Source organism: Bacillus rossius (genome assembly GCF_032445375.1).
Source record: "Bacillus rossius redtenbacheri isolate Brsri chromosome 4 unlocalized genomic scaffold, Brsri_v3 Brsri_v3_scf4_1, whole genome shotgun sequence".
Lineage (NCBI taxonomy): Eukaryota > Metazoa > Arthropoda > Insecta > Phasmatodea > Bacillidae > Bacillus > Bacillus rossius.
The window spans coordinates 19365586-19610779 of record NW_026962010.1 but is presented as its reverse complement, the minus strand read 5'-3'; the positions used below and the strand labels follow the sequence as shown (position 1 = coordinate 19610779).

The window sequence follows — 245194 nt, the reverse complement described above, 5'->3', positions numbered from 1 at the left end:
GATCGTGGAGCGTCGTGTATCCTTACAACTGTAGCAGGTTCCCACTGTGCATTCTTATTTGTTTTTATCACCACCTTGTCTCCTTCTCTAAACTCGCTAGCCTGTTTCAAGGCTGTCTTATCATACTGTTGTTTGCACCGTTCTTGATTTAATATCATTTTTTTATGTGCGTCTTTTTCAACTTTGGGTTGAAGCATTTGACTTGTCACTGGTAGTAATGTTCTTATCTGGCGGCTCATTAGTAGTTGGCACGGTGAAATGTTTAAGCTTGACAGTGGTGTGTTTCTGTACTCTCTTAGCAGATCTCTAAAATCTTTTTGCTGCTCCATACTTTTCTTTAGTATTTTCCTTGCTGTGTGACATCCCTTTTCTGCCAGGCTATTACTTCTGTGATAGTGCGGACTACATGTTCTCAATTCAATGTCATAGGTCCGTGCAAACCTCGCAAACGTTTGCGATAGAAAGGGCATATTGTCTGCTCTAATTACTCTTGGAATGCCATGCGTGCAGAACACATCCCTCAGTTTATCACAAACATTTTCTGCTGTCTTATGATTTATTGGTATTATTTCCAGCCACTTTGAGAATATGTCAACAACAATCAAGTAGTTCTTGCCTGCATTATCCAGAATGTCCACTGAAACCTGCTCAAAAGGGAGTTGTGGAATCTCTTGTGCAATCATTGGTGATTTCTTCTTCATTGATTGATATTTCTCACATATATGGCATCCACTCACCCATCTTGTAATGTCTGAATACATGTTTTTCCAGTAGTACACAGTTTTGGCTTTGGCTACAGTCTTGTCCCTTCCATTGTGACCTTCATGCAACAGGTTCAAAATAAGATTCTTCAGTGCTTGAGGTACAATGAGTTTGTCATTGTAAAAGAGCAACTGATTGTCCACATAAATGTCATTTCTCATAGGCCATGCCCACCTAATGCACTCTGGCACTTGTTTTTTATGTTCAGGCCAACCCTTGCCATACATGTCCTTGAGAGCTGAAAGTTCATTATCTGTTTCTGTGGTCTTGATAAAGAGTTCTTTCTTTGACTCAGACATGGGTAAGTGCCTAACTAGTTCATGAACTAGTTCTTTCATTTCTGGGTCCTCTTCAGTAGGACCTAAGAGATATGACCGGGACAGTAGATCTGCAATGTACATTTGAGGTCCAGGTAAGTATTTTACCTCTATGTTGTATTTTAGTATTTTTAGCCTCAGTCTGCGTAGAACTGATGAACCTATTTTGTGTACAGGCTTGTTCATTGTGGCAACAAGTGGTTTGTGGTCCGTCATGATTGTGACCTTATACCCATACACATAATTGTGAAATTTTTTCAGGCTAAACTCAATGGCTCTCATCTCTTTCTCTGACTGTGAATAGTTTTGTTCGGCTTGTGTCATGCTTGACGATGCAAAGGCTACAGGTTGTTGGTCCTGCAGTAACACACACCCTAATCCATCCTTGCTGGCATCACATTGAATCACTATCTTTTTGCATGGTGTAAAGTTTGCCAATACTGGTGCATTGGATATCAACGTTTTAATTTCATTAAAAGCATTTTCATGTGTAGGTAGCCACTGATAGCATACATTGTCTGATAAAAGTTGCCGCAAGGGTGCTGTTATGGTAGACATATGCGGAATGAATTGTCGAACATAGTTAAACATTACCATACATCGTTGGAGCTCTTTTTTCGAAGCTGGAGCTTTGAGGTCGACTAATGCTCTTACTCGATCTTGGTCCATACTCATTCCTTGCTTGCTAAATTTGAAGCCTATATATGTAACTTCATTTTTTCTATACTGCACTTTCCTTGCGTTAAACTTGATATTTCTCTCTTCAGCCCTAAGAAGTACTTGTTGCAAGGCTTTATCATGCTCTTCTGCTGATTTTGCATACACAATGAGATCATCCTGATATGCCATCACATTGGGAATATCATTGAAGTTGCCTTCCATTTGTTTTTGAAAAGTTTCGCTAGCACAGATAAGGCCGAAAGGAAGTCTTTTGAACTTGTATACTCCATACGGAGTTGAGAAGCTACACAAATTACTTGATTTTTCATCCAGCTCAATTTGATGATACCCATCTTTTAAGTCCAACACCGTAAAATACTCATTAAAAGCCAATGTTTCAGCAACTTCTGACACGGTTGGAATTAGATGATGTTCTGTGACAATGATTTTGTTTAGCTCTTGTGGATCTAGGCAGAACCTTAGTTCCCCATTTGGTTTCTCTACAGTTACTAACTGATTAATGCAATGTTCCAGTGTTGGATTTTCTACTCTTTCAATCACTTTTCTCTTTTCCATTGTTTCAAGAGTTCTTTTGAAAGTTGGCTTCATTGAACTTGGAATCCTGTGCGGGGGCTCATTAATTAGTTTAGCCTCTTTTCTTATCTTAATTGTGTATGTGCCAGGAAACTTACCTAAGCCTTGAAATATTTTAGAATTGTTTTTCACAAACTCTCTCGTAATGCTGTCTGTAGGCTCTGCCACAATTGACTGTACCTTCTTCACTAGTTCAAGCTGTTCACATCCTTCTAAACCTAGTAGTGGTGTTGTCTGTAAATTTACCACAACAAATTTCAAATCTACCTTTCTTCCCTTCACTTCACATTTGAGTGTGACAGTACCTTCTGGTTTAATTGTAGATCCACCAAATGCTTCCAGTGTTATGTTTGTCTGCTTAATTTTCACTTCTGGTCTTATTTGATCTAATATCTCGCTTGGTATAGTGTTAACAGCTGCTCCTGTGTCCAGTTTAAAATTGATTTTTCTGTTTTCTACCCATACATCCTGTCTCCATTCTTTTGTTGGTTTGGCCCTCAATGAGTCAATTTCTTTTTCTTGTTTAGCCACAATTCCATACATAAATGCAACGTCTTCTTCACTGTCATTATTTTTCTCACTATAATGTTCATTTGTACTAATTTCGTGGATTTGTTGTTCTGTTCGGCACATAGCCGCAAAATGATTATATTTCTGGCATGCAGAGCATTTTTTGCCATAAGCTGGACATTGTCTTGGAGGATGTTTTCTGCCACAATATGAGCAATTTGAAATGCTTTGAAGATGTTTTGGTTGTTCATAGTATCTCGCACGTTCATGTACGTGTTGTTTTTGACTGTCTTGTTGCATAGTTGTCCTAATTGTTCTTTTAGGGTTATATTTTCCTCGAGCAACGGCATCAACTGGAATTGAGGTTGTTTCTTCTCCACCAGTTTGTTTGGTCCTACCTTGGCCCTGTTGCATCTGTGTTGCTTGTTCCCGACTTCTCTCTGATGCCTGACAATGGTTGACTACTTGCTGAAGTGTTGAATCTTCTATTCTCAGGAGACTCTCCCTCAGCGTGGTACTACTTATTCCCACAATAATTCTGTCACGAATCAGGGATTCTTCGAGGTCCCCAAATGAACATGATTTAGCCAGTCTTTTCAGATCAGTGACAAAATGGTCAATAGTTTCACCTTCAGCTTGGCACCGCTGATTAAAAATGTATCGTTCAAATGCTTCATTTTTTTTGGGGGTTGTGTGTTGTTCAAATGCTTGTATCACCTTATCATACTTTGTTTTCTCTTCATTGTTAAGATTGAATGTGTTGTACAGATCAACACCTTCTTGACCTATAATGTTTAGCAACAGAGCTATTTTGATATTATCAGGTTTGTTATCGTTTCCACTGGCAATAATATAAATCTCAAAGTTTTGTTTGAAGGTTTTCCAGTGTGCTGCCACGTTTCCTGAAAGTATCAATGCAGCTGGCAAATTAACAGTTCCCGCCATGTTGAGGTTATGTGACGTTTGCAGTAGCCTGGTGTTCACTTTTTATGGATTGTTTTTTTCTTGTTCTTGTCTTATCGACATATTAATCCGTGCTGTTACTTTAGGTTCACGAGTTCATTTATTTTGTTTCCTCCCGCACTTTCCATTTATTCGGCACTGTGTTATTTATTCTTCTTGATACAATGGTCTTTTACTATTGATCCTACCGACTGCGCCATGTTTTAGTGCCCATTCAGGGTAAGGGCAGACATATAATAATATCACATACACTGCTTCTATTCTATTTATTATCTGTTACCACTTCGTGTTTATCCTAGCTCCATGACACCATCATCACAACTGTCTTACAGTGGCACCAACTTCATGACTACACTACAACAGTAGTTAAATGTTCATTAATCATTTTCTTGTTATTAATAAGTTTTAATTATATGAATAGCTCTTAAATAATCACAATATCTCTTTTGCACTTATTAAATGGTCATAAATTTTGCTACCAGAATTTTGTAAACATTATTTGCAAACTGTAAAATAAATTATAAACACATGACTTTTTGCAGTGATTAGATAATGCTCAATTCAGCATGATAGCTCATCAATAAATTTGTCACTTGGTATTAATTTTCAGGAATAAATGAGATAAAATATAAATGAGGAGAAAACTAAATAACAAGCATGGCATATAAGATCAAGCCTTAAGGTGGGTTTATAGTTGGAAAACTTACGAATTATAAACTCAACCTGTATGCCAAAAGCACACGGTTAAGCGATAGGTATCCAGTTTATGATTGAATTAGTGGTCGCTAATTCCAGCCAATAAAAAGGATGAGAAAGCAGCAATTTTACTCAATTTAATTTTTGTATTCGTAGGTATTCTGCATTTTGAAATGGAATTCTATTTTTAATTGTTGTTAATTAATAATTTGTTTAGTGTAATTTTCATACATAGTGAAATTAGTTATGTACTTCTTGAAAAACCAGACACATGGCTACAATGCATACTAAAAATTGAGGAATTTTAACTTAAATATATAAATACTAGGTCATGTAAAGCTAATATCATGCATTCCATGGTGCCATAAAATGGATTTACAGTAAGGAAATATGTTCATGAATTGTAAATACATATTTAATACACTCGTATATTAGCCAAAATTAACCAGAAACACATCAGAATAATCAATTGCCGATATCTTAAAACAAAATAAATATTTCAAACAGGACTCTTTCTGAGCATTGTATCAGTTCTTAACATGATGCTAGTAATTCTGTATTTCCTACTCTTTCCTACTACAGAATAATCTGCGTTCACAATGAAAAATTATTTCGCGCCAATAACACATTCTACTGTGCTCTGATTAGCGCATCTCTTGATTCTTGAGGAAAAAATATTAAATATAACCGTTGCTGTTAAGTCTTAAGTCATCATATGGTTCGCACATGACCCAGCAAAATTCCTACAAGTCAATCATAAACCATTACACTAGCATACATAGTCATATTAAGTACACAACTAATTCTTAATTCATAATTCTTAATTTACAATCGTAACAACTTTAGGAGGTTTGATTATTCTAAGAGACTATGCACATCCATTCAACACAGCTGGGGGCGAAATGCACACTCGTATACATCTGTTCTTGGAAATGAGCAGCAAGTATTCTCGTCGAGACACAGTGGTGCGAGCCGTCAGCCGCCCTGCCTGAGGGACACGCTCCCGGCCAATGAGGTGGCAGCAGTGGGGCCGGCGGAGCACCCTGAGAAGAATATTGGCTCGCTGCAGCGTTGCTGAAGTAGTTCCATGCCTGCATGTACGGAGACTCTCAGGGTCCAAACCTCAACTCCCTGGCGAGCTTTCTTAATTATTTTCGGGAAGCTTATACAGATGCAGCTTACAAACTTAAGTTTAATCTAACTTTAACTAGGAAGAGCTACACATATCCATGCTCTATCTGGGATTAGAGCCCAGAACTTTAACCACTAGAGATGGCTTTCTCTTCAACCGACTGCGGAACGGAAGTTATCAATCAACACACAGAGAAGCTCGTGATCTGACGTAAAAGTGGTGTCATGTCTGAAACGCACAGGTAACTTAAAAATACTGTGTGATGGTATTCAAACAAAAGTTTAGGTTTCTGAAATAAAAACTCATTTTATTTAACATATACAATTTATTTCCAGAAAATACTGGTAACATGGAATGTTTCAAATAATATGTACACAGCTTTTATTGTAAGCCTTTGTAACAGTAACACCCCACCATAAAGAGTACTTACTTAATCTGACTGCTGTAAGCTATCAGTGAAATAAATAACAAAGACTAGAAATTTATTGCATCTGTTAAAATAATCAGTTTATAACAAAATATATTATTTAACAAAACACTGACTAGCCATGTTCGACCCAACTGTTAACAATACTTTTGTGCTAGAATCTTGCAGGATGTTTGTGTGTAATGTAATACACAGACCTTGTCCTGCTGAGCATTATTCTGAATGTTCCTCTACAGAGTGAGGATTGTGCAGGGTGCTGTATAAATAATAATTTAAAAATGCTAAAAAAAATTCCTTGATTCGAACTTGGAGGCAACAATACTTTAAACTGTGAAAATAAAATGCATATCATTAATGATAACTTGCAACAGTCTGTTAACATATACCGTACCATACTCATAATTTATTCACTGTATTTACATTCACAAAAAAAAAATCTTGCATTCATTATTCACTTAAGTACAAACCTGCATAAATATCTTTAGCAAAAGTACTGGAATATCCACATTATAGACAACAAATTAAGGAGATACTCCAACAAGTGTAACAACTCTCTTTATATGATATGGAAAAAAAAACCTTATCATACATACAGTCAGGATTATCTGGACAATTGATATCAATTGTAAAAAAAAAAAACTACCATCTGGACATTTTGAATAATATTAAAGTATTCACATGCTCAGTTTTGGCAGTACATATATTCCAGAAATTTCTTCTCAGACTAAATGTGTTAAAAAAAGAATCTTTGTTTGCAATTAACGACATCTAAAATTAATTGGTAATTATTTTACGTAAATTAGAATGACTTTTACCAGTAAAGTCACTAGAATATATTTCCAACAATGCAACAGTTTTGTCTTGTACACTTACAAGTCTCAAGGGCTGTAGAGAATGTGTTTCGACACAAACCATCTGTATATAGCTTTCCAATGTCGGATCTGTGGAAGAGAAGTTCAGCCGACCACATTTCAATACTGCTGCCTCATTTGACTCCCTGTTTTCTATTGTAATTGAATATACCCTTCGAATCCAAATATAGGTCTCAAGGATAAAAAATAAAATAATGGCAAGAAACAATCCTTCGAATGTACATGTCATAAACAAAAAATTTCCGAATTGATATAAATCATGATTTTATTTACGTACTTTGGTAGAATTACATATTAAAAGTACGAACTCTTATGAATGGTGATAAGATATGTACGGGAAAGTGCAAATAGTGTTGAATTTTTTAATTTACTAATTTTCCGTCAATGTGTATGTTTTTATTTTTCATTGGATCTCAAATATTTCAAATAATAGATATTCAGTGTATTCAGAGGATTCAGAGCGTTCGCGGGTTCGACTGGCCCGTCCTCGAGGCTGAACTTTTAGTTTTTGTCATTAATTTTTTTAAGAGCTATTTCTAACTCGGTACCTCCCTTGCATTAGTCGTTCTGCCACAAATATTTTCAGCAGATACTCACTCAGTGTAATATCATACGTGTAAAATTATGCGCAAGTGATATTAATTACAAAGACATGCACACCTTTTTACACTCATGATATTACAAGTTAAAGTTTTAGAAATAGCCCTTAAACAAATTCAATGACGGAAAGCTTAAAAAAAAAAAATGAACGCGGCAGGTGAGAGCGACCTTGGGTGTAGCCAAATGAATTACAGATGTTTCACAACCGGCCATTAGAACTACTGTGACGCTTGTCCTGTATGCTGAGAGCTGGAGGGAGCATGGCAGAATGGGTTGAGACTTTTAATTACATAATTTGCTATTGTACTAAAAATTATGCTTCCACAACAAATTTGTTTTTTACTTCTTGTTTTTAAGAATTGCTGACAAATCGAACACCTGTCACTAGAGGGAAGGCACCTGCCATGTGGAATGTGTTTATTACGACAAGGGCAACTCAGCACGTTTTCAAAAGTTAATATTGTTTGTCTGACATTACCGCAAGCTAGTGCTAGTTCGTTACTATGGTTATGTTCATCTATATTCATATACTTTGGTGGATGAAGAACACGCTTTGCACAGGTAACCGGTTATTTATTTCCAAACCAATATTCCGTTAACTTTGACTATATAGGTGCACATTTCAGATGATGTCAGGGATGAACTTTTACTGCACAAGCTGCTATGACAAATAAGAAGAAAACAGTGACAAACACATCATCAGCTCTAGTGAATTGTGTTTCAGTCTATCACTGTACGGCTTCCTTTAACGGTCAGTTATATTGTAAAAGTTTTATTTTATTTCGAGAAAGAATTTCATTTATTATAAACTTATTGTCCATGTATTTGAACATGAGTGCAGGCATGCAATAATATTTCCCTTAACTTCAATCTCAATGAGGAATGAAATGATGCTTCACACTTGCCTGAATTAATATTTCATCCATAAACCGCCTCGAGCAAATCATTTAGTAATATCCACGTCCTAATTAGGTAATTTAGTATTTGCTACACTATGGAAGCACTACTAGGCACTAAAATTATTACAAAATTTACACAGTCACATGTTCAATGGGAAATATTTGAAGTAATATTTATAGTTCTTATAATAACTGAGTGTGGTTATACAAAATCTTGTTTACAAATACAATTTTTTTTTTCCTGCATTTATAAGTCATTGTTGTATGACACAAACGCAAATATTACATTTGAAGTGGGCATGTTTTCAAGGTCATTTATACAATAGGAGTTAGCTACATAAGGTTGTTAAGAATTACTATAACAAATTGTACAATTATAATCCAAGATTGTGGCGTGTGCTAGTTAATTACTGTGGTACTGTTCATTTATATTTATATACTTTTGTGCATGACGAACACACTTCTCACAGGTTAACAGTTTTTTTTATTTCCAAGCCAATATTCCTTTAACTTTGACTACCTATATAGGTGAACAATTCAGATGTTGTCAGTAAATTTTGAATTCTTACACAGTTTTGTGCATCCAAAAGTTAAAACTAAAATTATCATAGCAATTTTTATGCGACATTAGCACATAACCATTAATAAAATGACTTAAAAAAAATTATGAATATAATATCCAATCAGCCATTCCAATAATACACATGACAGAGCCTAACATAGGCTACAATTAATTTGACACTAAAACACCCACTGAAATAAATACTAGTACCTATAAGTATCTATGAGTTTCGGAAAACCAATGTATATTATATCAATATTGTGATATTTAAAAAAAATGTTCACTGAACATTACCACCCAAGACAAAAACACTATCAAATAGATACAACAACACTTTAACCACAGTAATAAATTATGCAAAACTGCAAAGACTAAAGAATGTAAGATAACAGTAATTTATGATTTTTACTTGTAATTTATATTCTTGGTCAATTTCTCTGTAGCAAATTGTTAAGAAAAAATACTCTTAACTGCAAAATATTGTGCAATTGGCTATAAATGGCATCGTAAAAGTTGCAAAAATAAAATTTGTGCTTAAACGACAAATAATTGTACATTATTACTAAATACTTTGCAAACTTACATATGTATTAAGGAGAAAAAATAGTCCCAATTTTTATTTTATTTTCGGCTGAAATCTGAGCGTCAAAGTAGTTGTTACAGTACAATGTAAAACTATAACATCTTCTTCTATTTAACCTGAATTTTTTTTTTTTTTAAAGAATCTCAATCAAAAATAACTGTTTCTAAAAAAAAATACCTCAGGAAATACCTTATTACTTAAAGCAGTGCTAAGCCTTTGAAGTGCTTTTTGTTCTGTGTATTAAATATGTACACAATAACACATTAAAAAATTTTCTCATGCCACTTATTAACGGACTTCTTTACCTGATACCTGATAAAGTAGAGCAGAAAGATCCTGCATATTCTGAGCAAACAAAACCATTTTACTATGAAACACTGCTGCCAACAAATACCTCACTTGATTTCTCCTACACACCTGAGTATAAAAATGATGGATACAGAATATGGACTGGTTAAATCACTCCATCTACAATAGATTTACGTGGAATTTGTCGTATTCAGTCCAGGACAGTGCCCCAAATATAATTGTCTGTGTGCCCATACTTACTTCTGCTGTAAAACAGGAGAATAGGCAGAATTTCATTTCAAGTGGAAAAAAAAAGGGGGGGGGGGGGGGAGGAATAATCACATTTCCTGCTGTTTGCTTTCAAATTATAAATTGGTTATTTGTTTGTGGGAATAATACATTTTTTTTAGGATTTCAGGGGGAGGGGGGATATCTCCCTGCTTCCTCCTTGAAGTTTTCCGACTGTAATAACTTGTTTTCAGTCACATTAAAACAACTCTTACAACAATAATTCGCAAACTCACTTTATAAGATCTGATAAATTATTTATGACATAAGATATAGTAAGTACAAGATTCTCCTGCTTGTTAAAAAAAAAATATTGGCTTGTAGCATTAATTGAAAAATATACTTTTTTTTAACATAATGACTATCAATCATTAGAGAGTGTGGGAAAGTCATTAGTACCTGTCTAAGCAGGTTGAGCACTCTACAGCACACACAGCGAACAATTCATGTCACACTTATTATGCACAAGCAATGACATCAGGATGAAAGCCCTAATCAAAAGGGATGATATTATGTGTATACCCTTCTCCCCTTAAATCTTGTGAAAGAGTTATTTATGGCTCTTGGAACCACACTTTACTTACAGTACCTTCTGTATATATATATATATATATATATATATATGAATTAATTTCACTTCACTGGGGGATATATTTTTTCTGCCAAAAATTGAAATACCACTTAATGTTGTTTTTTTTTTTAAATCCAATTTACTTTCAATTTGGCAAAATATACACAAAATATATGAATTAATTTTGCCAAATTGAAAGTAACTTGGATTTAAAAAAACAAAACAACATTAAGTGGTATTTCAATTTTTGGCAGAAAAAATATATCCCCCAGTGAAGTGAAATCCAGGCTACACCCCTAACAAGGACTGTGGTTGGTTCTGAACCAATGTGGTTCCAACTCAGGGCTGTCAGAATTAACGAATCACTTCTTGGGGCACTGTGAATCCTTTATACAACGATACAACTTTAGTATGGATTATGTTTTCACAGAATATGCAGAATATGCTTGCACTACAGAATATAAATAAACATAGTACCACCTTAGTGATTTATTTTCTGATCACTGACAAAATTTGTATCACAGTGCCCATGCTTAAAAGAAACTATCATTCTTGCATTATCCATCACAGTATTGCTCCAGGGAGTAAGTACCATAACCCATACAGATAAAACCAAACAAGACTACAAAGTCATGTTGTTAACAATGTTGTAACAAGCCAAACAAGGTAGTGCGTGTGACAAAAGACAGTGCAGTCATACGAAAACACATCACATTAACATAAATTGTGTAACATTGTGCGTATAATATTTTGAGATGAAAATACAGAACATATATAAATAATAATTACAAACATTTTCATTTCATAAAAATTTCAAAATATTATTTTATAAATCCATACAAACTACCTACCTACTTACTCTAAGACCACATCATTTTTAATAACAGCCATTACACTGAAGTAAAAATGGAATCTAACCACATCCCTTGCATTAACTTTGCATTTTTGGTTTTTCTAATTGAAATAGTTCCCTGACTAGATATTCTTTCCATTTCTTCTAAATATGGTTCCAATTTTTAAAATGTACATAGTTTTAAATCTAAACCTACTCTTTGTACATAATATTTAATTTTGCATGTAATATGTATTTTACTCGCTAATAAATAGTTATAAATGTTTAAAGATAAAATATTTCTTGTCAGAACAACAGCTAACATCAAAGAAGACAACATTTACTTAAGTACATTGATAAAATATTTATAAATATAAGTTTTAGTTCTTTGGTGCAGCTTTAACACATTTGTATACATGGTACAAAGAAATCATTTCTTAATGAAAACTACTGATAGAACAAAAACACTAAACAAAGGTTTTATATCTTGATCCACCTTTATTTTTATAAGTGCAGGGTATTTTTACTATGTGGTATAAAGAATGAAACATCATGTATTTTCTCCACCATTCAAATTGGGAAGCAGAAAATGTAAATAATCTACATATCATTTATGCAACAAGAAGTCAGTTGCTGTAACATTTAAATATTTCAATGTTAAAAGCTTAATAAAGTAGTTACTTTAAAAATGAATCTTGGAGCTTAAACCCATCCTAAAATTGTTTGAAAAAAATTACATACTATTTGTAAAATCAACAATTGAAAAAAAATATAGATATTATTTCACAGGAAAAGAATTTTATAAACAGCATTCAGTTATGTTAGAGCTATTTGGTTCACTGGTCGGAACTTCTGGCTCATCGGCCAACGTTATTGGGTTCGATTCCCGCCCGGGAATTGTAGAAAATTTCATTCCTTGGCTACAAACTACAAACTAATGTTTTGTGTTTTGTCTGTTTACGGCCATACTGCATAAGGCAGCGGCATTCCATTGCAGAATCATTCTGATTGGTTGGCCATGTTCACCACTTAAACATAATCACTAAATGTTGTTTGGTTAGCAATCACTAGAAATTGAAAATTGTTTTTCAAACCGGGCACATTTATACATATGTAGTTTATTCTTCTATATTAATTTATTCACCAGTTTTTAACAGTAAAATTGGCCAAAATGAATATTTTTACAGTTATAACTGAAAGGTTGGAAATTCCTAAACAGAATGTTTAACTTTCGATAGGGGAATGCAATAAATACACCTCAACTTTATACTAAATTATATGACAATTTTAATCCTACTATTACTCAACTAAATCATATGACCTGAATAATTGAACAATTAAAAGAGGCATTCTGAAATGTTTTAAACTGTAAGATTATGATGGTGTGGGTATTTTATGTTTGAAATATTGTAAATAATTTTAGTTTTGTAAATTTTTGTATGAAAAAATATATTTAATCTTTTTAATTAGAACATTTCAATCTTACCTGAGCTTGTCTGTGATCACAAAAACATAATGATACTCAAATTGCCCCTTGGTTTTACTGTGTAACTTTATAAATAGCGATCCTGAAGTATTTATTCTCAACAGCTTTATTTTACAGATGTATTCAACCCCATTTATGAGTAATAACCTCTGGAAATTGAATTAAGATGGAATTATTATGAGTTGTAGAACATGATTCAGTACATTGCCAGTTGCCAAGCTTAGTACTAAGTAAAAAACATCATCATACATTGTATTGATTAGTATTTTCAAGGTTTTAAAGATCATCTCAATACAGCAAACAATTTTTTTTCATAAATGTTAAAAAAAAAAAAAAAAAAAAATTAATACGTACTACCTACTGCACTTTCCAATGTTTATGCAACTTTACAGAAATGTGTCTAAAACTCTTATACCGCATATTTAATTTCTGCTTTGCAATTTATTAAGCTTCAAAAAGTACATACTTATTTGGTTTTTAAAGCACCACCATTACTTCAGTCGAGTAAACAGAATTGAACTACACAGTCAGAATTAGTTTTACAGTCTACGGGTGGGTTTCGAAGACAAGGGAATGTGTGTGTGTCTATTCGAACCCGTTTTTTCAACCAATTGTATCACTAACTACCATTAAGTGTGTACATGTACATATATACATCAACATATAACAGAAAAACAAGGCGCAAGCTTCAACCACTGGAAAAGTCCCAAGCCTTGCCACTTACTAAATGCAGTGTTGTACGCTTGTCAGTGCAACTCGACAAGCGGCCAATGAGAGAGGCTGACTTGTCGGGTATAGCCTCGCGCTCGGGTGCCCTTCGAGACGACACATTTGAAGGCTGTCTGCCAGTGTTACCAACAGTTGGACGACACATCAAAGTGATCACAGCACAGTCTCAGAAATAATAACAGTGTTCATAGGTTCACAGAGAAACAGCACAAATAGTTTAGTCTATGTTGAAACTAAGAAAAGTGGTTACTTACTACATATGTGAACAATAATCACAATACATATGGTGTCTCGGTACGTTGGTTCCTTTTAATATGTGATGCTTGAAAATTAACTAACTCGTATTCACTCTCAGAAATTTTTCCAGAGTGCTTAACTTAAGAGTGCTTAGTTAACTAAATATATACTAGCTGTAAAGATGTTAAAATATATATATATATTTCACAATGATAACATAATGTTATAGCTAACTAATTAAAAACAATTGGTATGTAAAAAAAAAACATTAAGTGCTGTTATAAATTATATGCAGAAAATGCGAAAAAATATTCTCCCTGGTGAAATGACGTCTTACGTAACTGCCCTGCAGAGAACTTAATTGATTGCTTACTTGGGTGAATCTTACTATGCATAATCTTAAAAAATACACTCCTTTACTTCCATTGGAGGCAGACCCGAATCACTGGGTCTCAGACTCCAGGATTTAAGTAATACTGTAACTCCGCTGCCGTAACCTCATATGCTGAGCCGGGAGCACGTGACTGCGACATCCGGACCTATGCGTTCCTATAACTTGGTTTGTGGGAAGTCAAATTAAAATTGTGACCCCGCCACTTTGTTGGAATCATTGGAAAGGACTGAGTACGCGCTCGGAATTTAAATTAAAATTGAATGCTGGCAACACGGCTTCACGCTGCCCGGTCGAGGTGTGGCTCGCGGGACACACGAGCACAGCAAGGGCACACAGACACAGACACAGACACAGACACAGACACAAGAAGTCACCCACACCGTCGCCGTCCAGAGAGTGGACAGCACTTCTTCTTCGAGGAAGACACATGGGTTCGTTCACACGAGCGCGCTTGCCCTGCCGTCGTCGCACCGAGAGCCCTCTGGGCTGCCGCCCGCACACTTCCCGAACACTGCCTTGCCTGAACACAGCCTCAGCGCTCCCCACAGTCAAGCCGTCCACCTGGGTCCAAACCACCACCACCATTCACATGACAGCTTAATGCACATGGCTAGCACTAAAAGTTTAAACTTTGGTTTTATATCAGACAGTTACAATTTTACAAACATGAAATGATACTACTCCAAAGATGCATTGGAACTTAGCCTACAGATCAGAGACCTTGTCAGCTGTCTCTCTCACAAAACATCTGACTCCAGTGCATGGTTTGTTGAACTGGGTGAACAGACAACACTTGCACCCACGGCTGGTATCAGAGGACGGAGTTGGGAGACAGTTGAAGATGTCGCTGCATTCCAGTGTCGCTGATGGGTACATGTTCGTATCCTCGGTGCAGAAACCATTCACCACTAAGTGGGGAGAGTTTTATGAATAGTGCAGCTGGCAGCACACATCACTAAATACACAAAAGTTGGCGAAAGTGGTAATAATTCTAACTACTGCCCGATGAATGTTGATGGAACTGAATTGTAATCTTGGCATTCAGGCATTCATGCTGGTATTTAGTAAGCTGATGGCATCATATATCAGATGTGAGTTATTCTGATAATAGTTTTATGAACATGTTCCCGAAATTCGCTCATGATTTTGCAATAGGGATATCAAAATGATGTGAACATTGGTGCCAACACGACAGAATCTTGCTTTTGACAACATGAACACATCAATGTGCGTCAATATCCAGTAACAAAAATTTACTTTGAAAACTGATAAAAATTTTTCTGCTTCCAAAATCACATGTTAACAACAGATGTACCAGCAGGCAGGCAGTACATTTCACAGGACAATGATCAGAATTAACCATGCAAGCTGCACTATGCAAACTTAGTGGCACCCACAATTATCTGCCAACAGAACTGTCAAAAAACGTGCATCATGATCACGGTACGTGTGTGAAGTTGGCGCATTGTTGAGGTTGTAAAGTCTCACAGCTCTTTGTGCGTCCATACGTACGGTAAGTGCTCGTCTGCTGGTTTCGACTGTTCTGTGGGCAATGGCGGACAGGAGGCGGGGAAGGGACCCGGCCACGTGGGGCGGGCTTACCGCGTGGGGCCGGGGGCGCGGCTCTTCCTCCACGACACGGCGGTGCAGGTGCCCGGGCCGCGCCACCAGTCGTTCACGTCGCGGTACCACTTGGCGGGGAAGTCGTCGTGCAGCATGGCGCACAGCCGGCAGAAGAAGTACGTGTTGATGAACTCGCCGGTGCCCTTCCAGCGGAAGTACGAGTTGTAGAGGTCGTCGTCGCGGTCGAGGCGGTGCAGGTAGTCGGCCAGCTCCTTGGGCGACGCGAACATGTCCACGTGGATGTAGGAGTGGTGCGGCGCGGCACGCGCGTAGTCCTCGGGCCGCGCGCCCATCACGATGGGCAGCACGTTGTGCCTGCAGCACACCGCATCACAGTCAGCCACACACCCCTCGCCAACTGTGCACGCCGGTGCACATCTCTATGGTCCGACATCCGTCCATCGAGCACGTGAACTGCAGCCAACCAGAGGGCCCCTCCCGACCATCCATCAAAGTTTGGCAAACTCATAGGTACTTTTGACGGATGGATGGATGGATTAGAGCTATGAATTGTTGCTCCAGTATAAATACAGACTTGAATGTTAACAAAAATAGGCCCGGAAATAATTCTAGAACACTGGATCCCTCTAATTTGGAATGCCATCAGGGAATCGTGTGCACAGTACAAAACATACCATACGTAGGGACCGGAAAAATTCGCGGGTTCCATGACCTCTAGGATGAACTTTATAGTTCTACGTACGCTCGGTCAAATGTCACCCTCTCATTGGCTGCTGTCTTGTGAAGATGTCCCAACGTAGTGACCTGTGATTCGATACAGCTTCGGTTGAGGTTTTCTCACTGGCCCAGAGTCGTCCAGGTGAGTTGTGAGCCAATAGCAGAGGCAGCACTGAGGTATAACTATTTGAATTTCAGGCTGTCGTGAAATGAATCCGCGAATTTTTCCGGTCTCTAACCATACGTATGGCTGGTTGTGTATCGTTGCAATATGACATTCCACACAACATGGGTCCAGTGTACCTACTTTTACATGGCAATACAGTAAACAAATCCATCGACAGACGAACTCATTCCTGCGCCTATGTTAGTTGGCATTTATACCTCCTCTACATATCCTGCGTGTGTATCTAAATTAAATTTAGAAGTCTATTTTGATACACATTGAATAAAAGGTCTTCAAACAAGCAATGGGGGTTTCCATATGACGTAAATAAATGGTGTGCCCGTTGGAAGATTAGCAGTCGGACACAGATTGTGGAAACACTGTATTTAGTATCACAGTGGTTTCATAAGAAAAGTTATGTGTGACGAGTCAATCTTACCAAAGTAGGCTCCAAGCTCTGATCATAGCATACTTGGGGTCGAGTCTGATCTCGTCCAAGCAGTTCTAACAGTTTTGCAGTGGAATGAAACTAGTTTCATGTTCAGAGAGTACGAGACTCTTCGACTGAGGATTGCTGGAATAAGGTGTCAATGGCAGTGTTCTCACACTCTCACTTTGTTCAGTTCTCCAAAGTTTTCTCCGTTTTACCTGTGCAGCCAAACGTTTATTCCCTGACTCATTAATAAAATCTTGCAAGCTAACATGAATGTAATAAATTACAAAACTTAACGAAGGAACTTCCAACCACACACAACACATCAAATTGATCATAAAAGTTTTCTTTACACAGCACACAGTTTGATATGTTATCATTTACATCAATGTTATAACACATACTTGATTGTTACTAAGTGAATGTCTACCGAAATTTGATTGTGCTTTTAGTAATTAAATTAACATAAAATTAAAACTGATGGGATTTTGTCTACCATACATGTATTTGTAATTAAAATACAGACAGGTTTCCATACACCATAGGAAAACATTAGTATCTCACGACAATACCCGCAATATCATTGTGTACTCTGAAGAAATTGTCTATCGTCTCGGTATTTATTTGACCCTACTAAAGCCTTTTCCTAAAACTTCTGGATGGGAAATTTTATAATGGTAAGTATAGCTAGGCATAATACTTGGATCAATAACTTTAGTGAACAATATTTTAAAATTACATTTACAAACTAACGAAAAAATAAATCAAACTAATACAGAAAACTTTAAGGGAATAAAAATATATTAAAACAGAAAATGCCGTCTTTGTTTCAACAGTTTTAAGGGCTATTAAATTTTATATCTTATAATGCGTTTAAGCATAGTACACAATTCAATGTCCTCCCTTGAAGTTACGAGTGATTTGTTGCTACAAATATGTTATTTTTTTGTGTAGTTACCCGTGTTTAATTTTAAATTACATTTAGAGTATGTTTGCAACTGTTCATGGCGTAGATCCTCCAGAAATTTAAGAGAGGGGTTTGTTTGCACTTTAAAAGCGTGACTGTGAAACAGGTTTGATGTCAAAACTATGTATTTTGGAAAACTTTCTGCATATTGCATGCATGTTGGTCAAAATTGGGTGGAATACAACATCAATGCACCGTGTTAATAGACGACGTGTCGGTTAAACCCATATGCAAAACTCTCGACCCCCTCCCTTCACCAAAAAAAATTTCCGCGAGCCCCGCCTTGCGAATCCTAGATTCGCGTTCCTACAACTATAATAATACTGCCAAATATATACTGTGTTATCATAATACTGTTTAATGTGCAATTTCTGTTATTTTAAATTAAAAATTGGCATAGCAAAACAAGTGTTGTAAACTTCTGATGGTGTGATTCGGTTCCAGAAGCATTGAGACTTAGTTTTTGCACTGTGACCCCACGATATTTTCTGGGAAGCCTTCTTTTCACAGACGATAGAGCCTAACGCCCGATCGTGTATCTTCGAGATTTTTTTTTTGGTTCGTTGTAAAAGGTCAGGTTAGCTACTTTATAAATACTTTAAAACATTGTGGACGGTTGATTTGGTTAGGATCGCTACATCAAAGATACTGTGAATTCATGTAAACTGTTTCCTAGCCCTGGATAGTTACATATTAAAAAGTTATTTGCTAAGCGACCATAGAATCATTTCACAGTATTTTTTATTGTAGCTATACTTACCTAATATAACCAACCATCCACAATGTTTTAAAGTATTTATAATGCAGCTAACCTATCTTAATCGACCGCAAAATTTGATGCCACACCGGTTTATACAATGAGATATAACGGGGGGAAAAAAAAGCGAGCATGAACTTCGGGGAACTTCGGGTGTGGCTCTCTCGTCTGTGAGTTGAAGGCTTCCCATATTTTGTGCGGAAAATGTGCTGGTGTGAGGGTTTGCGGGCCTGGTGTCGGGGTGGGGAGGGAGCGACTGACCCGAGGCCGTTGACGAAGAACTTCTCGGTGATGTAGTCCTTGCAGTTGGAGTTCTCGAAGGCGAGGTAGAACTTGTAGTCGCGGTCGAGCAGCTCGAAGCACTTGGTGGCGGAGGAGCGCGGGCACTTCTTGGGCCCGCACGCCCCGAACACGTCCACGGAGATGTGCTTCTGCAGCTCGCGCGCGTACTGCAGCCGGCGGTTGCGCGCGCTGCAGTTGGACACGAACCACGCCACCTGCAATTGCACGTGCATCGCAGCATCCACCAGCTCAAATAACAAACACTGGTTGTCTGTGAAGTCGGTTTACGGACGATGGTTTAACGTGACGTCTCAACGAAACATTGATGAAATGATTGAATACTTTTATGAATAAAGTTGTATCATTTTTTATTCTAATAGTAAAAGAATAAATACTTGATATTATACTAGTAATCAGATTTTTAAAATGCACGAATAATTAACCTTTATTGCCGAAATTGTTGCTGCAATAAGCAATGAAAACCACATTAACTTTTCACTTCACTTTATAAACAGTCGAGTGGAAGAGAGATAGATGCGGCGCAAGCGTATATGAGCGTAACGGGACACAGCTTAACGGAACAATGTGCGTAACGGTACACTTTTTCGTGCTTGCAGCCGGCGTTCATCGATTTATTAGACGTTGTCACGTCAAAAATGTAAATGTTCGTTCATTCAATCTTAAATCTCGGAAAGTTCTTCAGCGATTGTTTTGAAATTTTGCCTCAACGCATTCCAATACACACGTGTTTTATATACCTATGTCACAAATGTGGCAGGCGCAAAGATAGATAAATATATAGATAGGTAAATCAGATTATTTTTATTTTCATTGATATAGAGTTACATATATAGAGAGATATATAGATACATGTATATCGAGGAGAGATATAGAGATAGATATATTTATTTATGTAGATAGAGATGTAGAGAGGTATAGAGATATACATAGAGAGATAGATAGAAATAGTAAATTAGGGACAGATTACGAGATGCTTTTATGTGTGTACTTACTACAAACAAATTACACACACACACACACACAGATATATATATATATATATATATATATATATATATATATATATATAAAGACATTGAGGTAATGCAGCGCATGCCGGGCACTAGCTCGTATAAAATAAGAATACATATAAAGAATATTATAAAAACATAAAATATTAAAATCAGTTATATTATAACATAATTCCAATTCAAAAAATATTTAATAAATTTTTTAGGTTAGTATTTAATTATATTTTAATATTTATATATTAATACAAAATTTTGTACTGTTTATGATATAGGTAATACTGAACTTGGATGTTGTACTGTAATTTGTTAGTACATAATGTAATGTTTGTACACGCCAGACAAGAGTCTAGTAAAGAAATAGCCAGCATGGACAGGTTGCGGCCGCACGTGGCCCAGAGAGCGCGCGGTGAGCGGAGAGGGGACCCACCTTGCGCGTCTTGTTGGCGGCGTAGTTGCGGTCGGCGCCCAGCGGGTTCTCCCGCACGGCGTCGTCGTGGTAGGCCCAGCGCTCGTACGGCGCCACGAGGTCGCTGTCGCGCCGGTACGTGGCCGTCCAGTTGAACACGTCGTTGTGCTTCACGTGCTGCGTGTGGTGCGGGCACTCCAGGAAGTACAGGATCCACACCTGCGACACATCCCGCCCTCTCCTGCTCCAGAGCAGTCATCCCGACCCCCCTTGCGCCATTCACGGTCGCGGCGAACATTCACAAATGCTAAATAACAAGTGAAAACAAGCCTAAATCAGCTGACGTCAAAAAAAGGGAGGGGGGGGATTGTCTGATAAGTCTGTTTACGGACCATAATTTTACGTGATAACGTCATAAGAAAACATTAATGAAAAATTGCATACATTTTTAATTTTCAAATATTATTTACAGTTTTTTGAAAATTTAATTTAAATATATTTTTAATATAATCACGAACAATTAGTTATAGAAATAAACTGAAATCAAATCTATACTAATATTATAAAGCTGAAGAGTTTGTTTGGTTGGTTGGTTGTTTGTTTGAACGCGCTAATCTCGGGAACCACTGGTCCGATTTGAAAAATTCTTTCAGTGTTGGATAGTACATTTATCGAGGAAGGCTATAGGCTATATTATATTATCAATAACATTTGGGATCTTAACTAAAAGTCCAATTTAGAATCAAATGCGTTGGAGGGGGTTAGATACAACATGCAGTACACGTACGAAGTGTGTGTTGACAATGCCGCAGGCGCTAGAAGTTTATTTCCTATTGCCTATTAACATTTTTGCCACGCACTAGATGCCTTATCATTCTTATTTTTCCCATACAAGTAAAAAACACCCGTGTGATATTAACAACGAAGCAATCAGAACCCTCATATAGAATACATAGAGATAGTGTGAGGTATATATGTAGATATAAAGAGATAAATACAGATAGAGAGATACATAGATATATAGGACTATAGATGTAGATAGAGATAAATGTATATTTAGAGACATGGAAAGATTATTTGTATATGTGTAACTACTTCAAACATATTACAAAACAAAACTGAATGAGGCATTGCAATGCATGCCGAGCATTAGCTAGATAATGGAATCTTTTCAATATTAGTAATCCCTTATTTTTCAGTTTTTTTCTATATTGCTTTATAGAGTCTAGATTACATACAGACCAGGTAAATAACAATAAACTGGCAGAACAACGTCTGTTCCGATCTGAAAGTGATATAAATTATTTTGCACACTTGACATTCAAATTAAGAAGACAATTACTAACTACATCTGATCTCTAAACAGTTCCCCTTCACCCTGTGTTCTGCCCGGGCAACGCTAGGTATTGCAGCTAGTCAATGTCAATAACTTGTTAATTTCAAATGACGAAATTGGACAAATAAATCAAATTTTTTAAATTGCTGCTTTAAAAAAGCCCGCCTTAACCTGTTTGATATTAAAGATAATTTTCTCGCACGGTGGTTGGCCGGTTCTTGCACGCTCGGTTCAACGGAACGTGACAATGAGTCTGCTTTTTTGTGCGTGCAGCCGGCGTTTATTGATTTATCACGTCAAAAAAAAAAACTAAAAGAGGAGGAATCTCGTCATGAAAAAAAAAAACTGGTTGTCTGTAAAGTCAGTTTACGGACGATAGTTTAACGTGACAACGTCATAACAAAACATTGATGAAATGATTGCATACTTTTATTAATAAAATTGAATCATTTTTATTGAATTATCACTATTTTGTATGGATACAAAGAAGGAGTGAAATGAAATCTACAATTTAATTGATAAATTTACTTTTATTTGCACTCATTAATTCAAATATGTTTATTACTTTAACGAACAGATTATTTTAACTATAACTTTTATACATGTTTGCTATTCAACTTCTTCCAATCTGTGTTATTCTGTTAAGGATAGGACGATGATAGGAAAAGTAGGAAACGAATGGGAGTGTTTCAAGTTTAATGTGCCTCGAAAAAGTCAAATCGATGGTTGTTGCAATCGAGTGGAAGAGAGATAGATGCGGCGCAAGCGTACAATGAGCGTAACGGGACACAGCGTAACGGGACAATGTGCGTAACGGGACACTTTTTCGTGCGCTGCAGCCGGCGTTCATCGATTTATTAGACGTTGTCACGTCAAAAAAAACAGAACAGAACAGAACAGACACGAACGCAGTGAGTGGGCTGCATCTACTGTTATTGTTGAAACTGTCTCGTCGTTGTTAGGTCATTTAGGTTTTTTTTTTGGGTTTAGATTTTAATTTTTTATTTCGTATTTCGAATTTATGAATTTTTTCTCAAGACAAACAGTGCAAAAACTGCAATGGCGTATTTCCAAGAAACTGGATCAAATCTAAATTCTACACTGGAACGAATCATTTAAAGAACGAGGGACCTACGTGCGTCTCAGGCCGAAGCCTACACGCCTATTCGTGCTGGTATTAGCCATTCAGGGAGAGGGTCGCATGCATCGTGTGTTTTGTGCGGGGATTGGCCAGCCATGGCAGTGACGATGCCTTGACTAACTTTCCTCACTCTTGAACTCTATAAGTTGGGCCCAGGTAAAACCTGCATGGACGAAGGGGAAACCCCCGTGCACAGACATGCGGGATGCAATTTGCATGCACGAAGTGTCGGAGAGGATGGTCTGGATGAAGAGTGGGTCAGAGCAGGAAGAGTCTACCATGCGGGGGTCGAGGAACTTGGACTCGTGGTCCGCTTTATACTGTATCCAGGGCTGGGACAGTAACTGCACTTCCTGCCAGCAAACCACACCATGGTTTATACCTTCATGCAACAATAACTAATAATAATGAGGTTTGAGGAGTTTTTACTTCAGATAAACATGAACATTAACCTATTTATTTTTTACCTCTTGTAGTTCATAAGTTATGTGTAAAATGATCATCAACAAATTTAACTTATGAAAATCCTCTTAACCACTGTCATGAGAAACAATACAGACACAAAAAGTACATTAGTCAATATATTAGTAAATTACATGTGCAATCAGCGTGACGGCGCTATGATAGGACACTATGCGTAAGCAAAATATCGTGTTAATGTCAACATGGAGTTTTCACAGCGCGACATTCAGAGGTAAAGCAGTAAAAAAAACAATGCGCGAAGGTTTTTATCAAATAGACATGTTTCAGAGAAATATTTTTAGCGCAAGTTTAATATCACTGTGCGTGAACACATTTCAGAGCTTGCACAGATAAATTTAGAAACCAAAAACCTTGACAATGCACGGATAGTATTGTATTGTCACCAGTTTAGCCATCTTTCGAAAACAACATTCTGACATTCATTTCAGTAAAGTCGTGCATGCGACGCGATGGAAATAGAAAAATATTTCTGATCGGCAGGTCTGTCGCATCCGTAATTTTTCTCGCGTTGACGTCACAGAAGTGCCGAACCTTAACGGTGAAGCTGGAGGCACAATGCCACGACGAACATGACACTACAAACCCGAAAAAAACCGTCTTACAGCATTCCAGCACGACATATTTAATAGAGTAAGGTCACAATACCACGACAAGCCACGACACGTCTATAAAATGCAGTACAGAATGCGCTTAAAACAGTGTAGAAGAGAAAAGAAACATGCTACATCAGACCACGCTTTTTCTTTTTAACGCAAAACAGTTTTTTAAGGCTTCCGTACTAAGGTCCCGCCAGAGTTAACGATGAAACGCTTTCGTTGTCACCAAAAATGTTAATATATCTCGTGAATCAAGGGTTGTATCGCCAAGTGTTGTACTTATTCTGAAAATAGACCACTGTACGTTGCCTATTAGTGCAATCATGCCATCGTGTGCCTACGTCATTGAACCGGGAAGGGAAGGCGGATTTGAAACAAAAAGAGCCACGAAATTCATTCTGCACGACAATCAATTAGACATGACTCCGCAACGGAAAGGGTTACACGTGTTAATTGTGCGTCGTCGTGTGGATATCGTAATTCTCTAAAAAGTTGGTTAGCTAAGCAGAAATAAAAAAGTTGTCGTGTAAACAGGTATGCCGGATGACAATTTACAAAACGTTCTAAAACTGGTAGTTTCAGGCAATGCCGCGCAAGTGCAGAAGTATTCAGCGCCAGAGCCGGAAAAGGACTCAGGTGCTCAGGCCGATTCGTGCCGAATAAAACGAGCGCCAGAACTCAGCAACAGAGCGAGAGAGGCGCCGAGGACTTGAAGCGCTGGGCGCTGTTGCAGGGCGTCGACGAGTGCAAAGGCTAAGATGGCTGAAATCAACTCCAACTCTGAAGACCTGCTGGTCCACGAGAGACGTTTTCACGCAAAAAAAAAAAAAAAAAACCGGTAGTGTAGCGATACTAACCACCCCCGTTTGTTTGGCTGATTTCAGTAGTTCTTCAACCTAATGTCATTCAGCCTGAACTTTATTAATTAAAAGTTATTCGCTAAACTCGTTCCCTCTTAAATTAAATATTCACCAATCTACAATAACAACATTGGCCGTAAAAACGATGATATCCGCACATATAATCAGATGAAGGCAAGCTACAAATATTAAAGTGTACCGACACGTAGACCGAAATTTCATTTTTCAGCATTAAGATTTACCAAAGAGATAAATATTTTTGAATTTCAGTTCCGCAAGGTTTCCGCTTCCGTTTTGCTTTCTGTCTGGCGGCATGACACGACAAAATTAGAAATAGAATTTATTCCTTGCGGGTCGTTGGGGCGCGTGTTTTGTCGTGGTGACGTCACGGGCCTGCCATGTCGTGCCCGTCGTGACAGCTTCAGGAAAATATTCGCGCCCATCGCATCGCATCGCATCGCACCGCACCGCACCGCACCTTCGCGCTACTGTGATCCCAGCATAGTACTGTAATACTATAATGCGGGCCAAATGAGTTGGGAGCGATCAGCACGCCGCAGGAACAAGAGGGGCAAGAGGGACGGAAGCGGAAGTAACGAAAGGGAATAATTATCAGTGTGGAGCGGCCAAGGAGGTGGCAATATCTCCTCGGGCGCTGCAATTTTTTTTAGAGCATGTTCGCGATCATGATACAGCTGCTCAATGACAAGGAGCTCGTTCTGCAACACGTAATCTGCATTATCTACGCCTGTCTTCAGTTGACCATCCACTAGTTTCGTATCATGTGGGTGGTACCTCCGGAGCTGGCCTCGTCTCTCCAGCTGCAGTTGTGTTTCCTTACACCGCGCATTAAGATGAAGGACGAGAAGATCTGGAAGATGGTGGGTGAAACGGGGGGTTGTCAACAGAGAAACTAATGGGGGTTAATGTTTGCCACGAGACTTTAAACTTCAGTCAGTAAGCGGACAGTGTAAAAACTTTGATTTTACCGACTGACTTTGATTACCGTCTGAATTAGGAAAGCTCATAAACTTGATTGGAGGGCACATTACGAAGAACGACACATTCGGAAAATCGATCCCAATGCAAGAAAGGTTAGCTACGACCTAGCGTTTTTGTCAAGGTGATATTATTATAATAAGTTTACTTTTCCTGCTTTGGGTATCCAAGAACACTACCACTATATTCATATGTAGAACTGTTTCCAAATTGAATGAAATACGTGAATGTGGCCAGTGCAAAAGGGAACTCCTGGAATGTTTCCATGGCTGCACAGGTCGTGTGGCGATGACACTGAATAACGATCGGGGAAACACCTCGTCTACACAGTATCACTATCACGACTCCCAGCACCAGCAGGAGGTGCGCGGGCCCTACCTGGTGCGGCGGGCGCGCGTGGCTCGGGTTGCTGAAGTGGTCCTTGAAGAGGATGGCGGCGGCGTCTCCCGCCTCGGCCTTGCTGGCCGTGATGGAGCAGGTGTCGACGGGGCACTTGGAGCGCAGGAAGACTCCCCGGCCGGCCTCCATTTGCGACCACGAGCCCAGCCCGTTGTACAGCAGGATCTTCTTCAGCCTGGGCTCCGGCTGTCTCACCGCGCACAACCCACCCCGTCAACCTCACACTGTATCCTCACATTGTAGCCTCACATTGTATCCTAACAGACAGGCAGAGTCGTGACTTATTCGAAATACTTGTATTCAAAATGCAAATACAAAATAGCTATGTATTTTATATTTTATTACTTAAATACCTTTTTTTTGAATATTTTTAATTTTTTTGAAATACTTTTCGAAATGTATTTTATATTTGTCAAATATAAAATACTTTTTTACTGCTAAATTTCAGAAGTATTACCACTCAAATTTTCAAAGTGCATGGGTCAACGATTCGGCAAATGGCCACTAGAGGCGCTGCAACTTTTAAAGTCTGTATGTGCAAAATGACTTTTAAAACAATATGAACGTTATTATCTGTGAAAAATGACGCTACGCTTCGCTTTTTAACGAGATTGACTTCGATTTTGTTTCGATTACTTTTTATTTTTATTTTACGCCGTTAATAGTGTTTGTTATCAAAAATATAGAGTTGGATTTGGTGTTCTACTGTTATATTAATCAGTGATTACTTGGTCAATATCAATGGTGGTGTAAATTTAATGCAAAATGTAAGTATTTAAACATTAACTCAATAAGTTCATACGAAATCTGAGGTTAAATATAAAGGTTTCTACAGTTTCTAAATATTTCTCAATCGGTAACGACTGTAATATATACATATTACCTAACCTATTTGTGTTTGGTGTGCCAACAGTAACTAACATTAATTAATTAATGTTAATTGTTTTGTTTTAATACCTAGGTTAATTAGCAGACATTTTGTTATTTGAAACGGCTTATTTCTTTTGTTTATTTAAATTAATTAATGTTAGCTAGTCCCAAGACCTGTTAAAGGTGTTCAATTCTTATTTTATTCTCTTTTTCAGGGATTACCATAACCTCAATTATCCATTTATATTGAGACATTGTTTCAAAGACGTTATGAAGGATGTTGGGCAAGAAGTAAATATTTCTGCTGTTTGTAAAAAATGCTCAAAATCATTAAAGGAAAGTTTGAATGCGACTACAAACTTCTTAAAGCATATAAACGTAAGTACTTAAACACATAATGTACTTGTATTTATTGTTAATGTTATGTTATATTGTACTATCGTATCAAAACGCGATTTGTACTTCTTTCCTTTTTCAGTTAATATGGTTGTTCTAATTTATAATGTCATTATCTTTTTTTTTTTTTAGAGAAAAGGCCATTAGGATCTACTGAATGAGTATGAGGAATTGAAACCCCAACATAATAAGAAAAGAAAATGTGACATTACTGAATCTGATGGCAATGGAGCAAGTACAAATACAAAGAAAATGAAACTGAAACAAACACTTTACCGAAGTCAATTAATTTGGATAAATTAATTGTGAACTTTATTGTTGATACCATGTCACCTGTCTCAATTGTTGAAAATAAGTCATTCCGGGCACTTATTGAAGGTGTTAAACAACACTGTCAACTCCACCAAAAGTGATGTGCCGCCGGACATGCCATAACAAAATTAGTAACTCATACATAACATATAAAGAAAATATAAAACATACATTGAAAACTGTTGATTATGTTTGTACCACCGCAGATATTTGGTCATCATCTAAACGAAGCTATTTAGGTATGACTGTACATTGGATTGATTCTACCACATTTGTAAGAAATAGTTCACCACTTGCATGCAGAAGATTTAAAGGATCACATACCTTCGACAAGGTAGCAGAACTCATTATTGATATTCATTCTGAATGTGATTTAAGGTTGCCTAAAATCATTATGAATATGATTTAAGGCTGCCTAAAATAACAAAAACTGTAACCGATAATGGTTCAAACATGATAAAAGCTTTCAAAATATTTGGAAAGCCAGATTTTTTCAGACTTAGAATGTGATGGAAACTTGAATGTAAATTATGACTTCCTTGATAATAATAATGAGAAAAGTAATGATGATACGGATGAAATGTTATTCCTAAAAGAGTTTCCCGAATCCGAAGATAGTGAGTGATACATACCAACTGCCCAACCATGAGCGATGTGCCACCCACACCTTGCATTTAATTCCTACTCGGGACACAGACAACGCCAGATGTAACAATAACCCATACCGAAAAGTACATGATGCGGCTATGGCTAAATGTCAGGCTGTTTGGAATTTATGTGCTAGGTCTCCAAAAGCTTGTGAAATTTACCTGGAAACCATTGGTAAATCTCCAACAAGCCCCTGTCCAACTAGGTGGAATTCATATTACGATTGCATAATTGATATCTTAAAAGTCCAAGAAACCATCAATGAAGCTCTGAGAAAACTAGGATTGGCTGTCTTAAAGGAGATGGAAGTCCAATTTTTGATTGAATATATTAGCAGGTCTAAACCCATAGCTGAAGCCATCTGGAGCTTAGAAGGGGACAAGGAGACTTTCTATGGGTGCATGGAGCCAGAATTGTATCGAATACAAAAAATGTTGGACTTATTAAAGCAAGACAATCCAGTATATTGTAATGGTTTAATTGATACAATAAAAGAAAGCATACAAAACCGGTTTGAAAATTATAACTTACATGATACTCGTGCCAAAGATAGAATTTTAGCAGCTGTATCATATCCCTTCTTCAAGTTAAAGTGGGTGCCAAAGACTGAAAAGGAATATGTGAAGGAGTTGTCTATTGGGGAAGTGCGAAGAATCAAACAAGAAGATTTAAAAAGTGCACTCCCACAAACATAAACAGGGAAAAAGAAGCAAAACAGTGAGTCTTACTATATTTTCAACGATTCAGACTCATCAGGAACCTCAACTGATGGCAACAGCAACCCCTGCATTGATTTGGAGACCCTCCAATATTCAAGAGAAGAAGACACAAGTCTGACCATTCTCAACACATACCAAACAGTAAAAAAAAAAAAAAAAAAAAAGTGTTTTTAAAATACAACACCTGCCTCCCTAGTTCGGCACCAGTGGAACGATTATTTTCATTTGGTGGTATGATAATGCGTCCACACAGACGCAACATGTCTGATGCTCTTTTTGAAGAGTTTGTAATGTTAAAATATTTAATAAATAAAGAACATTAGTAATTTTATCTGAAAGTATTTTATTTGAATAAAGTATTTTGAAAATACATATTTTGCATTTAGTATTTAAATACAAAAAGCAAAAGTATTTTGTATTTTGCATTTCAAATAGTAAATTAGAAAAAGTATTTGCATTTTGTATTTAAATACTTTTTTAAAAGTATTTTTTACATCTCTACACATAGGGATGCGTTCACAGCACACACATTCCGCCATCCCTTAGAAAATGCAGGCACACTCTAATGTATAGATAGTGTCCGAATACCTTTACTGGTAGCACTAGCTGTTGACAGTTTGTCAATTACTGTGCACGTAGTCATTTTGAGTCGTGATATTTACGAATATTCAGCTAAATGTATATAACAACGGCCAATTAAAAAAATAATAATTTAGCGTGACTGATATGTCAGCGATCCAAATCAGTTTGCTTTTCGGGAAAAAATTTTAAGGTGTTTAATTGTTTCTATTTAAGTTATCACTTATACTTTTTAAACAAATATTTTGCCAAAAATATAAATTAATATTATATGCAAATAAATAAAACACGATTCCGAAGCAAATGGATGTAGGTACGCATCCGTGGATGGGAGTGTCGTATTCTCTGAAACCTCGATTTTAGTGGACGCATGGACGGATGCAGCGGCATTCCTTTTGAGAATTCGGAAGAAGCGAAAAGATGGCCGTGTCCAATACGATGCGCTTTAGTGCATCCCTTAGCTAAGATATCCATTAAGCTATTATTCTGATGCAGTTATTAGTAATTACTGGTTTTTAGCTCCGCCTCACAGGTCCAATAGCCTATTTCATTTTATTATTCATTAAGCAATTTATCTGTACATTTATTCTGATAGGTCGCTTGTATTTACTGTTGGGTTACAACGTTTTATCACCAGATGATTACTCAAAGTTATTTTCAAGCTTTAAAAGGTCGAGCTAGTGACGATAATTTATTGCGGGACTTTTTACTGATATGAGATAACATTTAGTAAATAACTGTTGAGAAAGTTCCGAGGCAAACACAAAATGCTAAACACAAAGTGCTTCCGGTATGAATGCACAGGAAGTGACCTCAAATAAAAAAGTGCCAGGGATAAGTAATAACCAACTTGAAGTGTGACCTTGAGCCTTAAGACTCGGTCTCCATCGCCATGTTGAATTTATCGTTTTTTCGTCATTGTTTTTTTAAAGGGCTATTTATAAAATTGTAACTAATACCTCCCACTCATTCGCTGTTCTGCCACAAATATATTTACTTAGTGTAGCTCTGTAAGAAAATCCTTACGATACGAAACATAAAAACTTTTTTTTACTGCTTTTCTCCTAAATTGATTACAAAGAAAGTTGCAACCATAAAAATCACATTTTATGATTTTATGAACTACCGAAATGTATGTACTTACAGCTAAAAAAAACCCACAAATATGGAAATAATGTTTCGTATAATAAGGGGTTTCACACAAGTGAAATATTTTTTTGACAATTTACTTCTCTGGTGGTAGTTAAATCACCATTCTATTTTCGCATGCAATTATATAACACAAAGCTATAATCGAGGCTTTTTTTTCCTACCACTCTCAGCTTCATCTTATGAATTCGTGAAATGCATAGTGGATTGTCAAAGTTGAACGCTAAAGATGAACTGTCTGTCATGTAGGCAACATGCACTGCACAAAGTGAGCCAACGGCGGCGCTACAAGGCGTGCCATAATGAACAGGCAGACAAGAGACACCATCGAAGCCACGCCCATGTATTACGGTACTTTCAAATACTCACAAAGCACGCCTGGTCCCGCGTTAATACACGAGATACCCGAATTACCGGTCAACAGGTACGGTGTATGTACCATAAATGTGTTGCGTAGATAAACTTTCTTGGACCACATTTCTTACCACATAGATTTGGAGATGCGTGCCAAGCATTTCCTGACGTGTCTGTGTAAACTGCTATAAGGCATCTGCATCTGGCTGTAGCGCGATGGTATAGCAGCGCACTTGTTGCCTGGGTTGGCCTGGCACGGCTCCTAGTAGGACTCGCTAGGATTTTAGGTTTGACTGCGATCAAAGTCCACCATTTGCAGTGTAAGCATTGGTGTGACTTCAGGAAATTTCTATCTAGGTTTTCGTTTTGTAGTTCCTAAACCTTACAACCAACAACTCAATCATATATATATATATATATATATATATATATATATATACACACACACAAATACATATAAACACACATATATAATTTTGATTGGCCATTGCAACTACTGTAATTAAACACAAATTGCTGAAAATATAGATATATAAAATCTCGGTATAATATTTAATGGGAAAAATAAGGCCAATGGGATAGGAATATGAAAGGATAAAAAAAAATTAAAAACTGAAGAATCACTATAACTTATTAAGAAAAATATTATATCCGTTTAGAGTTATTTTACCTATTAAGAGCTGTACACAAATCTCTAGTCTGAGGCAATTTTTGATGACACCACCTGCACACCTGCAAGTGGTGAAAAAAAATGCATAAAGACAAAAAATTAATAACTCCAATCCTGTTAACGTTTTTGTAAATCTTCTAAATATCATCTAAATATTTTTAACAATATTTTTTTTACTCACCCTTATGGCAAAATAAGATTGCAGAACCAAAAAAAAGTCATTATTTCCTTAGAAGACACAATATCGAGCCCATTCTAAATTTTTGTTAGTAAAAATATCAATAATTTTGCCTACACATTTTTCTTTAAACCGCAGCCCTTATCACAAGGTGTGAATTTATATCTTTATTTATTTACTTATGGGAGTGAATGGGTATGTTAGTTTCATGAAGTTGTGTGCTTGCGGAAGAAACACAGACCTACCTACCTGCGATGCATACCTTTATTCAGGTGGTATTTTTTTTTTCCAAAGTTGAAGGAGTTCACAAGTAACTACTTTTGATTTTTATCTAAAACTACTAAACACAAGTAATTAGTGTCGTATGTTCATTTTACCATCGCATTACGTTTCTGTCCACTTAGTGCACCGACACCATGCAGAAGCTCGTGTTGCATACTTAACAGTGTATTCAAAGAAAATGGTGACATATCTGGCGTTATTCCTGGCTGCTCTTCACTACATCAAGTATTGAAATTAGAAATTGTGGTGTAATGGGCATTATCGCAGAGGCAGCTGCAAGAATATACGCATCGGAAAGGTAGAACGTTATAGGTATGACGCAGAGAAATCGCAATGGCAATACAGAACTAAAAATAATAAAAAGAAGACTTCCCATGAATGAGTTTGAGAAGTGGCACGTGTTTCTACCGGGACACACATACGGTGTGCAGAGCTTCAGGAAAAACAACGCGATTTGAAATCCACTCAAGATATCCGAGTGGGGCCTGTTTACGAAAAGCATTTAAGAGTTCTCTGAGGGCCGAAAAGTACTTTTGTTTTCATATTAAATTTTTAAACTAAAATGCATGTTTTCAGAGTAATTTCTAGGCGTAAAACTACCAGTACAGATTCTTGAAAGCACTTAACGGACTTGCATTACCCATTTATCTTCATTTCTCGGCTATATAATGTTACGGCCACCGCTCAAATTTCACAGTTATCCTGTGACGATGAGAAGACTGCGTGCCAGTTCAGAGCCTTGCGATTAGAGGCTCCGCGCTACAATCACCAGCGAACGTCGCACATCATCCTGCCTCACTAACACACATAAACCCCTGACGAGGCGGGCCCCTTAAGGTCGGTATTCCAAGACACAAAAATAAGGGTTTAGGTTTTGAACATGCTACACCTGTACGCTAACCGGATTCCTAGTTCACGACAAGACACGGCCAGTTCCTAATTTTTTGGAACCGGATTTTGGTGTCCGTATCTGTTGCCAATTTGCTGTCCAAATCCCGCGCATGCGCAGAGCTCACTTTTTCGTTGATTTCGTCCAGATGGAGGACCCGCGCCATTAACTCGTATATAGTCACTTTCGTGATCATCGTGGAACGTACCAAGCGTGTTGGTGTGCCAAATGAAACTTTATGGCAGAGAAACTATCCTGTAATACATTTTGTACAATTTAATGCTCACAACAATAAATAATCGCAAAGATTAAAAGTACTTGAGAATATTAGAAAGGCGGTTATATTTTTGTACGATGGTGCTGCTATCTGTAGCATTTTTGCTGTAAAAATTTTATCGATGGTTGGGAAACGTTCGCTAGAATGAGCTAAAACCAGTCTCTAGCCTCGCGCAGGACACCAGGTCCCCTGGTTGCCGATTTGTTTCCTTACTGGGATTCGGTTCGGACACGTTCTGGAAAACGGCCAGCGAGTAGGGTCAAGGCTGTGTCCCAACAACGCAGTGCTTATTCGCTACCTTACTCGGACGTCTTGGAATACTACCCTAAGTCACAGGACCCGGGTGAATCCCGCTGCGCTCTTGACTACGGTGTTTCGTGGCTTCCCTAAATCACTCCCAGCAAATGCTGGTGTGATTCCTTGCTAGGGGCCTGGCCGATTTCTACCCCGAACCTCCTTGATCCGTGTCGCCGTGAGCTGCCGTCTATGGTTTATACCTCGTCGCTGACGAGACTGGCAAAATTTTAAGGTAGAGAGATAGAAACTTAAGACACCAACATACCATAACAATTCTCTGTCATACAATAAAATAAAAAAAATCATTCGTTAATACACGGTGTATAATTTAATGCTATACCAGAGTTCATTAGTAAATTGGTTTTACAAATAGATTCCCATGTAAAGTCACTGGCGTTTAGTGTAATACGTTTTCGAAGTGAAACTTCTTTGGGCGCGAAGAGAGTAAAATTTCAAGGTTGAATTTTAATGGAACGTTTTCGTGAAACATTGTTCCGAAACGTTTCTGACGCGAAAAGGAAAGAGAATAGGTATTTGGCCAAAGAGATGTAAAGAGAGCACTATGCTATATACGTGGCTGGGCTCTTTTTCGTTCCCCTCTTTGTGAGATGATTCGTCCCACACCCAAAAAAACAAAAACCCACTGAGATATATAAATAAATGAAAGATTAAGACAGTGTGAGCAAGCAAATTTTTTCAGAAAATAGATATAGGTATCCTATACAGTCAGCGACGGATGCCTTGAATTTTATATTTGCTACCAGGGCGCTCATGTTCCTCCTTGTTCAAGCAGCATTGAAGAGAGCGCTGTCGAGACAGTCCCTGCATTTCCCGCATAGATAGCGCTACCTGTTATATTTCGTTCAGAGACCGAGCGTGCTCGAAACGGCGGAATTGTTCGAAGAAGCAGTAACACGCACAGTGTCTCTGTGACGAGGAATGCCCGGGTGCAACTGACCTGCTCGGCGCGCGCCGGCACGAACATGAGCTGCTGCGTGATGCGGTCCGAGCCGGGGTCCTCGGCGGGCCACAGCTTGAGGCGGCGGCGGCCCGGGCTGGAGGCGGTGGGCCAGCGCGAGCCGCCGCTCAGGTACCACGGCCTGCCCGCGGACTGCTGCTCCTCCGGCTCCTGCTCCTCCGGGTCCTCCAGCAGGTCCCCCGGGGCCGGCGTGGCGCGCTGCCAGCCCGCGTCCGGCGCCTGCGACCACACCCGCTCTGCCTACCAGGGAGCTGCGTTACCAGGTAACTTGGCGCCCTAGGCGACAAACCTTAATGCCTCCCCCCAAAACAAATTTGCCTTGCCTCAAAATACATCACGTAAGCCCAAGATTTTGTCAACAATCAAATGCAAGCAGGCTTGTGTTTTTTTATTTACTTATCACAAATCATAAACAGGTCACCGTGGACTTTAAATAATTCTTATATCAATATAAACACTCCAAACTGTTACGAAAATCCATTTTCATCTAGTTTCAAAATTCGTTAAACATATTATATCAGCTGTTGTGTGTCGTGCTGCGCCGCCCCCGGCTACTTGGCGCCCTAGGCGGTTGCCTAGTTCGCCTGTATGGACGCGCCGGCCCTGGCTGCGTGGCGACACCACATATTGGTATAGGGGCAGGCATTTTTTTCGCGAAAAAGATCTGAACACTTAATACACTGCAACAAGGTATACCCGCACCTGTGCTTTCTTCCTTGTGATTGGCGGCCGTCTGCTCGAGAGAAGTCGTCGCCTTGTTTGACCGAACCACTCAGGACGCGTTTGCTTCCGCTCTGAATCACTGTGATTGGTGTTGTAACAATCGATATGTAGGTACCTAAGAGAAACTCTCCCAATCACGGAACACAGACGGTGCTACATTGTTTTGACTTTCATCAATGTCTCGAAATCTTTTCGCGAAAATCTTCATGCCCCTACATATTGGATACATCGATCGTCAAAGGATTTTCAAAGCTCGAACGGAGGCGCTAGGTAATAGAATATTAATAATAAATGCAAGACTTGTTTTGCCAGAATTCATAGTAAAATTTTAGTTTTTTTATACATTATTGATTATATTGTACCTGCTAATTTCATTTTCTGTTGTTATATAAGCTATCAGATTGTTACACATTAACGTAAAAAAAATTTTGACAAACAATAATATTAAATCATAATTTCAGTTGTTTACTACTATTTTTTATAGCGACTCGCCCCGGCTTTGCACGGGTAGCACTAATTATCTATAGCCAAATTACTTCTAGTGGATGGATGGGACCGGTTCATATGGGTGGATGGGACCAGTCATGTGAAGACGTTTCAGCAGATATCTATACGTACAGTGCCTCGCTACGTCCAAGGAAAAAAAAACAATGTATTTAAGGCAAATTGGAAAGTTTATTTCTTTTATTAATTCATCTTAAGGCCAGCAGATGGACAATGAATTTTGTTTTGGACGTGACAACGTCTAATAAATCGATGAACGCCGGCTGCACTCACGAAAAAGTGTCCCGTTACGCTCATTTTATATTGCTCTTTGCCTACCCGTTCCTCCTAGCATTGCTGCAGAGTCCGTGGCGCAAATATATTATTTTTGACTGCATTTTGGTGTTCGGTAAGCCATTTTCCTTCACATCATCGTTGTAACACTCCCATTCGTTTCCTACTTTTCCTATTATCGTCCTATCCTTAACAGAATAACACAGATTGGAAGAAGTTAAATAGCAAACATGTATAAAAGTTATAGTTAAAATAATTTCTTCGTTAAAGTAATAAACATATTTGAATTAATGAGTGCAAATAAAAGTAAATTTATCAATTAAATTGTATATTTCATTTCACTCCTTCTTTGTATCCATACAAAATAGTGATAATTCAATAAAAATGATTCAATTTTATTCATAAAAGTATGCAATCATTTCATCAGTGTTTTGTTATGACGTCACGTTAAACTATCGTCCGTAAACCGACTTTACAAACAACCAATTTTTTTAAATTTTTAGTACAAACGCATACATTTTTTGGTGTCCAACTCGGGAGCTGGCCATGTGAAAATCATGAAATTTCCAAATTTAAGCCAGCAATTGTCAATGATTGGCCTTGTGCTTTGTTGATGATAATAGCAAAGGCAAGGCACACTTCAAATCTAACTCAACACATACCTACACAGTCCTTCTTACGGTAAGTCCTTGTGTTTTAATATTGGCTATATTTTCGTATCACCGTTTGCTACATTATGTTTCAGCATAGTGTCGTATTAAAGTTAGTTAGGTTTAATTAGGTATTGTTATTTATGTCGTTTCAAGGTCGCAGACATTTGTCACAGTATATTGTCTTATAAAAGTTAATTTGTAATTGGGTTTAATTAGGTATTGGTATTCTGTCACACTACTCACAGAATATTTTCGTTCGTATAAAAGTTAATTTGTAAAAAAAAAAAATATTTCTTAAAGTATTCTCGTATTATTATTGCTAGGAATATTGTAGTGTTTCCTTGCCTGACACCGACTCCAAAAATAACAATAATTGTAACTACATTATACCTACCTTCTTGCGTGGTAACACATAGATCATACCTACATATTGATGAGTAGAAAAAGTAAGTTGATTATTATGTTGTAGAAGAATACGCAATTCTTTTTTTTTACTTTTCAGTGCATATTAATTTGTTTTGGAATAGTTTCTTTTGAAGTCGATTTTCTTTTAAATTTGTGTTTATTTTTTTGATTTTTAGTGAAATTGAATTACAATAACTAATTTGTCTGAATATGGGTAGACCTACTAAACGTACTGCTCATATGAGACAGCACCGTTTAAATGAAACAAACGAAGTCAGGGAGAGACGCCTACCTCAACAGAGGAAATATACCTCGAGGACAATTTCAAAACAGACTTGCGAAGAGCGCAAAAATACACTTTCGAAAATGCGGCTTTACATTAAAAAGTTTTGAACAGGGAAAATATCGAAAAACGCAGTCACCGTCTCGGCTTGATGAACGATTGTCTTTCGAATGAGACGGAGGAGCAACGTGCCCACCGACTCAGCGTGATACACGATCGTCTATCCAAAGAGACAGAAGAGCAACGTGCAAACCGTCTCAGCTTGATCCACGTTACGGTAGGTGACAAAAATATCCGGATAGCCTATAAAAGATTAGGCCGAGTATCGTTAATTTGCTCCTAATAATTTAAGAGTTCCGTTACTTTGTCATGGATCCCATAGTCAAAACCTAACCAAACTTTCATCAAACTATCCTTGAAGTACATCCTTTCCAATAAAAAAAGAATCATCGAATTCGGTTGGTGTGATATTGAGTTATTCTTCCTTTTTGTCGCGCACATACTTAATGCAAATTTAAGACTTATATGGTTTTCTAATGGATTCCATTGTCAGAACTGGACCAAATTGAAATGGGACCGCACGGGAAAAACCAGCTTTCAAAAAAAAATAATCATCAAAATCGGTTCACCCAGTCGAAAGATCTGAGGTAACAAACATAAAAAAAAAAAAAACAGACGAATTGAGAACCTCCTCCTTTTTTGAAGTCGGTTGAAAATGATATCAAACAAAGCGCGTATTTGTTTTGGGTGACACGTGAGTGATGCCTCTGTTAGCGTTGTGTTCCAATGCTGATCACTTTCAAACAAGCCCAATCTGAAACACACTTCTCGACAAGTCTGGCATTCGTCTCCATCGAAGGTTTTCAAGGCGGCGAATGATGATGAACCTTTCATAGTATACAATAACAATCGCAAATAATAAAATTTAGCATTATTCGGATGAACGGTGTAGACACATCCCAAAGCATCAGAACAACTCGCACCAGCATATTCTGGGACAATCGCGCCACGCTTTCTCCTCGTGAACTTCGTTGTCGACATGTTCCAAGTGTTATATTTGGGAACTTCAGAATATAATAAAGTGTGTGTGTGTGAGCTGCTAATCTCTATTTTCTGGGATTTGTTCGGTGAAATAAACATGCTCGCCATTTTCCAAATGAACAGCAAGATGTTGAACTGTTGGATATCGTTCGTTGATGTTGAATGAAATTTGCGCCAAACCTCTTCATTGCTGCTGATGTAGCACCCTATCTGGAATTGCATAACATAACTGCCATATCACTGCCTTTGTTGACGTTTTTACAAACGTATTTTTTCGACTTCACCGAATTGCAACATTGATGTGGGCATCAAACATTTTTGAAAGCAGCGGCGAGAAGGACATGATACAGCTATTGTCAACATCAACATCAACATCTACATTGCGCATTTTGATTGTGGTTTGTATCCATCGTCATCCACCTTTCTTCGCCTATACAGAGGATATCCATCGCTTCTGTTTGAGTTTCTTGAATGAGCTCACATGGATAGCGCTTTGTACACTTGTCTTCTTTCATGCATGGTGATTTTGTGTTCAGCTTATAGCAAGGCCCATGGATCATGTGTTTTTGGATCGATTAAAATATAACCGGATCTTCTGTGGGATTTGGGAGCTCTGCGGAAATCATGTCATCAATTTGTGTTGGCACAATTTTTTCTTTTAGCCAGACTAAAATATGGGCGTGTGGCAAACCTCGCTTTTGCCATTCAACCTAGTATATCAAGCATTGAGTTTCGCCAAATATGTGATTTTTGGTGATAACGTCCATCAGCCTCGTCAACTTTTGTTTGAATACTCGGGCGAGGATATCGTGTCTATGTGTTGAACTTCAGCCGGTGAATAAAAGGTAGGAGATGTCTTTCCATGCTGGATTGCAAGTGAAAGTGATGAAGAGGTCTGGTCTTCCATACTTGCGCACGTATGTCACGGCATCTTGAGTGTACTCGTTCATGTGTCGTGGATTGCCGGTGTATGTATGTCGCTGGCAAGATCACCATTTGTTTTCATCATTGGCGATCGAATCATGCAAGTGGACAAATTCTTCGACGCGCAGCTTTTGTTGATTCAACCGAATGAAGAGCAGACGTTCACTTTCAATTTTCGCGTACATGTCGACAGTGAATTTGTAGAAGATTTCGCGGTATTTCAACAAATAATTCGATTCATTCGGCCAGATCATAAGGCGACTGGCATAAAAGTCCATGCAGGAAACCTTTTTTTGCAGACTCTTCATTTGTGTTGGGGTTCGTTTGCATTACCTCGAAATGATACCCATCCTCACCACGTGGAAAAAAAAGCAATGGATATTGTAGTGCATCTTACGATCGATGAGTTTCCACAACGCGTTGAACACTTCCATTCCAGTGGTGAATGAAGATATCGCGTCACTTGAATTCTGTGCCGACCATAACAACTGCGACGTCACCTATCACTATCACCTGTCGCTTATCACTATCACTGGTGCATTGAGCACCACTCGGGCCCCCCAGCCGGTGTCTTATCTGCTCTTATCACAACCGTATAATCATCTGACGGCATCTGGTCTAGGGCTGTGTTGAACAGACGGATGGGGCTGTCGTGTTCGTGTAACATAGCTTGAAGACTCGAAACGATTTCCCGTCTAACTTCAGTACTGATTGCGCAACACTGCTCAACTTCTGTTGCTTCATTGCCAGTGAAATACATTTGGAGGAACTTGGCATCTTCATCGGGAACCGGGAGAAACGATCCAACTCTGTGGTAGATTTGGCCTTCCACTTTGAAGGTGGGCATGTAGCCAGCATCGTTTACTAACGTTAGTTGCTCCGAAGGACGTCCTTTGAAAATATGACCTGTACTTTCGTATGTTTTGAAGAAGTGCTTGTAAATCAGAGTGGCGCCAGAAATGTAACTTGGTAGCGACTCAACCAGTGGTGGCAAAACAACTTTACCGTTCGAACAGCACATTCCATGGGATTCCTTAGCGATCTTCAAAACAGGACAATGTAAGCAAACTTTGTCCATTGCACCAATCACTACGTCTTCGTGATTCCGGTAGTCATCATCCTTATTGTAATGAAAAGCCGCCAACTTTAAATCGATTCTTTCTCTTGATCGAGCCATTTGTGAGCGATTGGTGTCAAGTCTTTCGATATGACGTTGAGGTGTCTGTGCAGCTCTCGATGAAGATGCATGGTCATGCATTTGCTGAAGCCGCAATTCGAGTTCACATTTAGTTTCTACTGCTCTTGACGTAGATGCCCTGTCGCGATTTTCCTGAAGACGTGATTTCAGTTCCTCAGCTGTTTCAGCTGCCCTTCTTTCCTTCATCTTCTTCGATTTGGTGTTTTTTTAACCAGTGGTTGCTTTTATGGTGGCATTTTTATAAACTGTAAACGTGCAAAAGAAGCAATGATGAACGAATGCAAATGCGAATTTACACGCGCAAATGAAAACAAATCAGCCAAGAAATACGTCGATTGACCGGTTTGAATGTGATTTGCTCACGAATAAAACACTACCAATCGAATGAAAAAGCGAATGTACACGAACAAATCAAAACTATTAAGCGAACAAATGCATGCATCTATCTATATAAATAAAAATGAATCTTTGTAAGTTTTTTCTCTATGCATTCCTAAAATTTGTATGTTTGTTCTCTGTGTATTCCTAAACCAATTATGTGATCTCAATGAAATTTTGCACACTTAACCTTTCGAAACACGAGGAATGTCACTGTTTAGATGAGATTTCGATAACACCAACCCTTAAAGCAGAACTTAAGGTGGCGCGCGAGTCGTATGAGATAGTTACCAGTACAATTAGCAATAAAATCTTGCAATTATTACTGTTTTTTTACCATGGTAACGTTTGTATGTTTCTTACCTACCACATTCTATACACTTCTGGAAATAACTTAATTTATTTTAAATTTAAATAGAACGATATTGTCTAACCCTAATATCGCTTTTAATTCAGAATGTTCAAAACTCTAAAATATTATAGAAAAATCAAATTTTGTATTAATTTGTATTGAAATATGACACAAAATTGCTGACACCAAGCTCATTTTCTTAATGGGGAGAGAAAGATGTAATTTTGGTTTAAAACCGTTTTATTTTTTGCCATAACAATTTTCTATAATTTGACATTATAAAATTGGCTTCGTTAAATAATAGTATACAACTTAATTGAATACCTTAAGTTAATAGTTAAATGCTAAAATTATTTTCCCATTTAAATTATTGATTTACTAGCTGAAGTACCCGGCGTTGCCCGGGCTAAAAACAATATAATACAATGAACATCACTACCTGTTTCACGTCTACAGGACATACACTTGAAAAGGGGGAAATTTTGTTTTTAAAGTCCCGCTGATTCCATAATCTCGGTGTATCAAGGCTACGCATAGGCCAAACTGGGACGCCAATCTTCAGCTTCATTTTGTGGGAAGACAGGTAACCCCCAGGCAAGAAGTGACGAACGCACCGAACGATTGCGCGTTAAAAATGCAAGGCAACGCCATCTATTGACCAAGATCTAAACAACTGTTATTAGGGCCTTTAGTTCGCTAGCAGCCGCGAGCTTCACTAAGTGAATGGGTTTCGCCAAGGAGAAGGATAGTAAGTTGTCAAACCTTACTATATGACCGTGTGGCGGACATAGAGAAACACATACTCTTTGTTTGTGTGTCTATGACCTACTTCATATGATTTTCTATTATAAAACTGAATTCACCACTTTATCACATTTTAGGGATGGAATTTCATGATTATATGTTGCCTATGTCACTCTCTAGCACATAAACTATATATATATATATATATATACAAAAAATCATGTAGATCCGTCACTTCGTGAAAGAAGGACAACGAATAAACAAACTTTTACATTTATAATATTATTAGGGATATTAATAAATTAATTTTTGAGAATGACTGCAAATGCTATCTATAATACTGTCAATATACAATATTTTATAGTTCTGGAAATCTTTCAAGTGTAATATCAATATTAAACTATAAAAATTGTCCAGTGGCCGTTATCGGTCTGCTTGGGCCTGACGATGGGAACAGATCTGAGTTCCCGAAACGTCGCAACTGTTGTGTCTTAGTTAGCCTACTGTATTCGGCTGTGCTGTAGTCGTCTTGTCATCCAGAGTACCTGTTTAATTCCGTCACTGTGTTTGCATGCGTATCGCAACTTGTGTTTTGTCGGGATTATATATAATTTTCTGGTTCCTCTGTTTGTCAATGTGTTGTCCAATGTTGTTGTATGTCTGTATTTATTGTTTTTGTCGCAAATGTCTCGTCGTTGTCAGCCCACCGTGTTCGTCTGTGCTGCGTTATTGTTCTGACAAATTCATTCCATTGAGTTCCCTGTGCTATCTGTATACTGAACACTTGACATTGGCTAATCTTGGCTTGTTTTATGTGTGCTTGTGTATTCATCGCTCTTTGCCGATTCAAGTTTCCTCTATGGCAAGCATTGCAAACTAGCAATGGCGTAGGTCCGAAACAATGATTTAAATACTTTTAAAAAAATGTGAGCAATTCTTCAAGTTCTTGCCAGAGATGTAAAAACATCAAACCTCAGTAATGAGCAAATTATTTTGTTCTCACGTTGCCAAAACACTTACAAAACGAAACGCTGACAAGAAATTTAATGAAGAATTCTTTAAAATAACGCCGAGCGTGATAAATATAGTAAAATGAAACTAGTGTTTACAACTTAATTTCTGGACGCGAATCACAACGTAGTTCCTGCACGCGCCGCTGGAATTCCCTGCCGGAGCAGCTACGTCGACTATCGAATCATTCCATTTGCAGACCGGAATTTTAAACTAGGTATACTACGAAACGGCTCCGATAAAAGCGAAAAAAAAAAAGAAAAAAACCAGATGGCAAGGTTATTTGACTAAAATACTGCCCACCTTGTTAAAAATTCATTAAACTGTTTCCTTCTAGCTTAGTGAACTTCGGTTCGCGTCCTCCGCCACAGATTGCAGCACCGTGATTGTGCGACTTCCGTGCCAACTTGCGTTCCCAGGGGCGGCCACGTCCGCACGATAACACTGCCAAGTGTGCGATGCAGGTTTTTTTTCCTCTGCAGCTCATTGTTACGCCATATCGATTAGACGCCCACAACATTGGATGGAGTGCAGTGTTCTCAGCAGGGGCGCAACAACTAAATTTCCAAAGGGGGGGCATTATACCTTTTTATAAAGAATCATCGATGCCCCCTATTGAAGCGGGGCGTCCGGGGGTCCTCCACCGGGGAAAATATTTGTACTTCAAGGTGGAAAATGGTGCTATTTAAGCAGTTTTATTATCTAAAAATTGATTACACAGCACTTTCTTTGCCCCCGTTTGCCCCCACTTCAAGGTTTCAAAGGGGGGGGGGATACCCTTGCCGCCCCTTGGCCATCAGTAGACGTGGTGGAGCACCATCTCCGCACAGGGGAGGGGAGGGGAGGGGCACGCACCTGGTCGGCGGACGGCGGCGCGGGGTCGCGGTGGTGCAAGTGGCGGCGCGCGGGCCGGCCGGGGAACAGCTCCTGCCGCTGGTGCAGGTTCACTGCGAGGAACAGCAGGCACGTGACCGCCAGCAGCAGCACGTAGCCGCGCCTCAGCGTCAGCCGCGGCGCCATGGCCCAGCGGCGCGCTGTCGCCTCACTGCATCGCCTGCGACACATCGGCGCCACCTCACAGCGTCACAGCGTCACAGTCACAGCGACACAGCGTCACAGCGTCACAGCGTCACAGCGGCACAGCGGCACAGCGGCACAGCGTCACAGCGTCACAGCGGCACAGCGTCACAGCGGCACCACTTCACAGCGTCACAGCGTCACAGCATCACAGCGTCACAGCGTCACAGCGTCACAGCGTCACAGCGGCACAGCGGCACAGCGGCACAGCGTCACAGTGTCACAGCGGCACAGCGGCACAGCGTCACAGCGTCACAGCGGCACAGCGGCACAGCGTCACAGCGGCACAGCGTCACAGCGGCACCACTTCACAGCGTCACAGCGTCACAGCGTCACAGCGTCACAGCGTCACAGCATCACAGCGGCACCACTTCACAGCATCACAGCGTCACAGCGTCACAGCGTCACCACTTCACAGCGTCACAGCGTCACAGCGTCACAGCGGCACAGCGGCACAGCGTCACAGCGGCACCACTTCACAGCGTCACAGCGTCACAGCGTCACAGCGTCACAGCGTCACAGCATCACAGCGGCACCACTTCACAGCATCACAGCGTCACAGCGTCACCACTTCACAGCGTCACAGCGTCACAGCGTCGCAGCGTCGCAGCGTCACAGCGTCACAGCGTCACAGCATCACAGCGGCACCACTTCACAGCGTCACAGCGTCACAGCGTCACAGCGTCACAGCGGCACCACTTCACAGCGTCACAGCGTCACAGAGTCACAGCGTCACAGCATCACAGCGGCACCACTTCACAGCGTCACAGCGTCACAGCGTCACAGCGTCACAGCGTCACAGCATCACAGCGGCACCACTTCACAGCGTCACAGCGTCACAGCGTCACAGCGTCACCACTTCACAGCGTCACAGCGTCACAGCGTCACAGCGTCACAGCGTCACAGCATCACAGCGGCACCACTTCACAGCGTCACAGCGTCACAGCATCACAGCGGCACCACTTCACAGCGTCACAGCGTCACAGCGTCACAGCGTCACAGCGTCACAGCGGCACCACTTCACAGCGTCACAGCGTCACAGCGTCACAGCATCACAGCGGCACAGCGTCACAGCGTCACAGCGGCACCACTTCACAGCGTCACAGCGTCACAGCGTCACAGCGTCACAGCGTCACAGCGGCACCACTTCACAGCGTCACAGCGTCACAGCGTCACAGCGTCACAGAGTCACAGCGACACAGCGGCACAGCGGCACAGCGGCGCCACCTCACAGCGGCACAGCGGCACAGCGGCGCCGGCGCCATCTCACAGCGTCACAGCGTCACCACTTCACAGCGTCACAGCGTCACAGTGTTGCCGCGTCACAGCATCACAGCGTAACAGCGTCACAGCGTTGCCGCGTCACAGTATCACAGCTTTGCCGCGTCACAGCGTTGCCGCGTCACAGCGTTGCCGCGTCACAGCGTTGCCGCGTCACAGCGTCACAGCGTCACAGCGTCACAGCGTCACAGCGTCACAGCGTCACAGCGTCACAGCGTCGCCGCGTAACAGCGTCACAGCGTTGCCGCGTCACAGCGTCACAGCATCGCCGCGTCACAGCGTCACAGCGTTGCCGCGTCACAGTATCACAGCGTTGCCGCGTCACAGTACCACAGCATCGCCGCGTCACAGTACCACAGAGTCACAGCATCACAGCGTAATAGCGTCACAGAATCGCAACAGCGCAGCGTCACATCATCACAGCGTCACTGAGGCACAGCGTAACAGAATCTGAGCCACACTAGCACGCTCTTCAGTCCATCGCGGCTGTATCCCAGCACACATCCTTACACCCCACAACTCGTGTCTAAAGCCCCCGACACACTGTCAAAATATTTTACTCCAATACATTTGAAAGCAGAGTTGGAAAGGTAGCATTGGACGGAAGATGACTTTAATCAAATATATTAAGACACATTGCCTTAAACTTGTTCTAAATCACGTTACGCTATCAAGGTTTAACTTTGGTCTGAGTTATGTTGAACGTTTCCATCTTAATCTCAATTTTAAAATCATACAGTGCTGGATGGGATTTTTGAACTTGTTATTATAAATCTAAACAATTGTTTGCCGAATTTCTAGCTAAATAATTACAGGATTATAAGATGGCAGCCTTGTCGTCATAATCTTATGTAGCGGATTCTTTTTTAATAAAATTGTTAGTAATTAATTTAAAAATTTTCCCCAATTTTCTAGCATAATAATGACAGATTTTCAAATTTTCACAATTTAAAATGGTGGACATGGCATTGAGGTCATGACCTGGGTGGCTTATGGCGGCTAGTCGCCGATGAATTTAAGCCGTTTTGGAGAATTTTCAAGACATCTGACCTTTTTTGAGGACTAAAATGGTAAATTTTCCTCAAAACATGTTTTTTTCCCTCGAAATAAGGACATTTTTTTTTTAATTTTTAGATTTTTTGCTGACATATTTTTCAAAAACGGGAAATTTTGGCGAATTTTGGCAAATTTGTGAAATTTATTTCGGCAATTTTTGACATATTTTGGTCAGGATCAAAGTTGAAGGTCATCCAAGATGGTCGCATTGACTTCACAATCCAAGATAGTGGACATTGCCACCAAACCACCACACTCCGACTCTAGGGCTCGGAAATATTTTTAAATCCTAACAACATTGTCTCCATTTCTTAGAAATTAATTTAGACCGGAACATCTACTGTACACCTCTACAACGTGTGCATGGTTAACAATTTTAAACAAAGATTGGTTTGTACTACGCAAGAGTCATCCATGTAGTGTCAGGTACGGAAAAGAGAGAAACTTCAACTAATAGAGTAGTCGCGTGATAAGAGCATATAATACACAGAAACTGTCACTTTATTATAGACAGTAATAATTAATGCTTTCCGACAATTGAAAGCGTAAATATTCCTTATCTCTCTTTCTAACCAAAGTAGGTCACAAGAACAGAGAAATCGATGCTTTTAATGCATAACAGTTGTAATTATTTCACAGAGTACACTGTTTGAAATTAAATTAAATTGACGAACTTGTCAACGAATAATTCACTTGAAATAAACGAAGAGGTCGTGGTAATTAAAGATGACTGAATTTCTATTGAAATAACGCCAACTTTGATATTGGGTTTCGTTGTAAAAAAAATTCAAAGTAAGACGTGGGTTTTTGCTGAGTACTAAATATTTTCATGATTTGTTAGTATATAAAATTTATTCTTGTGGATGCATGCTCAAATTAGGTTAACTCAGATCTCAGTAAGTTTACGATGTCCGTAAAAATACCGACATTACTAGATCATTGCTACCCAGCACTTCGTAAATTTAAGTAAAAAAATTGGTTGTCTGTAAAGTCGGTTTACGGACGATAGTTTAACGTGACAACGTCATAACAAAACATTGATGAAATTATTGCATACTTTTATGAATAAAATTGAATCATTTTTATTGAATCATCACTATTTTGTATGGATACAAAGAAGGAGTGAAATGAAATCCACAATTTAATTGATAAATTTACTTTTATTTGCACTCATTAATTCAAATATGTTTATTACTTTAACGAACAGATTATTTTAACTATAACTTTTATACATGTTTGCTATTCAACTTCTTCCAATCTGTGTTATTCTGTTAAGGATAGGACGATGATAGGAAAAGTAGGAAACGAATGGGAGTGTTTCAAGTTTAATGTGTCTCGAAAAAGTCAAATCGATGGTTGTTCCAATCGAGTGGAAGAGAGATAGATGCGGCGCAAGCGTATAATGAGCGTAACGGGACAAAGAGTAACGGGAAAATGTGCGTTATGGGACACTTTTTCGTGCGTGCAGCCGGCGTATTCGATTTATTAGACGTTGTCACGTCAAAAATATGTACATATAAGCTGAAAAGATCCATCGAATTTTGAAGTGAAAACTTCTTTTGGAGCACCGCACACACATTTTTTCGTAGGCAGTAAGTTAGGCTGATCCGTCGCGCTCTGAGGTGAAAGGCTTGATCGGGTGAACTCGGGACCCCCGAGTGTACCCGAGCGAGAAAGATACAGTCCGCTGCTCTTCGCTGTTGTGTCGCTGTGTTAAGTAAATTCAATTAGTACGTAATAATTGTCATTAATTTATTAGTTATTATTGGTACGTAATAAAAATTATTTTAACAATTATTTGTTTTACATTGATTGCGGTCTTAAGCAAAAATATCAGAAGAGAATGTGTTATACCCGGCCGATGCATTTACGAAATATGTTTAGGGAGTAAATTCACGTAAGTCGTCATCGACATGGTCACGTGACGTGTTAACGATAACACTTTATCTGTTCTTATTAGTATAACTTATTACGCTTTTAAATCTTAAGTATACTATTACTGTGTAGTAAAAAGTGACTATAAAATATATTAATATTCTCTTATATATATATAGTTTGAATAACGAAGAAAACGGAGTCTTTGTAGCAATATAACCTAAAAATTAAGAACATCATTTTTTTAATACCTACAATTACAATGCAATGCTTATTTTATAGTAATTTAGGAGTTATTTTACTAACGTCATGAAACAAATTTGTTGTGTGATAATATTTTTTCCTAAAAATTGCGAAAACGTTTTCACTTCTGTCGGCAGTCCTCATTACTGCTTTGAATTTTTTTTTCTGTAAAGGTTGTAAGTTATTGTCTAAAAAATTAATTGTGTTGTTTATATGCATAAGATGGAATATATTAACATATTGAGTAAAATTATTTTCTATAAATCTATAGTTAGGTTATTTGTTTGATAAAATATTTGTAAAGTAAATTTACCATAAAATATTTAGTCATTACACGTATTGAAATGTTGCCATAATTTTTACAGCGTAGCAACACGCGCTCATTCACCGCGGACGTGCAAGCAATAAAGAGGTTTATTTTATTTGCTCGCTCAGCCGGTCTGCAGGGAACGCACGATAAGCCGCATAGAGCAACCTGTCACTGATAAATGTAAGTGCAGCTATCGCATCATAACTGGACTTGCGGTGACACGCATTCACAAATCGACATCCTACTGGCATCGATACACATTTGTCTTGCTAAAAAATGACTGTAACTTTGCAGGGTTTTCGTTTCCGGGCATATGTCCCTAAACAAAAATTGCTTGTTTTGAGATTCCTTGCTACCCACTAGATTTATGCCGGGCAATTTCCGAACATTCATACATGTCGAAACAGGCATGTGTGCGTGTGTGAAGTGGGTTGCATATAAGTGTCGGTTACGTGGAAATGTGACCGATTGAAACACATGTAAATAAAAAATATATGGCACTTATTAATATTATGTTTTGAAATAATGGCATATGTGCATAATGAATTATATTAGGGGTAGAACTGGGGACTTTAAATAAGGAAAACCACATTAGTAATTTTTTTTAAATATAAACTGTACAAAAAATTAAACACTGCATTGCAAATAACGGTATATACCATAGCTGGAAGGTGAAAATCGTGTACTATAAAATACATTTTTATGTATATATTTTTATAGTGGCTTTTACTGGTAATCTAAAAATGTATCCAACATTTTCGTTTGAATTTATATATATTATATATATTTATTCGTGTGGCGAGAAATCGATCCACCCAACTGTAGAAAAATTGCTTTAATGTACTTTTTAATATGATGATACGTTAACACAACACTAGAAAAATATCATACAAAATATATGCTTATATCATTATAACATCTATATCATGTACCAATAAATGTTAAACCAAAAAAATATGGAAGTGCGAATATAAAGTAAGCATGTGCTACCTCTGAGCTATAGAGTAACGAATGCAATAATGGTATATAAATGGAACACACGTTTTGCATACTATTCATACTGTTGCATTATAATAAAACATTTCAGTTATCCTTACTAAAGTATTTCCGCAAAACGAAATTAAAAAAATACACAATAAAAGGAATAACTTTCGTCAGTCATTTTGCTTATGAATAAATATGTAAATTTTTACACGGTAAATTAATACATAGGCTTATTGCAGAATTATGCAAACTATATTTTCGTTTCTTTCAACCGTTGAATTTAAAACCGGTGCAGGATAACGCAGTGGAACTTCACTGGCTACCCTGGCCGGTGTAATTACACCAGAATGTTTAAATTTAAATTAATTTTTGTACAAAACTTTCTTAAATTTGGCGGTATATCTTTAAACAAACACTAATTTTTTTAAGGATTTTCAGGGCAAAATCATTTATGAGATAGTCTCTATTACTCAGGGAACCATCAAAACTTTTATTTATAAGGATATTCTGTGTGAATTCACGAATTACTTCAGTTGATTTAAATATACACTATGTCCACACAAAAATGCCCCAGTTATAAGTTTTAATAGTATCGACTGTAAGCGTTGAAGAGTTTTTGTTCAAGGTCACAATTAAAGAGTAACTCAAAACAGTTTTAGATAAGGGCATTCGCGAATACTGCTTTGTTTTCTCGCTTGCAGCACCATACACGCAAAATGGCGACTCCTGAGCATAAAGCATTTTGTGTTCTGCATTCTGCAATTTCCTAGAGTGAATCCGTAATTTCAGCCTTCCCCATTGGAATCTCATTGTACGAGAGTGGTTGAACTTCGAAGTCCCTGACCGTTGGATTGGTCGTAATGATCGAGACAACAGAGCTTTTTTTCGCTGGCCTGCATGCTCACCTGACATAACGTCATGCGATTTTTTTTCCTTTGGGGCTTTATGAAAGATTGTGTCTACTGATAGTCAAAGGACTAGCTAGGCCTATGATATTAGAACAGTTTTTGTAACGACTTTCAACGTCCTATTAGATTTCGGTGGATGGTTGGTGACGACCAAAGATCACGAGAACTCGTCTACTACAGCCGAAAATTGGGAATACTGACAAATGTAATTCTTGTATTCGTAAGGAAAATCCGAATATACATATTTTAAATACGGATTTACAAAGTTTGATTGCTACTGAAGACGATTTACTTAAATTTGTCTAAGAAGTGACTATGATTGACAAGGGATTGAAACGTGGGTCGTTAGAAGTACTAATTAGACACCGAGAAACCTTTTCAGAAAAAACTATGCATAAATAAACTCTACCAGGCGAGGATATAGCTAAAAGTTTGAAAACCATTTCACCGGAAGTCTTACCCTATTCCGGCTAAGTATCTAAAAGAAGCCGAGGAATATTTACAATCAATGACTTGATGTAAGCTTTTGGACATACGCCATTGCTAAGCACATGTATGTCTGTAGAAGAAAAGTACAAAAAAAAACCAAAATACAAAAACACAAATTAAGCAAAAAAATTGCTGTTGTCAACAGGATATAAACACCACATAATATTCCAAAACAGGCGTAAGGTCACCAAACAAAGAAAAACAAAGAAAAATGGACTAAGAGAACGAAAAAAAAAAACACAAATGATGACAGCACAAAAATATTGAACCCAAACAAATTCAGCACAACAGTTGAAACGAGACAAAAACACGACAAAACGAAAAGACGAAACAAACACAATAGTTTTTCAAAACAGAAGAGAACGAAAAAAACTCCCACAAATTATGACAGCACAAAAATATTAAACCCAAAATAATTCAGCACAACAGTTGAAACGAGACAAAAAAACGACAAAACGAAAAGACGAAACAAACACAGTTGTGTGTTTTCGTACCACGTGCGTTTCTGCCTGTTGGTTTAGCAGTTTTGATTTTTAATCTAATTTGTTTTTTTTATATTCGGATTACTACTAGCAGCTTTTCCGGGTTGCGTTGTCTGTCTTTCTTAAGGCTAGAATATCACTTATTAACGCGAACGAACAATTAGCATGAAAACTTAAGAGAAGCAATGCTAAATGTGGTTTCAAATGATTGGAAAAAATACTTTCCTAAAAGCCAGTGGGAATCCCGCCGTAAAAAAAAGATGGACTACGTGCCAATTATATAAGCGGGATCATTAAAGCTATCTTATCAGTCAAGCAATTTAGAGATATCTCGCCTGATTAACCGCCACTTACGGCAAACTGTTGTTTATAAAGAGAGGAGCGAAGAGTCAGCTCCTGCCAACGACGATGTTCTGGCTGACGAGGAACACAGAACAGTGACACATTGACGAACTGTAAGCCAATGTTGAAGCCATACGCATGTATCATCATTAGTCTATGGAGATTGTCAGATGACTGCCTGAAAAATTCTGCTCTCCCTACCCTCCTCATAAACTCTCTTTGTTGTTTGACCTCGTTTGGAGGACGCCGTGATGTGGCGAAAATACACATAAGTATACTTCAACAACGATTTTAAAAAAAACCATAAACTTTTATTTCGTTACTGCTTACTCGTTTGAGTGGCGAGTTAAACATCTGTCGCGTAAGGCAGAGGTCAGCTGCACAGCTCTGGTTTCACGCGAAGTAGAGTATTTCTCCATCTCATTGAGTTTTCTCTTGGAACCCACCAGCTGACTGCGCAAGAGGCCCAGATGTCGCCGGTCCACAAGCAGCCGCACAGCACCGCTGGCACTTCTGACGCGTGGTCAAGGCCACATATCATAGGGATCCCATTGGTTCGTTGATTATATTCTTGCGTTTCACTTCAAAATTTGTCCAAAGGACTCGAAATCAATATTTATAACTAGAGACCCGAAAAATTCGCGGGTTCATTTCGTGTTATGCTAAAATTCAAATAATTATACCTTAGTGCTGCTTCTGTCATTGGTTCACTGTTAATCTGGAGGACTGAGGGTCAATTAGAGACCCTCACTCATAGAAGTGTCGAATCACAGGCCACCCAGTCGAGATGACTCACAAGTCAGCAGCCAATGAACAGTTGGCATTTGCCCGAGTGTGTAGAGGATATTGGAATCCATCCTGGAGGTCATTGAACCCGCGAATTTTCCGGGTCTCTATTTATAACTGTTAAAGTGCGTCCTCGAAAGTCAGTTACTTTCCCAATCTCTTTCAGACGAGACTAAATGCAACCAAGCAATAACAACTGTGCTCCGGCTTTGTCAAAAATTAACTGGAGCTTGCACTACAGAAGTACTACTTTTATTACGTGGCTCGAATAACTCACAGGAATTATTTGTGTATGTATCCTTGTCGAAGCATATGTTCAAGGACTGGTGTGAATACTGCGTCATAGTCGCCCATGTAGAATTATCAGTACGGGCGTGTCTATTTTGCGAAAATATTCCGAGACTATCTCAACGTTAAAACACCGTAGCTTCGTATGTGTTTCGTGATTGAGTTATTTTATTTCAGGTACATGTCGAATGTTAGAACACCAATCACAGGAATTAAGTGCGGAAGAAAACTCACCATGAGTGGCTTGGTCAAATAAGGTAACGACTTCTCTCGCAGACGGCCGCCAATCACAAAGAAGAAATCGCTGGTGTGGGTGTACTTTGTTGCAATAAAATAGGCGTTCAGATTTTTTTTCGCGAAAAATGCCTGCCCATAATTATCAGCTACTTCTTCCGGCGGTTAGATGCTCAAGCATTTAAAATTAATACCAAACTATACCAACGCAAATAAGATACGAATTAATTTATTTCTGTGTTTTCCATATCGATAATTTAAATTAATAATTAAAATGCAAAATTAAAGCAGACATTTATAAATGAAAATGGCGAAGTCCTTATACAAATTCCTTCCATTGCCGACCTATACAGAGTGTGTCGTAATTCTACCGATAAACTTCGGTTGCAGGCTCGTCACAAAGAATTAAGTTAAAAACAAATGACTTATAGTCTTAAGTGCTTCTCAAGGCTCATACATGTCTTTCAAGTTGGAGCTGAATAATTATTTAATTGAAAATAACACACAAAGTATTTAAAATAGAACACTAAATATCTGGTTAATGTTTAGTCAAACAAAGTTCTACTACTATAGCACAACTTTTCACTGTCATACAATTATTTCTTTGAAATAATTAGAAACACGTCTTTATTTTTATTACCTTATAGGGCGTATCAAATTCTAACTCTTTCTGTACACCCGGATATACACGTAGTCTCTACCAATAACAGGCCAACTATCGCAAGGAAGAGATGCTAGTTAGCGGAGGCGACGCTCGGCGGTGTTGCCAAGTCTCCAAGGAAAGCACACAACTTAAAACTCGTTCCTGCTTGCATCTCGTACTGTTCCTATGAAGCACAAACGGAGACGTGACATTCCCTCAGAGCGACACTTGACTACTCATGTGACGACAGCCATGTCAGTTGCTCTCGCTGAGCGAGTAGGTGACCTGGTGCTCATGTAGAACACCAATAAGCTCAATAATTAGCGTGTTTAGGTGTTCTACAGTCCAAACTAGAGTGAGGGAAATACTATGGTTTATTTTATACAGTCACTGGAATGATACTGTTAACGAACGCGAGAGACCAGAACGCGGCGCGCGCCAGGTTCGGAGCTGGCTGGCGGCCCTGCCAGGCTACAGGCGTCATGCGCGTATCACATGGCCGCCATGTGTTCCTGGCCGGATAACAAGGGTCGTCGCTACCCCTAGCATCATCCTGCCTCGGCGCTGTTAGCTATCGCTGAGCGGCCTTGGGAATTCCGCGGGCCGTCACGAACTAACGACGTCCTTCTCGACTGTTCGGGAGTCGGGTCGGCCGGGATGACGCGGCTCATCAGCCCCTCTCGTCCCTTCTAGAAGGTCGCCCCTGGGTACTTGAGCCGCGGCGCCGGCCTCCGCCCGAGCGAAGGGAAGTGCGACATCGGCGAAGAGGGTGAGAGACCCCCTGAGAGAGGCGCGCCGCGGAGTTGACTGGGCGACGGAGTTCGGCGACGGTGAGTGCCGTGAGGAGTGTGAACTGCGGAACTTGCAAACATTGAGTGACTGGATAAACATTTTTATGTGTCAGTGATTTGTGTTTAGTGTAAATATTAGTAACCAAGAAAACTGTAATAAATCTCAATTGGGCTATCCATTATGAACTCAGTATTTCCCACATTAATAAATCGTAACAATAGTATAGAAAAGGTAAATGATATTTTTGCACAAGTAAAAAATAATAATTATTGGAACCATCCATAAAATCTTTATTACAGTGATGCTAAATATAGGTTTTTAATCAAAAATTCCAAATTTACACAAGATTTTAAGTTAACAGAATAGCAACTATTTTAAAATAAGAACAAACCTTAACCAAATAAAACTGTTTACGATCATGGCAGTGAATTTGGTGAATGTACAGAAAACTGCTGGTAATTTTCTGGCGAGACTCCACCTGACTGAGGCGTTAGTACGTGTGTTTAGCGCTCAAACATGAACTCTGTAAAACACTCTTTATTCGCCACATGAGGGCTTAGGTACTAGGTTAGAATTTTGGATTCATAAGTGTTAAGAGCAGCACTGGTAAAAATGGTCAAATTATAAACTATTTATAAAACGCAAAAGTACGCACTAGCAGTAGTTTAACTGGTGCGAGCGTTCCAGAAGCTTCCGTATGTACGCAGCGAATTAGCATCTGCACGCGTGGCTATAGTTTTCCTTATGCAGTGGTAGGAATAAGAGTGCATTAAGCTGAAATTAATGTGACATTCAGCTGTAGAGGCACAACCCGGAGAGACTTCTGGGTCTGAATAGAACTACCCCAACCCTGCCCCCTTATTTTCTGATGGCGGCATAACTGGATAAGCAGATGTTAGGAACTATAGTTTCTGAAAACTAGAATTCAGCCCCACCGCGTCTTTTCTTGAGATTGTTTATCCACCACTGTGTTGAAGTATACCGAAATTGATCATGACTCGCTACGTATATTTTGATTTAAAATCCTGTACATAAATGTACTAGGTTTTACAGGAAATGAATACAACACTAAGAGAAGCCATTTTGCGTGTGAGTGCTAATAGATTACTTATTATATAAGTTCAGTATTATTATAATACATATCATTATATAAAATCTCAAAAAAATATATTAACAGTTCTACATTCTAGATGTTTGATAAAAGCAGTTAATTGCTATGCATGATAGTGAAATACACTGCATAAGTTACCAGAAAAAAGAAATCCCTATTTAAGTACAGAGAAATCCCTACATTAGTTAAATTATACAGCAATAGATTATTATATATTTATTTTGAAAAACATATAAGGTTTTAAAATTTTCAGAAAGAAAAACTACAATTTTGGGAAGCGAAAAATTTAAAGGTCTCTGTGGTATTGTTTTGGCAATTCACAGGCTACCCGGATGAGAAGCTTCACTATTCGGCAACCAATTAACTGGCGACATTTGCCCGAGCATGTAGATAAATAAGAGTCTTCCTAGATGTCAATAAAATCATGAATTTTTCCAGGCCCTACGCACATGAGTGAACTAAACTGCCCCTACGATACATCACGGACCCTGACTCAGTATCTCCCAAGCTAGGCTTCACTGTGTTGTCCACACAGGGCGCAGATGGCTGTGGCAGGGGCTATCAGAGACCGGCCAGTGCGCCTGCCGTTATCTCGACACACTATCGCTGAAGCACTTGCAATCTGCGCGCATGCGCTCTAGCACGCTCCTCGGCCACATGGCCACAGAGGGGGCGTCCAATGCAAGTGACGACGTCACTCTGTTTGGCGAAACCAGCCGTAGCTATTTCGAAGGAACTGGTTTGGCAGAATCTTAAAAAGTCCATAAAACTCCTTTACCCTTGGTGGGTGATGGGTAATTAGTAGGGCCAGGCATTTTTCGCGAATAAAGTTGAACGCCTATTAGACTGCAACAAGGTAAACGCGCATCAGCGGATTATTCCTTGTGATTGGCGGCCGTCTGGGAGAGAAGTATTTGCCTTATTTGGCTGGCCACTCAGGACACATTTGCTTCCGCAATGAATTACTGTGATTGGTGTTTTCATGTACCTGAAAGAAACTCGCCCAATCACTAAACACAGACGATGCTACAGTGTTTTAACTATCAGCTAGTGTCGGAATCTTTTCGCGAAATATGCATGGCCCTAGTAATTAGTAGGGGCAAGCATTTTTCGCGAAAAAAATCTGAACGTTGTTAAGACTGTAACAAGGTGTACCCGCGCCAAAGTTGTCTTACTTGTGATTGGCGGCCGTCTGCGAGAGAAGTCGTTGCATTATTTGACCGAGCCACTCAGGACGCGTTTGCTTCTCCACTGAGTTACTGTGATTGGTGTTGTAACAATCGACACGTACCTGAAAGAAACTCACCGAATCACGAAACACAGACGATGCTACAGTGTTTTAACTTACATCTCGTCTCGGAATATGCATGCCCCTAGTAATTAGTAACCAGCGTTCTGAGTAATTAGTAGAGACCTGCAAAATTCTCGGTTTCGATGGCCTTCAGGATAGACTGCACATACCCTTATACACTCGGGAAAATAACGAAAGTTCATTGGCTGCCGACTTGTAAGTCGTCTCAGCTGGTTTGTCTGTGATTCGATCCTTCTTTGGTTGAGGGTTTATAACTGGTTGAGATTTGTCCAGATGAACAGTAAGCCAATAGCAAAATTATCTAAGAGGTATATGTGTTTGAATTCTAGCCTATCACCGAATGAATCCGCGAATTTTGCAGGTCTCTAGTAATTAGTAGGTGAAAATTTCTAACATTGTATTTGGCTGTTGCGGAAACGTAACGACTGTCAAACTTTGATTGTTTGGAACATAATTTGGTTTGACGTTTTGGTATGAGGCGTCATTGCGAGTATGCGCGAAGAGCATTAGAAGGTTTTTTTTTGTTTGTTTATGAAAAACATTTAAGAATTCGCTGAGGGGCGAAAATTAGTTTGGATTCCGGATTAATTTTTTCAAGAGTTTAAATGGCTAAAAGTTGTGTTTTCAGGTTAATCTTCAGGCATAAAACGGTACAGATTATATAAAGTACCTAAGTGACTTGGTGGTGAGAAACGAATAAGGGGTTAACGATGTAATTTAACTAAACTTAGTAAAAAAATAATTTTAAATTTTAGAAGAACGATTTTTTTTAAATAATAGCTAGGACTGTTAAGATGCCAAACATAATAGTCTAAGATCCGAGCTATAAACGACATTTACCCATCAGTTTAATGGATGAAAAGTATTTTATATAAAATTTAATATATTAGAAAATATATCTCGAGTGGGTTGTCTAAAAAATTTCTGACCAGACCATGATTAAATAAAAATTGAAAAATGACTTTTTATCAAATATTGCACTGATGAGTTTAACGAATAAATTTAATACCAACCGAAAGTATGAAGCCTATAGAATATACTAACGTTGGGTTGTCTATTTTTTTCCTGGCGTAACTACTGGGTTGGCAGGTATAAACAGGTAAATCGATAATAGTTATTTTCACCAATCTGTTTAATAAATAAATCTTATATCAAAATGAGCGCTATTTAATTGCGAATACAATGATATAGGGTTGTCTGTAAAAAGTCTGGCCTGAATGACGGTTGTCGAGTTTTGAAAGGTGAACATTTTATGCGTGTGGAAACTTGTGACAAAGAGGTCCGAGCCAAATATCCCGTGCGATAGAAGAGGACACTACATTACAGCTGCGTGTGACGAGACCGCTGAATGAAAGAGAGCGCGTATGCTATTTATTCGAGCAATAGAGAAGGATAACGATACATTAGTAAATACTGAGCATTATTTTGGAGTAGTTAATAACCTAAAATATAACCTAAAATATTGTGAACACGTGTTACTACGTATCGTTGTTTATTGACTATATATTGTGTTAAAAAAATGTCTAAAATGTGTTTTTTGTGTGACTCAGACGATTCGTTGATTGACTTTAGTAATGAAACTTTTAAAGATTTTTTATTTAAGTTAGCTTTGCGTAAAAAAAAAAGATTTTTAAATACAACGAAGTTGAGCTAACTGAAGCATCACTCGATTTTGTTGGTTACCATACCACGTGTTATAAGAAGGTGACTGTTTTGGGAAATAAATATAATGAAGAATTTAGAATTTTTAGCACGGAGAATACAGTAAGTAAATATGATTCTTCAAATTTTTTATATAATATTAAATATTTCTTCTATATTTACTTTATAATGAAAGAATATAACAATGGAAAATGTGATATTCTTACGCTGATTAAATTACTTTCAATTAAAGTAATTATTACCAAAATAATTTTTTTTTGCACCCACGGTTTTTTTTTAATTTTCCAGATTTTTTAATTTTTTTATAATTCCTGCAAATACTTTTTGGTTAGCAAATAAACAAAATAAATTATAAATTTTGCGACTTTATGGAACAGTATTAAAGACAATATTTTCATTTAACGATGTAAATGAAACATCTCATAAAAATTATGTCTTAAGCATGTTTATTTCATAATAAAAATACTCTAGGAGCACGTCGCTGATGAAGGAACAAAATGTCTAGTTTCTAGTATCTGTTCCCAACAGGATTTATTGGGAACCAAACGCCAATGGAAATACAAGACATTACGGAAAATGAAGACGATTGTACCGAGGTCGAGGATCAACATTTCACTTATAAAGTCGACTGTGTAGTCCACCCTGTATGTTAATGAACCAGCAATGGCTTATTGTTAGGAGCCAGGCCAGTATTTGCAAGGATAAATTGAGAGAAACAAAGCACAAGCGAGATTCAAACCCGTGTCCTCTGGAATGTGACTGCAGTGTGTTACCACGTCTCCACGTATTGTGACGAGACGAACAGCCCGGGCAAGTGATCCTGCTACGGCTCTCCGCTGCCTTTCGCAGTGTCGGGGTGAGGAAGTAACACAGTGTCCAGGTCTCGAACCCGGGAAACAGATACTCTAGCCACTGAGCCAGCGAACCGGACATCATCTACGTACTTCGTTGGTAGCTCAAGAGTACTTCAGTCAAACTGTGGCCCAATCGCAGAACTATCTCGAAAGTAAACGCGTTTAGTTCCAGCGTATCGTTAAACGAGTATGCAAATGTTATCGGTCTTTACACGGCGTGCAGTACCAGCCAATAAACGACCGAGTGCACCTCATAAAAACATCAAACACGCCCCGCCAATTAGTTATTTGGACACGCCCCTCTACGACAGCGAACCAACAATGCCCAGCTAGGAAAGAAGTAAGCGAATCAGGTAGTGCCGATTAATGAGATCAATACGTTTCTAACTTAGAAATCGGCCAATGGAAAAGCAAAACTTTGGTAGAGAAAACACGCAACTTTGAATTTTAGCATGACGCCAAAAGAATTCGTGAAATTTCCGGGTCCCTACTTACAGTGTGCTAGTGGCGTGCCCCGAATATCGGGCTTCTTCGACGCCTCTCAGGCTAGACTGTACTGTCCCACTCAGTCACGCCAATGCAGTGTGCTCATTGGCGGAGACCTTCTGGGCCTCTGTACTGGGTCGCACATGATTGGGCCACACTGCTTCTCTCTGCCTGTCACAGGATCACGGTTCTCCACGGCATGGTGTAACAAGTGTCTAGTCTAATAATCCACCAACTATAAGTCGAGGTATTCTTGTCTTATGGCGGAGTTAACTACTATATCTTTGGATTATTTTTGCACAGGGGAAGATTTATTCAGACGTTTTTTATGGACATAAACCATTGCTGATTTATACTGTCTGTCAAAGAGTAACTTCATGAACGAACAAAAAATGAATACACACGCACAGAAAAAAAGCAAAAATCAGTTGATTCCGTGGAAGGAATTAGTCAGAAAAATGTCAAGACACAGACGAGTAGCCTGAATACGACGATACAGTTGTAACAAGAACACAGTAGGTACAGGTATGACAGCAGCACTGAGTCCCACTAGCGAAGGGACTTCAGATGGTCACGAAAGCCTGGTATCTTTAATAACAGTAATTGCAGTCAATCAACCACTGGAAAACACATCGGCAAACATACTCACTAAACGATGATACTAAAACGATAATCGGGTCGACCATTTTCAACTGGCAACCAAACTATCGAATCATGTGCAAACTAATAATGAGTTAAACTGCAACATTGATAGTAGAAGCAACCGTAGAACAGGTCTCACAGACCATAACACAAATATCATAGGTTTTTATCTATAATGTTAAGTTAAATGGGCGATATATGGTCATCAAAAAGATAAAATTGCTATTTAAAGAAATGAAGAAATAGATCGCAGTAGTATATGAATGTATTTCCGGCGGCAGGCTTCCAGGCTGTGGAGCGTGTGGGCACGTCCGCCATCTTGGATTGTGACGTCACGGCGGCCATCTTGGATGACCTTGACCTTGACCGCAAATTTTGCCCAAAATCCTCAAAATTCGCCAAAATTTCCATTTATGTGGAAATAAATTCCGCCAAAAAATCTCAAATAATTCCACAGTTCAAAAATTAGGATTTCGAAAATCCTAAAAAGTCGCTTTGCCCTAGAAAAAACGAAAACTCCTAAAAGCGGCTTAAAACTCCTAAGAGCTAGCCGCTTATAAGCCGCCGACCTTGAAAATAAGGATGTCATGGCAGCCATATTGGATGATGACGTCACCGTTGCAAATTTTGTTACGGCCGCCATCTTTAACTTTTTTATTTATTATCCGATTTTAATGAAAAAAAATTAAAAATTATAAAAAAAAATCCATTCAAAAAAATTTTAATAAAAGATTTATAAAAATTATATTTTTACGACACGGAGTTCGGAGTCCTCGGTTCGAACCCGGTGAGGGCAAAAAAATTAAAAATGGCGACCGATCCTTCCCCCCGTGGTGTGTGCTAGCAGACTGACTCCCACCACTTTTTTTCAAAGCATATAGATCGTCATCTAGTATGACGTCATGTCCGCCATCTTGTCTTTGATGCTGGAAGCCATCATCAATGTATCGTCGGCGAGAGTGCGCTCACGCCATGTTAGTTTAGTTCTTATCCGATAGAGTGCAGTAATCATTTATTACTGTGACACCCGCCATCTTGAAATTTGGCCGCCATCTTGAAAATCCGTAATTATTTAGCTAGAAATTCGGGAAAAGTTCCAAAATTCATTAAATAAATCACTCATTAATTTACATATTGATTCGATCGATTCACGTCCTCGGTTCGATACCCGATCGATGCAATAATGTTTAATTTTATGAAAAAATAATAATTTCAATAAACCATGTTAAACTTTCGTAAAGAGACTTTAAATCCTCTACTACCATCATCCTATCAGACGTCAAGACTACCATATTGGAAATTCGAAATTTTAATGCTAGAGATTCGGGAAAAAGTTCAAAATTCATTAAATAAATTTGTAATCAATATACTGATTGATTGGATCGACTAAGGTCCGTGGTTCTATCCCTTGTCGATACAAAACAACATTAATATTTAAAAAAAGTACCACTAAAGTGTAAGGTTTGAGAAAATTAAAAACACCGCAAGTTCTTTTAAAAAAACTTTTATTTCATACATACTACACTACTACAAGTACAAAAAAAAAACACTGACAAATTACTAAAGTTTTGTAGATTTCTCGATTCAAACAGTCTTCTTATTGTACGTACTAAGCCTTTTACATGACTTTAAATGTCTATACGATCCGTTCATCACCACAGCCAGAGACGGACTGAAGTTCATATCACTTATATAGTCTCATTAGCCGGTACAACACATGAGTCGAAACAATAACCATGTTCATTATACGTCTCGGAGCATTTTTTATAATGACGATGTAAGCTATCGAGACGTGAAATTAGTTTATTACATTTTATACACTGAAAATGTATTCTTTGAACATTATTAGAACAACCGCTCCTTTCATGTCTGCGCGCATTTGAAGTTCTAGTAAATGATGCGTCACAATATTTGCACTGATGCGATGCACGCTCTTCATGAATTGAAGTCTGGAATGCAGATGGTGAAACTTCAGCTGATGGTGGAACAGCACATATCGAAGTCTCCTCCAGCGTTGTCAGAGGCGTTGCCAACGGGATCTGCTCCAACATCGTCGGCGCCGACGTCATGGTTCTCGTAGTCGATGGTACATCCTCCATCGAGTACGACGTTAAAGTCGGTAAAGATGCCATCGAAGTCTCAAGAACAGCCAATTACGCGACTTATACACCAGAAGAAACAAACTAGGTGATCCGTACACCGTCAACGGCAGTAACAAACTAAGCGTCCTGCTGTATAGGACTCGTTAATATACATTAACCGTTTTGAATAATACGATAGTCAAATCAAGAACAATTTACTAAAATACTAAGTAATTCCTTTTTCACCCCGTCTATTTTTTGAGCCAGTAGCGAAATGTATTTGCGGATAACGTCGTCATGAGACTTGAGAGCAGTACGTAGGTCTCGACTGCTACGACCGAATTTCGAAATGCTATGACTCATGTTTGGTGATAAACTGATCGAAACCTCGTCTGTACCTGCCCGTATATAGAGGCCAGTCTTTGACTATAACTAGGAATCCGTGTTCTTCTTTCCAACACAAGGAGCACATGTTTTTGAATTCCTGGAATGTCATGTCGGTGTTTACGTGATCATCATAAGCGTGGCGTAAATTAAGTTCGTCCATGCGAAACAAAACTATGACATTTGCGTTGTCTCGTAGGAGATGTTTTGGAATACGACTGTACGTCTGACACAGGTAAACGCAGTCTACCTTGGCGTGTCTGCCCATGGAAAAGTACTCTTGTATTATGCCTTGTTTCTCGCACATTACATCGTCGAAAACAAACACGGAATTGACTTTTGCTTCGCTTGGAGGTACAACATCGGTATTATCGCTAAACGGAAAATACTCCAGACCATCCACAGATCGTAGAACAGTTGCTAGGCGCTGGTACTTTGGCTGTTGCAACGACTTGGAATACAAGTAAACGTTCTCGAACCGAAGACCATTTGGTTCCTCCAGTAAACTCAGTAAAACACACGTTTTACCGCAGTTGGACGGACCCGCCATTATGCAACGTACGGCAGAAGGCAACAGTAAGCCATGTCGTGATTCACGCGCACTAAATACATCGTCTTGCGTAATGCGCACGGGCAAACACACTTCGTGCTTGACGACCTGCATTGCTACTGACGAACATCCTATAAGAACAATCGTATTTATTGATTTTAGGTCAGTTGTATGTAATGCCTCGAAGAGGTAAGAACAAAAAACACATCGGCGCAGGACTCGTGAACTCGCTGATAAACAATCTACCATTCGAGCTACACATTCCCGGCTACAGATTTTGTGGCCCCGGCACTAAACTAGCGAAAAGGTTAGCTCGCGGTGACGTGGGCATTAATTCTCTCGACGAAAAGTGCAAGCAGCACGATATTGCGTATTCCCTCAGCAAGGATCTGGAAACCAGGCACCGGGCCGACGAGATATTGGCACAGGAAGCCGAAAATATAAGTAAATCGTCGCACGCGGGACTAGGAGAAAAAATCGCGGCCTGGGGCGTATCTAAAATCATGAAGGCAAAGACCAAATTAGGACTGGGTGCTCGTCGAGCCAGCTCCATCAAGTCAAAGACTAACTCACGCAAGACCAAACGCAAGACTGGAGCAGGCATACAAAAAGCCAAGCAAAAATTACAGACTCTCGACAAGAAGATTATAGGAGGATTTCTTCCTTTGCTTTTGCCTGCATTGGGTGCTCTCGGCGGCCTCATCGGTGCAACGAGCGGTATAGTGCGGGCAGTCAACACTTCGAAGAATGAGCGAAAGCAGTTAAAAGAAGCACGTAGACATAATGCAAGCATGGAAGCCATTGCCATCGGTAAAAAAAACGGCGCAGGACTGTACTTACGTCCTCACAAATCAGGCCAAGGCATGAAAAAGAAACGAAAATCCTAAGTTCTCTGCCGAAACGACCGCTCACCAACGTAGATTTAATAAAGTACGCACGCAAATTGAAAATACCAAATTTCCGCGGCGTGTTTATGCGAGACACTTTACCCAGCAAACCAAAAACCAACGAACGCGCCATAATTAATTTAGACACGACTGCAGGTCGCGGCACGCACTGGGTAGCGTATATAAAGTCTGGAAAAATGACCGAGTACTACGACAGTTTCGGTAATTTGAGACCTCCGCCTGAACTTAGGCGGTACCTGGGCCGGACCACTACACTGTTCTACAATTACGAAACGGAACAGAGGCCTAATCAAACAAACTGCGGACACTTGTGTCTTCGCTTTTTAACTAAAAAAATAATTTAGCTGACAAATAAAAATTGCTACTTAAAGGTTGTGCAGTGATGATAATTTATTAGTCATGTCGATAACACTTACCTTGACAGGTCACGCATCTGAGCTGCGGGCGGTTCATTTCCCGCCTCTGGATTTAGACGGAGAATGGTGTATCGGACTCGTAGATTTTCAAACGTATAATGCCATACCGAATATCGACGAAGAAAACTGCAAGATCTGCTTCCTGAAAAGCGATGGGACCGCTCATGAAATACAGTTACCTGTTGGATCTTACGAAATTGACGACATTGCAAATTACATCAGGGATATGTTACCACAGGATGTAGACTTTCAACTGCGTGGAAATCCAAACACTCAAAAAAGTATTCTAACATGCAGTGAAATTGTCGACTTTACGAAACCTGGGTCCATAGGTTCGATGTTAGGATTCGAATCAAAGGTGTATGATGCAGGAAGAACGTACGAATCTACGCGCGCAGTAAACATTTTGCCTGTGAATGTCATAAGAATAAACTGTAATTTGGCAAGTGGAACGTATCTCAACGGAAGACTAAGCAACATGCTGCACGAATTTTCGCCGATGGTCCCGCCAGGATATAAACTGGTCGAAGTACCGCAAAGTATCATTTACGTTCCAGTCGTCGTGAAGTGTGCACACGAAGTCGTCGTCAGAATCGTTGACCAGCGAGGACGATTGGTGAATTTTCAAGACGAAGAAATTACATTACGGCTGCACTTGAAGCGATGGGCATAAAGTTCGTAACACCGAACAGTTATAAAAGAAGTCGTATTGACGTGAATAAGAACAGTTCTCTACCAGACATCGGTGCATTAACACCTGACAACATAAAGTATCTTCTTAGTATTGGACAAGTGCCGAATAAATATGGAAGACGAAATCCTCAACGTGGAAGATCCGGTAATTTTTGATGACAGCATTACGAAAATGGAATTGCACGAGTACCAGCCTTTCCTGCTCGGACCGTACGCACTTCCATCGGAAGTACGCATTGCTGTACAGCACCAAGATATTTGTACTTTACCTTCACAGTCATTTCTACGTATAAGAGGCATGCTTACAAAGGCGGATGGTACGCATCCGACAACGACGTCAATATCCTGCAATGGTATTCTTCACCTCATCGAGCGCATTACTTATGTACTCAATGGCGTCGAGGTAGACCAGACAAGAGATGTAGGCATAACATCTGCTATGAAAAATTACCTTTCGCTCACGCCAAATGAACTGTCTGCTGCAAAGATGGCCGGTTGGGCTCTCGAGGATGAATATAAGCTTCCAATTTATGCCGAAGGAAAGTTCGAAGTTTGTGTTCCTCTGTCCATGCTTCTTGGATTCGCTGAGGACTACAGGCATATAATCATTAATTCGAAACAAGAGCTCGTACTGCTTCTAGCCAACACGCACATTAATGCAATTGTCGTCGCTGCAGAAAACCCTCAAGATGTCTCGCTAACACTACAGTCTATCGAGTGGATGCTGCCCCACATCCAAGTGAGCACCGTTGAACGAGTCAAGATGTTGAAGAACATAGAAAATGGTAAGAAATTCGATGTGCCATTCCGATCCTGGAGCCTGGAAACTTATCCTGGCTTGCCTCATAGTCAGCGTATCAATTGGATAGTAAAGTCCAGCTTCGCTACGGAAAAACCAAGATACATCATCGTCGGGCTTCAGACCGGAAGACAGCTCAATGCAGGAGTAAGTCGTTCCTTATTCGATAACTGTCAATTACGTAATGTAAAAATATTTTTAAACAGCGAAAGTTATCCGTACGTTGATATGAACATGGACTTTGAAAGTGGAAGATTTCTTCTCGCATATCAAATGTATGCCAAGTTTCAGCAAGCTTACTATGGACGGAGACAGTCACCGATACTGAGTCCCGACAGTTTCAAGAACAAGGCTCCGTTAATGGTGTTTGACGTTTCCAAACAGGATGATCGATTAAATTCAAACATCATCGACTGTAGGATCGAGATAACGACTAGCGGAAATATTCCACCAAACACCTATGCTTTTTGTCTGATACTTCACGATCGGCTTGCATCGTACAATTGTCGAGACAAACTTGTGAAAATTCTGACTTAAATACTGTTTCGTTTGCGATAATAATTCAGTTACGATCGAGCATTGCTAGCGACAAGATGTACTGCAACCTGCAAGGTTTTCAGAGCCAAAACGGCTTTGTTCTCAAAGAAATTGCAGTCACCTCTGGAGACAAGACTCGAACCCTCAGCTTCCGACCTCCGTATCCTTGGAAACTACTAGACGAAAAAAGTAAACGCTCGAACGAATGGCTATGCAAATATTATCACGGACTAGAGTGGGACGAAGGAAAAATCCCATACCACCAAGTGAAAAACACACTTCAAGATTTACTAGTTCAAAACGAAACAATAAACGTTGCCGGACCTGAACAGAAAAAATGGCTACGAGATCTATGTGTCGACGGAACAGTTGAAATTGTAGACTTACAGACCGACTATGGCTGTCCTTCCCTGCGCAAGCTTATTGCAATATACGACGTGCAGCTACGTGACAAGTTTGAATGTGTCTGTGCCTGTACAAACTCGCAGTTAATGCAGAAATGGCACACACAGTGTTAGTAGGAGCCTGCATATATAAATGACGTACCTACGTACATGCCTTCAGTTGACGTTCAACCTGCAAGAAGATGTTTACGTTTCATCCTGCTAACGTGTACGTGAGCGCAAGACCTAGCTTCAGCAGTGTCGAGTACAGCTACTGGGATTCCGGGTATCTACGTACATATACAGAAACCTGTGATGGAGATGCTCAGCATTGGCGGTTTGCTCACTTTCCTGTGTCCTACGAACCGACTCAGCAGCTATTAGATTGTTGCGAACCTGGAAACTGTGCCGTCTATCACATGAGACCGCACACAATCCTTCCTGCTAGCATCGCTGAGGTAGTTGCCTCGTCTGCACGTGTAACACCAAACATGAGCGTGTTGCAACCTTTTGCTACCTGTGATGCTTCTACGCAGACTTCCAAACGGCGTGCGTCACGTCGTCGAAGTTCAGGCAGTGAATCTGTCCCAACAAGCACTGCAGTAGAGCCAAGGCGCAGACGTGGTCACAGACGTCATCGACCAAGTCTCGCTCGAGATGACGACATCGCAGAAGATGACCAGCTGGAAACCTGTGTTCCTGATCCCGTGACCTGCGAACCAGTTGGAACCGGAGTCGAAGAGGCAGTTCGTGCGGCATTAAAGACTTTGCTTGCGAAAATGCTTAATTCCTTAACCTAACATGCATTTGTGTAATTTTTTTATAAATAAATGTGTAAAACCTGAACTTGTGTTTGTTTTTTATTTCTACAATTTTTAGCTACCTAATAAAAATTAATTTTAATTACAGACAATATTTTGACTAATGTAGTATTCCAGTAGACCGCGGGTATATAAGCGAAGTTCAGACGAGTGGACCCTCAATATACCTCTGGCCGCGGTGCAGTACGGACCTGCTCTCTTCAGTCAATTTCGTGAGATTTAGTTACTGCTCCAATGTCGACCGGGATAGACTGTTTACCGTCAGCAGCGGGGACCTCGATGACAGCAATGATGATGGAGTCGGAGATTCCGATACCGGATGCAGAGGAGACCACGACAGCGGAGAGCTCAATGGCTGCGGTGTCGACAGTCGCGGAGATTCCGATACCGGATGCAGAGGAGACTTCAATTAATGAAGAGCGTACTTCGCATCAGTGCAAATACTGTGGCGCATCATTTACTAGCACTTCAAGCGCTCGCAGACATGAAAGAAGCAGTTGTCCGAATAATTTACTGAAACCAATACAATTTCAGTGCAATAAGTGTAATAAACTAATTTCACGCCTCGACAGCTTACATCGTCATTATATAAAATGCTCCGAGACAGTTAAGTGCAAGTATAATGAACATGGTTATTGTTTTGACTAATGTGTTGTACCAGCTGATGAGAACATATAAGTGAGACCCTGGTGATATGAACTTTAGTCCGTCTCTGGCTGCGGTGATGAACGCATCGGGTAGTTAGACTTGAATAATAGACCAAAAACTAGCTGTTCTTGAGACCTCGATGGCGTCTTTACCAGTATCAACACCGACCTGGATCGAAGGTCTACCATCATCAGTGCAGACCACGATGACTACGTCGTCTACAGCTACACCTGCTCTCTCAGCACAGCAGGATATTTCGTCGCGTGCAACATCTTCTGCAGAGCAGACCTCAAAGGCTTCCGAAGTTAACATGACAGCAGTGTTACAATGGTTGTCAACAGTTCCAGTGTCATTGATAAAGGAAGGAGCATCCAACGGTGTTCCATCGCCCAACTGTACGTACTGTGAGAAGATCAAAAACTTGAAATTACGTGATTATGTAATACACAATTGTAATAATAACTCTGAACGTATTAAATATCAGTGCAACAGGTGTTTAAGCAAGTTTATACACTATGGAAGATTAAAACGACACCTCAGGAATTGTAATAGACTGGCTGTACATTCATCAGAATCAAGCTGTATATTTTGTAACAAAACATTTACAACTATTCGAAGTGCTAAACAACATGAAATATATCACTGTCCTTTTAATGAAGTCGATAATTCGGTTTTGTGTGAAAATTGTAGTGTACCAATATGTCGACCTGATAGACTGAATAGACATTTACGAACATGTAAAGGACTTAGTCCATACAATAGGAAGACTGTTTGAATCGAGAAATCCACAAGACTTTAGTTCTATGTCTGTGTATTATTTTTTGTACTTGTAGTAGTGTATTGTATTTATGTAATAAAAGTTTTTAAAAGTACTTGCGGTGTTTTTTATTTTCTCAATCCTGTCACTTTTTTAGTATTTTTTTAAATTAAAGTTGTTTTGTATCGGTCAGGGATCAAACCAAGGACCTTAGTCGATCTAATCAATCAGTATATAGATTACAAATTTATTTAATGGATTTTGAACTTTTTCCCGAATCTCTAGCATTAAAATTACGGATTTTCAAGATGGCGGCCAAATTTCAAGATGGCGGGTGTCACAGTAATAAATGATTACTGCACTCTAGCGGGTAAGAATCAAACTAACTAGGCGTCAGCGCACTCTCGCCGCCGATACAATGATGATGGTTTCCAACATCGAAGACAAGATGGCGGACATGACGTCATGCTCACTGTCGATATATATGCTTTGAAAAAAGTGGTGGGGGCAGTCTGTCAGCAGCCACCACAGGGGGAAGGAGCCTGTCGCCATTTTTAATTTTTTTTGCACCCGTCGGGTTCGAACCGAGGACTCCGAACTCCGTGTCTAAAAAGTATATTTTTAAAAAAAAAATATTTTACAATTTTATTATTTAAATTTTTTAATAAATTTTAAAAAAAATTTCATTAAAATCGGATAATAAATAAAAAAGTTAAAGATGGCGGCCGTAACGGAAATTGCAACGGTGACGTCATAATCCAAGATGGCGGAAAACAAAATGGTGGAAAGTTCGAGAAAACAAAATGACGTCATCCAAGATGGCGGATCCAAGATGGCGGATCCAAAATGGCCGCCGTGATCTACTTGTCCCGTTACGTTATGTCCCGTTACACCGTGTCCCGTTACGCGGTGTCCCGTTACGCTCGTCCAAGATGGCCTCCGGAACGTGACATTTTTTCGAGCGTGCAGCTCCACACGCTCCACAGCCTGGAAGCCTGCCGCCGGACATACATTCGTATACTACTGATCGCCACTCTAACTAAACCGGATATTTAAACATAATATTAAAATGTAGGAAATTAATGAAATGAATAACAAAATGGGAGAAAATTTGCTATTTATTGGGCATACTTCAATAATCTTCGTAGTCAGTCCTTTCTGTTCTTAGATCGATGCTTTGAAACTTGGTAATTTAGTTTGATAATTTAAATATAGCATAAAATTCAAATACACGTGGGTTATGCTTTTGCGACTTTTCCATTTGGTCACTTTTTTTTGACACGTCAAATAATGGGCTAATCACAAATGTCACAATCAAAACTAAACTGGCCTCTCACAACGACAGCTTCTAGTGAATAAGTTACTTACATCGTACTCCTATTTGTACGTTTGCTATAAAACATCATCACGTACTTCTAATTTGTTGAAAAAAATAGATGACTTATTTTTATGACCTACGTGTTATTATTACTTCGAAGCTTACAAATAAAGTAGTAAAATTCACCAAAACACCCAATGCTAGCTCATATTCAAATAAATGCTGACTTTATAATGTAAGGAAACTCAATGTAAATGTGTATAATGTTCATACATTATATTTCATACATCAATACGATAATAGTTACATATTTATAACACACACGCGTAAAGCTTTATTTCAACTGTAACATTGCTTTGATAAGTTTAGCCTATGGAGGTAAGAAATAAAGCACGAAACCAAATAAGTTTATCACGAAAATTAAGTTTTTATTTTATAATTACTGTACGAATTTATATTGCATTTCCGTTGTATTTCATGACACCCGTGCAAGAGGCACGCGTCATGAAGGAACCGTTTAAAAATGATGCTTACAGATGTAGAACACTAAATTCAAATCAAGTATCAAATTCCGACATGCTGGCTCAGTACTTACAACTTCTGCTTGTGAGTCGGAGGTCCTATGATCGACTACCAGCTGGGTAGAGGGTATTTATTTCACTTGTAGAAAATTTCCTCCCTGGGCGCAGGACTGGGTGTTGTGTTGTATCTTCACCTCCATTCCGCGGAAGGCAATGGCGAGCCATGGCGGAATCATCTCGTCTATAGCGCATCTCATCCTTAGATTGCAGTGTGCATTTAAATGGACATTTACTTTCTCCTTCCAATGCACGAGTTATGCTATTACTATTGCCCTTGTTTCGGTGCGCCATGTTGCCGGATCCAGTTCATAAAGTGTAACATTTCAGACACAATTTTGTAATGTAATGAAATTTTTTTTAATGTATCGCGAACATTGTATTTTTTAAGGTAAAAACAATTAGTTTTCTTCACAGGCGGGAAAGCGAAGATGTTCGCTAGCTAGGCTGTACTGCGGTCAATATTTGTTCATCTGAAACAGCTGCATCTGGGCCAATAAGGAAAAATCGTTCACGTTGTTATAGAAGTTCCAGTGAAGACCTGATGACCCACAGTCAGATATCGTTCAGGGAACCTTGCTTTCCCCGAGAAGCGCTAAAGGTCGCTGGCTGTGCGCAGCTGGGATGAAACCACGCTATTTGTTTGCAGCATCAGTTTTCCAAGAATGTGTCCTTGTTGAGGAAGAATTTGACGTTTTCCTGAAGAACCTTGTGCAACCAGTCACAGGCTTTGATGACGTCTTACGTCCGAACCTCAGCAATCAGCCAATCAGAATGAGTGAAGGAAAAATGGCCCCATCAGTGTGTCCTCACCGAACAAGTTGAGCAGTGGAAGGACATGAGAACAGTCATATACTAGGATATGTTGATAATGAGGGAATAAACCTTAAGTACCAACAGAAGAACTATATGTATAAGGCAGGGGAGCAAATAGGTTTACAATGAAAAATAATTTTTTGTCCTTTTTACAAGGAAACCCAGTTGCCAAAGAAATCACTTGTAAAACTGCAAGGCAGGGCTTTGTAAAATTGTAAACGGTACAAAGCTCTGTCTTGCAATTTTACAAGTGATATCGTTGGCAGCTGAGTTTCCAAGGACTATCCTTGTTAACGAACAGGAGAAAAAAAAATACAGAGTACGTGTATCAACCCCGGTTCAGTCACGCTTTTGCAAGCACAAGCGAGCCCCTTCAGTGAGAGGTTTCTTAATTCCAGGGGATCTCAGGCCCCCCTGCCCCCCGGGAACTGGGCCTATGCTATAAGGTAACTGTGCCTAACATCGCCCGGTTATAAGTATGGCCTACAAGCCACCATTTCGTTAGACACACTCGAACCCTTATTTATCTTCACAGTCTAGGCAAGGAAGTCATCTGAATTTATATCGCAGGCATTCATGGCCAGGGTCACTAACTCTTATTCTGCAGTGAGGTCACGTGATAAGAGTGCCCGACTTTTCAGCATGCCATCTTCAAGGGCGATAAACATCATAAACAATCGAAGGCCTGGAGTTTTGCCCCAGTAATTATACTGGGCCATTCACAGCCGAGCTGATTGGTCCCTGTGGGCTGTATATCAACTGATCGGTCCGAACACAATAAAAAATAAAATAAACTTCTCGGACCTTTCCAGCTCTGTTCCCCTTCATTTCATTTGACTTAGCAGGCGTTGTCCAATAATAACAGTGCAAAAATTAGGTTTTAATCAATCGGGAATCAGTAAGGCATGAAGTGGAATTTGCATGCCATGAGTTTGGAAACCATACGTAGAGACCGGAAAAATTCGCGCTTTCGATGACCTCTAGGCTGGACTCCACAACCCCCTACATACTCAGGCAAATGCCACCTGCTCATTGGATATTGACTCGTGACACCTGTCGACTGGAACGCTTGCGATTCGATACTTTTTTGGTTGAAGGTTTTCCATTGGCTCAAAGTCCTTCAGATAAACTGTAAGCCAATCACAGAAGCAATATAAAGGTACAGTTGTTTGGATTCTAGCATATCGTGAATTAAATCCGCGAATTTTTCCGGTCTCTAACCATACGACATTCCGACATCCCAACATGACATCACGACTTATAGCAAGCACTCTCCGTAAAACCTAGCCATTCTTATCGACCCGTCAAACGAGTTAGTTTCTCTTAGAGGTGATAGTTAAATGAAAGTTAATGGCTGTAGATTAGATACAAACTTTTCAACTCCGTCTGTCGTACATTTGTACGTAAAACTGCACACCAACATAAGCAGCTAAGGTGATGCTACGCGCCGTGGTTATAATGTGCTATTCACAACTCGAAAACTCCCTTGAAATTATTGTTCTGTCGCTAATATTCTTAACAGATATTTGAAAAACGTATTTATTATCACGCGAGACGTTTTACACCCATTATACAGATATTCCAAAAAAAGAATGCCTCAGTTTCAATGGTATGTTACAGCAGTTTAATTTACACTATTTACAACAAATCATACATCAAGTTGAAGGTAAACTAACCAAGTTTTTCTTACAAATGTTCAATTGTGCACTTTTAGTTATTCGGCACACCAACCTAAAGTTGGTCTTCCTACACTTTGTTTAACAAGTCCGGAGTAATGGAAGCCATAGCCTCTTCAATTCCGTGTCTCAACTCTGGCAAATCATTAGGTAGCGGCGGAACGTAAACACGATCGTTTATAAAGCTCTAAAGGAAAAACGTCGCGTGGTTTTATGTCATGTGAACGTGGAGGCCAGCTAAAAAGAGCTCTGTCGTCTCGACCATTACGACCAATCCAATGGTCCGAGACATCGACGTTCAACCATAATCTTACAAAGAGATTCCAATGGGGAGGAGCTCCATCCTGTTGCCAAATAAAGTTAACAGGTTCCCCCTCTACTAAATTGCACATTTTACGTAGATGGCGCTGCAAGCGAGGAAACAACAAAGCAGTACTCGCGCATGTGCTTATTTAAAACTGCTTGAGTTACTCTTTAACTGTGACCTTGAACCAACACACTACAGCGCTTACAGCTTTTACGATTAAAATTTATAACTTGTACGTTCTTTTATGGGCATATCTGTCAAATATTAGTGGCATAACAAATGCAAGTATGTTAGTAATGACGATAAAATGTGGGGGAAAAATTCAACATGGCGTGTGAGATCGCGTCTTAAAATCCATTTCACTTTTCTTCAAGGTATAGTTTCGTCTTATGGTATCGTTTATAAAATTAATATATTGGTAAAATTTGGTTTACAAGAACGTTTTGAGGTATGAAAATTTTTTTTAACAGTATTGTAAGTAGTAAATAGTTTTTTCTTGGCGATCCCGCGTTTTAAGAGTTCAAGCGCCCATTTGGGAGGACACTTAGGGCTCAATTTTTTTTTATCTAGGACAATTTCTCGGTTGTTCTGCTATAAATGAGCTGCATTTTTTTGTCTTGTATTATTATTTGTTAAATGTCAGCCAAATAGTCATCATTCTATACCTCTGAGCTACCGGAAATTATGTCAAAAAATTTTAAATATTCAGGAAAAAAGTTTTTGTTTGATTCAACTAATTTAATTTCAGGTGTCCCTAGCTAGAATTAGGAATTACGTTATGATACTTTAAAACATTATTTTCGAACTCCTTTTTTGACAAAAATAATAAATTCATAATCGTGGTTAATTATTTTAGTTTAAAAATTGCATATAGTGTTTTAGACCGTTCCATATACAAACCACACATTGAACATAAAGGTTTGAGTGCTCTTATACCAATTCATAAAGAGAAAGAATGTACATCAGGGACATGGTGCCAACTATATTTCATAAAATAATGGGTGCGTGTACTTATGTACGAGCGTGAGAAGTTAAACTTCTTTGGCATCTTTAAAAAATAGTTTTTAATTGAATGCAAATAATTTATTACAATCAAATAATAAAAGGGCTGGAAAAAGATAGTCAAAACAGTCAATAAAGTTCATTTTAATTTAAAAAATTAAATAAATAAAATTTATAGAATAATAAATGCGTATATACGACATAATTTGTACTAAATATTAGAGGATTCTTAATTTTAAATATTTATTATTATTTAAAATTAAAAAAAAAATAATAATAAATTCGAAAATTTAAGTTTATTCATTTTTTAAATATTTATTATTTTCTTATTTAATATTCACTTTTCATTTTTATCAAAAACTTTTCATTAAATTTGTTCATTTATTTTTATAAATATTTATTATTTATTCAACTTAAGTAATAAATATTAAAAATTAATATTTTAATTTGATGTTTGATTTTAATTTTTATCACAAATTTTTTATTTCTTTCTTTTTTAAATATTAAATAACCAATAATAAATGTTTAACATTAATAATTAAATGATATTCAGTATTAATTACATTAAATAATATTTTATTTATATCAATAAATAATACATACGGATGGTTAACCTCAATTATATTGGAGCACTTGAAAAAGTATATAAGCACAACTTTTTTACTAATATTTACGAATAGTAAATAATATTAATCAAAATATTCAATTTAAATCATTACTGAATATAATTTATTAGCAAATATATAAATCACACTTGTATGAAACTAAAAAAAGTGTTGTGAATGTAAACATGTGGATAAATATTATAAATATGAAAACAGTGATCAGAGGCGACGAGCGTGCCAACATGCGCGACTAATAGAGGTTCTATTTTTTTTTGTTGGTAGCTTTTTTCGTGACTTAATGAGCGATTTAGCGGGCAGCTTCAACCTGTTAATTTTGTTACAGTGATGCGCGTGCATCTTAAAATTTCACTCTCATCATTTTTTTCATAACGCGCCTAAATAAGTATAACTTCAAAAATTACCTTCGAGGTAAATAATCATAGTTTTGATTGACTATTTTCGTGAAGGTTCACTCTCTGCAAGGTCGTTTCCTAGATTCACACAGGCGGGTCAAGCATACATAACTGAGTGTAAACTTGCTAATGATATCTGGAACTAGCACGAGAGAAAGGTTCCGTGGCTGTGAAAGCGAGACCTCTGGGCTCACTTTGAAAAAATAACAGTAACAGTAAGTGTGTTTACAAGATCTGACCGCCATGTTTATCAACAAACCGATTCATAAAAGCGCATAGTTCTTTCGTGTGCAGGGGAGAGAGGTCGTGCGCATAGGAGTGAAGTGAACTAATTTGATTTCTATAACGGACGCTTGACACAACAAGCAATGAGAGTAGAGCAGGATGACATTTGGCAGGACTAGAGAACCGTTCATATTTATTCAATTGTGTTAAAAATTGTGGAGATATTACATCTCGTGCCTTAAAAATTAATTAATGCCAATACTTATAAAAACGTCACTAGCAATGAAAATTAAGGCAAATAAAAATGTTTCGGGGTTATAACGGTTAACTGAAAATTTTACATACCTCAAATAAATTTATAAGTTGAAAAACTGTGTTACAAACTGCTGGTCTGATGTCGCGGGTTAATAATGTGATGGTTAGTATAGTTATTTCCTTACAATAACAACAGATGTCGGCTACATCGCGAAATTTCATTGGCTGAAATAAACAGTAAGATTTCAATGGTGAACCGATGTCGCACAGGTATAGTGCACAGTCGTGTGCACTCGCTGATGTCTCGTCAACTGTGCACTCGGCTTCAGAGCTAGTTCCGAAGGTTGCCAAGCTCTCGGCTGTCTTGTACTCGAAGCAACTCCTGTGGTTCGGTGTCAAAGCTTTGCGACTTGCAAGCACATGGCGTGGAGGCTAGACTCAACTGGAAACTGTTGACAATTGAGACAAAATACGGCTAACCGTTAGGGAATAAACTACTAATTGAACAAGCACACCAATTTTTTTTAAAGAATTGACACAGGGGTATAGTATAAAGTTTTTTTATCAGTTTTTGTTTCGAGAACTGGTCAAAAAATTAATTGTCCAGGCCACACAGCTTGTATAATACCTAATAACTTATTAAATTTTTCCGGCAGCAAGAGCATCAGACACACACACACATACACACACACGAAACACAAACTAGAGGAAGGTACCGACCATTGCATTCTGCATGGAGCCATTCCACGTTTTCGGTGAAACATGTGAATAAAAAAATAAAATGGATATAGCCGAACCGGAACGAGTTTCCATTCATCCTGATCGTGGTTGACCGTGATTCCCCGAAACACTCCAGGCAGCTTCCGCGCGCGTCCCTTGAAATAGGACCAGGGCGAATCCTTCAAGAATGAGTTAATAAATTACGTTATTTAAATGGTTACCAGCCTTTAAAGGTCCAGCTTCGGCGTCGAAGCATGTGTGTACAGGCGCAGACACCCCCCCCCCCCCTTCCTCCACCACCCGGGAAGGAAGGGGGGGGGGGGGGAGGCCCTGGAATTAAGAAGACCTCTCTGAGTGGGCTCACTCGCGCTTGCAAAATTCGTGAATAATGAAACGGGGATGTTAAACGTAAACACTATGTTTTACGGAAAACTTTCCATATATTTAAAAGTTTTCTGCTTATTGCATGCATATAGGCCAACATAAGGGGAGTATACAACATACAAGCGCCCTATCCAGCGATGACTCGTGTCCGTCAAAACACACGCGCAGAACTCTGGGGCCGCGCGACTGGATAATCCTTCACGCCTGCGTCCATGCTCGTGTGAACTGCGCGCGCCACGTCGCTCTTATCACTCGCGTGTACCCTGCGGCGACTATCACCGGTCAACGCCGCGAGCGCGCGCTTCACATAGGAGCGTTTTGCGCTTCATCAGCACCTCAGATGCATTGCAATTACACGCTGTGTTGACATGACGTGTTCGCTCCCGCTTCGTCACGAATGGCCTTGTGAAGTGTTCTCTTGAGTCGAGTGACTTGGTTGTCGACGAGAAGTGGAAATGAATACCTACATAGTGAGTGAATGCGATACCTTGGAGTCGACGGGTGCTAGAGGTGTGGCGGCGTGGCGGCGCGGAGCGGGCTCGATGCTCTACTGGCTATCAGCGGCGCGCGCCACGACATGGCCGCGTGGCGCGCCTTATCAGCGCCGCGGTCTGCGCGCGCAGGTGTGCCCCTCCCCCGCCCCCCTCCACCCTAGCGACTAGGCGCCGCGCATGACCAGGCCGCAACACGCGTCAATGGACAGAGACCGAAACAATCCACGGACTCGTTACATAACACACTAACAATTCAAATAACCTTTCTACTGCTTCAGCCATCGGTTCGCTGTTGATCCCGAAGGCTTCTGGGCCAATTAGAGACGCCCAATCAAAGTGTGTCGAATCACAAGTTACTCAGTTGTGACGCCTCACAAGTAGAGACCTGAAAAATTCGCGGGTTCATTTCGTGTTATGCTAAAATTCAAACAATTATACCTCATTGCTGCTTCTGCCATTGGTCCACTGTTAATCTGGAGGACTGAGGGCCGATTAGAGACCCTCACTCATACAAGTGTCGAATCACAGGCCACCCAGTCGAGACGACTCACAAGTCAGCAGCCAATGAACAGTTGGCATTTGCCCGAGTGTGTAGAGGATATTGGAGTCTATCCTAGAGGTCATTGAACCCGCGAATTTTTCCGGTCTCTACTCACAAGCCATCAGCCAGTGAACAGGCGAAGTGTGCAGAGGATTGTGGATTTTATCCTGGAGGTCATTGACCCCGCGAGTTTTTCTAGTCCCTATGAATGGAAGCTTTCCTAACGCACCAATAATCCCAAGTCGGGTACATTAAAAGTCCGCGTTCGTGATCTTCGGGGAATTATTATTATTATAGTTATTTGCTGTTTGGAAATTCAAAATTTTATGTTAGGTTAGGAATGTCGCATTAATAAAATATCATAAAATTATTTTTGTAGTTACACTTTTTTATCATGCTGATAAGGTAACATTTAAGTAGGAAACGGAAATGCAATGAAGTGCGTGCACCGTGGACACAAGTTTAAAATGACAGTGCACGAGTGTTTCTGTCATCCAGATAGCTGACAGCGTGTGGGGACATTAACCTGTATATATTCGCTTACGTGAACATAGGGAGACGCAACAGGCGTATCGGTGTGACCAATACATTTTTGTGGTAGCAAAACTTTTCTGTAATACTTTTTTATAATTTTTTAATTGTCACAAAAATAAATAATCGCAAATTAAAAAAAAACTATGTTTTAATCCTGGCAGGGACGTAGCGAGGGGAAAGGGGCGAGAAGGCCGGAACCAATCTCTTCCAGGATAAAAAAAAAGCGAAGTCAAAATAATACAATTATAACAACTTGGCTACATAAGTTTATTTTAGGATTACTGTAATACTTATTGAGCTAAAATAATGGATTTCCCTCATTATAGCTTGACTTGCCCATACACAGAGACGGCAGGAATTGTGTTTACAAGTAGTCGATATTTTATGCACGTCTTTCATAAAAACTTGACGAGTGCGTTTCATTGCATTAAATACATTGATATTTATGTATTTGTTACTTGTTTTAACGAAATTATCAATCTGTTGAATTCAAACAAAATATAAAATACAATTATATAAAAACGTAAATATTAAATGTTCTGTTTACTTTTCTCAAGCAAAATCACTTCTTAAATGTCAATGTGTAAACGTTGAGTTATACTATTTATTCCCTGACATTTTTTGTAACGATCTTTTTCTTTTAAAATTCAATTAAAAAGAAAACTCACAGAAAATAAGTTATACAGTGAGAATCTGATTTGAACATCACGAAACCTCTAAAGTGTTTCCCAACGTTGGTTATGGCTCTGAAGTCGAGGCTGAACAATATGTTTGTTGTAATTAATATAGAAAGCATTTATAATAGAACACTGAGTTGTCTGGATTAGCATATGTTTGATTGAATGACGTTGTACAACCACAGCGAATTTTATCACTGGAGCAAAAAATATTTTGTTGAAATAATTATCGGTATTAACAAATTACAAATGTATGCAGAAAATTTAGGTGGTGTTCCCAATTATTTCAATGAAATAATTTTTCAAAAGCGGCAAAATTCGCGGAGGTTGTAGAACTTCCTTCAATTTAACAAAATGCAGACACTAAGTTTTCCATTTTAAAAACTTTCTCTATTACTGAAAATAAAAATGTTGTTCAACTTCAAAAACCTATACGAGCTGAGGCCGGTCCCATGTGGTCCCAAACACTCCGCAAGCACCAACTCTTTAACCAAGTCACAAGGTAAACACTTGCGTGACCAGATGGGGCATAATCTGCATACTAAATGGAAATCAGAGGAAGTAACCTAACTGCTGAAAAATTTAGAAGATTGCAGAACATTAACAAGACAAAACAAGTAAATTTTATTGAATTTATTGAAGTGTAAATATCAAACAAATGTAGGAATTTTTTTCCCATAAAGTACAAAAATAATCACTCTGATCTCATTACTTTTTTCAGGTACAACGAAGTTATTATATATTTTGTTTTTAATCAAATCCAATCATCTCAAATATTCTCAACTGTTAAATATATATAAAGATACTTTATAACAAATGTTTTTGAGCGATACGTTCTTAAATCTCTAAAAAAAAAATTTGTTGTCTGTTAAGTCGGTTTACGGACGATAATTTAACGTGACGTCATAACAAAACATTGATGAAATGATTGCATACTTTTTATGAATAAAATTGAAACATTTTTATTGAATTATCACTATTTTGTATGGATACAAAGAAGGAGTGAAATGAAATCTTCAATTATATTGATAAATTTACTTTTATTTGCACTCATTAATTCAAATATGTTTATTACTTTAACTAAGAGATTATTTCATCTATAACTTTTATACATGTTTGCTATTTAACTTCAAGATCGTCGAGAATGTTTTACGTTTTTTCGCAGTTACACATTTAACGATGAAGTTTGATCGTCATGAGATTAAACGTAGAATTTAATAAAAAATGCCCTTGCAGTTAATAAAATAAGTATTAGTAAGTTTAAGAAAGAATTTCGCCATTAATCTCCAACCCAGACGCTCGTGGTGCGCTGGGGCCGAGATTAAAATTCGTCGAGAATATTTTATATTTTTTGGTCTTCCAGTGCTCAAAATGATACGCAATTGTGGCCCCGGGCACGATATTTTATTTATAATTCATTAATAATAACGCCCCTCGCGATAAACAAAGGAAAATATGTATTTACAAGTGCCTGGTTTCCGTGGAAGGGGATAGATAGCATGATTCGTTCGGTTCGCGTCTGTCACATTAGATGGCAGCACCGTAGGGGAATAATATTATTTCGTTTTTATAATACGATTTTATAAAAAACTAGCTGACCCGGCAGACTTCGTACTGCCTAATTAAATTGCAATAAAGTCCTGTCAAAATGATTTGAAATGTGACATTTTTTTTCCCTACATATTTTATAGTCGGGGCAAAAAATTCTCCTGAACAGAACTGTCACCCTGGTGATAGGGTGTTGTGAATACGAAATATAATTAAATAAAATATATAAATAAAAAGATAAATAAAAAAGTAATCTCTTTATTGTTAATCATGTGAAACATAATAATTTTTATTTTCATTGTAGTGCATGATTAGATCGGTAATTAGCTTGGTTTGTAGCATTTCGGGTTCTTCTATCTAAATTGATTCGTCTAATAGGAGGCATATCTATATTATAGATTATTTTGTCACATGCAATAATTAGCGATCATAGGTAAATAAACACTGCACTAATCACTATATAGGTAAGAATTTGTTTCGTGTATAAGTTGACAAAAGCAAACTCATTAGGGTAGGTAACCTAAGATCCAAGGGGGAAAAAAACACTGACATTGACAGTTTATTGTTGTTTAAACTTTTTTTTAAATTTGATATGACTTGGAGTCAAATCCTTCAAGCCGTATTTAAAATAGGGAAAAGAAATAATAAAAACTTAAACTTATGAAATACTTTTGGTAACGCTGGTTTTGTTTGACTGATGTAATGACTTGAAAACTGATGCATTTTAAAGTAAAACAAATGAGATAATATCGCGAAGCCGACCAAATTGAACAATTCGATTTCGATTTTTTTTTATTTATCTGTGCTCCAACGCACACTGTTTTGGTAGATATGATTGAACGTTGTACAGAGGTAATAAAGTGCAAATTGACTCTTTGACGTTAGGAAGATACCTACATTGTTTAAACAACAATGAGTGCTCGTTTTAGTTAGAAAACGTTTGTATGGGAAAAAGAAAAGGGCTGGTTTTAGGGTTTTTCCGGCAATTATTCGAATTTTTCTCGCCGTAAAAACCATCTTTGAACTTCAACGAACATTTAAAAAAAAAATTGGCCAAATTGGTCCAGGCGTTGTTGAGTTATGCGCTTACCAACACATATTGCGATTCATTTTTATATTATAGATACGCATCCCAAATACACCAAACTTATTTATAATGTGTTACAATATTTTTTTAAACATTGTGCAAAAGATCCCAGGTGTAATTTGAATTATTATGTGTAACTGTAAAACACCATTGTTCGTACAAAAACGTATTTGAAAATTCAAAATTACTTTTAAATAACCGTACCGAGTGTGCTGAAAATCGGTGGACTATCGTTAAATTACATAATATTAATAATTCAAACGACGAAAACATGATTTAAAGGTCAAATCGAGTGGAAGAGAGATAGATGCGGCGCAAGCGTACAATGAGCGTAACGGGTCACATCGTAGTGGGACAATGTGCGTTACGGGACATTTTTTCGTGCGTGCAGCTGGCGTTCATCGATTTATTAGACGTTGTCACGTCAATAACACAATACACAAATACAGATAATTTCAAGGCTTTGGAGAGTTAAGTTACTTTTACTACTACGAAACAAATATTGCCACCAAGTAATCAGCACAGAAGGTGCAGAAAGTGCAAACAAGTGCAGAGTATTATGAGCACCAAAAAAATATATATTTATTTTACTTTATCAGGTGCATCAAACACAAAATACCAAGGGAGAAGGTGTCAGAAAACATTAGTGAAATTTACAAATAATCTTGTCCAACAGCAAACACACCCAACTTAGAAAAAATTACTGGCCATTAAATAAAATGAAAACGAACACAAAAATTATACTTAGCGCTCCAATAACCTCCATACTTTTGTGCCCCTCTCTCTCTCTCTGATGCCATAGATTCATGGTGGCGTCGTCTTTATGGTCCTTGCTGCTCCACACTGAAATGCCTAAACCCCTGAGTATTTATACCCTAAATTCCCCCCCTCTCTCCCTCCTAATGCCTCTCAAACTCTCTATCTAGGATGAAATCGAAAGTCTGGGATGGTTACAGAAATTCTAGTTCTAGTTGTAGTCCAAACAATCGATACACAGGCGAATCTTCGATTTGTATTCTTCTTATTGCTAAGATCTCGGTTGTTACTCCTGAGTTTAAAGCTGTTTTGGAAAGAACCCTTATATTTTTTCTTGAAGGTCTTAAACAGCACGCAGCAGTAGCCTATCTTTGACTTGTGATATCACAAGATGATGATTTCACATGGTAGACAGGCAAGGTTATTTTTCTCGCGTGTCCTCAAATGTTTTTAATGTAGAAAATTAACACGAAGTATCTCGTGACCAATACCATTGAATATATATAACTTATAGAAGTCGCGAGGGGATAGGATTTATTATTCCAATTTTCGGATCCAAAACTGTGGTAGTTGTTAGCTCCGCCGCTAGACAGCTCTTCTTTCCACAAGAGGGTACTCGTAGTTACCAGCTTCCACGACAGGGCGCTGTAGCGTCGCTTTTTTCAAGGTCGTGCGCGTAATTCTCTGTCTCACTCTATCGAGAGGCGGTGCCTTTTGAGGAAATCCGAGCGCTTAGATACGGGCGGGCGCAACTGAATTGGAGGAGTACGGCCACCGAAAAAAAAAAGTGCGGTTAAAAGATGCCAACATCAAAAATTAAGTTTTAATTATAAGAAAACTACAGAAATTTCTTAAACGTAATAACGTAAAAAAAAATACTGACATTCGTAGTTCAGAATTTATAAAATGTTGTGTTAACGGAGTGGCGCATTGAGTAAAATGGCAAAACATAATTTGGAATAATTCTTGACAACGTTGAATGATTTTGGTAGCTATGAAACAACTATGGCTGCGATGACTGTTCAAACGCGTGCACGTGTTGTTATTGGTAACTGAAACTAATGGTATGATGTCATACTTTGTGGCTATGCAGTTTATAAATTTTTTAACATAAGATGAAGCATTTTTACATAATGTTTTGGTTGTTTCGTAATTCAAAATAAATAATCTTAAACGTTATATGGTGAATATTCCCAGTAACGAATGACCACAAAAAAAATCCATTTTGCCAACATAGATCTGAAAAGTTAACGATTTACTATGTTAAGTTGCTTATAAATAACGCACATTTCCCGGATCTCCAAAGAAAATAAGAGTTTGTGTTATAGCATTGAGTTGCCACTCTTTATATTCCTTGCTTTGAGGTTAGATACACAAGTTATGCTCGTAAAAACGATGCGCAAGTATTTTGAATACAAATATATTTTATTTTAATAACCGAAAGGTAAATATTATTTCCATGAAATATAATACAATTCTTTAAACACAGACAACATATAAGAGCTATTTTTTGTTTATTATTTCATCTGGCGTGATAAATATTATATTTTAAAAACAGTTTGTGGATTTTTAATATAAAATCAATATTTATTTATGACATCAATTTAAGTTGTTCAAAAAATTCACTTTAGTATGAATTCAACCAAATTCATGTTATTCAGGGCAGAAAATTAGAAACTACCAAAAAAAGATTATTTACGTTGCTGTTTTGTGTAAATCTGTGCACGGACTTAGTAAGTGATATATTTATAATTCCTAATTTTAGCAACCCATTTTAACACAAGATAAAAAGGATTTTATACTAAAAATTATTATGTTAAACCATTAATTAAAAGGAAACATGTATGAATAATCTATTTAAATTTGCATTTGAACAGTGAATATTATTTTGCAATAATAAATATATTTTATCATCGTATATTACGGATGAAAAATTTGTATTTCCATCTAATCCGAAGTATTATGACACAGTTAATTAAATTGCTTTACAAGTTTTTATTCACATGAAAATCATTAAAAATTGGTTGGGAAGTTATATAAATATACAAAAACAAATCATTATACATACAATTTTATTATCTTAGTGGATTTAAATTAATGGTGTCCCAGTGACTACTCCGAAGAAAAAAGTCTTGCGAAAGGTTTCCTCGTAATTGAAATTCGTCAAAAAAAATCTATCTCTCATTTTTGGTGACATTTCTGACAAGTGGTACGATGAAATTTGAGATTGACAAATGAATGTTGTGAAGCAATAAACAAAATATTTAATAAATATTTAATAAATAAAAATATTTTTACGACTTATTTTTAATTAGTTTAGCGTAAGCCTATTTTAACTTTTATTTAAAATTAAGAACCTACTTATTTTCTATCTCCCGGTTTAGTGACTTTGAGAATATATTTTTCCTTGAGAAATCTCAACTCTTTTCCATCTGACGAAGAAGCCAATTAAAAAATAAACTAAGACTCGCGCACTTATTGTATGTTAAGACTGCCATCGTTTTAAATTACTGTAATTTTTTTAGTTATAGTCATGCTTAGGATAATAACATAATATGTCTTATTACGCATACATTTCAGTATTCATGAAACCAATGCATTTTTTTTGAAATGTAGAGCAGTTACCAAATTTCTTATCTCGCATATTGATTTTTTTGGTATGGCTAGTATTACTTAACTAAATTTTTGAATTTTCACTGATGTACTCTTTTCCCCTTTCTATGTGATTTAGAAAATATAGCAATATACGTAAACCAATTAAACCAAAATCATCCTGAATTTTTATTACCGAAAAAGTTAAATACAAAAAATGTTAATATGCGTATTTTAATATTATATATATATATATATATATATATATATATATTGCCAATACTGATTTAGTGGGTTCCATATTTTTTTATTTTAAAAAATAATATCTACCCCTTTTACTACTTAATAGATAACATTGAATAAGAGAAGGTTGTTTAAGTTATGTTGATTTTCCTTGCCAATATCTAAAAGTAAAGTTGTACAAACGCGAAATATAGTTTAAATAAGTATTTTACTTTTAAAATAAAACCATATTTTGAACGGAACACTGACTATTGGCCCAATACAAAGTTTTAATAGCTAATTTTCACTTCATTGGGTACAGAATCCCATCATTCAGTGATTTCCGTGGCTAGCTTCTTTTGGGATTTCATCATTCTCAAACGACGGTAAGGGAAGCTCCTCTTCAAGGTCGCCTAACGATGCTGATAAGACCTGCCGGGTAATTTGAATCGTGGGTCTGGGATTTTCGCAGGGGGGGGGGGGGGGTGAAGGATGATGTCACGACTGGGCTGGTTAACCTAGTTCTGCCAAATACCGCCAGGGGCGTATACGGCCGATACACAGCGATGAAAGCGATCGCAGCGGCGGAGCTTGGAACTACAACAATTCTTCTGAGAAACCGGACAGAAAATTTAACCTGGGCTCGCGACTTCTATACATTATATATATTCAATGCCAATACACACGGTCACATCCTCCTCCCCTATAACTTCACTGCAGGAGAGTGTCATCTTGCTGGTGATGGAAAGTCTTGTGACGGCCTGTCTTCAGTCACTTCTTCACCTGCCAGTGTCTCCACAGGTCTAGAAGCCGAAGTGATAAAGGAAACGGACGAGTGTACTTGCTGGTGCTGGAGCTGCCATAGGTGCTGATGTAGTTGCTGGTTCTGGAACTGGCTTTCTGATGTAGTAGATGGGGGCTGGCGCACTTCTGCCGAGAGGGTGATATACGTACCTAGTTATACGCGAGCTCGCCACAAAGTCTTAATACTCAATTATGATTAAAATGTGTTGATAACGAGTTTGTTAATGTTACTTTATATTTTATTTTAAAAGGGCAATTATTACAGTCAGCATTAATTCAATATTTGTGTGTTCTTTGTTTATCCGAAATCTTCTTCTATATTTGAACTCTTTTCACTTCCACATATTAAAGTTGGTTGTTATTGACAAGTGTGTTTGCTAAAATATCTCAGTTAATATATTTTTATTAATACTAATGTAAATTTTTATTAATTATCCCTAATAACATAATACAGAAAATTCAAACAACCCTGAGATGTCTGGGACTTTCATCGGGACGCTACGACGGATGAAAGCCCAGCTGTTTAAGGCATTTCACAATATGTGTGTACATGCGCAAATGTGTGTACATGCGCAAATGTGTGTACATGCGCATTAATGTGCACATGCGCATTAATGTGCACATGCACATTAATGTGTACATGCACATTAATGTGTACATGCGCATATGTGTGTACTTGCGTATATGTGTGGACATGCGTGTATGTGTGGACATGCGTGTATGTGTGGACATGCGTATATGTATGTACATGAGCATGTGTTCAATTGCGTGTAAGTATATATATATTGCGAGGCTTGGTGCAGGATGCTTTAGTCCTTCGATGGACTGTGACTCCACTCCATGAAGATTATGACAATGATACGGCATGTCGTGTCACACAAACATCTGCATCTGCTTGCATACTGGCTTGGGCAGCAGGTCTGGTGCACAAGTCAGCGACACGTAACTTGTCTTAAATTTGACATTTCTAAAAACATTTGTCTAAAAAATGGTCTACCGTATCCTTTTGTCACTGCTATTCTGTCAAAAGCGTTTGTGAACAAACAACACGTAGTTTCCGTTGTTTGCGAACAAAATAAAAGTGTGTTGTTTCTTTGCAAGTGACATTTTGGGAATATATTGAGAACTGTCAAGTTTGAGACAATCTTCTTGATGCAGACTCTTATGGAAGCTCTGCCGGCGCACGAACGTTCACCTATTCATTTATCTCATTGGGGCGTAACATGTTGCCCGCCACGTGCTTGTTAAGAGAGGACAGTACACAACTTCAACAAAGGCAGAGCCAGGATCTAATGAAGGAGGGAGTCCAGTACAACCCTCATATCAGTTATTATGAGTAAATTTTATTTGTGATTGAGTTTGAAAAGAAAACTGTCACACTAAAATCTCAGGGAACAGTAGACTTTTATAAGTCCAACGTATACACATAGAAATTTAAGTAATGATTATATTTGAGAAAAGAAAACTGTACACATTAAATTTTGGTTTTATTTAATTTTTTGATACTTTTTTCATAAGTCAATCTTTTGAAGCTTTCATTAAAAAAAAGTCATAAATACATATGTATTATGTTATTTAATACATGAAACACAAATGACAAGTTCGTAGGAAATACATTCTTACAAACCGGCATTAAATATTGATTTCTTGCAAAAACTATTCCTGCCGCTACTGTGTATGAGGCATGTTGGGCTAATTGTGGGCGGAAATGCATTTATTGTAGCCCACTATAAGAATTACAATAAAAGTAGAGTTCTCTATAACCTTGTGTAGCTAAGTTGCTGTAATTTTCTTATTCTGTATAAGATAGGTTTTTTTTAAAAAATATAAATCCTTGAAGGGAACCCACAGACCTCCCTCCTGGCCACGTGACTGCTGAAACAGACCGGGGATGGCGGCCTCTCACCTCTGCCCGAGTCACCCCGGGACCAGGATGGGGGAGACCTAAGATGCACATCAAGTTCTGCCATTCCCGAGTACACCCGAACAATTCACCTTCGGCCAACCTCGGGATTTGTTTTATTTTTGCGCAGGAAAAATGAATTCAAATATTAAAAGTGGTCGGTTAGGTTAGCTACATTAAAAAAACTTTAAAACACTATGGACGGTTAGTTAGGTTAGTGTAGCTACATTAAAATAAACAGAGAAATACAAATATATATAAATAAACCCGAGGTTGGCCGAAGGTGAATTGTTCGGGTGTAATCGGGCAGGGACAGAACTTGATGGACCTCTAAGGCTTCTCCCAGGATGGCAGGACGGCGTGTTACCACTGCGCCGCGGGGTATCGAGGTATCGACCGCCGCGCCGGACCGCGCCATCCCGCCGAGGGGTGCGTCTCCCGCCGTCACGTCACCCCGGGGCGTGGCCGCGCATCACCACACCTACAGTAAGGCACTACACCGAAAATAATTTAACTGAAAGGCATTAGAAAGAAATTCATTTGACCGAAAGAAAATAGACCGAAATGCACTAGGCCGAAAAATAATTTAGCGGAAAGGCACTGGACCTAAATGCATTAGCTAAAGTCATTTGACCGAAAGGCGCTGAACCGAAAAGTATTAAACAGAAAATTGGAAAATTTAGCTCACTGGGAATATGTATGTCTTAACTCTTGACAGTTGACCGAAAATCCCTAGAGCGAAAGGCATGAGACCGAAAGTCGTTTAAATTCACTAGACCGAAATGCAGTTATTTGACCGAAAGGCACCAGACCGGGAGTAATTTACCCGAAAGGCACTAGACCAAAAGGCACAAGATCTATAGGCACTGAAACGAAAGGCATTAAACCGAAAATGTGAAAATAAAGCTCGCTGGGAATATGTATTAACTCTGGCAACAGGCGGTTGACCGAAATACGCTATACCAAAAGTCGTTTCTCCGAAATTTCTGTCAAATGACATTCGGTGCAGTGTCTTTCAGACAAGTGCCTGCTATCCGCCGCCGCTGAAGCGACCACTCCCAGGGGCTCCATCGGCCCGAGTGCCTCGGCGACCCCAGTTCGACTCCTCTGCAGGCTCGCTCGTTACCCTTCTCGCCTCTCCCGTCAGCGCTCCATCCTCACGCCATCAACACTCGTCGGATCTGATGCTGACGACACCATTAGCTCTGATTAGTTCATTGTTATAGCTCTGTAGGCGAGACAACCAATAGTAGAGATACGGAAATATCGCGCATTCTTTAAGGATCAAGTTAGAATGCAAACCTTAACACTCTCGCACTATGTCCATGATTGGACCACAGTTAATTGGATACGCCCCTCTACGACAGCGGGCAATCGATGCCCAGTTAGGAGAGAAGTAAACGAATCAGGTGGTGCCAATTAACAAGGATAAATATTTTTTGGTAATAAATCAACCAATGGAAAAACAAAACATGGGCTGAGTAAATTTATGAATTTGAATTCTACCCTGAGGCTAGACGAATCCGTGAAGTTTCCCGGTCTCTAACTATCTGCCACTCAGGGCTGAGCCATAGGTCCGAGCTCAGCAACGTATTTTTTGATGATAATATCACCTAGACCCGATAAAAAGATAGCACAGATGGCACGGGAAAACGCATAATTTCCCCATCATAAATCATTTCTTGAAAATTCACTCCCATGCCTAAGGTTTTGTGGTGACCACCATAGTATTTACAATCGGCATATCAGTTAAATCTGCGTCACCACAATTTATTTTCATATATAGCAGCACCTGAAGCTATGTTTACTGGACACTACAAAGCGATTTGACAACGAAAGAGAAAATAAAACACTTAAAATATATTCAAAACGTCTGTCAGGTGGTGGTGTATAAAGTTTACAAGCAAAAACCTTTTTAAAAAAAAAAATAAAAATTCATTACATGCGTACCAAAATGAAATTATAACGTTATTTTCATTTTAATTTTATAAAAATGTGCCATGTCATTTTTTCAAACAAATATGTTTACAAGCAGCTTATTTATTTTAACTGGTTTCCAACGTATAAAATAAATGATAACATTCTTCTATTTATTCACTAAATTGGCAAAATGAAAGTATCTGAGAAAAAGCTTGCATTAAGTAATTTAAATAATCAACTTACAACAAGGGATCACTTACCAAGTAACACAAAATGCGCCAAGCTCAAAATAGTTTTTTTTTACATGGCAAACAAACGCACTCTCCCTAAGCACACGTGGGAACTATAATGCAACGATTCCCCCTCGGATCACAGGCAACTGTGAAAATACAGACTCTTTGTCGCCTGATTGTTGGGTGGAACACATTGTTTACCGTCAGATAACCGCAAAGTGCTACATCTCACTATGCCTATCCCCGTACCTGGTCGGCAGGCAACTTCCGTGAGGTATAATTACGTGCAGACTGGTTGTGCTTTCTTAGAGGCTACTGCCACTTAGCAAATAAGTAGCTATATATTACGTACATCATACATACCTATCGTTTGCTTACTGGAACTAGATGGCGAAAAACATAAATATGTACAAGTGTTTGCTGTCAACAATAACCCAAAAAGGTACTAGTCAAATTAGTTAATATTGTTACGAACGTGAGCAAGGCCGCGACACGTGCAGGTGCAGAGCTGGCTGGTGGCCGCCGCAACATGAGCCGCGCGGTAGATTACAAGGAGCGCCGCTTCCCCTCCCTCCAGCCCTCCGCTCCCGCGCGGCGCTGATAGACACCTTACACATCACAGCTGCGGAGTCCCCCGCGCCACCTGGCAGCCGCCGACACGTGTTTCGAGAGATTTCTGCCGTCGGGTCGGCGCGGAATGACGCGACTGGCCCCAGCCGCGCTCATGATTTCTGGAAAGCGTCTGGGCTGATATATAAGACGAGGACGCCGGCCTGAGGGAGAGTTCAGTCGGGAGCTTTCCCGCGGCGGAGTTTCCGGGGCGATAGTGCCGCGGGTGCGGCAGAGTGGCGAAGTCCTTGCACGAAGGTTCCAGGGCAGGGAGTGAGTGCGTGGAGTCGGGATTTTTCCCGCGGCGGAGTTTCCGGGCGATAGAGCGGCGAAGTCCCTGGACGAAGGTTCCAGGACGAAGAATTCAGTTCCGGGCGATAGTGTCGCGGGCGCGGCGGAGTTCCGAGCGAAGTTCCGAGTGAGGCGTCGAGTGGGATCTCGGCGAAGGGAGCTGCGACGGCGGCGGCGGAGTGCGGCGATGGAGGTCCACGAGGGGCGCTGCGGCGAGAGTTGCGCCAGAGGTGCAGCACAGCGAGGTGTGCGGTGTTTGAAAACGAGTGACTGAGGAAGCAACATTATTTTTAAGTGCAATTGATTATTTGCCATTTTAGAAGATTAATTGTAAGAAACAGAAGTAGTGGCCATCAATAAAACTGTGTAGTGTAATAAAATCTTTAATTGGACTATCCTTTACGAACCCGGTAAATCGTAACAATATCATCTAAATTACCACTAATAACCCATCAAACTCTGACAAAAGGGGCCTCTCGTTGCAAAAATACCAGTAGTCGGTTTTATTATCGTTCATTGTGTGTTTTTTTTTTGGGAAAAACAGTGGAATATTAGCACTTTGTTTGGTTTTTCGCTTTTAATTTCAGCAGTTTATGTGGTAGCGAAACATTACCTGTTATAATTTTACAGACGACTAAATTTTCCACAATTCGAGCTCAACCGCAGTTCTTTATGTCACATATTTCCCTTGATACATCACTTCAATAATATTTAATAATAATAAACTGATTTATCGAAAATATCGATATTATCAGGTTGGATCTATATATACCCTCTGGTGTGCTTCCTTTTCCTTCCCGAACGAACCAGAAGGTGCGAGTTTCTCCTACTTCCGCGGGGTAGAAAGGAGGGGCGGGGAAGAATTGAGGGGCGGCAAAGTCACGTGCCCAGTCACGCGGTCACCCCCACCACTCCACTACCTCAGCCTAGGCGCGCGAAACATAATGGAAAGCCTTGCCTGTAGGGCAGGCCACCCGCCTCACGCATATGTTCGACGGGAGTAAGATCATCCAGGGGGAACAAAGTTCAGTCCAAGAGAAAACTTTCTTTGTGGGTCGCGAATAGCAACCACAACAACGTGGTAAGGTAATATTTGTGCCCTGTCATGCCAGATATAGTGATAAATCACTCAAACTAGTAATAACATCCTAAAGTGGAAAAAAGCAAAAATTGAGAGTACGTTATCCCCTTCAAGTCCACTCACGCTCTGTTGTCTTTGATTTGCTAGTCCTAGTGTATAAAAATCTAACTCATAGGTCTACAAAACACCACAGACACAGACCTGAAAATACAGGTTGATAACAAATTATCAGAACACTTTCCAAAATTCATAAAAAATAAACTGTTTGGATGATTTACCTAAAAGTCTTACAGCTAATAGACAATACCTGAAATTTTTTTTGCAGATATTGAGGATTCATTTGTTGCAGGTTGCCTCCACTATACGCAGCTAGTGCTTATAATAGCCCTACCGCGCAGCAAAAGAGTTAGTGCATGCTTCAGTTAGCCTAGAGAGAGAGAGAGAGAGAGAGAGAGAGAGAGAGTCAGTAACTGTTGTGCAACGTGAATTTTGCAGACATTTGTTAACGTGAAACCACCAAGTCGGTCATCCATTTATGGTTGTTACAAGAAGTTTGAAGAGAGATGGTGCATTACCAAAGGCAATATTCGTGGTCGGCCCTCCGCGCCCGAGGAAGATGTGGACCGCATTGGAGAATCATATTTTGCGTAGCCCACGGAAATCAACTAGGCGAGCAAATCGTGAACTGCAGATGCCCCAAACAACGTTATCGAAAATCTTGGTGCAAACGTTTGCGAATGAAACCGCACAGACTCCAGTCGGTCACAGCACTCAGACAAAATGATTATGGTACATATTACGCATTCGGCTCCGAGGTTCTAGCGAGAATGGACAACAACCTAACCTCGAGGTTCATTTTCAGTGACGAGGCCACATTCCACACGGATGGCAAAGTGAATAGCCACATAATGTTCTTGGGGAACGGAAAATCACCATGTGAACATCGAGCATGAGAAAGATCCCCTGAAAGTGAATGTCTCGAGGGAGAATATTTAACGGGTCATTCTTTTTCGTCAAAAAAACTGTCACAGGTCGTTTGCCGCGTAACTCTAGGAGCGCACATTGAGTCACTGTAACTAGTGAAAAAAAAAACTTTGAGAGATTATTTACTGGCTGAAAAAACTTACAGGTAAATCCGCAGCAACATTTAGTTTTTATGATTTTTTGAAAGTGTACTGATCATTTGTGCTCATCATGTACATTTCAGTCTCAAATGTTTGAAGTTTGTCTTGCGAGCGCCCGACATTCTGGCGGGCACGTTCTTCAAATGATTCACGCAAAGGAGAATTTTTATTTAATACAATTTTTTGTCATACGTCATTGCAGTATTGCACTGTTTGTCATGGAAAAAATTCAAGAATGCAAAATAAGAAATAAAAATGTGTTCGCCTGTGCTGTCTTCGCCGTGTTGTCCATAATATCTGTTTAGTTTCATCGGTGGTTCCATCTGCTGATTATGCTTGTTCTCTGTGAGTTTAAGTTTTAATTTTGATTTATTATTTTGCATTCTTGAACTTTTCCCATGAAAAACCACTGAAAAATCCGCAATGGCGTATGTCCAAAAAATAGTATTAGATTCTGGCAGGCGTCTGCATATAACACCTCTACTTTCCGTACGCACATACCTGCAGCATTCCCCGTGCTAGTGGGTGCGACACACGCGCAAATCCAAGTCCAACGGGAGGACTAGGATGCCGTGAGACTGATCCTCAGGAACTCACCTGCGAAAAAAAAAAGTGTTTTGAGATATTGAACGCCAAGTGTATTTACAACAAATCGACATTTCACGAAAACCTTTCATGAATAAATACATTTAAAGTAACAGCTTTCCTGACAGTATACGCTGTCAACAGCAAGGACGTAGCCAATAGGGTGGTCTGTGGGTTCCATACCCTCCCTTCAAGGATATAAATGAAAAAAAAAGCCTTGTGAAGACAGAATAAGAAAATGACAGCAACTTAACTACACAAGATTACAGAGAACTCTATTGTTGTAATTCTTACAGTGGGCTACGATAAATAAATTTCCGCCCACATCTAGCCCAACATGCCTCATACACAGTAGTGGCAGGATGTGTTTGTAAGAAGTCTACATTTAATGCTGGTTTGCACACGTGTTAAATGTTAAAAATGTTTTTCATACAAACTTGACATTTGTGTTTCATGTTTTAAATAACATTTATATACATACATGTATTTATGACTTTATTTTAACGAAAAACGTTTTTTTCTCAAGCAAAATCATTACTTAAATTTCTATGTGTAGGTGTTGAAGATTTTAGCGTGACAATTTATCTGTTAAAATTAGATTAAACAGAAAACTTACACATGAAAATGTTTTAGTGGATATACTGGACCCGCTCCTTCCCTAGATCCTGGCTGCGGCCCCGGAGACAGCATAACGGGGTCAGATCTCGCAAGCATAGCCCCGGCGGGCTCTCGACCAATGGCATTCAGGGCACAAAGTGAAGGTCGAGTCATGCGCGACTTATCACAGAGCAGTCGGCCACATTCGCGCGACTGGTCAGTGTAAACACAACCTGAAGTTTGCTCGCATTGCCGGCGTCCTTAAACTACACGGTCGTAACGTTACCCTAGAGACACTTGTGTAATACATTTTGTTATTTCGTATTATGAATCTAACTGAACTCCCAAAAATAAAAAATACAAAATTATAGATTCGCCACGTTGCGTTGTCTTAAACCTTTAAAAATAAAACGTGCGAACTTTATAGACTTTAAAAAATTAAACTTTTGGTGTGATGATCAAAACAAATATTAAAATTATTGCAGTAGGTAGACCAGACACTTCTCTTTGGCAATTTTACGATGGTTTAATTGCAAAACGTTTGTGGTGAGTTTTTTTTTTTTTTTTTTAGTATTTGAAATAGAGCTGCGTTTGGGAGATGTACGTTTACGCATGTGATAACACGTGATTCAAAATTCGAAACTTACAATATATTTTACAACTTCCTAGTGTTTGCATGTACATTTAAATATATTTTATTCAGTGACATATTAAAATAACGGTTGTGCAGTATTTTTTATGTATTTTTACATGGAATACACATTTTTCATATAAACTTATTAATTAAGGTATTTTTTACTTAAAGTCTATCCAAAAATACTTCAATTAGAATAATAACTATAACTTTACTTGTATTTCGTTTACCTGCCAACTAACGGCCATTAGGGAAACGTTGTTAAATTGTGTAAATTTTGATACCAGCCGCGAGATTGCAAGACAGACTCGTACTAAGGTTTTCTACTCTTAAATATTTTGTTATCAAATAGTAGTGAACATGACATAATTATAGATCACAGACTAGGCATGTTCGTACCGCGGACAAATATTTTCTCGTTCTGCGCACGTATGTCACGTTGGAGCTACTGCAGACGAAATTGGCACTAATCTAGCACAGATTTTAATGATAGGGTGGCAACGACCTAAGGCCCTTAGGTCTTGCCACCCTTCGGCCCACGTTGAGGGGGGTATTGTCCGACCACGATCCTTAAGTTGAGGTTCTCTACCTTCCTCTTCACAAAAAGAATTTTTGTGGGGCTCGCTCGAGGTTCAGCACAATCCTCAGGGTAAATAGGAGATACCCCGAGAAAACTGTAGTCACTTAAATCGGAATATTTATTGATCAAAATTCGCCAGAGACGGCATTAGGAACACACTTCAGCAAAGAGAATAATTTTCCACGCCGCGCCGCTTTAGAGTAAACTTTTGATGTCGGATTGTGTTGAGTACAGCTAATCGGTCCGTTCGACTTTCAAGTAAATCTGGTAGGACATACGTGTTTGTAGTTATTACAGGACGAATTGCCACAACACATAGAAGAAGCACCGCTGGCAACACGGCAATGCAGCACGACGGTGCGCCACCTCATTGTACTGGAACGCTGCAAGCACGTCTGAATGACCATTTCCCTGGTGGACATGTTGGTTTCCGTGGTCCGATGACATGGCCATCAAGGCGACTGGATCTCACTCTGTTGAGAGTTTAGCAGCTGGAGGTGGACGAGATATCTCGCGCACCAAGGAAAAGGGGACACATGAGACGCACTACTTCGCGCTGACAATGCTGCAGACCACAACAAAGACAGCTGCGCTAAACTACGCGACGCGTGGCGGCCGAAGGTGGCGTGTTTGAACATTCTCTGTTAAGGCCTCCCCCCCCCCCCCCCATCCAGGCATACATACGGCGAGCAGAGCTTCAGAGGGAACACCGCGATTTGAAAACTACTCGAGATGGTGGGGTCTGTTTACGTAAAGCATTTAAGAGTTAGTTGAGGTCTGATAAGTGGTTTTGTTTCCGGATTAAGTAATCAAAAAATAAACTTTCTTAGAAGAGTTAAAATGGCTAGAAGGCAAGTTTTTAGAGTAATTTTCAGGCATAAAACAACCGGTACAGATTATTGAAAGTTCTTAAGGAACTTGAATTACACCTTTATCTTCGTTTCTCATCCAGCTAATGTTATGGTTACCACTCAGATTTCATAGTATGACGAGAAGACTGCGCGTCAGTCCACAGCCTTGCGCTTAGAGGCAACACCGCGCTAGAAGCACAGGCGAGCGTCGCACTTATCATCCCGCCTCATGAACACAGATAAACCTTTGACTAGACGGGTTCTTTAAGGCTAGTATAAATTAATACAACGTTAGTCATTGGTTTCTTCATAAGACTACTTCTTCACTTCTCACCTTATATGTATATACAATCTATAACTTTCTCCATTAAATAATTATCAATATATTTATGTTTTCTTAAAATAAAATTGTAGAATATGTTAAACAAATATTTGGAAAAATACTTGCAGCAACGTAAAATATCGACAAATACGGTTTCTTATTGTAAATGCACCTGTAGAAACATTGTCGATTATATAATTCCTTATGAGATATTCTAATGTAATTTTACAACTCTAAGTCGTTATCGATATTGAGTGGAATACTGTTACCAAGTACCTTGAAAGTTACCGATAAGGTCATCTAGTTGGAAACTTTCATGTAAGCCGTTTTCGCAAAAAAAAAAAAACCGTACTGAATTCGCATTGCCTGAAACGTAGGCAAGAAGCACTAGACACGGTATGTCATGATGGTGGTCTGTACAGCTTACATCAGTAGCTGTCCTATTGACGGGTCGATAGCACCAGATCGTTTACGCGATACACGTCCACGTTATTGCTTTAATAAACCCCAAGTAGTTTGTAAATACTTCAAATCAATATAATTTATTAAATTTAACACGTGGGGTTCCTTACTGGTCTTTTCCAAGAACAAGTGCTCTGTCTTTTTTTTTCCAAACAACTATAATAGTCAACTATTTGCCAGTATTATTCTCAGACACAATGGGAGAATATTCAGCTGCCAAATTGAGCTTTGTTAACGAGGAAAGATAGGAACCAAACAACGTCTTAATGGTTTAAAACATTTATAGGCTCTTAAAATTTTCTTCGTTTAGTTGAATCATAGTACCCTCTGAAGTGGAATGCCTGAGGTTACAGTGACTGACTGCCACAAATATTTTCTCCATTGAAGTCATTGGCGTTTAGTCTAGATTAACTCTCAGATATGTCTACAACTGTAATAATACCACCAACAGGCCCTCAATTCTGTTGTTTGCTTTTTTTAATGTTTTAATTTACGATATCTGCCGTTAAAAACAAGTAAATAAATCCTTCACAATCCCCTTTCAAGTTGGAAACAATAATCTACAAAATAACTTCACCAAAGGAACTCGGTGCAGAAGACATGGTGGGTTGTGGAAAACCACCCTTGTCGGTGGCGCACCTGAGGCACCAGCCCAAGAGCACCACCAGCTGGCACCACCCGCCACCCGCCACCCGCCACCCTGGGTGGGCCGTGCAGAGAGGCAGCACACAGGCTCCACACAGCACAATCACCACGCATGTCCTCACCTGCGCGCTCGATCTTAGATAATGTCTTTATTAGACCTCTGCTAATTACTATCTTATATATAAGGGTGTATCAAAATTAATGTTATAACGCTTGAGGGTAGAAAGCTCTTATTATTTGCAACCATTTTTCCAATAAATATGTTGCTGGAAACGCGTAGTTAAGCCCCTGTAGCCCCAGAAAGAGTCAGCGTAGGCAACCCGTTGGGCTTTGTACGAGACAGACGATGCTGTGGCGAATTACGTGTTTACGACGCCGGGCAGCGCTCGAGAGGACTGTACGATGTCGAATGCTGACCCCCGCCCCTTTTTACTTCCGTTGGTGGCGCCCTCACCTCTTTTCTTCCGTTCGTGCCGTGCCATAGCACTGCGCAGCGTGACATCGCAGTGTCGCAGTGTGTTTTGCTATCACTGGTGGTCTGTCGTTGACTGTTCTGTCGTACAAGCAAACTCGTGGTGTCATTTCTTTCGCTGTGGTTCTGAAAAGGGCGACGTTTTAGTGGAGCTCAATGGAGTACACGTTTGATGAGTACACGGACATGCTGCTTGTTTACGGGGAAGCTAGACAAAATGGACGAGCCGCCCGTCGTCTGTACGAAGAACGATATCCGGGTTGTAGGATTCCAGCTCACACCATGTTTGCAAGACTTACTCAGCGAATGCGTGATACTGGTACATGTGCCGTCACAAGACCAAATGCTGGTGCTCCACGCAGGGTTCGTACTCCCAGTTTTGAAGAAGATGTAGGTACTTCAGAGATTTGAGGAGAGTCCGGATACAAGCACAAGGGCAGAAGGTTCCGATATGGACGCTGACAAAATGGCTGTTTGGCGAGTTCTTCATGAGCAACTCTTGTACGCGTACCACCTTCAAAAAGTGCAACACATGGGTCCGGCGGACTATCCTCTTCGCATGACCTTTTCTCGTTGGTACATTCGAAGAGTATTGAGGAACCCCGAGTTAGCGGTTTTATTCAGCGACGAAGCCAAGTTCACTCAAGACGCTATTCTCAATTCGCACAACAGTCATGTTTGGAATTATGTCAATCCGCATGCAACGTGTGTTACAGCTCGCCAGGAACGTTTTTCTGTTAATGTGTGGGCCGGTATTGTTGACGGCGTACTCATAGGGCCTTTTTTTTCTTCCGCCACGACTTACCGGCGCCGGATACCTCCACTTCCTTCCGAACGAACTACCAGGTCTTCTTGAAGAGGTTCCATTGCATGTCCAACGTGTGATGTGGTACCAACATGACGGGGCACCACCTCATTTTTCCCTGCAAGTGCGAGAGTATTTAAACCAAACATTTCCAAACCGATGGATTGGACGAGCGGGCCCTGTCGCATGGCCGCCAAGGTAACCGGACCTAACCCCGTTAGATTTCTTTCTGTGGGGTTACGTAAAAGGGATTATCTACGCTACGCCAGTAGAAACGGTAGAAGAGCTTACACAGCGAATCATTGAAGCGTTCGAAATCATAAGGTCGACTCCACACATGCTCCAGCGTATCCGTGAAAACATGATTCGCCGTTGCCACCTCTGTATCGCTCAAGGTGGGCGTGTTTTTGAGCCGTTGCTTTATGCTGTCACGTTGTTAAAACGTATGCAACAATTTCAATGTTGTGAAACAAAGCCGAAGCTGTGATTGATTTCAGAGTGAAATTAAAATCTGTGCCACGATTAAAAAGGTTATTTATCTACTCGAACGCCCGCACATCCACAACATAACACTCTACAACGGGTTGCCTACGCTGACTCTTTCTAGGGCTACAGGGGCTTAACTACGCGTTTCCGGCAACATGTTTAATGGCAAAAATGGTTGCAAATAATAAGAGCTTTCTACCCTCAAGCGTTCGTTGTAACATGAATTTTGATACACTCTGTATATTTTTTTAAATTTACGTGTTTTTTTTCTAAGCAGCCTTTATTTTTAAGATTTTACTATGTTAAATTTGTGAACAAAATATTTTGATTTCATCTCGTATTTTTCTTATCGTATTAAAATTTCACGTAGATTCAGAGAAAGTGCGCTAAATAACTGGAGAGTCTGTGTGCTGGATGTTGGGGTGACCTGACTCGGAAATCTGCCGCCCGCGGCGCTGGTGTCCTCGCGGCCTGGAGTGCGGGACAGCACGGGACAGCGCGGGACAGCGCGGGACAGCACGGGACAGCACGGGACAGCACTGGACAGCGCGGGACAGCGTGGGACAGCGTGGGACAGCGTGGGACAGCGTGGGACAGCGCGGGACAGTGCGGGACAGCGTGGGACAGCACGGGACAGCACGGTACAGCGTGGGACAGCGTGGGACAGCACGGGACAGCACGGTACAGCGTGGGACAGCGCGGGACAGCGTGGGACAGCACGGGACAGCGTGGGACAGCGTGGGACAGCACTGGACAGCGCGGGTCAGCGTGGGACAGCTTGGGCAAGCGCGTGACAGCGCGTGACAGCGCGTGACAGAACGGGACAGCGCGGGACAGCACGGGACAGCGCGGGACAGCACGGGACAGCGCGAGACAGCACGGATCAGCGCGGGACAGCGTGGGACAGCGTGGGACAGCACGGGACAGCGTGGGACAGCGCGGGACAGCACGGGACAGCACGGGACAGCGTGGGACAGCGCGGGACAGCACGGGACAGCGCGGGACAGCACGGGACAGCGCGGGACAGCACGGGACAGCGCGGGACAGCACGGGACAGCGCGGGACAGCGCGGGACAGCGCGGGACAGCGCGGGACAGCACGGGACAGCGCGGGACAGCACGGGACAGCTCGGGACAGCGCGTGACAGCGCGTGACAGCACTGGACAGCGTGGGACAGCGCGGGACAGCGTGGGACAGCACGGGACAGCGTGGGACAGCGCGGGACAGCGTGGGACAGCGTGGGACAGCGTGGGACAGCACGGGACAGCACGGTACAGCACGGGACAGCGCGGGACAGCACGGGACAGCTCGGGACAGCGCGTGACAGCGCGTGACAGCACTGGACAGCGTGGGACAGCGCGGGACAGCGTGGGACAGCACGGGACAGCGTGGGACAGCACGGGACAGCACGGGACAGCGCGTGACAGCACTGGACAGCGTGGGACAGCGCGGGACAGCGCGGGACAGCGTGGGACAGCACGGGACAGCGCGGGACAGCACGGGACAGCGTGGGACAGCGCGGGACAGCACGGGACAGCGCGGGACAGCACGGGACAGCGCGGGACAGCACGGGACAGCGCGGGACAGCGCGGGACAGCACGGGACAGCGCGGGACAGCGCGGGACAGCACGGGACAGCGCGGGACAGCACGGGACAGCGCGGGACAGCGCGGGACAGCACGGGACAGCGCGAGACAGCACGGGACAGCGCGGGACAGCACGGGACAGCGCGAGACAGCACGGGACAGCGCGGGACAGCACGGGACAGCGCGGGACAGCACGGGACAGCGCGGGTCAGCACGGGACAGCGCGGGACAGCACGGGACACGTGACCCGCACCTTTTCCGCGGCGCGGAGAACACTGGTCCTTTCTTTTCCTAACGTAACTAAAACTAAGTGTATTTGGGAGGGGTCTGTGTCAGGGAGAGACTCTAAGTGCGTCTCAGGCCGAAGCCTATACGCTCTAATCATGTAGGGTTTAAGCCATGCAGGAAAGGAAGCATGCATCATGTGCTAGGAGGGGGATTGGCCACATGGCAGCAATTGGCGCCATGACTAACTCCCCTCACTGACTATACTAGACTAAAACTAGATAAGTTGGGCCCAGGTCAAACCTTCATAGACATAGGGAAAACCCTGGCCACTGACATGCGCGATGCAAAAATGTCATGCATTAATAACAGGCAGGTTGACTACAGGAAACAGAAGGATGGTTCCGGAGGAAGAGTTGGACAGAGTGTAAATAAACTGCCAAGCAAAGGGCGGGAACTTGGACATTGCTGTCCCCATTACATTGGGTGGCGCTGGTTGTTTCAGGGGCGACTAAAGTGGTTTCCCGCCGGGCTGCCAGCCGGCCTACTGAGCGCTGTCCGCGGCCAGCCTGCGCCGGCAACTTACTACACTTCCAGTGAACCGAGTCACACGCCATGACAGTTCGCGCTTTATTATTTTTTTTTGCAGTTATAAAAGTAAGTTAGGTTAATTGTGTAAATAAATTTCTTTAGAGGGAAGTTTTCTACATGTTAACAACTAAAATGAAAGGATGGTTAGATTATGCCAGCAACAGAATTTTTTTTTAGGGGTGGAAGGGGATGGGCGGGATTATTGAACAACTATGCCCATTTTAATTCTTTTTTCTTTTTTCTGGCGGGAATGAGATTTTTTAAAAAAATTTGAATTTTGTGCGTATGCCCCTGCGAAGAAACATATAAAACACTCAGAAATTGTTGAGAATGTATGTAATCTCGAAAAAAGTGATTTTCCTTTTTATTGGGTTATTGCGAACGCGAAGTTGCAAGAGCGGCTAGCGTCGGACGTTCGTGACTGATCGGGGGTCAGTGAAGGTAGACTTCCCCACAAGGCCCACACGCGTGTCCGATAACTTCCTGTCATTTGCGTCGTCCCTGTTGGTTTCGTGCTGTTATGTTTGCGTCAATCACCGTCTGCCATGCCCAGCGTAAACTCGCTGTATTTTGATTCCACAATAAATTGTTTTTCTTCGTACTTATTACAAATAAAATTGCAGAAACATGTTGACTACTCTTACACGTATACGTTTATAACAGGAAACAATAAAATATTAGAATTAACAAAAAATGTTACAATGACGTGATAAAGAGTTTTGCGTGGGTTTCAACCTCGTACATACAGCTTTTGACAAAGTTTTCTTCAACGCACCTAGTTTAAAAAAATATATATTGTTCTGAGCTGAAAAAATGGTTTCTGGAAAAAAAAATGTCTAATCCCGAAACTATACACACACACACACATACGTAACACGCTCAAGATTTGGTGCAACAGAACTGATTTTGTACGCCAAACATAATATTAGAGTTCCAAAAAATCTTTATTAGGGCCAGTAATTTCCATCCAAAAAAAAATAACTTTTTTATTTTCTCTCTAAATATTTGTTTTGTTCTATGCAAGATAATGTTTAGTTGAGAGAGACAGCTTACGAGCAACGCTATACGATAAAGAGTATTTAAGATAATCTATGCTCGCTTGCTGGGTTAGTCTGCTTCGCTGGAACATAGTAAGAAGCACCAAGGCTGGTCCCGGCTTCAAGTAAAGTATGCAAGTGCGAGTAACTGAACCCGTGTTGCTCTCGCATATTCCCAGGTAAAGAAACGTCTCCTTATTGGAATGCGTTTTGTAAGGTTATGTTTGATTGAACACTTTAGTAACAAATAAAGCCGTAGAAATAATTTTCTATTGACATTTTAATAGGTTTAAATTTTAAGAAAACAACTAAATATTTAAATTGATTTTCAATAAAGTTTCAACAAATACGTTCACATATAATGGTTGCAACTTACGCAGTAGATGTAAAAAACTGACGTAGATAGCAATACATGCATGTGCTTTTTTAACTAAGTAAAAACAATTTACTTATCAAAAAAAAATTCTAAATTTTTTGTTATTTATTTTTAAAAATATATTACTAACCTTTTAGTTGACCAATACCATTTGTACAGGTTAAAAAAATGTACACACATACCGAACTGCTATAAGACACCACAAAGGTCAAGTCTTAGAAGCCGCAGGTTAATAGCTGTGTACTTGAATCCGGGCATGACTTTCTTTTCCTGTGCACTGTAAAAAATTTTCACCTTAAATTTACGAAGAACTTGGTTACAAATTTCCCAGGGATCTTAGTAAATTTATCGTTATCTTCGTAAAGTTACGGGTACTAAGTTCGCTTATTGTAAATATGAATCTACTGAAAATAATCTTTGTATAGAAGAAAAACATTCAAAAACTGGTAAAAAATACTGCAACATCACACTTACTTCTTCCACTTTTTCGTTCACCCTGTTTATACAAAAAAAACCTGAATTCAGAAGTTGAAATACGACGTATATTTCTACGAAGATAGAGCTATCTGAAATTACGAAGCTCTCTTCGTTTATTTGGTGATGGATTATGCGTGGAAAAGATGGTAAATTTACTGTAATTTTTATAAGTATGCAACAGCGTTGGGGTCCAGAAGGTCACAAGATCGCGCACAGCTGTGCTTCCAGAAGCTTCAACCGACACAAAAAAACAATCTTCGGGCACTTTTTTATCCTTGTTGCGTCGCAGACTATATCTATACTTCTGAGCAATGACAACTTTCAGCCCAAGGTCAGAACAAAGAGGAAATAAATAAAAGTTCGGTGAATGGTCTCGGCTGTTTTTCTGAACGTAAAAAAAAACTAGGAGTGTCGCCAACTCGGAGACTAGCTAAGCATTTCTCACGAGTTCATTAGTTTTGTATACTATTTGACTTAAGCCCTCGTTATAGACAATAGGAGCGCCGTAGCAAGCGAGAGACATTTTTATAAAACTTTAAAAAAATCCAGTTCTATTTTATGTATTGTAGAACGTTTTAGTAAAGAGAATGTGTTTCGAATCCACGCAATAGGCATTGAAACTAATAAAAAAACTACATTCATCTTCTGATTTCCACTAATAAGACAACAGACAACGTTCAAAACTGCGAACGTTCAAAACATGTTGACTATACGTGATGGTATCTTGATTTCTACCTAATCTCTGAGCTAAAAAATATATTATTGCTGACAATTATGATTATTATGGTTCTATAAATACATATTTTTGCTAATCATTTTAAATACACTAATAATATAAGTGTAATTGTTTGCTTTTTTTTAAATTAAATAAGTGTTTAGATGATGGTATTATGAAACTTAACGCGTAATTTGTATTTAAATCCTAGCATGAACACAGATCATGTTATATTGTGGTATACTATTTGAATAAAACGCGTGTATGTGACCTTTGCCATATAACTATTTAATTTTAGTATATCATTCGTGAATAAATATAATTTTGGTTACTACTTATCTTAGAAACCTGAGATTTCCAAGATTCTGGGAAGAACAGTATTTTTCTTTATTTATAAATAATGGTTTTAATATAACTAATTTGACAATAAAGGCTACATCCAAATGGCAAATTCAAAATTATATACCATACGATTTTATGTTTTCAATAAATGCTAGGATTGAAATATAGATTGGTGTTTACTGTCCTCAAAGTAAACATATCTCTTATTGAAGTGCTAAACTCATTTATAAAAGGCATGCCACGCGTGCCTGGCCGGATTACAAGGGTCATCGCTACACCTTACCCTCCCCTACCCTACGCCCCGCGGCATCGTTCTGCCTTGGCGCTGTTATCTGTCGCTGAGCGGCCTTGGGAATTCAGCGGGCCGCCGCGCGAAGTGGCGCGAATGAACACCACCCTTCTGGACTGTTCGGGCGTTGGGTCGGCCCTGGATGATGCTACTCGTCACAGCCGCTCTCGTCGGTTCTGGAAGGACGACTCACGAGTACTTAAGCCTTTCAGTCTATCCGTCCACTGAAGTGGACAATGTATATCTCAACGAAACATGAGTTAAAACATGAATGTGCGGGGTAAGGTGTACCTACATTCTAGAAGACGTCATTATTTGTTGCTATAAAATAACTAAATTTTATTTACACATAAATTATAATAAATAATTATACATTAATATTGTAATTATAGGGTAGGATTATTACAACACACAAAAAATTTTAGATAAGTTACAATAAAAAAATTAAAATTAGGAATTGACAAAGTGTGACTGAAAGGGTTAAGCAGCGACGCCGGCCTCCGCGGGAGTTCCGAGCGGATTCCGAGCGAAGGGAAGTGCGACATCGGCGAAGAGAGTGAGAGACAACCGCCTTCCCCTTCCCAGAGTGGCACGATGCAGAATTCTACTGGATCGTGAGAGTGCGGCGACCGAGTGTTGCGAGACAGTGTGTGCGGATATGTGCATGGTAAGGGGCGAATCACTGTTGAGCCTAGCTCCAGTGAAGAGTGCGAACTGCGGATCTTGACAGACATTGAGTGACTTTAGAAAAAAAACATTTTTTTATGTGCCCGTGACTTGTGATCGGACATTTTATAGTACAATTATTCATTATTAATGACAAATTTGTAATTAATAACACTGTAATAAAACTTAATTGGGTTATCCTTTAAGAACCCAGTTCTCCCCACATAGGACGTAACATTATTATGTATGCGTGAGTTTTAATACATTGCCTAGATGTACATTAATGTCTAATGAATATTTGTATGATTTGTGTACGAAATAGATAACTGAAATTAATGATTTGATTAAAAGTATTTCGTTATAGTAGTATTTGTTAGCAAAAGCACCTATTCTTGTTCAAATCGGCTTATTTAGACTGTCCTGATGACAAATCGTTAGCCAATGTGGGCTCTGTGCACAAAAAAATAATAATAGTTGTACATCCATCCATCATTAGTCTATGGCACTATCGCACTCTGCTGTTTTAAGGTTGGCTGATATTACCAAGATAAACCCTTCTGGGTTGATCCGTGGGATATCCATGATTGGCGAACTTCACTGATAAGCGATGTTTATTGTTTATTGGTCCATGGTCGTCAAGGGGTGGTCAGTACCTGCAGCGATCCATTTCACCTGCAACGGGCGAACATGAGAACAGGTCTGTGTCTGCAGAGACAGGAACATTTCACGAAGCGATACAGCCAAACTTTTAAACTCCTGTAGGACTTTGAACTAATGGTCAACCAGTTACAAAAAAAAATTGACAAATCACACGTAAGCTCAATCACAGCATCCAGTGAACAAATCATGTTTGCTTTCACATGCCCGGAGGTCGTAAAAAATAAACCCTGAACTTAATGAAAATTACATTAAATGGATGGACTTTTCAAAGGAGAATGCATCTGGAGTAAATGAAGAGTTGTTCTACTCGTACAACTTGACGAGTTCCGTGCTGGTTGCGAACTAGGCCTGCCTTCGCCGTGGGCTTGGCTGAATGTTTGGGGGATTGGTACGACTGTGAGCTCGCACTTGTAAGAGGGGAAGCCTTCTTTTCACAGACGAGAGAGCCAAACGCCTGATCGTGCATCTTCGGTTTTTTTTGTTCATTGTAACTCATGATAACTAATGGTCAATTAGGTTAGGTTAGCTACATTATAAATACTTTAAAACATTGTGGATGGTTGATTTGGTTAGGATAGCTACATTAAAGATACTGTGAAATCATGTAAACGGTTTCTTAGCGCTGGATAGCTACATATTAAAAAGTTATTTGCTAAGCAACCATCCACAATGATTTTACAGTATTTTTAATGAAGCTATACTTATCTAATATAACCAACCATCTACAATGTTTTAAAGTATTTATAATGTGGCTAACCTATCCTAATCGACCGCAAAATTTAATGCCACACCGGTTTATACAATGATATAGAACGGCGTATGACGTATGAGTGAGCTACATCCCAAAAAAATAAATACACCTGTTGTGGTACGGAAAAAGAGAATCGAGCATGAACTTCGGGGAACTTCGGGTGTGGCTCTCTCGTCTGTGAAAAGAAGGCTTCCCCTTGTAAGAGGAGCGGGGGGAGTATCGACCGGTGCGCGGCCTGGCGGCGGCCCGCCGAACTCGGCGTGACTGACGAGCGACGCTCACGCCATCTGCTCCCGCTCGCTGGTGCTGCCACACTGTCGGGATGACAAGCACCAAGCTTTAACACTACAGTCTGTCCATAATAGGGGAAGCCTAAGATGTCCATCAAGTTCTGTCCCTGCCCGATTACACCCGAACAATTCACCTTCAGCCAACCTCGGGTTAATTTATATATATTTATATTTCTTTGTTTATTTTAATGTAGCTATACTAGTAGGAGTAACGAAGGAGTACTGTGACCAATGTAAACATTGAAATGTAAACACCGGCCCCAGTACCCCATGGGCGCCGCCATCTTGTTTCATGGGGGCCGCCATCTTGTCTCACGGAGACCGCCATTGTTGTTGACATTGGTCACAGTACTCCTTCGTCACTCCTACTTATACTAACCTAACTAACCGTCCATTGTGTTTTAAAGTGTTTTAATGTAGCTAACCTAACCGACCACTTTTAATATTTGAATTCATTTTTCCTGCGCAAAAATAAAACAAATCCCGAAGTTGGCCGAAGGTGAATTATTCGGGCGTAATCGGGAATGGCAGAACTTTATGTGCATCTTAGGTCTCCCCCATAATAGAACATCCCAGCTTGAAATGTTAACACTATTAAATATGGGCGTTGTAGAGTTTTGGTTCAAGGTCACAATCAAAGAGTAACTTAAGCAGTTTTAGACGAGCGCGTGCGCTAGTACTGCTTTGTTGTTTACTCGCTTGCAGCGCCACATAAGCATAAAGAATTTTGTGTTCTGCAATTTGCTCATAGTTAATCTGTAATTTCAGTCCTCCCTTTTGGAATCTCTTTGTACGAGAGTGGTTGAATGTTGAAGTCCCTTAACTTTGGATTGGTCGTAATGGTCGAGACGACAGAGCTCTTTTTCGCTGGCCTCCACGTTCACCTGACATAACGCCATGCGATTTTTTTTCCTTTAGGGCTTCATAAAAGATCGTGTCTAGGTTCCATCGCTACCCTATGATTTACCAGAGTTATGAGACAGAATTGAAGAGGCTATTGCTGCCATTACTTCGAACTATTAACCACAATGTGGGAATAATTGTACTTTATTTAGGTTGGATGTGTGCCGTATAGTTACACATATTGAAAATCGTAGGAAAAACTAGGTTAGTTTACCTTCAATTTTATGTATGATTTGTTGTAAATAGTCTAATTTAAACTGTTATAATATACCATTGAAACAAGAATTTTTTTTATGGATTTCCTGTATATTTCACCACACGCTACTCCACAGACATTTAAGTGTTGACTTCTTGTGTGGCTGACCCATCTCAAATCGGTCCTGCGCTGAGAGAACACTAGCTAATGATAATAATTAAGCTATCGGTAGTGCAAATGACACGTGGATCAATGAACAAGGAGATGTCTTCTAGCACAAGCGGCAGCCAACAAAATCAACGACCATCTCTCGAGTTTAGTAATGTTGGACGATTCTCTGGTCATTCTACAAATTTAAATCTAGCCCTGTGTTTTGTTAGTGTAGCCAACACAAGTTAGCAAATACCGTTAAAATTAATACTGGACACTGCCAAAATGTAGAATACCACTGTGGTATGCCCTATTTGTGTGTTTTGGCTCATTTTTTTAGACATCTGTTTACTTTTCAAAGCGTTTGAGAATTTTGAGACTAAGGATCTGAATTATTAAATAAAACCTGGCGAAATGCTTGGACGCAAGCTACTGCATTACTTTATATTATTTATTGCAAATGACAATGCACTCAAAAAACTTGTAATCTTACTCTCTCTAAACAAAAATGCAAAACTCCAGCACATACCTACAATCTTGTAACTTATCAACCACGTTAAATCATATTTTATGTGGCATATGGTGGTTCCCATGTTTTGCCATGTTAAACAGGCGTAGTGTAAGGTATTGAGTTTTACAATATTTGATGCTAGAGAAGAGAAATAACAAACTTTGGTTCCGAGAACAGACCGGTTTGATGACTAGAAAAATTGTTAAAAACTCGTGGTAATTAGTATGAAGTACGAGTATTTACTGTAAGAAGTACATTCCTTGTTCAAGCTGGCCACACAGCTTTCGTATTCTATTGGCTCATAGCCAATTGTCCATGTGAACTAAGCCTAGTGCGTACTTTAAATTGTCAAAGGTCTAATCACACACGTGAAAGAAATGTGAAGCTGTTTAAACATATACCTTTTGTTATGCACTTGAATATGAACTATTTAAATGTTTATTGGTTATACATAATGAATGCAGTCTTTGAATGATTCTTTCAAATTAAGAAATTTGATCGAAATAATTAATTTGGTATATGATATCGCTGATTTACATGACATAGAGAAACCACAAGAATTTACACACACACATATTATATATATATAAACAACCTGAAAAACAACCGAAATAAGCTGATTAAAAACGTTAAATGGATAAACAGCACTAATAATTCCGTGGAAATAATTAGACGGAACAATATCACAGCACAGACGAACACAGTATAGGCTGCTGACGACGAGACAGTTGCAACAAAAACAGTAAATACAAATACACAACGACTTTGGATACAACAGCGACAAAGAATGTGTGTCTAAAGAATGCACACTTTACCAGCTGATAGAAGTGCAGTTTACAGAAAATCGTTACGTACACAACCATGTTTAGTGTTGACTTACTAAAAAATCATGTCCAGAAGTGCAACGGAAATGAAATCTAGGTTAACCGTGTTCGTGATACTATAGTTATTTAATTTTTTTTTGTTTTTCAACATCAATTATAGTACTAATTATTACGAATTAAAGAAGTTATTGCAAGTTGTGATAGACACGTTAGCTGGATGTTGAAAAACGGACGTTGGGCGAACGGTGCGTGGGTGAATAAATGAAGGAATGAGAAGCGTAAAACGTGATGAATGGAATCAGAGGGTATGAATAGGATCAAAAGTTTGTGATATATTTTTTGAAACATAATATATCAGAATTGGAATTATACATAATGAAACTATAATTTGAACTATTAGAACAATGTTTAGTTATATTCTGCTATGGTATAAGTAGAGACCGGAAAAATTCGCGGGTTCAATGAACTCCAGGATAGACTCCAATATCCTCTACACACTCGGACAAATGCCAACTGTTCATTGGCTGCTGACTTTTTGAGTCGTCTCGACTGGGTGGCCTGTGATTCGACACTTCAATGAGTGAGGGTCTCTAATTGGCCCCCCAGTCCTCCAGATCAACAGTGAACCAATGGCAGAAGCAGCACTAAGGTATAATTATTTGAATTTTAGCATAACACGAAATGAACCCGCGAATGTTTCAGGTCTGTAAATCTAAGGCTGTAAGCTTGAGACTGTACGGTAGCGACGTGGCGCACACGAGAGGAAGACAGGAAGGCAGGAAGGGCAGGAAGGGCAGGAAGGGCAGGAAGGGCAGGAAGGACCGGGGGGCGTCGACCCCTCGTGTCGCCGTGTCCCGGGGACACGCCCGCCACACCTCGCGGCGGTAACGGCGCTCGGGGCGCCAGAGCGTGTTGTCGCGCTCAGCCCTGACAGCACGCTAGCTCCTCCAGCTCCACCCGGTGTGTCCGTCTGTCGCCTCAAGGGGGATCAGGCCTCGCCACCTCGCCACTCGACACCTCGCCATATCATCATCTCGCCACCTCCGCACTCGCTATCTCACTATCTCATCATCTCGCCATTCACCATCTCGCCATCTAACCATCTCACCATCTCGTCATTTCGTCACTCGCCACCTCCGTACCCACCATCTCGCCATATAACCATCTCAACATCACGTCATTCACCATCTCGCCATCTAACTAGCTCATTATCTCGCCATTCACCATCTCGCCATCTCACCATCTCACCATCTTGCCACCTCAAGTACAGCATGTCCATAAAATAATGTCCCAGTCATACATTTTAATAGCAAAAACTAACTGTAGGCGTTTTAGAGTGTTGGTTCAAGATCACAATTAAAGAGTAACACAAAAAAATTTTAGATAAGCGCATGTGCGAGCACTGCTATGTTGTTTTCTCGCTTGCAGCGCGAAATAATTGCTCTTTCCCCAATTAGTGGAGGTCGAGACTCTGAACTTTATTTGGCAACAGGATGGAGCCCCTCCCAATTAGAATCTCTTTGTACGAGAGTGGTTGAACGTCGAAATCCCGGTCCGGTCCGTGATGGTCGAGTTGACAGATCTCCACGTTTACCTGACATAACTCCGTGCGATGTTACTCCTTTGGGGATTTATAAAAGATCGTGTCTACGTTCCACCGCTACCTAATGATTTGCCAGAGTTGAGACACAAGAGTTGAAGATGCTACTGCTTCCATTACTCCGGACTTAACCAAAGTGTGGGAAGAATTGGATTTTAAGTTGAATGTGTGCCATACAACTAAAGGTGCACATACTGAACATTGGTAAGAAAAACCAAGTTAATTTACCTTTGTTTATGAATTATTTATTGTAAATAGTCCAAATAAAACTGTTATAATACCATTGAAACTGAGACATTCTTTTATGGACATCCTGTATTTTGATACTGCTTGCAATAAATTTTCCGTGATATTTTTTTTTGGTTCGACATGGGGTAGGACTTTGCTTTCGTTACTTTTTTAAGTCAATACTCGTGAACTGGTGTTGGTTATTATGATTAATTCTAGTCACCCGCGTGAAATAATAAGTTTTATTATTGCGGCACTTACAGACTAGAGCCTGTTAGTAAATGTGTGATTGCAACAAGGTATGGAAGGTCTGGGAGACATCATTTATGCCTTGAGATCGCCGAAAATTGAGATGAATAGTTAAAAATTAGAAATATAGCAAATAACAGAAAAATCCAAGATGCTGGGATATAATCCTAGTCAGGGGTGTGTTAGTGTTAGTGCGACGCTCGCTAGTGCTGGCGTGCAGTCTTCTCACCGTGCATAGAGCAACTGTGAGATCTGAGCGGTGACCATAACAACACCCTGAAGATGCCTGTTTCATGCGAAGCGAAACGTCAATAGAATCCACCACTTCAACGTTGCTCATCGACAGCCAAGTAGTAAATATACTTTAGTTTTTTTTGACGTGACAACATCTAATAAATCGATTAACGCCGTCTGCACGCACGAAAAGGTGTCCCGTTACGCACATTGTCCCGTTACGCTGTGTCCCGTTACGCTCATTGTACGCTTGCGCTCCATCTATCTCTCTTCCACTCGATTGGAACAACCATCGATTTGACTTTTTCGAGGCACATTAAACTTCAAACACTCCCATTCGTTTCCTACTTTTCCTATCATCGTCCTATCCTTAACAGAATAACATAGATTGGAAGAAGTTAAATAGCAAACATGTATAAAAGTTATAGTTAAAATAATCTCTTCGTTAAAGTAATAAACATATATTTGAATTAATGAGTGCTGATAAAAGTAAATTTATCAATTAAATTGTAGATTTCATTTCACTCCTTTGTATCCATACAAAATAGTGATAATTCAATAAAAATGATTCAATTTTATTAATAAAAGTATGCAATCATTTCATCAATGTTTTGTTATGACGTTGCCACGTTAAACTATCGTCCGTAAACCGACTTTACAGACAACCGATTTTTTTTTAAAATATTAAACTGAAATATAATAACTTGGCAAGCAGTTGTGAGGGTATACGCGGTATGCGGTATGCGGTATGCGGTATGCGGTACGGGGCAGCAGTCGCGCTGGTCAGCGGCTCACCTCACGCGCACGTGTCTGGGGGAGGGCTGTCGCGCCGTGTCCGGGACAATGGGCGGTCGTTTCCGGTTCCGCCCGCCCGCGCGCGGCGAATAGCCGATGGAGCGACGCAGACGCCGGCCTCCGAGGACACAGAGCGAGGACGGAGACAGAAGTGCGACTCTCTCAGAGGGAACCGAGACAGTGTTCTGCTAGCAACTGGCATGATGCTGCCGCATACTACAGCAATAAATCGGTCTGGCTATTGAGAAAAAACAACCGAATTAACGTCTGGCAAAGTAAATCTGTACTTATTTATGTGTAGATAAAATAATATTAAAATTGCAGCTATCCTAAAATGGTTTGAAATCAATATTTTTTTTTAATAAAAAAATAGCATCTGGCACAGTATTGTGAATAACAAAAATGTCTGGCAATGATCAATTCACGTTTTAATAACGTTAAAAATGCTAGTGAAAAAGAAAAGATTTTTTCTAAAATTATTTAAAAATCAATATTTTTACCTGTACAGGTGTGATGCGCATAAATAAACGCAACGTTTACCGTCAGCCAGGTAGCCCGCACGCTGTTAGGAAGAGCATAGAGAAAGATATATTAAAGAACCAGCTTTTCTAAAATTCTTTCTCGAAAACGTTGCTAGCTCTTAGACTATGACGCTATCTGTCTGGTGGGCCCACATCTACTAACATAAAACTTCGGACGTGAGGTTCCAATACAGTGTTTGGTTTATATGTCCAGTTAATTACTTGACGACTAAATGCTTAGAAACATAAATTTTAACATTGCAAAAAACACTTAATATTGTTTTTATATAAAAAAAATCACGTTCTATATAAATTAGTAGAAAATGTAAAAATTATGATATGCCAAATCACAAAATAAACACACCAAAATAAATTGGACTGTTTGGCTCAAAATATAGTCTCACAATGAATGAAGCTATGTTAGCAATATATTATGAAAGCTACTATCTAGCGTGTGGCTCAGAACTAATTACTTCAATAAACTAGGTCTCAGTCTCGGCAATTAGAGTTTCTCCAGCATGGCGTGTCACGGCAGTAGACCGATAGTCGTTTCAGTGACAGGCAGTAGACCTGCCCAAAGTCATTTAAGGAGGAAGTATCCTAAATTATTTTACTTCTAATACAGGATTCCCATAAAAAAAGTTACAGTTTCAATGGTTTATTATTACAGTTTAATTTAGACTATTTACAACAAATCATACATCAAAATGAAGTTTAACTAAGCAAGTTTTTCTTACAAATGTTCAGTATGTTCACCTTTAGTAATACGGCAAACATCCAACCTAAAGTCTAATTCTTTCCAAACTTTGGTTAACAAGTCCGGAGTAATGGAAGCAACACTCTACAACGCTTTCAGTTGATACTATTAAAATTTATAACCTGGATATTAGGATTTTTATGGACATACTGTATTTAATCTTTTATACATTTTAAATAAATTTATAATGTAACAACATATAATCCTTCATAAAATGTTTTTCTAGTAAATAAGTAGTTTTTGTTTTTTTATGAACCTATAGCCAATTTTTAGGCATGTACTCAAAGAAACAAATTATGTGGTACACAGTTATAGATTTACCGTTCGTATGTGACCATCTTAAAACTCTTCATTTTAAATATATCATTCACTGAAACAATAAAATTAGGTTTTTCTAAACCTTGGAACATCAGGATTGTATGGTTTTGGGAAACGTTATATCACAAATTGATAAGTAATTAGCCAAGTTGCGAAGATTAAAAAAAAAATCACCCAATTTCTGTGATTTGTTATTGGACGATTAATGCTCAATTTAGTCATCTTTTATGCACACATTCTTTTCTGAAACATCCATCCATACGAAATTTCCACATAAATGTGTCCTTTAAATCAAAATGTCAACATCCGTTTTCAAGTTATTTGTGTGAATAAGTTGTTTTGCAGTTACGAAGGGATAATCCTTTCTCCTAAGTCAATGGCAATTCTACTATAGAATGTGACCACTTCCTCCCATTCTCCAACAGAATATTTGCCGGTTATGAAATGCAAATATAAAGCGAAACAATGAGTTTAAAATGTATTTGAACGCACAGGTTAGAGACAAAATTTTACCATAACTTTGGGGAATTTCTTGAAAACCCTTATAAATTAAATGTGTCGCTGGAATCAACGCAGAACTTCTGCAGTGAATAGTGCTCCTTCATCAATAGTAGCATAATACCTCAAACTTTAAGTCAGAATTCTCCACCTAATTGAAAACCCTTTCATAGGAGACTGTACAGATGTATGCGAGAAATGTCATGCGTTACATAAATTAATATACTGTTACGAACGCGAGAGACCAGACCGCAATGACAGGTTCGGAGCTGGCTGGCGGCCACGCACGGCCACTGACGTCACGCGTGGTCCATTGACGTAAGAATTTCAAGCGTCCTTGCTACCCCCCTCCACCCACCTCTCCCCGCGCATCGTCACGCCTCGGGCTATTATCGCCTTTAGCGTCCTGGGAAAATCCAGGCTTACAGAGGCCGCCGCGTGGAGTGACGTGAATAAGCGTCGATATTCTCGAAGTTTCGGCCGTCGGGTCGGCCCGGGATGACGCGACACGTCACCGCCACTCTCGTCGGTTCGAGAAGGGCGCCTCAGGTACCTGAGCAGCGACGCCGGCCACCGCGGAGTGTCGCGAGAGTTCCGAGAGTTCGGAGAGTTCCGCGAGTGACATCGGGAGAAGAGGGTGAGAGACCCCCTCGAGAGTAGCGTGACGCGGAGTGACGGGACCGTGCGAGTGCGACCGAGTGGCGCGAGACTGTGTGTGTGGACAGGCGCGAGGTAAGGAGCGAATTACTGTTGAGCCTAGCTCCAGTGAGGAGTGTGAACTGCGGAACTGGACAGACATTGACTGACATTGAGTGGCTTGCGAGTAAACATTGATACAATTTCAAGCACAATTATTTATTATATTGTAAATATTAGTAATTAATAAAATTTTAATAAAAGTTAATTGGGATATCCCTTATTAATCCAGTTCTACACACTTTATTTCGTAACAATATATTATTATTTTTAAGCATGTGTTTACTGTCTACTGCAGTTTGAATAATGAGAAACAAGAATCAAGTAAGAATACAATTTTTAACTTGCAACTTAACTACAGGTAGAAAAAGCGAAACTGAAAAAATTTACCAACAACAGAAACACCAAAATAAAAACTACTAGTAATGCAAGTTTTATTTTAAACTAGCTAATGCCCGGCATGCGTTACTCTTCCCCTTTCAATTTTTTTTGTAATAAGTTTGAAATAGGTACACATATACAAAGCATTTCTCTATCACTCTATGTCCCTCTATGAATTTCACTATAATTTTATCTATTTAAAAATCTCTCTGTACTCTATATATATCTATCTCTCTACATATGCATATATCTGTAGCAGTATCTCTCCATATCACTATCTCTCTCTATTTATCTATGTTTCAATCTATGCCGTAATATATCTTCCTATCTATATCTCTCACATCAATATATTTATATATATATCCCTCAATATATCTCTCTGTGTATCTCCTTCTTCCTATCTCTTTACACCTCTTTCTATATATCTATGTCTCTATGTCTATATTTTCTTATATATACCTTTATCTTTACAAAACACAAGACGAACACGCTATTATTCATATATATTTTTTACCTATCTTTATTTTTATCGAACGTTTTAACTGCCACAGGTATGACATAGGCATAGGCATAAAAACACGCGCGTAGTAAAATGCAACGTTGTGACAAAACTTCAAAACAATCGGCGAAGAACTCTGGAAGATTGAAGAATTTGAACGAACGGACATTCAACATTATTGTTTATGAAGATGAGGATGTTGAAGAGGGTAGAGGGAACGCTGACCCAGTAGTTGGAACCCACTGAGGCAATCCGTGTTTTTAAACCCTGGCGAGTTCGAAACTGGATTTCACGCCCAGTGGAGAATTTAGGCGGGGCATTGTCGTGAGCCAGTGGGTTTTCCTAAACTGAACGCATGGCACCGTGTTTCCCTTTTCACTCGAATGTAATGACTAAGGACACCTCTATTTCGCGAATACATCTCGTTTCAGGCTATTTCACACATAACTGTAGCTTTTTTCTTAGAGGTTTGGTGAATTGCGGGCGTGCAGCAGTACGGTAACTACGTCCTCATTGGCCCCGCCAAGTGCGGGAAAACAGCCTTCACCGACCACAGCCAATAATTACAAGAAAAATCTACAGTGTTTTGTAAAATACCTTGACACGAAATGAATTCGCGAGATACAGGTGTCCCTGGTAATGACCTTGGTTCGACACGTGCGCTCGCACTGCTTCGAGGCAGCACAAGGCGTGTCGCGCCTGGAGCCCGCGACTTGCCCGCCCGGTCCGTGCCCCGGATGTGCACACGCGCACGGGTGCGGCGGACGAGGAGACCGGAAGTGGTCTGCGAGGGGGGAAGCGGGACGCGACACCGACACCCGCGGTTTCCGGCTCGGGAGACGTCGCGACGTCTCGGAGCTCGCATCTGAACTGCACCAGCTCACGACAACCCGTCTTCCGCCAGTAGCGTTATCCTCGCATGTGACACGGGTGGACGACACAAACACTCACGCCTACTTGCCGTACTCTACGAGCAAAGGCCCTCAGGCGACTGACCGCTCAGCGGCGAGACCCAGAGTCTTATACAGTGCTCTTAGGGTGTTTAGTGATCAGTTTTTATGCTATTTTGAGTGATGTTTCAGTTTGAAGTCATTCGGAAGTGGGGACGTTTTTTGGACCACTGGAACACCCTTAAGCCGGGAAATGGGGTTATTCTTACGTTTATTTTTTAACGATTCATTCAATGGGGAAATTTGATTAAATGCAGGTTTTTTTGGTCATATTCCCTTGCAGTTTTGCACTGTATGTCATGGAAAAATTCGGAAAAAAAAAATATTCGCAGGAAACAAGACTGAATCAGCTGAAATCCGACAAACGGAACCAACGATGAAACTTAAACAAGTGTTATGGACAACACAAGGACGACAGCACGGAAGAAAAATGCTCAACTTATTGTTAAAATTCAATAATTTTGTGGGGAGAACTATGTACTGGGTTTGTAATGGATAGCCCAATTAAGTTTTATTACACAGTTGTATTGATTACTAATATTTACACTGAATACAAATCACTGGCATTGAAAAATGTTTATCCAGTCACTCAATGTTTGCAAGTTCCGCAGTTCGCACTCCTCACGGCACTCGCCGTCGCTGAACTCCACGTCGCGCCACTCTCAGGGGGTCTCTCACCCTCTTCGCCGCTGTCGCACTTCCCTTCGCTCCGGTGGCGGCCGGCGCCGCGGCTCAAGTACCCAGGGGCGACCTTCTAGAAGGGACGAGAGGGGCTGATGAGCCGCGTCATCCCGGCCGACCCGACTCCCGAACAGTCGAGAAGGATGTCGTTAGCTCGTGACGGCCCGCGGAATTCCCAAGGCCGCTCAGCGATAGCTAACAGCGCCGAGGCAGGATGATGCTAGGGGTAGCGACGACCCTTGTAATCCGGCCAGGAACACGTGGCATGTCTTACATCAGTGGCGGCCAAGTGATACGCGCATGACGCCTGTAGTCTGGCAGGGCCGCCAGCCAGCTCCGAACCTGGCGCGCGCCTTGATCTGGTCTCTCGCGTTCGTAACAGTACAAATATCATACAGCACAAGAATTCCGTTGAAGGAAGTAGTAATGGAAAAAAATAATATAACAACGCAGACGAACACAGTGGGCTAACAACGACGAGACAAATTAAATGCAGCAGACAACAAAACTGGACCACGCAGTAAACGTACAAACACAACGATGAAGATAAACATGTACTATGAAAAACACAAGGACGATAGCACTGACGAACACAGAAGATTTCCAGTGAAAACAGTTGCGGCGTTTCGGGAACTGGTATCTGTTCCCGTATTTAGGCACAAACTGACTGATATTGGACATTGGAAAACCACGGGTTTATATACAATGTTAGAGCTCCTCCTCTGCACAGCCAACGGTTGGCGATGGCTTTCCTGATTGGCAGGGCACAAAAGGTGTGATATGATTGTCTTATATATTGATGTGAGCGTTGTTTGTTTGCAACAGATTTTTGCAGTAAATTGGTTTCTTTTTAAATTAAAGTTGTCCATATATTATTTAATCAATGCTTTATTGACTGATAATATTGCTATTGCTGACAATAAATGCCGATTCCTTAAGTCTCCTTTTTATGGGGTGTTCTTCTTGTATGAGTGGTGCAGCATTGTCCCAGAGTCACCGGGTCAAGATTAACTGCACGGGCTGGTGATCTAGGCGCCGGTCTCTCTTGTGCAGGCTTACAGCACACAGTTTCTTGAACTCTCGAATCACGTTCTTCCCTTTGTGGACATGTCTCTGTCGTAGGCCGACATGGTGTTCTGTCGCAGCCTGTTTGTTGGGAGAGTGTCCGCAGCTTTCTCTGCTGCCTGCGCTTCGTCGGAGCCTGTAGCATCCACGCGGCTGTTGACAGTTGTATTGGCTGCCTCGACAGTTTCTAGGTGGATGCTCAGTTGCTCTGAACGGTTCTGTTATTCGTTACGCAAGCCTACAGGTGATTTTGTGAACACTGCCGCTGGATGCCGTGTCTTTCATCACGCGCGGAAAGTAGCATTGACGTTGTCCGCGTTTCGAAGGAGCGTACACATTCACACATAGAGCCAACTTCACCAAGTCATTGTCCGGCGGTGGCGAATGCATGACAAGTGTTCCCGATATGATCCGGCCTGAAGGATGTGTTTTAATATTGACGAGCTGGTAACCATTACGAGTAATTATGCCCGTCCCTCTTCTTTGTGTGCCAACATTTGGATAAACATTGCAGTTTTCAAAGCGCGGGATCTGATTAGGAGTTAGTTCTTATATGAAAATTACATCAATGGCATGAGTGTATGCTAGATTGCAAAATGCACGATATTTGTGTGCCATCTCCGTGGCACAGAGATTCGCCGTTGCTACTGTCAGAACGCTGGCCATTTACACCCGGCTTATTTTCTACAGTTTTTGATTTTGCACCGAAGACGAGCCGTGGGAGACCTCCTTAGTGTTCAATGGCCTACTTCGCTACTATACGTCCAGCGAGTGAGCTCTCTGTGATTAGAGGGCTGTAGGGGACAATTTCATTTCGTCAGGGGCTACGACTGTTGTCACGGAAATTTTTCTCTTTACGACGTACACTGTGCAAATCCTCGGTACCCCCTTTCCTTCTTGCATTATATTTGTCTTAACTTTTCCCTGTCAAGTTACTTCTACTTCTATCATATGTGCGTCTAAGATTCCTGCAATCCTTTCCTTGTTGGTGAGAGTGATTACCTCCCCCTCACCTTGCTCCGTCGAGAGAGACTTGTTTGACAGTGCGCGCTGAAGGGGAACCATCTGTCCTGAACTCTTGGCCGGGGTTTGTACCGCTGTTCTCCGGAGGGGGGCACTGCCTCCCCGCGGCGCTGCGGTGTCTCTTGTGTCGCTGTTGCCCGGAGCCTGCGAGCACCCGGCCACGACGTGTGTGTCGCGGCGCGGTGCAATGGGGCATGTCGCCCGCGCATGTCCCGGCCCATTGCACAGACTGCACGCCTATGTGACCTTCAACTGTCTGTTTGACGGCAAGTCTTTATCTAACACAATCTCGACAACGCGTACCCACTTTGTGTTTGTAATTCCCCCCCCCCCCCTCCCCAATAACTCATCCGTTAAAGACAAACTTTACCGTAAGATGTCAGAGAATTTGCAATATTTCAATTTTTAGCTTCAACAGGCAGGTTGATCACATGAACTGTTTCAAGGTTGTCTACGGCAATTTAAATGTCGGCCAAAATGGACTCACCCGACGCTGTTAGAATCTGAGATGTCCCGCCAGTCGTTCGCATGATCTCCTCGCAGAGTGTCGCTGACGTCAGTTCGGTAGAGATGCAATGTTGGCGACCGTTCATCTGGACAGCCACCAGTTCGTCCATCCAGCTATGTAGATCCATGGCCAATGGCTTTGTTTGACACTTCACGCAAAGCGTGTTGCGTTTCGTAGGTGTATACACACATCCATAGTAACAGGCTCATATGGCGGTGTTTTTTTTTGTGTAGGTGTATGTGTACAGGCAGAGTCTAGCTGAAGCAGTCTTTTAACCGCGCGGCACGAACGTACTCACGTATGTCGGAACGTACTCACGCGCACACATGAACACAAGTCCGCGCGCCTCGCACTCCCTCCCTCGACTGCCACTGCGCTATGAACGCACAGAATGAATTGCAAAGATGCTATTAGTAAATTAATATAGTAGCGCCAGATTTTTTTACGTATTTTTAAAATTGTGATTACTCATTTCTATGACTATTTAAGTTTACAGTTTGTACGCGAGAATAGTTTTGCTACGATTGGTGCGTCCGCACATGTTGGCGAATTGGGATATATATATAGCCTATGTATAGGGGCATTTATATTTCGCGAAAAGATTCCGAGACTAGCTGAAAGTTAAAACACTGTAGCATCGTCAGTGTATCGTGATTGGGTGAGTTTATTTCAGATCAATATCGATTGTTACAACACCAGTCACAGTGAGTCAGTGCGGAAACAAACACGTCCTGAGCGGCTCGGTCAAAAAGGGCAACGACTTCTCTCGCAGACGGCCGTCAATCACAAGGAAGAAACCGCTGGTGTGAGTATAGCTTGTTGCAGTCTAATAAGTGTTCATATTTATTTGCGGAAAATGCCTGCCCCTACCTATGTATGCTGCAACACGTGGGCCTACCATGTTGACGACTTCGGTTCGGCGGTAGCGATGACGGGTTCTCCCGCCTGTGGCCCTCATTGAGGTATTCTCAGATACTGACGACAAGACACGGGCGGGAGTTCGACCGCAGTTCGTCGTCCACGACAACATATCGTCAATTTACAAGCTCCTGTGCGCGAGGCTACAGTCCCTGGCCACATGAATCAACCTGTCAAATGGAACCATCCGCAGGTACTGTCATTAAGGGAGCCCTAAGATGCACATAAAGTTTGGACCCTGCCCGAACACGCCCGAATAATTCACCTTCGGCCAACTTCGGGATTTGTTTTATATTTTCGCAGGAAAAATTAATTCAAATATTAAGAGTGGTCGGTTAGGTTAGCTACATTAAAACACTTTAAAACACTATGGACGGTTAGTTAGGATAGTATAGCTACATTAAAATGAAGAAAAAAAAAACCCGAGGTTGGCCGAAGGTGAATTGTTGGGGTAAGTTCGGGCAGGGTCCAAACTTTATGTGCATCTTAGGTCTCCCCTGTCATTAACGGGCATAGCCTCGCGACTGAGGAGCTTGTAAGATGACTCCCTGGTTGTAGAGAGCGCCCGTGGCTTGTCGCTGGTACTATAGAACACCGCGACACTCCTCGCAGGCGGGAGACCCGACAACACCCACGCCTACCGCCTGCTCGCATCAGGCATTGGAACATGACACACCAACCTACTCTGAGAAACTTGTGTGTTGGATACGAAACAATATTTATTTACTAACTGCGAACAAGATATTTCTCGCCACACTGATGTACCTAAAATTTATAATGGCGTAAACCAATTTGACGTATAACAAATTTTATTTCGTGAGCTTCACAAAATTTACGAATGAGTTGGCGTAACATTTTTTTTTTCTGTTATACAAAATATTTTTTTACTACAGTACAGGTTGTTATGTGAATTTTTTTTCTTTCCATTTATCTCACAAAATACAAGCAATAATTTTGTTGAGATAAACAAATATTTCTCGCAGTACATCGAAAGGAATACTTCAACAACAGTCTCTGCTAAAACAAAATGATTGTAGTAACCAAACTTCCGTACATTCTACAATAAAACACTGTCAAGTAAAGGGACAGAGACCAAGTAGTGGGCACATGCGTTATTGGTCGTGTAAAAACTGAGGCTTTGACAAATCACAGAGATTTTTGCTTTTAACCTCTGAAGTTTTTTTTTTGCCGTTCTGTGTAAAACCGATTTCAATTTGTTTTATAATACTTCCTCTGCTTATTTTTGCTGTAGTGAATATATTATAGTTTCAAGTCAAGTCCGCACGGTTCCGTACGAAACAATGATTTAATTAAATATACTTTTGTAATTTGAAAATCGTTAACAGTTACTCTGTGTGTTTTACGTAGCACAGTTCATAGACAGTTTGAAATGCTTTGGATTGCTCTTACCCAACAACAACTTATGAAAATAACGTGAACACCACTACACAGACCAAATAAAAATTAAAAATCGCCTTCCATAAGATTACAGCAAACAACGCAAACACTATGCCCAATTAAACACTCGAAGAATTACTAAATGTTGCAAGTCTATTGGATTGTTCAAGAGCATATAAGTTTTATTGCTCGTTTTAATTAAATCACAAACATATTGGACAAAAAAATGTAATCGAACCAACGTTAATCCAACACAAAGGAAAAAAGAATCTGATTTCAATGGTAAAGAATAATCGGGAAATATGTGTGTTGATGAAGTCTAGCTATGAAATAAATTATATTTACCAGAAGCGTAAAACTGATGGTTGTGGAGTTTTTTCGCACATAAAATCTGATAGGTTTTCTAGTACCAATTGTACTATTTGGAGATGCTTTGTTATGGCAGAGTAATCCTTACTGTAAGGATATAAAGTAGTGAATGTGCAGTGTAGACTGCGGAGAAGGCAGTGCCCCCCCCCCTCCCCCCCTCGGTCTAGAGCACGGACGGGTCTATGCCTTCCTTCGCCCGGGCCGGGGCAACTTTGTTATTAGCAACCCCCCCCCCCCCCCCCCCCCGGCGTTTTCTTTCCTCAACAGCAATAAACGTAACACGAATATGAAAAACTGTATGTTTCATTTCATGTGCGGTATTATACAGAGTGTCCATAAAATAATGTCCCAGTTTATATTGTATATTACCACAGTTTAATTTAGACTATTTACAACAAATCAAACACAAAATTGAAGGTAAACAAACCAATTTTTTTTCTACAAATGTTCAATATGTGCACCTTTAGTTATACAGCACAAATTCGAACTAATATACAATTCTTCCCACACTTTGGTTTTAAAGTCCGGAGTAATGGAAGCAATAGCCTCTTCAATTCTGTGTGTCAACTCTTGGCAAATCATTAGGTAGCGGCGGAACGTAGATCTATTATGAAGCCCTAAAGGAAAACATCGCATGGCAGGTGAACGTGGAGGCCAGCGAAAAAGAGCTCTGTCGTCTCGACCATTACGGACCGGTCAGGGACTTCGTCGTTCAAGCACTCTCGTACAAAGAGATCCAATTTAAAAGGGCTTCATCCTGTTGCCAAATAAAGTTAACATGTTCACCCTCTACTAATTGGGGAAAGAGCCATTCTTTCAACATAAGTGGCGCTGTAAGCGAGAAAACAACATAAGCAGTACTCACACATTCGCTTATCTGTTTGAGTTACTTTTTAATTGTGACCTTTGAAATCTAAAACGCTTGCATTATATGCTATTGAAATTTTTAACTGGGGAATTCTTGTATGGATACAATGTATTTAAAAATATAATAATAATGTTCAAGGTTCAATGGTCACACCCATGATTTTAAAAATACGCAGTTTATACACAAACATTTTTTAAATAACAATGTTTTAAAACTTTAAAAAAAAAGTACAGAAACTAAACTTACTTATACTGTTCTGTTACCAAAAACCTATACACACACAAGGTCAAATATAAAAGCAATGATAAGAATATATATCCTATATATAAAAGTAGGTATGAAGGATTTGTATACCTTCACCAGCGTACATTTTTCATTCACTGAGCAGATATTGTTTTATTATTGATTTGTTACAGCTTGGCTCTCGGTTCACGGCATCTGATTGGAGTAATTATTACGTGCATGCAGCGGACATGATAAACAGGAAGTATGGAGAAGTACGCGCCATTCAATTTTTCAGTGCGACCGGCAGTTGGCGTGTCGGAAAGCGCAAACATTTACATGGCGTTCGATAAGAGAGAGAGAAAGAGAGAAAGAGAGAGAGAAAGAGAGAGAAAGAGAGAGAGAAAGAGAGAGAGAGAGAAAGAGAGAGAAAGAGAAAGAGAGAGAAAGAGAGAGAGAAGAGGAAACTGTTTACCGCTCGTTCCACTAAAGGCGAGGTCACACAGAAAGCTACGCTATGAAATAATACTTTAACGATTAATATCGTCAAAGTAATAAAAGGGAAATTAAAATCCATGGGAATTCAAAGCAATAATTATTATTTTCTTAAACTCCTACGAATTCAAATCCCAGTCATTATCTGCATGTATGCAATGAACTTTTCCATCGACATGATACTAATTTAAAAGCAAACAAAGAAATACAGCACAATTCCAAGGAAAAAAAATGTTTTTGTTTATCTGCGCATTCGCGAAGTAAGCGAATGTTTTATAAACACAGCCCAGGACCAAACATCTGGCGACGTTGCCAACTCAGCGAGCAGAGCGCCCTGTCTGGCCGCAGCTAGACAGTAGTCTACAACAGCGCGACGTTTCGTCATGTGGCTTTCGCAATACGTTATAAATAAGTTGTGAAAAAAGTTTATAATACCATAAATTCAATAATTTTAGAAATGTATTAAAATACGTGTTTTTTTAATACATAAAATGTAATACGTTGGACTAGAAGTTACACATCATTAACGAGTACTGAAAACTCGCTCAATTATTTTATAACCACCTTATATTTAACATTTTTTGTAGTCTAAAAATATTCGGAACACCCCCCCACTCTCCTCGATCCGACTGTCACGACCAAGGAGTATAGAAGCAAACAGAGATTTTACTCCCAGGTGAAACATTATTCCTATTTTTTTTTCGGGCAGCCTTCTTTTCACAGACGAGAGAGACAAAAGCCGAAGTTCCCCGAAATTCATGTTTTTTTACGTATCTTTAATGTAGCTATCCTAACCAAATCAACCATCCACAATGTTTAAGTATTTATAATGTAGCTTACCTAACCTAATTGACCATTAGTATAATTTTATAAACACCGCCATATTTATTTACAATGAACAAAAAAAAACCGAAGATGCACGATCAGGCGTGTGGTTTCTCGTCTGTGAAAAAGAAGGCTGCCCATTTTTTTCTCTCTGAAACGGTTACTAACGATTCTGACACTACCAACCACACAGCATAAATTCAAAGAAATTTATGTTTTTCCCGGACGATATAAGGGTCTAGGCTATTTTTTTTAATTCTTCGCGTTCATGGTCTAGGAACCTTTTATACATTTAATAAAATATAGTCGAATTTGTATTTTGTATATTGATATTCGTGAGATTAAAATTAAGGATTTTAGTAAAACTTATTAGAGACCGAAGGTGGTGTTCGTTGATGACCTAAAGGAATGTTAAGTTAACCAAGGTTGTTTCACAATACTGAACCATCCGTGGCTCGTAAAATAGCGATATTAATTTACATAAATTCCCATCTACTGCAATACACAAAAACTGGCTTTATTTAAAGGGGTAGCTATAACACCGAAAATACGCAAAAAGGAATGTACTATTAACTAGTGCCTTTAAGAAATAACTGATTCATTCAAATACGCATGGACACACAAAAAATAATATAACTGTTGGTATTTAAACACAAAGTTTACCGAGGTCTTCCGATTCCTTTACATTTGAGGCGCTTCACATTATTAATATAATTATGCATCTTATTGTTATTATGTTAAATAAACGAGACAAGCATATGCAAAACACAACGATCTTTTGACAAGTGCCATTTAAAAATTCAAGGACAACAACCTGGCGATGTAACATTTTTTGATTCATAACTTTATCTAGAAATAAAGTGTTAAATGATATTGTCAACATTAAAATGGTGTTTGAGTCAAAATAATCATACTGAGAAAGTATAATCAGTAGGTAACTGCTCCCTGATGATGGTGACTGCAATGTCGACCGAAACGTCGGTGAATTATTCGCACAAGGACACGGCTACAACCCAGAAGCCAAGCTACTTCAGACAATGGCCGTGAAAGCCTGCGAAACATTATTAAGTATAGTGACAGTTTGTTCACAAGTCACTTTGTTAGAAATAACTTATAATTTTGTTGTTACGTAGGGGATGGGGATGCACCACAATGTCGAAATACCACAACGCTGAACGTAGAATAACGCCGAAAACCATAACGCCGAATACCAAATTAACTACAACGCCGACAGCTAGAAAACTGCTGTGTAACACAACGCTAAATTACCACAACGCCGAATTACATCAACGCCGAAATACATTAACGCCGAAAAATGTCATTGCAGGACTGACACAAAGGTTAGGTTAGTTAAAGTTAGCACACAAATTCATTCAGTTGTTTTTCATTTTGCTCCTGTGCCCCCCCCCCCCCCCCTGCAGCAACATTTTTCGGCGTTACTGTATTTCGGCGTTGTGGTACACAGCAGTTTTCTAGCTGTCGGCGTTGCGGTCAATTTGGCATTCTGCGTTATGGTATTCGGCGTTATTGTACGTTCGGCGTTGTGGTATTTCGGCGTTGTAGTAACGACCCGTAGGCAGTGGCGGATCCAGGATTTTGGTTTGGGAGGGGCTTGACCCAGCTGAGGCTAGGCTTTATCAAGGCAAACACTAAAACAATAGTGGACCCAGATGCTTTTGGAGGGGGCTTGAGCCCCTTAGCCCCCCCCCCCCCCCCTCTGGATCCGCTACTGTACGTAGGGGATCGTCAAGAGCGCGATGAGCGCATCTAAGAGGCGTGTCTCGCCGGGGGAAAGGCTACTGCAGGCTTGCAGACCGCAGACGGCAGGTTGCGACAGAGCGACACTTGCTCGACCCTGACCGCGCGCAACACGCCCCGCTGCGGCGCCGCCCACGACACAGACACACAGACACACAGACACACCCTCCTCTCTCTCTACCCGCCTCGCCGCAGAGCGCTGAAGCGCAGACATCGGGCCTTCCCGGCTCCGTGTTGGCCGACAGAACCGCCACGACCAGCTGCTGGGAAACATATCTGTGCTTGTTGCGTGCAGGGGGGTTAAAATACACAGCGATATTGAATTATTTACTTTGAAAATTGATAAGGAAGATTAGATACATTATTTTAAAACAATTAACGAATTTCCAAAGTTCTAAAGCAGTTAATAAAGTTTAAAAAAAACTGACTTCAAGAAACCTGATAATTTTAAATCGCGAATTTTCTCAAAACTATGATTTTGGACTTAACCCCTTTTACGCAACAAGCACACATATATATCACGTGTAATGTCTTTAAAATCACACCGAAACATACAGGTACCAGAACAGAAATTTTGTACCGTAAAGAAAAGGTCTTATTTAATAATTCCTTAACTGTTAGTCTCATGGCTGTTTTTTTTTTTTTTTTTTACCAATATCTCCTAACTAAAGTCTCGTGTAAGGCTGTCCAGCACATTGAAGTGTTTCACACACGGTTAAGGAACCCCTGCGATATTAATTTAGAGCTGAATTTAGGCAGGCGAAATTGGGTCCTTACCGATCCCGTACGTGTTAAATGAAATGTATGCTGTGGAGAAAAAGAAGGAAAAAATTTTCCAAAGAAGTAAACATAATTGTTAAAATTATTATTTTTTTTGGAACAGTTGCCACTACCACAAATATTTTAACAAAAGCGTAATTATCTTGAAAAACTAGATGAAAGTGATTTTTTTTTTTGCAATATATCACATGAAGAAAAATGTTTTCCGTGGGGTTATACTAAACATTGAAAATTATTTGGAATTTCCTTTCGACAAGTTAGAACCATTTATTTATTTATATATTTTTTTAAATTTATTATGTGGTAGATAACAACTGAATAAAACCTTTTTCGAACATAAACTTATTTTGAGGTTAGTTGGATTTACTGAATATATTCTGGTGCCAAAGAGTAGGCTATAATCTTCCTGATATTTTGATATAGTTCAATAAGCACTAAATGCTTTAAGACATAATTCAAACACATCATTACTCTTCAAGCTCATTGTGTACTAGAGGAATATAACAATTAAATGAACTACATTTTGCACACAATATGACTTGCTGAATACGGTTAAAGTAATAAACATTGTGATTTAATGCAGCTTTTGGGACAAACGCCATTGCAGTTTTGCACTGTTTGTCTTGGGAAAATTCCAAAAATTAAAAATAAAAATAAAAAATCCACAGAAACCAAGACTGAATCAGCTGATGGACAAACGGAACCAACGAAACTAAACCAATGAATCTAAACAAGTATTATGGACAAGACAGTGAGTCATGTTTTCTGTGCATTTTTTTATCTTCATATCTTTTCTGATATTCATACACAATTTTAGGTCTACTTTTTCCCTTGTGAAACTGGTCTTCTTCTCTTTGATGCTTCGCCGAACTCGTTTACCGATTTCCTACCCTAGTTTCTCGATTGAGAATTCAACAGTTGGCACCCCAGCTTCCTTGGTAACGTCACTCGATATCACGGACATCCTGTTGAAATCTTGCACCCTGTTCTTCCCTGTAGGCTCCCAAGTTTTCAGGAAAAAGGTCAATATGGGAGTGTAAAAAATTGAATTTTAAGCTCATCTTGCATCCTTGAGCTTCATACCCTGCCAGCATGCGTTGTACATTGGTTTTGCAGTCAGGATCCTTAGTATTCCCCAAAAACTTGTGCACCACATTCTTGAAAGAGTCCCACGCTTTCCAAAAAGAGGGTATCAGATAAAAGTTTTCTTATGACGGGAACAGTTAAAACTCCCTCTTTTAACTTAGCTTCTGACAGTTTCAGGAATTTGGAACACATATATCTGAAACAATCCCCATCTGTTTGCAGTGATTTGACATACTGCTTTATAAGCCCCATTTTAATATGAAGAGGTGGTGATAAAACTTTTCCTAGTGGAACCAAGGTCGTATTGATAACGTTTTTTCTCGTCGGGGGTTAAACTGTCTCGTGGTGGCCAGTCAGTTTTTGTGCAGTGCAGCTGTCTGGCTCTACTATCCCATAAACAAAGAAAACAAGGATATATGCTGATCCAAAAACATGATTAGTATTTATAATAATTGATTTTCTCCAGAATCGTAGCAGATTCATTAAAGTTTTCTTCCATCTGAACCGAGTGTCCCATAGGAAGAGATGCAAATACATTTCTATTATGCAGCAAGACTACTTTGAGGCTATTTTTCGAAGAATCTATGAATATGCGCCATTTTGATGAATCGTATTCTATTTCAAAGCACTTAATGAGCCCATTGACATCATTACGATAAACCATATTTCCCTCTTTGGAGAAAAACTGAGTAAATTGTCTCTCTCGATGCCTGAACCACGAAAATGAGGTCCCAGATGATAGCCGGTTTTTATTTTTTAGCCTGGATCCTAGAAATTCGGCTGCATCTTTTGAAATACCTATGTCTCTTACTAGGTCGTTGAGCTCACTGAGAAAAAAAGTTGAGGTCCCTCGTCAACAGGAAAATCTGAGCTAGATTCGTCCTGGGAAGCTAATGTGTCCGAGTCCTCTGACTCACTCAGGATGTCATCTAAATTAGAAGGTGGCTTTGGCCGGTATTTCAGTGACACGGGACACTGGACTATTAGCTGTGTCAAGGTAAGTGTAAGATATTTTATTTATATTTTTGTGTTAAATCATTTCACATCTACCGAACAGAAGTAGCAGTCCGTTTGTGTGATTTTTCTGTTCAGCCATATCATAGGAATACCAAAACTAAATGAGTTTTTCTTAAACTTAAACCACAAACGAGTATCTTCCTCGCATATTCTGCACACCATATGTGGAGCCCATGCTTTGTCTTGATCTCCAAGTTTGAATTTGAAACACGCAAAATATACTTTCTTCACAAACTCACTTATGTTTATTTGTTGAATTTTCACTGTGTATTCACCACAAACATAACATAAGCTGTCGGGAGAAATTATACAACTTCTGTAAGCCATATTCCAGAAATAAAACCTTAAGCTCAGTAGCGTTCGAATGTTGGATATAAACTGAGTGTGGCATTAGATGGCCAGCGAGATACCTACTGAACTTTTAAGCTTGTTGAAACATGATCTAATCCAACAGCAGATTATTTATAATTATTCGTAGTACCCCATATAACATGTCGAAACATGCTCATATCACACCAGTAATATTACTCACTACAAACTTATTTAGCCTGTTTCGACACGACCACACGACTTTCCTCCTAACGCAAAAACCACTTTACCAACCTCTACCACTACTCTCTTCATCCATTAACATTTTTTTTTCATTTATTGTCAATTATAGTAATAATTGATATAATGAATGCGAGAAATATTATTTTTAAAGACTTTAAAAAAAATTTACCAAATTTTAAGTTAAGTAGGAATTTTTTGCTAAATACAAACAAAAACGTCAGTGTAAAAAAAAGGACGATATAGAATGTTTTTGGTTTTTTTTTTTTCGTTTTTTTTTTTAAGTTGAAATCTATAAGAAAATGTATATAAAACCTTGCACACCTGTGTTACACTAAGAGCGCCTCGCTGACACAGATGTTTCACGTTAACCCAACGGCCGTGTGTCCCGACACAGCCCCGCCCAATTTTTAAAATGTATTTTTAGATTAATTTCATTATTAAATAAAAAAAATAGTTTTATTATTCTACAATTTAGCTGATTCATTTATTTAAAAAAATATTTATTACTAAAAACATATGTCACTAAAATACTTCTTCAAACTTATTTCACCAAAATAGTGAAATTCTGAATGTGATAATACCATGAATTATTACAATAAAATAATTCGTAATAAGACGTCTAGAATAGACTTACTCGGAACAACAAAAATAAATCGGCAAGCATTTGCATGTTTGAAAAATGTACCAACGGAAATAATGAGACAATGAGTTAATAAAAGATTCAAGATAAAGATCTTTTTTTTATTTAGCAACTATGTCCATACATTATGGGAGAACCACCATTCCTAACAAATTAGATGCATTATATATATGAACTTTTTTGCGTTGGTAAGCTATGCTTCGTAAGAGTTCTGAATAATTTCGTGATTTAAGAAGTATTTCGGTGCAATACAATGTTTTAACTTTGCGTAACGTTGTCGTTCGGTGCATCAACATGCTTTATGGTATTACTTCGGCTTCATCGCAACTACATACGTACAGTGGCGGATCCAGAGGTTCACCTCGGAGGGGGCACTCTAGGATTTCAGAATAGCCAGAGAAAAAAAAAATGTCTTCAAATTACTAAATTTGTATTTAATCTACTCACACTACACATAACATCCAACCACCAGATTGTATGATTCTACAAGAAATTCATTAATTATATTAAAATATTTTATTGGTTTCAGAAACAATCATTTTTGTCGGCAATATTAATGTAGCAGACAACTGGTTTTTCGGGGGGGGGGGGGGGGGGTCACTTGCCCCTGGTTTCCCCCCCCCCCCCCCTTTTGGATCCGCCACTGACTACTTGTGCGTTTTGTTTGCAAATGGTTCGCTGACAAGCACGCGCTCATGTCCATAACCATTAAACATAAAGCAATGTTTAAAGCAGAACAAAATTGAAAGCAATAGCAATGAAATATCGAACATTTATCGCTGAACAACTTGGACGTGCCAATGCTCTGACACTTATGGCTAGGAGCACGTACATTGTGCGAAATAACTCCCGAGACTTGCTAAGAGTTGAAACGCTAACCGACAGTTGGTTTCTTCGCCTTCAAGAAAGAGTAGCGGCATTTGCGAATTAAATAACATGCTCCCGGTTACAGACTGACTAGTAAAATAATATTAGCTATCTTTAAGCTTCTTTTCTATTATTATTTGAAATATGCTTGAAAATACCGACTTTTTGACGTGGCTTAACTTACATTGTGTTTAAAAAATTCATAATTATTAAAATTGAGTACCATTTAAAAATAATTTAATACGTTTTATAACTGGATTTTCTATGTCTACTTTCAATATCGCATTTTTCAGAGAAATTTAATTTATTTTTTCTAGGAACTCAGAACTCAAAAAATAAATAACAACAATATTCTGAGATTTGCAGATAAAATCAACATATCGCTGTGAATGATAATTCTGAACTTCTTTAAAAAAGTAGTTTTATAAACACAACCAATAGCTATTTTCATAATAATCATTCGTGGCCGTTAATAACTTTTTTTGTTCAGCTCAAACTAAATTAATTAGACTAGTAATAGAGGTGTATTCACCAAGAGACAGTAAAATAATGTCATAGCAAGAGAGGTGCGAATGTTTTTAATTTATATATAAATTTATTTTTATATATTTATATATTTGCGTGTTTAGGTAACTTTAAAGAAGAAAAGTGTCAAAAGGTACTTTAAAAAATAGCAATTTTTTTTTAAGTGTACAAACCCTCTATCCTTCCCCTTACCCAAAAAGAAGTTGTGCGTGCGCCACTATATTAGCCCACGTGTGATATTCTCACATACCGCTAGCTAGGAGCAGTTCAAAACAAATGAAGTTTCAGACCTGAAAACCTTTTGCAAAAGGTTGGTGCAACTGAGAAGTGGAGTCCGACCGCCAATCCCCGAAGGGGAGACACGGGACAAAGGCACACACTCAGGACCGAGTCCTGCGTCAGAGCGCTTAGAATATTTACGTCTTGTGTCATTAACAATGCCTCCCGCGTGCTTGCGGCAAGCCATTCGACAGGAGAGAACATGGCCTTGGACGCATGCTGGCGGGGAACGAACTCCGGAAGCATTCAGGCAAACAAAGAACACGTCACGGTTTTCAGTTGCCGCCTAGGGTTTTTAGCAGGTAACACTTTTTTTGTGTGTTTTATAATGTTATGCCATAACGCAAATACTTTTCAAAATTACATTTTACTTTAAAATCTTAGTTTTCGAAGGTAAACTTCTTTACGGCGCGTTATGGAAAAAAAAAGTGAATTTTTACGATGCGAGCACACCCGCAAAGAAATTTTCATAGTATGAAAAAAAAAACTACATATAAATAAAAAATTTATGTAATTTTAAATCTTATACTTTAGTGATTTATATTGAAAACTGGTCGATATAATTTAAAAAAATGATCTATTGTGAATATTAATGACATTAATTTTGTTAATGAACTTTTTCAAGTGTGTGTATCTATAAAGAGAGCTTAGGTTATACTTATTTAGGCACGTTATGAAAAAATAAATGAGAATGCATTTTTAACGATGCGTGCGCACAATGCAACGAAAATGGGCAAGATGAAAAAATGATACATAGTACAAATAAAAATTATATATGTGCTTTTATATCACATACTTTGAGTGTTTGATTTAATTACTGATCCATGTAAAAAAAAAAAAACATTGATTGTGAATATTATGGATATAAATTTGGAATTATTAACTTTTTCAAGTGTTTTTTTCAAGTGTTTTTATCAAGTTTTTTTTTTTCAAGTGTAGTTATGTACGTGAGGTTATATTCTCGTATATATGTAACGATGTCAGATTGCTTGTAAGCTTCCATTGTCGCTGACAGGGAGTTTATGTGGAAGGTTTAGTTGTCTCCTGGCCGTTTTCATGGGAGTGTTTGTGAGGTTACCCATATCACAGCCCTCTGTCCTGTGGCGGTGCTGTGGCCATCACGCGACGAGCCACGACGAGACACGACATCCACACATCCGGGACTCGGCATACGCCGACCCGTTGCGCCTCGACACCCGAACACCCGCCGTCATGCCTACATGGATGTCGTCGTGGACTGCGAGGACACCGACAACGATGAATGTTCTGTCCAGACCCATGTCCACATCAGGCAAGCAAGTGTACGATGTTTCACATTTCCGAAGAAAATTACACCCTCACACGAGTCGGGACTGCAGTGTGTACTGCACCAAGTGTGGTTCTGTGCCTCTGCTTCTGGTGTATTTCCCACCTCCATCACATATCCAGAGTCCTGTCGAGACTGCACACACTATCAGCTTAAAACGGGGGACCCGAAATATCCGTACAAGATGGTGAAACCTTTGACGGTCTTTGACTGCGAGGACCCTCACTGTGTCGTAAAGTTGTGTCACCCAAAAAGCACGTTTTCCCTGTACGCTTCAGGAACTCACAAACTTTTAAAACGATGGATCACAATCGTTGATACAACGAACAGTGCAACGGAACAAAACACTGTCGATATATTTACTGTGAAACACCGCAGTGGAAAACATTTGACGCATTCTTTTGTAGTCGTACGTGCCCTGTGGCCAGAACACTCTGTACAAAGTAGACTTTTCCATAACAAATCATGTTTAAAAAAAAACAGTGTGGTCTAAAAATCTATTACGTGTTCAATGTATTCATTACTTTTAAAATGTCCTAGTGTTTTATGTAAACTGTAAGAACCTGTACCATATAAATTATAATGTAAATAAGTGTCTTCTCTGTATCCAGTTGCTATTTGGCGGAAAAATTGTTGCAAATAAAAAAAAATCGTAATGCATGTGTGTGTTCGGTTGCTAAACCCTACCACTATACTAAACTAAATTAAAAAAAATAATGCTATCATTTGATATTAAGTTATTTATGTGTTTCATAATAAAAAATTGGTTGTCTGTAAAGTCGGTTTACGGACGATAGTTTAACGTGACAAAACATTGGTGAAATGATTGCATACTTTTATGAATAAAATTGAATCATTTTTATTGAATTATCACTATTTTGTATGGATACAAAGAAGGAGTGAAATGAAATCCACAATTTAATTGATAAATTTACTTCTTTTTGCACTCATTAATTCAAATATGTTTATTACTTTAACGAAGAGATTATTTTAACCTAACTATAACATTTATACATGTTAGCTATTTAACTTCTTCCAATCTGTGTTATTCTGTTAAGGATAGGAAGATGATAGGAAAAGTAGGAAACGAATGGGAGTGTTTCAAGTTTAATGTGCCTCGAAAAAGTCAAATCGATGGTTGTTCCATTCGAGTGGAAGAGAGATAGATGCGGCGCAAGCGTACAATGAGCGTAACGAGACACAGCGTAACGGGACAACGTGAGTAACGGGACACTTTTTCGTGCGTGCAGCCGGAGTTCATCGATTTATTAGACGTTGTCACGTCAAAAATCGTAATATATGTGTGTGTTTTGTTGTTAAACCCTACCACTATATTAAATTAAATTTTAAGAAAACAATGCTATCATTTGATATTTAGTTATTTATGTGTTTCATAATAACATTTTTTTTTTCAAGATTACTAAAAGGCTTGAAAAAATTTTCAATTTACACTTATAAAAATGTTTGAAACACGTGATGATTCACTGCAGTTCGTCAGTGCAGAGAGATCACGGCTAGGGCACGCCGCACAGCTGTGTGCTGGCGCGGGTTGCAGGAGGGGAGGGGACAAAGTGCAAGGCTCGTCCACGGGCCTCCATAGCGCTGCTGCTTCAGGACATAGCCCCGCCTCCTGCGGGACCGCGTGGAGGGGGAAACAGTCGGCAGCCGCCCGCTAGCCGTGGCACGGAGCGCCTGCTACGTCACAGACACTCGGGCCAGACATTACACATTTAAAATAATTTGTTATACTCAAAAATTTATTTAAACATAAATTTTATTCATGCATAAATTGTATTTACATAATATTACACATAATTTACACAAAAAAGATAATGTTCCAAACGAATTATGGCATTCCATTTCTTGCATTTCAAATCTTTTTCAACAAGAAAAGTTTTTGGAAAGTTGTTTCTTTGTATTTCCTCATGTTAAAAGACACCTAATATTTTTTTTTTCCGCCATTAAAGTCTTCCAGAAAATAAGTTAGAGGATAGGCAAGTATTATTCTAGACACACGAAATAATTCAACTGTCCAATTTCCTTTATAGGGCTACGAAATATTCCACGCTCTTTCGAGGTATGCACAATGTCACCGACACTAGCTCTAGGCTTTCGTGGATCCAGTATTTTGGTATTAGAGTACACGGTTCGAAGCAGACGATTGTCCTTTACGTCATTGGGCTTCATTTCCGTGGTAGAATGCACAGGGGAATTGTATTCGCTTAATAATGTCGACAAGATATTCCACCACTTGTAATTTCCTTTTTCTGTAAAATGTCTATATAGTTTATTCTTAGTAATACGAATCGCGTGTTCAACCATCGAGTAGAGTAGTGATTTATGCCGTACTTTTTCACCAATGCCTTGAATGATGCACTAAAATATTATTTCCTATCATCCGTCTGCAATAATAACAGCCCACGTTTTTGCTTCAAAATATCGGCCATCGAACTCGTAACTTCAGCAGCAGTGTTTCGTTTCAAGCTAGTCCAAATAAATTTGTAATAAGTGTCTATAACATGGAGAATGTAGCTACCTGTATCTCTTGTTTGCATGCACATATTCAATCACTTCAAACAAATTAAACTGCCACTTGTCATCCAATCCTTTAATTACGAATTTTCGACTTGGATCTTGCGGTGTTATGCAACCCGCACGATATGGCATACTTTGACATGATTATTATTCAATGTATCCCGCTTCCCATGATTCTTCGATAATGTACAATATTTATATTGTGTGCGAATAATTTCCCACGCTCTAGATTCCATCAAAAGTATAAGTCTCGTAACTAATTCACTGGGTTCGTCCCAATGAACATAACAATAAATTTATTTACCAGTTTCTAGCTTAAGTAGTCCAGCCACTACAATTTAAAATAAAAGACTGGCTATTGTGGGATATTTCACGTACTCATAATCCTTAAATCTTCGTGTGCTTTGGTTAGTTTTATGCGAAAGATGCATGTGTGGCTTTCAGTAGTTTATGATATTTTCGCACATCCTTCTGCGAATACCATCGTGGTTTTTTGCGAAATACAAATTCGCAAAGACCGCGAGTTAGTTTAATAATGTCTTTTCGACACTGAATATTATCACCAGGCAAGAAATGTATCTACTTCCTTCGAACCAGCACACATTTATTCCTGCGTTTATACACGCCCTATGTCGTATCGCTTGACCCACACATATAAGAGACGATGTATTCGTTCACCAGCGCAGCGGTCTGGGTTCGGATCCCGTGTCACGAGGTTTCTTCCTGAGAACTCTGCTTTGCCGTACTTCTTCGGCACTAGAATCCGCACTGGTATCATCTGTTTGTTCGAGAGATCGCTTACGTTGCGCTGCAGATGTAAGCTGCGACTCTTCCTTCACTTAGATTTTAACAGGTTGACCCGCTTGTCTTCGCCCTCCTGGCTATGAAACTATCCAGGGTTTCAGTTCCTCTTCCCCACGAACGTCGTCGGTTTATCTATGCTGATCTGCCAGCAAGTATTTTGCACGAATGGCTTCAATCACCTCGTGCAGATGTGTAGCGAAATCTGTTTTTTCATCCGTCATTACTGGAAAGCGCCTTTCGTCACCAGACGCGAATTAAGATTGGCAAGAAGCGTCTTAAGGTCATCGAATCTTTGCGCATTAAAAATACTTCGATCATGTCACGAATTCGAGAATTCGACGCCTCCGCGCGCTGGTCGATGGCTAGCAGGTACTCTGGTATATCGTTTTTCACAATATCTACTTTTTGAGCCAGTAGAGACTCGAAAACAGTGTGTAAGCCACGACTTATATGGCCAAATTTCGAAATGCTATGACTCATGTTTGACAATAAACTGATCGAAACGTTGTCTGTACCTGCCGTTATATTGTTACGATTTTAATAATCGTTGAGTGGGAAGAACTGGGTTCGTATAGGGATAGCCCAATTATTTATTTTTTTGCACAGTTTTATTGACTGCTTGTATTTACAACACTAATAAATAATCTTACTTAAAATGCCTACTAATCAATGACTCGCACTCAGTATCTCCAGTCCTTACACACCGCACACCTCGCTGGGCCGCACCCCTCGCGCAACTCTCGCCGCAGCACCCCTCGTGGTCCTCCGTCGCCAAACTCTCGTCGTATTCCGTCGCCGCCGTCGCACTTCCCTTCGCCGAGCCACTACTACTCTCTCGTGGAGGCCGTCGTCCAGGCTTATATAGACCCTGGTGCCCTTCTAGAAGTGACAAGCACGGCTGGGGCCAGTCGCGTCATCCCGCGCCGAACCCGACGCCCGAAGCGTCGAGAAGGGCATCTGCAGCTCGCGCGATGGCTCGCGGAATTCCCACCGGCTGTCCGGCGCCAAGGCAGGGCGCCGCGCGGGGAGCGGAGAGGAGAAGGTGGGAAGGGGGTTAGCGACGACCCTTGTAATCTGGGCAGGCACGCGTGGCATGTCTTATGTCAATGGATGGCGCATGACGTCAGTGACCGTGCGGGGCCGCCAGCCAGCACCGAACCCAGTACGCATCGCGGCCCTGCTTGCCCTTGTAACAATATAGAGGCCAGTCTTTTACTATAACTAGGAATCCGTGCTCGTTTTTCCAGCACAAGGAACACATGTCTCTAAATTCCTGAAACGTAATGTCGTGTTTACGTGATTGTCATAAGCGTGACGTAAATTAAGTTCATCTACACAAAAAAGTTCTATGATGTTCGCGTTGTCCCATAGGATATGTTTTGTAATACGACTGTACGTCGGACACAGGTAAATGCAGTCTACTTTGGTGTGTCTGCCCATGGAAAATTACTCTTGTATTATGCCTTTTTCTTTCATCTAGGTCTCCTTCAATCCCACGTGTTTCACTTTCACCTACAAAAATTTGTCGCTTCCATAATCTTGAGTATCTAGGAACATCAAATCCAGCCAATTTCTTTGCAGATTGTTCATAGACATGAAACTCATCCCTTTTTTCTTTGAGAGATCCTTCCAAAGTTTTTAGTTGTTTGATTCCTACTTCATTAAGTCTTTCACACTGCAAGTTGTTAGGAAAATTTGTCTACTCTTTACCAAATAACATTCCACATAAATAACAGGAAAGTGGTCTCGATATTCTCTCAAGATTTTTTGCTTCAAGTCTACAAGCAGGTTTCACTATGGGGTCTTCAGGTGGCTGCCTCAATGATTCTCGTATTTCCTCGTAACCTTTTACTAAAGCTATGACAGCATCTGCTCTTGCAGACCATCCTGTTTCCGACAAGGATTTAGCCACGTGCGTATGGTTTTTTGCCAAATATTGTTCCAAAATATTCCATCCGTATGTTGACGTGGAAAAGTAGTTATACAATTCTTGGAAAAAACCAAAGAATACTATTGTAGAAGTGCAGCATTAATGAATGTGCAGCACACGGTATTTATTCAGCAAGGGAACAGTGCTTCTTCATTCGGGCCTGAAGACCTGAGTAGGATCCTGACATGTCTGAGGCATTGTCATAACTTTGGTCCCCACAATACTTGAAACTGATATCAAAACTTCCAAGACAACCAACTATAGCGTCTTCTGTGCTGGAAGATTAAGTGATATTACCGGAAGAAGCTTAAGTCTTTCTACAGGTTTTGGTTCTGTTTGAACGGTTTGAGGTATATAGTGTAAGACAATAGCCAACTGATCAATGATGCCTCTGCATGTGAGCTAGTTCCGTACTGCTGCTGTTGTACAACTTCAGACTCGTTATCAAGATTAATACTGACGCAAGATTGGTCAGTCTGTGTCTCTAGCAGGTCTTCAACGGGGTCGGAGACAAAGTCGGTCTCGGTGAGTCAACATGACACTCAAAGGATGAGGTTGAACGAGTCGAACTCGAAGAAAAAAAAATGTTCCGATTTTTGGCACTTTATTAAGCAGTTCGAGTTCGTCAAATTGCTTTTTAGCACAGTGTTTATTATATTCAGCACCACTTAACTTTTTACTCATTATAACTATAACAGACTCGAATTCACTAAAAATGTAACGAAAATAAAACAAATAAAGCACACACGAGACACGCGTCTGAACTAGAACTGAGGCACAGAATTCCAAGAAGACAGACTGATGGGTTACGGAAACGGAGCGAGACAGACACGTAAAAACGTTTGTGTTTCCCCCTCCACTGCAGCATTCTCACCACGCTAACCGCCCTGCCACTCACTTCCCTCCTTGCCCCGTTCGCTAGGCTGACCCCGGCCCCCCTACCCCCTCCACCCACACTCATCAAATAAATGAGATCATCAACCTGCAACAGGTCATGTTTTCCCCTACGGAAAGTGCGGGGATATTCCACGCCAATTTTTTGTTCTTTAAATTGTATCTTTTTTATTTTTAAATAAATTCATTACTGTGTGTTCAAAAAAAATATTTCTCTTGTCCCTCTTTTTTGTCCTATTTTTTTACATCTCAAATTCTCCCGCCCCTTTAAACGGGCGCTCTAGACAAATACCCAGTATGCCCACATGTAAATTGGGGCCTGAGTAATATTAATGACGATGGATCATCGGCATTGGTTGGTGTTGTAGATACATCTACGTCTTCAGACTGAGGTGTTAAGGTTCTCAGACGACCTCAGACTCAAGATGTTCACTAGCTTCCATATCTGTCATATTCCCAAAACTTTAAGTGAATGTAGTTTGTCGTGATATGATGACAGTATTAGTGGCACAACAAAATGTTTAGACTCTCAAGTGAACTTCGTTTCTCGCCCCACGTCCAGGGTGACTCTCTCCTCTCTGCCTCTAACCCAATATTCTATCCGTGCGTTATTGTTACAACGTTACTATTTATATCACGAAAGACTAAAATAACAAGAAATAAAAGTTTGACATCTAGGCTGTACTAACTTGTGTCTTGCTAACTCATCAAGAATATTATGTAGAACACATCTAACAAATGTCTATGCAAAAGACAATGTTTTATCATTGGTAAAGTATAACAAAACAATCGGAGAAAGGATTTAATAATTCCTAAAATTAAAATGCTCTGATTTATCAATCGTTAGAATTGCATGATAATTCTTCACAGTACTTCTGGTTTAGGAGAGTTATGCTTGAAATGTCTAACAGCAATCATCAATTGTAATAGTTATTTTTATTTAAACTCAAATCAGGTCATGTAATTTTGTGAGTTTTGTAGGTATCAAAATTGATAATAAAATATTATCACTAGGGATGACTTATACAGAAAACTGAATGTTTTAAGAACTAACCTCGACTCTTCTTTATATTATACACTTCAATATAAAATAATCCCTTTTGGGATAACCATTAACATATATTGATAAAATTTGTTTTACAGGTCTATAATAAAACATATAAATGACTCTGAATTGAATATATCACCTCCAAGTCATTCACACATATTTCTTATACGATAGTTAATTGTAGTAGCTCCATACTGACAATGTTCTATTTAAAATTCTCTTTTCTACATGCCGTGTCCTGATAGGTCCAAAATGTCATTGAACAGCATAAACTGGTATCATTATACATTAAATACATACTTCACGTTACCTAATCTTATTCCATAGAGTAAGTTTTCAATATCAAACAATTTCAATAGTCTATGGCCAACACGAACAATTTGTTTATATGCAAATGTAGCATGATTATCATGCTCTTAAGAGAAATAAAATATCCATCGTGCTTCTATGGTCATATAGTCACTGACTGGTGGAACTGCCCAATGATTATCTTCCATTAAAATACAAATTATAATTACAGATTTCAACGCATGTACAGTTCATGATTCTATGAGCATGTTTTGGCACAACACAGTATTAGAAACCAATTTAAAAAAAAACCTAAAATATGAAATTTTAAGTTTCTTCAAGCAAAATCATTTCTCCAATCTATACATGTAAATATTGGAGCTCTAAATGTTTGCTATTCCCTGAGATTTTACTTATGTGTGGCAGTAAATTTTCTTTTAAAATTCAGTTATGGACAAAAATTAAAGCAAGGTATGCCATCGGGCGGGCTCGGAACCTCCATTCAGCACCGCCTCGCATGTGCACTCGTATACCTTGCTAGGATTTACAGTAAATTTAACTTGAATAACCGAAGAATTATTCGAATATTTCGAATGACAATCTTCGCAGAAAGCATGGCGTACCAAGACTTCCAAGTTGTAAGTTTCGTTTTAAACAAAGGTGATGAAAATAAGAGAGTTTTTACGGTAGACATTCAGTTTTTGTTAACCATGAATCATCTTTTGGATCCATGTTCGACATAAGTATACTCAGTTTCCGTTAATTTACGAAAAACCCTGGATAAATTGTAACCAGATATCTTCGTAAATTGAAGGTGTAAATATTTAATAGTGTGCTAAAATATTTAAATATTTAAAATATTTTTACCGTAATTTACAAAGTGCGTCTCGTCGTAGTTCCGTCAGTGATCCTGTCCCAACAAGCACCGAGGCATAGCCAAGTCGCAGCCGTGGTCGTAGACGACGTCGTCCATGTCTCACCGAAGCAATCATCGACGAAGAAGATGACCAGTCGGATACCTGTGTTCCTGCGCCCGAGACCAGCGAACCAGTTGGATCCGGAATATATGAGCCAGTACCCAGAGTCGACGAGGCAGTCCGTGCAGCAATATAGACTTTGTTTACGAAAATGCTTAATGCCTTAACCTAGTACGTAGTCGTGTTTTTATTTTAATAAATTCGTGAAACTTGAACTTTGTGTATTTTTATTTCTAGAGTTTTAAAGTATCTGGATTTTAACACAGTAAAAAAAAAATTTAAAAAAGTTGTTATTTAGACTCACATAGTACACCAGCATCCGCGGATATATAAGTGAGGTCTAGACGACAGGCCCCTCAGTTCACCTCTGGCTGTGGTGTAGTGAGGATCATCTAGTTTGACTAGTCCGGTTCATAAGTCTCATGATCGTCTATTCTTGAGAATAGAATGTACCATCGACGGAGTAGATCCTGATGACAGCAATGATGCTCGATGACAGCGATGCCAATAACGGCACAGATCTTGGTAGAAGGCCTAGCATCGTCAACGGGAACGCAGATGGCTGCAAAGTGGACAGCACCAGAGATCCTGATGGCAGGGACATCGATGGCGTCGGAGATTCCTATGGCATCTGTGATACCGACTGCAGATGGGAAATCAGCAGGTGCTGTTCCTTCGGCTGAAGTTTCGCCAGAAACCTCGGAGACTTCAATCAACGATGGACTTTCATCGCACTGGTGTAAATACTGGGGTAACAACTTCAAGTGCTCGCAGACATGAAAGAATTTGATGCCGGAACAATGCACAAAGTATACTGTTTTCAGTGCATCAAATGTAATAAAACTAATTTCACGACTAGATTGTCCAAATCGACACTATATCTGTACTGGGTCAGTTAAGTGCAAGCAAGAACCTGTTTGCAAATACTGTGGCAGAAAATTTATTCTAGCACAACATGCTAGACATAATGAAAACTGGAACTGTCCAATGAACATGTTGTCAAGTTCCTCACAACGCGAACGGTCGTGACTCTTTGGCGAGCAATTTGAAATGCTGTGAAGGTAGAAACTGAAAATTTATCAGCTTCACAACGTCACATGACTGTTGCGTATGAATATATAACTAGCTTGCTTTGGCTGTGATTTTCAGTTCGTCATTGTTTGTGGAAGAAAGAGGAAAGTTATCAACAGTGTTCATCCTTACTTGAACTTCAAAGTTGAAGACCTCAATGGCGTCACTACCATCTTTAACATCGAACTCGGTGACATCTGTACCATCATCAATTGGTGGTTCTTTAGCCTGGTCTGACCTATCACCTCAAAACCACAGCAATGTCAACTTTTTCATGAACGTCGGGGACCCCAACTGCAGCTACTTCGATGGCAACACCGATCCCGATGATAACAGGGCCGACCTTGAATAATTCAGTGGCTGACGTTTCACCAGTGTAACAGTGGTTGTCATAAGTACCAGTGAAATCGATAAATAGACGCAGCAACTGATGGTATCCCATCACCAGACTGTATGTACTGTGACAACCTAAAAAAAATTGAACATTCGTTATCACATAATACACAATTATTATAATAACTCTGAACGCATTAAATATATCAGTGCAAAAGGTGTTGTAGTCAGTTTATACACTACGGATGATCAAAAAGACACATCAGGTAATCGTGACGGACTGGTTGCGCAGTCATCGGAATCAAACAGTATATATTCTGCGGCAAGATATATGTATGCATAAAACTTGCAAGGTACCGTGAATTATATCACTGTCCTTTAAGTGAAACTGAGAACTCTGTACCGTGTGAAAAATGTGGCAATCAACTGTCATGTGTAACTGCCTTGATAAACCGTGTCAAGACATGCACAGAACTCACTTCGTACTCCAAGAAGACTGTAGATATTGAGAAACACTAATGATTTGTTAGTTTTTGTTCTTGTAGCAGAAATTGGGTAATAAAGGTTTTTGTTTGTAATTTTGTTGTTTTTATTTCTCAAACCTGTCACTTTTTTTAAATTAAATTTTATTTGTATATTTGTACTGATCAAGGATCGAACCAAAGACATTTAATCAATTAATATTTTAAATAGTTATTTTTTGATGTTTTTTTAGAATTTTCCGCGAATTTCCAGCTAAAAATTTACAGATTTTCAACATAATGGTCAAGACAGCGGATAAGATGGTGGACGCCACGGTAATAAATAGTTACTGCAATCTAGCAGGCAAAAATTAAACTAATATGGCGGCAGTGCCATCTAGCAGACAAAAATATGCTGGATGCAAGATGGTGGCCTCCAGCAGACGAAAACAAGCTGGCCACCATGATGTCATACTGGCTTACGTAATATCGGTCTTGGAATTAGTGGTGGGAGGTCAGTCTACCGGTGGCTTCTGGAGGAAGGATCTGTCACCATTTTTAATCGAATGACCTTACGGGTTCGAACCAACGAATCCGTGATTTTTTATTAATACTTTATTTAATTATATAAATTGTTTATAATTTTTTAATTTATCACGATTTTCTAGCATAAAAAATACAAATTTTCTATATGGTGGCCGTGACGTCACTATTCAAAATGATGGAAGGTTCTAGAATCCAAGTTAGCGGGTGTGAGATAAGCACTAATTTTATTAAAATTTTAATTAAGAATGTTTTAAATATTTTATAAATACATTACATGTTTACTCTCGCCGGTAACCAAACCGAGGACCGAGATGGATTAAGTACCTAAACATTTGAAGAAAACAACTTTTTTTATATTTTTCGAATTTTATAGGAATTTCTTTGGTAGAAATTAAAGAATTTCAAGTTTATGGTCAAAGTCAATGACATAACCTCGGCGGCTTTGGGCGGTTTGCTTTTAGGAGTCTAAGCCGCTTTTAGGAATTTTAGTTTCTTCTAAGGTTATATTTTGAATCATTACGAATTTTAAAGTTTTGAGGAATAAAACGTGAATGGTTTCCTCAAAACCAGGATTTTAACCTAAAAATAGGAAACTTTCTAGGAATTTTGAACCAGTTTTAAAGAATTTTGAGTAAATTTGACACCAAGATGGTGTCAGATGTGGCCGCCGTGACGTCACAATCCAATATAGCGGTCGGCAATTAACAATCCGGACCCTGGACCCTGCCGCAGGACCTACTACAGGGTCCGGCAAAAAGACCTCCCATATTTCAAAAGGCAGATACAAACAAACGATGAAAGATACAGAAAAAATACTTTTAATTGTGAACAACAAATACTATGTCATTTAAAATTACTTCGTTTTAAACATTGTCAGATAAATGAAGTCCTCCATTGTTGACACATTGACGAAGCCTTTCCCGGAAGTTGTCCATAGTTCGTCGTGTCATTTCCGGTGGAATGGCAGCCACTTCCTGGGTGATTGCCTCTTTAAGTGCTTGCAGGGTTGTGGGACGATGTTTATAAACTTGCGCCTTTAAATGTCCCCAAAGAAAAAAGTCACAAGGTGATAAATCAGGCGATCTCGGGGGCCAGGCGATGTCACTACACAAAGAGAGAAGACGTCCAGGAAACAACTCTCTCAAAATTGCTAGAGATCGCCGCGAAGTGTGAGCTGTGGCGCCATCTTGTTGGAACCAGACTTCTCCCTCTGAATGGTCTCTAAGAAACTGGTTTAACTTAGGTTGGAGGAAGGTCTCAATCATGTGACAGTAGCGATTCGAATTAACCGTTACCGTAAGCCCATATTCTTCAAAAAAATACAGACCCCACACACCGAATTCTGCAACGGCGCACCAAACTGACACACGAGGGCTGTTAATGGTCGTTGGTGAAGTTCCTGTGGGGTTTCTGCTGCCCAGTAGCGGAAATTTTGTTTATTTACAGTACCTGACAAGTGGAAGTGGGCCTCATCAGATTAAATCAACACAGCACCAGGGGGAATGTTCTGAAGAATGTCCTCACACACAGCTCTACGAGTTTCAAAATCTCTCTCACTTAATTCTTGGGATACCATCATTTTGTATGGGTGCATTTGAAGATCTCTGTGCAGGATTCTTCTTACACTCCGATGAGAAAATCCTAGGGAAGCTGCCTGTTTAAGTGCTGAACGCTTTGGAGATTGCTGGATGGATGCTCTCACGCGTGCCATATTTTCCGGCGTTGTAACAGTCCGAGGTCGGCCAGGCGATTTTCTTTTCAGTGCAGAACCTGTTGCTCTAAAGTTTGATACCCAAACGTGAATAGTTTTTCTATCCGGAACAGAATTATGTCGGCCAAGTTCGAAACCGAATGCGAAATGCTCGCTGAGTATTAATGACAGAACTTCTGTTACGAATAAACTCCTCCCCAACAAACGCATGATGTTCACCACACCACGCCCTTGCACCTACTGACAATGGCACGTTTACCGCTATCGATCGATATTCCCCCCCCCATCCACGTATCTCCACCACAACTCACTCAGCGCCCTCTCCAAATACGGGAGGTCTTTTTGCCGGACCCTGTATCATATATTTACGACCTATGTTGTCTCGTTGTGCTGCCAGAATACCTGGGTTCACATGTGCGTCGCTGACTCACTGAACCGGGTGCATGACGCCAGCCCCCCCACCTCCGCCGATCAAGATTAAATTTTGTCAGTGGTTTGTGCTCAGTTTGTGCTAGTTTGTGCCGCAAATATTAGAGTTTGTGCTAGTCTGGTTAATGAGATATTAATTAATTAAAGTGGGGGGGCTGGCGACATGCTAGCCCCCCCAATTCCGCCGATCAGGATTAAATTTTGTCAGTGGTTTGTGCTCAGTTTGTGCTAGTTTGTGCCGCAAATTTTAGAGTTTGTGCTAGTCTGGTTATTGAGATATTAATTAATAAAAGTGGGGGCCTAACATGTCGCCAGCCCCCCCACCTCCGCCGATCAGGATTAAATTTTGTCAGTGGTTTGTGTTACGTTTGTGCTAGTTTGTGCCGCAAATTTTAGAGTTTGTGCTAGTCTGGTTAATGAGATATTAATTAATTAAAGTGGGGGCCTAGCATGTCGCCAGCCCCCCCACCTCCGCCGATCAGGATTAAATTTTGTCAGTGGTTTGTGCTCAGTTTGTGCTAGTTTGTGCCGCAAATTTTAGAGTTTGTGCTAGTCTGGTTAATGAGATATTAATTAATTAAAGTGTGGGCCTAGCATGTCGCCAGCCCCCAACCCCCGCCGATAAGGATTAAATTTTGTCAGTGGTTTGTGCTCAGTTGTGCTAGTTTGTGCCGCAAATATTAGAGTTTGTGCTAGTCAGGTTAATGAGATATTAATTAATTAAAGTGGGGGCCTAGCATGTCGCCAGCCCCCCACCTCCGCCGATCAGGATTAAATTTTGTCAGTGGTTTGTGCTCAGTTTGTGCTAGTTTGTGCCGCAAATTTTAGATTTTGTGCTCGTCTGGTTAATGAGATATTAAATAATTAAAGTGGGGGCCTAGCATGTCGCCAGCCCCCAACCCCCGCCGATAAGGATTAAATTTTGTCAGTGGTTTGTGCTCAGTTGTGCTAGTTTGTGCCGCAAATATTAGAGTTTGTGCTAGTCTGGTTAATGAGATATTATTTAATTAAAGTGGGGGCCTAGCATGTCGCCAGCCCCCCCACCTCCACCGATCAGGATTAAATTTTGTCAGTGGTTTGTGCTCAGTTTGTGGTAGTTTATGCCGCAAATTTTAGAGTTTGTGCTAGTCTGGTTAATGAGATATTAATTAATTTAAGTGGGGGCCTAGAATGTCGCCAGCCCCCCACCTCCGCCGATCAGAATTAAATTTTGTCAGTGGTTTGTGCTCAGTTTGTGCTAGTTTGTGCCGCAATTTTTAGAGTTTGTGCTATTCTAGTTAATGAGATATTAATTAATTAAAGTGGGGGCCTAGCATGTCGCCAGTCCCCCAACTCCGCCGATCAGGATTAAATTTTTTCAGTGATTTGTGCTCAGTTTGTGCTAATTTGTGCCGCAAATTTTAGAGTTTGTGCTAGTCTGGTTAATGAGATATTAATTAATTAAACTGGGGGCCTAGCATGTTGCCAGCCCCCCACCTTCGCCGATCAGGATTACATTCTGTCAGTGGTTTGTGCTCAGTTTGTGCTAGTTTGTGCCGCAAATATTAGAGTTTGTGCTAGTCAGGTTAATGAGATATTAATTAATTAAAGTGGGGGGGCTGGCGACATGCTAGCCCCCCCATCTCCACCGATAAGGATTAAATTTGGTCAGTGGTTTGTGCTCAGTTTGTGCTAGTTTGTGCCGCAAATTTTAGAGTTTGTGCTAGTCAGGTTAATGAGATATTAAATAATTAAAGTGGGGGCCTAGCATTTCGCCAGCCCCCAACCCCCGCCGATAAGGATTAAATTTTGTCAGTGGTTTGTGCTCAGTTGTGCTAGTTTGTGCCGCAAATATTAGAGTTTGTGCTAGTCTGGTTAATGAGATATTAATTAATTAAAGTGGGGGCCTAGCATGTCGCCAGCCCCCAACCCCCGCCGATCAGGATTAAATTTTGTCAGTGGTTTGTGCTCAGTTGTGCTAGTTTGTGCCGCAAATATTAGAGTTTGTGCTAGTCTGGTAAATGAGATATTAATTAATTAAAGTGTGGGCCCAGCATGTCGCCAGCCCCCAGCCTCCGCCGATCAGGATTAAATTTTGTCAGTGATTTGTGCTCAGTTTGTGCTAGTTTGTGCCGCAAATTTTAGAGTTTGTGCTAGTCAGGTTAATGAGATATTAAATAATTAAAGTGGGGGCCTAGCATGTCGCCAGCCCCCAACCCCCGCCGATAAGGATTAAATTTTGTCAGTGGTTTGTGCTCAGTTGTGCTAGTTTGTGCCGCAAATATTAGAGTTTGTGCTAGTCTGGTTAATGAGATATTAAATAATTTGAGTGGGGGCCTAGCATATCGCCAGCCCCCCACCTCCGCCGATCAGGATTAAATTTTGTCAGTGATTTGTGCTCAGTTTGTGCTAGTTTGTGCCGCAAATTTTAGAGTTTGTGCTAGTCAGGTTAATGATATATTAAATAATTAAAGTGGGGGCCTATCATGTCGCCAGCCCCCCACCCCCGCCGATCAGGATTAAATTTTGTCAGTGGTTTGTGTTACGTTTGTGCTAGTTTGTGCCGCAAATTTTAGAGTTTGTGCTAGTCTGGTTAATGAGATATTAATTAATTAAAGTGGGGGCCTAGCATGTCGCCAGCCCCCCCACCTCCGCCGATCAGGATTAAATTTTGTCAGTGGTTTGTGCTCAGTTTGTGCTAGTTTGTGCCGCAAATTTTAGAGTTTGTGCTAGTCTGGTTAATGAGATATTAATTAATTAAAGTGGGGGCCTAGCATGTCGCCAGCCCCCCCAACTCCGCCGATCAGGATTAAATTTTGTCTGTGGTTTGTGCTCAGTTGTGCTAGTTTATGCGCAAATATTAGAGTTTGTGCTAGTCAGGTTAGTGAGATATTAAATAATTAAAGTGGGGGCCTAGCATTTCGCCAGCGCTCCCCCCCCCCTCCCCACCGCTGATCAGGATTAAATTTTTTTCATTGTTTTGTGCTAAGTTTGTGCTAGTTTTTGCCGCCATTAGTAGTTATTTTTTATTTTGCTAGTCTGGTTGATGAGCTATCAATGTAGAATTTTTTCAACGATTTTTGCTCAGTTTGTGCCTCATATTTCGCAGTTAGTCCCTGTCTGGAAGACTTGTAATCATGCGTTGATTGTAGATATTCTAGTGTATGACAATGAGTTAAAGGGATTATAAGAATAAATCATTTGTTTATGATAGCTAAAAAAATATGATATTTACTCTATTGGAAAGGTCTATACATACTGTCACAATTTTAATGGTAACACGTACCCTGCTTTAGAGTTGTGATATTATGTGAAAGAAGACAAAATTATGCATACATATGAGAAATTATGTAACCGTTTACAAAAGTATTTTAAAATATATGTCATCAAGGCGCGTTGATGATAACCCTTTATTGGCTATTGGTAAACTTAAATATTCAGCCGAGTATCACAGAAGTATAGTGGAAATAGGTCTAGACCCATTTCATGTTTATTACTGGAAACCAGCAACCTTTTTGTATACCAAGAGTACTGCAAAATTAAGTCAAACCCATCAATTATGATAGATGCAACAGGAGGGTTAGTTAGTAAACTTCAGCGCCCGTTTGGAAATGTTTCAGGTGTAGTGTACCTGTATTCTGTTACAGTTCATGACTCTACAGCTGGTTTGCAGTACACAGTTGCAAACATGCTTTCAGAAAGTCATCACAAGAGAGTTCAACATTTCCTACAAACGTGGCTACGAAGTGGTGCTCCGACTCCAAAAGAAACTATCAGTGAAGACTCACTAGCCCTTCTGTCTGGACTAGTAAAAAGCTTCACTCAATTTGGTTCTCTTGCAAAATACGTGGAAAACTGTTTTAACAGCATTCTTTTTTGTTCTGGCTATTATGAAATTCCTGACTGTTTCGTACGTTGTGGTGTAGCGCACAAATGAAAATTAATAGCAAATTTACCTCCCCTTCACGGAAAGCCAAAAAGGGTTAGACATTTCTACATACGATGTTTAGCCCTGATGGTTCAACGCGCGAACATTAATGATGTTAAAATTATACTGGAGAACATTTTTACAGTAGCACTTAGCGAAACAGACGAAACGACTGCAATCACAGGCGAAAAGATGCACAGTGAAAAAGCAAACGATGTTTTAAAAAATATGTTTCTAACAGGACCAAACCCAGCATTACAAGCAACAATTGAAATTATTTTATTTGACGAAAGTGTTTTAAATACACAAGGAATTACCACTTAATTCACCAAATGGCCACTTAAAATTGCGGCAGAAGTTCACGGAAAGGTTAATGATGAAGGTGACCATGACAATTGATATTATTTCTTACCAGAAATTGTAACAGTCATAAAAATGTTAACCTTAATGGTGCCAATTTTTGGGTATGGTTCTTTGACAGCTTCAAGTGCTACAGTAGAAAGCATATTCAATGACATTAAGCACCGTACTTTTCAGAACGTACGTCTGCCAACGACTGGGGACTCATTTCTGGAAAAACATCTGAAATCTGTTGGTGAAATGAAGTTAGTCGCAACGAATATACCAAGCAAAAACATGTTCAAGCACAGAGAGGAAAAAACATATCATGATTATGTTGAACAACTCCTTTTTTCATCCGATGTAAAGGAAAACAAAACAAAGAAAGTTGGAAATAAAAAAATTAAGAACTGAAAACACATTGGCGATTGATGCATAACATAGGTACGCTCATCAATGAACCCAATAAAAGCTTTGCATGTGCCAGAGGTGATTTGCCAACAGGTGCTCACACTTGTTGTGTCTACGGCATTCCGTTCCATGTTGCATTTACTGAATATTAACTCCCATATTGAAAGTTCTGAAGAAGGGTATGGCGAGAAACGTATATGCGTGAATTGTGTAAAGAATGGTACTGTCCATACATTATATACTAAAGAAAATAACTCCACTTATAATATAGATATTCACGAACAGGCGCGTAGGAAGCAAATATTTAATTGGGGGGGGGGGGGGGTGGGGGCAAATGAGAGTATCATTATCAGTGGTGGATTTAACAAAGGGGGTGTCCGGGGGCTCTCCCCCGGTAGAAAAAAAAAAGTATTCTAAGGAGCAAAATGGTTCTATTTAAGCATCTTTCGTACATAAAAATAGAATGTACTACTCGCAGAAATTTTAATTTTTTATAACAAATTTATTTAAGGCTCGGCATCACAAAACAGTGTTCACTTTTCAGTTTTCGCCTCGTAGAATTCATTTTAAATGCAATTTGTTTATTTTTCCCACTGCACAGAGTACATAAATTACAAGCACCTTCAAATTTAGTCCCCAGATATCATCAAGTTATCTATAGCTGTAGAAAAGGCAAAGATGTATTTATAACTAAAAATATGTTTCACTAATTGCATCATAATGACATGACGGTGGTTGAAGATTAATATTTGTAGTGTGAGATAACATATTTTGCCAACTATCTATAGCTATAGTTACATTTTCTTAATATGTGCTAACAAACAACTGCAATAACCAATACAAGCTATAATCAAATATATAAGTGAGGCTGAGCCTTGAGTAAACAATTTATCAAAGACGTCATTATCCCACTCATTGCCCACTCTTAAGTAAATTCATTTGAATATCAGGACAGGAGAACTCTTAATGTTACACACCCTTAATTAAATATTCTTAGATGATGCCAATATTCAGAATGTATTGACACAAGCTTATGGTGTACCTAGTGTCCACTGAATATTAATTTAAAACGTGTCAGAAAAACTGCTTGACTATTAATAAATCTGAAAATCTAAATATCTTATGATAAGTTATATGACAAAATAACACAGTCAAATCACAATATAACAAAACTCGGAATAGTGAGCCGTTCAACATATTACTATCATAGCATTTTTCTGTTCCTCATAATTTAATTTACAATACATAAAAACATTCTCAAAATTCTCAGAATTATTTGTACGAACAATCCGTATTTTTTCATTGACAACTACACAGCTACTAGAAATGGCATCACAAGTTTTGATGTAAAGGAAAGAATTATTACAGCACCCAGACTTCATGTTTTGATGAGTAGCAACAGGAAAATTAAACTTTACCAAAAACGCTCTTTCTCTCGACCTTGCGGCAGACAAATTTTTTCATAACCGACTTGATGTCTATTGATGCAGTTTTATCACTATGGATATGAAGCAAAGTCAAAAGAGTGGGACGTCTTTGGGACATTGAAGATCGCAAGAATGTCTTCAAACGACGGAGTGCACTAAATGAACGCTCTGCAGATGCGGCTGGAGCAGGCACAGTCATGATGAGTATCATGAGTCGAGTTACTTGATCGAGCAAAGCACGAGCCGTATCACTCTCTTTACCCAACTTTTCAGCGAATGCTGCACAAGTGTCGGGTACATTTCCAGGAAGATTCTTCAATAACTGCAACTGTGTAAGGAGACTGTCTAAATTGAAATCTTCGGCAAAGACACCGAGTATTGTGCTTAATTCAACTTGTGTAGGTACCCTTCCTTGAAATTAATTCATCATGAGCCTTTCGAGTTCACATAGTTGTTCCAGCCCACTCTGCTCAAATCGGTCCGACAGCTTGTTCTTAAGGAGATCTATGATTTGATAGTATTCTCGTCGAAGACCGTCTGTCGCCTGTATTTTGGCTGATGGCCCTGTCATGGACGAATGGTCATAGCGTTGTGGCAACTTTTTCTGTCTGGGCTCCACTGAAACATTCAACTCAAGCTTCTTGGCAGTTTCATGTGTCTGCTGGTAGATTCTGTTGAAATCTGTTTCTGTTCTTAACTCTTCCAATTTTCTAATCACCAACAGAGCAGAATGCTTTGCACCTGAAGCAGTGATACGTGGATTTTGTAGAGCCCGAGCCAGTTCTTCGCAAGGACTAAACACCCCGATACTTACATTAAGATAGAAAAGTGTTTCAAATTTTCTCAACCTGGCAATCCATCCACGCACAGCAGACTTTCTTTCATCAGAAATGGTTCCTTTTGTGTCATTGATAGCATCCGAAGTTCTCTGAACTCGCTTGTATTCTTTCTTGAATCTTTTAAGTGAATCAACCCTGACACTCCTACATGTAGGTCACAGAGCAAGAAGTTGAGTTGGTTTTACAGTGACCACATCTTCGTCTTCAGCTCCAATTTTGCAAGGAGGCAAAACAATATCTTAGTAGATTTTTCTCCTTTTTGCCGAATCCAAAATTATATTGGATACATCTTTAACTGTGCAGAGTAAATCGCACATTCCATTTCTCTGACGAGCTACTTCTTGCAAGGCTAAGTCAAGTGCATGGTTTGAGCAGTGTACATAAAGAGATTTTGGCTGAATACTCTCTAAAATCGTTTGAACTCCTTTCTCTCTTCCAGACATATTAGCAGATCCATCAAAGCAATGTCCTCTGAGATCAGAAATTGGAAGATTGATTCGTAGAAGCAGATCCTAAATGGCCGCAGCAAATGTCGCCCCCTTGCTATCATGAGGGTTGTAAAATCCTACAAATAACTCTTTGCAACTAAAGTTTGATACATACAGATAACTGCTCCTGACCAGCACAATCAGTAGTGTAATCTGCAATAACCGAGAACCATGGAGCAATTTCAATTTCAGATACAATTTCACGCAAACCCATGTGAGTCATAATCTCAATTATTTCATTCTGTATTTCAGGACTCAGGTAGTTGTCACAGCCACAGCTCCAGTTCCTCAAATTCTGATTTCCTCTCTTCTAAGAGCATGACAACATTACCAGTGCACTTTCGTGACCTCGTACAGCATTTCCAGAGCGCACTAAATAACGAATAGAGCTAATCATAGCAAGTAAGCAGATTTGAGCTTTCATTTGCTCCCTCACATGAGCATCTGACATTTGAGAAACGACCGGAACAAATTTTTCCCTGCTTATTATCAGCTGCTAACATTTATTGTGGAATGTACTCCTTTGATGACCTGCAAATGTTGCTGTCGCATCCTTCCAGGAGCGGAAGCGCACATAAATAATTCTAATTCTGCATCACTATACCATGGCCTGTCTTCCTTGCTCACCATGTTGCATGCCCTAATACACACGAAGCACAAAACACTATCGTTTACACTATCATAGTGAAGCCATCCGTAATCGCTAAACCACTGATGCCGCGCTCTCATTCCACGACTAGCTCCGTCGGTTCTGGTAGGAAAGATAAATGTACTTTGAGGATGACATTTCTCGCTGGTAAAAGAAATATCAGGATCTTTACTGTCCCTGGCTTGCCGGGTATTTCTATTTCTCGGGTCAACCACACATTTTTCCTCTGGTCCATTTTCAGCAAGAGTAGAAGAACCTAAAATAAATCAAATTATTTATTGACATATTGTATTGTACATAACATAAATAGCTTAAATAAATGTACCTATAGTCGTGGTTTACTTCTTACTTGGACAACCATTGCTTATAATTAGCAATGTAAACATAAGTGTGAAATGAACTGTAGAAACAAAGGCAAACTCACTGCATGGCGAGTTATTTTTTAAACTGAATGTTAAAAAATCTTATTTTCCCGAAAAAGAACGTTCTGGGAATGTGGTAACAGAATAAACAAGGCAACGGCATGTACAGAAAAAAGTTACGTAGCCATCTGATTGGCTGTACGCCAATGTCATATGTTATTATGAATCTAACTTAAGGGGAGTCTGACTGTCCTATCTTGCCCAGGTTAAAAATGCTATGTTTGTGTCCCATTAGTAGTATAGGTTGACCGGTCCGGGCACTGGGTCCTGGGTGTGGTGCCTGTGGTGCCGACCGCCATCTAGGATTCTGACATCACGGCGGCCATCTTGGATGAGTGTGACCTTGACCGTTGACCTTGACTTTGAATTTGGCCTTCAAAATTTTCCAAATTTACCCAAAATTCTTCAAAATTCGCAAAATATCCATTTTTATGAAAAATTAATTCACCAAAAAATCTCAAAAAATGTGTAAATTCTTAAAATAAGATTTCGAAAAACCTCAAAAGACATTTTGCCTTAGAAAGAACACCTCGTCCATATTGAGCCTTAAGCATCCATATCGACAGCCTCCGATAAGCCTCTGACATCATCATGGATTATGTCATCTTGGATTATGACGTCACCGTTGCAATTTCTGTTACGGCCACCATCTTGAAAATCTTCATTTATTATCCGATTTTAATGAAAAAAATGTTAAAAATCATTAAAAAATTCAATTAATAAAATTTTGATAACAATATTTATAAAACATACATTTACAGCATGGAGATAGGATTCCTCGGTTCTAACCCGGTGAGGGTAACAAAAATGGCGACTGATCCTTCCCTCATGGTGGATGCAGACAGACTGACCCCACCTCTTTTTTTCATAGCATATATATCATCAGGTAGTATGATGTCATGTCCGCCATCTTGAAAATCCGTGTTTTTAATGCTAGTGATTCGGGAAAAAAATCTCAAATTCATCAAATAAATTGACAATAATTGTACTGATTGATTCGATCGATTCCCGTCCTTGATTCGATCCCTGGGCGATGCAAAAAAATGTTAATTTCATGTAAAAAATATCAATTTCAATAAATAATGATCAAAGTCCTAAAAGAAGCATATTTTCCAAATCAACCATCATCCTATAAGCCATTACGACCACCATCTTGGATGTTTGTATTTATTGACCTAGAAATTCGGGAAAGATTTCAAAATTCATCAAAAAAAATCACACATTACTTTACATATTAAATCGATACTTGGTTCGATCTCTGAACGAAGCTAAAAATAAATTTAATTTAAATACAAGAAAAGTGACAGGTTCGAGAAATAAAACACCGCAAGTACTTTTACAAACATAATATTTATTACATAATTTATATTATACTGCAGGATCACTTGTGAAAGCCAGCAATATTATAATCATTTAGCCCTGCATAGGCGCGAAATGACTAATTCTTAGCTCCAATCGGTTTATACAAGACAGAGTCCAACCAGATCCTTTACAGACATAGTCCTCCTCTTCTTGACAGAGTTTCTGGATACCTTGTTTAACAGTTTGCTTGACATCGTTATAACTGTAAATTACTGCAGCCGATGTCTTGAATGCACACTTCTTCACTTTGTCATCGAACGGATAAGGCTTTCCATATATACAGTCCAACCACAAGTTATATTTCAAAGGTCCGTTTGTTGCTACGTCATTAGTAAGCTGATTGATTATGTCCTGTCTGATATCATCAAGAAAATTACAAATGTCCTTCGACTCACTTAACGTACTTGGAAAATAGTAGTCTTTCAATGTTCCATGAAATGCAGACTGCGCCAAGTAGAAGCCATTATCATTCACCTGTAGAGCACCGATCACAGTCTTAGGTTTATTTTCCTGTTCAGACGTCATACCAATCGGTTGCTGCACATCGGTTTTCTTGCTTGTACGCTCACGAGCCTTCAACCTAAACCGAGGAGTCGAAATTTCTGCAGGTAGTTCAGCAGTAGGCGCACGGACTTCACCTTTACATTTTTTTGCATGTCGACGCAAATTATCAATTCGAGTAAACCATTCATGACAGTCATCACATCGAAACTTCATGCGAGAAGGATTATTTGTACATTTACTCCTCTCATGTCTCCGTACGTCATGAGCAAATGCAAACGTCATATCGCAGTAGCTGCAAGGATACCGCGGTGATGAAGACGAGCCTTTCAGACTCGATCCAGATACTGACGTTGTTGCAGTTGTACCATTTCCAGGCATACTCTTATGCACATCAATCATTCGCTGTTGTATACAAACCTTTACGTTCTGCCGCGCAACAGGTCCTTTGCATGTCTCCAAGTGTTGTTGCAAATTGGCATTTCTTTTAAATTGCTTGCGACATTTCTCACAGCCAAACATTTTTCGATAAAGGTTCTTAGCACATTCTCTCTTCTCGTGTCGTCGAGCATTGCTGTTGTTTGAGAAAATCTTGTCGCAGTAACGGCACCGATATTCGTTAGTTGATGTCGAATAACAGCCATTGAAGTCTCCATCGAGGGCGAAACGTCATTCATCGAGGTTTCCTGTGCAGCCAGCTCTGTAGTCATTAAAGTCTCTTCTTCTGTTGGTACCGCGACTGTTGAAGTCTCCTCCAATGTTGACATCGTCGTTGCCAACAGGATCTGCTCCTTCTTCGTCGACGCTGACGTCAGGGTTCCCGTAGTCGTTTGTACAACCTCCATCGAGTTCGACGTTAAAGACGGTAAAGATGCCATTAAGTTCACAAGAACAGGTAATTACGCGACTTATGCACCAGAAGAAACAAACTAGGTGATCCTAAAACCGTCGACGACAGTAACAAACTGAGCGGTCTGCTGTCAATGTCTTGCTTTATACATGCACCCGATAGAATAATACGCTAGTCAAATCAAGCATTACTATAATACTAGTGTCAAAACATCATTTAAAAAAGAATCACATATGTTCGAAAAAATTAGATGCAGAGTGATACGTTCTCGTCTCATTAATTCGATCTCACCAATATACGCTAGGCTCCAAGAGCTTCAATTCGTGCCATCATATCCATCTGGCTTCAACAGCTACAATTCACACCATCAGATCCATCTACATTTGGCTCCTATGCTCCAATTGACCATCAGCTTCAAGTGTTCCAACAGCTCCAAAGCTACAAAGCTCCAACACGCAATGTACGCAATGTACACGCAATACACGCCATTTACGCGCAATGAATGTAATGAATACACAGTACACACAAGAAACGAAATGAAGAAATAGCAATCAAAGTAAACGGAACGAAAACGTAATGTTCTCGCAAATGACGCACAATACATGCAAATTACACGCAATGTACGCAAAGTACACGCAATGTACGCGATATATGCAATGTACACACAATGACTACGCATCGTTCGCGCAGGACAAGCATTTAATGGAAACGAAGCACGTTTGGACGGAAATTCTACAAAACGAAAGTTCATTTAACGAAAAGGAGGTCCATTCTCTCGTTTATTCAACTCGCTAGGATGCAATCGTCAATGATAAGTTAGGATATAATGTCTGCAACAGTCTATGAATCCATCAGTTTTTAGTTCCATAAATCATTGGCTCCAACAGTCATTGGCTCCATCAGTCATCGACTCCAACAGTCTTTTGGCTCAAAAATGCCATTGGTTCCAACAGTCATTGGCTACTTGCTAGCCCCCCACTTTAATTAATTAATAGCTCATTAAAAAGACTAGCACAGATTCTAAAATTTGCGGCACAAACTAGCACAAACTGAGCACAAACCACTGACAAAAATAAATCGAGATCGGGGAGGTGGGGGTGCTATCATGTCACCAACTTTAATTAATTAATATCTCATTAACCAGACTAGCACAAACTCTAATATTTGCGGCACAAACTAGCACAAACAGAACACAAACCACGGTCATAATTTAATTGAGATTGGTGGAGGGGGGGGGGGTGGCGACATGCTAGGCCCCCACTTTAATTAATTAATATCTCATTAACCAGACTAGCACAAACTCTAAAATTTGCAGCACAAACTAGCACAAACTGAGCACAAACCACTGACAAAAATTAATCCTGATCGGTGGAGGTGGGGGGGCTGGCGACATGCTAGGGCCCCACTTTAATTAATTAATATCTCATTATTCAGACTAGCACAAACTCTAAAATTTGCGGCACAAACTAGCACAAACTGAGCACAAACCACTGATAAAATTTAATCCTGATCGGCGGAGGTGGGGGGGCTGGCGACATGCTAGGCCCCCACTTTAATTAATTAATATCTCATTAACCAGACTAGCACAAACTCTAAAATTTGCGGCATAAACTACCACAAACTGAGCACAAACCACTGACAAAATTTAATCCTGATCGGCGGAGGTGGGGGGGCTGGCGGCATGCTAGGCCCCCACTTTAATTAATTAATATCTCATTAACCAGACTAGCACAAACTCTAAAATTTGAGGCACAAACTATCACAAACTGAGCACAAACCACTGACAAATTTTAATCCTGATCGGCGGAGATGGGGGGGCTGGCGACATGCTAGGCCCCCACTTTAATTAATTAATATCTCATTATTCAGACTAGCACAAACTCTAAAATTTGCGGCACAAACTAGTACAAACTGAGCACAAACCACTGACAAAATTTAATCCTGATCGGTGGAGGTGGGGGGGCTGGCGACATGCTAGGGCCCCACTTTAATAAATTAATATCTCATTAACCAGACTAGCACAAACTATAAAATTTGCAGCACAAACTAGCACAAACTGAGCACAAACCACTGACAAAATTTAATCCTGATCGGTGGAGGTGGGGGGGCTGGCGACATGCTAGGGCCCCACTTTAATTAATTAATATCTCATTAACCAGACTAGCACAAACTCTAAAATTTGCAGCACAAACTAGCACAAACTGAGCACAAACCACTGACAAAATTTAATCCTGATCGGTGGAGGTGGGGGGGCTGGCGACATGCTAGGGCCCCACTTTAATTAATTAATATCTCATTAACCAGACTAGCACAAACTCTAAAATTTGCAGCACAAACTAGCACAAACTGAGCACAAACCACTGACAAAATTTAATCCTGATCGGTGGAGGGGGGGGGGGGCTGGTGACATGCTAGGCCCCCACTTTAATTAATTAATATCTCATTAACCAGACTAGCATAAACTCTAAAATTTGCAGCACAAACTAGCACAAACTGAGCACAAACCACTGACAAAATTTAATCCTGATCGGCGGAGTTGGGGGAGCTGGCGACATGCTAGGCCCCCACTTTAATTAATTAATATCTCATTAACTAGACTAGCACAAACTCTAAAATTTGCGGCACAAACTAGCACAAACTGAGCACAAACCACTGACAAAATTTAATCCTGATCGGCGGTGGTGGGGGGGCTGGCGACATGCTAGGCCCCCACTTTAATTAATTAATATCTCATTAACCAGACTAGCACAAACTCTAAAATTTGCGGCACAAACTAGCACAAACTGAGCACAAACCAGTGACAAAATGTAATCCTGATCGGCGGAGGTGGGGGGGCTAGCATGTCGCCAGCCCCCCCACATTAATTAATTAATAGCTCATTAACCAGACTAGCACAAACTATAATATTGGCGGCACAAACTAGCACAAACTGAGCACAAACCACTGACAAATTTTAATCCTGATCGGCGGTGGTGGGGGGGCTGGCGACATGCACCTCACTGAACCCCAGGGTTTCGCAGAACACCTTTAGGGAACCGCTGGTCTGGGTTCCTCTGTTTTTCCCTGTGTTTCCCAAGGAAGGTCGTTATTTGTCTGTACTTACTGTTCTGGTCGCAACTGTCTCTCGTTGTCGGCCCGCCGGGTTCGTCTGTGCTCTACCACTGTTCTCAGATATTCCTTCCGCAGCACTCTCTGTGCTGTCCATGCATTTAACATCTGGCATTGGCTGAGTTTGGTTGGTTTTTGTGTGTGTTTGTGTAATTTATCTTTGTTTGCCGTTCTACATTGTTTTTTTTTTCTTTCTGACATTAAGTGTAAACTGTAATTGGCCTGTGTCCGAAATTAAGTTTTGAATTTTGTATTGCAAGGATCATTCCCAGACGTGTGTAGCGGTGTAGCGCCTGGTCTGTTGCGTCTAGCTCCGCAGTCCTTGAAGCGGGGAGGGAGACTTCTCGGAGGGGCTCTCACACGGAGGAAGGGCGCAGTTGCAGAACATGACCTTGGAGCTCCCTTCACACTGGCCACCGGCCACACCGCGGTGACTTGAAACCAAACAGCAGAGGCCGAAGGTCGCGCCACTTCATGTTCCTTCGAGGCATGGCGGAGTCTAGTTTCCGCACCGAAATGTTCATATTTCAGAAGTGCCGGAGGAAATTGCAATCTGGTTCATGTCTGCGGAGGAATATTGAAAGTAAAAACAAAAGTGTTGGTTAGAAATCGTCATGTTATTGCTCAACAAAGGAGCCGATGAATCCAATAACTTCTGGTTTTACGGCATTTATTTCGCTGTAGCAACAACACTAACAATACGCTCTTGCTTCCTCCACTGGCAGTCGGGACTGTGGCGGAGTGGCTTGTGGCGGAGTGGCTGAGACAATTCTCGCGCCTTCCTGCCACCTCGCACCACCTGTGGCTCAGTGTGGAGGCCTGAGCAAGTCTCCAATACTGTTGTTTAATAGTTTCAAACAACTTTCGATTAAAGATATGTTTATCGTGTGAATTAAGGCATTGAAGTTAACATAAATATACCCTACAAAATAAAATATTTAAAAAAATTATTTGCGTTCGGAAGGGGCTGTATCCCTTCCTTACCACCTTCTCCCAGGGCCATGCTTGCATGGGAGGCCCCCGTGGAACCACCTCCGACGTCAGAACTTAGAAACACATAACTTAGAATCACACAAGACGGAATTTTCAAAGTTATGACGATCCTAATTTGTGCGTATCTAAGTTAAGTGATTCTAATTTATGCCAGTTTCTACGATGTGATGGTTCTAAGTTATGACATTCTAGGCTATGATGTTTCTAAGTTGTCAGTTCCAGCGTTGTGTTCCGACTTACGACAGTTCTAAGTGATGTGGAGTGGAGACTTGCTAAGCCGAGCCGGCCGGAGACTCGGCCTGGGTCGCAGCGCTCCACGCGGCAGAGCGAGGCACTACAACCGCAGGAGCGCGCAGCGGCGACGCCAACATTCCTGACCAATCACGCTCGACACAACTGTCACGTCAGCGCGTGCAACTTGCCGCACGCCACAGAATTACACATCAGAAATAATTTGTATTTCCATCGCACCTCTAGTCAGAATGAAATGCGGGCCAGAATTTTGTTTTAGGAAAGATGGTTCAACGTCATTTAAGAAACAACGCGACAACATATTTTTTTTGTTAGTTTTTTTTTTTTTTAGATTTACATATTTAATTAGTACCAAGAAGTACGTTTCCACGGATAAACAAAAAAAGTCATTTAGGCGTTGGTTTTGTTTTCTGCAGTGACGATTATTAGTCTTGAATTGTTATGGTTTTCTTTACAAAATTTATCTGTGAAATCTCTGAAATGTTTTTAGTGCACAGTGATTTTTTTGCATTTGAATGTTTACATTTGAATTAAACAAATTATTCTCTCAAAAATTAAATTTATTTATTTATTTAATACATAGATTTTCATTTTCCACTCTGAAACGTGTAGGCACTGATGGCCATCGCATGTGTGGTGCGAATGCAACAGCAGGAAACATTCCATACACAAGTGTTTATGCCTGGTTGTCGCCTCCTGTTCCCAATGTCGCGCTCCTGCTTGGCTTCGATCCAGGAAATACCGGTATTTTTCACGCAGGGATTTTAAAACGATTCCCGGTTATTACTGTATCTTCGTCACTTTCAGGACTCGACATAACATTGGGTTTTCACTGCGCGCTAAGGTAACCCCTGGCGAGGCGATCATGCGGGGGGTGAGGGGAGCGAGTGTCGCTCCTCAGTCGGCAGTCGGTGTCCGGACTGCTGTGTGCCGCAGCCTGTGGTTGTCCAGGCAATACTCTTCAAATAACCACCAGTTTTCATTTAAGTTTGTTACGAAAAGACAAATAATGTTATATTATGTTAAAAAAATTCTGTGATTTCGCATGTGTTAACATGATTATTCGTTTAATTATTTTTTTTTATTTACTAAGTTATAGATTGAGTGTAAGGATTTGTTCACGTTAACAGATACTTTTTGCAATAAAAATTGTTACACAAATGTTGTATCTTTTTTACTTTCGGTCAATAACTACTAGTCACTTACTACTTCAATCAGAGACGGCTGCACCAACAATAATAAATATGATGATAATAAAACTACAGGCTACTGAAAGTGCCGGGAATTTTCGGTTCCGTTGAAGACCAGTACTGAAATTCCCGGTCCTGACAATCGGGTGCGGTCCCAAACACCGCAGCTCATGTGGCTGCAGGAACCACGAGCACCCGCCGCCGGCGACGCTTCGGCCGGGGACTCGGTGACTCGGGGACTCGGGGACTCGGGGACTCGGTGACTCGGTGACTCGGGGACTCGGGGACTCGGGGACTCGGGGACTCGGTGACTCGGGGACTCGGGGACTCGGGGACTCGGTGACTCGGTGACTCGGTGACTCGGGGACTCGGGGACTCGGTGACTCGGTGACTCGGTGACTCGGGAACTCGGTGACTCGGGGACTCGGGGACTCGGGGACTCGGGGACTCGGGGACTCGGGGACTCGGTGACTCGGGGACTCGGGGACTCGGGGACTCGGGGACTCGGGGACTCGGGGACTCGGGGACTCGGGGACTCGGGGACTCGGGGACTCGGGGACTCGGTGACTCGGGGACTCGGGGACTCGGGGACTCGGGGACTCGGGGACTCGGGGACTCGGGGACTCGGTGACTCGGGGACTCGGGGACTCGGGGACTCGGGGACTCGGGGACTCGGGGACTCGGTGACTCGGGGACTCGGGGACTCGGGGACTCGGGGACTCGGGGTCTCGGGGACTCGGGGACTCGGGGACTCGGGGACTCGGGGACTCGGGGACTCGGTGACTCGGGGACTCGGGGACTCGGGGACTCGGGGACTCGGGGACTCGGGGACTCGGTGACTCGGGGACTCGGGGACTCGGTGACTCGGGGACTCGGGGACTCGGGGACTCGGGGACTCGGGGACTCGGGGACTCGGGGACTCGGGGACTCGGGGACTCGGGGACTCGGGGACTCGGGGACTCGGGGACTCGGGGACTCGGGGACTCGGGGACTCGGGGACTCGGGGACTCGGGGACTCGGGGACTCGGGGACTCGGTGACTCGGTGACTCGGGGACTCGGGGACTCGGGGACTCGGTGACTCGGGGACTCGGGGACTCGGGGACTCGGTGACTCGGGGACTCGGGGACTCGGGGACTCGGTGACTCGGTGACTCGGGGACTCGGGGACTCGGGGACTCGGGGACTCGGGGACTCGGGGACTCGGGGACTCGGGGACTCGGGGACTCGGGGACTCGGTGACTCGGGGACTCGGGGACTCGGGGACTCGGGGACTCGGGGACTCGGGGACTCGGGGACTCGGGGACTCGGGGACTCGGGGACTCGGGGACTCGGGGACTCGGGGACTCGGGGACTCGGGGACTCGGGGACTCGGGGACTCGGGGACTCGGGCACTCGGGGACTCGGGGACTCGGGGACTCGGGGACTCGGGGACTCGGGGACTCGGGGACTCGGGGACTCGGTGACTCGGGGACTCGGGGACTCGGGGACTCGGGGACTCGGGGACTCGGGGACTCGGGGACTCGGGGACTCGGTGACTCGGTGACTCGGGGACTCGGGGACTCGGGGACTCGGTGACTCGGTGACTCGGGGACTCGGGGACTCGGTGGACTAAGGGGACTACTAAGGGACTCGGGGACGCGAGGACGCGAGGTCCGAAGAAGGCACGACTTGGCCGGGTCGTGCTGCTCCCAAGGCCACATCCGCATGCCTTCAATCGGGGTCCACGCTGCGTCACGCGACAAGTCTGCACCGGTCTGCCACGTCTCCACGCACCACCCGTCGGGGCAGATGCTATGTGTTTATTAGTTTGGACTCCATCATGTCCTCGTGGAATGAACAGTTAGTTTATTATGAAATTGTACATCGTGATTGACGTCAAAGAAAACTTACAATTTTTTTTTATTTCAAACGATATACTTACGACAAGTAGTCAGGCCACAGCTAACTGACTATTATTTACTAATATATGTTAGCTGCTTGAGTCTGACTCTAACAGCCTCACTGTTTGCGAAGCAAGTCATTAAGTAAGCAAAAAAAAAACGCAAAGGAATGGGTTTAGGTAGTTATCAAAGAATGTGGTTTCAGCGTGGAACTTGAGTCTCGTGTGAAATTCACCAGTCTAAAAAATAAAAAAATTAATCTGTGACCATAACGGCCATGTCTTTGTTTACAAAAACATGGTCTAATTTTCCATGGTTTTATTTTTTAAAAGTTACAGACCAGTTTGCTGAATATAATGCTTAAATTTCGACACTTTCGTAACTAAAAGAAAATTTTGTGATATAAAATGCGCTAATCGTTACATGCGTTTAAAATATTTTATCACCGTGTCTGCAAATGTATTCAGGTGACTGTGAGAAAAAAGACCATACCGAATGTATCCGGAAGGTGTGAGAAAAGAAGACGTGCAGTAAAAAGGGGCGATGCTTGGTCAGCGCGCGCGAATCGGGGCAGAAACAGCCGCGCAGCGCGCGACGGTGCGATGACTCAGCTCCGCCCGGGCAGGGCTGCCAACAAAGAGGAAGCGCTCGCCGCCCGCGCTTGTCCGCTGGCGCGCCCCCAGCCCCCAGCCCCCAGCCCCCAGCCCCCAGCCCCCAGCCCCCAGGCCGCGGCGCCGGCGCGGATTCCTGGGCGGGATCGATGCGGCGGCCCCGCGCCATAGAGTCGCGGCGCGGTAGAACACACTCCCGTCTTCCGTGCGCGAGGTCCGCGCAACTACGTCCTGCAAGTAGTTCGTGCTGATACACATTCTCGAACACAAACTCAATTCCAGTGTTGCACTGTTAGTCCCGGGGAAAAAAAATCAAAATAAAAAATGAAAACATTAAACCCACAGAAAAAATAGCCTAACTCAGCTGTTGTCATCGTTGGGTTTATCTGCTTGATATCAGCTAATATTTTTTTTTATGACGTGACAACGTCTATAAAATCGATGAACGCCGGCTGCACGCACGAAAAAGTGTCCCGTAACGCACATTGTCCCACTAAGGATGTCCCACTATGGATGTGTCCTGTTATGCTCATTGTACGCATGCGCGGAATGGCGGAATCTCTCTCCCACTCGATTGGAACAACCATCGATTTAACTTTTCAATCATGTTTTCGTCGTTTGAATAATTAATATCACTATGTAATTTAACGATCGTCCACCGATTTTCAGCACAATCGGCACTTCTTGGTTTCCCCCAAATTTGGGGGGAAACCCCCCCAAGTTGGCATCCCTGATCCAACTACCGCGGCCCCGACAGTCCCAGAGGTGCCGCGCGACCTTGGCGTGTAGCGGGTCGCGGGCCAGAGCACCCACGTTTTCCCGGGGCTCTGACCTAGAGGTGGGTCGAAAAGTATCAACCTGATACTTTGCACTGATACGCGCCTGAATCAGGAACGGCAAACGAGTATACTTGAAAAGTATCAAGTACTTTAGTATCAGTTCAGAATTCGCCTGGAACAACACCACGGCCAATGTGCGCAGAACCCGATCGCAGATGACGGTCACTTGGGCGGAGCTTGTGAAAGGGGAGGGAGCAGGAACGACGAATAAGGGATAAAGAAGGGAAATAATGTAGGGGAGGAAGCGCAGGGGAAGGCGTTGAAGGAGAGGCGCAAAGCGAAATTGTTACGAGTCGTTTGGTTATTGTCCCACATCAAAGTACGCTCAGTGCGCAGTGCGTGCACAGTCTCGTTCAATAATAAAACTAATGAAATTTTAATATTAAAAAGTACATTAATACAAGATATAATATTTATATTTGTGCACCTAACAGCTATGAAAATGCAAATAAATTCTCAGTTGACACTAATAACAGCTGTAATCAACATATGGAATTTTTTTTCCGAAAACAATTAGTAACTAGTGTTTTCATACATTAAAAGATTACGATTTTATCAAAAATTAAAAATAAAAAATACGTACATTAGTGAGCATACTATATCAATGTTTACGTTTCAAATGTTTCTTCAGATTAGTCGATGATGATTTATAACTCAGTTTTTGTTTACACAAATTACAATTAGCAAACTCATTATTTTCCGTAAAAAAAATTCCACACAAATGAAGTCTTTTTCCTGCACTTATTCATTCCTTATTTCACTATAAAGATACTAACTACAAAGCATGACAGCCCGCAACAATGTACATGGTGGTAATTAATACACGGCCAGGACGAACTGCAGTGAATGTTGAACTGATTGATACTGGCTGTATCAGGCGGGCATGAGAGTAACAGAGGTAGAGAATTACCGGGCGTGATGAATAATGTATCAGAAACACCGATACCTTTTTACGCTGGTGATGACGGCACGGAGGATGTGTACCTTGTAACGAGAATGCTGATACCTTGTCGCTTCCTGGGACAGATACTGCTCTGATACAAAAGTATCAGATACTTGTAACTAGGTACATTACTGTATCAGTATCAGGATGGAACAGATACCGAAAATTGCTGTAACAACCCACCTCTACTCTGACCGGACCGCAGTGGCCACTCTACATCAGCGCGGCTCACAAATGACAACACCGAAAATCAAGGTTTAAATACAAAGAAAAAAAATATATTCAAATATTCTTAAACATAATAACTAAAAAAAAGTGTCTTTTTTTTTTTTCACAAACCTTCTTAGTTCAGAATTTGTGGAATGATTTATTAACGGAGTGGCGTATTAAGTAGTATAATGGCTAAATATTATACTTCAGGATAATTTTTTTACAGTTTAGAATTAGATTGGTACCAATGAAACAAGAACGCCTGCTTTGTGCACCAGTACACACGTGTGCACGTGTTTTTTTTTTTTTTTGGCAATTGAAATTGAAGTTAGGGTTTTCAACACATACTTTGCGGCTATGCAGTTTTTTTTTTTAATTTTTTAAAAACAAAATACAAATAATTCTAACTTAGTGTTTCGGTTGTTCCGTGTTGCAAAATACCTATATAATATTAATTCCTAGCAACTAACATAAAAAAAAAATCAAGGTTGCCAACATTTACTTTCGTAACGTTAATGACTTTCAGGTTCTTGGCTTGCCTGTGAATACCGCACAGTTCACTGATTTCCAAAGAAAAAAAATAGCTTAGTCAAAACAGTGACTAGCGACTTTTTTTCCCCTTGCTTTGTGAGCGAAACGTTCCAAGCGTGATAAACGGCGTACCCCCATGTTGACTAGGCCTCTGAGCAGTACCACGCGACATAGGTCACGTGATCACAGCGTGAGCGCAAAGCGGAAAACCCAACAGCCAACCAGAGCACAACCACATCGCCCGAGCAACGCCGAAATGTCTTTATGCCAGAATAACATGTTTTTCATTAGAAACCCAAGATTCCAACTGTACCTCGAGAATAGTTACGAACAATGCACGTTCATCTATACAGAAACAAAAATTCTTATTCGTTTGTAAGAACTATTTAAAAAAAAAAAAAAAAAAAAAAAAAAAAACTTTGATACATAACTATTACGCGTAAAAATTCGGAGTTTAAGAACTCGTACTTTGGCAAGCTTCAATAAGGGTTGCACTAACACTGAATAGGATAGTGAAAAAAGGTAGTGGTAACACTTCGTATGACTTCAGATGCCACGGAGAAAGTTCCAGCGGGCTCCTAAACTCTTGGTTATACCGACCCGGTGCTCATATGCGAGTCATGCTGAGGATGAGGATCGAAATCGCTACCCTTAACCCACTGTTGCCAAGGCCACCGCAGCAGCCTGTATAAAAACTGACCACATCAAGTACTCGGTGGGTGGCAACTAAATTAGCCCCATATGTACCCAAGTAGTGCTAAAATCGACACCATATATAGCGCTACTACGTATATCTAACTAGTTCCTTTGTAAATTCATAGAGAGCGTTTATACTTATAACTAAATAATAATTTAATTGTTTGTGACGGAATTGAATATATGAATTAAATAATAGTAATACATAAATTATAAATTATTATTAATGTTATTTAACTGTGGGATTTTTCAAAGTAATTTGTTAACATCTTATCCCTTCTATAGGCTAATAACTGAAGAAAATGAAATTGGCAGGTATAATGAAGTCCAGTTCATAATGTAAAAGGTACATAACTGTTTTATAACGAAAAAAAGAAACTTTTCAGCATTCAGAAATTGTAACGCGTATCCAGGATAAAAAAAATCTTGAGTTTATTATTATTATTATTACTCTAATATGCACGACTGACAGTTATCTACATCTAGCGACTCCGTTAGAGCTGGATAAAAAACCGTTGACAATCGATTCTTTCAATACGTTCTATCGTCACGTCATATCGACGATTACGTTACTTCATTTGTATATTCATAGATGGCAATGTAGTCGGTGACTGTATGCGGGTACAGAAAAGCAGTTGAGTTTCCAGTGTTTCAGATAGTGGAAAAAGTCGGTTAAGTCCAATTTCTGGAAAAAGACTGTTAGTTCACTTACCAAGTTTTTCTTGCCTAGAAAAGCGTTATAATGGACTTGCCGAAATAAAGCTAGAAGAAAACGTCCACAATCATTCATTATTTGGACTTCCAAACGTTTTCTTGGCGAAGATATTGCCCTTACAACTTCATCTGTAAAGTTAACTCATTTTCACAAAAAAGTGGACTTACCAACTTTTTCCACTAAGCTCACGATGTGTGGTCGTAGCTCGGGACTGCTGCAAGCTAGTTGAATCCCATTGAGCGCGAGAGAGCGTTAGAGTAACAACGAGTACTTAGTCGCCAAGAACATTATGGCTCAAATGAGATTCGTCATCTCTCACATGTATGAATATCCACACAAAAAATATAATCTAGGGTAAAACCAATATATATATAGCAAACATAATTTAAAAATATATATATGAAATTATTTACATCTTTCAAATTCAAAATAATTGTTTAAAAAATATGCGTTCGAGCCTTTCAGCACTCGCCAGAGATGTGTAACATGTAACCTCGGTAACGAGCCAATTCACGTGTGCTCATGTCGCAAAAACATTTATAATACGAAACTCGGACAAGAAATTTAACGTAGAGTTCTTTGAAATAATGCCAAACGTGACAAAAATACGCAAATAGTGTTTTCAAATACATTTCTTGACGCAAATTCCACGTAGTTTCCACATCCACAGCTCGATTCGCTGCTAGAGCAGCTACGTCGGATATCGAATCAGTTGCATTCCAGACCAGAATTCTAAAATTTATAACTAAGTTTTATTTCACCCCTAATGAGGCGCAGAAGGAAAATTTTTGATTTTAGGTAATATATGATTTTAGCCAAATCCAATGAAACTGGACATGTGGTAGTTGATATTATCAAATTAAAAATAATTATGTGCTTAATGAAACATTTTTTTTTAAAACCCGCTCCCAATTGCACTGAGGTCAGTGTTATTTAATCAATGATAAATATACCTTTAAAAACTCTTAAACTAAAAAAAAAAAATAATGGGAAGCGTAATATACATTTAAAATAAGTACATTTATACACATTACCTCTTTTAAAATTCCAAACCTGAATGGTTTTGTAAGCGTGAAACCTTATATAGACCTGGCCAAAAACTACAAATACTTATTGCTTTTCTAAAGGATATATGTAATCCATCCCACACTTTTCTTTCAATGTAAATTTCAGTATTATCCTTACATCCACACACGTTTACCCGCGTTTAGTAGGCTAGTAGAGAAAGTAAACAATGTGAATAAATATACAAAAATTAACACACATCTACACGTAACCATAAAATTCTAAACAACAAGAATTCAACTAACGTAAACGATATCGTGAAAAAAATGTACCTTCAATACGTACGCCTTCAACATCGTGTTTCTGCGTAAGAAAAACACTCTACCGCATGAGTTACGGTTTAGGTGAGGTTTTCGTCCATCCGTGCTCCTTCTTGGAAAGTTCAAAAAGGACAAAGTAATTTGCCCGAGCGTTATTTTTTAACATCTTAAAAATCGTCAAGCGTAAACTCCAAGCACGCTGTTGAAAATTTTCACATTCAATTTACGAAGAAAACTAGTTACAAATTAACTGGCGATCTTCGTAAATCTAATACATCTTCGTAAATTTGTAAGTAGCCTACTGAGTTTTACAGATCGTAAACGTGATCTTACAAGAATTCTTTTGGAGTATTAACAAAACCAACAAAAAGCTTGTTAAGTCAACAGAAAAATTTTCTAGTAAAATTTTACAATTTTCCCCCCATATCTTCGATAGAAATTACTGAATTTAAAGATGTCAAACATATTTTAAAATGGTGGAATCAGTTTTTATAAAAGTTGTATTAAAATTAAATTAAGTACAAATTTTATAAATTTTAAAAATTTTTCCTTTTTTTTTTTGGTTGGGTAATACCGGTTATCAATATGGCGGCCAAAATTCAAAATGACGGAATCTATATGTATCAATAAATGTATTGTCATTAGAACTGAACAAATATGTAAAATAACAGCTCTCCAGTTCAAGCGGAAGTTAAATATAAAAGCTTGTAGTAAAAAAAAACAATTCTTCTTTTTGTATGAATGTTTACCCTGTTCACAACACAACACTGAACTCGGAAGGCAGAATATGGCGTATTTTGTACAAAGATCTGCTTGTCTGCAAACTCGAATTTTTTTTTTTAAGTGCGTTTTTCGTAGATAAGTCCGCAAATGTACTGACATTTCGAACGCTGCGACCACACTTTCGGGGTTAGGCGAATGTTCGCGTTGTCGTGACGAGTCTGGCCAAGTAGTTCGTCAAGTCGTGATGTGTTCCGGCGAACACGAGCCCTTACATTCGCGCGCATCAAAGGGTTTTGTCGCGTCCAACATCGTCCGCATGGCTACATCCCGTTATTATTTCAGTTGCAGCGCAGACTTACAGGACTTGTGTGTGATTATTTTTTTGACTGGAAAGATCGACGCCACTGAACCATAAAATGGACTAATGAACGAGTATTGGAGTTTACCCAAAATAATGAAACGGATTCAAATTTATGAATCCTCGAGATCTCGACTATAACAAGAAATATTAAGTATATGACGCGTGGGTAACAATCAAGAAAAACCAAATTTAGTGTACAACGGTGCAGGTCATAAGGAAAAGAGACTCGCTTAGGGTTTATTATAGGACTCTTCTTAATAAAACTAAAAATCTGTGAAGTCTGGAGCCGATGCAGATGAAGTACAGTCTGTCCATAAAAGAATGTCCCAGTTATAAATTTTAATAGTATGCTACTGTAAGAGTAGCAGTGTGTTGGTTCAAGGTCACAAATAAAGAGTAACTCAAACAGTTATTTAGCGCATACGCAAGTAATGGTTTGTGGTTTTCTCGCTTGCAGCGCCACTTACGTAAAATAGTGACTCTTGAGCATAAATAATAAAGGATGAACCTATAAACTTTATTTGGCAACAGGATGGAACCCCTCCTCATTGGAATCTCTTTGTACGAGGGTGATTGAACGTCGAAGTCCCTAATCGTTGATAGTTGTAATGGTCGAGACGACAGAGCTCTTTTTCGTTGGCCTCCACGTTCACCTGACATAACGCCATCCGATTTTTTCCTTTGGGGCTTTATAAAACATCCGTGTCAACGTTCCGCCTCTACCTAATTATTTACAGAGTTGAGTCAGACTTGATGAGGCTATTTCTTCCATTACTCCGGAATTGTTAACCAAAGTGTGGGAAGAATTGAACTTTAGGTTGGATGTTTGCCGTATAACTAAAGGTGCACATATTGAACTTTTGTAAGAAAAACTGTTTTAAGTTTACCTTCAATTTGATGTAGGAATTGTTGTAAATAGTCTAAATTAATCTTTTATAATACACCATTGAAACTGAGACATTATTTTATGGTCATTCTGTATATAAAAGAATTGGTTAGCATTTTTGGGCATGAAAAGATTTATTCGGCCAATACATGACTGTCAGTCAACTATATATACATGCACAGGTAAGAAACAAAACACACGTATTTGCTCATTTTCTTAATCTATAGATAACACAACTACTTATAATTTTCTACAACCTCGTTATTTTAATGTTTGGAGAAATGTTAATCAAATTGATCCCTTATCCGTCTTGGTAAAATAGCGTTTCCTCCACCATCGTCTAATTCTTCCATTTCGTATTAAATTTCTAAATGATATATTTTAGTAAATGATTATCCACCGACACATAATACAATGCTTTTTCCATTTCAGTTCGCGTTAATTATCACCCGAACACTGCAGGCGCAGACTGTGATATGGGTTCGCCGCCAACGTCAATAAGAACGTCGTCGATGACCGAGCACTAAGTTTTTTTACCGAGACAACCCGACACCAATGTTCGTCCGACAGTGTGGCCGCATCATAACAGTGTACTAGAACCAGACAGAGCACATTTCTCACCCGCTCGGGGATTAGTGAGATATTTAGGGTGAGGAGTGAAACCAACGCAAGGAGCAATACATTCCGTGGGGGGAAACGGAATTGACCAGAGAAAAAACAGCCAGCTTACGGCAACGACCACAAATTTTTACCACGTGAGAAAAATCCGGGTTAGAAGCCACTGGGAATAGAACTCGGATCGCTCTGGTGCTCGTAGGTGCGTTAGACCAGCACTCGGTGTCCTGAATGAAGTATATTATATTTAAATTCATCGCAATTATACACGAATATACCTAAAAGTCACTCAGTTTCTTTACTATACTTTGAAGAAACACAGCGCAACTTCCCGGGAGCCAAATTCCTTGCACCGCAAGTCACGGGCGCTATGTCTCGGGGACCGTGGTGGTTATGTTGGCACTAAGAGTTTACCGGCAAGTGGGTAAGCGTGACAACTGCTAACGCGAGCCGTTAACCGACACGTTTGAACCCATCGGTGATGCGTTCTCGTCGACACACCCGCAATCGTCTCGAACGACCCCCTTCTGAACAGAAGTAGTTATTCCCTAATCCTTAAGTCCCATCTTGAGTGGGAATGACACTGTAATTTTTTCCCCTTGAGCACTACTGTAGATACGGTGACTTAAATATTTTTTTTTGCACAAGTAAACTAGCATTCTCTTAACAATCGTCCATTTTCTCATTATAGTGTTGCTTTAGGTTATATCATGTTAAAAAAATTACGACACCCAAATTTGCGCATCATTTTTAGTTATAGGGAAAATAACTACTTAAAAAAAATTCCAGACCATAGTTTTCTCAACAAAACCATGTAAAAAAGTGCATGGTCGCCGCATTGAAATTTTTTCAATTTACAGAAAACCTATTGGTAAGTTTCGTGCGAGAATACCACCCAACTCGTTTTCGCTCGTGACACCTCGAACTTGAACCCAACCCTGTGAAAATAAGATGTTGATCATGTTATTTTCTCATAACTACTATTATTTGAGGTAGCCTATATTTAAAAGTTAATTTATCACGATAGCCTCTTGCATTGTATGTTTCGTCTCATATTTTCTGAAAATATATTTACTAAAATTGATACAATTAAAGTGGTAAAAAGTCATGGGACGGTTAATAATGGGTGATTCTTGTATGAACTTTTACATCTTGAGGATGATGTTAAACAGATGTCTGGTGAGAAGACCCGTGGGACCATGACTGCTGGAACAAGCGGGGAAAGCAGCAACGACAACAAGGCAGGTACCGGGAGTCGAACAGCCACCCCTCGGGCCGGCTCCACCAGCACGGACACCGGGCGGACACCGGGCGGACACCGGGCGGACACCGGGCGGACACCGGGCGGACACGTGGTATTATTAGAGGCCGTCGACCCTGCCAGACCATGTCGCAGTCTGCTTGGGCCGGTGCCACACTCCTCTTGGCAGCGACACCCGAGCGCCAGCAGTCATCCGTTTGTCTTATCGATGTGTAGGGCTACACATCTCAGCTCTCTGTGTAGGAGCATCACCTTCGCGAGTTCAAGGGAAACGTGTAACCATGTGTAGTAGATGGGGCATACCGAAGTTCACAAAGCCAAAGGGACCTTTTTTACAGTATTAACTTTTTTGCTAAATTTTAACAAGATATGGCAGTATTTTCGACGATCAGTTCCACAGCCAGGGTTTAGTATTTTATCAAGTGTCTTTCGCTTTTTTTCGCTGTTAGAAATTACAGTAAATTTACGGGCTTTTGAACGAAGAATCAACCTAAAATAAACGAAGAGTCCTTCGTAATTTCAAATAACAGAATCTTCGTATAAACTACGCAGTATGTTATTTACGAGTTGTATGTTTCTTTCTAAACTAAAGTAAATGCACAAAAGGACTAAAGAGGAGTGTTCCTAACAAGTTTTTGAAATGTGTGTTAATATACCAAAGAATATTCTTTTGGATTAATGTTCAAAGAAATGAACTCACGAAAATAGCCTTAAATTCACGAAGATCCCTGGATAATTTGCAACCAGATTCTTTGTAAATTGAAGGTGAGGATTTTAACAGTGCACCAACATAGTTTAACCTTTCGCTCTGCAAATCGGTAGATTCAATAGTCGGCGTAGCTGTTCCGGTAGCGAATTCTAGCGGCGGGTGCGGAAATTCTGCGCGGTTCGCGTCAACAGATGTAGTTAAAAAACACAATTTGCGTTTACCTAAAATGTTTGGAATTATTTTAAAGAATTATAGATTAAATTTGGTGTCCAAGTTTCGTATTATAACTGTATTTTCAACATGAGAACATATGAATTTGCTCGTTATCGAGGTAAGAGATTTTACACCCTTGGCTAATACCTTTGAATATATATACTGTATAGAAGTCGCCAGCCCAGGTTAAAATTTCTAATACGGTTTTGAGGTAGTTGGTTAATTCACCGCCGCAATCGCAACCATCTCTAGGGCATCGACTTGTGGTGGTCCCTAGCGAACAAGTGTCGAACTCTTCAAACACCCCTTCCCCACCCTCCCTCAAACACGCGTTGTCCTCCACCCACCCTCTACCCCACCTCTCATCCCTACAGTTTTGTGACGCACAAACTCCCGTTGAACGACCTTGAGCTGCAGTGAATGTTGGGTTGAGGGTGTGGGGGAATGACAGCGGGCGACAGTGCTGCGCTCTAACGTGCAAATAACAACCTAAGACGATACAGGGCATTACGGCAGCGCACTGCAGCGGTGAATTTCCCAAGCTGCTCATCATACGCTTCTGAAAAACGTAGAGTAAATCCTATCCACTCACGACTTCTATACATATTCAAAGCTAATACTGAAAGACTCTCTCACATTTATTAAAATTTATCTAGTTTATTTTTTCGTATCTTTAACAAAGACACTTTTTACCCGGACCAACACAATGCTACATGTCAGGGACCTTGGCAAAAGTCATCGGCTGTGGCTTGCGTAGTACGGAACCATTCGTCCATTTGAATGGAGTGATCTCGGGTAAGCTATGGAATGAATGTGCCGGTATTCGAAGCCTGGTCCTCAGGACCACGAGTCCAGTGTCTCGAGGTTGCGGTGATCTCCGTCAGCAGTGGTCACAGCACTCTGCGCTCGAACCCATGGCCCCCACATTCGATAACGGGCCCTGGACCCAGGATCGGAGACACCCCCCCCCCCCAAATTATTTTTCAGTCAGTTCCATATTATAATTCCAAGGTTATTACTTACCTTTATTATTTTTAGAATGTTTTTTAACCTGAAAATACAGGGTATAATTAGGGTTATTATTTTATAAGTCCAAAATAAGCTTTATTTATAAAATATTCTATATATTTTTTATAGTTTGTAAAAATTATAATAGTTAAACATTTAAAAATAAACAGAGCTGGGCCCGGGCCCTAGACCCAGGGGTCCACCCAGCCCCACCCTCGTGGGGGCCACTTTTGAACCTAACCTGGGCTGCATCACTGGAGCAGTTCACTGCCCAAGAGCAGGGCCATCGTGCGGGAAAGGGCGGGGGGGGGGGGGGGGGACAACTCCTGGAGACCAGGCACCCGAGTCGCCGAACTAGTTGCCCATCTCCACTGAACGTATCGAGCGAGTATGGCGCAATACAACTGACTCGATTTCAGCGAGCCTGACAGTTTGCTGGGCTAGCTTGGAAAATATGCGCTCATTTCAACCGTTGATACCCAGTTACAGCCAAGCAGGCTGCTGTTGAAATACTTGCCTTTGGGCATTGGGTTTGATTCCTCTACAGTAGTATGTAAATGGGGCTGCGGGGACAGGCTTCAGGCTGTGGTGAGTGGTGCCGACCAAGCTCTGACGTCACCACCATTTCTGACGTCATGGCAGCCATCTTGGACTCAAAAACGCCTCAAAATTCCTCAAAAATTCCTCAAAATGACTCAAAATTTCCCGTTTTGAGGAAAAATTTCTCGTTTTCTTCCACAAAAATTAAAAAATTAGGATTTCGAAAAACCTCAAAAGCCTTTTGCCTTAGAAAGAACACATATTCCTAAAAGCTGCTTAAAAGTCCTAAGAGCTAGCCGTTTTAAGCCGCTGACGTCATCATGCAGTATGATGTCACCGTTGCAATTTCCGTTATGGCTGCCATCTTTAAAATCTTTAATTATTATCCGATTTTATGGATAAAATTTAAAATTTATAAAAAATCCATTAATAAAATTTTAATAAAAATTATTAAAAAATTACATTTACGACATGGAGCTTGGAGTCCTCGGTTCGAACCCTGTGAAGGCAAAAAAAAATTAAAAAAAATAAAAATGGCGACCGATCCTTCCCTCAAGGTGGCTGCTGGCAGACTGACCCCCACCACTTATGTCAATGTATATATCGTCAGTAAGTATGATGTCATGTCCGCCATCTTGAAAATCCGTAATTTTAATTCTAGAAATTCAGGAAAAATTTTAAAAAATAATAAAATATTAATTAATTTAAAAAAACTTTAAACGCTCCGTTGCACTTTACGTTAGGGCCGCCATCTTGGAAAACCGTAATTTTTATGGTAGAAATTTGGGAAAAAATTTAAAAATTATAATAAAATTTTAATAATCAGATTTTAATAAAACACAATTCAAAAACGCACTTACACCTTGAAGTCCTCGGTTCGAATCCGGTCAAAAAAAAAATTATATCGATAGATCCTTCTTCCATGGAAGCCACCTACTGACTGACCCACCGATACCAAGATATATATATATATATCATCAGCTTGTATTACATCACTTTCACCATCTTGTTTTCGGCTCCTAGAGTGTATTGATGCCATGTTAGTATAATTTTTTGTTCGCCATACCTTTGATCTCGACTGTTGGCATTGAACTTTGACCTTGACTGTGACCCTTGACCTTGAACTTTGAACGTGGCCTTGAACAATGACCTTGACCTTGAACTTTGACCTTGAAATTTAGCCTTGACCTGTGTCCTTAACCTTGAAATTTGACCGTGACCTTGACAACCATCCTAGATCCGCCGTTTTGTGTTCAGTACTCTCTACCAGGAACGATAGTTGACATATACCACCTGCTAGAGGACATTGCCTCCATCTTGTTTTTTGATCTGCTGGAGGACTCAAATTTGTGTGTGTGTGTGTACTTGCCTGATAGAATGCATTACCAATCAGACTTGTTTGAGTTTTACCCGCTAGAGTGCAGTAATCATTTGTTTTTACTGTAACACCCGCCATCTTATCATGTGGGTGCCATTTTGGTAATTTGTAATTATTTAGCTAGAAATTCGAGAAAAAATCCAAAATTCATTAAATAAATTTGCAATTAATATACTTATTTATGCGATCGATTCCTGTTCTTGGTTCGATCCCTGGTCGACACAAAAAACAATTTTATGTAAAAAATAATAACTTCAATAAATCATGTTAAAAATCCTACAAAGAGGCTTAAATCCTCTACTACCAGCCTCCTGTAAGCCATTATGACTGCCATCTTTAAAATTTGTATTTATTGACCTAGAAATTTGGGAAAACAATCCTAAATCCACCGAAAAATTCACTCATTAATTTAAACATTGAATCGATGGATACATGTCCTCGTTTTGATTCTTGACCAGTGTCAAGTGTAACTAAATATTAAAAATATATATATTCTGTTTTACATTACCTTTCGCGGAGTTTATCAATCATTCACTCTACGAAAAACAACTCAAGACAATATGCGACAGTGTCCGACGAATTAAATACGTTGCCGAAAAGCCTAACATGAAGGTTTAGTTTTTCGATACTTAGAATAACCTCTAAAACGTTCATGTAAAAAGCCATACATACATATAGACCAAACGTCTTCGGACCACGAGATCGGGTCATAAACAATGTCAGATTTATAGACCAGTCATTTCCGAACCTCACGACCTTCTTCATCGACAGCTAATTATATTCAATTAATCCAACGTAACATGTTTTACGATTACAATAGAACCAAGAATCCCATTTTAGTCCAAAAGTCATTGGCTCCAATAGTCATTGGCTCCATCAGTCATTGACTCCAACAGTCTTTTGGCTCCAAAAGTCATTGGCTCCAACAGTCATTGGCTCCAACTGCCCTTTGCTTCAACAGCTCCAATGATATTTGGCTAGAATGCTACGAGTCTAAGAGACTATGAGGCTACAAGGCTACGAGTCTACAAGTTTACGAGACTGCGAGGCTACAGAGCTACGAAGCTTCTAGAACACAATTTTATGAGACTGCGAGGATACAGTACTGCATGTCTACATGAGTACTTGACTACGAAGCTACAAGTCTACAAGGCTCCAATTGCTGTATCTGTCTTGGACTGAATTTTCTCTTTGGCTCCAACTGCTCCAGCAGCATTATGTTATAACATTACAAGGCACTTGGTTACGTAGCTACAAGTGTACGAGGCTCCAAGGCATCATGACTATGTGACTACGAGCCATGAGGTTACGAGTCTACAAGGTTACGAGACTGCGTGGCTACATGACTACGAAGCTTCCAGAACATAAGGCTACGTGGCTACGATGTTACAGGACTACAAAGCTTCCAAGACACAAGACTACGTGGCTGCGAGACTACTTGGCTCTAACTGTCTTGGACTTCATTCAGTTGCGAGAGTTAATTTATCTCATGCAAAGAAACTTGTTGTAAGTAGTCCCAATTCTTGTCAACAGATGACGTCACGTGTTGCTTGAAGGTAAATTTTATTTGGTTTTTTATGTGGGATGCAGGATGCTCACTAACGATCGCAAAAGAAGGATCGCATCGCTAGACACCAAGGAGAAGGAAGTTTGTCATTTCTGTTTCTTAGATGTCTCAGAGCTTATTATTTGACTGAGTAATGGGTGTTTATTTTTTTAATTCCACCTGATAAAAATATTACAAGTGCTGATTTAGTAGCAGAAATTATCAATTTAATTGCATCTGTGGATAATATGGCATATCTCATTAGGTAAACAATCCTTCATGCAGAGATCGGTTTCTCAGAAATAACCAGAAGCACTTGGAGAAACCACGGGAATAATCAGGAGCACACGGAGAAAACCGTCCAAATATTGACAAGAATAATCGGGAGCACACGGAGAAAACCATCATAATTTTGACAAGAATAATCGGGAGCACACGGAAAAATCCATCACACGTTTTACATAACAGAAAATCACAGAAAAAATGTATAATAAAAATAAAAAAATGGAAATAAATTACAAAAATTCTGCCTGCTTGTGAACTTCTCATTTGTAGAACAAGGATAGATAGATAGGGATATTAAGAAATGGGGTGTGAGGGGCCGGACCCTTGGCTTCTCTCGACGGCCATGCGCATAAGGACAAGTATGTTCGTATGTGGGATATGTGGGTGCCTTATTGGCCGAAGTAAATCACTTATAATACGAAAGATGTAGAATTCTTTAAAATATTGCCGAACGTGATAGATAAACGCAAATTCTGTTTTCAATGGGGATTTTATTTGTTCTTATCAGTTGGAATTCTCATTAGTTCTGTAACTGGCCCGTAACGTCTTAAGTTACTTCCGTTTTACGGCGGAAACGATCATTGGTAATTTGCTGTAGTACCATTTGCTCCCGTTAAGTCTACGTCATGTACAAATTTCTTGTATGGATGTAGACAGTTCGTTCTTCGATATCTCTCTTCAATGTAACTCAGAACCAAACTAGTGTTGGTCACAATTAGGCAGCTTTACAGGAGAGTAGTAAAACTTAATTTTCAATGATACTGTTTTTTTCCACCAACTTCAATATGCGAGTGGCCAACAAGAAGAAACTTACTATTAATTTCTTACAAATAAAGGGCTTTTCTAGCAGTCGCAGGGAGGCTAGGTCACATTGTAACAGAACGCCGAATTTCTTCACAAGGGCGAGGGGATTAGGAAGAATAGAAATTATTTTCCCGCTGTTTAATTTCCAATTATTTCCTTTTGTTGGTAGGTATGATAGTTTTTTTTTTTTTAAGTATTTCGCAAGGGGGATGTAGGTATATCTCCCAACCACCTCTACCCCTTGCGTACGCTCCAGGATTTCGTAACTTTTGCTAAATACTTTAAAAAACTTATAGCAATTTTTTATTTTATTTTTTTATAGTTTTAAGACATAAACCGCAATAAAAAAATATCACTAGATTGGGACTTAGGCTAAGCTGTTTGTCTCTCAGTTACAGAAACTACGATGCGTATCTTGTGTTTCGGAAACGTCCAATCATAGACAGATCAACAAAAATTAAAAATGACACACACGAATTCATGCATTCAGCCTCGGTGATTCAGCGGTCAGCTAACCGACCTATAGCCCTGGGGTCGTAGTTACAGTCACAACTAGGACGTAGGCGTTTTTAAGAATTAATTAATCTGAAAGCGTTTTCACTCAGCCTCATGGAATAAGACCGGGACGTTAACAACATAAAAAAATCCAGTTATATTCATGCATATTAAAGTGAAGTAATTAATGTTTGTCATCACTTCTTTACTTTTAACTGAAATTTTGAAATTCTTTAATAACAATGCAAATTTAGAATTTCTATGCTTCAGTGTATGTAGAAATTTTTTTTAACGCGAAATAAAAAAGTATGTAAAGTTTTACTAACTATAATAAACATAAAACATTTCAATTCCTGAAACATCAAAAAAAATTTGTGTGCAAAAGAACTGCAATCATTAGTACTACAAACTTTGAAGAAAAAAATTGTAAATAAACTTTAGGGTCGCCGTTGTATATAACCCGAAAAATAGAGATTACGCGTTAAAAACACTCGGTTAAATCTCCTCAGCAGAGAAGCAAACAGATAGAAGCACCTTTACTTCGACCCGCTGGCAATAAACTGCAATTCAGAGTTTAAAAAAAGAACCATCATAAAGAGAGCAATATAACAGATTACAGCTCGTTCTAGAACAAAGCTTTCTATTCACGGCAAAGCTTTATTGCCGGTAAACTCAAACCGTGACCTTTGCAACAGCAAGGAAGTCACTAGTCTTTGTATTGTTACTCGAAGCATCAGTCACCAACAAGTGCTCACGCAACTTCTCAGTGAACATTCTTGAACTTTAACGCAAGAATGTGCAGGAACACAACTAAGTAGAACTGCAATGCGCAAGAAGTTGTAGGAAATAGCTTTCGCAAGTTAAGTCGCGCAGATTGCTGAATACGTTAAGTTTGTGCAAGCGTTGTGCCAAAGGAATAAGAACAGAAAGATGCCACATTGGCCGTAACATAGTTTTCTCGCTATAACAAGGGGCTCGCCTAGTTAGAAGTGCATGTGTGTTAATGAGGCGGGATGATAAGTGTGACGCTCGCTGGTTTTTCTAGCGCGGTATCGCCTCTAAGTGCAAGGCTGTAATCTGGCGCGCAGTCTTCTCGTCGTGCATTGGGAAGCAGTGATATTCGATGGGTAACCATAACATTATGTGGCGGAGAAATGAAAATGAATGTGTAATGCAAGTCCTTTGGGTGGTTTTAAGGATCTGTACTGGATGTTGAATGACTAAAAATTGTTCGGAAACAAACACGCATTTTAGCCATTATCACTCTTCTAAAAATACAGTTAAAAACTAAATACGGACTCAATGAATTCTGAATGCATTTCGTAAACAGCCACCACTCAGATGTCTAAAAAAGTTTTTAAATCACGTGTTGTTTTTTTAAGCTCCGCTCACCTTACGTGTATCCAAGTATGCAGGGTCCTTAAGGCAAATGTAACAGATAAAAGAGATTAAAAAAACATTACATAGTGTCTGTTGAAAGTATTTTTACATTTGTATTTATTTCCGAAAAATAAATTAAATACTAGATGTCAATGACTTCACAAGGTTTTAAAAAATTGTAGTACACAGTCGATATCATCCTCAGACATTCTACTAAATCATATACTATACTTTAACGAAGTAAAATTTTGAAGACTAAACGATATAAAATTTTAATAGCTTAAAAACGGTTAAAACCAAGATGACACCTTCGGTTTTGATTCTCTCCCCTTCAACGAGGAGTTTGGTATAAAACTGGGATTAACTTTAATTAGTAAACTGAGTATATATGAATCTACTATTTAGTCTGATTTTTGCGATTATATGGTTTTACGTCACAAGGCTCTGCATAAAAGAGACGGAAGCTTAAAGGTTATAATGGACTCCCAACCACAAGGTTACCAACATTTCTGTCTAGATTCTGGACTTAGGTGTTCATTACACCTAAGTTAACTTTAAATGCTTTGCATAGCTTCGATTCATGGCACTATATCGACACTATGATTAATAGTTATTTAATCTTATATTAAAGGTTTGTTTTTATGAAGGAAAAAAAAGAAAGCATTTCAGGCGTTTTACGTAGACTGCTTTTCAAAATGTCTTATTCGTGACGTAACTTAAGGAAAGGGCGTACGTAACTTATATTCCTTGTTTTGGGTCGAGTCATACTCCAGTTAGATATATTTTCTTTTTGTAATTGTTATTTTGTAAGCCATCCCTCACTAAGCCTTGCGGCGTAATACATACTCGAATAAATATATACATTCAGGGTGTTATATATTAAATTTTATTCCCTGAACACATACAGTGAAATTTATGTGGCTACGTGTTTAAATCCTACGAAAGACTCTCCCTTTGACTGCAAGCACGGAGACGACAAAGACTGATCACCAGACTGCGTAAAGGCGAAGAGGCGTGTGGTTCGTGAGGCAGTGTGACCCTTAGCGCCCTCGCGTTTTTTTAAATCACGCACTTTGCCAGGGGTTAAAAAAATTAAATTTAGTATCTCTTACATATGTGCAGGCCGATTGTAAAAAAAATTCCAAAACAATAAGAAAAAATAATCCCGTAAATCACTAACATATTAAGTCTGCATTTTACCAGCAAACTTCAACTGCCAGTTCATCACAAAAAGTATGTTAAAAACATGATACGGTTTGTGGTTTGAATTGCTTCCCAAGTCTGAGATCAAACGCTTTTGAATTTGGATGGTAATTTATTTTTTTGCAAATAACAGATCAAGTTTTTAAGATACAACACGAAGCAACTAGATAAAGCTTAAATGAACAAAGTTATACAAATATGTGACTGGGAAGAATAACATTTCTAATGGTCCAGGTCCAACTTCAAAACCATATACCAGCCCTGGGAATGACTTCAGGTTATAAATCGCGCATTCTTTAGTACCAATTTTTTTTCGTAATGAGGCTTTAGCCAAAATTTGTTTGAAATTAAGAATCATCCCGGAATATAAAATTATTTTATCAGACATTTATTTCAAACCTTCAACTTAAGGCGTCACAATCGCATGTGAAGCTATTTCATCAACGAAGTTAATACACATGTATCTACTGGCTTGCTAAAATTTAACTAAATAGCTAATAGCATATTTTTACAAACCGAAATAAATTTTCAACTAATATATCGTACACATTCAGCCGGGTGCACCAGTGAAAAAATAACAGTAGCAGTAGCAGTAGCAGTAACCGTAACAGTATCTAACAGTAGCAGTAACAGTAGGTATGCGCACAGATTTAAACGGCGATTTTCCAACCAACTGATTCACAACAGCGAGCGCATAGGACTGCTATGGGCATAGAAGGGAAAATAATATATATATTTTTTTTTATTTCTGTTACGGACGCAAGGCGCAACAACCAATGGGAGTACAGCAGGAAGCCATTTTGGTGAGACTAGAGAACTGATTATATTTACCAATCATAGTGTGGCAAAAAAAATCGAGATGTTACACTACTTAAGCGTAATTCTTACTTTAAAAATTGATTAACGCTATTACTTATAAGTCACTAGCAAAAATTGTAAATAAAAATGTGTCATGGTTATATGTATATATGTGTATGTATATATATATTTATATATAATGTTTGTGTGTGTATGTTGAAAAACTGTGCTCACAAATTGCTGGTCAGATATCACGGGATAATCATTTGTTAGTTAATTTAGTTACTTACTAACATTGCCAAGAGATGTCAGATACATCGCGAAATTTTAACGGCTGAAATCAACAGTAATATTTCAATTGTTAACCCTTTCCGCACAAGTCGTGTGCACAGAAGTGCGCATGGCATGTTACGCACTGTGTTTTTTTTTTAATTGGGAATCCAGCCTTACACTACCTGTTTTAGATTCCCGGTGTGGCGCTTAATATTTTTCCATGCATAAAATAAAGGTAATTTTATTCCTGAGATAAAGGACTGAGCGCTCCTTTTGCCCTTCGACCTACATTGAGCAGAATAAGGTAGATGAGAACCATTGCAGAATCATCATCCAGTCCCGCCCTGCGCCTGTGACCGTTATCTATGTTAGCAACTCCTCTTACTGCTCGCGATAGACATTCACGTCAACTCTCAAGTCTCAACCTTACCCACTATCTTTGTTTTCACAGTTTTTGAAGTTATACTTCTAATGCGACTTCCAACAAGGTTGCGTTAAACGTTTAACGCTACCATGGAGAATAACGCTACCATGGAGAATAACGCTACAATGGAGAATTATTTGCCTGCAATTAAAAACTATTTTTTAATGATGCCAAAGAAGTATAACTTCTCACGCACGTACCTAAGTACACGCACCCATTTGTTTTATCAGCCACACCCTGGATTCCGTTACAAATTTGGTAAAAAAGCTTTTAAATGCACTTCGCCACTAAGAACTATACTAATTACGGATGGTCTCCCTTTTACTTTATTGGTGATTACTAAATAGTTACAGTGATATTAATTAAACTAGGCTACTGCGAAAAAAAATTTTAAGTGTAAATATCAGTAGAGAAAAAGTGTAGCAGTATAATCTCAATATGTTTTCCTACAAGAACTAGCGTATGTTTAGATGGTTTCAGTTTAACTGTTTTAGTAATTTATGTCAGAATTAACGTAAAACTTCTTGTGTTAAAACTATGAACTTAATGTGGAAACTAAGGCTACCAAATATACATTTTTTTTACAAAGAATATAACCATAAAATACTGTAAATTTTTCGTTACAACATTATCACATGCAACGATATGACTTTGCGTAAGTCTTTAGCGAAATACTAATTTAAAGACAAACATACACAACACTATTTTGGGAAGGAATCATTCCTACATTTTCCTGGAGATATTCCAAAAAACATTGCAAATAGTTATCACCAAATTCAAATCATTGTCCTTCTGAATTCGAGTGTATTGTACCAGCTTTCCCTGTGAAAAAATTTAATTTCTATTACTGCCAAACTACACTGTGGGGATGAGAAAACCAATTAAATTTTAACAATGACACTTTCCTTGGAACACATAAATCTAAGCCAGCTTAAAATTTTGGTCAGAATAACTAACTACATTTGAGAAAATTAATTTTTGTAACGTCAAACGTTTCTCTTTTGTCAATAAGCTCTGGCGTCACTAGTGTGTGCGAATTTAGACTTCCAAAGAAAGAGTAAAAAAATAGTTTGTTGTAATTAAATTATATTATATATATATATATATATATATATATATATATATTCTAAGGAAACAAGAATGGTAAATGTGTCACTTTACTTAGTTTTAGTTTTTACAATGTTCCTTCAAACATTTTTTTATTCCATGAAATTTTACTTGTCTTATTATAAAATTATGAAATTTGTCGAGATAAACATTTTAGGAAGAAAGAAATAGATTGTGCAAGAGAAAATCATGAATTTACTTTACACAAGAACGCCTAAAGAACAGAAATAGGGATGGATGTAATTCAACTTACAGAAACACTGTACACAGAAAGTATTTTGAGAAAGGTTTGAAGGTATAAATAATAAATAAATCCAGATGATGGAAGATCATAAATAAGATGGCTGAAAAAAGATTAAACATGCTTTAAGCCTGGAATTTGAAGCAATAAGGGAATGAAAAAGGAGGGAAGGAGTGGGGGAGGAGAGATAAAGAAGGAAGAGAGGAAGAAGGGAGGGAAAAGAGAGGTAGAAGGAAGGAAAAAGAGAACGAACAGAGACAGATATGAACTGCACAGTGATAGTTATCAGTGCAATAGTTCTAGTGATAGTTTGATAACCTGTTCCATTCACAGGATACAGATAACTCCGGAGTGTCACATGTAGTGCAGACATGTATGAAACGTTGAATGAATAAAAGCTTAACGTATCTTGTCATATTCAAGGGGTGATGAGATGACGTACTGGCGGAATGAGAAAAGCAAACAGCTAACGGCAACGACCGCCACTTCTATTTCTTGTAAATTCTAAGGACCCCAACGGGAATTGAACCCGATATGCACTGTGGTCCCTTGAAGGTTGTAGCCAAGGCCCAACCAAACTTTTATGAAGAAAAAAAGTCCTTTCAAAGACTTTGGTGCGCTATCTTCCTTTAGTTCAATGAATAAATTAAGAAATAATGTTTCGCTGTACTAATCAATAACAGCCACATTCGAAAACAAGGTATAATTACAAATAATTTTGTCATATACAAAGTTCAAGAGCTAGAAAATATATCTGTAGGTTTTTCTTTTCTTTTGTGTATTGAAAACAATAAGGCCGCCAGAAGGCAATTTTCAGAAAACAATTCAGAATTTGGGGAAGAAATAAACAATGTTGTACTCGGTAAGGCATTATCAAACTCCCGAACGTGGGTCTAGCAACTTAACACTGCGCCATCTCTCGGTACGCAAGACTCATGTCACACGGTTATGCGCAGTAAACATTAAAACAACGAGACTGAACCATCTGTTTACTCATTCGGTGATTAAGAGGGAGAGGCAGGACCTGAGAGACGCCATATTGGTTTCAACAGTTTCTATGCCGCAATAAATTTTATCGTTTGCTTTTGAAAATTGACCTTCGTTAAGGCAGAGATTTCTCATTAAGAGATTTTCAAAAACTATGTTATAGTGTCTGAGAGTATAGGCATTCCCAAAATTGAATTTTACACTAACCGCCAGTGACATTACATGTAAAATTATTTGTAGCAGCCAGTCTTTATTAACTTCAAGCAATACATTAAATTATGAACTGTGCTTTAACGCAGCCAAAGTCAAACTACAGAAAATCGTCATGGACTGAAAACTGTTTTAAATAAAGTTGGCATCTTTAGGTTCCTAGCACTCCCTCTTATTTTAATTTTACTTTTAACACGATTAAACTTGCGGACTGTTTTATAGGCCAAACTTCAACAAAATGAAAAAAAAAAAATTATAAATATAAAGTGCATACTTTTTGCATAATAAACTGGCAAACTTTTAAAATTTTAGTGAATTTTGTATCAGGAAAACCAAAGACAATAAATAACTGAAATTTTTTTCTATTAAAGGCAGTGCTGGTGGTAACTGCGTGGTATGGTTTAATATTGTTTCAAAAAAAATTATTTAATTTTATTTAGTCTCTTAAAATCATACAAATTCTGATCATTTTTAAAGGCCAAGTAAAATACATTGTTTCCGAAAGAAATTAAACCAAATCACAATCAGCCAGTAAAATTGACTTTAACCCTTAAAAAAAAAAAAAATCAATTTTTATAGCCCGATTCATTATTTTTATCCATAGTACACAAAAACATTAAAAATTATATTTTGCCAGACAACTATGCAAAAAGTATGTGATATCTTTATATACATATTTATTGTGTGCGTGTGTATGTCACTGAACTCCTCCTAGACGGCTGGACCGATTTTGATGAAATTTTTTGTGTGGGTTCACGGGGATTCGAGGATGGTTTAGATTCACAATTGGATATTTTATCTCGATTCTGAGTTAAGAGAAAACTATAAAAACACGCTTTAAAAGCAAAAAAAAATCATAGGTCATAGACATACAAATAGTGAGTTAGTGTCATTTCTCTATGTCTGACACACGATCATACACATAGTAAGGTCTGGCAAATTAATATTTTTCTCCTTGGTGAGACCAATCCGCTTAGAGGCGCTAATAACCGTTTTGTTCTTATCTTCGCCAATAGATAGAGCTGCCTTGAATTTTAAACGCACCATCGTTTGATGCGTTTGTCATATCTTTAATTTTCGTTTGTGCCGTATGCATTCCTATACGATGCATCCGATTGCGATGAAATTTCGGTGATTTGTTATGCGCATGCCCATGAAGGTTACTGTGACGGTATAACTATTTTTCAATAGTTGGAGCACGAATCGTGTCAAAAAATGTGTTTGTTTCATTTTATATAGCGGCACTTCGTCTGTTTTTGTTGTATAAGTGCCCACGCATGACACAATTTATTTAAATATAAAAGAGAGACAGAGATAGAGTGATATATATATAGAGTGAGATAGCGACGGAGAGATAAGTTGAGATAGAGCGAGGTATAGAGAATGAAATGGGTTAGATAAAGATATATACCTATAGATGTATAGAACTATATAGAGACTTATATATAGAAGATATAGAGATAGTGGGAAGCATTTATGTAGATATAAAGAGATAAATATATATAGAGAGATGGATAGATGATTTGTATATGTGGAACTACTTCAAACAGTTTACAAAACAAAACTGAATGATGCATTGCAATGCAGGCCGAGCATTAGCTATATAATGGAATCTTTTCAATATTAACAATCTCTTATTATTCAGCTTTTTTCCATATTGCTTTATAAAGTCTAAATTACATACAAACCAGGTAAATAACTATAAACTGGCAGAACGTCTGTCGGGATCTGAAAGTGATATAAATTAATTTTCACACTTAACATTCAAATTAAGAAGACAATTACTAACTACACCCTGTGTTCAGCCCGGGCAACGCCGGGTATTGCAGCTAGTATATATATATATATATATATATATATATATATATATATATATATATATATATATATATATTCGTTTTGTGAAATTTTAGCAGCCACTCAAAAAGTTGGCAAGTTGAACCGCGTGGGACGTAAATATAAAATAACGACCTGAAGCGGCGACATACGCTCTTAAGCAGTCCTGCCTTGCCACATCAGATTAGCACTCACGTTTGGTTGGTCAGAGTACTTGCGTTCCACTAATGAGATTCCGAGTTGAGTTCCCGATGAACGCAAGCTGGAATTGTTCACAATTTGCAAGACGTGGCGGGCGTGCGTTCTCCTCCTCCCCCCCCCCCCTCAATGATACCAACCCGTCACAACACTTCACGCTGCATCAGACTCCAATGACTGCGACGTTGACAAAACGTTCGACCATAAGTTGCCATCACCCGAAACCGACGTCCCACATAATGGATGGTCATGTGTAGCCTATGCTGTAAGATCGTCTGTTTGTTGGAATAAAACTACAGGAATCGGTCAACTGGGATTTTCCATACGTTGGCTCCATAATTCGCTACGTTTTCCGCAACTCCACTATACAGAATGACCAACAAAATTCAGCTGCAGGTTCAACACAAAAAAAACATACACTCACCTTATGGTATAAAGTGTTTCCCGAGGCTGATACACGCCTTTGAAGTTGGAGCTGAACTACATTTGTATTGTAAATATTACAGGAAGTTTAAGATGACTCACTGAACTTCTAAACAATATTAAATAGAATAAGTTTCCTACAATCACCAAAAATTTGATATATTAAAAATAATAAAAATGTATAACAAACAGGCCTAATGGTGTTACCACCATTTTTTTTTTTGTGAATTCAATTTATGATCATTTTGCGGAGAATGTATTACTTTCGAAGTTGCTTGGCTTCTGGGTTGTAGCCGTGTCCTTGGCGAATAATTCACCGACGTTTCAGTCAACATTACAGTCACCATCATCAGGGAGCAGTTACCTACTCGTAGGTACCTACTAGTTAAAGTTACCTACTAGTAAAAAACTGCTCCCTGATGATGGAGACTGCAATGTCGACCGTAACGTCGGTGAAATATTCGCCAAGGATACGGCTACAACCCAGAAGCCAAGCTACTTCAGAAAATGGCCGTGAAAGCCTGCGAACATTGTATTACTTTCGTTCCATTAAAAATTATTATCTAGGCGTTCATTGTTCATTTTTTCTATTTTTTTTTCGTAATAAAATGTTTTTTTATTTCCAACTTCAATGACGTTCCAGCATTAGTAAGCACTTTGGCGAATAAGTCATAATATGTATTCGATTTTTCTTTCGTAATGAACCTGCAACTGAATTTAGTCAACTTGATTCTGTCTCACCTGCAGTATCAGGGGGGCAGGAAGGCTGCGCCGGAGACTGCTTGTGAAGCAGCAGCAGCATCGCTAGCAGCTGTTGCGTCGCTGGTCACTGCCCAGCGGACACTTGTTATCAGACGGCAACCCGGAGTCAAGAGTGCAGACGGGTAACGAGATAAGCATCTGTGCTTCCAGTTTTTTACACTTATGGGGCAAAGCTACCCAATCCAAAAGCAACTGAAGCTGTAGAACAATTATTCTTATTTAACGGAAGAACGTTTTATTTCCACAGAAAACTATAGCTGAAAGATAATAAATTTTCCAAATTTTCTGGGTGGAAATTTTGTATTACTTTATAGTTCCAGTTTATGAGATATGTCCGATTTTAATAATCAAGCTGAACTCACAATGGTCCATCCATTCGTCAATCACGTGACCTGCGACCAATCAGATGGCCGAGAAAATTCTATTAGTCCGTCCGTCAAAACTTTACAAAGCTCTAACTTTCTACGGAAGGATTAAATTATGACTTCTAAAATGTCTGAAAGGCAGTGCCTTTATTTTGAAACATTTTTTTTAGTTTGTTTGTACTTTCAGCTGCTACCGCATTTTGTTTTTAACTTGCCTTTGAACAAGTTTTAAGTCTGGATCAATTGGCAACGAAAACAGACCTTGCTAATCACAGCAAAATTGTGATTGAGTCATGACTGGAAGAAATTGATAAAGTTACGGTGGACAAAAAAAAAATCACAAAATTAAATATCGTACCTATTTTTAGCCAGTATAATGTAGGACATGGCCAATGACCTTCGTCGTGCTTTACAGTCTGTCCGTGAAAAATATCTACTTGCTAGAAGAACCAGACTTTAGCGTGAAATAAAAAATAAAGAGATATTTAAACTAATCACTAGTGATCTTGACAAACTTGATAAGATTGAATAACTGCCCATCACTGCGAAGGCAGAAATTGATGACGAGATACCAAATGCAAAGAAGAGGAAACATTAACCAGCTCAACAAGAAAAGTATGTTATGAGTATCGGTTTTATACACAAGAAAAAATTAATCATGAAAAATGGACACCAAGTTAGTTCAACCTTAGCTGAGATGTTTCACGAGACGGAGTAATGACACGACATACAGAGTGCATTGAAAACAAAATAAATTGTTTCTGGGCGCTAAGATAATATTATTTTTACCAGGAAATACCATCTGTGTATAGGATTACAAAACACATGGGACTCCGGTTCTGTACAAATTTCTGTTTCGTAAGGAACCTCAAGGCTATTCCCAGTAGGATTTGCAAAAGTAAAAAAAAAAATTTGCTGGAACGAACTCATGTACATTTCCGTGACAACGTTCCAGAAAGTGGCATGTATAAATACTGAAATCATTAAAAAAAAAAAAAAAACGACATTCGCGCTTATCTCTTCAGTGAAATTGCAGTGCATGATGAAGGTTTAAAAAATCTAGAAAGTGGCCAGACCTTTGACTATGGGTACGTCTTGGTACGACCAGAATGATCGTCTGAGACTGTTGCTGGCTTCGTTTAGTGCAGGAAACCATTCGCAGGGCATCTGGCTACAAACTGTGAGTCGAACCGGAATCACACGTTAAATTTACGCTCCTGCAAAATGGAAATATCTTCCACGCTAAGTCTTAGTGCACGGACTTGTTGATTTATTCCAAGTGTACCTTGTTGAGGTACCATATTGCGAATAAATAAAAGCTTCAAGTACCTACACGTTGACGGTCATCGATGTGTATAGCAAGTTTGCTTGGGTCAGAGCTGTGAAGAATGTTACTCGTGTAACAAAGTTTATGGTAGATATTTTTTTTTGCGATGGGCGTGTACCGTCGCACCTACTAACAGAGATCGGCAAAGAATTGATACAATGTATAAATTTTTTTATATCTGCTTCACGTATAGGGTACAAGATTATTCGGCTTCACTTGTGAGACCAAAATATGTGAGTACACAACACCATTTACGTCCATTAAATAATTTTCCCACATATTTTATATTCTATTCAGTTTTAAAATAATGGTAATCATTTTAAACCAAAAGTTTGATTTTTAGCAACAAGAACTGGAATTACTATCAAAATTAAAGTTTTATAATCACAGGCAACAAAATTATGTGTTTCAACACTACTGTTCCACACTTACTTAAAAGTTTGTGTCGGTTGGCCAGTGTAGACACCTAATAGAATATAATTACTATTTTTCTAATAAATACTAAATAACTTACAGGTATAGTTCAATCTCGCGAAATTATCGTGCAAATAAATTGCATATTTTACCCTTGAGTTATCATCCGTTATCATTCGTTTGATTAGTCTAGAATGCAAAATTGTGAGAGCATAATTTAAAGAAAAATCCAAATAGAGTAAATATTACTTGCATTCCTGTGTCCAATCACCTCTGTCCATTCAGTTCGTCCTGCAAACGAAATGGGCCCAGCATCTAGTTCTCTCAGCTTCATGGGATGGTTATGGCAGCTCCAGATCAACATATGCGCGAATCTCGACCCTGTGTTCGGGAATCCTCCCCCTTCTTAGCAACACATCACTGCCAAGTTTGTCGATGCAGTCACTCGAGTGAAATATAAATCCTATTTTTTTCTACGAAGAATGATATCAGACCTTTTTGACAGTTAATAATATAATCAGTTCAATCCCTCACTGTTCAAATAGTAATGCAAAATTTCATATAAAAATCCCGTTTTTCAAGTCAGTGAATATTAATATTAGGATTCTTGCTTAGTTTATAATAATCTTGCAGTATAACTCCAATTGAAGGTCTACGAATTCTACTATAAAATATAAATATCCTTTGGACGATTTATATATACAACTACACTTGTTATAATGTTCTCGAAAGATTTCATCTATGACAGTTTGCTCTCCACTGTTTACCCAATGATTTAGTTTAAAAAAAAGTGTAATTTAGATCCTGTGAGTAATAGTTACATAATAGAAGAATACATAATTTACACTAGTCATGTAACTGTGGTAAAATAAATATCTGTTTGAAAAAAATATTTAAAATACAACACTGTACGTACCCCTACAGATGCAACCTTAAGGCTTTGATGAATAAGTTTGGCATCAAACAGAACTCTACATTTTGTAATGTCGAAGCCTTTGTAGTCAAGGTTGAACAGAACTTTGTGTACCATTATGTTACGTCAGTGCATGGCTAACGTAACTTACAAGAGATTCGATATCTTGCAAAACCTTACTAGCGAACCCAATTCCACGGTACGTGAAGGCTGATCGCCTGCTTTGATCTGTGATTCTCGAAACGAAGAAGATATACGAAAGCGTAAAGCGAACTTCGGTAACATTGTGCATATTTATAAACAGAAAATCGTCTTCGAGAAAGGATTCACTGCGAATCCGCGTGACTCACGTTCGCGAATCGGAGCCTAAGACATACTACCTCGAATATTTGGACCACGTGCCTATTCGCGGTAGCTTCTGTGCCGACGAGATTCAGCCTAGAATGTATCCCGACACGTATTAGGTGGAAAAGATTCTTAAACGAAGAAATGTTCGATCCTAAGTAGAGCTTTCCACCTCGCTTCTAATTCGTGGGTAGCAAATGCGGAAATCGAGTTTAGCTTAAGACTTTATTAATTTGCTTGTTTGTACTTGTGGTAAAGTAGAATTTTTGTAATAATGTTTGTAAAAATATGTTGTTTTATTTATTGAACACGCGATTTTGACTTGAACATTAAATGTTAAATTGCGATAATATTTACTAAAATAACTTCTTTGCATCGACCAAATATCAGAGACCAGGAATTGATCGAATCAATCAATCAATCTACTAAAACGTAATTATTTTGTAATGTTTCCCAATTTATATAGCGGCCACGATGTCTAACAATATGGTGAATGCACGACAGCTGATGGTCTGGTGATTGAAATTACTGCAATCTAGTGAGTATAAATTACACCACACACAAATTACAATTGCAGCGCACTTTAGCAGATAAAAACCAGGTGGGTGATCCAAGCCATCATATACTAAGGTTCTAGAATCGAAAATGGTGTAATCCAATATGGCGTATTCAAAATGTCGGCTGAGATCAAATTCATCCACCAGTGTCAAAGTCAAAATTCATCGAAGATGGTCGCAGTGATGTCACAATCCAAGATGGCGGACGGCCATAGCAGCGGAGTCAGGAGAAACTATTTTATACTACTTTTACGATTCCTATCTCTTTCCCTTAACCAGAGACAACCTGTACACCAAAGTTTGTATGGATTACTATAAACGTGTCTTCTCAGCCAGTGGAGTAGTGATTGAAGCCCACCAAAATTGCGTGCTACTTTCACACCAATAACTTTTCAGGGTTTCGTTTCCGGACATATGTTTCATATCAAAAATGTCCTGTTTTGTCATTCCCTGCTAACCATTAAATGTATACCCCACAATTTGAGATCTTATCTATAAATACCTATAGAGAATCTCGGTCCATTTCGTTGTTAGTTAATGGTCCAAATTGGATAAAGGGGAAGAAAATGGGAAAGTTTTTTGGAAAACTGAAAAATAAATTACTTTAATATGAAGAATATTCCACCCATACGAAGTTAATATACTTCATAAGAGAAGTACCTACTAAAATACTTTGTTTAAACTCAATGGTGGGAAAGAAAGGTATCGAACAAAAATATTTAAAGATTCCTAAGAAGGTAAAGTATCAAATCAGTTTAAAGTTTTTTGTAAACGTTCTAAATAGTATCTACAAATCTGGGTGAAACTATTTTTTGTCACAGCCAACCCTTACCGTTAAGGATGACCAAAATGCGATCGCAGGACAAAAAATTCACTGCTTTCTTAGCCAGTTAAAAATTTTCTTAAACTTTTTTAATATTACCAAAATTCTGGGTTAGAAACTTTTTCTAGATTAAAGCCTTTTCGCAACGGGAAAAGCAAGGTTTTTTTTAATGATAAGCACGAGTAAATAGGAATACTGCATTCACGGGAGTTGTCACTAGCAGCACAGAACGGATCCTATCTACCTGCGTCGTGACAATGTCCAGTTCAAGGCATTGTTTCTCTTATCGACAATATTATACAAAAATGCTGGATACACTGATTATACAAATTTCTAAACATTTCGGCATTATATAATATGCAAATTATTAAAACTATCCTTTTGGAATATTTGAAAACATACGGAATATTTGAAAAAATAAACATTCATGGGATTTTCCAGAAGTTTCTGGAATGTGGCAGCAGTTACCGGCTCGGTGCCAGCACACAATGTGTTGCCCGGTGCGCCACAGGAAGCAGTTGACGGCCTGATGACGTGAATAAGAGCGCGTGAAAAGCAAAGAATCGAAACAACTCGTGCGGCTTGCTGGCGTGTTGAAGGCCATTCTGTCATGGAAATATAAAAGGCCGCGGAAGTGCTGGGGTGACAGTTGATGTCCACGCAGACGTCACTCGCGTGTGCGCGCGCAAGTTGCAACTGGCAAAGGGATTGTCGGAATGTTTCCTAATTATTGAGTGACAACGTCTAATAAATCGATGAACGCCGGCTGCACGCACGAAAAAGGATGACTCATTGTCCCGTTACGCACATTGTCACGTTACGCTCATTGTACGCTTGCGCCGCATCTATCTCTCTTCCACTCGATTGGAACAACCATCGATTTGGCTTTTTCGAGGTACATTAAACTTGAAACACTCCCATTCGTTTCCTACTTTTCATATCATCGTCCTATCCTTAACAGAATAACACATATTGGAAGAAGTTAAATAGCAAACATGTATAAACGTTATAGTTAAAATAATCAGTTCGTTAAAGTAATAAACATATTTGAATTAATGTGTGCAAATAAAAGTAACTTTATCAATTAATTTGTAGATTTCATTTCACTCCTTTGTATCCATACAAAATAGTGATAATTCAATAAATATGATTCAATATTATTTATAAAAGTATGCAATCATTTCATTAATGTTTTGTTATGACGTTGTCACGTTAAACTATCGTCCGTAAACCGACTTTACAGACAACCAATCTTTTTAACACACTTTTATCAGCTTCACTTATAACTATGTAATAAAATTTTAAAAGTCTAATTGTCGTATCGTATACCACTACACTCGAGCTATGGGCAATAACCATGCATTTTGTATATACACGAGGCAGGGGAATGGTGAGAAATTTGCCAGAAGTCGTCTTCCACCCTAAATAATAGCCATTTGTGGTAGAAAAATTACGACCACTGATATCAAGCGTGCGTTGCTCTCTTCTTTCATTTTCATAATGAATTTATCCTAAAGAATAGACTTCAGTGATAGAAAATAGAAGACAGCTGGTATCAAGCACACTACAAGTTTTTTTATTAAAATTAATTTTGTTTATTACTTGATTCTGAATGTAAGTTAATTAAAAAAAATTACGTTATAAAAACTTAACAAGTTATTTTAAATTAAAGATGAAACAGGCCAACAATAATTTTGGTGCCAGGGTATTTGGAGCTGATTTCGTATGAATTTGATGCCCTGAATTCAAAAATGGCATTTGTTTTTGTCTAGGAGGTCAAATGTCTAAGATATAGGTAATGTTTTAGTGAAATGTAGGTATGTTTTACATTATTTTAGGTTAAATCCATGAATCAAATCTAAAAATTAAACAAGAAATTCTTATTATTACATTACACAAATGTTATTATATTATACAAATATCATTAGTATATACTAATATTATTATATTCAAAGATAGTAACAAGTCATCGATAGAACCAACTAGTCACCCAACACTTCGGAAGCTTCTTTTTCGTGGACTTCTTGAATATATCATGGAACAGTCCCTTTTAAAACTCCAGCAATAATCTTCATCATGTGCGTATCCAATCTTCCTTGATAGCGGTCCTCCATAATTTTAATATATTGATGAAATATTTCACCTTGCTCCTCACTGCTGTCTCCTAACTTTTCAGGGAAATGGTCCAGGTGGCTGTGTAAATAGTGCACCTTAATACTCATGTTGGACCAAAGGGATTTGAAATTTTTAAGCATAGATAGCGTTTACCAGTTCAACATGGTTTCCTGCTTTTCGTTGGCCCAGAAATTTTCCGACAACTGCAACAAATGAAGTCCAGGATTTTTGCTCAGCCTCATTCATGGAATTTACGATGGCTTGGTCCTTAAATGATTTTCTTATTTCAAAGCTTTACATATTCCTGATTTAATTTTTTCCTTACTCAAGTGAGGCATCCCCCCCTTCATAAATCAAAGCATGATTCGTCGTTATCAAGATCATTTACAAACTGCTTCATAAGAACCAACTTGATACGCAGTGGAGGAAAGACGATTATCTCTCGTTGAATCACTGTCACCTTCATTAGTATCAGAAGGGTGGTTATAGGCACAACACTCGTCCTCAGAAAGCTCTGGGAGCTGGTGAAATGCTGGGACCGGTACTTCCTCTGAGTGAGGGACCGGGCGTCTTGCAGAGACTAAATCAGGATAAGTCCACTTGCTATGGTTGTTTTGTTTGATTCCAGTAATATTTACTAGACAGAAATAACAGTCATCGATGTGGTTTTTGGGTGCTCTCCAAACCATCGGTACGCCGAATTTTAAACTTTTTCTTTTCCCGCTAGTCCATTGGCTTAAATATTCTGTACAAGTTTTACAAGCCTGATGCGGTGCCCAGGATTTATCCTGATCACCGATTTAACACCAAAGTATTCATGATAAGCTCTCTTTTCAAGGTCACTAACAGTCTTTCTATTATATTTTAATGTGTATTCTCCGCATATGTAGCAAAATACATCAGGGTGATTTACAGAACTTCTTCTACTGGAACTCATTTTTTATCAACTTCGATCCATCCTGCACGTCTAAAACTGACCTCAAATGGGATTCCCATCCAGGAGTATCCCAGTGACGAAGTGGCTTGAGTCAATCAGACGGTTTTACATTTTTTTCACACTTATATCACAAAGTAAAGATGATAAAAAAAACTAATTTCATATTTAGATTCAGCAGCCCAAATATAGCTAAAATCAGTTCCAAAATCATAGGCACCAAAATAAATTTTTTTCTTGTTTGCCTGTGTTTTCTTTTTTCTTACTTTATGGTTGATATAACAATGAACGTATGTTTTTTTTTTTTAGTTTTTTAAATATAGTATATATATACCTATATATTATGTTCCAAAAGTTATTTTTTATTCGTCAAAAGGTTGTTTTTTACATCCAACAAAACATGTACTTTTTAGGGAAAATACCCCAAATGTTTTTTAGGGAAGTCTATATGCATGCTTACATGCTTGAAAATGAGCAAGGCTGCGAAATTCTAACAAGCAAAAGTCGTATTCAAGAGGACAAGAATTAAAATCCCGCACCAGGCATTCTGATTTAAGTTTTCAATTGTTTCCCGACATCACACCAGACAAATTCTGTAATGCTGATATTAAATATACTAATCATAAATATAAATATAGACTAAAACAAAAGATAATTAACAAATATCAACAACAAAAGATAGGGTAAAGGCAGGTAAGAGTGCGCAGTCCCTAAGAGCGCGCAGTATAAATATATAGAAGTTGGTAGCACTGGCGAGAGAAGTCGATAGGTGGCTCCTTGAAGCTTGTGTGTGTGTGCTTTACTGCGCTAAGAAAATTTGTAGAATCGGTTTTTTTCGTATGTAAGAGGTAAGAATATCATTTGCTTTCTCCTGATGTAAATATGAATAAGAGTATAATAGTCTTTGTAAGTAATACATCAATGAGGTACCGCGAATCATATTATGGTAATCCGAAGCTTAGAGTCTATTGTTTACGATAACGTGGTAACGGGAGGCCAAAGTGAAGGCTGCTGCTATCTGTTGTACAAACGTTGCATTTGTGTGGGTGCCTTTAAGAGTGCGCAGCAATGCGTTCTCTTAGAGGCCGAATTGTCTACTGCGTACTCTTGGATGCCGTTTCTGCATGGCAAAATATTACTTTTACAATTCAACTGTTTCTTGTTTCAGAATTTATTTCACTGACGAAAATGACCTCCAAAAAGTATACTAGAAAATTGGGTTCATGCCTTCTGCAAAAGGCAAGGTTTGGCACTACGTACTCCGGAGAAATGTAGTTTAGGGAGAGCCATTGGATTTAACAGGGTTCAGCGCAGGAGATTTTTTGATAACTTGGCCAGTGTTTGTGCTAAAAATAATTTTCCTGCTCATCGAAAATTCAATATGGACGAGTCTGGTATCCACTGTACCCAATCAAATTCCAAAAGTAATTTATTCTAAAGGGAAAAAGGTAGTTTGTAAAGTTTCTTCAGCTGAAAGAGGTCAAACAGTTACTGTCGTGTGCTGCATGAACTCCACTGGTACGTTTGTTCCTCCAGCCATGATCTTTGCCAGGAAGAGGATGAAACCTTAACTGTACACAAATGCACCAGAAGGAACATTGCATATGATTTCTGATACTGGGTAGGTACATGAACACGGAACTTCTTGTAGAGTGGCTGAAACATTTTTATGATTTCGTGAGGCCAACAGAGAAAGATACAGTGCTACTGATATTGGATAACCACGTATCACACTGCAGTATTGAAGCCGTAAATTTCTGCAGAGAACACTTCATAACACTGCTGTCACTACCACCACGTGCTAGCCACAGACTGCAGCCACTAGACGTCGGTTTCTTTGGGCCTTTAAAGAAAGCCTTTGCTCAAGAAGCAGAAAAGTGGTTGGTGGTTCATCCAGGGAGGGCAATCACCCAGCATGACATTGCAAAAATATTCACATGTGCTTACACGAGGGTAGCAACGATGGAAAAGGCAATAAATGCTTTTAGATCAACAGGTATACATCCTTTCAATCCCGATAACTTCACTGATGAAGACTTTGCACCTGCTGAAGTGACAGACCATCCTCAAGAGCAACTGGACGTCACTGAAGAAGACCCAAACGCACCAGAAAATTCAACAATTCTTGAAACTGATGAACCCCACACTCAAACTGATGATCTGGCAGAACACGATTCCGTTGCGGAACTACAGCGAGTTCCATCCTCAATGATAACACCACTACCAAAGTGTGTCATTTCAAGGAAACGAAAAGTGGCAGGTAAGAAGTCTGAAATAATGTCTCCATCGCCATTTAAAAACTGTCTTCTGGTAAGCAAGACAGCTAAGAAAATTCAAACAAGAAAACAAGTAAAGAAGGCAGTACTGTTCAACACTCCCGCTATACCATCAACTTCAGCGGTAGGCATACATGCAGTTGAAGAAGAAATTGAAGACAATGTTTTTTGTCCAGGTTGTGATGAACGCTATCAACAACCGATTTTAGAGGATTGGGTACAGTGCGGCAAATGTAAACAGTGGTGGCACGAAGATTGCTCAAGCTATGAAGGGTCTGGACACTTTAAATGTGATGGGTGCTGATGCGTACTCTTGGAGGACACTGTGCGCACTCTTAAGACACCAGTCCTCCAAGAGTTCGCAATTTCAATTTATGCAAAACTTATGTTTTTCAGTTGCAAAGGATTTTATAGCTGCTTGTCTAATATGTGTTTCATAAACTTTAAGTAATAGTGTTTCATTTATTATAATCACTTTTTGTGTAATACTTAATATCTTAAGTTTACAATTAAAAACAACTTAAGAGGCCGTGTCAGTAAATGTTTATTTCCAAAATACTGCTCTACAGTTCTCTCTTTTAACAGTGAGATTTAATGGCTTTTTCAACCGAAGGAACTGTAGCCGCAGCGCGTGAAAATGCCACTATACCCTCATCACAGGATTAGTGGGAAGGTTGACAGCTCCAGCTTACTCGACGAAAAATGTAGCTGGTTCCTCGACAATCTGAGAGGATGACAATCTGATTGGCGTGGCGGCTCACTAGGAAATTGCGGATGCAGGGATTCAGAGTCAAGAAACCTCACATTTACAACTGTAGTATCAGTCGTATCTAAAAATTTTAATACTTTAAAAGTATCGGAATACAATTAATCTTATCACATGTGGTAATTATTCTTTATCTGGATGTAATATTATGTGAAAAATAATGTTAGTTGACATTAAAAAGTATACGAAATTTATCATGTAATGCTATAAAAGGATAATAACATAAATCCATATGATTAGATATTGCATATACATTACACACAATCTAAATACAATCTCACTTAAGTCAGACTAACTCATTTTTTACAATGCACCATCATACAGTTTAACAGAGGTAGGAGAACCTCTTATGGATGTTGTTTCAAAGATTTAATTTTTACAAATATCACTATTTATCTTATTACGGTATGTGTCTTTATGAATACGAATTTACAAAAAAAATTATTGAATTGATTACATTACACTTTAATATTACACAAGACTAAAACACTCACAAAACTTAATTTTATATATTGCTGTAGCATATTAGACGACGAAATAACTCACAAGACTAACATTAAAAGGGCTGCATTACAAATTTACTTTACAGAGGTGAAAATATCCTTTAAACATATTTCATTACCTCATTGGTTACATAATACTGCCGTTAATGTGATCGTTGATATAAAGTATTGAAATATATATTCCATTAGGTTTATGTAAATATTTAGAAAACGTCATTGCTCATAGATGCTCATTATTTAAGTAATAAAGAATCTTTTACTTTAATGTACTGAACAAACAAAATATTTATATGTTAATAAGAATAAGCTTAGTTGAGTAACATCTTCAATTTGTATTGAATTCAATGTACATATCGAAAATCATGTACAATGAATGCAACTGATTGAATTCAATAAATATTTGATCTTGTGAAACGGCCATAATGGTGATGTAGATAATTATAGATGCTCACATGCATCGTGAGAGTCCGTGTAAATCCTATTACAATTCTATAAGTATACATTAAAATGCTTTTAAAATATACATGTGTAATAATATTAAAACTTGTTTAAGTAAGATCATCACAAAAAAATGAAAATCCTTCAACAGTAAGTTATGTTTTATAAGATTTTAACAGAACACAAATACAATAAGAGAATACTAATCATGCCACATAATTTAACACAAAATACACATTCCAGTAGGCGCTACGTAAAAATAACTTTTATTTTTATGCTGATAACTCTGCATTGTTTTATATATATCATTATTTCTAACTTTTAATATTCTCTACACATTAACTGAAATTACTTATTTACAGAGTCTTAGCAAATGTTGGTCTGTACCACATACAGTTCGTACGATATCTCTACGTAAAACACATATAGTTCATTATTATTAATTTCAATTATATTTCCATCAACATAATTAAATTAGTATATGGCCTAGGTTGTTTACTGTTAATTGAGTACTTCTGAAGTATTTTCATTGTGGGTTAACACACATACCAAATGCCATTCTTCCAGTAAAGTTGCAAAGAAGACAACAAGATAATATAAGTATGTATGTAGTACCATATTTTAAACCCCTATTAAATGAATAATAACTAAATATCTTTTCTGGACTATAAAGTAATATTTTTATTACTGTTATTTCTAACTGAAATAAAATGACAACTAACAAATTAGTAAAATATATAATTAAGTGCGATATAGTGTGACATTTGTACTTGGACGGCAAACGAATATAATAAAATGTCTATTACAATGTTAACTTTTCTCATTATTATGGAAAGAAACAAAATGGGCAGATAAGCATATTTTACGCTGACATTTAAAAATGCTCAATTCAAAATGAACATTCCCTAGCAAGAAAATTTATTTTGTATCACCACAAGAAATCAAACTGTGGCGTAGCCTACTTCATAACATCCTTCGTACAGATTTCTTGGTCTGCTTTTCTGCGCAAGAAGTTTTCGTTTTCTCCTCTTTTTCTTTAATAGCTTGAAGGATGTAAATTGGGTTCCTAATGGGCATCGAGCGGGTATGCCTGGGGTCTACTAATTCAGGAAGCATACAATCCATATAAAAAGACATAAGATTTTCTTTCATCTGACAATTCCAGAAATTATCGTCTCGATAAATTTTTTCTATTTTTGAGCCCAATGGAGTCCACAGACAAAAAATACAGTACAATTTCCTGGTAACATGAAGCTGACCCTGAACTTGATAGTAATAAGCATGCTTCTTGTTGATAACATCAACATGTGTTTTATCCTTTACATTCCAGAATGTGAATTTTCTAGATAGTATAGCATCGTCAGGAGAAATTTCTTTTGCTGACGATGGACACTTAACTTCAACAAGGCCATCAGAGTAAACAGTTCCATCCGGGGTTGCACCTAAATATGAAAGTTCTGGGTCTACAAATAGTCCACATGGTTTGATTTTGACTGAAAGTATTTTCTCAACTTCTTGAATGGCGTTCATTTCATTTTCTCTTCCCCACAACATGGCATCGGTGTCGAAATCATGCACATAAGTTTATGTATTATTCATTTTTTAAATTTAATTTGAAATTTCTTATAACTTGATGCTTGACGTAACATAATTTTCTTGTTTAGTGTTTAAGTATCTGCTGTTAACATAATTCTTGTAAAAAATATATCCAATTTATTCTTTGATATTTTAGATATTTGGGATGCAGATTATTTCAATAGAATTTTGCAATTTACACTGTAATAAATATTTTTAATATGGTTATTTTGTCAAACATCCTTCGCCCTATATGTGTTATTCAGGATTCCCACTACATTTCATAAAGAAAGACAGTGATTAATTATGGAAAAACACTGACTATTCGATAATTTGAACTCAGTATTTACAAATATTATCTTTTATTTTCGTAATTGACTGTTGTGCTGAATGTCACTAACTCATTCGCCATGCCACTGCAATATTATTTAAAACACACGATTAGCCTTCAAACAAAATAGTCTTCACGAATGCTTCTGCATACGTAACATGACAATCAGCGTTTTGGAAGCTGTCGGATGTAATTTAGCAATATACCAGTCATACTCTTACAATAAATAAATTTTGTATCTTACATTTCATCATATCGTTTAGTTGTCATACGATGAGGCGTTTCAAAAATCATTGAAACTATTACACGACTAGCATTTTTTGCTGTCAATGATACAGTTTCCTGAGTTTTAGGATTTTGTTAATAAAAATAGGAAAATTTATGGCACATATCATATCTATTCATTTCGATGTACAACAAAACGTTTGTGATATATATGTTGAAAGTAAAAGACAAAATGATTTTTTTATGGGGAACAAGGTGGTACATTCGCATTTTGGATGTGATAGTGATCTCAACATAGAAATTTTGAAGCTATTCACCACGTAGTTTTTTTTGTTTCAATGTAAGGAAATATAATAAATTAGATGTGGGAATTCATCCATTAAAATAATTGCACAATGTCAAATAATTACAATTACAATCCCTGCTTCAGAATTATCGGAAAGTATACAATCTGCGTGCACATCCTCACTGTTTATACTGTTATTTAAGATTCATCATTGGGCCAAATAAAATTTTCATTTTGATCGTTCAGTATGGTGGTGCTATGCATGTTCAACAAAATAAATGCTAAATCAACTAAATAACAAAATTAAATCTCACTTCAAACACTCACACACTAGGATGACACTCCGAATTGTGTCAGTGACAATAAAATAAGAGGCAGTACACATATTATATTTTCAATGTTGCCTGTTGTTCCTATGTTCCTAACCTTGTTTCTTAGCCATTTCATTATCTTCAAATATAACATGATAAAACTGCAATTAAAACACCAAAAGAGCCTAAACTAATTTAACATTGGATTATTGTGGTCAAGGGAAGATGTAAAGTAATTTCTCATGATAATAAACCTAGAGGATAAAACTATTCTCAGCACTGGCATGCTGCACACGACGTTACGTTATGGATATAGCTTTTAATTTAATTTGTAAAAGTTTTGGGCGATCTCTTGACTATATTTAATGTTCGTAGCTGATGTTGGCAATTTACTATCTATTAATGTTAATATGATAAAAAACTTTCTTAAATTTTTCCTTGCATCTCCATTTCTGCAATCTTTCCCCTCTGTTTTTCTTTCTTCTAGTTGAAATAAACACCCCACTCTTGCTTGATAAACGATGGTTTTTCCCTGTATAAAAAAACACCATGATTTTATTTCTTCCCGATGACAAACAAAAAAGTTGTATGGTCGCGAATAATACATTCGTATGGCGTCACATCAGCGGAATATTCCCTTAGCATAAATGTGTGAAGACTGTGGCACTTGTGGAGAAGTAAACCTTCGCTCGAACACAAAAACAAATGAACGAACAGCTTTTTTTTATGGGATGTGCAGTCGGAGACCCCTGGGGTGGTTGAAGGGTGACAGGTCGGTCGCCAGACCAGGTAGTAAAAGCTCAGGGGCTGAGGATAGAAAAGGCCTATCTCCAAATTATTAAGTATAAATGTTGTCATGTAATAGTTAAAGACTTGATTACACCCAGGTTTTTAAACCCATCATGATCATGAAGACACTGATCGGAAGGTAATGTGCAATACATTTCAATGGCGTTTTCAGTTTTTGCTAAATAATTATAAATATAAGCAAAATTTCAATGTATCTGGACAAATCAAACTATTGATAATATTATTTTCATCACAGAAATAATATATGATATGATAACTAAATTTGAAACAAGCAGTTATGTTAAATGTACTGTATACTTTCAGTAGGCAAAATTTCCGGCCCCTACCTCTTATAGACCTTGAGAAAAACTGCCTTTTAAAATAACATTGATATAAATAGGAGCGCAAATTTGTGACACGGCCTCTTAAGTGCGTACTCTTGAGTGCCTTTACCCTACCTATTCTATTCAGTTTTTTTTAACTTAAATATATACCTTACGTTAAACTACGATTTTCGATAATTGAATAAAAATATTTTACTTACTATTCGTTCGACTAAAAACAAAAGATAATCAACAATTATCAACAACATGATCTATCTCGTAGGGTTCAGCCAGCGTTTGCAATGTAAGCGCAAAAAAAAGTGTTTATTTATATCACATTAGAAACCTCTAAAATTATCAGTGTTTCTCTACTATATTATGCCTGTTTTAAACATATAAACCTTCCTATTGAATCACTCTATCTATTAAAAAAACGCATCAAAATACGTTGCGTAGTTTTAAAGATCTAAGCATACATAGGGACAGACAGACAGCGGGAAGCGACTTGGTTTATACTATGTAGTGATAAAATTATTTTTATTAATTTATTGTTTGAGTTGCCACACATTTTTTGGCCTTATAGTATAAAATAAAGTATTGTATTTATATACTTGTATTTAAGCGATGGGTATTTTTTGAAAGTATAGTTACGACCTCTGTGGAGAGAACTGGGTTCGTAAGGGATAGCCCAATTAAGGTTTATATCAGTTTTATTAATTACTAATATTTACATTCTAATAAATAATTGTACTTAAAAATATCCGATCACAAATCACTGGCATATAAAAATGTTTACTCTCAAGTCACTCATTGTCTGTCCAGTTCCGCAGTTCGCACTCCTCACTGGAGCCAGACTTGACAGTGGTTCGCCCCTTACCTCGCGCCACTCACTCGACGCACTCTCACGATCCAGTCGAACTCCGCGTCGCGCCACTCTCATCAATGAGAGCGGCTGTGACGTGTCGCGTCATCCCGGCCGAGCCGACGCTCGAAACATCGAGAATAGCTGCGTCCCTTCACGCCACTCCACGCGGCGGCGGGAAGCCTTCATTTCACAGACGAGAGAGCCACAACCGAAGTTCCCCGAAGGTTGTTTAGCAAATAACTTTTTTTAATATGTAGCTATCCAGGGCTAGGAAACCGTTTACATGATTTCACAGTATATTTAACCAAATCAACCGTCCACAATGTTTTAAAGTATTTATAATGTAGCTAACCTAACCTAATTGACCATTGGTTATCATGAGTTGTCCAAAATAAATAAACCCCGAAGATGCACGATCGGGCGTTTGGCTCTCTCGTCTGTGAAAGGAAGGCTTCCGCGCGGCGGCCCAGGCGAATTCCCAAGGCCGCTCAGCGATAGATAACAGCGCCGAGACATGTCAGCGGGAGGGGGGAAGGGGGTAGCGACGACCCTTGTACGTTGTGGACGGCACGTGACATGGTGTGTTACGTCAGTGGCCGCGCAGGATCGCCAACCAGCTCTGATCCTGGCATCGCGGTCTGATCTCTTGCTTTTGCTTTTTTAAATAGCCTCGTAAATGATTTTAAAGAAATTTGTATGCTTGATGGTAGCAGCCATTTGTAATTCAGTGATTTGTATTATATCGCGAGTTATGTTGAATAAACCAAAGCATGATAAAACAGAACTTCAAATTATTGTTGTAATTGGTAAATGTTTAGCAGGTACATATTTTCTCCTGGTTCCACACAGTTCTCCTTTAATGGCAACTTTGCTAATATTTCGTTTGTATTTAAGACTGTCGTTCATGGGAGTTGCAGTGTTTGGAATCGCACTTAGTTCGCGAGTTTCGCAAGCGGTGTTACGTGCGCGCAACTCCCGACAGAGAGCAACGAGGTTGTGCTCCACTGCGGGTTAATTGGTGATCTGACCAGCAGGGGAGGCCACAAATCCGCGCTACTCTGCCTGCAGACTTTTTTAGTTTCTGTAGTCTATTTTGATTTCTTTGCAAACGGCTGTTAGTTGGTTATATCTTTTGAGCAAGGCGTGTTTAGTGGCTAATTTGATTGCCGCTAAAGTGGGGTTCGAGAGCCGGAGGAAGAAATATGAGTTGCGGAAAAGGTTTTCACGATTTTTGAAAATAAAACTTGCGGGTTTGCAGGAGAGTAAGGAAAGTCATATGGAGTGAATACGCCAAGAAAAAAAAAACTTAGCAAACACTCTACAAAGTTAAGTTAATGTTGCAGCATGTAAGTGAAGTCCCGGTGTTGCGTAGTGCACACGTGAGGTTTGGGAGTTTATACAGTCTGTGGAGAATTTTCGCGAGCTAAGGTTCTTTGAAAATTATGCTGAATTGATTAGGGTGGTGATAGGGAAGACCGGATGGATAGCTCGTGATTTAATTGCGGGTTGTTTACGAGAGAGAAAAACTACTGGGAGCAGGTGAAGGATAAGTTATGGGAGAATTTATGTTCTCGGAAGGTGAGAGAAAAATTAGTTCGGGAACGCGTATTTTGATTTCAGCAAAGGCTGAAACGACATGAAATATTCAAAAGACGAGTAAAAGCGATATGTTTTGATTGGTCTGGTGTCCGCAGTGCGCCCTCGTGTTCCGGACTCCGCGACCGACGCAGGCCCGCCCACAAGGCCGCGGGCTCATTGCAAGGTCGCGTGAAAGTCGCCCCTACCGCCCGGCACGAAGCGGTCGCAACCGCAGCTCACCTGCTGATCTCCGAGCGAACGCTTCCAACTGGAGTTCTTGCGTCCGACAGCGCGCTTCAGTAACATCGACAGTCGCTATTGTGGTCTGGGACACAGTCCAGGCGAGAGTCGCCGTGAAGTACGTGCTTCGTGGATATAATCAATAAGTAACTCGTGATGGACTACCAGCTTTAACAAATACAAATTTAGGTTCAACTTGCTTGCCATGCACATATTTTAGGTAAGTGGGGGAAATCCTTGGTAACAATGTACCTATTTTAGTTTCTATCCTACAGGCTGAGGTATTCTTTAAAAGTTCAAAATTTGGACATACTTCTTTTTATTTCAATTTTTACGCTTGCTTTTGAATGTAAAAAAAATATTACTCTATTACCACATGAAGGGTGAAAAAAAGTAGAGGGGGATAACTCATGTTAAAATTAGTGGGAAATTGAGTGTAAAACACAAAGTTTTATCAATTTAAACAAATATTTTTTTCTCAGATAAAAAACCAGAAAATTGATTTCTAGAAACTTTATCTCTTTTTGAACAAATAAAACACATTGTCATAATATTGAAGAGCGCATTACAAGCACACGGAGAAAATTTCTATAAAAATATCACCAATACCTTTCTCCCCCAACCTACCCCACTTCAAATTAATGTATAGTTTGTTAAGAGCCACATCTGAATGTTTATTTTCAAGGCCCAGCAAAGAGGAACCATGTTGGACTTTTTTGGTATTCACCCATTCCAGATATTTATGAGGAATATTAAAAAAAAAAAAAAAAAAAAAAAAAGGGACTATCGAAGACTATCTAAACAGTAAAATTCAGCAGATAATCAAATTTTGTAATGCTAAAGATTACAAGGGCCCTCGGAAGCCGCGATTATGGCGAGGTATCACTCAGTTTATGAGCACCATTTATGGGCATTCACGACGTTCTGATTCACTGAAACCCTGAGATCCCATCGACTATGTGCGTGTATCCCAGTGACCTCAAAACAATACGTTTTACTTAACCGTACAATTGGAAACGACCTTAATATTGTATGTCCAAGTGGCCCCCTTTCTTTTAAATTTCAGCTACTGAACAGAATTTACTATATAGTTAATAATATCAATATGTTACAAATGTCCTCGTATTCATACCGGAAGCTTATTAACAACTTTAAAAATTGAAATAAATTGAAGCTACCTTGAATAAAAGCTACAGAAACCCATGTTTAAAACAGGATGAAAGCTTGGAACTTGTTAACCCGAAGGGCACCTACAAATATATATATTAGTAGTTCATCATATATTCTATAACAAAACAGCTGCGCTAAAGGATTTTTTAAAAGTTGATAAAAACATTTCAAATGATTCTTTGTCAAAAAACCACGACTTCTTCAATCCACAATTCGATGGAACGTGGAAAAAACAATGCAATTAAAATCGAGTTACATGGACCTGCCACAACGCATCGTTCTCAACTCACTACTCGAACGTGACTACTCATTTCACCAAAAACCTCTTTTTCTAGTCTCAAACTGGTAGGCAATCGAGTCATTGCAGTCTAGCGGACTCGTCGAGGCATGGGTTCGATTCCTCGTGGGAGCAGGACTTCTTCGCAGCTTGATTTCCGACTTCTTGTGAAATAAATATTCGCCATCTCCGTTTTTAAGTTTAAGTTTAGGTTTAAGTTTATTAGTTATATTTTTGATTTAGTTTCGTCCATGAATAATAGGATGGATTCCCCCCCCCCCCCCCCCCCCCCAAGCAGTGACAATTTTAATACATGTAAGAGTTCCTGATCTGTAACGATCGGTACAACCATCTTGGGCGACTTCAAAGCAACATATAGTAACAAATATATGGTTATGTCATACACCATATGCAGCCAAAAAAGTAATACAAAATCATACTTAAGTCTTACGAACATTCAAAATGAATACATTTACCCCCTTCCATTTAGTAATTTTGTACGAAATTCTTCTTTCCAAGTTGGTCAATGTATTTGGTAATGTCAATGAAATTACTTTTTTTCGATATGATCAGATGAAAAAACGGTTTACTAGAGTGGCAAGTTAGTCCCCAACAACGAAAATATATATCACAGGGCCAGCATGATCTATTGTGCCAATAATGACAACAAAAACACCCGAGTGGTTTGTTAACATAATAATTTCACAAGAATTCACCGTATATCTTTAAAAATTATGGTTCAGTATTGGCTTGCGTGTGACTGAAAAGGTTTTAAAGTCAAACATATATATTGTCACAATAAATATTTGTCATGCTTCGACAACAATGTTTACACTGCTTAGCGATGTAAGGATTAAACGGCTGGTTATTGGACGTATTCAATAAATTAGCTGAGTGCGGTCTAGCGTATCTAAGAAACACGAGTACCTAATATTTCATCAGGTAACGGTAAAAAATATTTTACTGTTTAATGTACATATTAACGTAACTAATGGTTGAATGTGTTTAAAATGAGTCAAAACATGCTTGCTTCTAGTTTGTAGTGCAATGCTAGGTCTATTATAACATTATACAGAATCATTCACTAGGAGTTAACGCCTCGCAAATAACTTATTCCAAAACATTGACGGAGTAGTATGACAAATTTTAAATCCCTTGCAACGAACCGTTTATTGCGTATGTGAATGGATGAAGGCACCTCTCTACAGGCGCCCTCACACTAAAAAAAAAAATTCGTTCAATATTTTGCGCAAAATTGTTGAGCTCATTTTTGTACAACAATATTGAATGGTCTGGACCCCTCACACTACACAAAAATATTGCGCAATATTTTGTCAGCCCCCTCACACGGCACTCTCGTGCTATAAAATATTGACGGGTCCACAACACTTTTCTAACTTTCAGAAAACTTTTGAACACTCCACAAAATATTGAACACCCCTTTTTTTGCGCAATATATTTCCTCACACTCTCAATAGTTTTGTACAAACACGACACCTTCAAAATATTGAGTACAATTTTTGCCAGTGTGAGGGCCCCTTACCAGTGATCTACACGAACATTTGACAAACTACTTGCTTGTAGGCCATGCATACCGCTACAGAAATCAAATACCACCACGTGAAAAGCATAGACGTGTGTGTGTGTGTGTGTGTATGGATGTAGACATAAAAAAAAATTATAAGCTTGTTACACGCCATTGTGATGCTCAAATGTAAACAGTACGTTCTGATAATTACATCATTAATAACAAAAAGGTTTTTTTCATTATTTTATTTGTCATTCTTGTGCTTCAGATTACTATCCAATATTTTGAATAGGACCTTTATGTTGCATGTTTTTTTGATCCAAATTATGTAAGTCGTGTGAGTGTCGTAACCATTCAGGTGAGTTGCTCGGAACTTACTTTGCTGCCTGACAGCGAACACACGGGAGCGCATGGGCGGGCCTACCGTGGATCAGGCCGCGCGACGCACGCGCGCACTGACGTCACACTCGCGGGAACAACTGCACGTCCACCGCGCGACGCGGCGCCGCACTGACTGCCGGGAGCCGGTCCGGGCCGCGCGGCTGTAGGGGGGGGGGGGGGGGGGGGAGGTGCGCAGTGCGCCACTGCGCACCTCCCGCGCGCTCTAGGCGGCGGGCAGGTGTGAGCGAACACCCAGCAATACGTGACCAGGGCTGTCCGATCATGGCGCCCACAAGGGTGGGGCTGGGGGGACCCCTGGGCCCAGGGACCGTTTGTTTTTAAATGTTTAACTTTTATAATATTTTACAAACATAAAAAAATATATTTATTTTTATCCAATGAAATCTTAGATTTTACACACCTACAGCTAATTTTATTTTTCTGTGACTATTTTCATTTTTATCTTAGTGTGTGAAATTAATATAAATACGTGCTGTGATTATTTTAAAGTAAAATAATTTTATATACAAAGCTTAGCTTGGTCTTACAAAATAGTAACCATAATTATACCCTATATTTTCAGGTTAACATTATAAAAAGAGTGTAGGTAAGAAATAACCATGCAATTATAATGTATCACGTGACTGTAAAATTGGGAAAGGAGGGGGGGGGGGGGGTGTCTCCGATTCTGGGTCCAGGGCCCGTAATCACATGTGGGGGCCATGTGTGCTATGATCCACGTCGATCGTAACGAAGAAACAAGCTGCAATTTACAAATTTAAATCATTTATTTTTCTCTCTCTCTACTGAACGCTGTGATTAGCCGGTTGTAACTCTTCGAAGAAACACCCGAATGTATTTGCAACATATTTATAACACGATCATTTTAAATGTGAACAAATGTTTATCTGTGGTCAATTTGTTATATTTTTCTATGTACAGTTTGAACAATAATAAACGTTCTTTTGTTTCCGCTCTTTGTTGCTTACGGTACGATATAGACTCGCGTTCATTTCAATTTTGGCTGTAGAATGTGTTGTTGTACACCGATGTTTGTAATCCTAAAAGTAGACTATGCTGGGCTCCATGCTGTACCGGTGTGAATTGTTTAGTATTCTGCGTGTCTGACCTCTGGTCAGGGGGTCACGGGTTCAAGTCTCACCAAGAAGGGCACGAATGTATTCAGGGATTTTGCCACTCCCTCCCACCTTTCATGAAGGGTCTTGGCGTATGCAAGGGGGAGGTATTAGGGGTATCCTCTCCCCCAAGATATTATAAAAAAAAAGTCTAAAAATCTATCATTCCATTCAACTAAAGGAAAGAATTTTGAAATCTAGCAGCGGGAAAAGTGGTTCCCCTCACCCCTACCCCTCCACTCCACTACGTACGCTCCCATGGTGCCAAATGCATCCACCACATAAAAAACAAAACCGGTCCACAATCGTTTCAAAAATACATGGTTTTCCAACTAAATAAAAAAATTATGTCTTTAATAATAACTTCTTTATATAATAAGTGTTTATAAGAAGTTAAATATTAAATTGTAATCAGATATTACGTTTTAACATAATATAAAACATAACTACACCCTACTTTTAAACTTTTTTCTCATTTATCATAAAGTAAGTGTAAGATTCATTTCATATTAAAAATTTAACTCATTATACATATCCAATTCAATTATATTAAATTAGAATTTAAATTGAATATATTTAACTGTATTATAATTAGTATTATTTAATTACTTTTTCTATAATATAAGAATATTTTAATGTAGTAAAGATACTAACAAAATAAAATTAATTCTTATTAAATGATTTAAAAAGACTTGTTGGTGCATAGAGGATAGATCATTATTATGTTAAAAAGGTGGGTCATGTATTTATGTACGCGCGTTAGAAGTTTTACCTACTTGGTGTAATAAAAAATTAACTTTAATTTTGCATGCACATAAATAATAGAAAAATAATATAATGATATTGTAAATATGGTTGATAAAGTATAAATTCAGTCGAAATAATTATTTTATTTATTAAAATAGTCCCATCCATTCATTAAAATATTATTTTATATACGTTAACCTTCAAGGAACGAACTACTAATTTTTCTGCTCGGTTTATGTGATGATTTTAACTATCCAACATGCTGCAGGCATAGAGAAGCTGATTCCTCGCTACGACAGATGCTTCAATGTTTGTAGATATTATGTAGGAATAAGGCTAAGATTTGTTATTTCATTTTATGTAAATAAATTGTTAAAAAAAAATGTTTTGCCATTCTTTGAACAAACGGAACATCAATTACTCTCCGTTCATTTAGGAAGTAGATTAAGAAAAAATAATTAACAAGCTATGGCTGATTTTTCTTCCAAAGAGAAGGACTACCTGCTGGGGCATACACTTTTCTCAAGACAAGACCTTGTTTACAGGAGCTGAAAGTCACATTTATACATTCACAGCGGAATATTGTGACGTATAAATTAAAAAATAAAAAATAACACACGTTTAATGTAGCACCGAGCTAGGGAACATTAATGAACATATAATAATATTAGGTTAACTGGACTCTCATATGCAGCTGTAAGTCTCGCCTCATCTGGAACATGGAATAGCATGCCTACTGGCACACGCCGAGCAGATGGCCTGCAAGCGCGAAGTTGTTTGTGCTCCGACGCTAACACAGGTGCGTGTTGTGTATCTACTCTGAAAGGCGCGGAGAGACGGCACACACATTAGCAAGAGAAGACGGGCGTGATTTAGAGACAACAATTTATGCTTTTATTTATAGGCCAATTAATTTTTTGACGTGACAACGTCTAATAAATCGACGAACGCCAGCTGCACGCACGAAAAAGTTTCCCGTTACGCACATTGTCCCGTTTCGCTGTGTCCCGTTACGCTCATTTTATATTGCTCTTTGCTAAACTGAACCTCCTAGCATTGCGACCGAGACCGTGGGGTAATTATGTTTTCATGCATTTCACTGTAACATTTTCATTGCTCTTTGCTAACCCGTTCCTCCTAGCATTGCTGCAGAGTTCGTGGCGCAAATATATTATTTTTGACTGCATTTTGGTGTTGGGTAAGCCATTTTCCTTCACATCAACCTTGAAACACTCCCATTCGTTTCCTACTTTTCATATCATCGTCCTATCCTTAACAGAATAACACAGATTGGAAGAAGTTAAATAGCAAACATGTATATAAGTTATAGCTAAAATAATCTCTTCGTTAAAGTAATAAACATATCTGAATTACTGAATGCAAATAAAAGTACATTTATCAATTAAATTGTAGATTTCATTTCACTCATTCTTTGTATCCATACAAAATAGTGATAATTCAATAAAAAAGATTCAATTTTATTCATAAAAGTATGCAATAATTTCATCAATGTTTTGTTATGACGTTGTCAATTTAAACTATCGACCGTTAACCGACTTTACAGACAACCAATTTTTTTTAAAACATGGGGTATCGGTGTTATTGCTTTTATTTATTTTTAACTGTGTTTATTCATAAATAGCACTATTCTCGAAACTACGACACATACTTGTTACTTGTTTCATGATACTTACTTTACTAAAACCGTACAATTTTTAACTTATATATAATGCACTTTTACAATATAATAATTTGTAATTAGCATGTCAAATCAATGAGAACAATATACATACATCAGAAAGTCTATTTGCAATTGTAAAATGTACCAATGTCGCAATATAAAAGTGGCCAGTTTCTCCCAATCCATTATCTAAGTGCATACATATTTGGCACTAACTCCATGCTAAATTATTTGCATTCATTAGATTCAATATAGGAAAATATATTTTTTTTTTTAATCTGAGTTGAATTTGGAATAAATATGTTGATTTATTTCACGATGTTTTGTCGCATTTCGGTTCGAAAATGTTTTTAAATACAAATAAAAATTCTAATTGTTCTGTATTCCTCAAAACCAATCAACTATAAAAAAATTTACGTGTACGAGACTTATTGATGAAAGAAAATGGATCTGAAGAAAGTCCACAAAACTATTTGCGGAGTGATTTGAAGCGACTTTCTTACATCTGACATCAGGACTTTGACATTCTTTTCGGTGTTGTTTCGGACCTATCGCAACTCGCCACATAATCTTGTCGCTATAGATTGACACGGAGAACCAATTACAATGCTCATTCGCGCTCTCGACCTGAAAGTAGCCTCGATTCACAGCACTCGTGTATAACACTGACGAAGCCTTCTGGGTAAATAACATAGAGCGGTGCGAGTAGACAATAGAGTACATTTACTATGGCATAAATGTAATGAACATTGGAAACACGAAAATAAACCAGAGGCTCTGCTACAAGCTTGTTCCTCGAATAGTGATGACGAAAAATACTGCGATATATAAAAGAGGGCATAAATAGTGGGTATTATAAAAATAATATATAACATAAAGATTCTACTACTATAAAATTAGAGCCCATACTAAAGCATTGGATGCCAAACTACTAAGAACTTTAATTAAATTTTATAAAAAAAATTGTATGCATTCGTACTCATAAATTGTACGAAAACAGCTAAAGGCAGCTAGCAAAATGACAATAAAAATTATTAAAATGGCTGCTTAAAGATGACTCAAGTAAAATATGTATCAAGACACTGTCTCTAGAACCAATTACAATATGAAGTGTCAAAAACAAATCAATATATAATAAAACCTCATCTTTAAAATATCTCTTGTCTAACAATATAAATTAATACACAAGCAAAAGAGGGATAGGTAAGTTAATGTGCACCCGAGCACTGGTGCAATAATTCAAATCCGCCAAATCGCCTCGGAATTCGACTCCACAGTAGATGCAAGCAGTCACCACGAAGCTCTGTCTGGGTGGTGACGATGACACGAGACGTTGACCTCAGCAATAGCTCACAGCAGTTTTGGCGAAGAGTTGATGTCTTCCTCGGAGAATCACCCCAAGGCAAACTTCTGGTTCGGCGGCTCAACACGAGTCTGCCTTCTGTAGGCTCGTAGTAACTGATTAATCATCGGACAGGACTTAACTGAAGGACACCCAGTCTCTGGAACTTCACGAGCATTAAGTTACACAGTAATAAAATGTTTTCAAGGTAACATCTTCCAACCCTCTGTTTCACCACCTCCAGAGACTTAAGTCCCACTACGTACCGAACGTAAGTAGTTGTGAACGCCGAAGTAAATTCTAAGATAAAGTCCGGAAATTGATGAATGTTATACAGCACGACAAGAAGATCTCGAATAAGCATATCACTTTCTCTTACGTAAACGTTACGTAAGGTCTTACGTATCTTACGTGTCTCTTGTTAATAGCAAGTGTCTCAGTTGAAAGTGCAGATAAAGTCAAAATAGTTCACTTTATAACACTCCAGTACCTCCAGCTCAACAGTATCTAAAACTAGTACTGCTGCCACAGAATAATCAGTCCTTATGTAACTCATTGGTTATCAATCACTGAACTCTGAGATAAAATCAAAAATTTTTATCATCACAAGACACGTTACTCTAAAAATATTTTATCACCATTGTTCGACGAAAATTAGTAAGTCCCACACTACTGGTTACCACAAACTTCTTTCTCCACACTACACCCAGAGTCCTATTCGTTAAAGACGTAAGCCGCAGCACAGCGACGGATATAGTTTCGTTCTGGAGCGAGGGCGAGTCTGATATAGTGGTAAATAACCTTCAGGGAGTAGAAAAACAGTATTGTGTGGCCAAGGCTCCCAGTTCTTTGCATGAGTTAAAATGAATTGTGGTTGGTGTTGAAACTTGTTTACTCAGTCATAAGACTAGTCAAGTGGTCAAGAGGCCACAGGGTAATGGGGAAAATATTCAGAAAATCAGGCCACGATTACACCTCTTTATGAAATGTTTTAATTGAGGAGTAATAATAATTTGGCTAGGAATTTTAGATACAGAAAAGTTGAAAACTGAAAAGGGGAATGTGAGTTTCTCAAGTGGTCGTAAGGAGAGTTCTAAGATGTTTCGTCTGTGGGGGGAAAGGGCATAAGCAACGTGTTTGAAAAAAATAAGGCCAAGAAAAGTGGTGTTAGTTTAGAGGAAAGATGGAGTCAACTTTCCTGTGTAACAGCTAATATTTGGAGAACAAAGGACAAAGGCGCAAGTCATAAAGTGATTAGTCAGGTTTTTCGTGAGGAGCTTCTCAGGGAAATTGATCATAAGAAAGTCTGTAGATACTCTCTCGAAGATCCTGAATTATGTTCGGCTGATGTGGGTAAAGTTACTGCCAATGAAGTCATAATGACCTTTAAAATTGGTCATTTTCGGTGGAGATTGGACTTTTCGGTTCTGACTAACTTGAGCTTTGACATAATTATTGGAACCGATTTCCTCAAATATTTTGTGGGCTAGGTGGATCTGAAAGATAAAGTGTTTCATGTTAGTTTCAGTAAAGAAAAAGTAGGATTGGTAGCCTTTGATAGGAGAGTTTGTGTATCCAAGTTAAATGAAGTTGATATAGCAGTCTTGAAGGAGGAATACTCTGATGTGTGTGATCGTATAGTGGCTTGTGATATTGAGCCTTACTAGTTTCCCTTATTGATAAAATTCCCATTAGAAATAAACATTATTCCATTTTAGGACCTAGACGTGAGATTTTAAAGTAAATATTGGATAAGTTAGTCAAAGAGAAAATTATTGAACCTTCTCGCAGTAGGTATGCAAGTCCAGATATTCGGGTGGGCTAGAATAACCAGCCAGGGAAATACCATTTTGTGGTGGATTATCGTGAATTTTGGGAACAGTTTTTGTTAGATACCTTTCCTGTTATTCAGACAGAAGTTATCTTGCAACACTTGTCTAAAGGTAAATATCGCGTCGACCACGATGTGTTCGCGAGGAAGACGTGCTCTGTTCAGAGACGTCGATGTTGTTTTGGTGCTCCTGGTGTGAGTGTGATGATGAGTCTTGATGCTCATTTCCGTCGATAAGGGGTGAGGAGGTGGGGGGGGGGTTCAGACCGCTCACATGCAACCGAGGTGGTCTGGGTTCGATTCTGGTCGTGGTTGAATTAGGAATTTTTGCAGATGGATAAACGTGTGGGAGACATTGCCTTGAGCAGGCGGATGCTATCAAGAGACTCCCGTTCGTCGTTCGTCCGGGCAATGCAACCCGTCAGTGCTTCATTTTCATCTCATCGTCCCTCGCCGTCTTCAAGATCCCGGTGACGATGTTCAGCCATCCTTCAGAAATTATTCTTGTAGAAACGCTGAGAAAATTTTTCCTACTTAAATGATGCCAAATTTCAAATTCATTATAGATATTTTAAGTTCATCTAGGTACAAATCACCTCAAATCAAATAATATTTAAAAAAAAAGCTTTCAAAGAATTAATTTCTGGAAGGCACAAGCATATATAAGTACATTATAACATATACGTTTAGTTTTAAATGATTTTAACATATTAGTTTGTGAACATAAGTCAAAGAAAACCATTAACAGTACAAATATACTTCAGACTTTTTTTAATTTCTCATTACTGCATTAAAAAAAAAGAGTTTTTTTATTTATTTTCGCTTGATAATATTTAGGAACAGCAGTTCCATGAAAAATACATTTTTTTTTCTTTTAGATTAGTTTAACTGATACCATGCCTGAGTTGGCCGTAGAGGCGCTAAAAGCACAGCGGTTGCTTGAACAAACCCACGCATGTAAACGTTATTGCCAATACGTGTTCGCGCGCTATGTAGGCACAAGGGGAGTCAATACGTCCGAGCCGAGCCCCATTCTACCCAACATCCACACGAGCTAGGCCAAGTAAAACGTTTCTGTTACTAACTTTACTAACGAAGACGTTTAAAAGATTTTAACCGGTGAAATATCTAGCATTAATTTAAATGTTTGTTGAAGTAACTTTCTATCAAATCCCGTGGTAAGACCATTACTGTTTTTTTTTTTTTTTTTTACAATGCGTTATACTACAGCATCACGCCAACTAGCGGCAAAAAATTATTTTTATACGTGGTTTCAAATTTGCCGCTTAGAAAGTCCGCAACCACATAATTTGTTCATGGCCCTAATATTAAAGTAATTGCAGGGCTTATTTACCATCGCCTCCATTTTCACTCTAGTAGATTCAACACGGGGCGGTTTTGAAAGCCAAACTTATTCTTATCACACAGGAAAAGACGTCGCCCCAATTCAAAGCTTACTCGGGATTAGATCCGGGACATCCGTGCACCGAATGAGAGGAAATTGCCGCACATAGTCTAAATAATATCAACTAATCCAATGTCCAACAAAAATCCATAAACATACATCTTAGTAAAAATATTTTACTTCGTTTTGAAAATAAAACGCATAGTAGCACACCTGAACAAACAATTTTGAAAAAAACTTTTTTCCTTTTAAATTCACCTCATTAGATCGTACTAACAAATTGACTCAGCTGCACGAGTAAATTATAAACGATCGCTCCTTCAGTTTGGCTCGACGTTTTCCCGCTGATAACGTAATCGTCCAGTGTCCGTCTGGCCGACAATCGGCTCGGTGGACTTGACAAAGCCCCTACCATTGACCGTTAATAAGTTTTCCAAAAGTCTGGACACTTGGAAGAACTGACGTGAACTCCAGGAGTTATAGTATTTTTTTCCATTCGAGGACATAGCCAGGGCGAAGTCCGTGTTGTCTGGACCCCTCCCTTTCAGGATTCAAATGAATAACAAACAAGCGAAGACAGAAAGAGAAAATGAAGCATAACTACATTCATTTAAAAAGGGATTATTGTAATTCTTAGTGTGCTACAATGATGAATTTCCTCCCCCTTGCAGCCCATGTCTCATGCATAGTAGCGACAAGAATTGTGTTTCCAAGTAGTCTCTATTTAATATCCGTTTGTATATATAGTGTTACTAAAAGCATGTCTTTCATACAAACTTGACAAGTGCGTTTAAATTTATTTAATAACATTATTAAATACGTACTTATAGCGTGAGTTAACAAAATTATCAAACAATTGACTAATGAACAAAGTATTAAAAACCTATGCATAAAAGGTTCAGTTTACCATTCTCAAGCAAAACCATTACCATCGGTGTTCTAAAAGTTTACTATTTCCTGAGATTTAAATGTATTCTTTTTATTTTAAATCTCAATTATGAAGAAAACCTTCTCATAAAAAAAATTGGTTGTCTGTAAAGTCAGTTTAACCTGACAACGTCATAACAAAACATTGATGAAATGATTGCATACTTTTATGAATAAAATTGAATCATTTTTATTTTTTTATTTTAATAATAAAAGAATAAATATTTGAAATTATACTAGTAATCAGATTTTTAAAATGAAAGAATAATTAACCTTTATTGCCGAAATTGTTGTTGTAATAAGCAATGAAAACCACATTAACTTTTCACTTCATTTTTTAAACAGTCGACGAAACAGTTCACGTGTAGATGACTTGTAATTCATTTTAAAAACTGGCGTTTAGCTATAAAGTTTAAATATAATTATGAACAAGTTTTCGTATAAATAAACTGTAATAAAATATCTATCATCAATTATATGAATCACCATAATTTTTTAGTCAATTGTAACATAACCTATTATTACTGCACTCGCCGACAGCGTAACGGAACACAGCGTAACGGAACAATGAGCGTAACGGGACACAGCGTAACGGAACAATGAGCGTAACGGGACACAGCGTAACGGAACAATGTGCGTAACGGGACACTTTTTCGTGCGTGCAGCCGGCGTGCATCGATTTATTAGACGTTGTTACGTCAAAAAATTATACATAGGTGATACTGGATCGCCTCCTTCACAGAATACTGGCCGCGGTCATGCCGTCATTGAAGCGCTTCCATCGCACGAAGATGCGCGTGTGTATTATAGTAGGTCGACGCCCCCCGTGGACACCGCGAGGAGGGGAGAGGGTGAATGGCCACTAATTGCCGCGCCAAACACGAGCACAGTTGTACAACTGTACCTGGCCCGGTCCATCGCACAGGCTGGACCGAGGAGTATGGAAGTAAACAGAGACCTCACTCCCAGGTTAAACATAATTGCTTTTATTTTTTACGCTCTGAAATCGGTCGCTAATGATTCCCACACTACCAACCACACAGCATAAAACCAAAGAACTCTAGATGTTTCCCGAATTATGTCACGATCTAGGGTATTCTAGAATTTTTTGGGTTAATGATCTAGGTCTCTTTAATACATTTATACATTTTAATAAAATATCATCTAATTTGTACATTAGTTTATTGATATCCGTGATAAAAAAAACATGAAGGATATTTATAAGATTGTATTAGAGACGGAAGGTGGTGTTCTTTGGTGGTCTAAAACAATGTTAGGTTAAACCTAGTTGTTTCACTATACATAACCTTCTTTGGCCATCTAATGCAATACACACCAATTGGCATTATAGTACGAGAACTAGCAAAGTTGGAAAAACAAGAAATTTAGAAAATTTGGTTCTTTAATATATCTTTCACTGTACTCTTCCTAACAGCGTGCGGGCTACCTGGCTGACGGTAAACGTTGCGTTTATTTATGCGCATGCACACCTGTACAGGTAAAAATATTGATTTTTAAATAATTTTAGGAAATATCTTTTCTTTATCACTAACACTTTTAACGTTATTAAAAACTTGAATTTATCAATTTATCATTGCCAGACTTTTTTTTGACAATAATGTGCCAGATGCTATTTTTTATAAACAAAAATAATTTATTTCAAACCATTTTAGAATTGCTGTAATTTAAATATTATTTTATTTATACATAAATAAGTACAAATTTAATTTTCCAGACATTAATTCGGTTGTTTACTCAATAGCCAGAGAGAATTACAAACTGAGTAATTCTCTTAAACCAAGTTTTATGTGGGAAGTGGGTTTCATTGCTTTGGCTGCCACGACCAAGTCATATTAGTGTTTAGATCACTGATGCCCATCAAAAAAAAGAGCCAGTTTTCTTTAAGACAGCCTTATTTTAATATTAGCATGTGGCTCAAGCTAAATATTTACCAGATATCTGTTGAGTAAGACACTCAAATTTTATTTAGATTTAAATGATTGTCATGCTAATTTTTAATTCTTTTTTTTTCTGTTTGAGAACAGTATTTATTAAAGAGCGAGTCCTGGCGATAACAGGAATATTTTACATAATATCAAGAAAATTTTGTGTGTTTGTTTTAATTGTTAATCAATAGGACTCAATCAGCACAGTTTTTGTGTTCGTTCGGTTCTAATCCCGTGTTGTTTCTCTCGGGAGGAGACATGTTGCTCCTGACGAAAGTATTTTTGAGTGTGTTGCAAGCTTTTAAACTATGTCAAGTGTGGAGTTTGAGCGGCGCCGGAGTGGCTGGTCTCAGCAGGCGTCGGGGCTTCTGCGCTGCAGACCACGTCAAGTGTGCGACGCTCGGCGCGCAGGTGGGGAAGTGGACTCAGGTGGCGGGCGATGACATGCGAGTTGGGATGTGGGGCGACATCTGTTCCCCCCGCCGCCGCACGGGGCGCCAGCGTCGCTCGACAGCTACGTGGGGAAGCCTACGATTCACGCCGAGTATTCGACATGCCCGAAGATTACCGAATACCTGACTTCGGGTGACTTCGGAATTCTTTTGTTTAGCTATGTAGCCATTCTATCCTTACTAATCATCCTAATTTTAAAGAATATTAAATGGACCTAACCTATCATATCCCACTGTTCACACAACCTAACCTAACTGACCATTTTCATTCTCTATATCGCAGATTTGTAATGCATAAACCTAACATAATCAATTGTTAAAATGGTGAACTATTAGATAACAATGTCAGAAAAACCTTGTCAAAAAGTAGTTGTTTTTATTATTATTATTTTCCCTTTTATAAAAATTACTCACCTTAATAATAACAAATTTATTATTTCAGAAGAACATACATAAATATTGTTTTATTTATTTTTTCATTCATACATAACTTTCCAGTATATGTAACACTCACATTGGCTAGATTTTCTCATTGGTAGCATTGGAGAAGTTAGCATTGCCATTTCCGACATTTAAAACAGACGTTTTTCACCTAAAAAAATAATTCCGAAGACACCCGAAGGCAAGTATTCAATAATGTTCGTGCATGTCGAATACTCGGCGTGAATCGTAGGCTTCCCCAGCTACGTGCGAGTGTGTTGCCTTTATACAAGCCAACACACATCGGAGTACACTTACTTTGTGTATGATACATTTGAAACTGTTTATCTCAATACAAAATAAATTAATATATTTGTTCCACAGTATTATAAAATTTACTCCCTCGGAGGTACAGACGAGATAGGTTTGGTCTTATTAGGAATCCATTACAGTGGCAAATACGTGTATTTTTAAAATACATGTAGGCTTCTATTGCTTTGAAAACAAAGCTGAAAATCTTTTATACGTTATTCCACGCTTAGCAGAATAAAAAGGAGCGCAAAATACATTTTAGTTTGGTTCTTCAGGTCTTAACGTGTTACGTATCTACTTACTCAGAAGTTAAAAATTTTATTTTGGTTATCTACATTAAAAATAAAGGAGCGAGTGTGTCAAAATTCCTTAAATTTTATTTCTTATGAGATGACAAATAGAAGTTATGATTTTACAAGGATAATGCGTGTAAGCAAATTCAATGAAACGGAAATACGAAAGTGGGAATTAATTTTACTTAAAATAAAATAACGCGTGTTTTATGTATTGATTGTTTTAACATTTATTCCTTAACGAAGTGGAAACGACGTGATTTAGTTTAATCGTGGTAGAAACGGGGGATAGAAACTAAGACAGGTAATTTATTAAAAATATATACGTTCTTTTTTTTAATTCAGCCCTGAATGGTTTTAAGGTGAATAAAACTTCATAAAAATCTGACATTTTATTTCACAGTTTTCTTAACTTAAGGATGTTTTAAATTAATCACCTGCCCATCTTACAACGCTACAATATTAGCACTATCCTGAAATTTTCACGAGCGAAGTTAAGGGTGGTTAGCTAATATTTCAATTTGGAAACTTACATTTAAAAATAACTTTTTTTCCCACGCAATCTTCGCATTACACAGAGATTTGGAAAGTTTGGGGATGGAGATTTAGCTGTCTAAAGTGAATTTGCTTTTAATTGCCAATTATTTCTGTGATCCACTTAGCAATATGCTGACCCTGCCCAGTCCGCCCTTCAGTTGTTCGAGATCCCGGAATCAACAAAACAACACGTCAGCTACAACCGATGAGCTGTCTGTAAGTATATATGATTGAAGGTGCAAGTACACATTTCGTTTACATTGCCATTATAAAGAAACAAAATGTGTGTGTATATATATCTGTTTAAAGTTAAGATATTAGGCAAGTCGTTGCACGGTTTGCTAGCTGAGTATGCACTTTCACGGCTAGTGGACAATTACCACCGACGCTACTCAGAGGAGGGGGAGGGTTGGTAATGGGTAATGGGGAAGGGGTGAGGGTAGGGTGTCAGGAGATCCCTGAAATTAAAAAAAATATAACAAATAAAATCACTTCTTACAGTACAATTGAAATGATTTGTTCCCAAATGTAATAATTAGATAAAATGAAGTAAAATTACATGAAAGAGCATAAAAAAAAACATTTATAACGAAATCAGTGTACTTTAATAGAATCGTATTTCAATGATTAAATGCTTAAATTGTAACGAATAAATGAAAGAAATGTACTAAAATGTGTGGAAATGTTACCTGACTGAACATATTAATGTGAAATAACCGAAATAATCTGAAACGATACAAATGGAAATTAAATTTGAACGTGGGAGCCCGCTGGCGCTTGGGATATTATACGGTAACTGTGATATGGGGATGAAAAACGTAATTTCACACCCCATGCCCCTTCGCGAAACAACCATATTTGTGCCTTAGCACGGGAGGTAAAGTAAAGTCCTTCTCACTCACAGACTTGTTGTGAATAACTCAAACAGATGTCGCTCACGAAAGGGTTCTTCTGGATGAGGTCTTGGAAGCGCTCTGTGCCTCAAGATTACGCACAGAGAGGTTGACTCGATGCTCCAAGTTGACATGACTGATGCCTGTCGCATGACGTGACGTCTCAGTGACCACGGTCACAAGGGGGGGGGGGAAGAAGGGAAATACTCTAATTGCCGAGACTGAGACCTAGTTTTTGAAGTAGTTTCGGGCCCATCCGCTAGACAGTAGCTTTCAGAACATATTTCTCACATTAATTGTGAGAAGTAATGCATCAGCTATTATCAGACAAACAAACAAGTACAAATTAATTTACTTTATTTATAGAAGTGGTGTGACATACCAGAAATTTTTGCATTTCGTACTAATTTATATAGAACAACACTTTTTTATATACAAAATAGCATTCAGTGTTTTTCGCACAGTTTAAATCCATTTTACCAAGCAGTTAGTGAAGTAGATGGATTAAAATTATTACCCTAAAACTCTATCCCCAGTTTTTTTTTTTGGCTAGTGTTTATGGGCCCACACAACAGATAGCGTAACATGCCGCGCTAAACATGGTTTCAGTTTCCGCTGTAGGAGCCGCACTTCTATATGCCTCCTTGTTCTATGATAATGGCTGTCAAGTTGCCAGCGAGCTATGAGCTCAGTGGCTCATGAGCTGTTCCACGGGCTTGCACTGCAGCCCTGCAGAGATCATGTCAGGAGAGCACAAGTAAAAATGTGGACTTTTTTTAAACGTTTCTATCGAATTAATTCTTTTAAACAGCAAAAGACGTAAGGAAGCCATTCAGTAGATGGTCTTGCACTTGAATAAGGTAAATAAACTTAAGATAAACTTGTATTCTTCTAACAAATCATGACTTTCCTACTTAGAGCCTAATGTATTATCCGGCTGCGCTCCATACTGTGTCAATAAAAATGAAAATTGAAATCGCTTTACATTTTATGATCAGAGTATACACTATTTTGCGAATTTCTATTTGAGTTGAATATAATTTATTTCCGGTAAATTTTGCAGCTTTCCCAAGTAAGCTGCAATACAACAATAATAAACAATTATTAGGTTAACAATTTATAGCAATTGCTGCCGCTTTTATTCTGAGAAAATATTTTCTCGACACGTGAAACAATTTTTAAAGCTAAGTATATAAAACTTAATTGTACTTTTTATGGTGAAGTGTATACAAAGATACTAACTTGAAGATAAAATACCGCATTTCTGGAAATAATTTAAACGGACATAATACAGTAATATTTTATAGGCATTTAATAAAAATATGGTTTCTAAAGCTAGGATTGGTGTAAGGTTCAGAGAACAAGTTAAATACTGCTGCCGTGACACACGTATGAGTTTATACTCTACAATGGAGCAATGAATTCATAAACGAGTGGGCGAATGGAAGTGCTCCGAGAACACAACGGCTCAAACAACATCCACCACGTTTCACATTGGAAAATTAAATTACGATTATGACCCCTTGGTACTGGATCAGGATCCTCTTAACGGGGAACAAGTGACCTGACCATATTAAAAAAAAATTGTTGTTTGGTTGCTAATTATTATTACCACCCAGCCTCAAATTATTGATTAATCGTTAAAGAATTATCTGCCATGACATGCACATCGTTTTTTTGATGTGTAACGTTTAAGCTCTCGGTATACGGCATTCGGTGTGAGTAATTTCGTGAATGAAACGGAAGTTGCATGGTACGGAAATGTGTAACCACGGTGCTGCCATCTGTGATGGATGGCGTTAACCAAAGTTAACAAAGCCAAAAGGAAACTTTAAAGTATTAACGGTTTTAACAAGACGGGCAGTATTTGTCGAAAATCAGGTCGCAAGCCAGAGTTTAATATTTTTTCAAGTCTTTTTCGTCTTTATCGTAGCATTTAATTATATAGTTTAAAATTTCTGTCTGCAAATGGAATGATTCGATAGTTGACGTAGCTCCTCCGGCAGCGAATTCTAGCGTCGGTTGCGGAAACTACGTGTCATTCGTGTCCAGAGATTTATTTGAAAACACAATTAATGTATATTTACTCACGAGAGTGAGTGTTTAACCAATACATCACATGCATGAGGAATTTAGCCGCAAATATTGTAAAACCCCAATGGAATTTAATTTATTCCTTAACTATAACAGAAGAGATAGGCAACTATGGATTAGTGATAAATATATTTTCCATTCGTAGTTTCTTATTGGTTGATCTGTAGGCTGAGTGATGGATCCCGCCGAGCTGGTGATTCTGTATTCGTGTAACATATCCTTCCCGGATCCAGGACTGGGTTGTCATGTCGCCCCTTCAACTCCACTCCACGAAAGGCAACAGTGAACCCCTGCAGATCCACCTCACCAAGATCGTCCCAAACACGCCACATTCATCTCCCCATGCCACCAGTCTTATCATTCCACAAAAATCATCACCAGTTTGCAATTACGCCCATTAGCATGGTAAGAGTGGGGCTTTAAGTCTCTCGTGTGTGCACGTAAAGACTTGAGGCAAAATTTCATCAGAATGCTTTTGCATGCTAGCCTGAGCGCTCATAAGTTGTAAGTCACGTTGGTTTTATGCGTGGGCGATGGTTCCACCCAGAGTCCAAAGTGGCTCATGATCTATGAACATCGGGTAGGTCCCCAAATTATAATTTTAATTTTTGTAAGCTAATCCTTGGAACGTGTAAAACTAGTTACCGGCAAAAGATCGCATCCAGGATGGTGGAGGTTGATCCCCAATTAGTCATACATGCTGAAGACGACGTGTTACAATGGAGTTTCGATCGTGCATCTTCACGGAAACACATCACAGCATCTTGGCATCATTCTGCTTAAATAAACAGAAAAAGGCTTTTACAATAGTCTTAATTTTGGTGCAGAATATATGGATGGCTTGCAGTGAGTTAACTGTTAGCTTCAACTGTTTCTCAAAGCTCATCTTAAACTTGAATGTTTTGGCGTTAGTTATAAATTTTTAATGAAGAAAATCTGAAACAGAGTCTTCAGAAGCTAAATTAAATAGTTACTATCAGTATAAACACTGAAAATGCGCCTACAGGCTGACTTTGGTGCAGTTAGGCAGGCAAATATTTTAACTATCAACGGATGTCTTGACTTCTTTCAAAAACATTCATCGCACAGTATCTCTCCGATTAAAAAACTCGTAACAAAAGTAGTTTTCGACCCTTAACCGCAGGAGCTTTAGTAAAACCCAAACGGTAACATAAGAAAGCAATAACTCGTCTATGTCAGTGGGTGATGTGCGAAAGAAGGCGGAAGTCACTGTAGGGCGAAGCAGCCCGCAATAAGTGCCAATGGCAGGAAGCTCCTAATTGAACCAATCAAGAATGTTGCGCTGAAAACAGGTCAGATCTGCAGACAGAGTGAGGATGCGACCAACTACTACTCATCAGCGGTTATTGCTACAAACTTGCTGAATCTGCTTGTGGAGCTTTTGTTGCTTTTTTCGGCAAACGGTAAACGTGGCTGACGTTGCCGTGACTCGGCGAGTTTTCTCTGGATATTCCCTCTTCTCCCACCCATTCACTCCGCCAATGCTCTGTTCCCGTGTCCTCTCTGACTACCGTGATGTCGACAGGACTTTCACCCGCCACTGTCAGTCCTGCATTAGAAACTTTGTTTACGAGAGCGACCAGCGGTGAGGGAGTTAAGGCATGCGTGGTAGGAATCGCAGTAAAAGTCTCTTGAAGTCTTCAAGCTGGTGACTTAACTCAACAACATGCCTAATTATCAAGCTTACGAGTGCGAAGCGAGGGGTAACGTGCGTGTACATGTATGTATATTTCGACCATCAGAAAACTAGCTTAAAGTTGATATCCCAACTATAAAACTGATTGTTTGACACGAATCAGGCCTAGAGCAGACGTAAGGCCGTCAAAAACGCTATTAATGTTATAAAACCCATTTTTTCAATATAAAGAAATCTCATAATTTTCCTGTATATTACATTCTTTAGGTAAGTTAAATATTGCATTTCTTTACTCAATTTTATCTGTTATATAGTTCTTCACACTGATTAAAATCTTGTAACAAACGCAAATTCATTTAATATGCCACAGAAAGGCTCTCAAAGCCAAAAGAATACCAGTTTTTTTAGATCCATGTAACCAATAATCAAGTCAAATAAATCATGACTTGACCGCCTGAAGGGTAGGCGACTCGCAGACTGCTTAAGATGGCGGGGTGACGTTTACACGACTACGAGGCCAAATGCGAACATTGAAAGAATTTAGCAGACATCTTTGTACCGTGTGTTTTATTTTGGTTTGTTATAGAACTTAAATGCAAGAAACTGACATATCAGTAACATTTAATATTTTTTCATATCAAGCAAAATGTGTAATTTTAAATTGAAATTAAAAAATATATATTTTTTATTAACATTCGAGTAGTAGCCTTTGGTTGCTCAACACTCATGTAGGTATTCAGAACTAAAAATTTTTTTTGCGTTTTTCTAAATGTTTATTTTTAATCATTTAAGAAAATGGGAATGTGTTTTATTATGTTGTTTTTTTGTTTCCTATCCAAAGTGTTTTTATTTATAGTGATCGTTGTTTAAAATCGTTGTTATGAAAATAGTTGTTATGAAAATTCCTATACAGTAAATAAAGTTAACGTTTTCAGAATTTCTCTTTAATAATAATTCTTAGAACAACGCGGTAGTTGCTAATAAAGTCCCACTGAGTTACGTCACATAGAGGTGAAGAGGCCTGTGCTTCGCCAGACAGTTGCCTTTATTGTCCCTGCGCTCTACGCTGCGCTGAACTCTGGTATGAGTGACCATATAGTAATTATATCTTTGAATTTGAGATTTTATGAGCTAAATGCTACTTACTGACTGAAATATCAGCACATCTACAGGCTGAGATAGAATTTTAACAATAAAATGCACGGTTGGTATTAGCCTTTGATGTCGGAGCTGAACAACTGAGTCGTTGGAAATAAAATAAAAATAATAAGTTGGAACTTTAAACGTTTCAAAGAAACCAATTTCTAAAAAAATCATAATAAGATTTAATTGAAATTATAGAGGGTAAAACACTCGTTTTCCAAACAGTTTTGTTATGATTTTACCACAAATTAATCATATTCGCCGGCTTTCACGGCCATTGTCTGAAGTAGCTTGGCTTCTGGGTTGAAGCCGTGTCCTTGGCGAACAATTCACCGACGTTTCGGTCGACACTGCAGTCGCCATCATCAGTAGGTAACTTTCTCCCTGATGGTGGCGACTGCAATTTCGACCGAAACGTCGGTGAATTGCTCGCCAAGGACACGGCTACAACTCCAAAAGCCACAGATAATTCAAACAAAATGACATTACGACAGCGAAGGCCCCTCCGAGCGTGGCGTGCTGGGTTGTCGGTTCCCCCCCCCTCCGACAACATGTGGTGAGTCCGTCGATAAGTGCTCGCTCAGCTGTCGCCACCGCGCTGCGCCACTCGGAGCTTTCGCACCATGTTCCCTCCTCTATGCGCCACATGTGGCAAGGCCGGCAAGACGTGTGTACTCAGCTGTCGCCACGGCGCTGCGCCACTCGGAGCTTTCGCACCATGTTCCCTCCTCTATGCGCCACATGTGGCAAGGCCGGCAAGACGTGTGTGCTCAGCTGTCGCCACGGCGCTGCGCCACTCGGAGCTTTCGCACCATGTCCCCTCCTCTATGCGCCACATGTGGCAAGGCCGGCAAGACGTGTGAGCTCAGCTGTCGCCACGGCGCTGCGCCACTCGGAGCTTTCGCACCATGTCCTCTCCTCTATGCGCCACATGTGGCAAGGCCGGCAAGACGTGTGTGCTCAGCTGTCGCCACGGCGCTGCACCACTCGGAGCTTTCGCACCATGTTCCCTCCTCTATGCGCCACAGGTGGCAAGGCCGGCAAGACGTGTGTGCTCAGCTGTCGCCACAACACTGCGCCACTCGGATCTTTCGCACCATGTCCCCTCCTCTATGCGCCACATGTGGCAAGGATGGCAAGACGTGTGTGCTCAGCTGTCGCCACGGCACTGCGCCACTCGGAGCTTTCGCACCATGTCCCCTCCTCTATGCGCCACATGTGGCAAGGCCGGCAAGACGTGTGTGCTCAGCTGTCGCCATGGCACTGCGCCACTCGGAGCTTTCACACCATGTTCCCTCCTCTATGCGCCACATGTGGCAAGGCCGGAGGGACGTGTGTGCTCAGCTGTCGCCACGGCACTGCGCCACTCTGAGCAATCGCACCATGTCCCCCCCTCTATGCGCCACATATGGCAAGGCCGGCAAGACGTGTGTGCTCAGCTGTCGCCACGGCACTGCGCCACTCGGAGCTTTCGCACCATGTCCCCTCCTTTATGCGCCACATGTGGCAAGGATGGCAAGACGTATGTGCTCAGCTGTCGCCACGGCACTGCGCCACTCGGGGCTTTCGCACCATGTCCCCTCCTCTATGCGCCACATGTGGTAAGGATGGCAAGACGTGTGTGCTCAGCTGTCGCCACGGCACTGCGCCACTCAGATCTTTCGCACCATGTCCCCTCCTCTATGCGCCACATGTGGCAAGGATGGCAAGACGTGTGTGCTCAGCTGTCACCACGGCACTGCACCACTCGGAGCTTTCGCACCATGTCCCCTCCTCCATGCGCCACATGTGGCAAAATTGGCAACACATGTGTGCTCAGCTGTCGCCACGGCACTGCGCTTCTCAGAGCTTTCGCACCATGTTCCCTCCTCTATGCGCCACATGTGGCAAGGCCGGCAAGACGTGTGTGCTCAGCTGTCGCCACGGCACTGCGCCACTCGGAGCTTTCGCAATATGTTCCCTCCTCTATGCGCCACATGTGGCAAGGATGGCAAGACGTGTGTGCTCAGCTGTCGCCACGGCACTGCGCCACTCGGAGCTTTCGCACCATGTCCCCTCCTCTATGCGCCACATGTGGCAAGGCCGGAAAGATATGTGTGCTCAGCTGTCGCCACGGCGCTGCGACACTCGGAGCTTTCGCACCATGTCCTCTCCTCTATGCGCCACATGTGGCAAGGCCGGCAAGACGTGTGTGCTCAGCTGTCGCCACGGCGCTGCGCCACTCGGAGCTTTCGCACCATGTTCCCTTCTCTATGCGCTACATGTGGCAAGGCCGGCAAGACGTGTGTGCTCAGCTGTCGCCACGGCGCTGCGCCACTCGGAGCTTTCGCACCATGTTCCCTTCTCTATGCGCCACATGTGGCAAGGCCGGCAAGACGTGTGTGCTCAGCTGTCGCCACGGCGCTACTCCACTCGGAGCTTTCGCACCATGTTCCCTCCTCTATGCGCCACATGTGGCAAGGATGGCAAGACGTGTGTGCTCAGCTGTCGCCACGGCACTGCGCCACTCGGATCTTTCGCACCATGTCCCCTCCTCTATGCGCCACATGTGGCAAGGATGGCAAGACGTGTGTGCTCAGCTGTCGCCACGGCACTGCGCCACTCGGAGCTTTCGCACCATGTTCCCTCCTCTATGCGCCACATGTGGCAAGGATGGCAAGACGTGTGTGCTCAGCTGTCGCCACGGCGCTGCGCCACTCGGAGCTTTCGTTCCATGTTCCGTCCTCTATGCGCCACATGTGGCAAGGCCGGCAAGACGTGTGTGCTCAGCTGTCGCCACGGCGCTAAGCCACTCGGAGCTTTCGCACCATGTCCCCTCCTCTATGCGCCACATGTGGCAAGGATGGCAAGACGTGTGTGCTCAGCTGTCGCCACGGCACTGCGCCACTCAGAGCTTTCGCACTATGTTCCCTCCTCTATGCGCAACATGTAGCAAGGATGGCAAGACGTGGGTGCTCAGCTGTCGCCACGGCGCTGCGCCACTCGGAGCTTTCGCACCATGTTCCCTCCTCTATGCGCCACATGTGGCAAGGCCGGCAAGACGTGTGTGCTCAAATGTCGCCACGGCGCTGCGCCACTCAGAGCTTTCGCACCATGTTCCCTCCTCTATGCGCCACATGTGGCAAGGCCGTCAAGACGTGTGTGCTCAGCTGTCGCCACGGCGCTGCTCCACTCGGAGCTTTCGCACCATGTTCCCTCCTCTATGCGCCACATGTGGCAAGGCCGGCAAGACGTGTGTGCTCAGCTGTCACCACGGCACTGCGCCACTCGGAGCTTTCGCACTATGTTCCCTCCTCTATGCGCCACATGTGGTAAGGATGGCAAGATGTGTGTGCTCAGCTGTCGCCACGGCGCTTCGCCACTCGGAGCTTTCGTTCCATGTTCCCTCCTCTATGCGCCACATGTGGCAAGGCCGGAAAGACGTGTGTGCTCAGCTGTCGCCACGGCGCTGCGTCACTCAGAGCTTTCGCACCATGTTCCCTCCTCTATGCGCCACATGTGGCAAGGCCGGCAAGACGTGTGTGCTAAGCTGGCGGCGCTGCGCCACTCGGAGCTTTCGCACAATGTTCCCTCCTCTATGCGCCACATGTGGCAAAGCCGGCAAGACGTGTGTGCTCAGCTGTCGCCACGGCACTGCGCCACTCGGAGCTTTCGCACTATGTTCCCTCCTCTATGCGCCACATGTGGCAAGGCCGGCAAGACGTGTGTGCTCAGCTGTCGCCACGGCACTGCGCCACTCGGAGCTTTCGCACTATGTTCCCTCCTCTATGCGCCACATGTGGCAAGAATGGCAAGACGTGTGTGCTCAGCTGTCGCCACGGCGCTGCGCCACTCGGAGCTTTCGCACCATGTTCCCTCCTCTATGCGCCACATGTGGCAAGGCCGGCAAGACGTGTGTGCTCAGCTGTCGCCACGGCGCTGCGCCACTCGGAGCTTTCGCACCATGTCCCCTCCTCTATGCGCCAAATGTGGCAAGGCTGGCAAGACGTGTGTGCTCAGCTGTCGCCACGGCGCTGCGCCACTCGGAGATTTCGCACCATGTCCCCTCCTCTATGCGTCACATGTGGCAAGGCCGGCAAGACGTGTGTGCTCAGCTGTCGCCACGGCGCTGCGCCACTCGGAGCTTTCGCACCATGTCCCCTCCTCTATGCGCCACATGTGGCAAGGCCGGCAAGACGTGTGTGCTCAGCTGTCGCCACGGCGCTGCGCCACTCGGAGCTTTCGCACCATGTTCCCTCCTCTACGCGCCTCATGTGGCAAGGCCACATGGATCGAGCCAAGCATTGCAATCGATTGAATCGATCATTAGATTGTTGACGTGACAACGTCTAATAAATCGATGAACACCGGCTGCACACACGAAAAAAGTGTCCCGTAACGGACATTGTCCCGTTACGCTGTGTCCCGTTACGCTCATTGTACGCTTGCGCCGCACATATCTCTCTTCGACTCGATTGGAACAACCATCGATTTGACTTTTTCGAGGTACATTAAACTTCAAACACTCCCATTCGTTTTCTTACTTTTCCTATCATCGTCCTATCCTTAACAGAATAACACAGATTGGAAGAAGTTAAATAGCAAACATGTATAAAAGTTATAGTTAAATTAATCTCTTCGTTAAAGTAATTAACATATTTTAATAAATGAGTGCAAATTAAAGTAAATCTATCAATTACCTAAATTGTAGATTTCATTTCACTCCTTCTTTGTATCCATACAAAATAGTGATAATTCAAAAAAAATTATTCTATTTTATTCATAAACGTATGCAATAATTTCATCAATGTTTTGTTATGACATTGTCACGTTAAACTATCGCCCGTAAACCGACTTTACAGACAACCAAATTTTTTCCAGTTCATATAGGGAAAATTTACGAATTTTCAAAGATGTCGGATAACTGCCTGTTAATAAATAATTACTGTACTCTAGCTGGTAAAAAAATTAAACTGCACTCCGGAAGATGACGTGCGTACAACTTGAAATTAGCGTTCCTTGTATCGAGTACTGAAAACAAGATGGCGGCAGCGCTCTCGTCAGACGATATGTGCACTACCTGACACTAGCGCTTCTGGTAGTAAGTACTGAAAATAGAGATGGCTCCCTCTAGCAGACGAAAACAAGTTGGTGGCTGTTAATGTCATAATCCAAGATGATGGCCTCCAGCAGACGAAAACAAGATGGCGGATCCAATATGGCAGACGTGACATCATACTGGCTGGCTAATATATACCTACCTTACCATTAGTGGTGGTAGATTATTCTGACGGTGGCTTCCGTGGAGAAAGGATCCATCGTTATTTATTTTTGCTCTCACTGGGTTCGAACGGAAGATTCTAAGACGTAAGTGCATTTTTACCAAAATTTTATTAAAACCCTAATTAAATAATTTTTGTATAAATTTAAAAAAAAATTCCCGTTTTTACAGCTTAAAATTAACGGATTTCCAAGATGGCAACCATAGTGAAAAGTGCAACCTTTAAATAATCCAAAACGGCTACCATAACTAAAATTATAACGTTCTAGAATCCAAGATGGCGATCTGAACGGATAGTGCAACGATTATATCATACACATCCAAGATGGCGGGCGTAACGAAAAGTGCAACGATCACGTCATACACATTAAAAATAGTGGGCGTAACGAAAAGTGCAATGTGCAGACGGTAGCAGAAATGTCTATAAAGCCAGATTAGTGGCGAAGGGTTGTTTCCAGCAGTTTGGTGTTAATTATTCAGAAACATTTGCCCCTGTACTTAGGCATTGTTCACTAAGATTACTATTTGCGCTCTCAGCAGAAAAGGGACTGGAGATTCATAATGTTGACATAAAAACAGCATTCTTTTTCGGCGACTTAGATGAAGAAGTTTATATGTCGCAACCGCAAAAATTGAAGTTGAAGGTAAAGAAAATTTTGTCTGTAAATTAAAAAAAATGAAATTACGGTTTAAAACAAGTCTCTAGGTTATGGGCCCAGATTATTAATAGTGTATTAAATTAAAGTTCTCAAGTTCAGATATAAAGTAATTAGAGTGGAAGTTTATATCGGACTTATCGCGCCGTTTAGATCTTTCAACAATTACGGACTTGAAATGGCTGAATCGCGACTCCCAGCTATTCGAAAGTTGGAAGGAAGGGCCAACTACTCAACATGGCAGTTCGGAATGGAAAATTACCTTGTTGGAGAGCAGCTATGGCAGTATGTTACCGGCGAAAAAACGGATCCAGCCAAGGACGCATTCGCCAAATCGAGGATTAATCTAATGATAGAAGAACATCTGTACCCTGTGGTAATGGGTTTGAAAACGTCTAAAGAGGTATGGGATAAGTTAGAGAATACTTATGAGGATAAAGGCTTGGGAAGAAGACTCTTCCTACTTAGAAAGCTTTTCAAAATTAACCTTTCCCAATTTGACAATATGTAAAGATATCTCAATGAAATCATGTCCATCTCTCAGAAATTAAATAATATTGGCTCACCAATAGAATATGAGTTTATAGGTGTCATAATGTTAAATGGTTTAACGGAAGAATACAATCCTTTTATTATGGCATTGAATGCATTAAAGGATTCTATTATGACATTGCTATTACAAAAAGAGTTTAAAAATGAACCTAAGGAGGGTGCATTATTTTCTAAAGGAAAATACAAGTTTAAATGTTTCTCTTGCAATAAAATAGGGCACAAGTCTTTAGAGTGCCCTAATAAAAATAAAGTTAAAGGAAATCAAACCGAAAATAAACCCCCCAATTTCAATAGGAAATATAATGATAAAAAGCATGATCAATCTATTTTTTTTCCACTGTTGCCCTTGATGGAAATGGAAAAGTGCAACGATAACGTCATACACATTAAAAATAGTGGGCGTAACGAAAAGTGCACCATTCAATGATTGGGATGTCCGATTTCAATATGGCGGCCATAATGAAAATACCAATGATCTAGAATCCAAGATGGATACTGTAACGATAACTGCAACGTTCGGTGATTGGGATGTTCGATTTCAAGATGGTGGCATCCAATTTGGTGGTCATAATGAAACTTGAATCAATGGCGTGATCACAATCCTGGTTTAATGTTTTGAATTTTTTGAACTTTAAGGACTCTTAAGCCGCTTATAGGACACTTCAAGCCGTCGGCATTTTTAAGGTAGATTTCGAAGAAACAATACCTATTGTAGCCGTTACCATGGTGTGACTTCCGGAAAAATGTTATATAGTGTTTCGTTTCATAGTCCATAGATTCCTAAACCATCGTCAATTCAAATGTTAATATATATATTTATCACATTTTTGTGGACACAATAACTGCTGTAATTTTTCAAAAACCACTTCTAAACTGATACATAAAATATAAACATGGAAAATCTCGGTCGAGATCGTTAAATAGCAATATCCGACTAAGGGGTAGAAATGGGGAGGATTTTTGAAAAACAGACAAATCACTATAACTCTTATAATATGATGAATATTACATTACGTATTATAACTTGTATGGGTGATACGAAAGCCTTTTGTCAAAAAAACATTTTTGATATGACCAACCACAACTGCAAGGGATAGAAAAAACAAGGGTTGGAGGACAAAACAAATCATAACTATGTTCGTAGGGACACCATCGAATTCAATAATAGTTTTTGTAAATCTAATAATTTTTATCTTAAACATTTTATGAAACATTTTTTTAAAGATTAACCATTGCTGCAAAGAGTTGAAAAAAATGGGGTTGAAATTAAAAAAAATCATAAAATTCGTAACTTGTACACTATTAAATCCATTATTGTTATTTTAAACCCTAAAAAAATATTATCTATAACTTTTATGTGACCAACCATTACTGTAAGGTGTGGAAAAAAACCGGTATTGAAAGACAAAAAAAAACTTCGTAACCCACTTAATATGCAGACTATTAAATCTGTTAGAAATGTTAATAAACCGTATAAATATTATCTGAAACTTTTATTTGAAACAATTTTTTATACAACCTACCATAACTGCAAAGGGTAGAAAAAATTAGGTTTAGAAAAAAAATCATAACTCCCATAGTGAGGACACAATTGAATCCGTTCAAAATGTTTGTAAATCTATTAATTTTTATCTAAAACTTTTGTCTGAAACCATTTTTTTAAATACAAACTATTAGTGCAAGGGTTGAAAAACCTGGGGTTGGAATGAGAAAGTATATAAAGCTTCCCTACCATGTACACTTTATAATACAATCGTGTTTTTGTTTAACTTTCTAAATATTGTCTAAAACTACTGTTTAAATTAATATTTATCCAACCAAACATTTCTGTAAATGGCGGAAGTGAGGTTTGAAAGTAAAAGTTAACAATAGTTTTTTTTAATTCATTATAATTTATAGTACAAATCCTAAAATTCAGTTAAATTACCGTAAAAAACGGGATTGGAAAAAAAACTAAACTTTCTTAGTATAAAATTCGTTCGAATTTGTTTTTTAAACCATCTTAATATTATGTTAAACCTTGGTGCAAAAAAATTTTTGTACGACTACGTTATTATTGCAAGGGATGAAAAATATTTTTTGAAGGTTAAAAAAAATACCTTAGTCATTATATAATATAAAATTCGTTCTAAGCTATTCACTGGGAAAAATAAATATTCGTAATATTTTCGGAGCATGGAAAATGAGAAAATATTTAATCGATCATTTTGTATTATTGGAGAACATAAATATGATATACATTAAGTTCTTAAAATGTTCCCGAAGTATATAAAGTTTCCAAAATATTACCAGAAGAATTAAGTGCTTTGAAATCTACCTACACCTGTAGGCTGTGCCAAACGGATTTTTTTTTTTTAGGATTTAAATGGGAAAATTTCCCTCAAATTGGGAATTTTTTTTCTCTAAATAAGGAAATTTTTACTAATCTTTTTTGGCTGATTTTTTCCGTAAAAACCGGAAATTTTGGCGAATTTTGAAATTTTTTTAAAATTTTTAAGGTCAAAGGTCAAGGTCATCCAAGATGGCAGCCGTGACGTCACAATTCACAATCCCAGTCTTCTCTTTTCCCCACTACTTGTGTTATTTTTATATATATCTTACTTAAATCTCAATTTGGTAAACGTCTCGATGACTATGTGACCGAAGGTGTTAGATTTATAAACCAGAGGTCTGAATAGTTGTGATTCGAATAACCTAGGTTCAAATGTATTTTGTGTAAAAATTAAAAATAATATGAGTAGTATAGGATAGCCGGTCCGGAAACAGGATGCAGGATGTGGAGCCGAGAGCCGATCCACATCTCTGACGTCACGTCCATCTCTGACGTCACGGCGGCCATCTTGGACGAGTGTAACGTGACAATGTGCATAACGTGACACTTTTTCGTGCGTGCAGCAGGCGTAACGGGACACAGCGTAACGGGACACAACGTAACGGGACATA

At 39.4% G+C, this 245194-nt stretch overlaps 1 protein-coding gene across 3 annotated transcripts; it reads right to left on the bottom strand.

Annotated features, from left to right (window-relative positions):
• Positions 1-5939: 5939 nt before the first annotated feature.
• LOC134541661 (glycoprotein 3-alpha-L-fucosyltransferase A) lies at positions 5940-217087 on the bottom strand. Of its 3 annotated transcripts, XM_063385263.1 has the most exons (9): positions 216965-217087; positions 95698-95793; positions 44503-44701; positions 35138-35377; positions 26539-26745; positions 20767-20964; positions 19288-19523; positions 16005-16340; positions 5940-14963 (listed from the first exon to the last, which is right to left on the bottom strand). In XM_063385263.1, the coding sequence occupies exons 3-9, from the start codon at positions 44665-44667 to the stop codon at positions 14951-14953; spliced, it is 1395 nt and encodes a 464-aa protein (XP_063241333.1). In that variant the 5' UTR covers positions 44668-44701; positions 95698-95793; positions 216965-217087; the 3' UTR covers positions 5940-14950. The 3 variants fall into 3 exon arrangements, with proteins under 3 accessions (XP_063241333.1, XP_063241334.1, XP_063241335.1); XM_063385264.1 differs by lacking the exon at positions 95698-95793; XM_063385265.1 differs by lacking the exons at positions 95698-95793; positions 216965-217087 and adding an exon at positions 79268-79333.
• Positions 217088-245194: the final 28107 nt, after the last annotated feature.

What these genes read in the sequence shown, in the direction of transcription:
- LOC134541661 (XM_063385263.1), bottom strand. Translation starts at nt 44,667, where the DNA reads ATGGCGCCGCGGCTGACGCTGAGGCGCGGCTACGTGCTGCTGCTGGCG. An exon ending in ACGCGCGCCCGCCGCACCAG is followed by an intron (nt 20,965 to 26,538) that starts GTAGGGCCCGCG and finishes GATGTGTCGCAG; the next exon opens with GTGTGGATCCTGTACTTCCT. An exon ending in CCGCCAACAAGACGCGCAAG is followed by an intron (nt 19,524 to 20,766) that starts GTGGGTCCCCTC and finishes GTGCAATTGCAG; the next exon opens with GTGGCGTGGTTCGTGTCCAA.